The sequence below is a fragment of the Canis lupus genome, chromosome X, assembly GCF_048164855.1.
Source record: "Canis lupus baileyi chromosome X, mCanLup2.hap1, whole genome shotgun sequence".
In the NCBI taxonomy this organism is placed as follows: Eukaryota; Metazoa; Chordata; class Mammalia; order Carnivora; family Canidae; genus Canis; species Canis lupus.
In genome coordinates, this window is record NC_132876.1 from 66,194,801 (window position 1) to 66,483,158 (window position 288,358).

A 288,358-nucleotide genomic window follows, 5' to 3' on the forward strand; every position below is an offset into this window, starting at 1 on the left:
TCACAAAGGAACTGACTTATGAGTTGAACTGATAAATAAATAGGAATTCACCAAACAGAGATAGTGGGAAGGGCATTTCAAGCAAAGGCAATAAGATGTACAAAACCATGGAAGTATAAATAAGCGTGTCATATTAGGAAACTTTTTACAAGGTTAGTATGACTGGAGGGTACACATGTGGTAATTAAGTAGTAGGATATGAGACTAAAAGGATGGATCGGCTATAGCTTGTGAGGAACCCTGTATGCTAAAGATGTAAGGATGTGTTTCCTGTCAGCATTGAAATGTTATTAATGGTTTTCAACAAGGAAATGATAGGATGAGTTTTATAGCTTTTACAAAGATCACACCAAAAAAAAAATCACACCAGCTGTGATATGAAATATTAAATAGGGTCAACAAGACTTAAAGTATCAAAACTGCTGAGGTTGCTATAGTAGTCCAGAATGAAAGTTTGTCCTAGAACAGTGGCAGGAGAAAAAGGGAAGGGAGCATATCCAAAAGAGATCTCTGAGGTAAAATGGATTTGGATAAAGGAGAGAAGGAAAACAAGGATGACTCAGATCTCCAGGGTACAAAGTGGAATTATATGGAGGGTAACAAGTTCAGTTTGAAAGCCCTGAAGGATAGCTATGTAGAGAGGGCATGTTCTATACTTATTTAGTTCAGAAATATATGCCAGATAATGTCATGGCAGGATGTTTGCTAGACATTTATGTCAGATTCTGTGTTTTAGTTTTGGCAAGGCCCAGTTATTGACAATTTCCAGAGATAGAGAACCACATGTTCTAGTGTGAAGGTACTTTATAAAACTTTAAGACTTGTTGATTTGCTAAGAACACTTTCCTAAGCTGTTTTACTATCATTTCTATTTCACAGGAGTCTCAGAATGCACATAGATTGGTTCTCCAATTCCTATTGAATAAGTGCCTAATTTCTAGGACAGGCCCTGTGCTAGATGCTGGGGATACCAGGATGAATGAGATTTATTTTTAGCCCTTCCAATTCTCAGGGCCTAGTGAGAAGTATGTAGAAGTCTTTCTGGTATTTCTTCAAATATTGAAGTCAACTCCCTGTCCTTCTGGAATTTAACCAGATTTGGATAAAATGTTGGTAAGCTTTGAAAAGAAGAGCCCATTGTCTTTCTAACTTAAGGTCATATTAAGGTGAAATTCTCACAGAGACTTCAACTTCATCAACCATTGTTTTACAATTTTATAGCAAGAAATGGATTTGTACTTAGAAATGTTTGTGTTGGGCAGCCCGGCTGGCTCAGCGGTTTAGAGCCGCCTTCAGCCCAGGGCCTGATCCTGGAGACCTGGGATAGAGTCCCATGTCAGGCTCCCTGCATGAAGCCTGCTTCTCCCTCTGCCTGTGTCTCTGCCTCTCTCTCTCTCTCTCTCTCTCTCTGTCTCTCATGAATAAATAAATAAAATTTTTAAAAAATGTTTGTGTTATATAGATATTTGTCTTTATTTTGGGAGAACAGGATTCTAATTATAATGGCTAAAAAACCAAGGTCATTAAAGCACTTAATTATCACCAAACTGATTATATTTTTTTCTCACATGTGTACTTTATTTTTTTTTCTGTGCAAGTAATGGAAAGCCTCAAAGCAAAGAACCCTTCAAGAATATGCCTGCTGGAGGCACCAAGGTTACACAGTAATTTAAGTGTATGACTTTTGGTTTTGGCTGAAGTCATGATCTCAGGGTAATGAGATTGAGCCCCATGTTGAGCTCCACAGTGTGCAGTCTGCTCGAGATTATCTCCTTCTCCCTCTGCTCTCTCTCTTAAATGAATTAATGAATAATTAAACAAATAAATAAATTCTTTTTAAAAAAGATTTTATTTATCCATTCACGAGAGAAACGAGAGAGAGAGAGAGAGAGAGAGAGGCAGAAACACAGGCAGAGGGAGAAGCAGGCTCCATGCAAGGAGCCCGATGCAGAACTCGATCCTGGGTCTCCAGGATCACGCCCGGGCTGAAGGCAGCGCTAAACCGCTGAGCCACCAGGGCTGCCCTAGGATACAAAATTAATGCAAAAAAAAAAATCACTAGTACTTCTATACAGTAGCAATGAGCAATCCAAAAATGAAGTTAGGAAAATAATTCCATTTATAATAGCATCAAAAATAATAAAATACTTAGGAATAAATCTAAAAATAAAAGAACAAAACTTATACCCTAAAAACTATAAAACATTGTTATAAGAAATTTAAATGAGTGGGAAAAATTAGAGAGTGAGACAAACGATGAGAGACTCCTAACTCTTGGAAATGAACAAAGGGTGGTGGAAGGGGATGTGGGCAGGGGGATGGGGTAACTGGGTGATGGGCACTGAGGAGGGCACTTGATGAGATGAGCACTGGGTGTTATATGTTGGCAAATCAAACTCCAATAAAAATAAATAAATAAATAACATAAAATAGAAATTTAAAAAGACATAATAATAAAATATCTCATGTTTATGGATTGAGAGGTTTAATATTCCTAAAATGACAATACTCCCACTTTGATCTACAGGTCCCTGCAAAAATCCCAGCTGAATTGCTTCTTTTTCCTTTCTTCCCCCAAATTTTTACTTAAATTCCAGTTAGTTAACATACACTGTAATATTAGCCTCAGATGTAGAACTTGGTAATTCATCCCTTATATACAACACCCAATTGCTCATCACAACTGCCCTCCTTAATACCCATCACATATTTAACCCATCTCCCTGCCCAACTCCCCTCTGTTAACTCTCAGTTTGTTCTCATACTTTAAGAGTCTATTTATTGGTTTGCCTCTTCCCCCTGCCCCATATTCATTTGTTTGTTTCTTAAATTCCACATATGAGTGAAATCATATGGTATTTATCTTTCCCTGACTGGCTTATTTCACTTAGCATAATACTTTCTAGCTTCATCCACATCACTGCAAATGGCAAGATTTCATTCTTTTTGATGGCTGAGTGATATTCCATTGTATATATTTATACAACATCTTCTTTTTTGTTAAGATTTTATTTATTTATTCATTAGAGACACAGAGAGAGCTAGAGGCAGAGACACAGGCAAAGGGAGAAGCAGGGTCCATGCAGGTAGCCTGATGTGGGACTCGATCCCTGGACTCCAGAATCACACCCTGGGCTGAAGGCAGGCACTAAACCGCTGAGCCACCCAGGGATCCCCTATAACATCTTCTTTATCCATTCATCAGCCAATGGACATTTGGGCTCTTTCCATTACTTGGCTATTGTTGATAATGCTGCTATAAACATCAGGGTGCATGTATTCCTTTGAAGTAGTATTTTTACACCCTTTGGGTAAATACATAGTAGTGCAATTGCTGGGTCATAGGGTAGTTCTATTTTTAATTTTTTGAGGAACCTCCCAAACTGTTCTCCAGTGTGGCTGCACCAGTTTGCATACCAACAGCGCAAGAGTGTTCCCGTTTCTCTGCAACCTTGCCAACATCTGTTGTTTCTTGTGTTGTTAATTTTACCCCTTCTGACAGGTGTGAGGTGATGTCTCATCATAGCTTTGATTTGTGTTTCCCCGATGAAGAGTGATGAGCATCTTTTCATGTGTCTGTTAGCCATCAGGATATCTTCTTTGGAAAAATGTCTATTCATGTCTTCTGCCAATTTTTTAACTGGATTTTTTGGGGGGTGTTGAGTTTGATAAATTCTTTGTGGATTTTGGATACTAACCCCTTTATCAGATATGTCATTGGCAATTATCTTCTCCCATTCCATAGGCTCCCTTTTAGTTTTGCTGGTTGTTTCTTTTGCTGTGTGGAAGGTTTTTGTCTTGATGAAGTCCCAATAGTTCATTTTGCTTTGGCTTCCCTTGCCTCCAGTGACATGTCTAATACAAAATTGCTACAAGCTGAGGTCCAAGAAGTATCTGCCTGTTTTCTCCTCTAAGATTTTGATGGTTTCTTGTCTCACATTTAGGTCTTTCACCCATTTTGAATTTATTTTTGTGTTTTATCTAAGTGGTCCAGTTTCATTCATCCAGCATGTGGCTGTCCAATTTTCCCAATACCATTTGTTGAAGAGACTGTCTTTTTTTTTCCATAAGATGTTCTTTCCTGCTTTGTTGAAGATTAGTTGACCATATAGCTCTAGATCCCTTTCTAGGTTTTCTATTCTGTTGCATTGATCTATGTGCCTGTTTTTGTGCCGGTACCATCCTGTCTTGATCACTACAGCTTTGTAATATAGCTTGAAATCTGGAATCATGATGCCTCCAGTTTTGTTTTTCTTTTTCAGAATTGCTTTGGCTATTTGGGATATTTTGTTGTTCCATACAAATTTTAGGATTGTTTGTTCTAGCTCTGTGAAAAATGCTGGTAGTATTTTGATAAAGATTGCATTAAATGTGCAGATTGCTTTGGGTAGTATAGACATTTTAATAAAATTTGTTCTTCCAAACCATGAACATGGAATGCTTTTCCATTTCTTTTTGTCCTCTTCAATTTCTTTCATAAGTGTTCTATAGTTTTCAGAGCATAGATTTTTTACTTCTTTGGTTAGGTTTATTCCTAGGTATCTTATTTTTGACACAATTGCAAATGAGATTGATTCCCTGATTTCTTTTTCTGCTGCTTCATTTTTGGTGTATAAAAATGCAACAGATTTCTGCACATTGATTTTATACCCTGTGATTTTTGTTTATTTCCTATATCAAATGTAGGAATTTTTTGATGGAGCCTTTTGGGTTTTCTACATAGGATAGCCTGTTCTGCAAATAGTGAAAGTTTGACTTCTTCCTTGCCAATTTGCATACCTTTTATTTCTTTTTGTTGTCTGACTGCTGAGGTTAAGACTTCCAGTGCCTCAGTCTATTAAGCATCTGCCTTCGGCTCAGGTCATGATCCTAGGGTCCTGGAATGGAGCCCCATTTTGGGCTCCCTGCTCAGCCTGTAGTCTGCTTCTCTTCTGCCCCTCCCCCTACTCATGTTTGTGCTCTCTCCCTCTCTCTCTCTGAAATAAATAAATAATTTTAAAAATGACTTCAGGTATTATGTTAAAGTGATGGTGAGAGTGGATCTCTTGTCTTGTTCCTAACTGTATCAGAAAGGCTTTCAGTTTTTCCCCATTGAGGATGATATTAGCTGTGGGACTTTCATATATGACCTTTATGATGTTGAAGTATGTTTCATCTACCCCTACTTTGTTGACGGTTATTATCAAGAAAGGATGATGTATTTTGTCAAATGCTTTTTCTGCATCTATTGACAGGATCATATAGTTCTTATCTTTTCTTTTACTAACATGGTGTATCATGTGGATTGATTTGTGAGTGTTGAACCATCTCTGAAGCCCAGGAATAAATTCCATTTGGTAGTGTTGAATAATTCTTTATATATATATATATATATATATATATATATATATATATAATTGGTGAATAATTCTTATAATGTACTATTGAATTCAATTTGCTAGTATTTTTTAATGAAACTGAAACCGCCATCTATTTTATTTTATTTATTTAATTTAATTTAATTTATTTTATTTTATTCAGAGAGAGAGAGAGAAAGAGAATGAGTGTGAGCATGGATGGGGGCCAAAGGATATGGAGAGAGACAATCTTAAGCAAGCTCTACAACTAGCATGGAGCCTGATGCAGAGCTCGATCTCAAGACCCTGAGATCATGACCTGAGCTAAAATCGAGTCAGTCATTTAACCAACTGAGATACCCAGGCATCCCTTGATTTGCTAATATTTTAATAAGAATTTTTGCATTCATGTTCAACAGGGATATTGACCTGTATTTCTCCTTTTTAGTGGGGTTTTTGATTTTGGAATCAAGGCAATACTGGCTTCTTAGAATGAGTTTGGTAGTTTTCCTTCCATTTCTATTTTTTGGAACAGTTTGAGGACAACAGGCATTAATTTTTCTTTAAATGTCTGGTAGGGGTGCTAGCCTGGGTGGCATGGTTGGTTAAGCTTCTGACTCTTGATTTTGGCTCAGACCATGATCTCAGGATCATAAGATCTAGCCCTGCCTTCAACTCTGTGCTGGGCATGGAGCATGCTAAAATTCTCTCCCTCTTCCTCTGCCCCTTCCCCCTCACCCACTCTCACTCTATCTTTATCTCTAAAAAGAGAGTCTGATAGAATTCCCTTGGAAATCCATCCATATCTGAACTTTTGTTTGTTGGGAAATTTTTTATTACTGCTTCAATTTCTTTACTAATTATGGGTCTGTTCAAATTTTCTATTTCTTCACCGCCTTTGGCCCGGGGCATGACCCTGGAGACCCAGAATCGAGTCCCACATCAGGCTCCCTATGAGGAGCCTGCTTCTCCCTCTGCCTGTGTCTCTGCCTTTCTGTCTCTCTGTGTATCTCATGAATAAATAAATAAAATCTTTTTTAAAAAATTTCTATTTCTTCCTGTTTCAGTTTTGGTAGTTTATAGGTTTCTAGGAATTTGTCCATTTCTTCCAGGTTTCCCAATTTGTTGGCATATACTTTTTCATAATATTCTCTTATAATTGTTTTTATTTCTGCAGCTTTGGTTGTGATCTCTTCTCCTTCATTCATAATTTTATCTATTTGGATCCTTTTACTTTTCCTTTTGATAAATCTGGCTAAGGGTTTATTAATTTTTTAAATTATTTCAAAGAACCAGCTCTTAGTTTCATTAATCCATTCCACTTTTTATGTTGTTTCTATATCATTTGTTTTGGCTCTAATCATTATTTCTCTTCTTCTACTGGCCTTACATTTTATTTGCTGTTCCTTTTCTATCTCCTTTAGGTATAAGGTTAACTTGTATATTTGAGACTTCTTTGTTTCTTAAAGTAGGCCTGTTTTACAATATAGTTACCTCTTAGGACTGCCTTTGCTGCATCCCACAGATTTTGGACTGTCTTGTTTTTATTTTCATGTGTTTCTATGTATTTTTTAAATTTCTTCCTTAATTTTCCAGTTAACTCATTCATTCTTTTTTTTTGTATATATTTTTTATTGGAGTTCGATTTGCCAACATCTAGCATAACACCCAGTGCTCATCCCACCAAGTGCCCCCCTCATTGTTCATCACCCAGTCACCCCAACCCCGCCCACTTCCCTTCCCCTACCCCTTGTTAATTTCCCAGAGTTAGATGTCTCTCATGTTTTGTCACCCTCACTGATATTTTCACTCATTTTCTCTCCTTTCCCTTCTTTCCCTTTCACTAATTTTTTTTTAATTTTTTTTTATTTATGATAGTCACACACAGAGAGAGAGAGAGAGAGGCAGAGACACAGGCAGAGGGAGAAGCAGGCTCCATGCACTGGGAGCCCGACGTGGGTCTCCAGGATCGCGCCCTGGGCCAAAGGCAGGCGCCAAACCGTTGCGCCACCCAGGGATCCCTAATTTTTATATTTCCCAAATGAATGAAACCATATAATGTTTGTCCTTTTCTGACTGACTTATTTCACTCAGCATACTGCTCCAGGTATGGACCCTCCAGGTCCCTCCACGTCGAAGCAAATAGTGAGTAGTTGTTGTTTCTAATGGCTGAGTAATATTCCATTGTATATATATCCCACATCTTCTTTATCCATTCATCTTTTGATGGACACTGAGGCTCCTTCCACAGTTTGGCTATTGTGAACATTGCTGCTATAAACATTGGAGGGTAGGTGTTCCACTGTTTCACTACATCTGTATCTTTGGGGCAAATCCTCAGTAGTGTAATTGCTAGGTCGTAGGGTAGTTCTATTTTTAATTCTTTGAGGAACCTCCACACAGTTTTCCAGTAACTCATTCATTCTTTATAGGATATGCTTTAACTTCCATATATTTGAGGTGTTTCCAATTTTTTTCTTGTGATTGACCTTAAGTTTCATAACATTGTGGTCTGAAAATATGCATGATATGATATGCATCTTTTTGTACTTATTGAGGCCTAATTTGTGACCCAGTATGAGATCTATTCTGGACAATGTGCCATGTGCACTTGAAAAGAATGTGTATTCTGTTGCTTTAGCATGAAATGCTCTGAATTTGATTCTGAAATCCATCTGGTCCAGTGTGTCATTCAAAGCCCTTATTTCCTTGATCTTCTGCTTAGATAATCTGTCCATTGCTGTGAGTGAGGTGTTAAAGTCTCCTACTATTATTTTATTATCAATGAGTTTATTTATGTCTGTTATTAATTTTTGTATATATTTGGCTAGTCCCAAGTAGAGGGTATAAATATTTATAATTGTTAGATCTTCTTGATGGGTCCACCCCTTAATTATGATATAATTCCCTTCTTCATCTCTTGTTACCATCTGTGGCTTAAATTCTTATTTGTCTGGGATGCCTCAGTGGCTCAGTGGTTGAGCATCTGCCTTTGGCTCAGGTCATGGTCTCGGGGTCCTAGGATTGAGTCCTGCATCAGGCTCCCCACAGGGAGCCTGCTTCTCCCTCTGCCTATATCTCTGCCTCTCTGTGTCTCTCATGAATAAATAAAAAAAATCTTTTAAAAAATAAAAAAAGAATAAAATCTAGTTTGTCCGATATAAGTATTGCTGCTCCAGCTTTCTTTTAACATCCATTAACACGATAGATGGTTCTCTATCCTCTCAATCTTTAGGTATCTTTAGGTCTAAAATGAGTTTTTGTAGGCAGCATATAGATAGATCTTATTTTTTTAACCATTCTGATACCCTATGTCTTTTGATTGGAGCATTTAGTCCATTTCCATTCAGAGTGATTAATGAAAGATATAAATTTAGTTACTTGTAGATTTCATGTTTCTAGTGATGTCCTCTGCTATTTCTAGCCTTTGGTACTATTGGTCTTTTTTCTCTACTCAAGAAGTCCCCATTAAAATTCCTTGTAGGGCTACTTCAGTGTTCATGAACTATTTTATTTTATTTTATTTTATTTTATTTTATTTTATTTTATTTTATATTTTTGTCCAGGAACCTCTTTATTTCTCCTTCTATTTGGAATGACCACCGTGCTGGATAAAGAATCCTTGGATATATATTTTTCCAATTTATCATGTTGAATATCTCCTGCCACTTGCTTCTGGCCTGCCATGTTTCTGTGGACAGATCTATTGCAAATCTGATCTGCCTTCCTTTGTAATTTAAGGACTTCTTTTTCCCTGGCTGATTTCAAAATTCTTTCCTTGTCTCTGTATTTTGTGGATTTGTCTCTGATATGACTTGTCAAAGGTTAGTTTTTGTTGAATTTAATGGGAGTTCTCTGTGCTTCTTGGATTTTGATAACTGTGTAGTTCCCCAGATTAGTTTTATAGTTTTCAGCTATAATTTGCTCAAATAAACCTCCTGCCCCTTTTTCTCTCTCTTCATTTTCTGGGATTCCTATGATGTGAATGTTATTATGTCCTAATAAGTCTCTGAGTTCCCTAAGTCTACTTTCATTATCTATTACTTTTATTTCTCTCTCCTTTTCAACTTCATTATTTTCTATAATTTTATCTTCCATATCACTGATTTGCTCCTCTGCTTCATCCATCCTCATTTTCATGGCTTTCATTTGGGCTTGCATCTTATTTCTAGCATTTTTTATTTCAGACTGACTAGATTTTAATTCTTTCATCTCTCCAGTAAGAGATCCTCTGATATCTTCTGTTTTTTTTTTCAAGCCCAATTAGTATCCTTATAATCATTGTTTTAATTTCTAGCTCAGTGATTTTACTTATATCTGTATTGATTACATCTCTGGTCATGAGTTCTACCTCCTATTTTTTCTTTTGGGGTGAGTTTCTCTATTTCATCATTTTGTCCAGAAAAGAAGAAAGAGAAAAAACAAAAACAAAAACAAAAAACAAAGACAAAAAAGAAAAAACAACAACAACCAAAAAAACCCCCAAAAATGCTGGATCTTAGGTGTGTCCTCATCTGCTTGTTAAAAGAACCCAGATCCCAAAATACTATATATATATATATATATATTATATATATGGTGAAAATAAACTATATATAATATAATCAACTATATATAATACTATATGTGGTGAAAATAAAAAGTAAAAAATATATAATATATATGAAAAATGCAAAATTAATAAGAAAATAAAAATAAGGAGTTGAAAAAATAAGAAAATAAATGAAAAAATGATATAAAAAGAATAAAAGTAGAAAGGAAGCTATATCTTGTTTTCCCCTAGAGCTGATTCTTTGTAGTACTCGTTCAGTAGACATGGTATGAGCAAGTTGTTTGACTAGTCTTCTGGGGAGGGGCTTGCTGTGCTGATTCTCACCTGACACCTGTAGAAATGTGCCTCTAGAGCACAGGGGAGTGGCCTTGCTGTAAGCAGCTCCAGCCTCCACTAGATGGTGCTCTTCTGCTCCCTTAAGTCTCACAATGCTGATGCATGGGAATAAATGTGCCCCCACCCCCATCCCCCACTCTTTACCACTGGAGCTGAAAATTTGAACCCCTCACTCTTCAGTAAGCCCTCACAGAAGAACAATCAATCACCTCTGTTGTGTCCCTTGTTTCTGTCTGAATCCTGCATGTGTCCAAGCTTTTTTATAAATCTCAGGCAGGTGACTAAGCTTCAAAACTCTTAATTTTAGGGACTCTCACAGTGTGGACTCACACTGTTCCTTCAGGGGTGGGTCTGGCCACACTTTTGCCATTTGCTGGATTGTCCCAGGAAAGCATTCACACAACTGCACAGTGGTTCGAGGTTTATGGCAACTCAGAACAGAAAACCAGCTCCAAACCCCATTCATCCCAGCTGGTATTTCCTGCTCCTATGCCTGGGAACAGTGCAACATGTTGGCAACACCCAATCTTGTGACCCAGGGGATCCTCAAACAATGTTCACTCCTAGGATGCTGCCCTGCTATGCCACCTGAGAATCTTTAAGCCAGGCAGGTCCCGCTCAGTAGCAGATTTCTAAAAGTTCAGATTTTGCACTCTGCTGCTTATTATACTTTGCAGTAGCCTCCTTAAGCAGGCTTCCTCCCCACCTCTATATACTCCACTATATCAGACCATATTCAAGTCTCCACACTACCTAGCTTCTGAAAAGTGCTTGCTTTTCTACTTGTAGACTTGCAGTATTTCTCAGGTCTCTGATTGATTTCTCAGGCATTCAGAATAATTTGATATCTAGCTGTGTTTGAGGGATGATACAAGCTTAGGGCCTCCCTACACTTCCACCACCTTAACTCCACATCCTTAAATCCTGGAATTTTAAAAATCAGTGAGCCTGGCTCTTGAGCCAAGAGAGCATTAGGAAGTTGAATGCCTGCCCTTAACAAGACAGCTTGCCAAACAGCCTGTGTAAATGCAGCATGGATACAGCGGTCTGAAAACGGCCCAGGGCACAAGGGAGGGAGAGTTACTTACTCATCACAGAGCATGGCCCAGAAAGGCAGAGATACTAGGAAGAACTCTCTAGGAACAAAAGATGTGATAGACACCATCTTCCTACCTTGCTCCCCAGCATAAACAGAAGGTCACTTTCAGGAACCAGTGCAGGGCCTATACTTTCTACCTAACTTGCTTATACCATGCCCTGTAGCCAGTGGATTCAGTGGATCCACCCTTTCTAGTCACCCTTCACTCAGTGTTGGTGCTGTAGGTCCTCTCCCCCAGAAGACCAGCTCTAGCCTGACCAACACTGCTTCTTCCCAACTGGGGCCTCTGTTTTACTTGTGGCAGAAGCGGGTCTCATTATGTAGGCAGACCAGCACACACCTTGTTAAAATGTACCACACCCAGCTAGGAACCAAACACTGCCCACTACAGGCAAAGACAATCCCTGCAGATGACTGAACTGAAGGAAATGTCAGCCAGGACACAACAGCAGGGCATATATAACGCACATATATACACTTTCTGATGTACATGGTCCTGGAGAATAGGGGCCACTGCACTGCTGAGCACTACCGGACCTATTCCTCATAAAGCCATTACCTTCGAGAGAAGGAGACATAGCTGGATTTCTTAACACAGAGAAATAGACACAGAGTTAAACAAAATGAGGAGACAAAGGAATATGTCCTAAATGAAAGAACAGAACAAAATCACAGTAAGAGTCCTAAGCAAAATGGATATAAGTAATATGCCTGATAAAGAATTTAAAGGAATGATCATAAGGATACTCACAGGACTTGAGAAAAGAGTGGAAGGCATCAGCAAAACCCTTAACAAAAAGATATAAAAGAGCCAAATCAGTGATAAAACACAATAAATGAAATTTAAAATACACTTGATGTAATAAATAGCAGGCTAGAGGAAGCAGAGGAATGAATTAATGGCTTGGAAGATAGATTAATGGAAAGTAATCAAGTTGAATAAATGATAGGAAAACATTAAGCAAAATGAGAATAGATTTAGGGAACTCAATGACTCATCAGTGTAAACATTCACATTATAGGGATCCCAGAGAAGAAGAGAGAGAAAGGGGGGCAGAAGATTTATTTGAAGAAATAATGGCTGAAAACTGTCTTAATCTAGGGAAGGAAACGGATATCCAGATCCAAGAGGCACAGAGATATCCCAGCAAAATCAACCCAAGGAGGTCTATACCAAGATACACAGTAATTAAAATGGCAAAAAGTAGTGATAAGGAAAAAAATTAAAGCAACAAGAAAAAAGAAGATGGTTACATACAAGAGAAAGTCCATAATCCTATCAGTGGATTTTTTTTTTTGTCAGAAACTTTGCAGGCCAAAAGAGAATGGCATGATATGTTCAAAGTGCTGAAAGAAAAAAATCTGCATCCAAGAATACCCTACCCAGCAAAGCTATTACTCACAATAGAAGGAGAGATAAAGAGATTTTCAGACAAACAAATACTAAAGGAGCTCATGACCAATAAACTAACTCTAAAATAAATATTAAAGGGGACTTTTTTAGTAGAAAAGAGAGACCATAATTGAAAGTATGAAAAGTAAGAAACACAAAAGGAATAAAAATAAGTAATCTGTAAAAATCAGTAAGGGATTAAAAAAATAAATAAAAGGATGTAAAATATGACAATATTTACCTAAAACATGGGGATGAGAGGAGTAAAGAATGGATTAAAACTTAAGCAACCATCAACTTACTATAGACTGCTATATGCAGAAGATATTATGTACAAACCTAATGGTAATCACAAGTCAGAAACCAGCAATAGATATGCAAAGAATACAAAAGAAAGAAATCCAATAATATAAATAAAGAAAACCAACAAACCATGAAAGAAAGCAAGACAAGAAGAATCAGAGAAAAACTACAAAAAAAAAACTACAAAAACAATCACAAAACAAGTAACAAAATGGCAATAAATACACATCTATTAATAAATACTGTGAAGTAAATGGACTAAATGCTCCAGTCAAAAGACACAGGGTGACATAAAGGAAAAAAACAAGACCAAAAAAAAAAAAAAAACAAGACCTACCCATGTATTGCCTACAAGAGACTCATTTCAAATAATCTTTATGCCCAATGTGGGGCTCAAACTTATGACCCTGAGATCAAGAGTCACATGCTCTACCAACTGAGCCAGTCAGATGCTCCTAGAAACTCATTTCAGACCTGAAGCCATGTACAGATTGAAAGCGAGGGGATGGAGAAATACTTATCATGCAAATGCATGTCAAAAGAAAGCTACGGTAGCAATACTTATTATTTGACAAAATAGACATTATAACAAAAGCTTATAACAAGAGACAAAGAAGAACATTACATAATAATAAATGGGACGACTCAACAAGAAGATATAGCAATTGTAAATATTTATTCACCCAATGAGGGAGCACCCAAATACATAAAACAGCTAATACTGAATGTAACGGTGATAGTAATACAAAAATAGTAGGAGACTTTATTTACATCAAAGGACAAATCATCCAAATAGGAAATGAACAAGGAGAGTGGCTTTGAATGACATACTGGAGCAGATGGAGTTAATATCAGAGCATTACATCCTAAAACAGCAGAATGCACATTCTTTTCAAAAGCACATGGAATATTCTCCAGGATAGATCACATATTCAGACACAAAGTCAACCTCAATAAATTCAAAAAAGATCAAAGTCATACCATTAGTCATTTATGATCACAGCACTATGAAACTAGAAATCAAACACAAGAAAAAAAATGTAGTTTGGAAAGGCCACAAATACATGGAGGTTAAATAACATGAGACTAAACAATGAATGGATTAACAAAGAAATAAAAAATTACATGGAAACAAACAAAAATGAAAACATAGTTGTCCAAAATCCTTGGAATGCAGCAAAGTGATTTAAAAGGGATATATATAGAAATAAAGGTCTACCTCCAGAAATAAGAAAAAGCTCAAATAACCTAACCTTACACTTAAAGGAGCTAGAAAGAGAACAATAAACAAAATCCAAAACCAGAAGAAAGAAGAAAATCATAATGATTAGAGCAGAAATCAATGACATAGATACTAAAAAAAAAACCCCAATAGAACAGATTAATGGAACCAGGAGCTAGTTCTTTGAAAAGTTCAACAAAATTGACAGATCTCTAGACAGACTCATCAAAGAGAAAGAGAGACTCAAAGAAAATCACAAATGAGAAAGGAGAAATAACAACCAGCCCCACAGAAATACAAAAAACTGTAATAGAATATTATGAAAAATTATATGCCAACAAATTGGACAACCTAAAAGAAGTGGAAACATAAAACCTACCAAAACAAAAGTAGGAAGAAATAGAAAATTTGAATAGACTTATTACCAGCAATGAAATTGAATCAATAATAAAAAATCTCCCAAAAAACAAAAGTCCGGGACCAGATTGCTTCATAGGTCATTCTACCAAACATTTAAAGAAAAGTTAATACCTATTCTTCTCAAACTACTCCAAAAAATAGAAATGAAAGGAAAAGTTCTAAATTCATTCTGTGAAGCCAGCATTACCCTGATGCCAAAACCAGATAAAGACATCACAAATCTCTGATGAACATAGATGTAAAAATCCTCCACAAAATACTAGCAAACCAAATCCAACAATATGTTAAAGAAACCATTCACCATGGTCAAATGGGATTTATTCCTGGGTTGCAAGAGCAGTTCAATATTCACAAATCAGTGTGATACATCACATCAAAAAGAGAAAAGATAAAAACCATATAATCATATAAATAGATGCAGAAAATTTTTTGACAAAATACAGCATCCGGTCATAATAAAAAAAAAATCCCTCAATATGGTAGGTCTAGAGGGAACAAACCTCAACATAATAAAGGCCTTATATGAAAAACACATAGCGAGCATCATCCTTCATGGGGAAAAACTGATAGCTTTTCCTCTAAGGTCAAGAACAAGACAAAGATGTCCACTCTCACCACTTTTATTCAACATGGTGCTAGAAGTCCTAGCCACAGCAATGAGACAACAAAAAGAAATAAAAGGCATTTAAATTGATAAGAAAAAGTAAAACTTTCATTATTTGCAGATGATATGGTACTACATATACAAAACCCTAAAGATACCACCAAAAAACTACTAGAACTGATAAATAGATTCAATAACTTGCAGGATACAAATTCAATGTACAGAAATAGGTTGCATTTTTATACACTAATAACAAAGGAGCTGAAGGAAAAATTAAGAAAACAATCTCTTTACAATTGCACCAAAATAATAAAATAACTAAGAATAAACTTAACCAAAGAGGTGAAAGAACTGTATTCTGAAAAACTGTAAAACATTGATGAAAGAAATTGAAGATAATGCAAAGAAATGGAAAGCTATTCCATGCTTATAGATTGGAAGACTAAATATTCTTAAACTGTCTATACCACCCAAAGCAATGTACATATTTAATGCAATCCCTATCAAAATACAACAGCATTTTTCACAGTACTGGAACAATTTTAGAGTTTGTGTGGAAACACAAAAGACTCTAAATAGCCAAAGTAATCTCGAAAAAGAAAAAAACCTGAAAGTATCATAATTCCAGACTTCAATTTATATTACAAAGTTGTAGTGATCAAAACAATACAGTACTGTCACAGACACATAGATCAATGGAACAGAATAGAAAATACAGAAATACATCCACAGCTATATGGTCAATTAATCTTCAACAAAGGAGGAAAGAATATACAATGTGAAAAAAGTCTCTTCAACAAATAGTGTTAGGAAAACCTGACAGATACATGCAAAAGAATGAAAACTGGATCACTTTATTATACCATACACAAAATTAACCTTAGAATGGGTTGAAGACCTACATATGATACATAAAATCATAAAAATCCTAGAAAAGAGCACAGACAGTAATGTCTCTGACATCAACTGTAACAAAATTTTTCTAGATATGTCTCGTAGGCAAGGGAAATAAAAGCAGATGTAAACTATTGGGATTTCATCAAAATAAAAAGCTTCTGCACAGTGAAGGAAACAGTCAACAAAGCTGAAAAGCAAGCTACTAAATGGAAGAAGATATTCACAAATGACTTATCTGATAAAGGGTTAGTATCCAAAATACATAAAGAACTAATACAACTCAACACCCAAAAACAAGTGATCCAATTATGAAATGGGCAGAATACATGAATAGACATTTCTCCAAAGAAGACATACAGATGGCCGGCCACCTGCTATGTGAAATAGATGTTCAACATTGCTCATCATCAGGTAAATGCAAATCAAAAGTACAGTGAGAGTGTTAGAGTGGTTAAGATTTAAAAAAAAACACAAGAAACAACAGGTGTTGTTGAGGATGTGGAGAGAAAGGAACATTTGTGCATTGTAAAACATAGTATGGAGGTTCTTTAAAATGTTAAAAATAGGGACAGTCAGTTAAGCATCAGACTTTTGATTTCGGCTCAAGTCATAATCTCAGTGTCATGGGATTGAGCCTTGTCTTGGGCTCTACCTTGGGTGTAGAACCTGTTTAAGATTCCTTCTCTCCCTCTCTCTCTCTGTCCCCTTCCCCAGCTCATTGCTCTCTCTCTCTAAAGAAAAGTCACAAAAAGAACAAACCTATGACCCAGTTCATTCAAAGGGATACATGCACCTCTATGTATTGTTGCAGCATTGTTTACAATAGCCAAATTATGGAAGCAGCCCAAGTTTCCATCCATAGATGAACGAATAAAGATAAAGTGCCATATACATACTATGAAATATTACTTAGCCATAAAACAGAATGAAATCTTGGCATTTGCAACAACATGGATGGAACTAGAGAGTGTAACACTAAGCAAAGTAAGTCAGTCAGAGAAAGACAAACATCATATGACTTCACTCATATGAGGAATTTAAGAGAAAAAAATGAACAAATGAAGAAAAGAAGAGTGAGGCAAACCCAGAAACAGACTGTTAATTATAGAGAACAAACTGATAGTTACCAGATAGAAAGGGGATAGAAGAAATAGATTAAATAGGTGATGGGGATTCAGAAGTGCATTTCTCATGATGAACACTGTGTGATGTATGGAATTGTTGAATCACTATATTGTATATCTGATACTAATATACACTGTGTGTTAACTATACTGGAATTAAAATAAAAAAACCTAAAAAGTAAAAAAAATAAAACCATTGAATTGTACACTTTAAAATAATGAAATGTTTGGTATGTGTGTTATGTCTCAATAAAGCTGTTATTTTTAATAAAAAATAAACCATAACTAGTTGAAAACCTGAAAGGAGAGAGAGATCTAAATGATGCTGAAAATTGCTGGAGTGACTGGAGCAGCTAAAACTAGATGATTACAGGACAGAGAACATCCTAGAGTTGGCAAAGTAAATTCTATAAAGTGAATTTCTGGGCAGGGACTAGAATATTGTAACCTAATTATGTTCACATGTTACCAAGAAATGTGCTTGCAAGCACAGTCCTTTCAGTTTGTTTTCCACCATTTTCTTTTTCCTGTGGTACTTAGCTGAAGGCCTCTGCTATTCCAGAGGCCACTTCTGCTACTGTCGACACCACTGCCACTATACATCAACAATGGTGCTACCACCAGGAGTTAATGTTAAGGGCCTTATTTTCTGCACCATGTGCCTTCTTTGAGTTAGTATATGCCTCCATTTTTGGGCTGCATTTAACAAGAAAGCACCCAAAGCAAGGCTGCCTTATGTTTCTTATATCTGCTCTGTTTTTGGCAAAAGAGTTGTCACTGTTTTTCCTCCTGTCACACACTTTAAAAATCAGATCTTGAGTGTCCCAAGATCTGGGCCAAAGAACAAGCTAAGTGGTAGACACTGCAACCAGAGCTCTAGTCAGTTTTATCTTTCTCTCTCATGTTATTGATCCAATCTTGTGGGCCTCTATTCTTCTTTTTCCTTAGACTTAATTCTTTTCCAGAAGACTTCTCAATCTCTGATCTACCTAGATATCTAAAGAGACTACCCCATCAGTCTGCTAGACATGTCTGAATCCTATGCTAAAAGGTATGTGCTTAAGTTAAGACCCTCTCATAAATGGCACAATTTTTATTCAGTTCTATTCTAGGTTCTATTCTAGACACTGAGGATGTTGTGGTGAACACAGTGAAACCCCTGCTTTTATGAAGCTTTTGTCTGGAAGGGGATGGAAACCAAACAAAAACTTATATAATTTGTTATTTAATTACAATTGTGCTCTATAGGAAAATTTTAGGCTGGTGTAACAAGATTCAGTAGGAGGATCAAAACAACACAAAAGTAGCAGGAAGGCATCTTTGAGGAAGTGATATTTCTTGCATTCTGAAGCCTGTGGAGGAGATAATCAGGTGAAAGAGGTTGAGGAAGAGAGATGAACTTTGCAGACAAAGGAAACAACATTCATCATTCATTCATCTGTTCATTCCTTCCTTCCTTCATTCATTCACCAAGTATTTAGTGAACGCCTACCAATGTAACAGGCATGGTTCCAGGTGCTGAGGATACAATAGTATAGGAAAAAAATGTGTATGTATTATTGTGTTGCTTACATTCTAGTATAATAGGGGCCAAAAACTGAACAACACAAATATGTAAAATAGTTTGTATGTTAGATGATAAGTGCCATGAAGATCAAAAAGCAATGAAGCATTGGGACGCCTGGCTCTTGATCTCAGGGTCATGAGTTCAAGCCCCATTCTGGGCGGAGAGCTTGATTTAAAAAAATTTTTTTAAAGCAATGAAGCATGGGGGTGCCTGGGTGGCGGAATCGGTTAAAGCATCTGACTCATGGTTTCAGCTCGGGTATGATATGAGTCATGAGATTGTACCTCTTGTTGGGCTCCATGTTCAGTGTGGAGTCTGCTTGAATTTCTCTCTCCCTCTGGCCCTCATCCTCCCCCTTGCTCAGACACTATCTCTCTCTCAAATACATAAATAAATCTTTTTAAAAAAGCAATGAAGCATGATTGGGAGTGCTGATGATAGGTACTGGGGAAAGGGGTGAGTGTAGATCTAAGATAGGGAGGCTCCTACTGCTTTCCAGGGCTGAAAGTGGGCAAACATAGCTGTGAGACCAAGAGTGGATGTTTAAACTGCTGTTACTATGAGTACTATATTCTATCTTTATGGCACTTTGTTTTCAGGTACATTTCATGCACTGCCCAGTCTTGCCCAGTCCTTTTGCCAACACAACATAGTTGGCCCTTCTTTACCAAAAGCTTTTGACTCAGTGTATTGGGGGGGGAGGCAGTTTCCATAGGAACACACTTTCAACTTTATAATGGAAGTCAATAGAGAATTAGGATTCTTTTTACCAGAATGAGTTTTTAGCCAACTTTCCTGGGTTGTAAACATGTTTGTGGAAATTAATATTTGAGAGTTTTAAATTCTAACTAATTAGGCCAAATTGAAAGCATATGAGCAGAATGGCCAAATGTGTAAGGAAGATAATTTTGATTTCTGGAAGAAGACAATGTTCAATGACTTCTGCAAAGCAGGGAAGTGGTAGATCTGGCTTTCATTGGAGGTCATACGTGGCTGAATATTCAGAAGTCATGTTTCCTCTAATAAATAAGCAAGCCAAAGTCCATCAGCATGTTTATAGAGGATGAGTCTATACTGCATTTATAGAATGAGCTCCTGACATATTTGACACATTGCATGGCATTAAAAAAAAGCCCTGAGAAATAATGTAGTATTGCGTTTTAAGTGGAGAGAAGGGAGAACTTATAACTGGTAAGCAAACAGACTTTTAGTTTGGGCTCTGTCATTGACTACCTATATAAGTTTGAACAAGTCTGAACCTCAGTTTCCTCCCCTGTAAAATGAGAATGGCAATACATCTTTCACTGGATGTTGTGAGTAATAAATGATATAATGAATGTGGGAAGTATTTCTGAAGAGCCATAGCTAATTTTTTTGAGGTCTTAGTTTCTCCCAGGGATAGTTTTAAGTATTTGACATAAATTAACTCCTTTGATCCTCACGGCAACCCTAGGAAATAGGTACTATTATTATTTCTCCCACTTTACAGATGGGGAACCTAGGGTTCAAAAATGTTAATTTATTTACTCAACGTCACACAGTAAACCAGGATTAAAACTCCAGAGGCCACGTTCCTAACTTTCATATTACACTGTCTAGATAGCAATTCAAAGGGTGATGGAGTTAATTTCTCAGAAGGGTATGAAACCTGGCTCTAAATAGCATAAATAGCGTTCAAACTTCGGTCATTCTCCAAAGTCTGTGCTTTTTTTTTCACTATGCAACCTTCTGACAATGCATAATAATAGTAGCTCTCTTTTGTTTACTGCCTATTTACCAAGCGCTTTATGTATAGTACCACTAATCTTCATAAAATAAACAGCCCTACAATGTAGGTATTATCTTCATCTGACACATAAGGAAAATGAGCCTCAGAGAGTCATCCCATGCCCAAAGTCCCACAGCTCCAAGGTTTTTTGTTGTTGTTTTTTTTGTTTTTTTGTTTTTGTTTTTGTTCAAGTGGAGCTTGAATTCATGACCCTGAGATCAAGACCTGAACTCATGGCTCAAAGTTTTAAGCCACATCTGCCTCAAACCAGAAACTATGTGAATTGTACCTTACTATTATTCTTGCAAAGTATAAAGGGCACAGGTGTTCATTGTCAGATTGATGACAAGAAGTCTCAGCTACATGCTTTTGGGAACTCAGCTGATGTTATTTTATGTGAGGATAGTCCAAGTTAAGCTAAGTCCTACAACATCCATCATCTGATTCAATGAGGCACATCTGCTTTTTTCTGATATCCCCTCTCTTCTAGCTCTTTCTCTCCCTTTCATCATTCCCTCCTTGTCTTCTTTCTCTTTCCTTCCCTCCTCTCCTTTTTTCACTTTCTGCTTCCTCCCCCAACCCTCTCCCCATCTTTAGGGCCATCTGAGCTCAGTCAGGGAGGCATGAGGCCATCTTCTGTGGTATAAGTTGTCTTCAGGGTTATACCTATCCTGGAACTGAACCTCTTTTGGAACAGTGGTCCTGATCAGAGTGACTTCAAGTTGAATGAGGAGCCTGGAAATTGCCCCAGCCTCATCAGATTTTTGATAAACATGTTGACTAAACAAGACTCAAAAAGAATCAATCATTCTCTGGAGACATCCATTAGGAAAATCCATCTGTGAGGCCATGCATGGCTGGCTTAAAAGTATGCATGAAAACTTCAGCTCATTCACTTATTTAGACATTTTATCCTTCAAGTATAAGTGCTTAGCACTGACTGAAGATTACAGGAGTAAAGAGAAGGAAGTAAGTTCCTGCCCTCAAGGAGATAGAAATTTTCAGTTCATTGTGGGAGCAGACACATGCTCAAGTACTTGTAATATGTGGAAATAAAGTGCTTTAGTAGAGATTTATACTATATTGTGTGTCATAAGAGTCCAGCATAAATATCCAATTATTCTTTGGGGGTAGGATAAGGAGGTGGCACTTAAGTTAGGCCTTGATAGGTGAGCAGCAGATCATCAGAGAAGGACGGAAGGACATGCCAGGAAGAACAAGGAACTTGTGCAAAAGCATAGGAGCATGAAAAAACATTCAGCTTCCGGGAACAGCAAGTAGTTGAGTATTTCTGGTAAGGGTTCAACTTCATCACTTATTAACTATGTGACTGGGCTAAGTCACTTGCCCCTCTTGGCTTGTTTCCACTCCTGTTAAATGGTAAGTATATAATAATTGTCATTTTATCCACACTATGTTCCAAATGAAATGGATAACATGGAATTCTGACATCATGTGGAGGTATGAATTTAGTCACTCTTTTCAATCTTTAAAGGTTATGTTAAAGTATATGTGAAATAACTTTATAAATTACAAAGCACCATACACGTGTGCACTGGTAATATTATAAATCTCATGGGCCAAAACTATATAGCACCATAGGAAAGCTAAAGAGTTTCCTTTTCAGCTTCAGTGTTCAGCCACTTGGCTCAAATCCTTCCCCTGATTAGTTTGGTGCCAGGACTCCTCCTTCCATCCTCTCACCCCCACGGCTACTTTTCATTAGTTTACATGGGAGAATATGTGAGGAAAACTATTTTCCTGTATCCAGCCCCCATCCTTTTCTTAGCTCCTTTTCTTTTAATCTCTGGGCCCCAAAGGGGAACATAAATACTTTAACTCTCGACTCCTTACTTCACTCTCCCGTACTTCATTCCAGGAGTTTCAGGCAGCCTGTTCAAGCTTAATACTTTATTCAAGCATCTTAACTCCACCGTCTGGGATCCTGGATTGCCAGTTCTAAAATCCTATTAACAATGTCTCCCACAGTGGGTAGGTAGTGTGTGTCTGCCATGGAAATATCATGCAAATAGACCTCTTGGGGTTTACCTTAACCTCTAAGGACTTCGATATAGAGTAAAGAATTGAGTTACTTTTGTGTTTAAAGGGCTAGTGGCTAGAATGTGGTAGTCATACATGTTTTATTTTGATCCATGAGATGGGCAGAGTATATGTGCCCTAGGTAGTTAGTATCGTATCATAGGAAACCCAAAGACCATGGACATTTCCAAAAAAAAGTCAGGCTTCCCTGGCTGAGTCCATGGTTCTAAATTCTATTTAGGCGATGGGTTCTCTCACGTATCCTTAGCAGATGTACATCAGTCATACCTATTTGTAGATGATTATATCTGGCCCCATAAATGTCATGTGTGTATGTTTCCTTTCTGGATAGACTCGAAGCTTATAAAGGGCAATACCTATATCTAGTGGATATATGTATCTCCATATTAGGCTGAGCCTAGTGTCTGGCACATAAAAGCTCAATTAACTAAATTAATTAATTGGTAAATTTTAAAGATACGCTAAAGGAGACAGATAGTTTGACTTAGGAACTCTCAAGAAATCCTTGCTGTTTGAACAATAATACTACAGGGAGTTACAATTGCCTCCTGGTGATAGAGGAGCCAATACTCTCCCAGAGGCAGGCACTTATTCTACATTGCAACTCTGATGGTTAGGTAGCAATTGTTGCCCCAAGCCTGCCTTCCACAGCTGCTTCCCTTTATCCTGGAAGTGAAAGGTAAATCAAACATTTTGAAATATCAACAACAATTAATTGAATACCTAATAAATGTCAGGCACTGGCATATACAACGGGTTACACAGAGATGAATAAGACATAGCTCCTGGCATTGAATAATATGCTTTCTGGTCAGAGAGATAGACTTGTATTCACACACTTATGATATAGAAGACAGAATTTGCTGTGTAAATTCAAAAGAATGGGATATTAATTCAGTCTTGGAGGATGAGTGGTGGCCCCTAAAAAGATATGTCCAAGTTTTAATGTCTGATACTTGTGAATGTTAATTTATCTGGAAAAGAGGTTTTTGTAGATGTAATTAAGTAATGGACCTCAAGATAACATCATCCTGGATTAACTAGATAAGACCTAAATCCAATGACAAGTGTCCATATAAGAAGATAAACAATTGATATACAGGCAAGAAGGTCATGTGAAGATGGAGGCAGAGATTATAGTTATGTCGACACCAGCCAAGGAATACCAGGAGCCGCAGAAGTTGGAAGACGCAAGGAAGGATTCTTCCTTAGAGCCTTGAGGGGAGCATAGCCCTACCAACACTTTGATTTCAGACTTTTGGGCTCCAGAACTGTGAAAGAATAAATTTCTGTTGTTTTAAGCCACCAAGTTTATGGTAACTTATTGCTCTGGGGAAGTAATACAGGAAGATTAAAGAAAGGCCTTGGAAAGGATAGGACACTTCAACTAGACCTTAAAGGAAGAGAAGGATTTTAATAGGCAGAGAGAATGCCCTGTTATTTAACAAAGATGAGGACACTCACTGACTACTCTGAACAAAACCACACAGGGAAGTGTGTTGATTCCATATTTCTTAGATGCCAATGGATTGGTTTGTGCATAACCAAAAAGGATTCTTGGGGAGTGTTTGTGCTAGATGAATGGGAACACTCTTTTCTTGCCTTGTTCCGCACTTACTCTTTTAAAATACATCCTTCATACTGAGCAGGATCTACTTAAAGTCTGCATAATTCCCAGAGCAATGTCCTTGGGGATTTGGCACAATTACCTACGTGGATGGAACCAAAGAGACTAGTTCAGGAAAGGATAGGCTTCAAACCCAGCCAGAGCTTCTGTGTCCTTCGTAATTTTCTCTCATTTTCCTTTACCTATATTATTTTTATATTATTTTTTCTATGGTATGAGCCAGTCATTACTCAACACATTATACTATAACTGTCACCATCATTACCACCATTATCAAAATTAGCAGAAGGAGCAGCAGCTGTTAACAGGGCAAAAGGAGAATATTATGGGAACTGCTAATGTAGATAGAAGGAAGCTCACAACTTCTCCATCAATGACCTGGGAGAGCCTTCCTGCAGAAAGGGAGATGTTAGAAACTTCTGAAGTACAAGCATAGATGCATTTATTATATGCCACTATATTAGAAGTCTTTTGCCAGGTGTTTCTATATACCTTAATTCATGAACTTCTCACAAGTTCTCTGTGAGGTAGAGATTATTATTATTAGCCTCTTTCTACAGATGAGGAGATTATGGCTTTGAGAAGACTCAGTGAATCACCCAGGATCATATCAGCAAGGGGTAGAACCCAAGCTCATTTGATTCTAAGTCCAGTGTTTTTCTACTACAACACAGCTTACCCTGCTTCCCTCTACCTGGGTTGGTGGGGATGTGGGAATGAGGTACACTCTGAGGTGTTGGATTTTTTAAAAAATATTTTATTTATTTATTCAGGAGAGACACAGAGGAAGAGAGAGGCAGAAACAGGGACAGAGGGAGAAGCAGACTCCCTGCAAGGAACCCAATGTGGGACTTGATCCCGGACCCCAGGATCACACCCTGAGCCAAAGGCAAACGCTCAACCACTGAGCCACCCAAGTGTCCCTGAGGTGTTGGATGTTTATATGCAAAGGAGTCCTTTAAGGTCCTTTCCTTAAAGGAGAAGAGGTAAGCATGTCCAGAAGCTCTGAACCAAATGTTTCTAGGGCTAGTTGAGCTCAGTCTGGCTGGGTGTCCTTACTCTAGGACTACTGTTAAAACCATGAGACTACATTGCAATTTCCAACAGTGTACATTTGGGCACTTCTAATACCCCCCACACTGAATAAGACCTGTGAGTCTGTGCCTGTGGGAGCTCACACTGTGCAGGACACTCTGGGTGGTGCTTAACCAAGGGAAGCCCAAAACCCACATCATACATTCGACACATTATCCACAGATTGCCATGCCACTTGGGTGCACAGCTGCCTGCTGCAGAGCTGTACTTCATGGGCAAAAGACATGAACAGAAACCTCACAGAGGAAGACATACACATGGCCAACAAGCACGTGAGAAAGTGCTCCGCATCACTTGCCATCAGGGAAATACAAATCAAAACCACAATGAGATACCACCTCACACCAGTGAGAATGGGGAAAATTAACAAGGCAGGAAACCACAAATGTTGGAGAGGTTGTGTAGAAAGGGGAACCCTCTTGCACTGTTGGTGGGAATGTGAACTGGTACAGCCACTCTGGAAAACTGTGTGGAGGTTCCTCAAAGAGTTAAAAATAGATCTGCCCTATGACCCAGCAATTGCACTGCTGGGGATTTACCCCAAAGATACAAATGCAGTGAAACGCCGGGACACCTGCATCCCGATGTTTATAGCAGCAATGTCCACAATAGCCAACCTGTGGAAAGAGCCTCGGTGTCCATGGAAAGATGAATGGATAAAGAAGATGTGGTATATGTATACAATGGAATATTACTCAGCCATTAGAAACGACAAATACCTACCATTTCCTTCGATGTGGAGGGACCTGGAGGGTATTATGCTGAGTGAAATAAGTCAATTGGAAAAGGACAAACATTATATGGTCTCATTCATTTGGGGAATATAAAAATTAGTGAAAGGGAATAAAGGGAAAGGAGAGAAAATGAGTGAAAATATCAGTGAGGGTGACAAAACATGAGAGACACCTAATTCTGGGAAATAAGGGTAGTGGAAGGGGAGGTGGACAAAGGCTTGGGGTGACTGGGTGATGGGCACTGAGGGGAGCACTTGGCGGGATGAGCACTGGGTGTTATGCTATATGTTGGCAAATTGAACTCCAATAAAAAAAATAAAAAAATTAAAAAAAAGAACGAAGCTATTTGAAAAAAAAAAAAAAGAGAGAGAGAGCGCGCGCTGTATTTCAGCCTGCTGATCCCTGTCCAAGGTCCTGCCTTGAGTCCGGACACACTTCCTCATCACCCACAGTTCCACTCCTATGTTGCTCAGGACCTCCTCAGTGCTGCCAGGCCATAAACATTTGGCCTGTGACTTCATCTAGGGCTTCTCCAATGGCTCTTGGCAACACAGGATGGAAATGGTTTTCTCCAGGCCTCAATTCCCTAACGTTGAGTCACTCATCCTGTCTCAGCATGTTCCAAAGGCTCACCCTGAAAGAGAGTAGCAGAAACTGTTTCTACCTAGGCTGGCTTTGAACACAGCAGCCAAGGCACCTGAGCATGCTGGGCAAATGGGGTCAGGACACCCTAAACACTCTGGACTGGAACCAGCACTTTGCTCATCTTGTCTCAATTTGTGGGCTCAGCTGTTGCAACTCAGCTCTACCACCATAAAGACAAGGAGTTCAACCAACAGAACATATTTGTTTGTTTTAAGACTTAAGGAAGTAGGTTTTAAGGAGGGAAATATTTGCATTGAGGCATTGTTTTTAAATAGATTGTCATGAACAAACACCATGATGTGTGTGAACACTTATCATAATTCATAAATGCTCATCATTGCTATTATCTGAACCCAAAGATTCAGTGCATCTAGCTATCTATCTGGTTTGTGGCCATGACCTTTATTGTCCACATTTAGAAAGTCAAGAGCAAGAATTCAAGGGTAAAATATCCTAGAGTTCCAAAACCTCCCCAGTCTGGCTCCATTCAACCTACCCAAATTTGGCAACTAGAGTGGGCCCTGGCTCCAGCCACACTATACATGTCACTGATTCCCAAATACATTTCTTACTATCCTGTCTCAGAACTTCTTCAGCTCAAGCTGTTCCCCATGCTCAATATATTCTCCTCACTGTTCTATTTCTCCCTCTGGGTCACCACACCTGGTGCATGCCAGGGGACTCTCAAACTCCTTTGGTCTCCTGACCAAAGAGGCCCTGACTTATTCTTACCTCTCACTCAGCCCTCATTTTGCACAACCTGAGTATTGCTTTCCTGTGTTTTCATGCCTAGGCTCATAGACTATATGCTTCTTGAGGTAGTAATATGCCTTTAACTGTCTCTTTTTTCTCCTCCTGAGACCTAACACAGGGCCCCAGCCAAACACTAGCTGAATAACTCCCAGAATGAGGATTCCCCTTGCCCCTCCTAGGGCTGCTGAAGGGAAAAAAAGAAGCATCTGTCTATTGTCATGAGGGAGAAAGCCAAGGATATTTATTTATTTATTTATTATTTATTTATTTATTTTTAATAATAAATTTATTTTTTATTGGTGTTCAATTTGCCAACATACAGAATAACACCCAGTGCTCATCCTGTCAAGTGCCCCCCTCAGTGCCCGTCACCCATTCACCCCCACCCCCCGCCCTCCTCCCCTTCCATCACCCCTAGTTCGTTTCCCAGAGTTAGGAATCTTTATGTTCTGTCTCCCTTTCTGATATTTCCCACACATTTTTTCTCCCTTCCCCTATATTCCCTTTCACTATTATTTATATTCCCCAAATGAATGAGAACATATAATGTTTGTCCCTCTCCGATTGACTTACTTCACTCAGCATTATACCCTCCAGTTCCATCCACGTTGAAGCAAATGGTGGGTATTTGTCGTTTCTAATGGCTGAGTAATATTCCATTGTATACATAAACCACATCTTCTTTATCCATTCATCTTTCGATGGACACCGAGGCTCCTTCCACAGTTTGGCTATTGTGGACATTGCTGCTAGAAACATCGGGATGCAGGTGTCCCGGCGTTTCATTGCATCTGAATCTTTGGGGTAAATCCCCAACAGTGCAATTGCTGGGTCGTAGGGCAGATTTATTTTTAACTCTTTGAGGAATCTCCACACAGTTTTCCAGAGTGAGCCATGGTTTTTTAATGCAATTTAGGACAAGGGAGGGAAATACTGAGTTCCATTCTATTTAATGGAAGCCCTCAATGTGCTGAGTGCTGTCTCTGAAATAAGAGGAACAGGCAATGCTGGTTTCAGATCTGGATTTCCAGAGTTCCTTTGGGCCATTCTTTGGAATTCACCAGGGAAAGGTGGCATAAAGTCCCATTCAGGCATCATTATTATGATTGGTATGTAGTCTCCAGGCCCAATTATGGCACATAATATGAAAAGCAATATGGTAGTTTTCTCCCTTGTATACGTACATGATACTGTGATAATGGTATTTTCTCATTCACCTTGTTTCACTGCTTTGGGATAAGGAGAACATAAGGTTGAGCTGAAAAACATACTGTGTCTGTCCTCAGCATGATAAAAAGAAATTTCTCAGGTCCAGCTACAGGATGACAGCATCTCTTATGCCCTTCAAATTTCCAGATACTATAGTTAACCTTCACTGAGAACAGTCTGAGTGGTGGGACTGTTAGGAAGTATGGCAGGCTGAAAACCCCAACATCCTTGATACTTGGTTGGTATCTGAAAGGCTGTGGCCATTTTAGAGTACCAGTTCCAGAGGCTACAAATTATCCAGGCATGTAACATGGAAGTAATGGAGTAGTTAAATGTTTTCTCCAAAAAGAAACCCCAGTAAATGCTCTTTAATCTTTGTTATCAAGCTGTATTAGCCAGTAAACAGATTATTCTCTCAATTTCCCCCAGGGAAAAACTGAGGGTCAGAGAAATTCAGTAATTTTCTGAATATTGCAAGTTTGTCAATGGCAAAATTAAGGCTAAAACCCAAGATTCTAGGTCTTAGTCTCATATACTTTCATGACTTTAATTTACACCAATGGACATCCTGCAATGGATTGTTAAATAGCAGGGACCAATAGTTTCTAAATGGCATCTTCTTGCATTGAGGTCTCACAATGATTCTCTCCTTAGATTTACCTTACAGGGAGAAAAACTATAGAAGAGATCCTTTGCTACATTTTTAGTCAATAAAATCGCAGGGAAAGGGATGATGTTGGCCAAGACAGCTGTCTTGACCTGAGTTTCACCCTAGACAAAACAAAGAATGTAGTGAAAGTCTGATCAGTGCCTTTATGTTGAGTGCTTCTGTTAGTACTGTGCTCAGACATGGACATCAAAGTTAAAAGTACCTGATGTCAAGTGAAATCAGTATCTTGAAGAGATATCTACACTTCCATGTCCATTGCAGCATTATTCATAATGGCCAAGGAAAGGAAACAACCTAAGTGTCTGTAGATGGATAAAGTATTATGCACACACACACACACACACACACAGAGAGAGAGAGAGAGAGAGAGAGAGAGAGAGAGAAAGAGAGAGATTATTCAGCCTTTATTTATTTATTTTTTTTATTCAGCCTTTAAAAAGAAGGAAAACTTGACATTTGTGACATTGATGAAACTGGAGGACATTATAGTGAAATAATCCAGACACATAAAGATGAAAACTGCATGATCTCACTTCTGTGTGGAATCTGAAAAGTTCAATTCATAAAAACACAGTATAGAATGGTGTTTACTGTAGGCTGGGGATTGGGGAAATGCGGACGTGTTGGTCAAAGGCCATAGTTGCAGTTATGCAGGATGTGTATGTTCTGGAGATCTAAAGTACAGCTTAGTAACTATAGTTAATGATGTTGTATCTTATACTTGAAATTTGCTAAGAGAATTTATCTTAAGTGTTCACACCAAAAAAAAAAATTATAAGTATGTGAGGTCATGGGTGAGTTAATTAGCTTGATTATGGTAACTATTTCAAAATGTATACATATATCAAAGCATCACAATGTACACCTTAAATATAAATATATTTTATTTGTAAATTAAAAAGCACCTGTTCTCCTCTCTTTAAGTGAACAATATAGAAGGAGAAAAAGATACATAAGTAGACAGTGTAAATATCATATGCTGAGTATAATAATTTAAGGTAAACCCAGGTGCAATGAGAGCACAGAGGAAGGCACCTAGGCTAGCCTATAGGTAGAGATAGGGCCTCAAAAGCTTTAAAAGCTTTCTTGAAGTAACTACAACTAACAACAGTGCCTTGCCCATTGAAAGCACTCAATAGAAGTTAGCTATTATTACTATGGTGGTAGACAATATTCCTGCCCTCAAGAGGCTCACAGTATAGCAAGGAGAAAGTACCAATACATAACTATAACAATATGTAATTTGAGCTCAAGTGTTTGTTGGAGAAAATAAAAATGGATAATAGCCCACATCCAATGAATGCTGTGTATATACCCAGCAGTGTTCAAAGGATATCATATATATTCTTTCATTTAGTTCCCACAACAGCCCTGTTTATTTTCATTTCTCTCAGTTATAGATGGGGAAACTGAGGCACAGAGAAGTAAAGTAACTTGTCTAAGACCAAGTTAGTTACAACTAATAAGTGATATTAAGTAGTCACATATGAGAAAATAAAAGCAGCTCCTGATACAAGAAACCTGGCTTGGCACTCACAGGCAGGCCGTGTTGTTTTTCTGTTGTATATACACAATCTCACAAAATACCAACATCAGACAAGGTTACTCTGAGAACATGATAAAGTGAAACAAAACAAGGATACTTCATAATGAGTTTAAGCATAAACAAAAACAAGGTCACTATACCACCCACAAAAGCTTTATCCCTACTTTAGTCTACCCAAATCTTATAGATAAGATTTATTAATATGCCAAATGATAGAATTGCCCTTGCTTGCTGATGGCATTTAATACAGAATGAACTCCTACTTTCTAAGACTCTCCTCCAAATTACCCAACCAAAGCCCAAAACCTGTAATAAGTCCTTTCTACCACCCTTTTACTAAGACAACTCATGATTCCTTATTATATTAGTCCGCTAGGGCTACCATAACAAAATACCACAGACTGAGTGGTTCAACAACAGAAATTTATTTTCTCACATTTCTGGAGGCTAGAAGTCCAATATAAAGGTATTGGCACATTTGGTTTCTCTTCTAACTTCTCTCTTTGGCTTGCAAATGGCTTTTTGTTGTGTCCTCACATTGTCTTTTCTCTGTATGCATATGCTCCTGGGGTGTCTTTGCGTATACAAATTTTCTCCTCTTATAAGAACACAAGTCAGGGTGAATTTGGTCCCACCAGAACTGCCTCATTTTAACTTAACTCTTTAAAAATCCTACCTCCAAATACAGTCACCTTCTGAGGTATTGGGGGTTAGGTCTTCAACATTTAAATTTGTGAGGGGACACAGCTCAGCCCATTATATCTATGATGTGCATTCTCCCTCACTGTAACAAGTAATAAACCTTTTTCACCTATAGGTGTGTTCCTGGTAGTCTTTAGGTGACAGCACTGCCACAAGTTATGACTGGTGACTAAAAAACGACTAACTTTAAAAAGGAAGACTAGCATATGTGGTTAATACAATGAAAACAATATGCTTTCTAACAATGGGTAAAGAGCAATTTATTGTGGCCATTGAGATCCAGCCAATACATGGTTAGGATTTCACATGTTTAATATTTGTTTTCGTTTTTGAGGGCAAAAACCAAATCTTTTTTTCCCTCATATTTACCTCACTGCCTGAGGTAAACAAATGCAAGATAAAGAAAATATTGTTTCTATTCTCAAGATGTGTATATCTAACTTCTTTGTGACCCAATTTTCTCAATTGTAAAGTAAGAGTAATACAATTGTGAGGATTAAGTAAAATAACTTGTGTAAATTGCTTAACACAGTATCTGGCTCATAATAAGGACTCAGGAAGTGTCCATTATTTAAGGATGAGCTATTATTTATGGATGAGTTTCAGAGATATAAAGCATGAGGGGAAAAGGACAAGAATGTTCCAAGCAGATGGCATGTTAAAAGACCAAGGCATGGAGATGACAAATTGTAAAAAGGCCCTTATGCCCTGACAGACACTTTATTGTTCATCAGTGAAAGACCCATGGAGAGTATCTCAAACTTGATAAGGAAAACCCCATATTTTGTTGACAATGGGATATCTAGAACATTTGCCTCTTATACTTTACTAGGGATGGAGAAATCCCCCCACCGTGCTATTTTGACGGGTGGTGGTGACAGGCCATAGAGGCTCTGTTGAATGTGAGGGTGAGAAGTTCCACAAATCCAGTCTCACAGCCTGAGTGATGGCAGCAAAATGAGGCTGCAGCTGTGGCAGCAGAGAAACCTAAAATTGGGCCCTGACTGAAGAAGCTGTGCTTTGACAGTGGGCTGCTGGAGCAAGTGTACACAAAGTAACTTAGTTTTACCCCTTCTGTTCTAGCACCAACCTTTCCATCACTTGCCCTGGCTCCTAGTGGTAGTGGTTCAGAGGCTCAGGCCCTAACCTTACACCCAGGGCTTCAGGGTACTAAACTATCCCTTCTAAGCTGCTTGACAATCCATTGCCATTTACCATCGGGGTCCCAGGAATTCTGAAGGGTAAGGATCAGCTAAGGGATTTCTCAATGACTGATGTCAGGCAGATTCCTTTTCCTTCCCGGTGTATTCATGTTTCCCTCTCCTTCTTTATTCCATAAAACTCCCCCTTCCAATTCTCTGGGGAATGGCCCTTCATCCAACCCTACATGACCCACCCCCCTGGGGGCCTAGGCTCTGAAGTTAAGGGTAGGCAGAGATTGAACGGTTGGATGCCTGGTGAAAGAAGCCATTGGACTATTCTTCCCCAAACTTCAGAGCGCCCCTCTCTGTACATGTAACTGCCCTAAAAGGTGTGGGAGAGGGGTGTCCGTCTGTGGGTTTGCCTAGGAAAGAACGCGCCACTGGCGCGGTGGACCCGGCTGGCTGCAAGAATGTGAGTGGGGGGCGGGGTGGGGTGGGGAAGGGGGGTGCGCGCCCTTTATGACAGGTGGCCGCGCAGTGCGCGCTCCCGGGCGCCTAAGGGGAGGGAGGGACAGACGGACAGAGTGGGAGGGGGCACGTGGGGAAGGGACCCTAGACAAGGTGGAGAGAGCAGGAAGGAAAGGAAAGGCTGCGGTGGGGAAGGGAGGTAGAGGGGGGAACGTAGCCAGCAAGAACAACCGTGTTAGAGGAAACAATGGCAGGGGCAATAGCGATGGTGGCAGCCGAGGCAATCCCACTCTGGGCACCTTTTTGAATGGGCAGAGGCATCTCAGGGAGAAGAGGAGACTAGGCAGCGCCCGCCGAGGCTCTGAGAAAAGCAGAGGAGGGAGGAGAAGGAGGAGGAGGAGGGGGGAGGGGGGAGGGGGGACGAGGTAGGGGGAGAACCCGGGACGGAAAACCAGTAGCATCAGCATCAGCAGCCGCCACCGCCACACCAGTAGCAGTAGCGGTAGCGGCAGTAGCAGCATTTAGCAATAGCTTTAACGACTACAGCGACAGTAGCAGCCGCCCTCCTCCTCTCTCCCTCCCGCGGACCGCCGCAGCCACCGCACTGAGAGGGCTCCAGCGCCGCGCGCGCAGCCCGCAGCTGAGGTAGCCCGGGCCGAGCGAGCGGTGGTGCACCCAAAGCACGGACCACGAGAGCGGCCCAGAGTCACTGAGGTGCTGAGTTTCAGGGCCAGATCCCGACAGCTCTGACTCCTTCTAGCACTGCGGCGGCAGCGGCAGCGGCGCCTTAGGGACACAGGCGCGTCCACCTGGCGGGCCTGGCGCATGGAGCTGAGGCAGAGGCGGCGGCGGCGGTGGCAGCAGTAGCAGCGGCGGCGGCGGCGGCGGCGGCGGCGGCGGCGGCGGCGGCTCTAGCAGCTGCAGCGACGGCGGCAGTCAAGCCTTGACTGCGACCGCGCTAGTTCCAGCGCCGGCTGCCTGAGCCTGCCAGCGACTTGCGCCTCCTGAGTCGGCCTGCGAGGTGAGTACGAGCGTTACCAACCAGCTCCCTGGCCTTCTCTCAGGCTCCCCCGCTGGCTCAAGATGGCAAGGGGTGGAACGAATTGGGGGAAGCCAAGATAAAAGAGAAGGAAGGGAAAAAGGAAGGCAAGATCTCTGTGTGAGAATGGCGTGCATTTGTGTGTCTGTGTACGAGGGAGCGAGGCAGTAAGGGCGAGAGATCTCGGCTAGCCCTGATAGGCACTGCAATCTAGGAAAGGCCTCTGCTTGCGCCGGGAGAGGGGGGAGGGGAAGCGAGCGGGCCGGAGCCTTGGCGCTGACATACACACAGCCCGGCAATCGAAGACAGCAGTGTGCCTCCTCCTTTCGGGCTGGTGCCGGAGAGATCCTGGCCAGGGAACTGGCACCAACACGGCACGCTTCCGTGCGAGCGGGAAGACCCACGCGGCGGCCGCGACTGGGAGCCAGGGCCAAAGCGGCAAAGGTGCGAAGTACGGTCGCCAGCGCCCCCTACGCGCTTGGGGCTGCCCTGCCAACCACTGAGCGCTCCCCAGCACGCGCCACCCGACCAAGGGCCGCGGGCGAGTGTGTGCTGGGCGTCCCAATGAGCCTCGCCGAGGCTGTGACCTTCGCGGAAATTGGCCCTCGGTCCCTTCCCGATTTCGGTGGGGATCAAATTGACACACTTTCCTGCGTGGCTTTTGGTGCCTCTCTCTGCCTCGCCCCGCTGCACACCTTCGCTCGGGTCTAGCACACCCGCAGGGCTGGGAGGCCGCGAGCTGGCGTGGGGAGCGGGCCTGCTCCGGGAAAGTATGGAAAACGCGCCGCTGAGTTGGCGCCGTTCTGCTGAGGAATCCAGTGGTTTCAGCATGACTGCTTCTCTGTCTGATTCGTGAGGGACCGAATCACCCGCGCAAGGTTTCCTGTCTCTTTTGAAGTTAAAAAAAAAAAAAAAAAAAATATATATATATATATATATATATATATATACACACACATATACATAGCGTCTCCATTTCAACATTGGCACACTTGATTTTTGCCTAGCTTCTGGTTGCGTTTTGGAGTCAGTGGGTTTCATATTTTGCTTTTGGGTTTTGGCTCCTAGCATATTGTTGAATTCTGTGCACAGCAGTGTACTTAGCTATGTGGCCTTTTCCTAACGTTTTCCTAACGTTCCATTTTCTAGACTCTTATCTGAAGAGACATGATTTGTGTAGGGCTGCTAAAGCTGTTTTTAAAAAGCATCGAAAGCATGTCAACCAGTGATTTAAATATCTCCTCGGTTGTTTTTGGCGGAGGAGCAGAGTGTGCTGATAGTTCCTGAAATATTTTCTTTGGTGCGAAAAGGTGTTCCAATAGTCTTCTCTGAACTACAGAAACCGTTTGGGTTTCAGGGGATGAATCTCTCTTACATCTTTTACACGTAGGGTGCCATAATCCAACACTTTATTTACAGCAGTGATGTTCTCGTGGCTGAGGAGAATTTACCCTTATTTAAAATATATTTTTAGAAGGGAACAGAAAAACCCCAAAGTAACTGTCATTTTACATATTAACTGGGAAACTGGATAATCAAATAAAACTGGCTGAGTGTCTGAAACTATCCCAGTGAAATATGTGGCTGTGAATATAATTAACCATCTGTCTAGTGAGCAATTTAAATTTGGGCTGGTACATTTTTATTACACTGTCTAATTTCTGGAAGACTTGTACATTTTACCCAGCAGTAACAACAAAAACGTATTTGCTTACTAGGTCAAAGATTTACTTGTGTGGTGGTGGGATTTCCCTTCCTCCCACCCCCCCATCTTTCCTAGTCCTCACACCTTGACCTGGGAGATCAAAATGAGCCTCTTGCTTTTGCAAATGGCATATTTACAATAGAAGAACTCAAACTGGTAGCTAGTGATTAGACATTTTTGTTTCTCAGAAATATCTCCCAATATTTTACCTCCCAATTACATACATTTGAGTTGAACAAAATATAATTTTTTTGTACACGTGTGTTCAGGTGGAATAGCATGATTCAACAAAATTTAAGAATTGGAATTTGACTCCATTTACTTTCCTTTATTCTAATTACCCAATTAGCTCACCCCTAGCTGTCCCAACCACCTTTCTACACTCCACAAACATGCACTCACCCATGAAAATCATGCCCTTTTGTCCTGATAACCAGTTTCTTAGGTTAGCAGTATTCAGATATCTGATTTTAACAGTATGTTGAGAAACTGCTATTTTTTTGGAAATCAAGAATGTAAAATACAATAACATGAAAGGGCCTTGTAGATATTTTTAAATTTTTCCCTATGATGTGATTTTAACCAGAAATTTGTTACTAAGGAAAAAAGGAATAGATTTTGGGTGAAGATGAAATGGCCCTAGAAGATTAAATTCAAAATAGCTGTTGTTAACATAACAAAACAAAACAGAATAAAAATGAACCACTGATTGATTGTGCAGTGGACTAGAAAAAGTCATTTAAAGGAAAATACTTTTAAAACAAATATTTGACTAAATAATAGCTTTGATTAATGGGTAACAATTATGTAAGCACATGGTAGAATTTGACATATGTCAAGTTTGTTAAATAAATCAACCTGTTCAGTGAATAAATCTTTGATGCATCAATGCTTTTTAAAACACACAGGCGCATGCACACACACACACACACACACACACACATGCATACACCAACACACACATACACACACGCACACCTTTAACACCCTGTTGCAAAGTGAAACGCTGCCACTTACTCTCTGCCTCACTGCCTCTTTTCTCCCTTTTTCTATTTTTTCATAATCCTCTGATTACCTGTAAACTACCCAGTGAACAGAGAAAACTAAAGATATGGTGGCGTTACCTGTGTTTAAGTGGAAGAAAACAGATGAGTAAAGTGATAAGTGCTGGATCTTAAACACTCAAAGATGTGCTTATCTGACACAATCACCATGGAGATCCTGGTTTCACCAAAGTATTTATTTAACCAATTCTAGCCAACAAGCATTCATTGATTGCATTTTCTCTGTTCCTAAGTCCAGTTCTAGTGAATACTTATTTTTTCCTCCAAATACCTTACTAAAGGGAGAGAAAGAGATTCTAACTGGCCTTTGATTGTTACATTGTCTTTAAACTTATTCATCTGGTGACAAATACGTGGTTTAAGTGTTCCTGCTTGTAGCAACCAAAAAGAGAGAAGAACCAAAGTGGATGACAGGGAAGGGAAATGATATAATAAGGAGGAGGTCATCTGGCTTCCCTGCTTTTGCCCTCTTAAACATTTTAGTGACAATAGCAGACCTCCAGGATCCTGTAAGTCTTCTTTAACATATGATAATCCCTTTAGAAACTTCCTTTATCTCTACCTCCTCAATTTAAAAGCATATAATCAATCGCTCCTCACAGTCACAGTGTAGGTCTTTCTGCCCAAAGGTCTTGTTTCCATATTTTAACGCAAACACCTATTTGCACAAGAAAAAAAATAATGCAACAAGATTTCAGGTTTCAGCATTTTGATTTTTTCTTTATTTTCGCCCTTTACCTCCTATGAAAAGTTGCCCATCAACTAGCTCCCTCATTAATAGTTTCTCCACCAGAAAGCACCATTTCAAGCCCAAGGTCATAGGGTTGGACATAAAGGACTCACCAGGCTCTTTGTGCCATTTTCCAGGGCTGCTTGAAAACAAAACAAAGGGCACTGGATGAGATTGCATCATCACTTGGACCTACCTTTAACTTCAGACCTTTTCTCTCACCAAGAAAATTTCATTTTAGGCAGAGGTCAACATTCCTTTCTTGTTCAAGCAACACTGACTCTTCTGCAACAGTAAGCACATCACAACCTTGAGAAAATCTAGTCTGATGGGGTCAGCCTGGAGAATGGAGTATGGTGGGGAAAAACTCTTATACTGATAGTAGGGCCTTTCCTGGGCCAGCTATAGTAAAAGGGATGAGGATGCTCTTTGCTTCTTTTCCCTTCAGTCTTTCACTGCCCTTGGTGATTTGCAGGCCTCTACTAGGGAATGTGCTCTTTTTGGTCTGTGTTTTTCTGCAGATAAGCACTATGACCTGATGTCTTTCCCTTCCTTGTTCTCTGGAAGAAAAAGGACTGAAGTCTTCAGGACCAACGACTATGCATATAATTTTTGCTTGTCTAAAAGGCACCTCAATAAGTCATCTTATCCATCCCCAGTAAGATTACTTTGATATAAACAATTATCTACTGTTTTCTCAAACCCCCCCAAGCCATGTTTAAAAAGTTACATCTTTGTCCCGTAGTAGCCCATTTCAAGTATTAACACAACTAGCTAAGCAAGGAGCTACTCCTAATATTTCACCTGAGGGGGTTTAGAGGTTAGATACCAAGATTATACCGTGGGCCTGATTGCTAGAGTAATGCCAAGCCATCCTCCATTGAGAAAAGGCACAGAGATTGATTTTCCTTGAAGCAAGGTTAAACCATTTCCTTTATGGAGGACTAGAAGTGGTGCAGCCATACGTTGTGGTTTATACCTCTTGTCCTGGCATGCTTGCTTCACCCTCAAAATTGTCCCAGTTTGGACAAGAAAATTCTATGGTCATCCTAACGATAAGGCTCTTTTAAATCAAGCACACAAAGAGATCCTATATGCATGCTGGAACAGGGCTATTCTTATTTTCATGAAAGACTGGTGATAGGTAATAAGTACCAAGCATACCAGGAGGCATTTGGGTTTAGAAAGATCATCTTTACCATGGCTGTTGTAAGACAAAAGAAAATGGTACCAATGGAATGTGAATTCATCTTTTTAGAATATGCTTTGAGAAATGCACAAGTAACTATCTCTCTGTCCCAAATAGTTTGCATGTGGTCTTGCCAAATACAAATTTATAAGTTATGTCTATACTTATATGTAGATATCCATATGTAGATATTACATTTATTTCCATTGCTTTTTCTTTAATGGAGAAGATGACCTTTTAAACTACTTTCCAGGGATCCCTGGGTGGCGCAGCGGTTTGGCGCCTGCCTTTGGCCCAGGGCGCGATCCTGGAGACCCGGGATCGAATCCCACGTCGGGCTCCCGGTGCATGGAGCCTGCTTCTCCTTCTGCCTATGTCTCTGCCTCTCTCTCTCTCTCTCTCTCTCTCTCTCTGTGTGACTATCATAAATAAATAAAAATTAAAAAAAAAATAAAAAAAAATAAACTACTTTCCAGTTCTAAGTATCTACAATTGGCTTTCACTGATCTAGGGCAGGGGTCAAAAGAAACTATGGCCCACAGGCCAAATCTGGCCCACTACAGCAAAAGAACAATGCAAACAAGAAGAAAATGTGGAGCTATTTAAAGTTGCTTTTACAGGTGTTTTCAAGCGACCCCTTCAGAATTGAGCTTTACTTAGGCCAATGTTAAAATGTGTCCACGTTTCCTGAACATGTATAGAACCAAATAGAATGGCTGGGTGATGACCCCAAAAGTAAAATCCACATGTGAATTTGTTTGAGTAAAAACATTAATAGTGATCTTTTCTTTCCTGCCTATTGCAGTAACCTAAATTTTGTGGTGTTACTGAATTTTTTTCTGGCCTCCTATCCAGTATCTGCCATGTTATTCCAAGCATGCATGTGATTTATTAACCCAGAGACCAGGTCTCAGTAACTTGCTTGAACAGAGACCTTCTGTCTCTTTACTTACTAAGTAACTGGAACACATTCTGAAGACATGCTTTACTGAGTAAGGGAGTAGGAAAAATGGGCCATCACCACTTAGCTTAGTGGTTCCTAACCCTTATTTTTGGCATGAACTCCTGTGAAAATTTGATGAATGCCAAGGAAACTTTCAGAAAAGTGCACGTTTACATATATGACACTTGCATACATTTTTAGGAAGTCCAGCCATACATTCTGAGTTAACCTCTGCACTAGCCTTTGCTCAATTGTTTCAAGAATTCCTATTGTGTGGCTGTCATGGTCATGGTAGCTTCAAATGGAAGCCATGAAAATGATTCTTTCAAGAAAGCCTGTTATTAATATGCTTCTGGTCCACAGCCCTCAGCTACTGTTACAAGCATTCTTCTGATTAGCCCGCACAGGTTTTATTATTATTATTATGAAAAAGAATCACTTAGCACCCACTTTGACTTACTGTTCTCACCAAAAACAAGCCAAGGATAGTATCCCTAAATCCTTGATTTGTCAACTTTCAAATTCTTCTTTTTTTAAGATTTTATTCAGCTATTCATGAGAGAGAGAGAGAGAGAGAGAGAGAAGGAGAGAGGCTGAGACACAGGCTGAGGGAGGAGCAAGCTCCATGCAGGGAGCCTAATGTGGGACTCGACCCCAGGTCTCCAGAATCACACCCTGGACCGAAGGTGGCGCTAAACCACTGAGCCACCAGGGCTGCCCAACTTTCAGATTCTTGAGTGACTGTTCAACATTCACTATCCACAAATTCATTATTAATATATAAAATATATTCCATGAAAGTTCATGCATGTTTACCTGCCCCCACCTCTCTTTCATCTTTCTCTTTTTATATGTTTACCTTAGCCAATGGCCTTGACCAAAATAGGGAATTTGCTAGCATCAATAGCATCAATAGTTAGGTAGAGTCAGAGAGGAAGGTGGTATCCAGATATCTTCATGAGGACTCCTGGTACTCATGCTAGCATCAATAGTTAGGTAGAGTCAGAGAGGAAGGTGGTATCCAGATATCTTCATGAGGACTCCTGGTACTCATGGGCCTTTTGGATTGTTAGCCATCCTGGAGATCTAACATGCTTTATTAAAAGCAAAGCTCCTTAAGTTCTGCAAACAAGAATATATGCCACATCTGTGTCTTACTTACAGTTGAGGTGGTAGGAATAGGTGGTATCCTTATCCATGAATAAATGTTTATTACTTGTCTCTTCTTTTTATCTTAGCAGTTAGGAGTATGAGGCAGGGTATGGGGACTAATTGAATCCTAAATTTGGAAGGGCTGTTAATCATCATATCTACTTTAATTAGCAAAAATTTATTGAGCAACTACTTTGTGCTAAGCACTGGGTTACTGGGGGCACAGAAAAGAATAAAACAGATTCTCTTGTCTTAGAGGAAGTTAACTTTGTTTCTAGCTGGGTATTTTTATCATCTGATTTAATTTACCTCACCCTTTTTCTAATTCATTGCATTTTTCTATTTCTATATTCTCTCCATTAGAAAATAAGTATAGATATTCTGTTTTTTAAACACAGCAGAAAATTCATTGCAAACAGGTATCTGTAGCTGAGACAAGATTTCCAGCCTTCATGGCACAAATGCTTCTGTTCTTATTTCTGTATTGACTTAACAGGCCCTATTTAATAAGGAGTAACATATTTCTTTTTCCCTGTAGTTCAAAGGCAAAATTTCTATCATTGCTATCATTGGTGATGATAGCATTCACCATGATGTATTAACCATTGATTTAAGATTATAGTACAGAACTACTGACTTCTGAATAATGAGTTGAATGTACTCTGCAAAAAGCCAGCTGCCCATCTTTGAGTGAGTTGGTTTTTAACCACTAGTTGGTGATTGTATTAGTTTGCCATGGATGCTGTAACAAACTACCAAAAATCTAGTAGTTTATAAACAACATTAATTTATTTTCCCACAGTGCTAGAGGTCAGGAATCTGAAACAGGTCTCACTGGGCTAAAGTCAAGGTGTGGGCAGAACTGCATTTTTTTCTGGGGCCTCTAAGAGAGACTCTTTTTCCTTGCCTTTTCTAGCTTTTAGAGTTTGCCCACATTTCTTCGCTCATGGGCCACCTCCATCCTCAAAGTCAACAATGGCATATTGCATTCTTCTAATCTTGCTTTCATTGTCACATGTCCTTCTCTGACTCTCACTCTTCTGTCTCCCCCTTCCACATTGCGTCTACCTGGATGAATAATACTGAGTAATTTCTTCACCTCAAGGTTGGGTGATTTGCAAACTTAATTTCTTCTGCAACCATAACTCCCTTTGTGACATATAACTTAACATATTCACAGGTTCTACAAGTAGGCTGTGGACTACTTTAAAGGGTCATTACTCTGCTTACCACAGTGACTTGATTTTTTTCTTTTTCTTCTGAAATAATTGTAGATTCACAGTATTTTGTAAGGACAGAGAGGTCTTATATTCCCTTCACCCTGTTCCCCCAATATTACATCTTACATATACATATCTAGTATAAGATCAAAATCATGAACTTGACATCTGAACAATAGGTGTGTTTAGTTCTATGTCATTTTGTCACAGGTATAGATTTGTGTAACCACTACTACAATCAAGATAAAGTACTGTCCCATAACCAAAAAAGATCTTTCTTGTGCTATCCCTTTATTTTCTTTATGGTCACCCTTACCCTTTTCACCCCCACTATCCCTAACCCCTGGCAATTAATCATTAATTTATATCTATAATTTTGTCGTTTCAAAAATATTGTATAAATGGAATCATGAAATATGTTGCGTTTTCATTTTGGCTTTTTATTCAGCAAAATTCTCTTGAGATCTATCCAAGTTGTTTTATGTATAAACAGTACATTCCTTTTTACTATTGAACAGTATTCCATGATATGAATGTATCACAGTTTGCTTAGCACTTAACTGTTGAGGAACACTTTGGTGGTCTCCAGTTTTTGGCTCTTACATGTAAAGCAGTATAGGTTAGTGTACAGGTTTTCATGTAAACAGAAGTTTTTATTTCTCTAGAGAAAATGCCCAGGCTATGGTTGCTGGATCATATGGTAAAGGCATGTTTAGTTTTTAAAAAGCTGTAAAACTATATACCAGAGTGCCTATATATAACTTATCACAATCTACTAGTATCAACATTTTACCTATTTGAGGAAACTTAACCTTTTATTCTCCCTTATTTATAATATTGTTGAATTAAGTATTTCCTCTACATATATTTAGAACTACATCAGTGTTATAATTTTTGTTTCAATTGAGAAAACTTGACAGGAAAAGCAAAGTCAATTGTATTACTCCTACTTTTGCTTTTTCTGTTGTTCTTCCTTCCTTCCTGAGGTTCCATAATTCCTTTTTTATATTTTCCTTCCATTTAGAGAACTTCCAGCCATTCTTTTAGTGCACATTTGTTGGCAACAAATTCTTAGTTTTCCTTCATCTGAGAATTTTTAAATTTCCCCCTTTATTCCTGAAGGATGTTTCACAGAATATAGGATTCCGAGTTGACAATTCTAGTCTTTAATCACTTGAAAAAGATTGTGCCACTGCCTTCTGGCCTCTGTGGGTCCTGATGAGAAATCATTCAGATTGTTTTTTTCCTATAGCTAAAGCATCATTTCTCTCTCACTGCTTTCAAGATTTTTTTTCCCATGTCTTTAAAATTTCTAGAAGTTTGACTGTAATGTGTTGTGGTATGGACTTCTTTGGGTTCATCCAGTTAAGAATACTCTCAGATTCTTGAATCTGTAGGTTTATATCTTATGCCAGATTTGGGAGCTTTTCAGCCATTTTCCTTTGAACCTTATCTATCCTGCCTTCTTATATTTTATTGTTCCATACCTCCTCTGATGACAGGAAAGTTAGATATTTTTTATAGTCTCACAGGTCCCTGAGGCCCGTTCATTTTTTTCAGTCTATTTTTCTCTGTTGTTCAGATGAATAATTTCTATTATTCTGTCTTCAAGTTGGATGATTCTCTCCACAGTCCTCTCCATTCTGCTATAGAACCCATCTGTTGAGATTTTTAAAAATTTTGGTTATTGTATTTTTCATTTCTAAAATTTCCACTTGGTTCCTCCAGGTGTCGTCGTCTTCTTCTTCTTCTTCTTCTTCTTCTTCTTCTTCTTCTTCTTTTTTGCTAAGACTTTACTTTTTTTTGTTTCAAGAATGTAATTGATTATTGAAGCATTTTTATCATGACTGCTTTAAAATATTTATGGGATAATTCTAACGTCTCTGTCATTTTGGCAGAGATGAGTACTAGGGAAATATGGGCAACAGGGAACTCACCTGGATAGTATGGACCCCACAGAGTTGGTAGAAACTATATCATTGTATTGACCAAATTTTTGCCTCTTGACTCTTCTAAGAGAAGTAAAGTGATGCACTGCAGATTCCTGTACCACTCCATTTGATTAAAGAGATAGTCTCCCCTGTGGGAGAAGTTAGTTTATTTATTCTTAGCAAAAACACTCCATCTCCATGATTGAAATGATCATTGATTGAGGAAATATTAACAGAAAAGAGTAGGTTATGAAAAGGGTATTTATTCATTCATTTTTTTTAGAGTCTAGGGTTTATCTGGCATCTTTGTGGCCCCAATGTTCTGATCCTTGAGGCTTCCAGCATCTTAGCCTGGTGGGAAACATTTATGAAAGAGCTCTGTCCTTCAAAGAGCTCCGTGTTGACTTCTTGGCATTTTTTTGTTCAAGGCTCAGAGAATTCATTGACCCTGTTACACAGCTTCTTTATGTACTGGCATAACTGTTGCTTTCTGAAATCTCTCTTTCCTTTGACTTGTAGGGGTTTCCTCAATGTAGATTCAGTGTTTCTGATCTCCCTGTGGGGCAGTTCAGTAACATTTTCCTTACTGGCTCTCTGTATTTGTGTATACATCTCTGTGTGCTTGTTTTTATGGATTGTTGATCTATTGTGCCTCTTGGCAAAGAAAGAAGTATACCCACTGTTTATTAAATGTGTGTTTTATATATGGTACATAAATCACATTGCTTTTTCTTATAGCAAATCCTATATGTGCAAAGATGTAGCTTTGACATGTTAAGATGTTTTATAACTGACATAGTCAAATCCATTTGGTTAAATAGGTGAAAGGAAGGGGAATTGTGCCAGTGCTACAGTGAGTTTTGCAGATTTGTGTGGTTTGGCTTAAAGCTAAACAAAAATACATATGCATCTGAAGAGGAAACAGTTTGAAATTTGTGTGGTAAAGAGAGATAGACATGTTTTATAATCCAAGGCCAAAGTGTTGTTGTTAAACCATAGGCTATAGCTTACCTAGATCCTTTCATGTATGTGTTTGTGGTCAAAAGGTGAGTATGCCTGGTCTTTTACTCAAAGATATGGAGATGATATCGTAGGAAAAACCAAAATCTCAATTTCTCATTTTGTCTCTCAAGAATGCTCCAGATATGCTATTTAATTCTGGAGACAATGGTCATCAGTTAAGCAGAGGGGCCAAAGGATTAGGATACTGTAATACAGATCTGAGAAGAGAAGAGAACTTGGAATCAGCCTTCTTTGCCATTGATCTCACTCTTTTCCTATAAGCCACTGTTTTTGTTTTGTTTCATTTTGGCCCTATTGCAACAGTTCTTTGGTAGATACATATTTCTATATATTTAGCACCTGAATAAAAGGAAAGCCCCATTTGTTTATTGTTCAGATTAGGTGGTGATGTCATGATATTGCTGATCGCAATGATTCATGATTCATCAAGGCCAAGTTACTTCTTTTTTTTTCAATTTTTACTTATTTATGATAGTCACAGAGAGAGAGAGAGAGAGAGAGAGGCAGAGACATAGGCAGAGGGAGAAGCAGGCTCCATGCACCGGGAGCCCGATGCGGGACTCGATCCCAGGTTTCCAGGATCGCGCCCTGGGCCAAAGGCAGGCGCCAAACCGCTGCGCCACCCAGGGATCCCAAGGCCAAGTTACTTCTAGTCAACCACTGGAAGATGCTAAAGAACAGGTAGGTGGGCTATTCTCTGTCTTTTGATTTTCACCTTTACCATTCTTCCCTCAGGTACAACTTTGTTATCTTCCAGCATGGAGTCCCATTGACTAATGGAAGCCTAGAGTGGATATGGCAAATGTCAGCAGTGTGGGTCCTTTATTTTCTGAAAATTCAGCTTATTAGACTGAAAAATCCACAAGAGTGCCTCAGGCATCCAGGCCATATACTAGACAAAAGCATTCTCAAATTATTCTTTTAAATGAAAAGCCATTTGGTATTATATGTACTGAAAGGGAAAGCATGATCCCAGCCCTTTATTTTGCCCTCTGTCCTTTTGGACTTCTTCAGCCTTTTTCTGATTTCTGTGGTTCTGACCCCACTCTATTCAATAACCCTCTAGGAGGCCCTGTGTAGTGAACTTCTTGCCCCATGTCATCTACTTATGGCACTGAAATGCTGGGTGTCACAGGATGTAAGGTTCACATGGGCCCAGAGGAAGGTGCAGGGAGGACTAGGTGTTTCTAGATCTTCAGGTAGAAGGAATGCTAAAGTAGTTGAGAAAGTTTGAGGTGAGAGAGGCTATAGTGAACAATAGGGCAGAGAGCTGCTGTCTTGTTGCTGAGATGGCCAGCTGAAGGAGATAACTGTGTGTTTAGTAGTCCTGAGGAAGTGAAAATTCAGTCTGGTGTGTCTTCATTCAAGAGACTAAGGGAATATAGGCACTGATACTGCGAATAATAACACCTTATAATTCTATAGCCCCTCTCTTCTAAAGAATTTAAAAGGCTCCAGTGTTTTATTTCATTTGGCCTCACAAACAATCTCATGGACTTAGGAAGGGTAAATATTGAAGACCATGTGTGACAAGTTACTTCCCCTCCCTGGGCCTCAGAGTTTGTAAACTGTCAAGTGAAGGTTTGGTGGAGAGCTAATCTCTAAGGTCTTTTCCCACAGTAAGAGTTTCCATGATGGTAACATTTCCAGGTGGGGGAATTGAGTCTCAGATACTTTACATTGAGTTGCTCAAAGTCACAGTATAAATCAGGGACAGAGTGATTATTACAGGCGAAGCCCTGATCCCTTCCCTCAGAATGCCCTATCTGTGGTCTTTTTGAACAGTGAGGTACAGAGGATTCTGGTTTCTGAACACATGAAGTCTGTGCTCATCCATTCCATTTAACACTTTCTCCTACCTAACCACCTTCCCAACCTACCCCCTCACGTAACATCAGGGCCTTTAACCTTCTCTTTGATGTTGCCTGAGATCCATAGCTTGTTTGACTACAGATGCTTTCCTGGCATATTGTGTGGCTGGTTGCAAGGTCATTGTTACCCTTAGAGAGCAAAGTCTGGAGCCAGCACTTCAGTTACATCAGCTGAAAGAGGTTATGGCTCCTGGGTGTGGCAGATGGTCAGAAGGAAGAGCCATTTAAAAGCATCGTATTGTGGAGTGCCCACAAAAAGCAAGAAGGGTTTGGCGAAAAGGGCTGACAAAAGAGGCCATGGGGGAAATCAAGAGACAGTGAGTTGATAAAAAATTCAATCATCAATCGGTATGCAGCAAAGAGACAAGATGACTGATATTTCTTCAGAGTTGTGGGATAAAATGGCATTTCTGACTGTGACAGGGATTAGGTTGGGGGAGGCCAGGTAGGGGAAAAAGGAAAGCTTTATCTTCAGCATGTTCAGCTTTCATAGTAAGATATTTAGTTTAAGAAATGTGAGCTGAGTACTCTGGGGCAATAAATTCAGAGAGCCACATTCCCCATATGATTCCTGGAAACCAGTAGGAATTTGGCTTAAGAAGGGGTGGCAGAAGGTGATTTGTGGTGTTGTAACAGCCGCCTTGGAAGCTGAGATGGAAAATTTGTCCCTGAAAGGCTAAGCGGTTGGGGGAGACTGACTGGAGGTTTCTGTCCATCATTGAAACACATGGGGTTTTAAATATATGGTGGATGCTGGAGGCTGGAACACTCAGGGATTCCCATCTTGTAATAGGTCCAATAGGCTTTGTTAAGTCTTTGGCTTATGATCTAAAATAGGAATTTGTTAGTTACTTTTGGGCAAAAAGTTCCTGAGGTTCCCAGGGCCTTTATCTAATCCCAGTGATAAAACCTCTTTCATTTTTCTTTGTCCGGTTACTTTTTTCTCTTTTCCATTTTCCTAGTTTTGAGATTAAAATCATTTGTCATTTATCAAAACAATCCACGAACATTTCACACAAATCTAATCTTTTGCTTTTAACAATGATATATGTTTTTGAGTAATTAAAAAAATACTGAAAAGCACTAAGAATTAATGTAACAAACACACTTGGATCTCAACTCAGAATTGACAAATGTAACTTTTTTTTTACTGTGGTAAGAACACTTAACATATCTACCCACTTAACAAATTTTTAAGGTACAATACAGTATTGTTAAGTAAAACACTGTTATACAGTGGATCTCTAGAATGTACTCATGTTGAATAATAACTATTACCATTTTTAAGTCTCTTATTTTTTTCACCTTTATTTAGATGTAGTTGACAAATAAAATTATAAGATTTTTTTATTCAAGTGTAGTTGACATACAATATTATATTAGTTTCAGATGCACAACATAGTGATTTAACATCTACATACATTATGAGGTGATCATCACAATAAATCTAGCTATAATCTAACACAAAGTTGTTACATATTAACTATATTTCCTATGTTGTACATTGTATCTTCATGTCCTATTTATTTTATAACTGGACTTTTATACCTTTTAATCCTTTTTCTGTATTTCACCCATCCCCACTCTCCCCTCTGACAAACACCAGATTTTTCTGTTACCATTTTTTAAAATATTTCATTTATTTATTTGAGAGAGAGAGAGAGAGAAAGAGAAAGCACAAGCAGGGGGAGGGGCAGAGGGAGAAGCCCGCTCCACTGAGCTGGCAGTCTGACATGGGGCTCGATCCTGGGATGATCTTGGGATCATGACCTGAGTCTAAGGCAGAAGTTCAACTGAATGAGCCACCCAGGCATCCTTCTGTTACCATTTTTAACATCAAGTTTGCTCTAGATTTTTTCTAGTGGGAAAATAAAATGTTACAGGCAAGTTAAATTCTGTCCCCTATTTCCAACCCCATTCCTCTCTATCCATTCCCAGAGGTAAAGATGAATTTGGTATGTACTCTTCCATTTCATTCATATATACATACATGAATATATATTATATAGACTATATACCTATGAATATAGACTATATATTCTATATATATAAGTATATATAGAATTGTTCTGTGTTTTTCTTTTTTTGTATATTTTTTATTGGAGTTCGATTTGCCAACATACAGCATAATACCCAGTGCTCACCCCATCAAGTGCCCCCCTCAGTGCCAGTCACCCAGTCACCCCATCCCCCCACCCACCTCCCTTTCCACTACCTCTTGTTCATTTCCCAGAGTTAGGAGTCTCTCATGTTTTGTCACCCTCTCTGATATTTCCCACTCATTTTCTCTCCTTTCCCCTTTATTCCCTTTCACTATTTTTTATATTTCCCAAATGAATGAGACCATATGTTTGTCCTTCTCCGATCGACTTACTTCACACAGCATAATACCCTCCAGTTCCATCCACATCAAAGCAAATGGTGGGTATTTGTTGTTTCTAATGGCTGAGTAATATTCCATTGTATATATACATATATACCACATCTTCTTTATCCATTCATCTTTCCATGGACACCAAGGTTCCTTCCACAGTTTGGCTATTGTAGACATTGCTGCTATAAACATTGGGGTGCAGGTGTCCTGCCATTTCACTGCATCTGTATCTTTGGGGTAAATCCCCAGCAGTACAATTGCTGGGTCGTAGGGCAGGTCTATTTTTAACTCTTTGAGGAACCTCCATACAGTTTTCTAGAGTGGCTGTACCAGTTCACATTCCCACCAACAGTGCAAGAGGGTTCTCCTTTCTCCACATCCTCTCCAACATTTGTGTTTTCCTGTCTTGTTAATTTTCACCATTCTCATGGGTGTGAGGTGGTAGCTCATTGTGGTTTTGAATTGTATTTCCTTGATGGCAAGTGATGCAGAGCAAGTGTGCGGGGCACATCTTTCTCATGTGCTTGTTAGCCATGTATATGTCTTCTTTGGTGAAATTTCTGTTCATGTCTTTTGCCCATTTCATGATTGGATTGTTTGTTTCTTTGCTGTTGAGTTTAATAAGTTCTTTATAGATCTTGGATACTAGCCCTTTATCTGATAGGTCATTTGCAAATATCTTCTCCCTTACTGTAAGGTTGTCTTTTAGTTTTGTTGACTGTTTCTTTTGCTGTGCAGAAGCTTTTTATCTTGATGAAGTCCCAATAATTCATTTTTACTTTTGTTTCCCTTGCCTTAATGGATGTATCTTGCAAGAAGTTGCTGTGGCCAAGTTCAAAAAGGGTGTTGCCTGTGTTCTCCTCTAGGATTTTGATGGATTCTTGTTTCACATTTAGATCTTTCATCCATTTTGAGTTTATCTTTGTGTATGGTGTAAGAGAATGGTCTAGTTTCATTCTTCTGCATGTGGCTGTCCAATTTTCCTAGCACCATTTATTGAAGAGGCTGTCCTTTTTCCAGTGGATAGTCTTGTCTGCTTTGTCAAATATTAGTTGACCATAGAGTTGAGGGCCATTTCCTGGGTTCTCTATTCTGTTCCATTGATCTATGTGTCTGTTTTAGTGCCAGTACCACACTGTCTTAATGATCACAGTTTTGTAGTACAACTTGAAATCCGGCATTGTGATGCCTCTGGCTCTGGTTTTCTTTTCTTTTTTTTTTTTTTTTTTTTTTTTTAATTTTTATTTATTTATGATAGTCACAGAGAGAGAGAGAGAGAGGCAGAGACACAGGCAGAGGGAGAAGCAGGCTCCATGCACCAGGAGCCCGATGTGGGACTCGATCCCGGGTCTCCAGGATCACGCCCTGAGCCAAAGGCAGGCGCCAAACCGCTGCGCCACCCAGGGATCCCTGGCTCTGGTTTTCTTTTTCAATATTCCCCTGGGTATTCAGGACTGTGTGTTTTTCTTAATTTATGTGAGTGATATCCTAATGTATGTGTCATTCTGTAATGTGTTTCTTTTTTTTCTTTTTTAAAAATATTTTATTTATTAGAGACAGAGAGAGAGAATGAGTCGGGGAGAGGGGCAGTGGGAGGAGGAGAAGCAGACTCCCTACTGAGTAGGGAGCCTGACATAGGGCTTGATCCCAGGACCCTGAGTTCATGACCTGAGCCAAAGGCAGACACATAACCAACTAAGCCACCCAGGCTCCCTTGTTTCTTATTTTTCATTCAACATCTTGTTTGGGGTTGCATTTCATTTTCCTTTTATATTCCCTTTCCCTCTCTAACTATGCTGTAGAGCCAATGACATATACATTACATTTTCATGATAAAATAATATATAATTCCATTATAGGAAAATTGGAAAATTCTATCAACTGATAGCTCTTTGGACCAGAGCTCTAAGTCCTACTATAGATTTTAATTTGCGAAGAGTGTAGGCAGCTCAGCCAGCTCAGTGATTTTGGCTATAAAACATTAAAGAGGAAAATGGGAAAGGTCTCTAGGGATATCTTCTTGTCAGTCTCCTACCCAATTTTATGGGAGTAACAGAGGCTCAGTGAAGGTAAATGACTTAGCAAGGGCATATATCCACTTAATATTGTACTTGAGACTCTTGGCTCCTTGTCCTGTATGTGAAACCTTTCCACATTCAAAAAAGGAAAAAGAGAGAAAAAAAGAAATAGAAAACTGTAATTTTTCACTATAAAAATAATTCATGTGGGAGAAACAGAAGAATATAAAAATGAAGAAATCAAGGACTTCCCATTTTAATATTTTGATCTTCTAATCTTTTTTCCTATATATTTTTATGTTTATGTGGCTTTACCTATCTTGGTTTTCTTCCACTTAACATTATAATGTCATAATGCACTGTTTTCAAAAGGCAGATTTCTACATTGAAACCCTGCCAGTGAATAATTTTTAAGGCACAATTTGCTATTTAGCTATTAAAATAGAATAGGCAAGGACTTGTGTAGAGATGGAAATGAGCTCTATGGTATATTCCCCAGAAAGTTTATTCCTATCCCTTGACCTGATCTTGGTCTTCTAAAAAAACAAAACAACAAGATTGACATTTCCATGATTCCTGCTTCTGAAGTATTCATTCAGAACAATGAGACTAAGCTCTGAAATGGCTTGGAGTGTGACCATGGTATGCCCTGATAGATATCTCCACTTCCAAACCAAGGTTAAGAGGGGCCCTTGAGGCCTACAGAGAACCAATTCTGGAGCTTCTCAGCTCAAAGAAGCCAACACTGAGGAAAAGACAGTGGTTGTTTTCTGTGGTCAGTGGAGTGGGATGGGGTGTGTAATTTTTCCAGAGCTAGAGCACAAAGAGGGTGACAGTTTTAAAAACTTCTTCAGCATTTAATGTGAGAGAGAGGCATCCATCCCTGATGAAACACACAATTTCTACACACACACATATATGCATGATTAGCATTTGTTGAGTACAATTTTGGTTGTGTTTATTGTAATACATGCAAAACTACATTCAAACTATCAAGACCTGCTGGACAGAGGTGATGGTTTATCATTCTAGACAGTTCAGTGTTTGAAACAATGAAGTACCGAGAGATTAAACCACTCGCTCAAGGTTACATAGCAAAAAAGTACCATGCTGAAATTAAAAAATAAACTTTTTTGAAAATGAAAGCATTGCTATTTCTGGTCTATTCCTAAAAGCCAGAACTTAGCCCATGGAAGATTGCCGTCCTTCTACTTTAATCAGTTTAATTCTTTACTAGCTGGCCCTTGCTGCCTTTGATTCTCTTTACATTGGCCAAGTGTCTATTTGCAGTTGTTCAGAAGCGCTTGACAGTTTCAATTTTTCAGTTCCCCACTCTATTCTTATGTGCAGGGCTGGAAATCTGGGAGTCATGCCACTGGCTAGTGGCATCTCTGCCCTAAACTGTCTGGGGGGCTCTGTGTGTGTGTTTGTTTGTATGTGCACGTATGCTTGTGAATTTGTGAGGACAGTTGGATTGGGGATATTTAAGATTTTAAATCAAACTAATTTTTAAAGTCCCTCTAAAGAGAACCCTCTCCCTTGCCAAAAGATCTTATTTTTAAGGATACTTATTTCTGCAGTTGATTGAGATTTAGAAATAGGAAGGATGAGGCTCAGCAAATATGCATTTCACTGGGACATAGGGTGCTCTTGTTTCCAGGCCATAGAAGCCAATGTTGGAACAAGTCCCAGCTGTGTTTACCCCCAAGATTCAAGTTTCAATTCAAAGGAGCTTCTCTTTCCACACCTCTTTCCCCTCCCCCCAGCAAAAGCTACTGAGCTAAAGCTGCTTTTTAACAAGGAGTGGCTTTAGGCACTGAGTAGCATTTCCCCTTCAAAGTGGGAAGACAGCTTATTTTTGGGAGTCTTAAGCTGCCACACCTATCAAGGCTTTGGGAAATTAGAAGTAGCACTAACTGCATCTAGACTCCCAGGAATTTGCCTGCATGTTGAGCAGCTTGGCTGTCAGAAATGTTTGCAAATTTTGCCAATCCAAAGGCCCCCACTTAACCATTCAGGTCTGAATGTGTGGGTGTAGGGGGCATAAGGAGACCATGGAAAGCTTACAGCTGTCCTCAGACTCAAGGAGGGTGGCAGGCCAAGAAGTCCATTATTCATCTGTTTCCAGTGTCTCAGGTAAGTATATATTGTAGTCCTCACTGAAAAAGACAAGAGAGTCTTTATAAATATATCTATATCTACCTATATCTATCTATCTATCTATCTATCTATCTATCTATCTATCTATCTATTAAATCTCCCATTAATTCTGTTTATCTGGAGAATCCTAATACGGATTTTGACCAAAAGTTCCCTTCATGACATTTACAAAAAATCTGATCATAGATGAGTTGAAGTTATAGAACAAAAGTGTCATGAGGAAAGCCAAGAAAGCAACTGGCCTCAAATAGAGTGAGTTTAATTCCCAGTTCAAAGATTAATTTTCTATTTTGCCAAAGCTTTACTTGCTGACTCAAAACTGGAGGGAGGAAGCATTAACTACATCAGTGGTTCCTTTTATTGGGGCAGAATAATATTCTATTATATGTATATGCCATATTTTGTTTTTCCATTCATCTGTTGATAGACACTGGCTTCCACCTTTTGGCTAGTGTGAAAAATGTTGCTATGAACAATATTGCTTTCAAATCTTTTGGATGTATACTGAGAAGTGAAATTTTTAGATCATATGATACTTTTATTTTTAATTCTTTGAGGAACTGTTTTCCATAGCAGCTGCACCATTTTACATTCCCAACAGTTGCACAAGTGTTCCAAATTATCTACATCCTTGCTAACATTTGTTATTTTCTTTTTTTAAAAATAATAGCCATCTTAATGTTTGTGCAGTAGTATCTCACTGTGGTTTTAATATGCATTTTCCTAAGGATTAATGATGCTGAGCATCTTTTGATGTGCTTATTGGCCATGGAAGAAACCCTTTTTTTTTTTTTTTAAAGATAAATGTCTGTTTAAGTTTTTGGCTCATTTTTTAATTGGGTTTTTTGTTTTTTTGTTGCTGAGTTGTAGAGGTTCTTTATATATTTTGTATATCAATCCCTTTTCATATATATAATTTACAAATATTTTCTCCCATTCCATGGATTGCCGTTTCAATTTGTTGGTAATATCTTTTGATGCACAGAAGCTTTAAATTTTTTATCTATTTTTTTCTTTTGTTGCCTGTGCTTTTGGTATTCTGGCCAAGAAATCATTGTCAAATCTAGCATTGTGAACTTTTCCCTTCTTTTCTTCTAAGAGTTTTATAGTTTTAACTTTTGTATTTAGGTCTTTGATTCATTTTGAGAATAATTTTTGCATATGATGTGGGGTAAGGGTCCAGTATCATTCTTTTGCATGTGGATATCCCATTTTTCCAACACCATTTATTGAAAAGAGTATCCCTTTCCCATTGAATGGTCTTGGAACCCTTGTTGAAAATTATTTTACCATTAATATGAAGGTTTATTTCAGTGCTCTATTATCTTCCATTAGTATATATATATATATCTGTCCTTATGCTAGTACCATAATGTCCTTATTACTGTAGCTTTGTAGTAAGTTTTGAAATCAGGAAGTATGATGCGTCCAACTTTGTTCTTTTCAAGATTGTTTTGGTTATTTGAGATCCCTTAAGATTCCATATAAATTTTAGGGTGGATTCTTCTATTTCCACAAAACTATTGTGGAGCTCTTTATATGGATTGAATTGAATCTATAGATTGCTTTAGGTGGTATTGACACCTTAACATCTTAACATTAAGTCCTCAAATCCATAATCATGAATGTGTTTTTATTTATTGTTTTATTTATTTCTTTCAGCAATATTTTGTACTTTTCAGTGTGCAAGTTTTTAACTTTATTCACTAAGTTTATTCCTAAATATTTTATTATTCTTGATGCTAGAGTAATTGGAATAGTTTTCTTATTTTTTTAAATCTTTCATTGTTAGTGTCTAGAAACCCAGCTGATATTTGTGTACTTTGTATCCTGCAACTTTGCTAAATTCATTTATTAGTTCTAACAGTATTTTTTGTGGAATCTTTAGGGTTTTTTATATATAAGATAATGTCATCTGAATAGAGATAAATTTCTTCTTCATTTCCAATTTGGATATTTATAATTTCTTCTCAGAAAGCCTATTCTTTTTTTTTAAGAAAGCCTATTTTTAAACTGAGCCAAAGTGTGTTTTCTTGTAGCTTTCCCTGTTTTTTTTTTTTAAAAGATTTTATTTATTTATTTTGAGAGAGAGAGAGAGTGGAGGAGGAGAGAGAGAGAGAGAAAACGAGACTCTCAAGCAGATTCCATGCTGAGCAGCAATCTCAATGCGGGGCTGGGTCTCATAACCCCGAAATCATGACCTGATTCAAAATCAAGAGTTGATCGCTCAACAACTGAGCCACCTGGGAGCCTCTCCTTGTTTTTTTTTTTTAAATAAACTTTTTATTTTAGAACCCTTTTAAATCTAGAGAAACACCGTGACAATAGTATAGAATTTCCATATACCCAACATCCAACTTCCTCTATTATTAATATCTTTCACTACTGTGGTGCATTTGTCACAACTAACAAACCAGTATCAATACATTATTATCAACTGAAGTCTATAATCATATTTCCTTACTATTGCCCTGATGTTCTTTTTCCAGGACCCCATCCAGGATGCCACATTACATCTAGTTATCATGTCTCTTGAGCTTCTCTTTCTTTTTTTAAGATTTATTTATTTATTTATCTGAGAGAGACAGAGACAGAGAGAGAGAGAGACAGAGGAGTGAGAGAGAGAGAGAGAGCACAAGCAGGAGGAGCCATAGAGAGAGATGTAGAACCAGATTCCCCATGGAGCAGGGAGCATGATGCAGGACTCAATCCCAAGACCATGAGATCATGACCTGAGCCAAAGGCAGATGCATAACTGACTGAGCCACCCAGGTGCCCTCTTTAGTTCCTCTTGACTGTGATAGTTTCTCAGACTTTCCCTTGACAATTTTAAGGATTAGTGGTCAGGTATTTCATAGAATGTCCCTCCTGATTCGTCTGATGTTTTTAACATGATTAGACTAGGGTAATGTGTTTTAGGGTGGAAGACCAGAGAGGTAAAGTGCTATTCTCATCACATCATATCATGGTTACATACTATCAACATGACTTGTCACTGTTGATGTTGACACTGATGACCTGGTTAAGGTGTTTGTCAGGTTTCTCCACTGTAAAGTTACTTTTTAAAAATTTCCATAATGTGTTCTTTGGAAGGAATTATTTTGAGCAGTCCATATTTTAAGACTGGGGAATTATTACCACCTTCTAGAGAATGGAGTATTTACATGTATTTGGAATTCTTGTGCACTGGAAATGTGTCTGTTCTCTCATTTATTTATTCAGTCATTTATTTATATCAATATTGGCTCATGTGGGCAGCCCCGGTGGTGCAGCGGTTTAGCGCCGCCTGCAGCCCAGGGCGTGATCCTGGAGATCCTGGATCGAGTCCCACATCAGGTTCTCTGTATGATGCCTGCTTCTCCCTCTGCCTGTGTCTCTGCCTGTGTCTCTGCCTCTCTCTCTCTCTCTGTCTCTATGAATAAATAAATTTAAAGAAATCTTTAAAAATATATTGGCTCATGGATTTTTATAAAGTTTTTAATTCCAGTATAGTTAACATACTGTGTTATATTAGTTCCAGGTGTACAATATAATGATTTGATAATTCTATATATTACTCAGTGCTCATCGTGATGCATACTCTTTAATCTCCATCCCCTACTTAACCCATTCCCACACCCACCTCCTCTCTGGTAACCATTTTTTCTCTAGCATTGAGTCTGTTTCTTGGTTTATCTCTATCTTTTTTTTCCCCCTTGGCTCATTTGTTTTGTTTCTTAAATTCTACATATGAGTAAAATCATATGGTATTTGTCTTTCTTTGACTGACTTATTTCACTTAGCATTATACTTTCTAGTTCCATCCACATCATTGCAAACGGGAAGATTTCATTCATTTTTATGGCTGAATAATATCCCATTGTCTATATACTACCTCTTTATCCATTCATCTACCAATGGACACATGGGTTACTTCCATAATTCGACTATTATAAATAATGCTGCTATAAACATAGGGGTGCATGTATCCCTTTGAATTGGTGTTTTTGTATTCTTTGGGTAAGTACCAACCAGTATAATTACTGGATTATAGGGTAGTTCTATTTTTAACTTTTTGAGGAAACTCCATACTGTTTTCCAGAGCGGCTGCACCAGTTTGCATTTCCACCAGCAGTGCAAAAAGGATTCCCCTTTCTCCACATCCTCACCAACACCTACTGTTTTTTGTGTTGTTGATGTTAGCCATTCTGACAGGTGTAAAGTGATAATCTCATTGTAGTTTTGATTTGCATTTCCCTGATGGATTTTTATTTCAAACTTTGGGCTATTGTCCAATACTACTCTATCTTGTTTCTCAAATTGTTCCAGCTTTGACCATTGGCAGCTTTTTTCAATTGGCTCCTGTATCCCTTTGACATACCTCCATTATTGTGGGTTAATTTTGTTTTCTTTTGAGCCTGGTTGGTTTTGCTTTGCTTTCTGCCACACACACACACACACACACACACACACACACACACAATCTCTGTTATGTGTAACAACTCTTCAGATTTCTGAAAACAGTCATCATTACCCCATCTTGTCTTCTCCAGAATAAGCATTTCCCACCCATTCCTTCAGACACTCCTCTTGTAACAGATGTATTGACTCCTTTCTCTCCTTGTTGCTTTCTTCTGGAAACATTCCATCTTGTTAGTTTCTTGAACGACCTCCTTCCACTCTCTTTACCTTCCACAACGTTGTATTATGAAATTTGAGAGAAGTCAAAAGTATTGTCACTTCTGGAAACTATTTGTGATAGTACATAAGGCTTTATCACTGAATGAATAAATGACCCTGTATTAGAATGAAGACCCCTAGGAGAAATATAATTCTCCTGCTTTGTGCAAAGCTTAATATTTTTCAAGGTAACTTAGGAACTCATTTCTTTGACACTTCTAACCCTTTTGTGAGGCAGATAGGGCAAGTAGTGGTATCCCCAGAAAACAAAGGCTCAGAGAAGGTGCCTTGTACAAAGTCACCCTATAAAGATGGAACTTCTGACTTTATTTGGTAACATTATTATTTTGTTTAAAATTGACTGTGTGGGCTAATATTTGTTTGTCAGCCCTTCAACTTAATCAGAATTGCCAGTATATTTGCATATGATCTGAACTTAGCCTCCTGATAGAAAATAATATATGAAATGTAAATCTGAAATGCAAATGTTTATAAAGTGCTTTTAGAAATAAAAATCAGGGGCACCTGGGTGACTCAGTGGTTGAGCATCTACCTTTGGTTCAGGTCGTGATTCTGGGGTTCTGGGATCAAGTCCTGCATCGGGCTCCCTGCAGGGAGCCTGCCTCTCCTTCAGCCTATGTCTTTGCTTCTCTCTGTGTCTCTCATGAATAAATAAAATCTTAAAAAAATAAAAATATATAAAAATCATCTTCGTATGTTCATAGATATCAATTGGGTGGTCAAGCCAGAACCTAGAAAGCATAGGGCTAGCTTTGGGAATAGAAGTATGAACAGAGCACAAATAAATGTTTTCTAAGTGTCCTTGCTTGCTGCAGGTATTAGGCAGCTAGCTTTGTCTCTTTTTCACCACTTTTCACATTCTAATGGAAGGGTGCTGAGGTGCAGCTAATCCCAAACAGTGTACAATCCCTAGATAATTTATACAGTAATATTTTGTCACATATACACACCTCAGTGCCCAGTCCCTGCTCTTCTATTTTGGAAGTTGTAGAGACTGCACTGGGAAACTTGGCAAATGACACTAAGTTTTATTACTGGGATGTCTCTGCTTTTTCATATCCAGGGCAAGAAGACAGTAAAAGCCTTGTCATATGGGCTGGTACTGAAGTATGAAGAAAATAAGAGAGCTGGAAAACTTTTCTCCTTTTCTACCTGATCACTCCCTCCATATTAAAACCAGTTTGTTCAAACCAGAAATGATAGTGTATACAGAATATTGCAGATCACAATTATTGGGGATGAATGGTTGCCATACCCAAAGAGCCTGTTGCCCTTCAAGGAGTCATCAGTCGAAGAAACAGCTAGCTGTCTATGGTGCCACCTACTGGTGTGGATGGGGTGGAAAAGATTTGAAAGATGGGAAGTTTGGCAAATAGGACGCTGAATTTTTAGGCTGAGGGAGAGGAACTATCTAGAGAAAGAGGAGGGCAGCAAAGGGACTGAAGGCTAGACATTTCAACCCTAGTGACAAAGGATAAGGAGGAGTAAGTGAACATAGACATAAATCCCTACTCCAAGATTGGAGGTCGGTAAGGAGATCTCTTAGCTTTAATATTTTATGGATCTCTGAGATGGAGGGTTGATAGAAGAACCTGGAAAGCATGACTAAGTAGTTGAATTTGCTATAGATAAAGAGGAGATTGGGGTGGGCTTTTAATTATTTGAACCTATGAACTTTATTTCTTCGCTACCTGAAAGAAGTTCTGAAGTACATTGAATAAGGAATGTGAATTCTGCTGATAATTTTTTTTTTAACTGGAGAAAAACTAAGTACTTTGGAAACATGAACTTTTTAATCCTCCTTTATGCCCCAAATTATTAATCATTATATATGTGATCAACATGTTTCTTCCCTAGATGGGGGTATCTAAATTAATGGCAGAGCCAGGTAATGACTCTAGGTCCAAACGGCCTGACTAACTCTGGTCGTTGGGCAGCTTTGAGTAAATTTAGGAAAAAAGAATTTCTGCAAAACATCTGATGAGCCCAAAATGAGATTTTGAGGAAAAGCTTCCACACCATCTAAAGACATTCTCTGATTATGGGTACATGGGTACTGAGTACTTTAAAAATTTTCTGACTTATCTGAACCCAATCTTCCCGTCTCCATCTTGAGTACCAGATCTCCTCATTCTCTCATCTCTTCCTTCTCCCAAGTTTGCTGAATGCACAAGCTTAAGTATAATAATGTTACACACAAAATACTCAGCTGTGACTTTAGGACCAGACATAAGATAGTCTCTATAGATCTTAGTTCCCTCATTGGAAAAACCCTTTAAGTCTTTTTAAGAATGTGAGAAGAAACAAAAAGCTTTCAGATTTTAATTCTTCGATTTGTTCTGCAACCTTAGGACTTAGAACTAGGTGGCAAAGATAGATACTAAACTTTTAAAAAAGGGCAAAGTCCCTTTTCCCCCTTGTGCCTTAGCTTTTAGAATAATAATATGAAACATTCAGTTTTCTATTATGTGAAGTCATCTGCTTTATAGATTATTCAGACTTTTGTTTCTTTATGCTTAGGCTGTTCAGTGTCACTTCTACTAAAACATATATATGTGTGTGTAAGAAATATATGTATATATATTTCTGTGTCTACCAGAAGAGTGGTTGCAGGGCTTAGGCATGGAGAGGGAAACAGAAAAATGTGGGGGGCAAAAATCAGTCCTGCATTCTTATTCTTTGAGACCTAAGTCATCATCTTTAGTTTTAAAAATATAACTGTCTAGCTCCTCCTCCTTGCTCACTCCCATATATATTATATATATATTCTCTTTCTTCTCTCTCTTTCTCACCCTTTTCCCCTCTCTTGCTTTTTAGCAAGTCCAGTAGACAGACTAGTCTGACACCTCAAAAATACTCTACTTCTAAGAAAGAAACTAAATTCTGCCTCTGACATTATTCCCCCTGTGGTTTTAATTAGGTGTAAATTCTCCTATGCTTAGTTTGAAACATGCCTCAGGATCTTAGGGAAATGGCAGGCAGATGGGGTATTAATGCAGGGTGATGTTTCTCACTTCACAATGCCCATGCAACATTTATTGTCATTAAAATCATGCCATTTAAATGAGGTGGCTGATGTTGGAAAATGAATAGAAAGTTGATCATTGTTTTGTGGATCTAAGCTTTGATGAAGTAGCTGAATTAAAGGCAGTGCTTCAACTCTGCTTATGCAATATGTATCTGTGTATCACTCAATAATGAAGCCCTAGAGACTGACCAAAGGACAAAGCCTCTAAAGCTTTATTAGGGTGGTGAGGATAAAAACACCTGCTTTTCCTACTTTGCCAGGCTGAGGGGAAAATGACAAATATACTATGTGTACAGTGGCCTGAGTGCCTAAAAGGAAAAATATAGATGTTTTATTAGCTGTGTGTAAGATCTTTGGTTATTCCCCCGAGCCCTGTAGAGTCCTGGAAGCCCTATCACTAATTTCTCTTTTCCCTCCTTGGATTTTTGTTTTCTCCTAGAGCCCAGGTTAAAGAGAAGTTGATTCCTTTCTATCTTCTAACTTTTGTCACTCTGCATTGAAGCTTTGAACCTCTTTGAGTATGTTTGGCTGTCCATTAATATTTAGGCTTAAATATTGAACAACTTCACATAACTAATTAGATTTTATGGCCTATAGCCAAGTCAAGTAATTTTTCTTTGTAGAGCACTTCCAAGAGGGAAAGAATACATATTTAGGACTTAGTAAATTTTCCCTCAAAAAATATCATTGTACAATCAATTATTGCTGACCCTAGGGAAATGTTTTGTACTAGCCCAGCTTAGGAACATCCAACTTTTTGTACTATATTCTTTATGACTTCACTTCAGATTGAGCCCTGAAAAGGTGAGGGGGACAGGAGCCATTTTGGAGAAGTGGAATATACTGAATCAAATATCTTAAGAACACGGCTTGATTAATTCAAAACTGAAGCCTTGAGCTCCCCAGTCTCATGCTCCACAGCAATAATTTCTCCTTGGCCAGAGGCCTAAGCATCTGTGTCCAAATCTCATACTCTTTCCTGGACAAATTTATCAAGTTATACCTTGGGTTTGCTTGGGTGTTTTTCCCTGCATCATACCCTAATTTAGTTAAGCTTAGAAATGAGAGCCATTAAATAGTAAAACAAACAAACACAAAACAATAGCAAAACATTATGTTCTGGCCCTCAGAGGTCAATTTAATGTGATTAGCAGCATAAAATTTCACAAAAGCTTTTGCTGGAAGATTACCAGAAACAGCATCATGCAATATGTTGCCATGCACGCCATTCTTCCACTTTGTCATTATTTATTGATTGTAGCTGAAGCACAATATTTGTACCTATTAAGCCTTTTAGCTTCCTTTCAGCTTTTCCTGAGTAAAAGTGGAAATGTACCATTTATTATTAAAGCATTCTCAAGGCCAGAAAACCTCTTGAATATTGTTTACATCCCTGGTTACAAAGCCAAGTACTGAGGTAGAGTTGCTTTGCCTGCTTTGATTCATTTCAAGGATAACACGTGTGTGTGTGTGTGTGTGTGTGTGTGTGCATGCGCGCGTGTGCAGGAGGGCTAGTGAGTGAAGCAAGTGTTTTAAGGAAGGAGGGGAGCTGGAAGGAAAAATAACTTTCAATGAATTGAAACTGCATAATGAAAAGGTTCTGAAATTTAATTACAAAAAATGGCTGTGTTTTTTCTCTCACCTCCTCCTCTCTCTCCTTCCCTCTTCCCCACCCTCCCCAAAGCTCTGAAGTAAAATGAGACTTTAGATCAAAGCTACACACCCACTCTAGATCTGTTTCTGGAAAGGGATTTTTTTTCACCCCTTATTTACTTTGTGACTGTGACATAATGGATACTGCAAGATGAAATTATGATGAAGAGCCTTGCCACTGTTTGGCTTAGTTCCCCTCCACTGTATGCTCTCTGGTCTGGCAAGCAGAGTCAACGCTTCAAAAGCTTGCTGTGGCCACATTTCTCACTAACTCTTGTGGTTTTACACTTGGCCATTCAGTATTCAGTCACTGTCCCTCTGACATATGGCCTGAAAGAGTTGGAAGTTTAGTTTCCAAGTGTGGAAATGCTTAAGTGTTGAAGTGGAGTATGAGTTTGTCCTTGTGGCTGCAGGTTCTATTGAGGATTTTTGGAAAAAGAATAAAATGTCTTTTTATTTAGTAATCAGGAATATGTGAACATGTATATAATTCAAATAGCGTATTTTGGAGCATGTCCACATTATTTAATATTGGGGTTTCTCTTTTTAAATTTTTGTCTAGGACTCTTTAAAGTGACTGTACCTGAATCCCTTAATGTGTCTCAGGCTAGTTGTCAATTTCCAACTGCTCTAAAATGTACCTTCTGGATTTTTTTCTTCTAGCTTCTATTCTTTTCTAGTTTGTGTTTTCTCTTCAAAGTAAAATTGTACCTAGTCAATAAGGGTAAATAGGTATACAGTTTTAATACTGTCCATGAAAACCTGTCTTCTGTACCTGCTCTGTTAGGAATATCTTCCTCACTTGCAGCATAGACCTCTCTCATAGGTGGCTGAGAGAAACATGTAGGTCTAGGATCAGTGTCCTAAAATAGAATCAAGGTCATTAGACATGCAACCAAGATGGAGACAAAGGCCCATGGGACAAGAGCTGGAATTTGTAGTGTAGTGAGCTATGGGGAAGAGAAATAAACTAAGTACAAGTTTGGGAGAGAGAAAGAGAGAGAGGGAGAGAAATTGGATCAGGAAGAACCTGAAGCAGGGAAATAAGAGAGAGGGAAGCTAAAGCAAACTCAGGAGAAGTGCGTTTTTGGTTATGACTGCTCATAACTGAACATCCCTTGTTGCTCTCTCTTCTTTAAGTTACCTTTCAGCTGACTCTGAGATGTACACAATGTAGATGTTTCAATCCATTTATTCAATGAATTTATTACTTTCACAGTCTTTTTTAACTCTCTTTTTCATAGGATTTGGGAGCCCAGAACTAGATGTGCTACCTAAGGAAGAATTCGATCTGTTTTCTGGGAAGATAGATTTACCATTCTGTCTTGTATTTGTAACATAAAGCCACATGTACATTCAACAACCACCTTGACTAATTTTCTTTATAGTCCATTGTGATCCTGAAATCCTTCAAGTGTTACATTTCTCAATCTGATCTTAACATAGATATAAATAAATAAATAATTAATTAATTAATTAATAAAGTTCTCAAGTCAAATGTATTTAGGAAATAATGGATTAAACAAAATAAAACAATATATTTACTATAAGTCTTCCAGAGCCTTTCTGTTAATGCGTATTGTGACTGTATAAAAAACAACTTTTCCCAAACTCATTTGCTGAAAATTCCTTTTAGTAATATTTTGAGAAATATTTGTTATGTTCTGGGATGCCTGGGTGGCTCAGTGGTTGAGCATCTGCCTTCGGCTCAGGATGTGATCCTGGAGTTCTGGAATCAAGTCCCACATTGGGTTTCCTACATGGAATCTGCTTCTCCCTCTGCCTATGTCTCTGCCTCTCTCTCTCTGTCTGTCTCTCATGAATAAATAAATAAAATCTTTAAAAAAAAATACTTGTTATGTTCCAAGGCACACAGTTTGAGAAACACTATTTTTGAAATTTAGAGGACTTGAAGCTTTTATTTATTTTTTTAAAAATTTTATTTATTTATCCATGACCAACACAGAGAGATGCAGAGAGAGAGGCAGACACAAGCAGAGGGAGAAGCAGGCTCCAGGCAGGGAGCCCGATGTGGGACTCGATCCAGGGTCCCCAGGACCACACCCTGGGCTGAAGGCAGCGCTAAACCACTGAGCCACCTGGGCTGCCTGACTTGAAGCTTTTAAATCAAATGATATTTCCTTTATAATTTTGGTTTCCATGCCCATTTGGTTATGACTGTTCTGTGCCCCAACAAAAGAAAACCTTTTATCATCTGATGTTATTACTTGGCATCCATCCATCTCACTGTGATGTTCATTTCAAAGCCATTCAAAGCATTCCCATTTTTTCCTACTTTGGCCCTGGAAATTAAAATATCCATCCTGCCCCACACAGCTTATTTCTTCTAATCAGTTTCACAGATTTAAACATTAGTGGAAATAAAGAGAACCATATAATTGCATAGTGCTTTGTATTTTCAAGGTATCTTCACATCCACTATCTTATTTGATCCTCTCCACACCTCAGTAGGTAAGCAGAACATGGATTATTACCCCATTCAAGGGGTATGGCCCTAGCTCAAGGCCATACAACTAACTAAGGATAGAACTAATAAGGTTTTTAGATGAATAACTTTTCACTACACTACCCACCATCATCAGTTGCCCAGCCTAATTCCTTTCCTGATTATATATATATATATATATATATATATATATATATATATACATATATATATATATATATCGTCACTTGATGCTTGAACACTATGTGAGAAGCTATGTCAGAAAAGAAGCCAAAACAAACAAAAAAAATAATAAAAAAAATAAAAAAAAAGAAGCCAAAACAATCCTAGATTAAGCTATCACAGAAAAGACTCATTACTAGATGTCAGAGACCCTTTCCTATTGCTGAGAGGGACTTCTGGCGGTGAAAATGAAAATTTCTAACCTCCTCCCTGACTCTGTACTAGAAGAACTGACTAGTTTATCTCACATCTACTTTTGTGATGTATTTTGTAATGTGGCAATTTTCATGCAGACTGGAGCCATACTGGAGGAACCATTTTGGTCTAAAGCAGTGGTCTTCAAGGGGGAAGAAAGAAAATTTGCAACATTTGGCAATGTCTGGAGACATTTTTGGTCACAACTGGATGAGGGGTTGCTAATGGTATCTAATGGGTAAAGGTCAGGAATGCTTCTACACTTCTACAAGTCCTAGGAGAACCACTTGCCCCATCCACACAACCAAGACAAAGGATTGTCTAACTCACTATATCAGTAGTGCCGAGATTGAGAAGCTCTGACCTAAGTGAAGAGTCTGGGTCCCAAAGGAGTTGTTTTGATTTGTTCTCTGCTTCTTTCTTTCCCCTGTACTTGCTCTGTGTGCCTGTGTGTCTGTGTCTGTGTGTGTGTACATGTATGCATGTGTGTTGGGGCTTATTCATTTAAGTAAATGAGAGAGGCTCTCAGAGCACCTGCATAGTATTAGTGTGCTGTGAGGAGATGAGTGTGCATCACAGTCCACTTGAAGGGAGATTCACGAAGGGTATTGGGCTCCTCTGTGGTTGTAGGTGCAGTGCACACATCGAAGGACACAGAATCAGCTGCCGACATTTACCTGAGAGTAGCTGTTTGTGTATCTGTCTTGATTTTATCTATTTCCAGACTCCATACATCTCAATTCTTACTTGCGGATTAAGCATCAGGGGCTGCTGTCCCTGGGACAGATTGTGTCCTGGGACACAAATCTGGCTGGAAGTGCCTAGAAGCTGTCTAAAGAAGTGCTCTTGAAGTTTAAAGATGAATTGGATACTTTCTTTTAGGTTGAGCTGAGAGGAAAAATTCAGAGTAGGTGGTTTTTGTGATGGTTGCCTAGGCTTTTCTCCAATAGTCTTATGTGTAAGGAGATATTGTGATACACTCACAGATGTGAACATGTGGGATCCAAGGAGAGAGTAGTGCACATGAGAGAAAGGAGTATAACCATTTAGAGTGTGAAGGGGATGCCTGAACATCTGAGTATGTGTTTGTAGTTTTATATTTAGGCTTCAATTCAAAGTCTCTTCATTCATGTGATAAATAGTTTGCTAGCCACTCCTAATTTCCATCCGCTAATGGTAATTAACCTTTTCAATTTTGACATTATAGACAATAAATGAAGCTCATTCTTTTAGGCTTTACCATAGTGCTTGTGTTTGAGTAAAAACAAAGACTGGAATAAGAATTCCTTCAGTGCATTCAGTGTGGCCCTAAAGGAATTGTAAACTCTTATAAAACTTCCACTTGTAGTGTGCAGAATATTACATTTTATAATGTAGGGGTGGGGTTCTGGGAATTACCAAGTGTAACCAAGGGCAAGTGTTGGTAAAGTCCTGGAAACCTGGACCTTCTCAGTTTTTTCCTTCCTCTTCTCTTAGACCCTCCTCATTATGTCAGGTGAAATTCATAGGTGGTGGGCAGTATGCTGAGCTTTGAGTTCTGTTGCTGTTGGAAGAGGGAGTTAAGTCTGTGGCTTAACTTCCTCAGGAAGTTATGCTTGATTTCCATTCTTCTTCCCTTGCTATTCCATCTGAGTTTGTGTAGGGTTTATGCACTGGGAAGTGGGAAGTGTTTAGTTGCAAAGGGTGTAAGATAAGGTGATGTGGAAATGGTACAGTCTGCTAATTGTAGTTCACATTGCATGGCTCCATAGCTCATGGGTTAGAGCCCTGGTCTCCTAGTTCATCTTGCATAAAAACTCTGCCATTTGGGGGTACCTGGGTGGCTCAGTGATTGAGCATCTACCTTTGGCTCAAGTTATGATTCCGGGGTCCTGGGATCAAGTCCCGCATCAGGCTCCCTGCAGAGAGCCTGCTTCTTCCTCTGCCTATGTCTCTGCCTCTCTCTCTCTCTCTCTGTGTATCTTTCATGAATAATAAATAAAATCTTTTTTAAAAACCCTCTGCCATTTGAAATAGATGCATTTAAGTTCCTAAAGGTTGAGTTAAGCGTGGCAGCCATTACCAAATATGATACAGTTCAGTGGTGAATACTTATGAATTTATACATGCACACATAATGTTGGAAATATTTTATTGGTATGTTAATTAGAGAATGCATTTGAATATCAATATATAATTATTTCTCCATTATCCATGGCAAAGAAGAAAAAAATGTTGCAAATGGCCCCAAGCATCAGATGACTTTATAATCTTTTCTGTTGAGTTTTAAAGTATATTATTATGATTTTTAAAAATGAACTTCACCTACATGTGTCAAGAGATTATGGGAAGTCAGAGTTGGATTAAAAAGAAAGTATCAAATAATCCACAAGGAGAATTAATTTTGAGTACCAAATAGTTTAATCATGTAGTCTATAGATACTATGACCAGTGTTCAGCAATGGCTCAATATCAGACCACCACTCTAAATGTCATACCTTCTTGAAATGGGAATGTGCTTTACTATGTATGCTTTGTATAGCTTTCTTGAAATTTACTTCCCAGTTGTTTTCACAGACTAAATACCACAGGCCTGATCTTTAAGTGATAAATAATTGTCTAAATATCTTAACATTTTCCCCTTTGTTTTATCTTTCCTTTTCTCATACTAGCCTCTTTTCTATCATTTTATATCACCATCTAAATAAAATAATTCCTGATGAATTTATCATACATATTGGTTGTGTCTAGGTGTAGATCTCTTTAAGTCTAACCTATTGGAATTTGGAGCTTTGGGGATTGTTGATTAATGTTTCTTACCAAATTTGGAAAGATTTTGCCATTATTTCTTCAAATATTCTTTCTGCCCCCTTTTCTCTCTTCTTCTGGGGTTCTCATCATGTGTATATTGGTGTATTTGATGGTATTCTACAGGTCTGTAAAACTTTAATTTTCTTCATGTTTTGTCTTTTTCCTTAGACTTGTTAATGTAAATTAACCTATCTTCAAGTTCATTGATTCTCTCTTCTACCTGCTCAACTATGCAGTTTTGCCCTTCTAGGGAATTTTCCACTTCAGTTTTATTCTTTTTAACTCCATAATCTCTATTTGATTCATATTTATACTTTCTGTGTTTACTGATATTCTCTGTTTTGTGAGACATTGATTGCCCTCATAATTTTCTTTAGTTCCTTAGATATGATTCCCATTAGTTCATGAAAATATTTATAATAGCTTATTTAAAGTCTAGTAAGTTCAACATTTGAACTATCTCAGGGACAGTTTCTATTGGCTGCTTTTTTCCCCCTGTGTATGAGCCATACTTTCTTGGCTTTTTCAATATCTGATAAGGTTTTTTATTGGAAACTGGATATTTGAGTGTGGTATATCTGGAAATCAGATTCTGTGCTACCTCTACAAGGTTTGTTATTGTTGATTTTCTGAACTAATTCAGTAGAGTCTGTACTCTTTGTCATATATGGCCACTAAAGTCTGCTTGACTAGCTTAATGGTCAGCTAATGATTAGACAGACATTTCCTGAAATGCTTGTAACCAACTGGGATATTCCAGGGAACCATCAGACAAATCAAATAATAACAATTCTCTGAAAATGAGAGTTCCAAGGAGCTCCAACTCCATTCTTCCCCGTCTATTAACTACTAGATTTTGCTGTGATAGTGAGATATTGGTTTTAAGGTAATTCAGAGTTGGGGAAGGGAGGTAGGAATAGGAAAAGTTAAAAAAAAAAAACTACCAAAGTTCACTGTTGTTACTGAGATACAACCATTTTTCTTGAATAAATGCTCCCTGGATTGCTGCAGACCTTTAATCTTAATTCTGACACTGTTTGCTAGTGGTCTCAGTGGGTGGATAAAGGAGAGTATTTTCCTGCTGATATTACTCCAGATTCCTAGATATGTAATTTGACTTTTCTGGTGTTGGTGGAGAGGTGGGATAGTCCTCTTAGGGGGGACCACTTTTTTTTTTTTATTGGTGTTCAATTTACTAACATACAGAATAACCCCCAGTGCCCGTCACCCATTCACTCCCACCCCCCGCCCTCCTCCCCTTCCACCACCCCTAGTTCGTTTCCCAGAGTTAGCAGTCTTTACGTTCTGTCTCCCTTTCTGATATTTCCCACACATTTCTTCCCCCTTCCCTTATATTCCCTTTCACTATTATTTATATTCCCCAAATGAATGAGAACATATAATGTTTGGGGGGACCACTTTTTGACTTTTTACTTGGAAATAATTTCAAGTTTACAGGAAGTTTGCAAAAATAGTATAAGGAATACTTGCACACTCTTCACCCAGTTTCACCTATTGTTAATATTTGGCCCCATTTAATGTATCATTTTTCTCATGTGTCTGTGTATATATATGTGAAATCTTTCTCCTGGGCCATTTAGGAATAAGTTGCATATATAATGGCCCTTTAACCTAACTACTTTAGGGTATGTTTCAAAAGAATAAGAAAATTCTCTTAAATGCTTACAGTACAGTTATCAAATTCAGTATATTTAACATTGGGGCAATACTTTATCTTCTGTATTCTTATTTTGTCAATTGACCCAATAATGTCCATAGTATTTTTTCTCCATTTCAGGATCCTTTCTAGAATTATGTATGACATTCAGTTGTTATGTCTTTTTTGGTCTCCTAAATGGATCCCCTATTTGCTTATAAGTTTACAAGAGAGGAGAGCCATGGTAATTTTTCTAGAAATAATATTTCAATAAGTAGTGGCCCCTGAAACTGTCTTCATTTCTCCTTAATCCTAAAACCTTCCACCTCAGGTCCCAAAAGAGTTGTAAGGTTAGCAAAAAGGGGAGAAATGTAGCCTTCTGAATTCATGTATATAATGAGAGCACTCCTATGCATTGGCATTCTCCTGCTTCTCTCCTTTAATGTCTCAAGCCCATCTCCTTCCCCTTAATGACTGCTATCCCTTTGGTACCTAACATGTAACAGATATGATTTGCTCCCCAATGTTTGTAACAATGTCCACAATAGCCAAAATATGGAAAGAGCCTAGAGGTCCATTGACAGATGAATGGAGAAAGCCAGATAAATAGATAAAGCCAACTAGGTGACCCAGGGATGGAAATTTTATCTATCAATGTTACCCAATTCTTTGAACTCCTTTCAAGTTATTTAACACAAATTACAATGATCTATTATCAAAATTATTTTAATTATATATATTAGCTGAACATCCTTTAATTTTGTTCAAAGTAAAAAATTAGATGTTATCTGCCTGGCAAAATATGCATTACCCAGTTAACAGAATAATTGACTTTTTCAACAGCTACAATGATATTTGGAATTGTTCCTGTATTTAATGCCTTGGAGACTTTAGTACCTGAAACTTTGCACATATTAAGATTCAGAATAAGTGAGAAGTATATATTTCTTGAGTAAAGACAAGGCAAGGCCATGGTGAAAAGGGACTCCTTAACTACAGATTCTTTCTCAGGCAGTTCAGATTAAGGAAAGAATACATATGGAAGTTGAGGATCTTCAAATGAATTCCCTTGAAATTATCATTGCCTTCTTATCTACTGAAAAATCTTCATGGTACAGGCCACAATTTTAATACCATTACTATATAGCATTTAATACATTCCTGTGTTTGCTGAGTACTCCAAAATGAGTAAATGAATGTTTATGTTTATTAGAACTGTGGAATGAAAGTGCTACTACTAGAATCCTTGGGTTGGTGAGTCATCATCCTCAAGGGGTGTTGAAGATACCCCACCTTCATCCCAAACTGATGAGAATACCATTGTTTTTAGGGATACTGTTTTTTACTTAACTCTTTTTAGATATCTTGCTTCCCATACTTAGCATCTTCCATTCTCAAGATAATCTCTCATTGAAAAATCTATAGTTTTAGGGGTGCTTGAGTGGCTCAGTTGGTTAGGCACCCGACTCTTGAGTTCAGCTCAGATCATGATCTCCGGGGTCAAGGGATTGAGCCCTGCATCAGGATCCATGCTGGGTGTGGAGCCTGCTTAAATTTCTCTTTCCCTCTGTCTCTGATCCTCCTCCTGCTTATGCTCTATCTCTTTCTCTCTCTCTATAAAAAAGAAAATATCTATAGTTTTATAATCTTATTATTTATTGTTTTAAACATAGTGACACTCTAAGTTGTACTTTTTTTGGGGGGGGAGGAAATCTCTGTGCCCGCAATAGGGCTTGAACTTATGACCCTGAGATCAAGAATTGCATGCCCTACTGACTGAGCCACCAAGGCATCTCAAGTTGTACTATCTTTATAGGCAGATGTAGCTGAAGAGATTAAATTTGTGCCTATTTGCATATTTAATATCCAATATCCATTGTCTTCATAAGCATATTAATACTTATTATTTTTTTAAATGTTCAGTTCTTTATCAAGACCTCCTTGTTACTTTTTCAGCTATTCTGAGCTTTTTAAGTAGGTGCTTATAAATGTTTTTATTTTTTAAACATTGATTATTGTAGTGGACTGAATGGTTGCCCTCAAAATGATCTAAGCCCCTAAGCCCCAGAATCTATGAAAGTTATTTTATTGGGAAAAAAAAGGAATCAGGGATCCCTGGGTGGCTCAGTGGTTTAGCGCCTGCCTTCGGCCCAGGGCATGATCCTGGAGTCCCAGGATCAAGTCCCAAGTCAGGCTCCCTGCATGGAGACTGCTTCTTCCTCTGCCTGTGCCTCTGCCTCTCTCTGTGTGTCTCTCATGAATAAATAAATAAAATCTTTTTTAAAAAAAGAAAGAGAAAAAGAAGAAAAGGGAGTCTTTGTAGATGTAATTAAGTTAGGGACCTCAAAATGAGGAGATCATCCTGGATTATCTGGGCGGTCCCTAAGAGCCATCACATGTGTCTTATAAGAAATAAGCAAGGGAAAATAACACAGGTACACAGAAAAGACATGTAGAGGAGAAAGCAACATGAAGATGGAGCAGAGAAAGATGCAACCATAAGCCAAGAATTGGCAGTAACTGCCAGGAGCTGCAAGGAATTATCTATCCCTTGGAGCCTTCAGAGGAGAGTGTGCCTTGCTGACTCCTTGATCTTAGACTTCTGGCCTCTTAAAACGTAAAAGAATAAATTGCTATTCTTTTATGCCACCATGTTTGTGATAATATGTTACAGCATCCACGGGAAACTAATACAATTATTAATGTTCTTCAAGTCCATAGTATTTTTGAGGATGTGTCCCCAATCACTATTAAGCATCTGGCTTCTTTGTTAGCTGGCTTGAATTTGGTTTGTTTATCATGGAGGAGTAGGTCATTTGTGTTAATTACTTGCCCAACCAGTCGTTTTGCTTTATTGATTTTTTAAATAAATAAGGACACATATTTTTGGCCACAGGAGAAAAATCAGGCATAGATAATAATCATAGCCTTTGAATGTTACTCAACAGGAAGGGCTTAGTCTGTGGGAATGCAGACTAAAATTGGTAAATAAGCAGTCCAGACCAAACATGAACTGTATCAACGATTATAAGGCAAATAAATAATTCAATCTTAGTATTGAACAATTCAGTTGAAGGAGGAGTCAGTTAAGTCTCTTAGTTGCCTGACCATTTAGTTGATTGAAGAGCCATTAAATGTGTGAGATGAACATATATGCTCAGCAAGTGTCTTACTTATAATATGTACTTAAATTTTATGTTGTTATTATCATTACCATCAATTATCTTGTGACCTTGAGTTGACATAGTTACCTTTTAGGGGCTATGAAGAGACTGTTACAGACTGTGCACACTGCCACCTTGAAAGTGTCCTTGCCAACAAGCACTTATAATTGAGGTGGAAAGACAAGGTATATGAACTGTGACCATAAAGTAATTAATACTTGCTTTTAAAAACCAGCAGTTGAAAAAAAACAGCAGTTGTATATGCAAATGCATATTATCCCTTCCAAATTGGTCACTTTAGGAAACTTATATTATTCTCATTGCTTAAGAATGATTTTGGTACTCCTTCATTGAGATTGTCTCCAGCGCTTGCAGCAAGTAGCTTAGAATCTAGTTTGGAATGGCAGGTCTTTATCCTTTGAGCAGATTTATCATTTGGGACCAAGTTCAAGTTTTCTAGGGCGACTTCTTTGAAGTAGAACACATGTGCATGCATGCACTTGTATTTGTTTTCTTTTTAAAATATTTTATTTATTATTTATTGGAGACACAGAGAGAAGCAAAGACATAGGCAGAGGGAGAAGCAAGCTCTCTGTGGGAGACTTGATCCCAGGACCCCAGGATCACAACCTGAGCCAAAGGCAGACACTCAACCACTGAGCCACCCAGATGCCCCATGTATTTGTTTTCTAAAAACAAATTTGTTTCATTACTTTATAGGCACGCCCCATATGACATCAGCTTTGAAATGGAACATTTTGAATCTTCTAGTTTCATCCCCCCCTTACCCCTCATCACCTCTCATGGGATCCTAACCTCCCATAAGTCTGATGAAAAGAGCTGATTACTTTGTAAGGCACACTGTTCCATTGTTACCCATTATATTATTAGAGAAACCTCCAATAGTTAAATGAGACAAGATGTGGTCATGTGCCCAATTTAATACATTGAACATAGTACATGATAAATGTTTATAATTAACCCATGTAGTCCTCAAATGTACTTCCCACAAACTCTACCTCCTGGAGAAGCGCAGGTTAATTCTTAATTCTTCTTTATGACAAAGCTTCAATTATTTTAAAATATATTTACTTAATGTTGCCCTAAAACATCTCTTCTGCAGGCTAAGCATCCTCAGGTCCTCTGTCATCCTCACATATCCGAATTTTGAGACAGGGTATGATTGAAATAGTACTGGCTAGTGTATGATATGGGAGAAATGAGTGGTACGGAAAGATAGTAAAATATTCCATAAATGAGATATCCATAGGCCAGAATGATCTTGAGAAGATTTTATGATGGAGATAGAACTTACACTGGGCTTTAAAATTCAAGTAATATTTGGACAGATTGAAAACAAAATGGCTTATAGCTCTTAAGTGAAGTGAAGGGGCTTTTAACTAAGTCCCATATAGTGATGAGTATGCATATTATTTGTTCTATCTGCCTAGAAACAAGGGACTTTTTAAGGGGTGTGGGGGAAATATTAGTAGATAAAATTGAAGATGATGTCACCCTTTAAAGCTGGGCCCTTTAGCTAGCAGCTGTAGCAGTCCAGGGTGGCTAGGAAGAGAATCAATGGTTCTGGTAGAGCAGAACTTCTAGCTTTGGGGAACAAGATGTTAATTACAATGGGTGCTAATTGTTTCTATTTGAAAATTCTTGTAGCAGGTTTTCTGAAAACACTTGTGTTAAGAAGGATTAGGTGAGCAACTAAATTGCTGCCAGTAAAGCATCTACTACTTATGTGAAAAGATTCAGCTGCATAATGAAACGAGCTTGGTGCCTCTTCTGTTATATCATTCTTGGGAGCTGATATTAGAAATGTTTTGAGAGAGATTACAATTAGGGCTTAGGAGGTTTGATGTAAAGGTTCTTTTTCCCACTTTGGATTTTTATTACGTATTTTTAGGGCAAATTGTAACTCACTTTTAGAAGGAAAGGCTTGGTTTTTGTCAGTTGTCAAATAAATGCATTGTTCACTTGAATTCTTGAATTACATTACCAATGTGTTTGTGTGATGTTGGAATAGCACTGTGTATATTGGAAACAGTAGAGCTTGATTCACTTGTTACTTGAATGGCTATATAGGCACATACCCTTAGCATCTTCAATTTCCTTTCCTCTTTTCTCACTGTCTCCATTCTCCATCCCTCGCCAATACAACTTAAGCTCTTAATCTATATCTGTTGCATGCCAACATGCTTTTTTTCTTGTAGGAACAGAACTTTTGTTTTTATTTTTGATCCATGTGTATCTTCACAGGAAATGGTCCATTTCTTGAAGCAGGGAAAGAAGGCATAGCATATCAGTGGTAGTGGTAGAGCAAGGACTTCTGTTGGCCTCTATTTTACACTAGAGGGAAAATTATAATTCTATCATCCTTATTTAGCATGGCTTCTACTTCTCTATGTAGCTCCTCCCCCTCAGCACCAATTACTGAGTAATGGACATAGTGGATAATTACATAAGGTCAAATTTAGCAATCCTAATTCCTGTGGCTAGCGAGCATTTAAGCACTTAATATTTAACAAGTGATATATGTAGATGACCATTAATTATCTTTGCAAATAGCTGCTTTGATGAGGTTTGTTTTGTTGTTTGGTTGTTTGTCTATCCATTGCTATATCCGCCAAACACTGAGCAATCAGGGCAAGCCCTGGCCCCCTTTTAAAGCATTTATGTCCAACTGGTTTTGCTGAAAAAATGGTGGTAGATGTATTACTAGATACAGATAAGGTAATATTCCAGTCTCTTACGTTTCTATTCCTTCCTACCTCACCTTGTACCTAGGAAGCATTATAAAAACACTTATTGCGGGCACCTGGGTGACTCAGTTGGTTAAGAGCATGACTATTGATTTCAGCCCAGGTCATGATCTCAAGAGTCATGAGATCAAGCCCCAAGTCAGGCTTCATGGTGGGTGGCCTGCTTAAGATTCTCTCTCTCTCTCTCTCTCTCTCTCTCTCTCTCTCTCTCTCTCTCCCCCTCTCCCTCTCCCTCTTCCTCTGCCTCCCACTCCCTCTCTAAAAGAAAATGCTTATTGAGTTCAATCAGAGATCTAATAACTATCAAATCATCAGCAGTACCTCTTCTGAAATGTTTTGGAGTTATGATAGAGTTACAGCCAAAAGTATAGAGGAGGTCTGCTATTTTGGTTTAGATGAGTAACCAAGGCGCCTTATCTCACTTAAAAAGAAATCAGACAGGCCATCTGTGGACTAGAAATCTCCTCAGCCTCTCCTCCCTAGCCCCCCTGTATTAGGTGTTCATGAGGCTCGCCAGGGGAGTTGAGGAGGTTTACTGCAAGCAACTATTCTTTTTTCTCTTGAGGTAAATGGTGTGGGGAGGAAGGAGGCTTAAGAGGTGGTGGAAAGCACTGAAACCCCAAACAGGACACATTAGTTTTGGAAGCTTTAATTAATAATTAAAATTTTGAATCTTAGGTTAGGCAATGACAAATGCTATAGAGTTATAAACAGAAGGCTCACCCAAGTGATGCGGCCCAAAGAAGAGCCAAGCTGGGATAGTTTTCTTAAGTCTTTAGGAGAGGATCTGAAGGGTCATTCTCAAGTAGGCATGGAGTACCTACCATGTGCAAAGTTCTGTGGGGAATGCACAGATAAACAGAATCCCATGCCCTTGCCACCACCTAGTTTTGAGTTTAATTAGATTAATAAAGAACAATGCAAGGGAAATTATGTTAACTGTTCTAAACGGTATAAGGTGCTGAGAAGTGATAAGAATGATCTGTAAATAACTGTGACTAAGATTATCACAGGGTAGGGAATACATGTTTCCCCTCCCCAGGATAATTGTTTTTAATAGCAACTGGACTTAATTAATAGTGACAATAGACTGCACTCCTTTGAGAAAAGAAGGATAATTTATATCTTAAGTAAGAATTGAACAAGTTACTAGAATTTTGCCACAAAACTATACAGAAGAATTAAAATTATATACGTTTATTCTTATAGATATTTATAGTTTTTCATTGGACTTTTACTATTCCATATTCTCTTTACACAATAATGATATACAACGATGATACTAAATGATATGTGAGAACTTTGTTTTCTTTAAATTTGGGTATGATAGGATGCAGTTTGATGGGGAGAGTTCTTCAGTTATGGAATAACTGAGAATTTAAGGTAGAGCCTCAAAAATCCAACAATTTAAAGAAAAGCAGGGACCCTGGAGCAGAGCAAAAGCTGTGTACACTGTCTGGAGCTTTCAAAAGACATTCATGCATCATTGTCATGTTTTGTTAATAGCACCTATCCAAGGTGTTAAAAATTCATTGGCAAATTGGAAGTGACTGGTTCACATATATAGAAATCTTCATTGGGAGCATAATAAAATGTTAATTAAATTTAAAACTTGTTTTGAAAAACAAATTTAATGTAAATTTGCCCCTCTTTGATTCTATTGTTTCTCTTTTTTCTTTTTTAATTTATTTTTTTAAAAAGATTTTAATTATTTGTTTATTTATTCATGAGAGATACAGAAAGAGAGGCAGAGACTAGGCAAAGGGAGAAGCAGACCCCCTGCAGGGAGCCCGATGTGGAACTCAGTCCCCAGACTCCCGGATCATGCCCTGAACCAAAGGCAGATGCTCAACTGCTGAGCACCCAGGTGTCCCAATTTTTTATTTTATTTTAATTGCAGTATAGCTAACTGTTATATTAGTTTTAGTGTGCAGTGTAGTGATTCAACAATTCCATACATCACCCAGTGCCCATCATGACAAGTGCCCTCCTTAATCCTCATCACTTATTTCACACATCTCCCATTCCACCTCCCCTCTGGTAGCCATCAGTTTGTTCTCCATAGTTAAGAGTCTATTTCTTGGTTTGTCTGTCTCTTTTTTTCCCTTTGCTCATTTGTTTTGTTTCTTAAATTCCACAGATGAGTGGAATCATATGGTATTTGTCTCTGACTGACTTATTTCACTTAGTATTATACTTTCTATCTCCATCCATGTTGCAAATGGCAAGATTTCATTCTTTTTATAACTGAATAATATACTATTATAGATATATACCACATCTTCTTTATTCATTCATCTATTGATGGACACTTGGGCTGCTTCCATAACTTGGCTATTGTAAATAATGCTGCTATAAATATAAGAGTGCTTCCTTTTTTTGAGTATTATTTTTATTGAAATATGCTTAACACTCAATGTTACATTAGTTTCAGGTGAATGGAATTGTTTTCTTAATTTTATTTTTGGATTGTTCATTGCAAGTGTATAAAAATACAACTGACTTTTTGGTATATTTGTCTTTGTCCTGCAATGTTATTGAACCCATTTATTAGTCCTCATATTTTTAGGGGTTACTTAGGATTATATGTATAATATGACGTATGTGTTATCTATGAATAAAGATAGCTTTATTTCTTCCTTTCCAGTCTAAATATGTTTATTTTTTTCTTGCCTGGTTCATCTGGATAGAAATATCAATATAATGTTTAATTAAATTGGAGTAAGTGGACATTATTGTCTTGTTCCTGATCTTAGGGGGAATACATTTAGTCTTTTATTAACTATGGGTTTTTTGTAGATGCTCTTTTTCAAGTTGAGGAAATTTTATTCATTCCTAATTTGTTGAGTATTTTTATCATAAAAGGGGAGTAGACTTTGTCAGATACTTTTCCTGCATCTATAGATATCATCGTTTGGTTTGAATATTCTTCTGTTAATATGGTATATTGCATTGGTTGAATTTGGGAGGTTATATCAACCTTGCATTCCTAGAATAAATTCCACTTGGTCATGGTATATAATTCTCATATGTTGCTGACATCAGGTTGCTAGTATTTTTTTTTTTGGTTTGCTAGTATTTTGTTGAAGATTTTTATGTCTATATTCATAAGAGATATTTAGACCAGTTATTTTTTTAATTTCTCTCAATTTGAGTTTGTCCCATCTTTTTCTAATGATTAGGTACAGATTATGTATTTTTGGCAAGATTACCTCAGAAGTGATATTTTGTCTTTCTCAATGTATCATGTCAGAAGATACATAATGCCAATTTGTGTTATTACTAGTGATATTAATTTTCATCATATAAGTTTTTCTAAAATGGGTCCCTTGAAATTTTATCTGAGATGAGCAGTACTTGAAGATCATAAGAGCAATGATATAGCTGCAGAAATAGAAGTTAGCCAACCTCTCTTTCACCTTTGCAGGGCCAAGGGTAGCCAGCTATTAAAAACGGTTTTCCAAGTTGCTGGTTGCTGCTGTTTTGTCATATTCAAATGCCTGGGGACAGTCATGATGAGTGTACCAACTTTATGGAGTACTTAGTATAACTTTGGGGAATGTAGCATAAAGAATAAGAGCTCTGGAATCTGGTTGATTGTGTCTAAATTTCACCTCTGTAATTTGTATTTTGTGACCATGGGTAAATTAATTAGCTTCACTAAGATTTAATTTTCTGACTTGTGAAAGGGGCTAATAATAGTATGTACTTTGTACAGATTTTGTGAAGAATAAAGGAAATTTTGTTCAGTGTTTAGTTTGTAATGAACACGCAAATGTCAGCTGTTGATGATATGAAGGTAAATTTATAGCATCTGGCCTACATGCCAATAAAAATAAGCCCATTTTATCTTGCAGATAAATGTCAGATTTCTGTACCCCTCCTGGTCCTAAGTCTTTCAGTTCCCATCTCTCTCAAGCTTTTATTACATTCTGAAAATACAGATGCTTATCTTTTATAAAACACCTTTAAAAAGCAGCATCTGGAATTTAAAGAGGTCAAGCATTTTAAGGAAACCCACAAGAAAGTACATAATGAGGCACAAAGATGACTTATGACTAATTTTCCATCACTCTAAATTTTATTAACATATTGTTTTGTTTTTCATTTTCTTCTGTGGTTGCCTCCCACTATTGTCCTTTTAACACCTCCACAAAGGAGGGAGTGAAGCAGAAATAATAGGGAAAAAATGAATAAGTCAGTCCTGCTACTTTGGTAATAGAAAGGAAAGAAGGTCGAAAACTAATGAGTTAAATGGGGTTTTGATGTAGTTTTCATCACTAACTTTCTGTTTGTCCCCTAGCATCTTAAGATATTGAGAGTTAATTGTCTCTTGGAGTAACAGAAAAGTAGGAAGTGCTAAAGGACCTCATGACAAAGACAAAGTACTTTTTTTTTCCTTTCAAGAAACCCTGACCCAAAATAAGTAAAAGTAAAAAAGCAACCTATTTTAGTTATAACTTTTTTCTAGATTTATTGAGTTATAATTGACATATAACATTGTGTAAGTTTAAGGTGTACAATATGATGATTTGATATACATATGTATTGCAAAATGATTGCTATAATAAGGTTAAGAACATATTCATCACCTCACATAATTACCATTTCTTTTATGTGGTGAGAACATTTAATATCTATCTCCTAGAAACTTTCAAGTACATACTACAGTATTGTTAACTATAATTTACATGATGTACATTAGATCTCCAGAACTTATTCATCTTATGACACTGTTTGTACCTTTGACAAACAGCTCCCTATTTTCCTCACCCCACAGCCCCTAGAAACCACCATTCTACTCTGTTTCTATTAATTTGGGGTTCTTTTTAGATTCCACATATAAGTGACTCATAAAACCTATACAAGAACAAACTCATCTACCGGTTTTTAAAAATTTAGAATGAGAATCAATTAAATATCACAAATAATTTAAATGTTATTCACTTTCATATCATGGCCAATAAAAGATGAAAAAGAAGAAAGGAGGAGGAGAGAAAGAAGGTAATTACTGTTAGGAAAGGAATGGAGGGGGTATAGGAAGAGAAGGCAGAAAAGGGTCCTTCTTTTAAAAAGCAAACAGTTGTTTTCTAATAAAGCACTGAGATTGAAGGTTAATATTCCTACTGTGTAAGATCACTTAGGACTAAAGAAATTAAGGCTACTATTAGGAAAGTGGAGTTGTAGAAAAGATTAAACGAGTAAGATTGTGTACCTAAAAAAGAAAACAGTGAAAGAAGTGGCATAATTTCTGTCTTTATATATCTCAAAGGCTTACAAGAAAGAGGAATTAGATTTATATTGCAGAAGCTATATGGGGAATAAAAGTTTGTTTCAACATAGGTGAGCATGGAATGGGGTGACTACTTTTAGGAGGCAGTAAGAGTATTCTTCATTGGAGGGGCTTTGGCATCAAATGAAGCTTCTTCAGTTTAGGTGACTTTTAAGGTCTTCCTGACCCTGTGGTATTGGGGGTTACTAAAGTAATTTGGTGTGTTATTTTCCATTATTCATAGAAGATTGTGTGGAAAGCTTGTATTGCCTTAATTTTCTGGAAGGTAGACCGTGATGTTTTATGAACTATGTGATGTGATGACTAGCATAGTGTGGGGCTTCTTCAATAGGAACTAATGGTGTAAGACTTAGGCGACAGCATTGATGTTACTGTGAATGTCCACTCTGTGAGTCCATTTGTAATGACTAAAATAAGAAACAAAATAAAAATAACAAATTCAAGGTATTGAAATTCTATTTAGCTTTCTATTCCCAACACTAGATATTTGTTTCACTGTGGGCCTTTGCCTAAATTAGAAGTTTAACTAAATAAAAACATTTCTGAATCTCTCAAGTTCTTTTATTTCACAGCAGCGGACAACCCTCAGTTTGTTCTCTATTGTTGAGTCTCTTATAGTTTGCTTCCCTATTCTTTTTTTTTAAGATTTATTTATTTATTTATTTATTTATTTATTTATTTATTTATTTATTTATTTTAGACACAGAGAGAGAGAGAGAGAGAGAGGCAGAGACACACACAGGAGGAGGGAGAAGCAGGCTCCATGCTGGGAGTCAGACGTGGGACTCGATCCCGAGACTCCAGGGTCGCACCCTGGGCCAAAGGCAGGCGCTAAACCGCTGAACCACCCAGGGATCCCCATTCCCTATTCTAATAGTACAAATGAAAACAGAATAGGATGAATAAGAATCAATAATTTAAATGGAGAAATCATATTTCAAATTGGACTTTAAAGGGTATAAAATGCATTGTGTAAGAAATCTGTACAAGGTATGTTTTAATATGTTAATGTTCACATATTTTATTACATTGGCATTTAAGTTGTTGGAAAGAGTTTAATAGGTCCACAGCAGATGCTATTCTATCTTATTCTATCTTAATATCTTATGCTATTCTATCTATTAGTTTAATAGGTCCACAGCAGATGCTATTCTATCTTATTCTATCTTTTGCCAAGTCCTCAACTGTTGGGAAAAGGAGTTACTTGTAATATGGATGTTTTGCTGTCACCGCTTTAAGTAAAAGTAAGAAAAATAAGTATAACTCATTCAGGAAATACATGTTCACTGGTGAAGTTTTAAATAAAGTCATATCAAGTGAAGTAGGATGCACTTAAGCTGGAGGATCTTCAGTAATCATTAAAATGTTAATCTAGCTTTTAAAAGCAATGTTTTTATCTCTAAGTATAAAGAGGGTGTTTGCTTATTCATTACCTATTCATTCTAAATAGAATAAATCATTTGGGAGTTAAGAAAGCAAGAACTCATCTTTTCTAATCTATAAAGAAAAACAAATTAGCTACAGAAGCCAATATTTTAGTTTCTTTTCATATGGACTGGGCTGGAATTTCTTTAAAAATTAAATTTGTAAGATTCAGACATCACTTAATTTAACACATAGGTAATTTTACTCTAGGTAAAAATGAGCCTAAATGCTCATTATTTTTGGTGAGAAACAATCAGCAAAATGAAAAGGCAACTTATGGAATGAGAGAAAATATTTGCAAATCATGTACTTGATAAGGGATTAATATCCAAAATAGATAAGGAATTCACACAACTCAATAGTAAGCAAAACAAAAACCAAACCAAATCCAATTAAATAGTAGACAGAAGAACTGAACAGACATTTTTCTAAAGAATATATATAAATGGCCAACAGGTACATGAAAAGGTGCTCAACATAACTAATCATCAGAGAAATGCACATCAAAACCATGATGAGTTATGACTTCACACTTGTTAGGGTGGTTATCAATCAAAAAGATAAAAGATAACAAGGGTTGTCAAAGATATGGGAAAAGGATACCCATGTGCACTGTTGGGGGGAAAGTAAATTGGTTCAGTCACTCTGGAAAACAGTATGGAGGTTCCCCCCAAAATTAAAACTAGGACTACTCTATGGTCCAGCAATCTCACTTCTTGATGTATATTCAAAAAAAAGAAAAACCACCAAAATCAAGGTCTTGAAGAGATATCTGCATTCCCATGTTCATTGCAGCATTATTCACAATAGGCAAGATATGAAAGCAACCTAAGTGTCAACAGAAGAATGGATAAAGATGTGAGGGGTGTGTGTGTGTGTGTGTGTGTGTGTGTGTGTGTGTGTGTGTATGTGTGTTATTCAGCCATAAGAAAGAAGGAAATCCTGCCATTTGGAACAACATGGGTAGATCTTGAAGGTATTTTGCTAAGTGAAATAAGTCAGACAAAAACAAATGCTGAGATCACTTACATTTGGAATCTAAAAAAGTCGAACTCGTGGAAACAGAGTAGAATGGTGGTTGCCGAGATCTGGAGGGTGAGGGAAATCGGGAGATGCTAGTGAAAGAGTAATGTCAATTATCTCTCAATAAAGCTGAAGAAAAATGTTAAATAAATAAATTTTAAAAGGAAGCCAGAGGTTGTTGCCAGCTGAGGTAGTTGAAGAAGACTTTTTTTTAAGATTTTATTTATTTATTCATGAGACATAGAGAGAGAGAGAGGCACAGACACAGGCAGAGGGAGAGGCAGGATCCATGCAGGGAGCCTGACATGGGACTCTATCCTGGGTCTCCAGGATCACACCCTGGGCTGAAGGCAGCGCTAAACCGCTGAGCCAACTGGGCTGCCTGAAGAAAACTTCAAAAATGTAGAACTTGAACAAGATAGTGAAAGAAACCAGAATTCACGGAAAATAATATAATTCCCTGCTTGATTAATGATGGTGTTAAGATGCAGAGACAGAAATGGGAATATTGTTGTATGGGGGAGCCAATAATGCAATAGTTTGTTTAAGGGACAATAATTTATATTAGGGAATAGTGGCAGAGGATGTTAGGTTCAGATCATGAAGTGCCTTAATACCAAGCTAGGGAACCACTGATGGTTTTTGAGTAGGGAGATAAGGGCATATGCAAAGAGGATGTTTTTCTAGAGAGTGTTTTGCCTGGTGGCTCAGTGGTTCAGCATTTGCCTGCAGCACAGGGCTTGATCATGGAGTCCCACATTGGGCTCCTTGCATGGAGCCTGCTTCTCCCTCTGCCCGAGTCTCTGCCTCTCTCTCTCTCTCTCTCTCTCTCTCTCTCTCTCTCGAATAAATAAAATCTTTTAAAAAAAGAGAGAGAGACTGTTTTTGCCAGCAGTGTGGAAAATGTTTTGGAGGCAGAGAGAGCAGCTAGAAAGCTCTTACTCTAACCCAACAGTGAGAGAATAAGGGCCTAGCATAGGGTGCTATTAGCATTGCAAAAAGATGCACTAGAGATTAGATTTGGTGACTCCTATAGATTCAGGGACCAGGAATGGCTCCTAGTTGCTCAGGTTTGAAACCCTAAAACGTGACTTTGACAGAAATAAGAGAGTGGTTTTAACTCCATACATTTTCCAGTGATCCTGAAAGGATTTATTTTTGTTAGCTTTGATACATTTGATACGTTTATTTTTGTTAGCTTTGATACATAAAATAGATAATCATTCCATTTGATGATGAAGCTGAAAATTAATCTTAAAATGTAAAATATAAGTCACTATTTTAATTATATATCTACATGTCTTCTAAAAATACACTCTGCATCTGAGTTGTAAAGAATGTGTATTAAGGTTGAGTCAAACAAGTATGTATTTTTAATAGAAATATTAACTAAATTTAGTCTTCTTGATTAGTGATTCAAATCGACATAATTTATTCCACTAATGCAGATTTTTGTGCCCTCTGTGGGGGAGGGGTTTCTGGAAGGGCAAGGTGGTTTATTGACAGCAGGGACTGGAACATTGCCAAGCCAGTCCCAGAGCTCAGCCCACTTTGTCTAGAAATTAAAGCCAATAGAAAGTTCCCTGAGGCTCCATGACAACACAAAAATGTATGGGGTGTCCTTTCTGAACCAACACGGAGTTAAAAAGCAAGAAGCCAATTATATTCAATCTCACATTGTTCTGTAATTGTTTCTTATAATTATATATTCAGTCATGTATTGTTGGCTAATTGGTTTGTGTCAATTACATATCTTCCTTCTTTTATTGTCAAATTGTTTCACATGCATCAGACACAGTATTCCTAGGTAAACTGGAAGCTCCCCAGGGACAGGGACTATGCTTCTCTTTTGTTCCCTCCCATGAATAGCATGATACCTGGCACATGGCTAAGTGTTGAGGTAGAATAAGATATATTAGAATATTTGTCTGGATCCATAGTACTATTGTGTACTTCTCTAACATTTTAGATTTCACAACAGTACTGTAAATGTTAACTTTATGCCAGCAAGATGATTTTATATTACTATTACAGTTATTCCCAGTGATGTTTGTATACAATCATGCAGACACAAAGTAGAAAGTAGAAATATATACTTATTTGTAAAATGAGAGGATCTGACTGATTAATGATCTGTTCTTGGCTTTTCCACTCAGGCCTGCTAGTTAAATTCACTGAGCTCAGAATTTCCCTATCTGCAAAATAGGACAAGAATTCCTACCTTGGCAACTGGTTGTGATGATTAAATACATAACAGGTAAATATCCTGGCAGTACCGGTTCCTGGGAGTGAGAACAGGTAACCCATTGCCCATTTTGTTGAGATGTGCTACAGCGATGACAATAAATCCCTTTTTGACAAATCTATTCAGGAATTCTTGTTCTGAGTAGTGATATCTATGACCAACACTAAGGTACTGTTAAACTCTAAAATGCTGTGATTATCATTTTCATGATCCCTCTTCATGTACATTGCCATTTATGGTAAACAAATGTTTTCGCAGCTCTTATCTCATTTGACCTTCACAACAGAAATGTGTTAAAAGCATTAATTTCTTTATTGAGTCAATTTCTTTATTGAGTACTGGTGATGTTGACAATGTATCAGTGAAAATAGAGATGATACAGATAAAAATTCCTGCTGTCACGGAACTCACATTCTGATGGATTGATCTCTGAGTGCAGAAATCTGGCTACTAGTTCTGATGTAATTATTAATTCATTAGTTGTAAGAGAAGTATGTGTATGTGTTTATATTCATATATTGCATGTGTTCTTATCTAAATGCTTTCACAGGACATTTACTGTTTCAAATAGATTATTGTCTCCAATAGAATACTGATTTAATCCCACCTAAATTTTACAAAATTTGTCTTTAGAATGTATAGATTTTCTCAGGTCTCTGTTTGGTGACGTCTTTGGGCAACCCTTGATGCCTTGTCTCAAGGAGGGACCTAAGGACAATTATTCAGTGTGTTTTTCTCCAGCATGTTATTTTATACATCTGCCTTTCATTTTGCTTTTTGTTTTGTTTCAATTTTGAACTTAATGAAAAGTAATGTAGAGGCTCTGTATTGTTTGCTTTCTGTCTTTTTGCTTAATTAAGGCTGTGCCATCTAATTATTGCAACTCCTTAAAGATTCTCAATTGAATAAAATAATTATTTTCTAAGTGTTTTCTTACCTCTCTTCTTTATTTTCACATCCTCCCTAGGAATTTTGGGCCTGTTATTATGATTGCTGTTTGACAGCAGGAGAAACTAAGGTATAAAGAAAGTAAATACTCTCTAGGATTAAAAAGCAGTAAATGTTACTCATCGACTTGTGCTTTGTTCACTATAGCAGTTTCCCCCAACTCAGCCAGCCAGTGATCTATCACACCAAGAGAGAAGGCTGCAGTTGTTGCTGAACTTGGAGCCAAAAGACTTGGCCTCTGGACCTAGTTCTGCCTCTTTTATGACCTTGGACAAGCAGTTAAGCATTCTGGATGTCAATAAAATGGGATAAATGATGAGCTTTTCTAAAACTTTTTTGGATACCTTTCTCTAATCTTCTCTTTGTTTTTTTTGTTTGTTTGTTTGTTTGTTTTTGTTTTTTCTCTCAGCTTTTCTTTCTTTCTTTGATTTCTTACCCTGCTGAGACTAGCTCCGTCTCTTGCAGTCCTGACTCTGATCTTTTTTTTTTTTTTAGAGAGAGAGAGAGTGCAAGCAGGGAGGGAGGGGCAGAGGGAGAAGGGGAGAGAGAATCTTAAGCAAGCTCCATGCCCAGTGCAGAGCTGGACACAGGGCTCAATCTCAGGACTCTGAGGTCATTACCTGAGCTGAAATCAAGTCAGATGCTTAACTTACTGAGCCACCCAGGTGCCCCTGACTCTGATCTTCTTTAGTCTGCCCCTAACCCTGTTGGTATCATATTGTCCTATGTCGTATTTAGTTGATCCATTTCTTGCATTATCCTTGAATTAACAGAAAGTGAGCCCAATTTGGCATCTTTACAAAGGATACAGTATCCTAAATCATCCCTTATCAAAAGAATATGAAATATTCTGCACAATGAGGATTAAAGATCCTAAATAACTGGGTAAAGATCTCTTACTTTAAGGAGCTAATGAATAAGTTTATTTAAATACATTTTTAAAAAGAGGCTATCAAGCTAAGGAAACTATTAAGTTGGTGTGTGGGGATGCAGGCATGTATGTGTACAATTTTAATTAAGTTTGAATGTTATTTGGATCTAGATATGTAAAGTGTATGTACCAAAGGAGTTATTGTTAGTGATTAATAGTGAGTAGAATAGCTTTTGAAATGTGTTAGTTACTGTTTACTGAGGCTGAATGCTAGAAATACTGATAGCATGAAACTCTACCTCCTAAATGCTCCCAAGGTCCAATTCTGCCTTCTGTCTAATCTTCACTAAATCATAGCATATTTTTCAGAACATTATAATTTAGATATCTGGTTGAAAGGAGAGGGATTAGTCAAACAGCGTAAATGTTCTCTTTGAAGCTAGGTTTTTCCTTCTTTTATGTTCATATGAGAATATATTATATCACCCAAACCCCCCTTATTTTAAGATTTTTCTTGATGCCTGAAAGGCAAGGGCAAGGAGCACACAGGCTTTCTTCCTTTATCACTTAGGAGTTTAGCATCCTGGGACCTTGTGGGAAATAAAAGAACTTTGTTACTGTGTTGTGGGGACCCAAGAAAGTGGGAAGCTGGCTATATGAGGCTGCCTGTCTCTCCAAGTCTGGAGGAGGGTGGGTTCACTTAACTAGCCTATTCAGAGGCTAGGGATATGGCTAAGTAACACTACCTCGCTTAGAGGAATGGATGGCTTTTTCTGACAACATGTGAACTCAGTCTTACCCCTTACTGCTAGTCTTTTCAATTTAGGCTCTGACTGCTACTACTTAAGGAATGAGCTACAAGTAAATACTTCAAGCTAGTGGAGGGTTTGGATTTGTCTATAAGATTATGATAAATATCTGAATTGTAGTTTTAACACCAGACACAAAGGAATGCTATCAACAATGACACCCTGAAATGGAGACAGCTTTTTCTACTTTAAGTAGGATGCTTTTTTGCACACTTTTTATGGGAAGGAGCCAGTCCCACGTTGCATAGTCTACAGATAGTATATGGAGGGAAAGGGAAAATGAAAGGGGAAGTCATACTGAGAGATGACATTGGAAAGGTAAACAATGTAAGGCTTATCTTGGAAGATCTTGAATACTAGGCTGAGGAATCTAAAATTTATTGTTTATGTATACAGTTAGAGCAGATCTTGCTGTGATCTGGATTATAAGGGGTAGAAGAGTGTATATAGCCTTGAGGTTTAAACAAACCTGGTTTTGCATTCCTCTTTCTGATACTTACTATGGGATTTTTGCTATGTTGCTGCTTCTTTCATGTGCTTCACTTTTCTTTTTTGTAGAATATGGATAATAGTAATTTTTCTTACATAGTTATTAAGTGTTACAAATATTAAGTGAGATTATGTACATAAAGTTTAGTGCCTGACATGTTGTAGGTACTCAACATGCTATTTACTCAACTATTTACTCCTAAATAGTACTATTAGGAGTAATCTTTGGACCTAACATTATAGCCCTTTGATTCCAGTTTGGTAAATAAGCTTTGGAAGAAGCAAATGAGATTTGTCTCTGTTTAGGGACTACACAACTTCCAATTTTTTGAGCAGTTGATAACACAGAAAACAAGCCCAGAGAAGAAATGGATTGCCTAAACTGACATAATAATGTCAGAGCTAGGACTAGAACTCAGGTCTCCTAATGCTAAATTCAATGTCCTTTTAATTACAACTTAGTCCCCCTGAATATATCCTGCCAGCCCTTTCTGGCCTGCCAGGTCTCTGTGGAGAGGTCTGCTGTTACCCTAATACTCCTCCAAACTGGAGCTTAGGTTAATTTTACTTTGATTTGTTTCTGCCAAGGCTATGGTAGACCATATCGAGTAGCTTTGAAAGTTACAGCTTTATGAAAAAAAAAGAAAGTTACAGCTATATGAATGGCACAAGAGTAAGCAAGAATAGTAATTTGCATACTAATGTACATTATTTATGGTAAACCCACTAGAAAAAACCCCACACCTACATCTCTCCTCATTTTGTCCTTAAAATCTAGAATTTATTAAAAATTAATACAATCAAAAGATCTCTTATCATTGAGACAAGCTTTCATAATGGTAATTTTCTTTAAAAAATCTTAATTTTGAAGAAATACAGTTTTCAAGTTGTACAAAGATGATTCATTTTATAAATTGCAATTATTATCTTATTCTGTCTAGAGAAAATACATTGAAATTTTCTTTGTTTCAAAAGTACTGAAGCAATGTTGATATATTTTCTTTCTTCCTCTTGATAGAGCCTACTTTCATGGAATTATTTTGTAATCCTATTTATTTTTTAATTTTTTAAGATTTATTTATTTATTCATGAGAGACACAGACTGAGAGAGAGAGCCAGAGATACAGGCAGAGGGAGAAGCAGGCTTCTCACAGGGAGCCCGATGAGGGACTGATCCGGATCCCGGGATCACTACTTGAGCTGAAGGCAGGTGCCCAACTGCTGAGCCACCCAGGCGTCACTATTTTTTAAGATTTTTATTTATATTCCAGTTAGTTAACATACAGTATAATATTTATTTTAGGTATACAATATAGTGATTCAACTCGCATACAAAACCCTGATGCTCATCACAGCAAGTGCACTACTTAATCCCCATCACCTATTTAACCATCCCTCTACCCACACCCCCTCTGGTAACCATCAGTTTGCTCTCTATACACGAGTCTGGTTTTTAGTTTGATTTTCTCTCTCTAATTTTTCCTCTTTGCTCATTTGTTTTGTTTCCAAAATTCTATATATGAGTGAAATCATATGGTATTTGTCTTCCTCTGACACATTTCCCTCAGCATAATAATCTCTAGCTCCATCCAGGTCGTTGCAAATGGCAAGATTTCATTCTTTTTTGTGGCAGAGTAATATTCTATTGAATGTATAAATAACACCCTCTTTATCTTTTCATCAGTCAATTAAAACTTGGGCTGTTTCCTTAATTTGACTCGTAGATAATGCTGCTATAAACATTGAGGTGCACATAGCCCTTTGAAATAGTGTTTTTGTATTTTTTGGGTAAATACCTAGTAGTACAATGGCTGGGTCATGGAGTAGTTCTATTTTTAACTTTTTGAAGAACTTCCATACTGTTTTCCAGAATGGCTGCAGCAGTTTGCATCCCCACCAACAGTGCAAAAGTGTTCCCTTTTCTCCACATACCCACCAACATATGCTTGTCCTTATGTTGTTCATTTTAGCCATTCTGGCAGGTGTGACATGGCAGCTCATTGTAGTTTTGATTTGTATTTCCCTGATGCTGAGTGATGCTGAGCATTTTTCATGTCTTTATAGGCCATTTGAATGTCTTCTTTGTTTTTTTTTAGATTTTATTTATTTATTCATGAGAGACACAGAGAGAGACACAGGCAGGGGGAGAAGCAGGCTCCATGCAGGGAGCCTGATGTGGGACTCCATCCCGGGTCTCCAGGATCACGCCCCTGGGCTGAAGGCGGCGCTAAACCACTGAACCACCCAGGCTGCCCTGGATGTCTTCTTTGGAAAAATGTCTATTCATGTTTTTTTTAATTGGATAATTCGTTTAGGGGATGTTGAGTTTCATAAAGTTCTTTATATATATTGGATACTAACACTTTATCAGTTATCTCCTTTGCAATTATCTTCTCACATTCTGTAGGTTGCCTTTACATTTTCTTGAATGTTTCCTTCACTGTGCAGAAGCTTTTTATCTTGATGAAGCTCCAAAAGTTTATTTTTGTTTTTGTTTCCCTTGTCTCAGGAGACCTACCTATAAAGAAGTTGCAATGGCTGATGCCAAATACATTGTGGCCTGTGTTCTCTTCTATGATTATAATGAATTCCTGTTTCACATTTAGGTCTTTAATCCACTTGAAATTATTTTTGTGTATGGTGAAAGAAAGTGGTTCACATTCATTCTTTTGCATGTTGCTCTCCAGTTTTCCCCATACCATTTGTTGAAGAGAGTGTCTTTTTCCCATTGATAGTCCTTCCTGTTTTGTGGAAGATTAATTAACCATAAATTTGTGGGTCCATTTCTGGACTTTCTGTTCTCTTCCATTGATCTATGTGTGCATTTTTGTGCCAGTACCATACAGTTTTGATCACTACAGCTTTGTAATATAACATGAAGTTTGGAATTGTGATGCACAGTTTTGCTTTTCTTTTTCAAGGTTGCTTTGGCTATTCTGGGTCTTCTGTGGTTCCATACAAATTTTAGGATTATTTGTTCTAACTCTGTTAAAAATGCTGTTGGTATTTTGATAGGGATTGCATTGAATGTGTAGATTGTTTTGGGTAATATAGACATTTTAACAATATTTATTCTTGCAATCCATGAGGATGAAATGCCTTTCCATTTCTTTGTGTCATCTTTAATTTCTTTCATCAGTGTTTATAGTTTTCAGAGTACAGGTCTTTCACCTCTTTGATTAGGTTCATTACTAGGCATCTTATTGTTTTGGGTTCAATTGTAAGTGGGATTGATTTCTTAATTTCTCTCTCTGCTGTGTCGTTATTGGTATACAGAAATGCAACACATTTCTATACATTGATTGATCTTGTATCCTTCAACTTGACTTAATTTGTATATAAGTTCTAGCAGATTTTGGTGGAATTTTGCAGGTTTTCTAAATAGAGTATCACGTCATCTGCAAATAGTGAAAGTATTACTACCTCCTTGCCTATTTGGATGCCTTTAATTTTTTTTTTCTGATTGCTGTAGCTAGAACTTCCAGTACTTTTTAACATAAAGGTGGTGAGAGTGAAAATCCCTGTCTTATTCCTGACTGTAGAGAAAAGGTCTCTGGTTTTCCCCATTGAGGATGATATTAGTTGCGAGTTTTTCATTAGATGGCCTTTATTATGTTGAGATACGTTACTTCTAAACATACTTTGTTGAGGGTTTTTATCATGATTTGATGTACTTTGTTAAATGCCTTTTTCTCCATCTATTGAAATGATCATACAATTCTTATTCTTTCTTTTTATCAATATGGTATATAACATTCATTGATTTGTGAATACCGGATCACCCTTGCATCCTAGGTATGAATCCCATTTGGCTGTGGTGAATGATTAAATGTATTGTTGGATTCAGTTTGCTGGTATTTTATGGATAATTTTTCAGTCGATGTTCATCAGAGATATTGGATTGTAGTTCCATTTTGTAGTGGCATCTTTACTTTTGGTATCAGGGTAATGCTGCCCTCATAAAAAGAATTTGAAAGTTTCCCTTCCTTTTCTGTTTTTTGGAATGATTTGACAAGAATGGTATTAATTCTTTAAATTTTTGGTTGAATTCACCTATGAAGCCATGTGGTCCTGGACTTTTCTTTGTTGGCAGATTTTTTATTACTGAGTCAATTTCTTTGCTAGTTATTGGTCTGTTCAAGTTTTCTACTTATTCCTATTTCAGTTTTGGTAATTTACATGTTTCTAGGAATTTATCCATTTCTTCTGGGTTGTCCAATTTGTTGGTATATATTTTTCAGTAAAATTCTCTTATACTTGCTTATATGTCTGTGGTGTTTGTTGTGATCTCTTCTCTCTCATTTGTGATTTTATTTATTTGAGCCCTTTCTCCTTTCTTTTGATAAGTCTGGCTAGGGGTTATCAATTTTATGTTTTCAAAGAACCATCTCCTGGATTCATTGATTTGTTCTATTGGGTTTTTTAGTTTCTATTATCATTTATTTCTGTTCTAATCCTCATTATTTCCTTCCTTCTGCTGGCTTTAGGTTTTTTTTTTTGTTGTTGTTGTTATTTTTCTAGTTCCATTGGGTATATGATTAGGTTGTTTATTTGAGATTTTTCTTGCTTCTTGAGGTGGGCCTGAATTCCTATATACTTCCATTTTAGGACTGCTATTGCTGCATCCCAAATATTTTGGACCATCGTGTTTTCATTTTCATTTGTTTCCATGTATTTGAAGACTTTGATTTCCTGGTTGTCTCATTCATTGTTTAGTAGCATATTATTTAACTTTCATTTGTTTGTGATTTTTCTAGATTTTTTTTTCTTCTGGTTGACTTCTAGTTTCATTGTATTGTGGTCATAGAATGTGCATGGTATGATCTCATTCTTTTTATACTTTTTGAGGACTAATTTGTGATCCACTATGTGATCTATTCTGGAGAATGTTCCCTGTGCACTCACAAAGAATGTGTATTGTGCTTCTTTAGGGTGAAATGTTCTGAATATATCTGTTTTTTCTTTTTAATTTATTTTTTATTGGTGTTCAATTTACTAACATACAGAATAACCCCCAGTGCCCGTCACCCATTCACTGTTAAGTCCCTCAGGCTATTGTGTCATTCAAAGTCATTGTTTCTTTGTTGATTTTATATTTAGATTGTTTTTCTATTTAGATTGTCCCCTGAGGTAAGTGGCATGTTAAAGTCCCCTGTTATTACTGCATTATTATCAATTAGTTCCTTTATTGTTTTATATTTTGCTTACTCCCATGTTGGGTGAATAAATATTTACAGTCATTAGATCTTCTTATTGGTTAGTCCCCTTTATTATGATATAGTGTCCTTTTTCATCTTTTGTTACAGTCTTTGGTGTAAAGTCTAGTTTGTCTGATATAAATATTGCCATTCCAGATTTCTTTTGACATCTATTTGCATAATAAATGTTTCTCCATTCCCTCACTTTCAGTCTGCAGGTGTCTGTGAGACTAAAATGAGTCTCTTGTAGACAGCATATAGATGGTCTTGTTTTTTATTCATTCTCACCCCCTATGTCTTTTGATTGGAGCATTGAGTCCATTTATATTCATAATGATGTATGATAGATGCGTATTTATTGACATTTTAGTATTCATTTTGTCATTGTTTCTGGAGTTTTTCTCAGAAAAACTGTCTTCATCACTTTTGGTCTTCCTTTCCACTTAAAGAGTTCTCCTTAATATTTCTTGCAGGGCTGGCATGGTGTCATGAACTCCTTTAGTTTTTGTTCGGGGAATTCTTTATCTCTGCTTCTATTCTGAGTGATAGACTTAATGGATAAAGTATTCTTGGCTGCAGATTTTTCCCATTCCTTACTTTGAATATATCATGCCAGTCCTTCTTGCTTGCCAAATTTCTGTTGAGAAATCTCTAGTTAGCCTTATGGGTCTTACCTTATAACTTAAGACTTCTTTTCTTCTTGCTGCTTTTAAGATTTTTTTTCTTTTTTCTTTTTTTTTTTACAATTTGACTTGGCATTGGCCTTCTTTGTTGATTTTCATAGGGGTTCTTTGTGCCTACTGTATGTCTGTTTCTTTCTCCGGATTAGTGAAGGTTTTTTTTTTTAAGATTTTATTTATTTATTCATGAGAGACACAGAGCAAGAGAGAGGCAGAGACACAGGCAGAGGGAGAAGCAGGCTCCACACAGGGATCCCAACACTGGACTCGATCCCAGATCTTCAGGATCACATGCTGGGCTGAAGGCAGGTGCTAAACCGCTGAGCCACGTAGACTTCCCAGATTAGTGAAGTTTTCAGCTATTATTTCTCCAAATAGATTTTCTGCCCTCTTTTCTCTCTCCAGTTCTTCTGGGACTCCTATGAAATGAATGTTATTACATTTGATGGAGTCACTTAGTTCACATAATTTGTTCTAATATTGCATAATTCTTTCTCTCTTCTTTTCAGCTTCATTACATTTCATTATTTTGTCTTCTAGGTCACTGATTTGCTCCTCTGCTTCTTTCACCCTGCTGTTCATTGCATCAAGTGTGTTTCTAATCTCATTTATTGCACTTTTATCTCTGTGGCTTCTCACTGATGTAATCTATTCTTTTCTCAAGCCCAGTGAGTATCCATATGATTGTTGTTCTAAGATCTCTATCAGTCATTTTATTTATATCTGTTTCACTTAGTTCTTTGGCCATGGTCTTATCTTGTTCTTTCATTTGGAGTAAATTCATGTCTTCTCATTTTGTCTAAGTTTCTGTCTTCTTTGTGTTATAAAAGCCAGATATGTCTCCTGTTCCTGAAAGTAATGGCTTTATGAAGAAGAGATCATAGAATACCTAGGGCCTGGCACTTTAGAGGCATGTCTCTGATGTGTGCTACATGCACTCTGCTCTTGTTTTGACCACTTTATCTTTCAGTCCAGTCTTCTACAGAGGTTCTCCTTGCCTGCAATGGGCAATATTTGGTGCCTGGCCTGAGTGTGTCACGTTTTAACTAGGTGAGCTCTGGTCTTCTTGTGAAGCGAGACCTATCACTACCTCACCGGAACTGAGGCCTTGCAAAACTTTCTGGTTGGGCAACATGTATAGGCAAGGTTTTGTGCTGGTCTTCTGGGGGAGGGACCCACCACAGTGGAACTGAGGCAAGCATGACTGACAAGGGCAGTTCCACTGGAGCGCAGAGGGATGCGTCTTGGTATAAGCAAGTTAGGCAGCCAGTGTTGGCTCTGCACTACTTCCCACTGGTGGCTCTATGTTTAGGGTGGGGGGCAAGGGAAGGAAATGATGCTGGCCAGCTCTTTTATTCCTGAAGAGGTCTCTCCTTGAACACTGCCTCTCAGGAACACACTCTAAGAAGAGCAAATAATCCCCCTGTGTGTGCCAGGTGCTCTTCAAATCACTGTTTCCATGCTGTCTGCCCCCCGGGTTGTTTGCCTGCCATCTCCCCATGAGCAGCATAGTGCCCTCTGGCCTCTAGCCCAGCAAAGCCCATTGAGCTTTCAAACTCTAGCTTTAAGCCCCGCTGGTTGTTAGAACTCAAAATTTGGCCTTTCTCATTTACTAAACCAATGGCTTTGGGAAAACATTCTCCTTATGCATTCCTCTGTGTGCTTCTCTCTCATACATCCTTCTCCATGGCTACAGCTCCCTATGCTCCAGAGCACCTGTAATCCATTTCTCCCCTAAACCACATCTCTGCACTTCTTATCTCCTTTGATGTGGCCTCCTCTCTCCCTTTATTGGTAGAGTTTGTTCTGTCAGTCTTCAGGACTATTTCTGGGGTATTTAGAATGATTTGATAGTTATCTAGTTGTGTTTATGGGATGAGGCAAGCCTAGGGTCCTCCTACTGCACCACCTACTTCCTTTCCTTCAGATATATGACACTTTGGCTGTCTATTCCTTAACTGATGGATATTTGGCTATTGTGAATAGTACTATTGTGAATAGTACTGCTATGAATATTCAAACAAGGTTTTGTTTGTACATGACTGTCAGTTCTTTTAGGTATACACCAAAGAGTGGAATTACAGAATTGTATGGCAATTCTATGTTTAACTTTTTGAGGAACCACCAAACTGATTTATACAGTGGCTGTAGCATTTTCCATTCCCACCAGTGATGTTTCAGTATTCCAGTTTTTCCACATCCTCACCAACATTTGTTATTTTTCTTCTTTTTTGTTATTACAGTCAACCTAGTGGGGGTGACATGATATTTCATTGTACTTTTGATTTGCATGTCTCTAATGACTAATGACACTAAGCATTTTTTCATGTGCTTATTAACCATTTGTGAATCTTCTTTGGAGAAATGTCTGTTCAAGTCTTTTGCCCAGGGTTATTTGCTTTTTGTTGTTTAGTTGTAGGCTTTCTTTATATATTCAGGATACCAAAGTACATATATGATTTGCAGCTATTCCATTTTGTGGATTGTATTTTCTCTTTCTTGATAGTTTCCTTTGAGGCACACAAGTTTTTAATTTTCATGAATTCCAATTTAGTTTTTCTTTGGTTGCTTATACTTTTAGTGTCATATCTAAGAAACTATCACCAAACCCAAGATGATGAAGATTTACTTGTATGGTTTCATCTATAAGTTTTATAGCTGCATCTCTTATACTTAAGTTTTTAAGCCATTTTCAGTAAATATTTTCTATATAGTGTGACATAAAGGTACATCATTTTTTCATGCTGATATCCAGTTGTCTCAGTATCATTTGTTGAAAAGATTATTCTTTCCTGATTGAATATTCTTGCCACCCCCGTCAAATTTAATTAACCCTAGGTGTATGGGCTTATTGCTGGAATCTCAATTCTATTCCATTGATCTATAATTTTATACTCATGTGACTACCACACTGTTTTGTTTGCTGTAGCTCTGCAGTAAGTTTAGAAATTAGGAAATGTGAGTCCTCCAATTTGTTAGGTTTTTATTCAAGATTATTATGGTTATTCTGAGCCTTATACAATTCCAAATGAATTTGAGGATTAACTTTTCTACTTCTGCAGAAAAGGCCACTGAGGTTTCAGCAGGGATTGCATTGAATTTGTAGATTGATTTGGGAGCAATTGGTATCTTAACAATATCTTCCCATACCTAAACACAGGGTATCTTTCCAACCACTCAGGTCTTATTTAATTTCCTTCAACTGTGTTTTTGTGGTTTTAAGCGTGCAAGTCTTCCATCTCCTTCATTAAACTGATCCCTAAGTATTTTATTCTTTTTGATACTATTGTAAATGAAATAATTTCCTTTTAGGTAATCACAGAGCTTCTTATTTTAAAACTTAGAAACTCAATTGTCCTGTTTTTTTTTTCAATTGTCCTGTTATAGAGAAATAAATATACTGTGGTCTCTCCAAAGGATAGAATTTTTTTCTAAATAACAAGGACAGAATGGAATCTCTTGAGATACTGATAACTACAAAATCTTAGACACATTAAGATAACACTTTTCATTAAATAGATAAAATTAAATATGAAATTGTTTCTTCACTTCCTTTATGGATTGTTCATTGCCAATGTATAGGAATACAACTAACTTTTCTGAGTTGATTTTATATCCTGTAATTTTGCTGAATTTATTTGCTACAATAGTCTTCTTTTTTTCCCTTTTTTTAAATAATAAATTTATTTTTTATTGGTGTTCAATTTGCCAACATACAGAATAACACCCAGTGCTCATCCCGTCAAGTGCCCCCCTCAGTGCCCGTCCCCCATTCACCCCCACCCCCCACCCTCCTCCCCTTCCACCACCCCTAGTTCGTTTCCCAGAGTTAGGAGTCTTCATGTTCTGTCTCCCTTTCTGATATTTCCTACCCATTTCTTCTCCCTTCCCTTCTATTCCCTTTCACTGTTATTTATATTCCCCAAATGAATGAGACCATATAATGTTTGTCCTTCTCCGATTGACTTATTGCTATAATAGTGTTCTTGAGGAGTTTTTAGAATTTTCTGTATAAAACCTCATGGCACCTGTCAATAGAGATAGTTTTACTTTTTTCTCTACAAGTTTGATGCTTTTTATTTACTTTTCCAGTCTAATTTCTTTGGCTAAGACATTCAGTACAATGTTGAATAGAAGTTCTATAATCAGGAATCACCAGGGTAGCACAGTCAGTTTGGCATCCAACTCTTGGTTTTGGCTCAGATAATGATATTAAGGTCCTGGGATTGAGTTCCAGTCCAGCCTCATGCTCACCGTGGAGTCTGCTTGAGATTCTCCCTCTCCTCTGTCTACCCCTCCTGCTCATGCTCTCTCTCTAAAATAAAACATAAAATCTTTAGAAAAAAGTTCTGAAATCATAATGTATTTGCTTTCTTTGACTGAATTATATCACTTAGCATAATACTCTCTAACTCCATTGATGTCATTGCAAATGGCAAGATTTCATTCATTTTTATGGCTGAGTAATATTCCATTGTGTGTGTGTGTGTGTGTGTGTGTGTATGTATATCACATCTTCTTTATCCATTTATCAATAAATGGACACTTGGGCTGCATCCATAATTGTTGAAAATGCTGCCGTATACATCAGAGTGCATGTATCCCTTCAAGTCATTAGTTTTGTATCCTTGGGGGTAAATACCTAGTAGTGCAATTGCTGGTTCACAGAGTAGTTCTATTTTTAACTTTTTAAGGAACCTCCAAACTGTATCCCAAAGTGGCTGGACAAGTTTACATTTTCACCAACAGGGTAAGAGGGTTCCCCTCTCTCTGCATCCTTGCCAGCATCTGTTATATTTCATGCTGTTAATTTTAGCCATTCTGACAGATGTGAGGTGATATCTCATTATAGTTTTGATTTGTATTTCCCTGATGATGAGTTATGTTGAGCATCTTTTCATGTGTCTGTAAGCCATCTAGATGTCTTCTTTGGTAAAATGTCAATACATGTCTTCTGCCCCTTTTCTTACCTGGATTATTTATTTTTGGTATGTTGAGTTTTATAAATTATTTATATATTTTGGATACTAAGCCTTTATCAAAAATGTCATTTGCAAATGTCTTCTGACATTCTGTATTTTGCCTTTTAGTTTTCTTGATATTTCCTTTATTGTAAAGAATCTATTTATTTTGATGATGTCCCAATAGTTTGTTTTTCTTTTTGTTTCCTTTGCCTCAGGAGACACATTTTTATAAAAATAAATTTATTTGTTATTGGTGTACAATTTGCCAACATACAGAATAACACCCAGTGCTCATCCCTGCAAGTGCACCCCTCAGTGCCCGTCACCCATTCACCCCAACCCCCCACCCTCCTCCCCTTCCACCACCCCTAGTTCGTTTCCCAGAGTAAGGAGTCTCTATGTTCTGTCTCCCTTTCTGATATTTCCCACACATTTCTTCTCCCTTCCCTTATATTCCCTTTCACTATTATTTATATTCCCCCAATTGAATGAGAACATAGAATGTTTGTCCTTCTCCGATTGACTTACTTCACTCAGCATAATACCCTCCAGTTCCATCCACGTTGAAGCAAATGGTGGGTATTTGTCGTTTCTAATGGCTGAGTAATATTTCATTGTATACATAAACCACATCTTCTTTATCCATTCCTCTTTCGATGGACACTGAGGCTCCTTCCACAGTTTGGCTATTGTGGACATTGCTGCTAGAAACATCGGGGTGCAGGTGTCCCGGCGTATCATTGCATCTGAATCTTTGGGGAAAATCCCCAACAGTGCAATGGCTGGGTCGTAGGGCAGGTCTATTTTTCACTCTTTGAGGAACCTCCACACAGTTTTCCAGAATGGCTGCACCAGTTCACATTCCCACCAACAGTGTAAGAGGGTTCCCTTTTCTCCGCATCCTCTCCAACATTTGTGGTTTCCTGCCTTTTTAATGTTCCCCATTCTGACTGGTGTGAGGTGGTATCTCATTGTGGTTTTGATTTGTATTTCCCTGATGGCAGGTGATGCAGAGCATTTTCTCATGTGCATGTTCGCCGTGTCTATGTCTTCCTCTGTGAGATTTCTGTTCATGTCTTTTGCCTATTTCATGATTGGATTGTTTGTTTCTTTGCTGTGGAGTTTAATAAGTTCTTTATAGATCTTGGAAACTAGCCCTTTATCTGATATGTCATTTGCAAATATCTTCTCCCATTCTGTAGGTTGTCTTTGAGTTTTGTTGACTGTATCCTTTGCTGTGTAAAAGCTTCTTATCTTGATGAAGTCCCAATAGTTCATTTTTGCTTTTGTTTCTTTTGCCTTCCTGGATGTATCTTGCAAGAAGTTACTGTGGCCGAGTTCAAAAAGGGTGTTGCCTGTGTTCTCCTCTAGGATTTTGATGGAATCTTGTCTCACATTTAGATCTTTCATCCATTTTGAGTTTATCTTTGTGTATGGTGAAAGAGAGTGGTCTAGTTTCATTCTTCTGCATGTGGATGTCCAATTTTCCCAGCACCATTTATTGAAGAGACTGTCTTTCTTCCAGTGGACAGTCTTTCCCCCTTTATCAAATATTAGTTGACCATAAAGTTCAGGGTCTACTTCTAAGTTCTCTGTTCTGTTCTATTGATCTATGCGTCCGTTTTTGTGCCAGTACCACACTGTCTTGATGACCACAGCTTTGTTGTACAACCTGAAATCTGGCATTGTGATGCCCCCAGATATGGTTTTCTTTTTTAAAATTCCCCTGGCAATTTGGGGGCTTTTCTGATTCCACACAAATCTTAAAATAATTTGTTCTAACTCTCTGAAGAAAGTCCATGGTATTTTGATAGGGATTGCATTAAACCTGTAAACTGCCCTGGGTAACATTGACATTTTCACAATATTAATTCTGCCAATCCATGAGCATGCAATATTTTTCCATCTCTTTGTGTCTTCCTCAATTTCTTTCAGAAGTGTTCTATACTTTTTAGGGTATAGATCCTTTACCTCTTTGGTTAGGCTTATTCCTAGGTATCTTATGCTTTTGGGTGCAATTGTAAATGGGATTGACTCCTTAATTTCTCTTTCTTCAGTCTCATTGTTAGTGTATAGAAATGCCATTGATTTCTGGGCATTGATTTTGTATCCTGCCACGCTGCCAAATTGCTGTATGAGTTCTAGCAATCTTGGGGTAGAGGCATTTGGGTTTTCTATGTAGAGTATCTTGTCATCGGCGAAGAGGGAGAGTTTGACTTCTTCTTTGCCAATTTGAATGCCTTTAATGTCTTTTTGTTGTCTGATTGCTGAGGCTGGGACTTCCAGTACTATGTTGAATAGCAGTGGTGAGAGTGGACATCCCTGTCTTGTTCCTGATCTTAGGGGAAAGCCTCCCAGTGCTTCCCCATTGAAAATGATATTTCCTGTGGGCTTTTCGTAAATGGCTTTCAAGATGTGAAGGAATGTTCCCTCTATCCCTACATTCTGAAGAGTTTTGATCAGGAATGGATACTGTATTTTGTCAAATGCTTTGTGTGCACCTAATGAGAGGATCATATGGTTCTTGGTTTTTCTCTTGCTGATATGATGAATCACATTGATTGTTTTACGGGTGTTGAACCAGCCTTGTATCCTGGGGATAAATCCTACTTGGTCATGGTGAATAATTTTCTTAATGTGTTGTTGGATCCCATTGGCTAGTATCTTGTTGAGAATTTTTGCATCCATGTTCATCAGGGATATTGGTCTGTAATTCTCCATTTTGGTGGGGTCTTTGTCTGGTTTTGGAATTAAGGTGATGCTGGCCTCAGAGAACGAATTTGGAAGTATTCCATCTCTTTCTATCTTTCCAAACAGCTTTAGTAGAATAGGTATGATTTCTTCTTTAAACGTTTGATAGAATTCCCCTGGGAAGCCATCTGGCTCTGGACTCTTGTGTCTTGGGAGGTTTTTGATGACTGCTTCAATTTCCTCCCTGGTTATTGGCCTCTTCAGGTTTTCTATTTCTTCCTGTTCCAGTTTTGGTAGTTTGTGGCTTTCCAGGAATGCGTCCATTTCTTCTAGATTGCCTAATTTATTGGCATAAATAACAATAAATTGTTCATAATATGTTTTTAAAATCGTTTGTATTTCCTTGGTGTTGGTAGTGATCTCTCCTTTCTCATTCATGATTTTATTAATTTGAGTCTCCCCTCTCTTCTTTTTAATAAGGTTGGCTAATGGTTTATCTATCTTATTAATTCTTTCCAAGAACCAACTCCTGGTTCTGTTGATCTGTTCCACAGTTCTTCTGGTCTCGATTTCGTTGAGTTCTGCTCGAATTTTAATTAACTCTCTTCTTCTGCTGGGCGTGGGGTCCATCTGCTGTTTTTTCTATAGCTCCTTTATGTGTAAGGTTAGCTTTTGTATTTGAGTTCTTTCCAGTTTTTGAATGGATGCTTGTATTGCGATGTATTTCCCCCTTAGGACTGCTTTTGCCGCATCCCAAAGAGTTTGAACGGTTGTATCTTCATTCTCATTAGTTTCCATGAATCTTTTTAATTCTTCCTTAATTTCCTGGTTGACCCTTTCATCTTTTAGCAGGATGGTCCTTAACCTCCACGTGTTTGAGGTCCTTCCAAACTTCTTGTTGTGATTTAGTTCTAATTTCAAGGCATTATGGTCTGAGAATATGCTGGGGATGATCCCAATCTTTTGGTATCGGTTCAGACCCGATTTGTGACCCAGTATGTGATCTATTCTGGAGAAAGTTCCATGTGCACTTGAGAAGAACGTGTATTCAGTTGAGTTTGGTTGTAAAGGTCTGTAGATATCTGTGAAATCCATCTGGTCCAGTGTATCATTTAAAGCTCTCGTTTCTTTGGAGATGTTGTGCTTAGAAGACCTATCGGGGGTAGAAAGAGCTAGATTGAAGTCACCAAGTATAAGTGTATTATTATCTAAGTATTTCTTCACTTTGGTTATTAATTGGTTTAAATATTCGGCAGCTCCCACATTCGGGGCATATATATTGACGATTGTTAAGTCCTCTTGTTGGATAGATCCTTTAAGTATGATATAGTGTCCCTCTTCATCTCTCTCACAGTCTTCGGGGTAAATTTTAGTTTATCTGATATAAGGATGGCTACCCCTCCTTTCTTTTGAGGACCATTTGAATAGTAAATGGTTCTCCAACCTTTTATTTTCAGGCTGTAGGTGTCCTTCTGTCTAAAATGAGTCTCTTGTAGACAGCAAATAGATGGGTCCTGCTTTTTTATCCATTCTGAAACCCTGCGCCTTTTGATGGGATCATTAAGCCCATTCACGTTCAGAGTTACTATTGACAGATATGAGTTTAGTGTCATCATGATATCTATTCAGTCCTTGTTTTTGTGGATTGTTGCACTGAACTTCTTCTTAAAGGGGGATTTTAAGAATCCCCCTTAAAATTTCTTGCAGAGTTGCTTTGGAGGTCACATATTCTTTCAGTTCCTGCCTGTTTTGGAAGCTTTTTATCTCTCCTTCCATTCTGAATGAGAGCCTTTCTGGATAAAGTATTCTTGGTTGCATGTTTTTCTCATTTAGGACCCTGAATATATCCTGCCAGCCCTTTCTGGCCTGCCAGGTCTCTGTGGAGAGGTCTGCTGTTACCCTAATACTCCTTCCCATAAAAGTCAGGGATTTCTTGTCTCCTACTGCTTTAAGGATCTTCTCTTTATATTTGGAATTTGCAAGTTTCACTATTAAATGTTGAGGTGTTGAACGATTGTTATTGATTTTAGGGGGGGGATCTCTCTATTTCCTGGATGTGAATGCCTGTTTCCCTTCCCAGATTAGGAAAGTTTTCAGCTAGGATTTGTTCAAATACATATTCTGGCCCTCTGTCTCTTTCGGCACCCTCGGGAACCCCAATTAAACGTAGGTTTTTCTTCCTCAGGCTGTCGTTTATTTCCCTTAATCTGTCTTCATGGTCTTTTAATTGTCTGTCTCTTTTTTCCTTAGTTTCCCTCTTTGCCATCAACTTGTCTTCTATGTCACTCACTCGTTCTTCCACCTCCTTAACCCTCTTTGTTAGGACTTCTAGTTTGGATTGCATCTCATTCAATTGATTTTTAATTTCTGCTGGATTGGATCTAAATGCTGCAGTCATGAAGTCTCTTGAGTCCTTTATTCTTTTTTCTAGAGCCACCAGTAGCTGTATAATAGTGCTTCTGAATTGGCTTTCTGACATTGAATTGTAATCCAGATTTTGTAACTCTGTGGGAGAGAGGACTGTTTCTGATTCTTTCGAGATGAGGTTTTCCTTCTAGTCATTTTGCTCAGTGCAGAATGGCCAGAAACAAGCTGTATTGGGAAAAGGAGAAAAAGAGAGAGAAAGAAGGAAAGAAAAGTGAAAAGGAAAAAATAAAAAAGGAAGAAAAAAGAAAAAAGAGAAGAAAAAATGAAATAAAAAGAAAGAAAGGTTAAAAAGGGTGGGGGAAGCAAACAGAAATCAATAAGAAAAAAAAAACACGGGGGAGTATCTTCTGATTCTGTATACTTTAAGTCCCTTGACTTCCCCTGGAACTTGTCCGTCTAGCTGGTCGTCTGGGGGAGGGGGCCTATTGTGCTGATTTTCAGGTGTTAGCACTTGGGGGAGCTGCTCTGCCCCCTGCCTGGTGCAGGGCTCAGTGGGGGTTGTTTACCTCTTGAGGCCCCAGGAGGAACAACCCCAGTGGCGTTGGCCAGCTCTGGAGCCCTTGAGTCAGTCACCGCAGTAACTACAGAGCTCTCCATCTGCAGGGCCTGGATGCTCTGGGGTGGGGCCGCTGATCTGCTCAGCTTGGGACAGAAGCGTCCTTGCTGTCCTGGGCCCTCCTGGCCTCTGCCTGTCCCGGGGGGAGGTCGGATCCTGGGCTTTGTCCTGGAGCCCAGTGCTCTGGGGCCTGCACTGTTGGATTCGCGCTCCCGGTGGCACAGCCCCCTCCGCGGAACCGCCCTCCGAGCCCCTCCGACCTGCTCCCGGGCCGCGCAGCCCTCTCCGCACAGAGCCGCTGCCCGAGCCCCTCCGAGCTGCTCCCGGGTCCAGCTCTGCGCGCTGCAGCCCTTTAGGGAGCTCGGCGCACTTTCCTGGGCGTGCAGGTGTCTGTTAGTGTCCCAGGGAGCCTGAGGGCATCCCCGCCCCTCCTGGGGTCCTGCTCTAACTCCCCGCGAGCCCCTTTCCGCCCGGGAAGATTGGTGCAGTTCCTGCTTCTCCGGGACGGGGGTTTCCTGTCCTGGGGACACTCGCCCCGGCCTTAGTCCGGCTCCTCGCGGGGCCCCTCCCCCTTGGATGCCTTTTGTTTCTTTCTTTTTCCCCGTCTTCCTACCTTGATAGAAGCACGAAGTCTTCTCACTGTAGCATTCCAGCTGGTCTCTCTTTAAATCTCAGGACGAATTCGTAGATTTTCAGAATGATTTGAAGGTTATCTAGGTAATTTGGTGGAGACAGGTGATTTGGGGATCCTACTCTTCAGCCATCTTGCCCCTCCTCTAGGAGACACATTTAATAAGTAGTTGCTATGGCTAATGTCAAAGAGATCACCGTCTGTGTTATTCTCTAGGATTTCAATGGTTTCCTGTATCACATTTAGGTCTTTCATCCATTTTGAATTTATTTTTGTGTATGGTGTAAGAAAGTGGTCCAGTTTCATTCTTCTGCATGTGTCTGTCCAATTTTCCCAGTACCATTTGTTAAAGAGACTGTCTTTTTTTTTCCACTGGGTATTCTTTACTACTTTTTGAAGATTAGTTGACCATAGAATAGAAGATCCACTTCTGGGTTCTCTATTCTGTTCCATTGATCTATGTGTCTGGTTTTATGCCAGTACCATATTGTCTTGATGACTACAGTTTTGTAATATATCTTGATGTCTGGAATCATGATGCCTCCAGCTTTGCTTTTATTTAACAAGATTGCTTTGGCTATTCAAAGTCTTTCCATACAAATATTAGGATTATTTGTTCTAACTCTGTGAAAAATGCTAGTGGTATTTTGATAGAGATTGCATTAAATGTGTAGATTGCTTTGGGTAGTATAGACATTTTAACAGTAGCTGTTATTCCAATCCATGAACATGAAAAGTTTTTTATTTCTGTGTATTCTCTTCAATTTCTTTCATCAGTGTTTATAGTTTTCAGAGTAAAGGTCTTTTACCTTTTTTGGTTAGGTTTATCCTAGGTATCTTATGGTTTTTGGTGCAATTACAAATGGAACTGATTCCTTGATCTCTCTTTCTGCTGCTTCATTATTGGTGTATAGAAATGGAACAGATTTCTCAAAGTTGATTTTTTTGTCCTGCAACTGACTGAATTCATGTGTTAGTTCTAGCAACTTTTGGTGGAGTCCTTTGGGTTTTCTATATGAACTATCTTGTCATCTGCAAATAGTGCAAGTTTGACTTCTTCTTTTGCCAACTTATATGCCTTTTATTTCTTTTTGTTGTCTGATTGCTGAGGCTAGGACTTCTAGTACTATGTTAAATAAAAGTGGTGAGAATGGACCTTCCTGTCTTGTTCTTACTTTAAAGGAAAAAGTCTCATTTTCCCCTTTTGAGGATGATATTAGCTGTGGGTTTTTCATATATGGCCTTTATTATGTTGAAGTAAGTTCACTCTAACCCTACTATGTTGAAGAGTTTTATCATGAATTGATGGACTTGGGATCCCTGGGTGGCTCAGAAGTTTAGTGCCTGCCTTTGGCCCAGGGCGTGAACCTGGAGACCCAGGATCGAGTCCCACATCAGGCTCCCTGCATGGAGCCTGCTTCTCTCTCTGCCTATGTCTCTGCCTCTTTCTGTGTGTCTCTCATGAAAAAATAAATAAAATCTTTTAAAAAATGAATTGATGGACTTTGTTCAATGCTTTTTCTGCATCTATTGAAAGGATCATACAGTTCTTATCTTTTATTAATGTGATATATCACGTTGATTAATTTGCAAATAGTGAACCACTCTTGTAATCCAGAAATAAATTTCACTTGATTGTAGTGAATGATTCCTTTAATGGATTTATGTTTGTTTCACTTAGCTCTCTGTGACCTTATCTTGTTCTTTCATTTGGGATGAATTTTTCCATCTTGGCATTTTGTCTAAGTCTCTTACTTCTCTGTGTATAAGCCCATTATGTTTTCTGATCCTGAGAATCATGGCTTTATGAAAAAGAGGTCATATAGTGTCCAGGCCTGGCACTTCAGGGAATGTCTCATGCACTCTGGTCTTGTGTTTATGTTGCTCTATCCTTCAGCCTAATCTTCTGCAGAGGCTCTCCTTGCCTGTGATGAGAGAGTGTTTGATCCTTTACCAAAATGTGGCATATTTTAACCAGGTGTACTCTGGTCTGCTTGTTAAATGAGAACTGTTATTACTTCCACTAGAACTGAAGCCTTTCTGGTTGGGATTTGTTGTGTACAGGGGTTTCTTCTGGTCTTATGGAGAAGGAGCCCACCATGCTGGGATTGAAGCATACTGGAGTCCCACCAGAGTGCAGGAGTGTGGGACTTGGTGTAAGCAGGTTAGGTAGCTAGCATGGGTGCTGTGTTGCCTCCTACAGATGTGTCTGTGTTTATGCTGAGTGGCATAGGAGGGAAATGGTGCCAGCCAGTTCCTTTGTCTACAGAGAGTCTTCTCCCTGAATGCTGCCTCTCTAAGAAGCACTCCAAGAAGAGCAGATTATCTTCCCACTGTGTACCCTAGGCATGCTTCAGACTGCTATTTCCATAGTCTACCTCTGGGTTGTACCTGCTTTCTCTCCAGGAGTAGGGTAGTGCCCTCAGGGCTCTATCCCAGCAAAGCCCGCTGACCTTTTAAACTCCAATCTCTAGATCTTACTAGTTATAAGAACTCAGTAAAATCAGCCCGTCTCATTTTCCCAGCCAGTGGCTTTGGGGGAAATGTTCTCCTTGTCCATTCCCTTCTGCGCTTAATTATCTCTTGCTTTTCCCCCACAAACACAAAGACCTCTCCTCCATAGCATCCACAATCTGTTTCTCCCTTCAACCACATCTCCACACTTCCTATCTTCTCAGTGTGGCTTCTTTCTCTCCCTAGTTGTGGAGTTTTTTCTGTCAGTCTTCAGGTTGATTTCTGGGGTATTTAGAATGATTTGATAGCTGTCTAGTTGTTTGTGGAACTCGACAAGCCTAGGGTCCTCCTATTCCTCTGCCATCTTAGCTCTGTTTTTCCTTTATTCTATTAATGTGGTATATTATATTGATAGATTTTTGAATGTTAAATCACCCTTTCATTGCTGAGATAAATCTCACTTGGTCATGGTATGTAATCCTTTTATTTTTATTTTTTAAGGTTTTATTTATTTATTCATGAGAAAACAGAGAGAGAGAGAGAGAGGCAGAGACACAGGAAAGAGAAACAGGCTCCATGCAGGGAGCCTGACGTGGTACTCAATTCCGGGTCTCCAGGATCACGCCCTGAGCTGAAGGCGGCGCTAAACCACTGAGCCACCCAGGCTGCCCATGTAATCCTTTTAATATGATGTTAGATTCTGTTTGCTAGTCTTTTGTTGAAAATTTTTGCATCTGTATTTATAAGAGATACTGGTTTGTAGTTTTTTTTTTTCTTGTGATATCTTCATCTGGCTTTGGTATCAGGGTGATGTTGGCCTCATAGAATGAGTTAGAAAATGTTTCCTCCTCTTCCATTTTTTGAAAACTTTGAGGACAATTGATTCTAATTCTTCTTTAAATGTTTTATAGAATTCACCAATAGCTTCTTTCAAAAGTCCTAAACTTTTCTTTGTTAAAAGGGTTTGATTACTGACCCAAACTTGTTACTAGTAATGATTCTGCTTAGATTTTCTATTCTACTTGAGCCAATTTGGGTATTTTGTGTGTTTCTAAGAATTTGTCCATTTTATCAAGCTTACCTACTTTGTTGGCATACAACTGTTCATAATCTCTTATAAATAATAAATCTGTATAATCTTATCGTTTATTTCTGTAAAACCAGTAGAACATCTCCACTTTCATTTATGATCTTAATAATTTGACTCTTCTCTTCTTTTTTCTTAATAAGTCTAACTAATGGTTTGTGACTTTTGTTGATCTTTTCAAAGAACCAACTTATAACTGTATTGATCCTATTTTTTGGTCTTTTGTTCCTTATTTTATTTACCTGCGCTGTGTTTTATTATGTCTCTCCTTCTGCCCTCTTGGGCTTGGTTTGTCTTTCTTTTATAGTTCCGAAATTATACATTGAGGTTAATAATTTGAGCTCTTTCTTCCTCTTAAATATTGATGTGTACAGCTATAAATTTCCCTTTGAATACTGCTTTTGGTGCATCCCATAACTTTTAGTATGTTATGTTTTGTTCTCATCTCAAAGTATTTTTAAATTTCCCTTCTGATTCTTCTTTGACCCACTGATTATTTAAGAGTATGTTGTTTATTTTCCAAATATTTGTGAATTTATAGTTTTCTATTTTTTATGGTTTAGAAAAGAAACTTTGTGTGATCTCAGACTTTTTGAATTTATTGAGACTTGTTACGTGGCCTAGAAAATGGCCAGTCCTGAAGAAGGTTCCATGTGCACTTGAGAATAATGTGTATTCTGCTGTTGTGGGGTCTAGTTTTCTCTATATTTCTGTTAGGCCTTGGTTTGCAGTGTTGTTCAAGTCCTCTGTTTCTTTTTCAATCTTCTCTTTAGCTGTTCTATCCATTATTAAAAATTGAATATTGAAGTCTCTAACTATTATTATACAGCTCTCTACTTCTCCCTTTAACTCTTGTCAGGTTTTGCTTTATATACTTTGGGGCTCTGATGTTACCTGTGTTTATATTTTTGTTATATCTTTTTGATGAATTGGCTCTTCAATAGATATGCCATCTTCTTTTACTGGATTTTGAGAATTTATTATAGTTTGGGGCCAACTAAATTCCCCAAATTGAGGAAGTGTGTGTGTATGGCATGTGCATGTGTATTCATATGCTAATGGCCAGTAGGAGAAAAGGGCCTACTCGATCTTTAATTCCATGGGATGTCAGAAGCATTTTTTGTTGGCAGCTCTGAAACAAGCACAAATTTGGATCATTAACTTCCTATTCTAATAAAATCCTATAGCCGGATTGAGAATGAGTCTGTGGACTTACTGTGAAGGAAAGCCAGACCTTCATTCAGGCCTTTGTGACAATCTCCCTGTACACACAGATGACAACTGGAATTCAATCTATTCCACACTCAGCAACAAATATTCTTAGGTCTACAGTGTCACTACTCAATAAAATTAAAAATCAGTGGCAATTTGAGGCTTTTCTTCATTGCTTTCTTGTTTCATTGTAATCTTTTCCTTTTAATTCTTCTGTCTTTCTCTGTTTTTCTCCAGCCATTTCATTTTCCATCTTTCCTTTTTTCTTCTCTACTTCCCCTTTTCTTGCCCTTCTTTCTTGCATCTTTCTCTCTGATTTCTCCTTTTATCTATTATTTCATTTACCCTGTGACTATTGCATTACTGCACATTGGATGTAAGACTAAATATTTTAAGTAAGCATCAATAGAGGCATGTTAATGGAAGGAATAAACATAATTTTGTGGGGAAAAGGTGTACAAATTAAAATTAAAATCTTATGCTGTCTCACTAACCAGAGCTTCTGTGTTGACAGCAAATGAAAAAAAAAAAAGGTTTAAAAAAATTTTAAACCCATTAAGAAAATTGTATTAGCTGGACCCAAATGTCCACATTGCTCTTTATGAAGATTCTTTAAATATAAAGATGGAAGCAAGACTCTTCTATAAGAAACATCTTCTGCAGAAATCCCCTTTGGGTTCAATGCAGTGAACTTCTGGCAAAAGCCAGAGTTCGTCAGGTTGTCTGTCACACTGACATTTAGACCTGCTGCCTGATTGGGGGAAGAATGAAATGTAATAGCAGCTATTAGGTTTAAGCACGCTAAATATGATGGTGGCAGTATTAGCCTTATATTCCTTTCTGAGTAAAGCACTCTTTAATTCTCCTGCAGGTTGGTAAGATTTGGAAACATCCATTGAATTTTAGGTTCATTTTCTATCTCTATTATTTTAATATTCCCCTTCTTGCCTAGGCTATAGATAGGCTGGAATGGGCTAAGAATACTATTGGTGGTTTAAATTTTTATAAAATGGTTTCTAATCATTTAGTTTTGAGATTGGTGTACTGTGTGTAAGTATATATATTTATCACATGCTGTCACTATCCTCGAAAGTGAGGGTGCACAACTTTCTCAGCCATCTCTTTCCTATAAAGCCACATGAAGTAATGTCAAGGTCTCAAACTATCACATTCTGATTCTAAGCAGTCAAGCATTATTTCCTTAAAGAGTTTGACCTGACAAAAGTCCTTTATAAGTAAGGAGTAATATTAGTGTGATTGCCATGAGTGGCCCCAACTCTGCCCTGAGAAGTAGGCATTACTTGCTCTCAAATATTACCTCCCCATGTCTGGTGAATAGAAAGAATGACATTTGGGGTGTAGCTTGGTGGCTCAGTCAGTTAAGCATCTGACTGTTGATCTCAGGGTCATGAGATCAAGTCTTTCATTGGGCTCTGTGCTTGGTGGGGAGTCTGCTTCTCTCTCTCCCTCTCCCTCTGCCCCTCCCCTCCTCTCTCTAAAATAAATAAATACATCTTTTTAAAAAGGGAAGAGTGACATTTTGAAGGCATCTTGGTTTATTTGCAATATGCCCTTGCTTAGCTAGAGTGATTGAGAAGTTCTGGCTCAGTTAACAATGACATATCTCTTAGCCATAAAATACAAGCTTTGGTTCATTTTGCCTATTTCTTAAACTCCACTTATATATGGCTTCCATGTTGCCCTCATTTCTTGGAGAACACAGAACTCTGCTTAGGAAGGAGGCATCTACCATGCTCACTTCCATCCTGCTTCTTACTGAACCCATTTCTCTGGGATTACTAGCAATTAGAACTCACATAGAACATTTTACTTTAAGTCTGTGTTGGTGAAGCAGCTGGTATTGTTAAGCAAACCCAAGGGAAACTTTTGGGTTCTGTTCCTGCCTCCCACACAGCTAAAAAGGAGCCCAGACTAGGTAGATCTGAAAGGGCCTTTGGAGACCATCTGGTTCAACTCCTCATGGTACAGATGGAAAATTCAAGCTCACAGCTGAAAAATGGAACTCATTCAAGGTTACAAAGTCAGGTAATAGTGGACCTCTGACCTTCAGAAGACTGTTTTAATCCTTAATTTTATGTTAATGAGGAATCTGACAGACATATATGTTTAAACTACTAATTTTGTGTCTCTGTGTGTCAGCATTTCCATATACTCCATATGGTTTAAGTTTTTTAAAACTTTACATTAATTTTGTATTTACAGAAAAATTTCAAAAATGGTACAGAGAACTCCCATACATTCCTCACCCATTTGTGCTGTCATCTTACATTACTATGGAGTATTTTTCAAAAAAAAAAAAAACAACTATGGAGTATTTTTCAAAACTAAGAAATCAACATTGGTATACTATTAACTAAACTCCAAACTTCATTCAGATGTCACCAGTTTTACCATTAATATCCTTTTTAAAATGGCAGGATCCAATCGACACTTGATCTTAGGCAAAAGGCCGAGAAGCGATGGTAGGATCCAATCCAGGTTACCACATTGCATTTAATCATCATATGTCTTTAATCCTCTGTAGTCTTTGTCAGTTTCTTAGTTTTTCGTGATTTTAACATTTTGGTAGAGTACTAGTCACTTGTTTTGCAGAATGTCCCTCACTTTGTGTTAGTCTGATGTTTTCTCATGATTACACTGAGGTTATTGGTTTTTGAAGAATACCAAAGAGGTAAAGTGCCATTTTCATCACATTATTTCAAGAGGTACATAGTACAAACAAGATTTGTGACTAGTAACTACCACTACTTAATTTTAATCACTTGGTTAAGGTAGTGTTTGCCATGTTTGTACACTGTAAAGTTACTATTTTTGTTTATTCCATTCTCTATTCTTTGGAGGTAAGTCACTAAGTCTAGCTCACACTCAAGTTTACCCTTCTGGAAGGGGAAGTACACACGCACACACACACACACACACACACACACACACACATTATTTGGAATTATCTGTAAGGAAGATATTTTCTTCTCTACTATTTATTTGTTCAATCATTCATTTATATGTATATGAACTCACATATATTTATTATATCCTTTGAGTTTTCATTCAGTACTACCTCATTTGTTTTGTTGCTCAAACTGTTCCAGCTTTGACCATTGGGAATTCTTTCAGGTTGGCTCCTGTGTGCCTTTGAAATGCCCTTCTTTCTTTTATCTTTTCAGTATTTCCTTATTTTCTGGTACCAGAAAGTATTCTATACTCCTTTTGTATTTACCCTTTCTTAGCCCTAGATTCAGCCATTTCTCCAAGGAACACTAGTTCCTTTCTTTTCTTTTTTTTCTTTTCTTTTCTTTTTTTTTTTTTTTTGAGAATTGTATTTAGAAACTAAGATCTGGGAATGGTCATTGTTACTAAGTTATCATTGCTTCTAGGCTTTCTTAGTATACAGATCTAGGAAATATATACATATAAATCCATAGTCTCTGTATCATCTATATATCTATCCATTTGTGTATATATATGTATATATATAATCTTTTATATACATGTATATATACGAAGCTAAAGGTGAGTGAATACTAATGTATCCAACTCTAATACAGTATTGTAGGGTTCATTCTAACCTTCCTTTCGTGTCTCTCTAACAATGAGCAATCTGGCTTTCACTGTCCACCATCCATTCATATATATATATATATATATGTATATATATATATATACACATGTATATATACACACACATTTATATATATACATACATATAAAGTAGTTTCAGAATCATTCACTCATACTTCATAAGAAACAAATTTACCAACTAGACTACTGTGTTTATGTGTGATTCTTTTGTTTTTACTCTTATAATTTTCAGTCAAAACACACTTTACAAAGTGAAGCCAACTTCATACCTCACCCAGTGTAGTTATGCCACACATCTGTAATACATTTAGATTCATTTTTCATGGTCTGCATTTCATCCTGGATCTCTTGACATCCTGATTGGTTTTTAAATTTACATGCATTCAGGCTTATTTTCTGTAAATTATAGTTCTATATGTTCTGATAATGCATAGTATCATTTACTTACCACCCAAGTACCATAGCATCAAAATTTCTCTGTGTATCTCCTTTTCAATCAACCAGCCCTTTTCCCCCAACACCTGAAAACTGATAGGTGTTCCATCTCTATGGTTTTACCTTTTCCAGAGTGTGATATAAATTGAATCACATAATATGTAGCCTTTGTGTATGGCTATTGTCTCTTAGCAAAAATGCATTTAAACCTCATCCATGAGGTTGTGTGTATCAGGAGTCCTTTCAAATAGCTACTTTTTATCACTGAATAATATTGTGTTGTAAAGATGTTTATCCATTCTCCTGTTGGAGGACATCTTGAATATTTATAGCTTTTGGAAATTATGAGTAAAGTTGCTAAATACATTTACATGCAGGTTTTTATGTAAACATAAATTTTTAATTCACTTGGATATATATCTAGGAGTGCACTTGCTGGATTGTATGGTATGTCTATGCTTAAACTACTAGCTTTTAATATAATCCCTTTCAAAGAAGTCTGGCTTTAGGATGTATGTATGGTGCAGTGTTATATCTGCTACTGAACTCAATTGGAAGAGTAATCACTTCCATATCATATTCCATGTGGATAGAAAATGGAATATCCACAGTTTGTCCCCTCCCTCACATAGAATGAAGATTAAATTACTGCAAATGACCATTAGATGGTGGGGTACTTGCTGGCACCCTAGGAACTGGAAATAATTGGAAGATTCTCAAAGATGGTTAAAATTGTATCTTTCTCTTTTCTTTTCTTGGTAAAGGAATATGTGAGCCAAAATCAGGAAATGATGAAAGATTTCTGTGTCATAGCATGTGTCTCCCTACTGATTCAAGAAGTTAAGCTTGAGGGAACATACCTCAATATCATAAAACCCATATATGGAAAACCCACAGCAAATATCATCCTCAATGGAGGAAAAGTGAGAGCTTTTTCCCTAAGGTCAGGATATAACAGGGATGTCCATTCTCACCACTGTTGTTCAATATAGTACTGGAAGTCTTAGCCTCAGCAATCAGACAACAAAAAGAAAATGCATCCAAAGCAGCAAAGAAGAAGTCAAGCGCTCTTCACAGATGACATGATACTCTATATAGAAAACCCAAAAACTCCACCAAAAAAAATGTTAGAACTGATACAGGAATTCAGCCAAGTGACAGGATATAAAGTCACTGCACAGAAGTCAGTTACATTTCTATACACTAACAATGAAGCAGAAGAAAGAGAAATCAAGGAATGGATTCCTTTTACAATTGCACCAAAAGCCATAAAATACCTAGGAATAAATCTAACCAAAGAAGTAAAGGATCTGTACTTTGAAAACTATAGAACAATTATGAAAGAAATTGAGAAAGATACAAAAAATGGAAAAACATCCCATGCTCCTGGATTGGAAGAACAAATATTGTTAAAATGTCTATACTACCCAAAGCAATCTACACATTCAATGTAATCTTTATCAAAATACCACTAGTATTTTTCACCTTACTGGAACAAACAATCCTAAAATTTGTGAGGAACTAATAAAGACCCCAAATAGCCAAAGTAATGCTGAAAAAGAAACTTAAAAGGGGCAGCCCGGGTGGGTCAGTGCTTTAATGCCACCTTAGGCCCAGGGCGTGATCCTGGAGAGCCGGGACTGAGTCCCACGTCGGGCTCCCTGCATGGAGCCTGCTTCTCCTTCTGCCTATGTCTCTCTCTCTCTCTCTCTCTCTCTCTCTCATGAATAAATAAATAAAATCTAAAAAAGAAAAGAAAATTAAAGCTGGAGGCCTTGCAGTTCTGGACTTCAAGCTGTATTACAAAGCTGTAATCATTAAGACTGTATGGTCTTGGCACAAAAATAGACATTTAGATCAATGAAACGGAATAGAGAGCCCGGAGATAAACCTTCTACTCTATGGTCAACTAATCTTCAACAAAGGAGTAAAGAATATCTGATGGATAAAAGACAGTCTCTTTAACAAATGGTTTTGGGAAAATTGGACAACCAAATGCAGAAGAATGAAACTGGACCATTTTCTTACACCATACACAAAAATAAATTCAAAATGGATGAGAGACCTAAATGTGAGACAGGAATCCATCAAAAACCCTGGAGAAGAACACAGGCAGCAACCTCTCTGACTTCAGCCACAGCAACTTCTTGCTAGACATGTCTCCAAAGGCAGGAGAAACAAAAGCAAAAATGAACTATGGGGACTTCATCAAAATAAAAAGGATTTTTTTGCACAGCCCAGGAAAGAGTCGACAAAACTAAAAGGCAACCTACAGAATGGGAGAAGATATTTGCAAATTTCTTATCAGATAAAGCACTAGTATCCAAAATCTATAAAGAACTTATCAAACTCAACTCTCAAGAAAACAAATAATGCAGCCAAGATATGGGCAGAAGACATGAACAGACATTTCTCTAAAGAAGACATACAAATGGCCAACAGACCCATGAAAAAATGTTCAACATCACTTAGCATCAAGGAAATACAAATCAAAACCACAATGAGATATCACCTCACACCAGTCAGAATGGCTAAAATTAACATCTCAGGAAACAACAGATGAGAAAGGGAAACACCCTTACACTGTTGATGGGAATGCAAACTGGTGTGACCACTCTGGAAAACAGTATGGAGGTTCCTCAAAAAGTGAAAAATAGAGCTTCCCTACAACCCAGCAATTGCACTACTAGGTGTTTATCCAAAGGACACAAAAATAGTGATTCAAAGGGGCACATGCACCCCAATGTTTATAGCAGCAATTTCCACAATTGCCAAAATGTGGAAAGAACCCAGATGTCCATCCACAGATGAATGGATAAAGAAGATGTGGAATATATACAATGAAATATTACTCAGCCATCAAAAGAATGAACAAGAAAAGAATGAAAATTTGCCATTTGCAATGACATGGATGGATCTGGAGGGTATTATACTAAGTGAAATAAGTCAGTCAGAGAAAGACAAATATCATATGATTTCGCTCATATATGGAATTTAAGAAATAGAAAAGATGAACGTGGAGGAAGGAAAGGAAAATAAAATAAGAGGAAAACAGAGAGGGAGGCAAACATGAGATTCTTAACTGCAGGGAACAAATTGAGGGTTGCTGGAGGGGAGGTGGGTGGGGGGATGGGGTAACTGAGTGATGGGCATGAAGGAGGGCACTTGAAGTAATGAGCACTGGGTATATTGCATGCAACTGATGAATCATTGAATTATACCTCTGAAACTAATAATACAGTATATGTTAATTTAATTGAATTTAAATTAAAAGTTTAAAAAAATTTTTAAATGTTAATCTTGGGATTCATGTTGACAGGCATTCCAACAGGTAAACTTGTATAATGACAAACCTTGTGTTAGGCAACAAGTTTTGAGCTGGAATAGGGTATGCAACATCGTCATGTTTGTGTCCCTTGCTGACCTTACCTCAAAGTAATAGAAGCTTGGCATCTTGATGCCTGGATTCTAATGTCAGCTATCTAGTAATCAACCTCTCTCAGCCTCCTATTTATCATCTGTAAAATAAGGATAATAACACCTACCCATTTACATTCACAGGACTGTTGGTAGAGATCAACATAAGACAAATAACATAAAATATGTTGAAGTATTTTATAAATCTAGCATCACAAAAATGAGAATTACTGATAATGATCAAATCAGAACATAAAATTCTACACATTTGAAGTTGTATCATATATTAATAAGTCAGCCTTGAAGATAAAATCTGTTTTTCTACCATCAGAAGAGGTAGACACTTAGTTCTTAAAGTGACCCAGTATTTCTCTCAGAACTTAGTGGGTAAATAAATTTTTTATTTTAGCAGTTGTAGAAAATAAATCAGCTTGACTCCAAATTGAGCTTATTTATTCTTTGCCCTCACAAAATCCACATTATTTCAGTTCATCATGTAAACATTAACACATTCAGTAGATACCGCATGATTATTATGTTACTATTTTGGGTTTCAATTGGGATTCTTGGTAAACTATGGTTCTCTGGGCCCAAGTTATTCCCTTATCTTTGGTGTGTACTAGGGTCCAACAAACCCCAGCCTTAGAGGTGGCTTCATATTTAGCCTAGAAATTCTCTGTATTTTCTCTGATTCAAAGATTTGCCACCCAAGAAGAAGGAGTGTGCTCTTTCTCTTCACAGCAGCACAGAAACCAATAGTCATTGAAGCACTGTCATACTAACTGTGGTCAGATTCCTTTAGACCTTGCCATTGTAGTTCAGCATTCCTCTTACTAAAAAGAGGCAGGCTGGGGGAAAGAGCATGTATTAATTGTAATCTTCTCAGCTTATTTATCTGCATTTGAAAAAGCCATCACCCTCTGGGCCAAAAAGAAAAGCCCTGTATGTATGTGTGGGCCTGCGTATAAGAAGTAAGGCTTGAAAGCATCATTAACATCTGACTTGTGGCATGTGGCATGTGTTGTTTGTGATGGAGTCAAACAGCCATGGGATATCAGCTGACTTGGTAGGTCCACATATGTCCCTTCATTTTACAATTGGGAAAACTGAGACCCAGACCAAAAAGTGATAGCTTTAATTTGCTATGTAGGTTTCACTCTATTACTGGTCACTTTGAGACATTCTTAACAGAAGCCACTGTAGGTATTCATTGGGCAAGTAGAAAAGACACTCTGAAATGCCCATGGCTCTGATCTTTATCTTCCTCCAATGAAAGTGGTATAGCTTAACCAGAAATAGCTAATGCTATAGAGCACTGGAGGGATGGGTTGTGCATATAGAGGTGTAAACAACCTTGCTTTCAATTACTTACTTTTGTTTTGCCTCTAAGTCCTGCATTCCCCACCACCTCCCCCTCCTCCCCCGCCCCCCGCCCCCCCCCCCCCCCCCCGCCGCCAGAATGATTTGGTAAATATGTACTTTTTGTTTGTAAATAAAGGCAGAGTTAAAGAGTGTCTGGTTTAGGAATGTTGTATGCACATCTGGGTAAATGTGTAGATGGGGACAGTTGCTGGATTCAGGTTGATAATAAGCTTTGTATCATGTGTAAATGCTCTACCTTTTGTCTTGCAAAAAGCCCAGTTTTATTAATAGGTATGATATGCTGTGTGCTACTATATGACTAAAAAAATCTTCATAAGTAATTGAGCTGTTTCTTCCCCTCTTCTCCCCAAATATTCCCTTCTATGTATGATAACAAACCAATTTTGATGTGTTTAGTTGTTCTTTAGTGCTTTCTCAGATGTTTTTTTCTTTCTGGACAAGACAAATTCTATCCTTTCACACTGCACGACTACCACACTATTCTCCACATAGACAAATATGCTTTTTCTCTGAATGATATAAATATGTGAAAACTCTCACACATTGCAGTGAAACTGAACTTGCTGATGCCAGATGCAGAGCAGAAAGACCCTCTAGGAAACCATTGTCAAGGATAAGATTGATTGTTACATAGGTGGGTATCTGTCCACTCTCCTCTCTTAGTGGGAAATTTTGCCCAGCCTTACCAAAAAAAAAAAAAAAATCTCAGCCCAAAGCCTTGAAATTCACCCAGTGACATTTTTATGTTGGGGATAAAAGCAGTATTTTAGCCTAATACATCCATTTGAACAAAATTTATAGAGGGAATTTAGTGTAATAGAAAAATGTTGGATTTGGAAAGAATTGTGTTCTAATTCCAGCTCAAGCACTAACTCTACTCTTCAGGAAGTTATCTGATCTCTTTGAAACTCAGTTCCCTTATATGTAAAATAGAGGTGATAATACATCAATTACATTGTAAGACTGTATTAATGGTTCCTAAGGCCACCCCAAGCTCACTGGTGTGCTAGACTCACAGGACTTGGAGGTCATTATAATCAGGCTATAGTTTATTACAGCAAAAAGATAAAAAGGAATATTGATAAAGGAAAGGGGTACAATCAGGCAGAGGCTAAAGACACCAGGTGCAAGCTTCCAAGAGGCCTCTCTCAATGAAGTCACATAGGATTTGCTTAATCCCCCAGCAATGAATTCCAGAAACACATGCAAAATGTTTTCTGCCAGAGAGGCTTGCTTGAGCCTAAAAGTCCAGGGTTTTTATTATGATAACTGCAGTGACTTATTGCAGCTATGGAAACTCCATACCCCCAGAAGGAAAGCAGGTGTTCACCATAAATCACATTTTTTATACAATCTAGGCAAGCTGGTACAGTGTGGTTCAGAACTTTAAGCATGCACAGTGTCCTTATCAGTTAGTAACATAGGGAACATTCTAAGACCTCAGTTCCCAGGAACCAGCCAAAAGCCAGTCATATAAGTAGGCCCTTCTGAGAACATACAAGATTTGACCAACTCAGGCATGCTGGTTAACTCTTTTTTTCACAAATAGGCATTAAATTATTTTGAATTTAATGCACTGCCTTATCATATATATGATATATATGTATATATATGATATATATACATGTCAAATGTCACATATATGTTAAAGAAGTACATGAAACGTATTAAATTATTACTAAATGTAAATAAATATATATCACAGACATCATATGATATATATGATAAGCAGTTCATTACTCATGAAGGATTATTATTATCACAAATCAGTAATGAGGACTAGAGGTGTTTTAGGGTGTAACCGAGAGCAATAAGAAAGAAATTTTACAAGCCAACTCAACAGAGCAATGAATGGGAGGTTATAAAAAAAATCTCACTGAGGATTTTATTTTTCTCTGTGATGGAGATAATTTTGTCATTAGAACTATTCTGTTCCTCTCCAATTTGACATTGTACTTTCTTATCAGTAGCGCTATATTTCTGGCAGCGGCAGGAAAGGCGGGGGGTGTTGCACAAACCAAATTGTTCCACCACTCGTAATAGCGTTTTGGCAAAAATGTTACCCTCCCAAGGAAAGTGTACAATTAGGCCTCCAGAGAAAGACATAGACAGGTGTTTTGTAGAAAACCCTGATCCAGGTCAGTAAAAAACTATAACTAATAATATAACTAATACCAACAGTGAATTTGAATCTGAATTGAATTGAGATGAATTTATATGAACATGAATCCTGTTGGAGTATCAAATTGAGCTAAATATTAGGCTATATGCCCAGCCAAACCCTGATTTTTTAAAAATTGCCTTCCAAGGATGAAGAAAAAGGCTATGGAAAGGAAACTTGTGTATTGTGCACTAGGATGACTTCCTTGTGTGAAGGAGAAAAAGGAGGGTCATCTTGAGAAGGCACACAGTCCTACCTAAAACTACTAGAGATATATACTAAAGGATAGGCATTATTGGATCCCAGGTGGTAATGGCAGCCAGTAGATTGGAGAACAACTTGAAGGAGGATAAATCTTACAGATGGACAAGCCCCCCCAATGAAACTTTGGTAGGGGAGACCCTGTTAAGAGTATTTTGGCAACTGTCAGACTCCTCCTTTGCTTTATACCCACATAGCAGCTGGAGTTCCCTGCCCCCAAACCACGCAAGAGTGAAACCTGAGGCAGTTGCCTTTATTCTTTATTTAAGCTAAAATTAGCTCATTTGTCTTGCTGGTGTGTTCTTTTACCCTTTATCTTTGAGGTATGTGAGCCATGTCAGTAGTTCTTCTCAAATTGGCCCTGTGCTGCCAGACTTTCCAAGGGTTATCTAAGGCTCTTTCTGAGCCCCCTGCTCCAGGTGGCCCCGGAAAGTTTTCATGCACAATGTAATGTGGGATCTTTTTATGTGCTGGCAGAAAAAGACAGAATAGATGGGAGCCCATTGCTTCTTCTGAAGTAATGGATTGATCAGGTTGTACCTAAAGAATTAAAGGATTGAAGCACTCCTTGCCCCACCTTATCATTCCTTAGAACAACTTCTTCTAACACTCACCACAGTTAAAATACTAGCCCTCACATTTGTATGACATCTTATACTTTTCTAACACTTTTCTGTGTACTATTTGATCCTTAGAATATTTTTGTTCATGCTCCAAGGCCAAGTTTAAATGCTATTTTCTACAAAGGGAAATTTAATTTTAACTTCCTCTGACCTCTTGAGGATCTTTCTATGATGCTTTCTTGGTATTTAACCACTCTTCCTATTTTCTAATTATATATAACATACATTAGACTACAAAATCCTCAATGGAAAGATAGGATTCATCAACAACTTAACGTATATCAGACAAGTAATGAATAATGGAGTAGAAATAAAGTAGAAAACAATTGCTTAAAGCTTAGATAACTTTGTCATTTACCTTCATTAGTAGAAGGCATGAACTTGAACTCAATTTTTCTTCTAACTTTATACCACTATTTTTAAATTCTCTACCACACTGCTTCCCTTATCCTGACTTCTTACTGCAGATCACATTTGCTCCTCAGAAGGAAAAAGATCAGCAACGTCTCTAATTCTCTAATAGTCAGGAAAGTCCTTAAGGAGGAAGTGGACTTTGACACTTGGGTATAATATCACTACATGAGATGCAGAGGGGAGGGTGTTCCAGACAAAGCTAACAGTACATAGAAGGGTAGGCAGAAGAGCATGATCTGTGGAGAAATGAGGCCAAGCTTAATCAAGACATCAGGACTGGTTTGGGGGCAGGTCTTGAAAGCCATGCAGAAATGTTAGGATGTGATGTAGTAGGAAATAAGGGCCCATGAAGACAGCTTCATATGAGGAAATGGTCTGTAGGAGGGAGGACTTAGGGTTTTCTGGTTTTCTAACTCTTTTGGAGGTTAAGAATGATGGCAGAGACCTAAAACCCTGAACCTTCTGCCTCCTGGCTCGGTCAACACTAAATATAAAATATGTCTTATTAAAATATTCTAAGTTGCTCAGTGAATAAAATATTAGTTGCCAAATTTCTAACCCTCAGGTCAGAAAGGCCGGTCTTGCCAGTTTGAAAGAGTTTTAGAACTCCTTGTCATGGTAATGAGGATTTTGCTTTGGAGCCACTGCCACCCTCTAGAGTCTGCCTCCTCTAATTAGAGTATCTCTGGCATTCTAATTAGAGGAGCTTAAAGTAAAAGAAGCTTTTGAGACAGAGGATGCCTCCTTAAGCCACCCTCCTTTCAACCGCTTTATTTTTTTTAAAGATTTTATTTATTCATGAGACACACACACAGAGAGAGAGAGAGAGAGAGAGAGAGAGAGAGAGGCAGAGATACAGGCAGAAGGAGAAGCAGGTTCCATGCAGGAAGCCTGATGTGGGACTCAATCCCAGGACTCCAGGATCAGGCCCTGAGCTGAAGGCAGCGCTAAACCGCTGAGCCACCCGGGCTGCCCCCTTTCAACCGTTTTAATATCTGGATTTAGCTTCTGGGGAACACTGTCATTTGGCCACCATTTGGTTCATGGCACTCAGGTTCTTACCTACTGTCCGGGGCTTTCAAATGTCCATGTCATCTGGTTGGTCCCCTATCCTGCAAAGACTTACCAAATTTTTAATCAGTCCATCCCTGTCCTCAAGAATTGCAAGTATCAAAAAACCATTGGCCTCTGCTAACAAAGCTACATCACATCTAGTAAGAGGGTAAATCTTAATATAAATTACATATACACCAAACCTGTGAGTTCTCTCTCCCTCTTCTCCTCCCCAACCTCTCTATTCTCTACTCTTCTGCCTCCTCTCAAGCATGCTTCTTGTGGTTTGTTGTTAGATACAAATTGCATATTTGATAATGAACAGAAATACAAAAACCCTGCTTTCATCTGTTCATACTACTAACCTTCGGGTTTAGTTGTCTCTGCAAAACATCATAGCGACCTCTCCTAATATTTCTTTCCAACAAATATGCTCTTATCCCTTATCTGAAGAGGCATGGGGCTTCACCAAAGTCTACTTTGTTAACTCTTCCAAAAGGCAGCCTCTGAATGCTAAAAGGAGAAGAGACAGAAGGTAATTAGTGGGATCTGAGCCTTTGCAACAGAATTGTGGGAAGCAATGTGGAATAATAGAAGGAGCATAGGTTGGAAGACTTCACTTTAGACTTAGTTTTCCTTTAGCTAACTGTTGTCTAGGCTTTACATATATTTCTCACATATTTATGTGCCTTTAGGGTAAGGATTAAGGTTAATGTTTGTACCATCTAACATACCTAGCACACAGTCGATGTTCAGTTGAATCACTCTAGGACCTCAACTGTGCTGTACCTGCCTTCCCTGCCCAATTTCTCTATACTTTAGGTTTAGGTCTTGTTTCTACCACTTCCTAGCTTTGAGGCCTTGGGTGGTTTTCTTAACTTCTCTGATTATTAGTTTGTTTCACCTTACAGAAAAGACACAGAATACTTGCTTTATGGTATTATTGCGCAGATTAAATAGAATAATAGATATGAAACATTTTACAACCTAAAAAGTACTGTGAAAAATGTAAGGTGGCTTTATCATATTAGTCAAGAAATATCAGAAAGCAAAAAAAATTTATCACATCTGTGAACTATGCTTCCAAACAGATTATGCTGTGTCATTCTAGATCCATTTTATAGACCCAGGTTTGCTTAGATTCAGCTCATTTGGACACTCTGGTTAAAGTTAACATTAGGAAAGAAAAAGTCTAATTTTTATCTGTGTTTGATACAAAGGCCAATAACCATCCCATCACTTGAATGTCATTCATTTTCCTTTGGTATTTTGGTGAAATTCCCAAAAGTACACCCATGAATAATTAAACGACACTGGTTCTGGTAGAAGTAGTACATTAAAAGCAATTACTAAAATATTAAAAACTTAGATCAAAACTGAATCTACATTCTCTCAGCCATTTCAAAGCATAAACTATATAAATCTGTGTTCTAAATTACCCAAAGGAAATGTTTTTGGGGAATCAAGAAGCAAGGATTTACTGATCCCTTGTGGCATGTCCAGCTCTGCTAGGGGCACAGTGGGTGGTAGATGTAAAATCCTGAAAGACTGCTTTCCAGTAGCTCATATTCTGGTTGGGTCCACAAAACATAGGAAAAATAAGGTTATTTCTTTTGTGGTATGGAGCTTAAGAGGTACAGTTTAAAGAGGCAAAGAAGAAGGCAGAGAGACCTTGCCTGTCTTAGGATAGTAAGCATGGCAAGTGCTGTGCATGGTGCTAGGTAAGGCTGCTGAGGTAAGGTTGAGTCAGATTATAGAAGTCCTTGAAAGCCTTGTAGAAGAGACTGGATTTGGTATGATTAGCAGTGGTGATTCATTGTGAGTTCCTGAACCAGAACACTGAAAAAAGAATAGTGTGTTAGGAAGCAATGAGCAGGTTGAAATATAGGCAGGCACCTACTACCAAAAACTCATTTGTTTGCTCCCCTTGTAGGATGTAGTAGTAGGCATGGAGAAAACTATGGAAAACAAGATGTGGCTAAAGAAATGATAACAAGGACAATGGGGGTCAGAAAGTTAGAAGACATCTCATTTAATCAGTCAGAACTCTGGCATCAGGTGACTTTTATGAAAAAACATTTCTGTCAGAAACAAATATTTAAGATTAAGTAGTTTATAGGCTTTAAGTGTAGTGGGTTCCCCAACAGTAGATTAGCAGATGCACAAGAATGTATCAATGATATTAAAGACAGTGTAATGGAAAATACCCAAGCCGAATAGCAAAAAGAGGAAAAAAATTAATTAGGACAGGTTAAGGGATTTCTTAGACAACATCAAGTAAACACATTCACATTATCAAGGTCCCAGAAGAAGGAGAGAAAAAAGGGGGCCAAAAATTTAGTTGAAGAAATAATAGCTGAAAACATCTTTAACCTAGTGAAGGAAATAGACATCCAAATTCAAGAAGCACAGAGTTCCCAACAAGATGAACTCAAAGATTTCCACACCATGACATATCATAGTAATTAAAATGTCAAAGGTTGGGATTCCTGGGTGGTGCAGCGGTTTGGCGCCTGCCTTTGGCCCAGGGCGCGATCCTGGAGACCCGGGATCGAATCCCACGTCAGGCTCCCGGTGCATGGAGCCTGCTTCTCCCTCTGCCTGTGTACACTCTGCCTCTCTCTCTCTGTGACTATCATAAATAAATAAAAATTTTAAAAAAATAAAATAAAATAAAATGTCAAAGGTTAAAGATGAGGAGAAATTTAAAAAGCAGCAAGAGAAAAGCCAAAAGTTTACATACGAGGCCACCCCATAATGCTATTAGCTGATTTTTCAGCAGGAACATTGCAGACCAGAAGGGAGTGGTATGATACTGCAAAATGCTGAAAAGAAAAAGAAAAACTAGCAACCAAAAATACTTGACCTATCATCCAGAATTAAAGGAGAAATAAATACTTTCCCAGAAAAACAAAAGTTAAAGAAGTTTATTGCCAGTAAAACAGCCTTGTTAGAAATGTTAAGGGGACTTAATAGAAAAGAAATGGCCATATTTATGCATGAGAAAATTATGAATAAAATATATAAAATATGATAGCATATATATAAAAAGTGGAAAGGGTGTAAAAAAAGTGTTTAAGAATTTGAACTTAATTAAATGACCATCACTTAAGCCTGCTATACACTTTGGATGTTATATATAAACCTTATGGTAACCACAAAAGGAAACCTATAATAGATCCAAAAAATAAATAGAAAGCCAAATATAACACTATAAAAACACTACAGAAATTACAAAGAAAGAGAAAAAGAAGAAGAAGAAGAAAGGAACAAAGAACTGCAGAATAACCCGAAAACAATTAACAAAATGGCAATAAGTACACACCTACCAATAATTACTTTAAATGCGAATGGACAAATATTCCAGCCAATGGTGTAGGGTAATAGAATATATAAAAACCAATACCCATCAATATGTTTAAAGGTACTCACCACAGAGCTAAAGAGAGACAGACTGAAAGTCAAGGAATGGAAAAACATTTACCATACAAATGAAAGTGAAAAAAAAAACTCAAGGTAACAATACTTATATCAGACAAATAGAATTTAATACAAAGACTATAGAGGAGGAGCTGGAAGCGGAGTAGGAAGACTGTATCCTTGCCTCATCCCACAAATACAACTAGATAACTATCAATCATCGTAAATACTAGAAATCAACCTGAAGACTGGCAGAACAAACATCACAACTAAAGGTAGAGAAGAGGCCACAGATAGGAAGTGTGGAGACGCAGTTAGGAGAGAAATGGATCATGGGTGCTATGGTAAGGAGGGAACCATGATAGAGGAGAAGGGCAAGAGAGACAGGCACATGGGGGAGCTCTCACAGGGAAGACAAATCCCCATAGGAATTGGCTTGGAAAGTGAGAGGGGCTGAATTTTGTGAGTTCCTACAATCAGTGTGGCTTAAAGCCTGGAGTTCTAAAGGTGACATGGATAGAGTCCAGAGGACATTGGGCTGCTCTTGACAGAAAGCAGGAGAAATATACAGCATGGAAATAGCAATCTGATGAGAGCCTGGGACATGAAGTAGGGATGTTATTTGCTCATTTCAGAGTGTGTCCCAGAAGGGTAGTGTTCACAGAGAGATCCCTCCAGGGACATAGGAACTGGCTGGCACCAATTCTCTCCCCTGTCCCTCAGCATAAGCAGAGAGCGACCTGCAGGAACCAGGGCAACACACACACACTGTCTATTTAACTTACTTAAACCAAGCCCCACCCCCACCCCCATGCTCTGGTGGAACTGCCCTTCCCAGTGACACTTGCCTCAGTCCCAGTACAGTGGGCCCCCTCCCCCACAAGACTGGTCCAAAACTTTACATATCCTGATAAAAGAATTTTGAAAGCCTCCAATTCCAGCAGCAGTGATAACAGGTCTCATTTCATAAGCAGGCCAGAGTAAACATAGTTAAAACATGCTACATTTAACTCAGGGAACAAACACTGCCCACAACAGACAAAGAGAGCCTGTGCAGTTGACTGGACTGAAGGATAAAGCAGCCAGAACACAAAAGCAGAGCACATGCAGAACACATTTGAGACACTCCCTGAACCACCAGGCCCTGGGGAACAGGAGTCGTTATACAGCAGGGCACTATAGGACCTCTTCTTCATAAGGCCATTACCCTCAAAAACAGGAAACATAGCTGACCTTCCTAACATGGAGGAACAGGCACAGAGACTCATATAAAATGGGTAGACAGAGAAATTTATTCCAAATAAAAGAACAGAAAAGGCCATGGCCAGAGATCTAAGTAAAACAGATATAAGTAAAATACCTAATTGGACAATTTAAAGCAAAACTTATAAGGATACTAACTGGACTGAGAAAAAAATAGAACTCATCAGTGAGACCCTTCTCATACAGATAAAAGAGTTAAAAAAGAGTTAATCAGAGATGAAGAATGTAATGAGATCGGAAACAGGTTTGACGCAATGAACAGCAGGTGGGAAGAAGCAGAGGAATGCACTAGTGATATAGGAGACAAAATAATGGAAAATAATGAAGCTAAACAAAAGAGACAATTATGGAACACAAGAATTGACTCAAGAGAACTCAGTGATTCCATCAAAATTAATAACATTTCTATTATAGGAGTGCCAGACGAAGAAGATAGAGAAAAGGGGGCAGGAAATTTATTTGAAGAAATAATAGCTGAAAACTCCCCTAATCTAGGGAAGAAACAGACATCTATCCAGGAGGAACAGAGAATTCCCATCAAAATCAACAGAAGCAGACCAACACCAACGCATATTGTAATTAAACTTGCAAAATATAGTGACAAAGAAAAAATCTTAAAAGCAGCAAGAGAAAATAAGTCCTTTACTTATAAGGGAAGACCCATAAGGCTAGCTGAAGATTTATAAACAGAAACTTGGCAAGCCAGAAGGGAGTGGCATGATATATTCAAAGTGCTGAATGGGAAAATCTGCTGCCAAGAATATTCTATCCAGAAAGGCTATCATTTGGAATATAAGGAGAGATAAAAAGTCTCCCAGACAAAACCAAAGGAGTTCCACAAAATCAGCCCTGCAAGAAATACCAAAGGGGACTCTTTGAGTGCTCAAGAAAGACCAAAAGTGACAAGGAGAAGTAAGAATCAGAAAAAATCTCCAGAAATAATGACAAAACAAACACTAAGACGGCATTATATAGATACCTATCAATAATTACTTTAAATGTTTATGTACTCAATGCTCCAATCAAAAGACTTAGGATGTCAGAATGGATTAAAAAAAGACCCCTCTATACACTGCCTACAAGAGACTCACTTTAGACCTAAACACCTGCAGATTCAAAGTGAGGGGATGGAGAAACATTTATCATGCAAATGCATGTCAAAAGAAAGCCAAGGTAGGAATATTGATGTTAGACAAAATAGACCTTAAAACAAAGACTGTAAAAAGAGGTAAAGAAGGACACTATATAATAATAAAGGGGGAAATCTAACAACAAGATCTAACAACTGCAAGTAAGTATGCATCCAACATAGAAGCAGCAAAATGTATAAAACAATAACAAATACAAATGAACTAATTGATAATAATGCAATAATAGCAGGGGACTTTTACACCCCACTTAAATCAATGGACAGATCACCTAAACAGAAAATCAACAAGGAAACAATGGCTTTGAATGACACACTGGATCAGATGGACTTAACAGATACATACAGAACATTTCATCTTAAAACAGCAGAATATACATTCTTTTCAAGTGCATATGGGACATTCTTGAAAATAAATCACATATCAGCTCACAAAACTGGCTGCAATAAATACAGAAAGATTTACACTTACCATGCATCTTTTCTGACCACAACATTATGAAACTTGAAGTCAACCAAAAGAAAAAAATTTAGAAAGACCACAAATACATGAAAGTTAAGCAACATGCTACTAAACAATTAATGGGTCAACTAGGAAATCAAAGAAGAAATTTTTAAAATGTAAGCAAAAGAAAATGAAAACACAACAGTCCAAAATCTTATGGGTACAGCAAAAGGGGTCCTAAGTGGAAAGTATATAGCAACACAGGCCCACCTCAAGAAGCAAAAAAAAAAAAAACTTAAATGAACAACCTAAGCCTACACCTAAAGGAGTTAGAGAAAGAACAACAAATGAAGCTTACACCCATCAGAAGGAAGGAAATAATAAAGACTAGAGCAGAAATAAACTATATAGGAACTGAAAAAAAAGATCCAGATCAATGAAACCAGGAGATGTTTTTTTGAAAACACTAATAAATTTGATAAACCCCTAGCCAGAAAGAGAAAGGAGACAAATTAATAAAATCAGAAATGAGGAGAAATAACAACCAACACCACAGAAATACAAACAATTATAAGAGAATATTATGAAAAACCATATGTCAACAAATTGGACAACCTGGAAGAATTGGATAAAATCCTAGAAGCAGATAAAGGGCCAAAAGTGAAACAGGAAGGGGTAAAAAAAAACTTGAACAGACCAATAGCCAGCAAAGAAATTGAGTTAGTAATAAAAAAAAAAAGTTTCAACAAACAAAAGTCCAGGGCCACATGCCCTCACAGGTGAATTCTATCAAATATTTAAGAAGAGTTAGTATCTATTCCTCTCAGTCTATTCAAAAAAATAGGAAAGGAAGGAAAACTTCCAAGTTCATTCTGAGGCCAGATTTACCCTGATACCAAAATCAGATAAAGACTCTACTAAGAGAAAACTATAGGCCAATATCCCTGATGGACATGGATATGAAAATCCTCAATAAAATACTAGCAAACTGAATCCAACAATACATTAAAAGAATCATTCACCACGATCAACTGGGACTTATTCCTGGGTTTCAAGTGTGGTTCAGTATTCAAGAATCAATCAAGGTGATACACTACATTAATTAAAGAAAGGATAAGAATCATATGATCATTTCAATAGATGCAGGAAAAGCATTTGATGAAGTACAACATCTATTCATGTTAAAAACCCACAGCAAAATAGATTTAGAGGGGACATACCTCAATATAAAAAAGACCATCTATGAAAAATCTGCAGCTATTATAATCATGAGTGGGGAAAAACTGAAAGCTTTTCCTCTACAGTCAAGAATACAACAGAAATGTCCCCTCTCACCCTATTATTTTACATAGTACTGGAAGTCATGGCAATAGCAATCAGACAACAAAAGGGAAAAAAATAATCCAAATCAGCAAGGAAGAAGTCAAACTTTCACTATTTGCAAATGACACAATACTCTATATAGAAAACCCAAAAGATTCAACCAAAAAACTGCTAGAAATGATACATGAATTGAGTAAAGTTGCAAGATACAAAATCAACCTACAGCAATCTCTTGCACATCTGTACACCAATAATGAAGCAGCAGAGAAAAAAATTAAGGAATAAATCCCTTTTACAATTGCATCAAAGCCAATAAGATACTCAGGAATAAACCTAAGCAAAGAGGTGAAAGACCTGTACTCTGAAAACTATAAAACATTGATGAAAGACATTGAAGATGACAAAGAAATAGAAACATTCCATGATTATAGATTGGAAGAACAAATATTATTAAAATGTCTATACTACCAAAGGAATCTACACATTTAATACAATCTCTATCAAAATACCAACATTATTTTTCAGAGAGCTACAAATTGTGTGGAACTCCAAAAGATCTTGAATAGCCAAAGCAACCTTAAAAAAAAGCAAAGCTGGAGGCATCACAATTCCAGAATTCAAGTTATATAACAAAGCTGTAAAAATCAAAATAATATGTTACTGGCAAAAAAAAAGACACATCGATCAATGGAACAGAATAGAAATCATAGAAATAAACCCACAAGTATATGGTCAATTAATCTTTGACAAAGCAGGAAAGAATATCCAATGGGAAAAAAGTCAGTTTCCTCATCAACTACATCTAAAAGAGTAAAACTGGATCACTTTGTTACACCAAGCACAAAAATAAATTCAATATAGATAAAAGACCTAAATGTGAGACCTTAAATCATAAACCTTCTAGAAGAGAACATAGGTAGTAACCTCTTTGACATTGGTCATAGCAAGTTTTTTCTATATATGTCTCTTGAGGCAAAGGAAACAAAAGCAAAAATAAATTATTGGGACTTCATCCAAATAAAAATCTTCTGCACAGCAAAGGAAACAACACAACTTAAAGGCAACCTATGGAATGGGAGAAGATATTTGCAAGTGACACATCCAGTAAAGAGTATCAAAACATATAATGATGTCATGAAACTCAATACCCAACAAACAGATAATCCAATATAAAAATAAGCTGAAGATATGAACAGACATTTCTCCAAAGATATCCAGATGGCAAACAGTTATGTGAAAGGATGTTCATCATCAGTTTGCATCAGAGAAAGGCAAATCAGAACCATAATGAGATACCTCACACCTGTCACAATGACTAAAAACAATCACAATGAACAATAACACAATGAACAACAGTTGTTGGCAAGGATGTGGAAGAAAAGGAACACTCATGCAGTGTTGGTGGAAATGCAAACTGGTACAGCTACTGTGAAAAATAGCATGAAGGTTATTCAAAAAGTTAAAAATAGAACTACCCTATGATCCAGCAATCACACTACGGTATTTACCCAAAGAATACAAAAATACTAATTCAAAGGGATACATGCACTCTGATGTTTATAGCAGTATTTCCTACAATAGCCAAATTATGGAAAGAGCCCAAATGTTTATTGACTGTTGAATGGATAAAGAAGATGTGGCATATATATACAATGGAATATTACACCACCATACAAAAAGAATGAAATCTTGCCGTTTGTAATAACATGGATGATGTTAGAGAATTTTATGTTAAGTGAAATAAATAAGTCAGTCAGAGAAAGACAAATAGCATACGATTTCACTCATGTGTGGAATTTTGTAAACAAAACAAATGAGCAAAGGGAAAAAAGAGAGACAGGTACAAACCAAGAAACAGACTCTTAACTATGGAGAACAAACTAGGTTGCCAGAGAGGGATGTGGTGGAATGGCTGAAATAGATGATGGGTATTAAGAAATGCACTTGTGATGAGCATTGGGTGTTGCATGGAATTGTTGGGTCACTAAATTGTACTCTTGCAGTTTATGTTACACTGTATGTTAACTAGAATTTAAATAAAAACTTTAAAAAAGGAATATATTGGGGAAAATATAGTGAACAAGGCAAATACAAACCATATTCTTAATTATAAAGAACATGCTGATGGTTACCAAAGGGGTGGAGGATGGGGGGAATGAGTGAAATAGGCGATGGGGAGTAAGGAGTGTACTTAAGATTAGCACTGGATGACTTTGGAATTGTTGAATCACTCTTTCATACATCTGAACTAATATTGCACTGAATGTTAACTAATTGGAATTAAAATATAAAGTTACAAGACCAAAAAAAAAAAAAGCCAGAAGCATTACAATTCTAGATTTCAAGACATGCTACAAAGCTATAGCAATTGAAACAGTACGGTATTAGCACAAAAATAAACACATAGAGTAATATTCCATTGTATACATAAACCACATCTTCTTTATCCATTCATCTTTCGTTGGACACCGAGGCTCCTTCCACAGTTTGGCTATCGTGGCCATTGCTGCTATAAACATCGGGGTGCAGGTGTCCCGGCGTTTCATTGCATCTGTATCTTTGGGGTAAATCCCCAACAGTGCAATTGCTGGGTCATAGGGCAGGTATATTTTTAACTCTTTGAGGAACCTCCACACAGTTTTCCAGAGTGGCTGCACTCAGCTATTAGAAATGACAAATACCCACCATTTGCTTCAACGTGGATGGAACTGGAGGGCATTATGCTGAGTGAAGTAAGTCAGTCGGAGAAGGACAAACATTATATGTTCTCATTCATTTGGGGAATATAAATAATAGTGAAAGGGAATATAAGGGAAGGGAGAAGAAATGTGTGGGAAATATCAGAAAGGGAGACAGAACGTAAAGACTGCTAACTCTGGGAAACGAACTAGGGGTGGTAGAAGGGGAGGAGGGCGGGGGGTGGGAGTGAATGGGTGACGGGCACTGGGGGTTATTCTGTATGTTAGTAAATTGAACACCAATAAAAAATAAATTAAAAAAAATAAAAATAAAAAAATAAACACATAGAACAATGAAAAAGAAGACAGAGTTCAGAAATAAACCCACAGTTATACGGCCCATTAATCCATGGAGGCAAGACTATTCAAAGGGGAAAAACAGTCTCTTCAATAAATGGTGCTGGGAAAACTGGAGAGCTACCTGCAAAAGAATGATATTGGATCACTTTATAACATCATACAGAAAAATAAACTGACAATTAAAGATCTAAATGTGAGATTTGAAACCATAAGAATCCTAGAAGAGAACACAAGCAGTAATTTCTCTGATACCAGCTTTAGCAACCTTTTTCTAGATATCTCCTGAGGCAAGGGAAATCAAAGCAAAAATAAACTATTAAGACTATCTCAAAATAAAAAAGCTTCTGCATAGCAAAGCAAACAATCAACAAAACTGAAAGATAACATACTGACTAGGAAAAGATACTTGCAAATGGCATGTCTGATAAAGGGTTATTACCCAAAATATATGAAGAATTGGTACAACTCAACACCAAAAAAAAAAAAAAAAAATCCAATTAAAAAGTGAGCAAAAGACATGTACAGACATTTCTCCAAAAAGACATATAGATGGTCAACAGAGACATGAAAAGATTCTCAACACCACTCAGGGAAATTCAAATCAAAGCTACAATGAGATATCACCTCATACCTGTCAGAATGGCTAACATAAAAAACACAGGAGGGCAGCCCCAGTGGCGCAGCGGTCTAGCGCCGCCTGCAGCCCAGGGCGTGATCCTGGAGACCCTGGATCGAGTCCCACGTCAGGCTCTCTGTATGGTGCCTGCTTCTCCCTCTGCCTCTCTCTGTCTCTATGAATAAATAAATAAAATCTTTAAAAAAAAAACACAGGAAACAACAAGTGTTGGTGAAGATGTGGAGAAAAAGGAACACTCATACTGGGAGTGCAAACTGGGGAATGCAAACTGGGGCTCCCTCACTATGGAAGACAATATGGAGTTTCCTCAAAATATATTAAATTATATATTAAATTTCTCTATATATTAAATATATAACTACCATATGACCCAGTAGTCACACTACTGGGTTTTATTTATACCAAGAATATAAGAACACTAAATTGAAAGGGTATATGCTCCCTTATTTTTTTGCAGTGGTATTTACAATAGCTAAATTATGGAAGCAGTCCAAGTGTCCATTGATAGGTGAATGGATGAAGTAGAAGTGGTATATATATTCAATGGAGTATTATTCAGCCATAAAAAAGAATGAAATCTTACTATTTGCAGGAACATGGATGGAGCTAGCCAGTATAATGGTAAGTGAGGTAAGTCAGTCAGAGAAAGACAAATACCATATGATTTCACTCATGTGGAATTTAAGAAACAAAACAAAGGGGGAAATAGAGAAGATACCAAGAAGTAAACACATTTTTAAAAATTTATTTATTTATTTATTTATTTATTTATTTATTTTTATTTAAGAGAGACTGTGTGTGGGTGGGGGGGGAGGAAGAAGGATAAGCAGACTCCACACTAAAGGCAGAGCCCCATACAGGGCTTGATTTCAACACCCTGAGATCATGACCTGAGCTGAAGCCAAGTATCCAATGCCTAACTGACAGAGCCACCAAGGCACCTGCAGACTCTTTTTAAAATTCATGTTAACATATAGTTTAGTGTTGGTTTCAGGATAGAATTTAGTGATTCATCACTTACATATAACACTCAGTGCTCATCCCAACAAGTGCCCTCCTTAATGCCCATCACCCATTTAGTCCATCACCCCACCCATGTCCCCTCTAGCAACCCTCAGTTTGTTCCCTATAGTTAAGAGTCTCTTATGGTTTGCCTCGCTCTATGTTTTTATCTTATTTTATTTTTCTTTCCCTTGCCCTATGTTTATCTGCCTTGTTTCTTAAATTCCACATTTGAGTGAAATCATATGCTATTTGTCTTTCTCTGACTGAATTATTAGCATAATGCACCCTAGTTCCATTCATGTCATTGCAAGTGGCAAGATTTCATTCTTTTTGGTGGCTGAATAATATTCCATTGCATATGTAGATCACTTCTTTATTCATTCATCTATTGATAGACATCTGGGCTTTTTTGATAGTTTGGCTATTGTAGATAATGCTTCTATAAACATTGGGGTGCACATACCCCTTCGAATTTGTATTTTTGTACTCTTTGGGTAAATATCTAGTAGGGCAATTGCTGGATTTGTAGGATAGTTCTATTTTTAACTTTTTGAAGAACCTCCATACTGTTTTCCAACGTGGTTGCACCAGTTTACATTCCCGCCAACAGTGCAAAATGATTTCCCTTTCTCTGCATCCTCACCAACATCTGCTGTTTCCTGAGTTGTTATTTTTAGCCATACTGGCAAGTGTGAGTTGATATCTCATTGTGGTTTTGATTTGTATTTCTCTGATGATGAGTGGTGTTGAGCATTTTTTTTCATGTGTCTATTAGCCATTTGTATGTCTTCTTTGGAGAAAAGTCTGTTCATGTCTTCTGCCCATTTCTTAACTGGATTATTTATTTTGGGGTTGTTTATTTTGATGAGTTCCTAATAGATTGGATACTGGCCCTTTATCTGATATATCATTTGCAAATATAAGAAGCAAAATCTTAATTATACAGAACAAATTGATGGTTATTACAGGGGAGAGGGATGAGGAGATGGGTGAAATAGGTGATGGGAATTAAGGAGTGTACTTGTGATGAGTACCAGGTGATGTATGAAATTGTTTAATCACTCACACATCTGAAGCTAATAAAACACTTTATGTTAACTAACTGGAATTTAAATAAAAACATTTTAAAAAAAGAATCTAAACAAAGGGACAAAAGAGACAAAGAAAAAACAAACTCTTAACTGTAGAGAACAAACAGATGTTTATCAGCAGAGAATTGGGTGGGGCCGGTAGGAGAAAGAGATTAAGAGTACACTTATGATGAGCACTGAGTAATAAATGGAATTGTTGAATCACTATATTGTACACCTGAAACTAATATAATGCTGTATGGTAACTATGCCAGAATTAAAATAAAATAAAAATAATAACAGTAAAAGGTAAACTATTGGGACTATGTCAAAATATAAAGCTTTCGTACAGCACAGTAAACCATCAATAAAACAAAAAGCCTACTGATTGGGAGAAGATATTTGCAAATGATATATCCAATAAGGGATTAATTTCCAAAATAAAGAAAGAACTGCTACAATTCAACACCAGGAACAATCTAATTAATAAATGGGCTGAGGACTTGAATTGATATTTTTCTAAAGGAGACATGTAGATAGATGGCCAACAGATATGTGAAAAGATGTTCAACATCACTAATCATCAGGGAAATGCAGATCAAAACCATCTTTCACTTGTCAGAATGGCTAAATCAAAAAGATGAGAAATAAGCAGTTTTGGCAATGATGTACAAAAAGAACTTTCATGCACTATTGTTAGAAATGTAAACTGGTATGGCTACTATGGAAAAGAGTATGGAGATTCCTCAAAAAATTATAATTTTTAAAAAAGATTTATCTATTTATTCATGAGACACACACAGAGAGAAAGGCAGAGACACAGGCAGAGGGAGAAGCAGGCTCCATGCAAGAAGCCTGATATGGAACTCGATCCCGAGATTCTGGGATCACTCCCTGAGCCAAAGGCAGACGCTCAACTGCTGAACCACCCAGGCGTCCCTCCTCAAAAAATTAAGTAGAACCATATGATCCAATAATTCTACTACTGGGTATTTACCCAAACAAAACAAAAACACTAATTCAAAAAGATATATGCACCCCTATGTTTGTTGCAGCATTATTTATAATATGCAGATATGGAAGCAACCTAAGTGTCCATTGATAAATGATAGCTAAGGAATATATGTATAGTATATTCTTTCTCTCTCTCTCTCTCTTTCTACACACACACACACACACACACACACACACACACAATGGAATAGTATGCAGCCATTAATAAGGATGAGATCTTGCCATTTGTGACAACTTGGATGGACCTAGAGGGTATTATGCTAAAGAAGGTAAGTTAGACTGAGCAGACAAATACCATATGATTGCACTCATATGTGGAATCTAAAAGAAAATCAAATGAATAAACAAACAAAAAGCAGAATCAGACCTATAAACAGAGAACAAACTGATGGTTGCCAGAAGGAGGGGGTGGAGTAGTTAGGCAAAATGGGTGAAGGGTAGTGGACAATACAGGCTTCCAGTTACGGAATAAATAAGTTACAATGTGGGCTGAAGGATACAACATAGGGAATATTTTCAATGATATTGTAATAGCATTGTGTGGTGACTGATGGTAGCTACACTTATGAGCATAGCATAACATGTGGACAACTTGATTCACTATTTTATAACCTGAAACTAATGTAAAATTATGTGTCAACTATATTCAAAAATTTTTAAAGATTTATTTATTTTGGAGAGTGAGAGAGAGAGAGAGAGAAGCAGACTCCCCACTAAACACTCAGGGAGCCCAATGTGGGGCTCAATCTCATGACCTTGAGGTCATGACCTGAGCTGAAGGTGGATGCTTAACCAACTGAGCCACCCAGGTGCCCCTCAAATTTTTTAAAGAAAAAATGTATTCAATTCCCAGAGTTGAATCAGTGAATGGCTTCTGCACCTGATCTGTTTTCAGTAGCAAGCATGTGCAAGAATTTCTCTTCTCTAGGCTTTCCCATAGCTGGCAGACCTAGCATTTATGTGATTATGACTGAATTAAAACAAATGTCTCTATTGTCTCTGAGGAGAAATTAAGAAAGTGCCAGAAATGAACAAAATATGGGTACAAAAAGACTTTAAAGGAAAAGGAAGTTATGTGAAGATAAGAGAAAAATATTGAAGTAGCAGTTCTTTTTTCAAAAAATTCAGGTATGGTTGGCACACAGTATTAGTTTTGTGTGTACAACATAGTGATTGAACAATTATATACATTATGAAATGCTTACCACAATAAGTATAGTTATCATCTGTTACCATATATGGTTATTACCATATTATTAACTACATTCTATATGCTGTATTTACTCAGAAAACTACTGTTCACTTTTATACACACACACACACACACACATCTCTTTCTTCTATTAAAATTTCTGCATATGACTTGAACATATTGGCCTAGAAGGATAGTAATAAGGCTCTGTGACTTTTAGCAAGTTACTTAGACTCTCTGAGAAGCTTTAGTTTTCTCATTTATAAAATAGCAATGCTAATTCCTACCTACTTTATAGGGCTTTTTAAAGAGTTAAATGCAAATCAATATAAAGCTTCTAGTACATAGTAAGAGATGCATAAATGTTAATACCCTTTTCATTAGACATCATGAAGTGATAGATTAGCTTAGTGTTGGGACTTACTTACATTCATCTAAAGGTAGCAAAGTTTTCCCCAGCTTGCTGTTTAAGTAGTTGCTAATGTTTAGAATTTAACCCAGTTGCATTAGCAGCTGCTTAAATAGCAGTCTGGTTCTCAGTTCACATATCTGCCTACAACTGGATTGAGGTTACATTGGGGGAAGGGTCAGCAGCTAGCAAATCCAATGTATAACTTGTTCCAGGGAAATACTTTATTTTTGCCCTTAAAATTTTGACTTATTCATTGTAATACAAGGTAATCCTGCTCTCTAGGAATAAAGTGAGCCCATGTCTAAAGGTGATGTGACTCCAGTTTAATTGGTTTGAAATCTACATCCCTATATTTCCTCATGAGCCTTGACTATGGTGTGACTTCACTTGGCAGACCTCAAAAGAGAATGAAAGATATCATATGAGAAGTGTTGACAGTGAGAGCTGTTTATTGCCATTCACCTGCGAGAGCTGTCTATGCCACCTGTTCATGCATATCAGACACATGAACACTCTCCTTTTATTTGCAGTACATGGAGCAATGATGGCATGCTCATATTTTGAGAGAAATTCCCCTTCTGCTTGGATGAATTTCCTTCTCTGTTCAACAGGGCCAGGATTTTATCTAAGGGAGTACAAAGGCCACCAGGCCTTTTCCAGGTAAAGTACTCTATACATCTTGCCCCCTTGCCCTTGATCACTTTTATGGTTAAATAAATAAATGTGATTTTAAGTATAAATAAATTGTACAGAAAATACCAAAGTAATCACTTAGCTGCAGTTAAGTGTTTAGAAATCACTTGCTCTAGAGTGCCACCTAATTATCCTTAGTAATTTAGTAGATAATACAATGCTTAGTCTGCTGTGGTCCCTCTATCAAAATGGGATCAAATCACAATATTGCCTTATCACTCCAAAGCATCTGGGTGACAACTGGTGACTGTAGAAATTTTAGATAGTGTCAGCAGCTAGAGCTGCTACTCTAAGGTGACACGATTGAGCCCTGGTATATTCAAGTTGGAAGCCGAGGTAAAAAATAGCAACAGACTTTATTATTTTAACACACCTGAAAAATTTTCCAAGTTTCCATCCCCATTGATTGGAAAACTCCAGTTCCTTACTCTCAGTTCTTCATATTCCAGGAATGCAAGAATGCTTCTCTGGCAGAGCAAACTCAGTACTGAGCAAAGCATTACCAAAATGACAGGCTCTAAACTGATTCTATGATGTGTTTATAAATAGCAATTTTTATTAGATAGTCTCAGTACGGGTTCTGAATTATTAATTACTTGATTACATTTTGGACCCTGTCTTTATAATGGGGCTTTCACCTTTTCAAGTCCAGGCATCCTGACAAAAACAAAAACAACAACAACAAAACACCAATTCGGACAAACTGTAGGGCAGGGTGGAGATAGGAATACTCTATCTGAATGGAGCACAATTATTTCAAAACTGTTGTAAATATGTTGAAACATTTTGTGAGCAGAAGAGATGGATGACAGTGCAAAACTGATTGAGACAAGAAAATTGGAAAAATAAGTGGAGCAAAAATGGAAAAGCAGGAAGAGGGAAATATAAAAACATGGGTTAAGACAACAATCTCCTTTTTCTCCCCAAAAAACTTGTCATAGCTATCAAGATGATGCTACTTGCCCACAGTCCACAGGAAGACATAATAGTTAACTCATTTGATCTAAGTATGTAATAATATTTTTATCTAGGTATATGCTGAGAACAAATTAAGCTGTCTCTGGCACTGTGAAAAGATCAAAATGTGAATGTGCAGATTTTCTTTTTCTTCATCCCACAACCTAATGATGGCAGATGATAGGAAGCATTTTGCTTTACCTCTCTCTTCTGTGACTCATAAACTCACTATTCTTGCTTTCCTGCTTGTCAGTTTTCTTATCCATAAGTAGAGATGACACTTATTTTTTTGACTCACAGTGTGGTAATCTTCAAGTAAGTATCAGGATGAATGTGATAGTTTTACTAAATTGTAAAGCCCTCTGTAGTCCTGTCACTCTATTCATTTAATCTCTTAATTTCAATTAGAACTAGCAGTGAAAAAATAATATGCATGACTTTCTTGGTTGTGCAAAAATTTGTTCCTGGGTAAGACACTATTGTGTTGTTTATTTTTGTTTTGTTTGTAAGTTTGACCTGACAGAAGTACTTCAAACACTCTCTTGATTGTCTTCAGATTGGCAGTCTACTGCAACCTCCTTTCTCCTTTCCTTCTTACTTTTCTTTCCAGGGAAGTTTTCTATGTAAAGAATTCAACTTAAATGTTTAGGAAAGCATGTTATTCAATTGGAGCTGCCCTATCAGTGTTGGGGTAAGTCAGTCCACTTTTATGGTCCCATCAAAGACTGAAGACTGTGAGCTTTGGAGTAACTCAGTGCTAAGGGTTTTTATTTATTTATTCATGAGAGACACACAGAGAGAGAGGCAGAGACACAGGCAGAGGGAGAAGCAGGCTCTATGCAGGGAGCCCGATGCAGGACTCCATCCCATGACTCTAGGATCAAGCCCCAGGCCAAAGGCAGGCGGTAAATTGCTAGCCACCCAGGGATCCCTCAGTGCTAGGTTTAAATCCTGATTCCCCTCCAGCTGGCTAGGTGGGATGAAAGATCTGCTTAACTTTTTCTGAGTCTCAATTTCCTTACCTATTAACAAAGATAATAATACATATCTCATTAAGACTGTTGTCTAAATTAAAGTAATAAATATATTTAAGGTACTTACTTAGTAGGATATCACTCAATAAATGTTAGTCTCCCTCCCTCTCCATACTGTGGACATAAAAAGCAACCAGCTGAAATTGTGTGGGTGGATCAGTGTAGAATCCCCCACTCCTAGCGGAAGTCTTTCTGAATATGTATCTTAGGAATGGGAAAGGCTACCAGCATCATATCTGAATGCTAGTGACAGAATTATTATAGGTATACATACACAGCAAAGACATCATTTTTAACAGCTGTGTTTGGTTAAGTAACATATTTAAAACGTATAGACTTTAATCTATGGTTTCTCCTGGGATTTCATCACCATTTTATTTACTTTTTTCTGGCTAAAAAGTATAACTGTACCTTGGTTCCCCCTGAATTCCACCCCCCTCCACACACATCCCAGCCATCCCCCCAAGTACTAGCTGCCTTCTCAAAATCTGAATAAGAATCTGGATAAGCATTTGAAGGACATAAGGACAGTGGATACCTGAGGAGCTAAGGAACTCGGGACTTAAAGTTCATGACTTTTTTTCCCTAGAAGGTCCTATTTCCTTCATATCTGCAGGGAACAGCTAGAGATACTACATCAAAGCTTGATTCTTCCTTGTTGCACTGCTGAGTGAGGCAATAAGCAAGACAGAAACTGTCATTAAAGAGGGGAACTGAGTGGGAAAAAATAGAGAGGGAGACAAACCATGAGAGACTTCTAACTCTGGGAAACAAAGGGTTGTGGAAGGGGAGGTGGGTGGGGCGATAGGGTAACTGGGTGATAAGCACTAAAGAAGGCACTTGATGCGATGGAGCACTGGCTGTTATAGTATATGTTGGCAAATTGAATTTAAATTTAAAAATGTAAAAAACAAAATAAATAAAAAATAAACATTAAAAAAGGAAACTGTCATTGAATAAAAGAAGTTAAATGGAGCAGGTAGTGGAAATAGTTTTCTCTTTCACCCAGGAGAGTCTGGAGAAGAAAAATAGCAGAGGCTTTGTCAACTTTCTAGGGGCAGAAACCACTGGTTCCTCTCCCCTCTGTCTTCTCTCTGCACCTAAAAACCCTGATGAATTATGGATTCTACCCCTGGCTCTTTTAACATTTGACAAAATAAGCTTATCAAGACATGAGGTAAAGGCAATATATGGTCACCAGGATAGTCCTGGTGGGGAGGGGCTATCAGGTGGGAAATAAAAAGTAGGATTTATATTAGGGTCATGTAAAACCATCCAGTGTGCAGTGATGGGGCAGTTTGGCTCCATGGCAAAGAACAAAGTTTTTCAATTTAGCAGCCCCCTCCACTCAGCAATACTTTGAAGTCATCAAATAGATGACTCCACTCAGCAATACTTTGAAGTCATCAAATAGATTGTAGAAACTTTACTACTCTTGTTGTTTTTGGTACCACAAAATGTCTTAGAGATCAATAGGAAAGATAAAAGAAGAACCAGACTGCCCCATTCAAGTAGTTCTCCTCTATGAAGCTGTTGAGTTACTTTGAGCACTGGTTTCTGAGCACCCTGTCTTGAACCATTCCAAAATCCTGGGGATTCCACCTCCCAGTTTAAACAATCAAGAATTGTTTAAATGGCATTCTCAGGTGGGAAAGGAGAAGAATATTAGAACTATAACTTTTGATGACCCAGTATGAGCCAGGTGCTGTACTACTTTATATATATAAACTAATTAATTCTCACAGTAACACTATGAGGTAACTATTACTTTTGACATGAGGAAATTGGAGCTCAGAGAGTTTAAATGATGTCCCCAGCATCAAAGCTAAATGACAGAGTTGGGACTAGAAGCCAGCCTGCTTATTTCATTTAATACTAATTAATTTATTTTCCCCACCTGTACTCCTAACCCATCTCTGAAGGAAGATAGCACTATTTAAGTATCAGTTATTATTGTCATTATCACTGTTATTATATCATATACCACTGCCATCTGGAACTGAAGTAGTTGTAGAGAGAAAAAAGGAGAAAAAGAAATGAAACAGATTTGCTTGGTAATGAAACCCAGGATTCCAAACCAACCAATTCTAATGCCAGTCACTACCGCCATCATGCTGAAGCCATTCCCTAGACCACAAAGTGTCTCTTGTCCTGTCAACACATAGGTGAGAACTGAAGATTGTGGACAGTCATGATTTACTGCATGGCTGGCATCCATTTTGTCTTGGAAAACTAGAGCAGCTGTATGCCACTAAATAAGATGTATGAAATCAACATTAAGATATATTTGTTATAAATGCATTAAAACATAGCCAATTAATAGACTATGCAGATGCAAGAGATCATGGGATATTATATAACAGGACTGGGACTGCATTGCTAAGCTAAGAGCAGGTTTTTTTTCTTTTTTTCCCTCTGCCTTTATTTCTTCGTTGTTTCTGAGGAAGCTGTTAGTGTCTTCAAAGCATTGGCATTTGATTTTCATTTTAATTTTCAAGATATGTTTGCACTTAATTGGAAATATGGCGGGTTCACTGTATGTTGTTTTCCTTTTGCAGACCTTGTTTGTAATTGAGTCTGGGCTAAAAGGGAAATAGAAGGGTACAGCAGGTAATAAAATCCAGCCAAGTGGAGTGTCATGTCATTGGGTTTTCAATCTCTGGACAGACCCTGGAGAAATGTGGCAGAGCCTTCCTGGAGAAATCACTTTTTTTTTTTTTTCCAGTTTGGGAAAGGAAGTAGTGCCATGATGTTAAAGGCAAGAACCCTCATCTACCTTAGGCCAATTTACATAACTCTTAGTGGCTTTGAAAAACTGTCATGACTGTGACTGAGAAAAAAAAAATATATGGGTTCTTTAAGCTTTTTTTTTTTTTAACTATAGCATTCCTTCAGTGGCCAAAGCTCCTTGTTCCTGAGAGACTCTCTCTGTCCTTTATAAAAGTGTGCCTCAACATGACTTGAGTCCATGGGCAGGCCATGATCCTTGTTGCTATGGCACTTGGTGTCATAGTGTGGGAATGTCTTCTGTTCTCTTTCTCACACACATGGCTGGGTAGCTTGAGTAGGACCTAATTTTATTGGCTTTGCTGTACGTTCTTTTACATCTTTCTAAAAGCTCCTTGAATTTGTTTCAGATTCGTACAATTGATTTTCTTGTAGTCACACTGAATCATAAAGTATTAAAATTAGAGTCGTCTAGTCTAACTTCTCCATCCAGTGCTTAAATTTGTTCTTTATTGTTACCTGTTGCCCAGCCTTTGCTTGAATATTGCTAGTGGTAGGAAGATTGCTTTTTTTCCCAATGCCCCTCCTTGACCCATTTCATCTTTGGACTTCTCTGTTGATTCATATGTTGAGCTATAGACTTCCTATCTCAAGTAACTTCCCATTGTGGTCTAAATAAACAAGTTTAGTTTCATTATTTTGGTAATAGCTCTTCAAGTATTTGAAGGCAGAAAACACATTTCTTAAACTTTCTTCCCTGAGTTTAACATCAGTTTTGAGTCCCCTTGTTCTCAACATTTTTCTCTAAATGAGTTTCAATTTGTCTATATCCCTCATCAAAGTTGATTAGAACATACATTTGTTCTCTTTCTGCTGCCTTAAAGACATCAAGTGTCCTCTGTTCAATTTTTTCTTTGTATGTCTGTAGGTTAATATTTTTTAATGTTAGGTCATTAGCACTGACAGATGATTTTAACTGAAACACATACCCTCATCTCCCTCTGACCAACTCTCCTCCCTCCCCAGGAGACAAACATTCTAATTTGGCATGACATTATCTGGCCTAACAGTGCCTGGTATATGAAGTGCCCAAAAGGTCATCTTCCATTGTCTCATCTTTCTGAAGTAGTTGAATTAAGTTCAAACTCAGGATGTTTTTGAAATCTTAAATCTCTCTGGGGATGTTTTTCATAACATCTTCAAACTGGATAACACTGCAATAAATGAAGTATGCTGCACTGAATTAAAAGGTTATTTCCCTTGTGTGTCAAGCTAAGAGGTTATTTCCCTCCCATTAGGCCCTGGATGTCTCTGGCTATCAGTATAGCAATCCTGTCTCCATTAGGTTCTTAAACCTCCACTGCTTAGTGAAAACTTTAGCCAGAAAACTACCCATAATACTGAATCCTGAGTGATACCAAGGAAAATAAAAGGCGCTACAGGAAGAATCAGAAATAAACAGAAGAAATAAGGGACTTTTATAAACCAATAACCTGAGTCCAGGTAATCAGAGCCAAAGACCAATGGAAAATAATTATTTGAAGTTAAAAATAAGATTGAAACCTCATATAAGACCAGAGCCAAGCAAAAAATGGACAATGATCAATAACAGGCAGAGTGATACCAGTAAGAATATTGAAAGGTAGCAAAAGGATATATATTCTAAGGGTTAAGATACCCTCAGTTAAAAACAAGGTCACATACTAAGATTACAAGTACTTTTAGTTGTTGTTTTTGTTGTTGTTGTTGTTATTGTTTGAGGATTTTCTATAAAGCCAGAAACTTCTGCTAAGAGTTCTATAAAGTGCTAGGCCGGGCATCTTGGGTGTCTAGCATAATGAAAACAGATAAAATGTGGTGGGTGCTTGCCACAAAAAATTATGCACCAGATAAAAGCAACAGATTAAATATATGCAAGACACATGAATGGGTCTTTAAAACATAATTTATGGTAAAAATTAAAAGAATGAGATGTGTAGCATGATACTGTTTACATAAATTCTAAAAACATACACATAAAATATATCCTTTAAAAGAACACATGCAAAAAAAGATACACATTCACCATATTAGAATAATTATGTATGAAAGAATGTAGAAATAAATGGGAATAAGTGAATAATAGCAAGAAAGAAGCTTTGCTTGGATTACTGATGAATTGAGGAATATGATAACATCAATCCTGTGTGCCTGAGACTAATAAGATAAATAAAATGCTAGGCCATCCTGTACAAATAAAAACAATGACTAGAAACAATGACTGGACAAGTAAGAATAACAGTACTAAGTAGTGGAATTTTCTTTGATAATGAAAATGTTCTGCGTCTATGCCTGCCCAATATGATAACCACTAGCCACATGTGATTAGCACTTGAAATATGACTAATGTTGCAGAAGAACTGAAATTTAATTTACTTATATTTATATTTAAATGGCTACATGTTATTATTAGTGGCTACTGTATTGGAAGTGCAGTTTAGAGGTTGCAAGTGAGCCCAAATATTGGTACAGAAAAGGTAGATGCTGTAGTTGCAGACAACACTCCTTCTAAGAAACACTCAACCCTACCAGTAGATGAGAAGATAGCAAAGGAACCTAAGAAACCCAGGATCATAGGAAAGAACAGCACTCATCCTTGCCTTGTGCAGACTTGTTTTGCTCATCAGTAGGTGTCCCAGAAGCCTGGGAAGATTTTCCCTACTGTGAACTTGGCTGCTGGAAGTAGGAAGAGTCCTACTGCTGCTGTTCAGCAAATGGGGACTTTGAAATTTCACGTGCCATGAGTGTTTCCTAAATATACTTTAATGAGCACGGAGTCCCTGAATGCCATCTGTATAGCTTTGGGTATCGCCAGTTTGGCATGAGCTAGGTATTGGAGAATATACCCTAGGGATCTATTTCAGAGACTCTGGTACTATGAAGGCTTTTTTGTTGAATTGGCTATGAATGACAGAAATAAATTGCCAGGGGTCAAAACAGAGAGATAATAGTAATAGATGTTTCCTAGGTTATTGGAGAACTCTAACTAGAAGGACATCTTACTTATTCTTAGGCCCAGCCTCTCTTCTTTTCTGATGTCCCCCCACCTTATACCCTTATTCTTTCCCTTGTTTTTGGATAGTCATTCTGGTCCCGTGTAGAAAATTAAAGGAGTATAAGAAAAATTCTTCTGATGGGAGGGGCTACATGGCCTTGAAAATATATGGCATTAAGTTCCTGAGTGATTTTTGTGGGGTTATTGGAATTTTCCTTTCTTGTGTTGAATAAAACTTCTATAGCAGTCAAAACTATGTATTTTTATAAACAAACTCATCTTAAAGATCTCTTTAAGTAGCTACACAAAGAGATACTCTAGTGGAGTCCACTTACTTTTGGAGAATGTCTGGGCCCTCTGACCTTTGGTAATGACAAATATTCTGGTCCTAAAAAGGTCCAGGCATCTACTAGCCTATCATTTTGAAAGTAACTGCTAAACTCTACTATAAACATGTCTGCAAAAGGAGTGTGATGAAGGTAGGGTGAGATCTGAAACAGTAGTTTTACCACTTGTTATAGGTTGCTTAGCAACTATGTATATAGAAGAAGGCACTATGATTTTTTGAGTGTACATGAACATTATGTAAGTGTGTGAATGGGAGAAAGATGGTGTTTGGACTGTTATACCTCAGGGTAACAACACAGAGCTCTAGAATCCAAAGTCTAAAAGAGCAGTGCCTCCTTCCCAGCTGGATTTGGAATTCGGCCTTTCCCCCACTCCCTTTCACTCCCTGCTTGGGATAAGCAAAAACATTTCTCTTATATGTGACAGCATTCTCCAATAAAGACAAATAAAAAGTTAGTAGTTGTTTTTATTTATAAATTATATATTTCTCCTGATATGTAACATGGTGCCATGGGGATATTTCCAAGGATGTGTATGTGTTGCCAACTCACTGTGTGACATTGGGCAAGTAGTTTCCCCTTTCTGGGACTTGGTTACCCCATTTATAAAATGGGGAGTTTAGGATTAAGCTATCTTCTAAGATCTTCTATCCCTGTGATTCAGTGCTTATATTTCCGAAAAGAATATAATAGCATTTTAAAAATGCAATTAACAAGATAGATTAGTAGTAAGAAAAGAGATTAGAAACTGTATGGAGAAATCCAAAGGGTAATTCAGCCTACAGTTCTTGCACTCAAGCATTAAATGTAACTCAATGCTGTCTGTCAGTGAAGGCACTCGGTAATTAGGACACAGTCCTTGTACAAACCCATTCTCAGAAAGTGCCAGGCTACAGTGGCATGCTCCTTCTAAGAACTCACCATCTTGTACACACCAGTGGGTGTCCTAAGTTGGTGTCTCTATGCTTACTATGCCATTATACTGCCCATTTAGGTCTGGTGACAAGAAGAAAGAGACTCTTTTTTGAAACACCCATTCTTTACCTGACAAACAGTAATTAGACTTATTTACCACTGTTCTTTGGACGTGAGAGAGAAAATAAGCAGGAGAAGGCTTAAAAATAAAATTGATTTGCAAAGGCAAAGGTACTCAGATGTGCCCATAAAGTGGAGCTACCTATGGCCTAAAAATTTAGAAATTAAGACTAGTAGGGAGTTTGGCTATTCCTGACGTGAATGCATGAGTACCTCTGTTTGTTTCCTTCTAGCCCTACTTCAAGTTTTATTGAACACTAGGTTTTATGGCATTTGCTTAGATCTTTTATATAGACAGTGCATTTTTGTGCATATCTTTGAGTTTTGGAATCTTTATAATGAGGGATGAAATAGATTTATACTGTACTTTTGAGAGATATAAAATTCTTTTTAAAAATATTTTATTTATTTATTCATCAGAGAGAGACAGAGAGAGAGAGGCAGAGACACACGCAGAGGGAGAAGCAGGCTCCATGCAGAAGCCCAACGCGGGACTCGATATGGGGTCTCCAGGGTCAGGCCCTGGGCTGAAAGCTGCACTAAACCGCTGAGCCACCCAGGATGCCTGAGATATAAAATTCTTTAGTTTAACTGTGATCATCTCTTTTCATGCCTCTCTCACCCTTAATATTTTTAAACTTACATGGGTCCTCATTTAAGTATGTTTTCTGTACATAAAAGCATCACACCTCCATATTTCTAACCTAGTGCCTTGAAATCGTGACAGGTTTAGAAAATGGAATTAGCTAAGCAGCATTATGGATAAAAATGTACTCTCTGAACTATTGCTGATTATGTCATCTATTATACTGACTAAAGTTGAACTGGGAAGAGTCAGACTAGACAGAGCTTGGCGAGGCTAGCCTGGAAAACTTCTCTGGACCTGTTCACTACTGCAATTCCATCTCCTTGTTCCATTTCAGTCCCCAACTAAATTTATAGATTCCCCATCTATAATAACTTGCTGGCCAGTTGCCTCCTTTCCAGTATGACAGCTAGACCCTTGCCAGCTTCATTATCCATGTTGGACCTGATTATTGGGCTTATTATTTACCTTGTTTTATTCTCATGAAGATCTTGGCACCTGTATTTCCGAGGCTACTCTGACCTGAATCTAACAATCTCTAATGCTCCTTTCACAACCATCTATTAATTCCTTGACTTCTCCCTTCTCTATATATGCTGACTCCTGCCTGCCCCCCGCCATGTATGAATTATTTTCCAAACACATCTCTATAGTTCTACTCAAATCTAACATCTTTCCATTCCTATTTCCTCCTCCCTAATTCTAATCTTCTTGACTTCTTATACCTGAGCATTGTCTCCTAACCTATTTCCCTACCTCTCTGATTCTTCCACTTTCATTGGTCCTAATGTCCTATTCAGTGTCTTCTTGATTTAAGATTTAGGTGGCCTCCACAGTGTCTCTTTTCCATCATATCTTCTTTGTATACCTAATATTTTAACCAAATGCTTACTGTTCACCGAATTCTCCCCCATCTTTTCCTATGGTTCAACATAATTGTCTAATCAACTTTTACAGAGTACATACCATGAGCTAAGTACAATGTGTGAGCTACTCCCTGTGGAGGTGAAGGGAACTTAGTCTATTGAGGGAATCAGATATAAAGAAGTCATGTTTATATAAGGTGATAAAGACAAAGGGGATCAATGGTCTTTGGGAATGCAGAGAAAATACTAATTTTATTTGTATAAGAATCAAGGAAGGTGTCAAGAAAAAATTGAGTAGGGAATAGAAGAGGGAAGTGAAAAGGAGGCTAGAAGGGGAAGGAATGGAAGGAGTAAGGGAAGGGAAGAGGGTGGAGGGAGGCATTCCACGCAGAGGGAATATGAAGTGCATGATACCTGGAAGCAAAAAGTGATCTAGCATATTAAGAGGGGCAGAGATAGCTAGAATATTTGGAAGTATAGGGAGAGAGAAGCAGAATGAAAGAAGAACATAACTTGAGAAATTGAGGATTGATTGAGAGGGGTGTTATATACAAGCCAAAACAGAAATACTTAAAGCAAGTTGTCAGACCTATTAATTTTACAGCAGTCATTTAGAGGATAGACTGGAGTGGGGAGAGAATCATGGCAGCTCATTAATTCCTTCTATCTGGAATGCCTTTCCTCTATACTTCCTCATCCTCACCTCCCAAAAGACCATTCATGAAGGTCCATCTCAAATGCTGCTGCTACTGGTAAAGCTTTCCCTGATCTCCTTCCTCTCTAAAAGTGACATAGTTCTCTCCATTTAAAACTCCCATGGAGGGCAGCCCCGGTGGCTCAGCAGTTTAGCACCTGCCTTTGGCCCAGGGCATGATCCTGGAGTCCCGGGATCAAGTCCCACATCAGGCATCCCTGCAGGGAGCCTGCTTCTCCCTCTGCCTGTGTCTCTGCCTCTCTCTGTGTCTCTCATGAATGAATTTAAAAATCTTAAAAAAAAACTCCCATGGAAAATTTTGCTTCTCTTTCAGCAATTTATACATTATACATTTATTAAAATTTGTTTATGGCTTGTTCCCTCCCAACAGACTCTGAGAGCCTTGAGAACATGGATCTAGTTTCATTCATTCACCTGTCTTTCCCACTGTTGTGCCTAGTAGACTACCATTACCACAGGGGGTGCCTTGTCAATTTGTTGAATTTATTTAAACTGGTATCCTGAAGATTAGCATTACTCAAACCTCAGAGCTTATGTTGTCTCAGGTCCAAAGGCAGAAACATGATTTGCTTCCCTGTATTGCTTTTTTGTTTTGGTGGTTGTTGTAGTTGTTGTTGTTGTTGAAAAAGGTCAAGGACAGCACACATGCTAGGGAAAGTTACTTAGACTCTGAGACCTGAGGCTTAAAGGCCTTTGGGGAAGAACATAGCAGCCTATTGTGATAGGATATGAACCCCTCTTCAGGCCCAACTGGGGGGAAGGGCAGGTAAGCAGGGTTGCTTTACCAGTTTAATTGAGCATTTCCTTGCTTCAAAATACCTGTCTCCATGCTAATGTTATTTCAGTGCCATTAAATTACATGATTTACCATGATCAGCAAAGCAATTTGTTGTACATAATTCCAAAAGTGGTAATCAATTTTATCTCAAAATATATTTTTAAAATCCTGCAAAATTTATTGTCCCAAAATGCTGATCAGTGAGGAGAAGCAAAAGCAAGCCAAGAACTGTTTGTATTACAACTATACATTACTGTCCCTCTCCCAAATCATACTTATAAGCAACCAAGACATAAATAAATTAAAATGTGGGGAAATATATGCCTGTAGGTTGTCTCACAGCTGAGCTTTGAAAATACATAGGACATGACCCCAGGATTATCTATTCAGGGGTTGGCCTTCTAATTCTGCAGAACAAAGGTCCAAATAATTGATAATCACTAAGTTAATATCTATATACTTAGTTTTCTCTTTTGAAAAAAATGTAAACCTAACAGAGCCAATTTTACAAGATAATTATCAGTACAAAATGAAATAACATCTGTAACCATATCTAGCTTACTACTTGGTGGTTATTCATTCTCTTACTCTCCCCTTTCCAACTCATTAAGCTCCCATACCCTTTTCCATCTCTTCTTTATTTCTTGCCAAGGTGTGTTCTTTCTATTTTCAAACCTTTATGATTCCCTTTAATTATTGAAATCTACAAATAATTTGGCCTTTATCAAGTCCCTGCCAAGATGGAGTTAGTGAAGGGGAGGTGTTAAAGGAAAGTAAAATTTGAGTTTTGTTTTTGTTTTGTTTTGCTTTGTTTTGTTTTAGAGAGAGATAGCATGCATGAGCAGGATTTGGAGTGTGCACAGAGAGAGAGGGAGAAAGAGAGAGAATCTTAAGCAGGTTCCACACTCAGCATGGAACTGGACGCAGGGCTTCATCTCATGACCCTGAGATCATGACCTAAACTGAGATCGAGAGTTGGACACTTAACCAACCAAACCATCCACGCACCCTTCCGCTGAGTTTCTTAAAAGGAAAGTTGGCACAGAGGAATCCATGATAGCTGTGTGATTCCATCTGACCCATAAGATTCTCTCTGAATCAGAGGGCCAACCATCTGATCAGTTTATTCAGTTCCACTACAAATGAGCCCTTCTTGCCAAAAGATGGGGACTTTGACATGCTAGCCACTCCTCTCCACTTTCTAGAAATCTCCAGCCCTTCTTTTTGTGTAAATACAACAGTTAAGCATATCTTTCTCTTTTCCCTGGCACCTGTGGTTTATTGACTGCTCTCAAGTCAGGTCTTGTATAGAGTGAGAAGAAAGTTTGGCAATTCAGATATATAAATGTTAGGGGAAACTCAGGACCATCTGATATTTTTTAAATTGGATGATTGCCTAATATAGACTTCTTATTTTACAGATAAGGAAATAGGTAAAATGTCACAGAGATTGAATCATATAAAATTCTGCTCACTGCTTCTTGTTCCATGAATGTTGTAGCTATCTTTTATAGTATATTCATGTAGTAAGATAAGTGATTATACATTTGAGATTTTTGTAATAGCTGCTTGGCCATCAGCAGTCTGTGCTACTTTAAAAGATTTATTTATTTGAGGTGAGGAGGGGCAGAGGAAGAGAGAGAGAGAGAGAGAGATTCCTCAAATTCCCTGCTGAGCACAGAGCCCACCTCAGGGCTTGATCCCAGGACCCTGAGATCATGACCTGAGCCAAAATCAAGAGTTGAATGCTTAACCAACTGAGCCACCCAAGCACCCAAAGTCTGTGTTTTTAATAAAGAGACGATACTTGGCTGAGAACAAGGTCTAGAAAAAGGGGGGTTGTAATAAATGAGGACTTATAGATGTGATGGCATGTGGTAGACAACTCCATCTCATGTGGCCTTGTTTTCTATTGATTTGCATATACCTACCAACCAGGTAGGTGGGCAGGAGATAATGGGATATAGATATGTATTCTATGTCCTGAAAATACCAGATGATGTAGGGACCTTTTCAGAAATTTCAAATTCTCTTTGTAGTAACACTTTAAAATCTTGCTGGGCTGGTAGGAATATTTGTCAATAACAGGTCTGAAAGTTGAGAAACCAAGAAAGGAATTCTCTACCTCTTTCCATCCCTAACAGTCAAATTTTAAGACACAGAGAGAAAACATCTGAGTGTGATGTACATGTGTGTGTATGTATGAAGTACCTTATTTTTGAAAAGCTTTAGATCATCTGAAGAAGAAATGAGGCAAGCAGAAATAAAGCCAATCACCACGTACATACATTCCTTATCTCAGGCCACTCTCGACTTCACTCTGCATCCTTTGGCCATGATTAGGTTAAATATATTTGTATCTGGGAGAAGGCGTAAGTTTTCTTGCTTCTTCAGATTTCCATTATGAATAGTAAGGTGGTCTAGAGGGGATAAAAGATCTAGGACGTATGAATGAAGTATATATTTAAAATTGAAATGAGATAAAAACAGGGAGGGAGACAAACCATAAGAGACTGTATAGTTGAGAGAACTGAGGGTTGATGGAGGGAGGTGGGTGGGGGATGGGCTAAATGGGTGATGGTATTAAAGAGGACACTTGGGATGAGCACTGGGTGTTATATGTAAGTGATGAAACACTAAATTTTACTCCTGAAACTAATACTACACTATATGCTAACTAACTTGAATTTAAATGAAATTTTTAAAATTGATTTATATAGCAGGTATAAACTATGAAACAAACAAACAAAAAAAAACAATAGTAAAAGAAGTCAGTCTGTAAACAGGTAAATTCCAGTGAGCCTTTTTAGACCTCTCTAACTGAAATGACCTTAAAACAGAGGCAAAAATACATTTAATGATTAACATTATATATTTAAAATGTGCAGGTTGGACAGCATTTGGACTTGGAATGAAACAATAAGAGGTTACATTCATGGATAACCAACAAGATAAGGCTGTCGTTGCCTCAGCCAATGGAGAAAACACTCTGATTAATGGGGTCAAAGAAAATGGTAAGAGAATTTCATTATGGTATATACTATCTCTCCTAGTAGTCTTTGTTATTACTATAAATTTTTAGTGTCTGTCAAGTTGGAGCAGGTTAAGTCTAGGGTGCCTCTGAAATTGATATTAATCCTAAATTTATTCCACTAAATTTCTAACTGGGCTAAAAGGGTCTCTAAGAGTTATCTAATCCAAACACTTTGCTCTTGCAAATCATCTCTGTCAGATGAATACTTAAGTTCCTCAAAATTCCTAGTGAATTATAAATATACTCTGATATGTGGCTTGGAATGTTTAGATTAAGAGAAACTTCCAGAACAGAGATGTGAATGATAAGACTAAGCTTTATAGCTTAAAACCATAAATATCCCATCTGAGCATTTTCCCACCCAGAGAAATTGACTTTTCTATTGATCAAGCAGTCCAGTTATTACCTTATTTCTGAAGAGAGCTCTGTCTGTGTCTAAAGAAAAAGCTGAATCTAAAGAAATACTGTTTTTCACTTGTGTGACTATTCAATATAAAATCAGTGTTGTTCTTTAGCTTTGTAGTTTCTAGTTCTAAAACAAAAGAAGCTGAGCCTTAGCTTATATAAGATCAAGTACCAGAAACTGATCAAGGGAAAGAGAGTGAGTGTGGTCTAAGACCATTAACTTTATTTCTGTCATTTCTTTCCCTTTTCTCCAGATTCAGAGGACCAGGATGTGGCAGTAAAGTCACTGGCAGCTCTAGAAGCTGCTGCACCAATCCAGCCTATACCGATAGTTCAAAAAGAGACCCTGATGTATCCCAGGGGTCTCCTGCCTCTGTCTTCTAAGAAACCTTGTATGCAGAGCCCTCCATCTCCTTTGGGGCTAATTGAAGCACCTGAGCATGCTGCTAATAGTGCTTCTGTGAATGCCATCTCCCTTACATCTGGTGTTGCAAAAAGCCTGCATACATGGTCACTGCCCAATGAGTGTGAGAAAGCTCCATTCGCCATAATGGAGCCTGCAGGCATCTCAGCTCTGAATGGGGACTGCCTCATGCAGCCAAGCCGGACTTGTTTGGGCTGCTTCATGGAATCCAAGGATGCAGTAGATCCTGAGCCAGGGATCAGTCTGAAAGTTGGTGATCTAAATAAGGATTACGAAACCTGTGCAGTTTCTGATATAGGAATTCAGTGTATTAATGCTGGAGAAAACATGAAATATGGAGAGCAGCTGCTCTCAGACCAGCTCCTAGGCTTCCCTTTGCACAAATCAAGGGCAGGAGAAAAACGAGAAGCTGAGAAATCTGACATCGACTTGGAGGATCCAGCTCAGAAAAGCTATTATGAGGCATTACTGTTAGACAAGTGTAATACAGAAGAGGCTTTGCTGGCAAATTCCAATCAGGATTGGGGTTACTTTGAGACTTTCATTAGTGAGAGTAAGATTGAACTGCTTGACCTCTGTTCCAAAAATGAGCTGTCTGTCAACTTATTCTCTGAAGAAGATGTGGATAACTACATGTTCGATGATGATGAGTCAACACTGGGCAGTGATGTCTGTTCCTTGAAAATTCGGTATGAGTCCTTCCAGGACAATGTTCGAGACAAGACCACCCTTCTAATGCAGGAGGATGCCCAATTCAACTTTTTTCCCAGTGTCTTTACTACCTGCCCCAAGCGGGAGTCTAAGAGTGGGGTCCTGAAACAGAACAGTGACCTTTCCCAATTCAAAGTCCCTGATGTGAATATCATCTGGGGGGAGGAGGATAAAAACTTGGACAAGAAGAAAGGCAAAGAAGAGGGACAGGAAGATAAGGGTATAGAGAAAAAGGATGAAAAGGATAATGGAGAAAAATCTGCCTTAAATAAACCATGCAGTGGGACTGAATTAGGGCAATTTAAGAATCCAAAGCAGGGCCATCTTGACAATTCCTTGGAGGCATCAGGGAATTTTGGTGATGACAATTCCTTCATTGAGGTTTCTTATGATGCCATGGGGGAGATCAAGGACTGTAGCCGCTATATGGCTAGGGGCACAAATTCTGGCAGCTCCTCCTCCCAGCAGAACTATGGGCTGCGAGCCAAGAGAAAAGTCAGGTACAGTGAAGATTATCTATATGACGTTGATTCACTAGAGGGTGAAAAAGTAAATGAGAGGAAAGAATGGCTTCCAGGTGGTTCCAAAGAAGAAGATGATGATGAATGGTGTCCCAAAAAGAGAAGAAAAGTAACCCGTAAGGAGCCTCCTGTTATTATCAAATACATCATCATCAATCGCTTTAAAGGTGAGAAGAACATGCTGGTGAAGTTGGGAAGGGTAGATTCCAGTGAGACAACAGTGAATTTGAGTGAGAATCAGCTCAACAAATATGCCAAGCTTGCCCCCTTGAAGGGGTTCTGGCAGAAGAAGAAAAAACAGAGAAACAGCAACACTGACTCCAACAAGATACCCTTATGCCAAAAACAAAACTTTGAACCAGGTAGCTTTGAGGTGTCATTTCTGCCACCTGCTCGAAAACGAAAATCTAAACTTGGCAATAGGCACAGAATTCACAGAATCCCATCTGTGGAAACTTTAGCAAGTAGTAAGCAGATATCACTCTGCAGTGATCAGAAGCAAGGCAGTGCTCGTAAAGAAGACGGAGGCCTGAAAGGTACTCTGAAGTCAACACCTTTGGCTGTACCCAGCTGTGCAAATGGATTGCATTTAAATGATGTCACAGGCCCTGACTCAGTAAAAGTCAAAGCCCAAGATGCAGGATTTAAGGGGCCAGAAAGGAAAGTGCTCAACAAAATCAAATTTAAAAGTGAAGCCAGGTTAAAATCCAAGAAAATCAAAGCTGGGCAAGAAAATAAACCAATTGTTCAAATGAGCCCCCTTTTGGAAGATCAATCCTCTATGGCTAATTTAAAGAATGAGCCTATTCCTGGGACCTCAAACAGCTCTCATCTATCTGAATTTCATGAGGCAAAGGTTTCTAAGAATTCTACTTTCTTACCAACCACCTGTTCTTCTGAAATGCCTCTATCATCTGCTAATGTTGCCAACAACATACCTGTAATCCCTGGAGGGTATCTACAGACATTGTTAGATGCTTCTGATTTGTCAAATAATACTGGTATATCATACTTCACTCACCATTCTCCAGAGCAAAATGAAGGCAGCCTCACTCAAATGGAAAAATCTTTTGTGCCTCTCCAGCCTGTCCAGGACTGTGTGCTTTCCGCATCCTCTGAGTCTGAGCTGCAGCAGTCATCCCAAAACTTCAAAATAGAATCAAGCAACTATGGAAATGTGTGGCCCAACAAGCCTACTTCTGGCCCCCCGGAATTCATGGCTGAAGTTTCAAGGGAGATAGCTCCAACCCAATCTAATGAATTTGGAGTCTCCCAAGTAGTCTCCATGGGAAATAACCTCACAGCTACAACATACAATCGAATCTGCCTCAATAGTAGTGGCAGTAATTGCAACAAGGTCTTATACGCCTCTGTGCAAGACACCCAACTCCCATCTGATGACTCTTATCAATTATGTCACTTTAATAATGGAGAGATATGCTTTCCTTTCCAGCAGGGCCCAGCCAATATGGATGATGATCGGCTCTTTAGCTTTGATTCAATGGCCCCACTCTCTGTCAACTCAAGCAATTATTGCTCCTTAAGCTTGAAATCCTGTGAAAAGGATGGTGATGATGATATTACTGATGACTTCCTAGCCCATTGCAGCCCCAAGCTGGTGATCCAGCAGAGTATTGATGAGATAACACCATTAAAGGAGTCTACTGACCTCTTGGATATCTCCAACTTCACTCCTGACAAATTCCGCCACTCATCTCTCTCAGAGATGTCCCCACCTGACACCCCTAGTCTTTCCCCTCAAATTACCAGATGCGAGAGTATCAAGATGCTAGGAACACTGAAGGAGTTCCAAGAGGGCATCCCAGGACCATTGGGCAATATGGAGAAAACCAAATGGGACTGCAGTACCCTTTCACAGCAGGTTCAAGTGAATGATGGATTTGCTTTAAATAACCATCAGTTTCAGTTCCATATGTTCAATGATGAGGATTCTGTCAGCCTGCTCCAAAAAACTCCTTGCCTATCAGCATTTAATGATCCATCTGATCAAATGAGTACTAACAACAAAATGTCAAAATCAAGAAAGAAAAGTTCACCCAACAAGAGTGCGGCTATGAACCAAAGCTCTTCTCAGAAAAACACCAGGAAAAAATCTCTCAAAGCTAACAACAAAGGGATTGAAAAGCCACCTGGCAAAACCTCCCGCCAGGCCCCTAAGTCGATGAAGAAAGGGAAATACATGGCTGCAATTAATGGAGAGAAAATGCAAATTGGCATTGGCCGTGGGGGAGGCCAAATCAACAGCATATCCTCCACAGAGAAGACATTGGCCGAATGTATCCAACATGGTAGCCCTGTGGCCTCCATGAAGATACCAAGTCAAAAAGGACTTTCTGGAGATTGGACTTTGGGGAAGGAGAGCAGCTCAGCCTGGAGCGACCTGAACATGGGCACCAACACCAATAACCTCCTTGATGATGACCAACGGGAATTTCAGGAGCCTTCCTATATCTTATCCAACATCGCCTCTGGTATGGCAGATGTACAGAGATTCATGATGGCCTCCATAGAGCCCCTTTGGGAACCCATGGAGCACCATGGGGATCCCAACATATTCTACTCCCCAGAGTCCAATAGTCTAAAATTAAAAACCCTCAAAATATTGGCTGGGACACCACAGGAATCTAAGAAAAAAGTCAACAGTGGGTCCCCAGGAGCCACTAAGAATCACAGGTCCATCAAGGGTGTGAGTAAAAGCAATGGGAAAGCAGCGATAGGTGATCCTGGTCATGCAAACATGCATGGTTATGAGGACTCTCGCTCTGCCTTCTTTGATAAAAAGTATAATAACCTGAGCACTTTAGGCAATAATGGACCAACACACAAAAAGTTATATCGTCACAAATCCAGCTCCAAGGTCCTGAGAGATGAGAAGTGTAAGGGAAAGTGCGTGGAGCGAGAACAGGTCCACAAGGATGAGGCTGGGACAGCTTCTTTTGAAAAACTAAGGTAATACTGCACCAAAATGGCCGAGATGATGTACCCTTAGCTTTCCTACTGCCTACTAAGCCCACAGTCCCTCATTTTTTCCTTCTTGAAAGCAAAATTTGCATGAAAGAAACTGTCCCATTCCCTTCTTTTTTCAAATTAAAAAGAAAAAAAGTGCATGAAAAATCCCTACACCTTTAAGCCACCCAAAAGATTGGGCAATTTTGTTATGGCTTAGCTAGGGATAAACTCTAACAAGGCTACGTTTTCTGCTATTCAGCATTAGTTTTTACTGATTGAGAAAATAGAACTAAAATATGCTCTTGAATGATTTTGGGAAGGGAAGGGCTTTGCAGTAAAAAAAAAAAAAAGTTTTGAACAACAGAATCAAAAAGTTTTATAGACAAAAGGGCAAGACCATTTAAGCAAAAAGAGCATAATTTGGAAAAACAAAATCTCATCGTGTGGCAAGTTGGAGTGCTTTCTAGTGCCCCCTGTATTTGTATTTCTTTCTGCATCATACAGCATTTAGTATGATATAAACAAATTTAGATTGTATGATCCCTTTGTGGGACATACACTAAAGCTAACTAAGGTGGCATAAATTGTTTGGTTTTTCTGCAGGGATTCCGACTACAATCTCCTAAAAGCAGAAACAGCATTTTGGGTTTTACCTGTGTTTGAAGAAGAAACTCATATTTTCCAGAAAGACATTTGATGTTTGTGTTTTATTTCTTTCAAATATGCCTTGTGGTATGTATGTTGACATGTAAGTGCTTAAAAAAAAAGAATTTTGAAGTGTGGGAATAAGTCTTTGGAAGCAAACTTTAATCTGATGTTTTATGTAAAAGACTTCAAAAGTCATACAGTTGCACAAGTAGTTTATGCACTATTTACCCAAGGAAGAAAAGGAAAACATTGTGCCAAACTACAAACAAGTGACTGTATTGTATATATTTTTACTGCTATATCAACATTTGGTTGTGAGTATTTGGGGAGTTTGTCCCTGTTGATTTACTAGAAACATTCCAGTGATTCTTGCTATTAACCACCCCCACTTATGTGGATAGCACCTATAGATCACAGTGGAAAAATATGTTGTGTTACACAATTTACCAAAACTTAAAGGATACTGTTTGAAATGTGCCAAATTTCCTTACCTCATCTCACAGGTTCACCCCACAGTTTAAAGTTCATTAATGAATTTTTAAATATATATGCATACATACATTATTTTGAAATTTTAAACCCTACTGTCCTATATGGAAACATGAACAATTAAATAAGTCACAATAAAGTTTTGTTTGTTCCATTGTCTAACAGTTCAATTGTTGAAAAAGTCTGGAAATCATAACAGCTAAGTCCATCAGGGACCTAATATATGCATTTATAAAACCTTTTACAAGGAAACAAAACAGCTGCTTTAAAGTTTGTTTTCTAAAAGCAAAATCTGTAGCTGAAAATTATTTAAAGTGCAAAGTTATATTGCTGATACTTTATATCTCAGTTTTATATATTTTATAATAGTCTGGGATAAATTATAAAATAGCTATAAAATCAACACTAATGATAAATGAAGTACATAGATTGTTTTATTTAAGTAGTTTCATAAATGTTTTGTCAAAAGTGCACTCATATCATGGCTTTAGTGTTCTTTAAGTGTTTAATCTTGCAATGCCAATGTCATTTAAAAAATGTTAAGGCATCTCAGTTCAACTTCTATGAATTAAGTACATATATTAGATAAGCTGAACAATTTGTGGTAACAACTAATCAGGGCCATATATACTTAGTCTGAGGATGACTAGTATTTGATGCCAAACACTAAACTTAAATTTCAATTTTTTATATACATTTTTGAAATCACATTTTTATTCAGCCCTTCTCCCTTTTGTCTTTAAATTTCACAGCTTCAACACTACTAGTGTTGCTTTTTCTTCCCCTTTATTCACCACTTGACTTCTAACATTTGACCTATTTTCCTTGCACAGTTGAAGGCCTGTGTGTCTAATGACTGATGCATTATGGCACAGATGAGATAATGGATGTAAAAGCGCTTTGTAGATCGTAAAGTGCTATACAGATATAGGGGATTAATATTATTAATGTTGTTGGTTGTTGTCGTTGTTACTCTTACTATTCTTACTAATACTGTTACTAACCTATTAACTTGTGAATATATAGGCTGTGGGTGGGAGGGTGGAGAATAAGTGGGTGGGGGAAAGGGAGACTTAAAAAAAGGAAGATGTTTCAAAAGGAAAAACTTGAGGAAAATATAAACCTACCTAGTCATTGCCACCTAAATATATTCACAAACAGAGAAGCAACATTTGAAAGTAGTCAGAGAGAAATGGAAGGAAGCCTGTCACATATATAAGTACATACACTTCCCAGTTCATGATTCCTTTCACCAGCCTGCTCTACTACTTATAACTAGGTAGTAAAATGAACAAGCCTGTGTTCTTGATGGTGTGATTGTGTGTGTCTATGGAAACGAGTGGGTGAGGAGCATTTTGTGAGGCTGCTTCAGGCCTGTTCCTAGGCTTTGATGCTCTTGTGCGGTGAGTCTTAGACAATAACTTAATGGAAAGGCACCAGATGAAACATGTCTCCTACTCTACAGCTGCTGTCCAGAAGGGAAAATAATCAAACTGGAACACTTTCTTCTATTTCTCCACTCTGATAGCTAGCTGTTTATGCTTAATACTATGGCTGGTTCTTAGGATCTAGAATTTGTTTTGTTTTTATTTTTTCTGTTTTGCAGCTAAATTTTGGTTTGGAATCAGCAACTCTTCTTGTATTATGATCCCTAAGACTCCAGACCTCAAAGTCACTTACAGGAATGGAGTGCTTTTTATATAATCAAAAGGTGGCAATTAAAGAAGAAATACAGAAAATGTTCCATGGGTACAATGTGTTTTATATAAAAAAGTATGGGAGGAGTTGTCCCAGTTTTTCTCAGTATCAGTTCAGCTTTGTAAAATGGGGTGGGGGTGGGTAGAAGGACAGCCTGAAACTTTCAGAAACAATTTCCTTGTCAGAACTTGCTATCACAAGTACTTTGGAATGGATACCTCTTTCAGTTGCTCCTCTGGAGCCCATTATGGGCCAATTCTAGGACACGGTTCATCCCTTTCTCCAAAGAGAATTGACATTTTAAAGTACCGTTTTTAATGGCCTACGTGCATTATATGTTTTTAACATATGTTTCAGTGACTTATAATCAGTCATTTTGTACTAAAACATAACAAGAAACTAAGTTTGATTAATAGAAAGATAAGAAGAGGCTTATTCTCTTAATCTCATTTAATATCCTCTCAGTACATTACATTCTGAGCTCTTCAGTTTTTATGGCTTTTTTGGTCCTGTCACTGCTCACATTTTTTTTCTTCCTGTCACAACATAGTAGGCCTGACTTTTTGGAGCTCCCTTATTCAACCACCTGCCTTAGTGGAGTGAGGACCATGATATAAAAATAATGTTTTGTCCTATCACTGATATTTCAAGTCAGATTTTTGGAATTTTCCTTGATCTGAAATTCCTGATTACCACTCCTTTCTAACACCTCTCTGAGATGCTACTTCCTATTTATGCCTCCTCAACAGAATCCGATTTGATCTTTATTCTCCTGGAAATGGTATTCTCCATTATTCTTCTTATTTAATGTCAGTCCTTGATCTTGGAATTTTTCTTCTTTTATAATTTTATATTCCACCTCCTCAAAGTGTCAGAGTTTAAGAACCTTAGCCAGGCTACTTCTGGAATTTCAGAGGGCAACTTTCTCACCCTTAGTTATCCTTAATTGTCTTGGCCACTTTTAAATCTAATTTTAAATACAGAGTGAGAGAGAGAGAAAGAGAGAGAGAGAATTTGAGAGAATTTCACATGACTAAGGAAAGTTGGAAACTCCTTTTCCTTGAAGGTCTGTAAAAATATCTCTGATCCTTTTTCTGCCCTAGTTAGATGCTAGACTATGTGGAGAGGGTGCTGAAATTGTAGCCTTGACCAAGGTTCTTCAAGATTTGGGGGTTATGTTTGGGTTGTGATAACTGGCTTAGGCCAGTGGCCTCTCCAGCATCTCATATACCAACTTCCTCACATATGCTGCTTCCTCTAAGCTTTCTCTTCTGACTTCTTGTTATTCTGTGCAACTATGTGTTAAGGCCTTACCTTCTCCTAATCTTTTCAAACCTCCTGCACTACCTTGACTGTCACTTCTTTAGCCATCTTCCTGAAGTCTTTGGTGCTAGGTGGGCTTTTGTGACAACTTTTACCTTCTCTGATCTTTTTCCTTGCTGAGAAGCATCTGTATTTGTGCAGGGGGGAGGGAGGGACAGGGAGGGGGCTAAGCATGTATGTAAGAGAGAGAAGCATAAAGGATGTTTCAAAAGCTGTAAACAGCTCTGGCTAGCATCCTATGTCCTGTTATGTGAGGTTCTGCAGTTTTAGTGAATTTCTGTTTTAGTGGGTCCTAATGAGCATTTACTGCCTAAAGGAGAAAAACCACATCCAAGGACCTCTTAACCAAGCTTGCTCTTACCAAGCTGAACCAGTCTGACGCAGATCTGCCACATCTTCAATTTACAGATGCTCTCAGAACAGTTCCAAGAATTGAAGAGAACTGAGTTTCTGTCCCGAAGAGAAGAATGGAGCACTAGCTAGTCCTAACTAGAGCTAGAACTATAAGGTTTTTTCCCCTAGATTATTAAGCAATTATCTAATTTCTGGAGTTTTATTTTTACCTAGGATTTTTTTAAATGATAGCTTATTATAGGAATATGTCCTTTTATGAAATAAAATTAATATGAAATTTATTTTCTAATGATAAAATTCACTAAGCCCACCATTATGTTTAGGTTTAGTACCAAAATCAAACATTTAGTAAGTAGGGATAAAATAGGGAACTTGTCAACACAATGTAGGCCAGGGATTCTTGTAAAGGTTTCTCAAGGACCTAAGAGAGAAAAAAATTTAGCTGTGCTGTTTAACTTGGGAAACACTGTCATCAACTTGAAGGTCCTCAGCCAGCATGGGACCATTTTGATGGCAGTACACAGGCTACCCTTTAAGGCACATTTTTTATTCAGAGCATTAAACAGTAGCTACAGTCATGAAGCAGAGCCCCAATTGTAGCTACATGATACTTGAGATGTACTCTTGGTTTCAGAATCATAACTAAGAAATGAAACAACTGGAGAAGGACAATGTAAAGAGGCTTAGTACAATGCTTAAGGTGTGAATGAGGCTTTTAGAATCAGTATCTAGGTAAGTAGAAAAGAAACACTCAACATTGAATGGAAAAGATGTCTGGTCCACCTATCAGGTTCAGTGGTTTCTGAATCTAAGACATCCCTTTCAGAAAGGAGAAAGATGTTTAAATCACCCTGCTTCTTTCAAAGATACCTGGTTTTACAGCACAAAAGATAAGGCTTAGAATGAAAATTAGAAGAGGCCTTTTGTTTTTGACTCCCAGTGAAGAGGGTTGAAAGCTTAAAATGCTCTACTTGGATACCTGTAGCACTGACTAGAGTTTGCTGCCTACAGTTTTGAATGTACTAGTCCTTAATTTAATTTCCATAAAACTGAATGCACCTCTTTAGTAAATTACTGATTTATGGTGCTAAAGAAACTATTATCTCCATTGTTCTCCTCTCCCAAGCCCTTTAAACATTTAAGAAAATTTAAAATAAACATGTTAGAGGCCCTTTTTATGAATGTAACCTAAGTTTCTGTTTGACATATGACACTGCAACTTTAAAATGTTAGGAAATTGTTTGCCTTTTTTCTTTCAGAGTTAAGCTTTATAAATAACCTGTAGAGTCAATTGAAGTATAAAGCTTAAGGATCACTCTTAAGACGCCTACAAAATCTTGTATATTTTTAAGTGTGCCAATTTGTAACATATTTTGTAAGTGTATATTTTTCTTAGAAAAGTGCTGTGAAGTGTCTGTATGTGAGAGTTTTCCTTTTTCTGCACCACTGGGTGCTAATAAAAGGATATTTACTTCAAAGTTTCTGGTTTTAGAAACCATAATACAAAGAAAAAATACACTTTTGTTGGGAATTTTGTAACACAAAACATGTTGTGAAAGAGTGTAGTGATCTTGTGCAAATGAAAATGAACATTTGTGAGCTTCTTGCTGTTTTATAGATTTTCTTGTAAATTATTCTTGTAACACCTCTGGTTTTGTTGTTCTTGTTGCAAAAGTTTTAAATATTTGTGACTGAGTGTATGGTGAAACTGTCATAATGTACCTAGCTGAGTTTTGTTATTGTTTATGGAATAAATAAAAAGAAAAGCTTAAAAACACTGCTTTGGAATCATATGTAACAGAAATCAAAACATTTCTAAATAAATTCTATGTCCCAAATAAAAAGTTCTTTGTCTAGAAATTGATGGAGCTAGACACTATTATGCTACATGAAATCAGTCAGCCAGAGAAAGACAAATACCACTCATAGGTGGAATTTAAGGTGCAAAACCAATGAGCAATGGGGGAAAAAAGAGAGAAAGAGAGAGGCAAGCTAAGAAACAGACTCTTAACTATAGAGAACAAACTGATGTTTACCAGGGGTTAGGTGGGTGGGGAGATGGGTTAAATAGGTGATGTGGATTAAGGAGTTCACTTGTTGTGATGAGCACTGGGAGATGATGGAAGTGTTGAATCACTATATTGTACACCGGAAACTAATATTACACTGTATGTTAACTGACTGGAATTGAAATAAAAACTTTTAAAAAGTTCTTTGTTGTCTAGAGCAGTGTTTCTCAAACTATCTGTGGTGAGGGACCAATTTTTTTTCTGTACAGCACAAATAGGATATTCCTAAAACACAACAGGAATGAATTTCTTTAAAATTGAATGGAAAAAGATATACAAAATAAAAGCCCTAATGTTTTTTATTCAATATGTAAAATTACATTTTATAAAAAAAAAAACAGGGAAAAAGGAAAGAATTGCAAACACTTGGTACTCTATTTGAAACAAGTCCATTGATCAATATTAAATTGCCATAGAAAGTTCTAACCGTGCTTTGTGTAACACTTTGAGTAGTAGCAACAGCATTACTATCATCTGGAAACTTGTTAGGAATGCTGTATGTCAGGCCCTACACAAATTCTAATGAATCAGAATCTGAATTTTAACCAGGTTTCTAGATGATTTGTGTGCATGTTAAAGTTTGAGAAACACTGGACTAGAGTTTTTTGCAGGGGATGCTTCTGCCCCTCAAATTGGGAAATCATTTTATAGTATGTCCCATCTTCAAAGACCTTAGATAAAGGGATGTCTTTGTTTTGTGGTCCAGATGGGTTCTGCAGAGATGTAGTCCTCTCAAAGTGTTAAAGTTGTTTATTGAAAGTCATAAATGCTAATTTGCTTGGTAACCACAAAATGTCAGATTTTCCATAATTCCCTACAATTCCTACATCATTTTACTTACCACTCACCCAAAGACCCTGTCTCCTTTATTTCATTTTTTTTTTATTTTTTTATTTTTTTATTTTTTTTCCCCTGTCTCCTTTAATATGGACTTTTCCAAGCTCTATCCCCACTATGCTCAGTATTTTAAAATTAGCTATGTATAGAAAAACTGGGCTTTGCTCCCAAATGCCCAGATCATGTGAGCCATCCATCAGAGATCATTGTGGCATACACCAACCAATAGCCCCTTCCTTGGTTTTAAATATCATTACCCAAAGAAATTGAAAATTTTGTAAGGGAGAGTAGCCCTCTAGTCTCACTAAATAATCTCATTCAGAGATCATTTCTGAATACTACCACTGCAACTACCATCTAGATTTTTGCAAATCTCTCCTGAGCCCCTATCCTATATTGCCAGTTATTGGCTGGCTATCTCCACTTGGACATTCTACAAGTTCCTCAGACTTACCTATTCAAAATCATTTCATAATCCTTTTACCCTGAGTGTGCTTTAACTCAGTGAATGATGCTGCCATTCATCCAATCAGTGACCCAAACCAGAGAACAAGGTTCACCAGCAACTCCTTTTTCTCCCATCCTCTCATTCAATTGGTTACTCTCAACTCTCCTGCCTTTCTATCCCCATTGGCAGTGCCTTAATGTAACCTTTCATGGTATTTCACCTGGACTATTACAACATTATCCTAAATCAGCAATTTCCAGACTTGAATTTCACATCCTGGAAATTTTCCATACGGAGAAAGAAATGGAGAAGGAAGTCTCAGTAGAATTGTCAACTTTTTATTTTGCTCAATAAAGCCTTTTTAAAAACTATGAAAAAAACTATTATCAATTTACAGAAGATCATTTTAATACCAAAATACAATGAGATAGTACTTTATTAAATATGCTCTATGTTGTCTTTTTTTCTTCATCATGGACCATAAGAGGCTGAAACCAAGCTTCCAAACTCTTTAAGCAGTAAAAAGAAGTTTTGAATTTTAGGGCTAAAGGAGTGGAAGAGGACAAAGAATAAAGAGCAGAGCAGTTAAAGCCTCCAGGATTGGACCCCTCTAATGTTCTGAGGTGTTATTTCCCCCAATTTCAGTGAGTTCCCTATGTGATGGAGCCCAGAGTCCTTGTGATGGGCCAATCATGGAGGTCAGCTCTGGCGGAGGTCTTTGAAAACTAATAGTGGTGTGTTCTTGAGAAAATTTATTTCACCTGTGTCTCAATTTACTTAAATGTAGAATCCTTGCAGGGTTATTGTGAGTAATGATAATTCATGTAAAGTGCCTGATACATAGTAGACAATAAATAAATGATAGTATTATCTTGGGTCAGTGGAGAAGAGGAGATAGGCTAAGAAACTTCATTATGATGTGGGGAAGATTTTTTGGTAAATTGATGCCCTTCATGCAGAAATTCCTAATCTGTGAATCTTCTGAAAATTTTTAAAAAATATTTTATTTATTTATTCTTGAGAGACACACAGAGAGAGGCAGAGACATAGGCAAAGGGAGAAGCAGACTCCCTGTGGAGAGTCTGATGCAGGACTTGATCCCAGAACCCCAGAATTATGACCTGAGCTAAAGGCAGACACTCAACCATTGAGACATCCAGGTACCCCGCTCCCATAGTCTTATTTTGAAGATCACACTTGTGAACTCAGCACCAAGTGAGCAGTTGGGTGAAACCTAGCACTTGCTATTGTTTAACAGAAGTGAACAGCATTTTCCTAATAGCTCTTGTTTTGATTCCCTGGAAATCACGCCAGCTCCCTACCCTCAAGTATTTGATTTTTTATTAGACTACAAACTTAACATGAGTAAGCTCATAGCTCAGTCTTTGATCTTTATTTGGAGAAAGATGTCATTTTAAAGATAAAATTTAGAGTCATATTTAACATAATATGTTTAATATTGCATATAATACATATAATATGCATAATGGTTTCATTAATAGACTTATTATCAGTGGCAGAGTGAGGTAGTTAAGGTTATAAATTATTAATCAAGATACCTGGGTTCTTTTTTTTATTTGTTTTTTATTGGTGTTCAATTTACCAACATACAGAATAACCCCCAGTGCCCGTCACCCATTCACTCCCACCCCCCGCCCTCCTCCCCTTCTACCTCCCCTAGTTCGTTTCCCAGAGTTAGCAGTCTTTACCTTCTGTCTCCCTTTCTGATATTTCCCACACATTTTTTCTCCCTTCCCTTATATTCCCTTTCACTATTATTTATATTCCCCAAATGAATGAGAACATATAATGTTTGTCCTTCTCCGACTGACTTACTTCACTCAGCATAATACCCTCCCTGGGTTCTATTCCTGGCTTTGCCACTAAATTGTTTATAAGAACTTGGACAAGTCATTTCCTTTTTGGGCCTCAATATCCTCATCTGGAAAACAGCTCAGCATTTAAGAGCATGGAGTGTGAACTAGACCACCTGTGACTAAATCCAAGCTTCTCCTCCTGCTCACAATAAGACCTATCTCAATTTCTCCATCAATAAAATGAGAAAAATTATGGTACCATTCTCATAGGAATTCAGGTAAAATTAAATGAGATGATGCATATAAAACATTTAAAATAGTGGCTGGTATATATACAAATGCTCAATAAATGTTAGCTATTATTGGGATCCCTGGTGGCACAGCGGTTTGGCGCCTGCCTTTGGCCCAGGGCGTGATCCTGGAGACCCGGGATCGAATCCCACATCGGGCTCCCGGTGCATGGAGCCTGCTTCTCCCTCTGCCTGTGTCTCTGCCTCTCTCTCTCTCTCTCTCTCTGTAACTATCATAAATAAATAAAAATTTTTAAAAAAATGTTAGCTATTATTATATTGGAAGGCCATTCTTTTTAATTTAAAACCCATGATTCAATGTATCATCTGCGTTGCTGTAGCAAGATTAGAAATTACTGAATTAACTATGGACATTTGTTCATGAATCAATTCATTAAATCAACAAACTATTTTTCAGCACCTACTATGTGTCAGGAACTATGTTAGGTACTGAGAATGTCATAGTGAGCAAAATAGGACTTTGGCTCTCTCCTCATGAAACTTATAGTACTCAGTAACGCACTTTGATTATGAACATATATTTGAAAACTGAAATAAGAACTCAGAAAGACAGGAATATACTTTTTTGTGAGAACCATTGACAAAGAAACTTTACTCAATACTGGGTCTGGTACCCTAAGGATGAGTAAGATTTACCTAGTTAAAAAGGAAGATGGGGGGAGGAGGGGCAAGATGGACGAAGAGTAGGGTCCCCAAATCACCTGTCCCCACCAAATTACCTAGATAACCTTCAAATCATCCTGAAAACCTACGAATTTGGCCTGAGATTTAAAGAGAGAACAGCTGGAATGCTACAGTGAGAAGAGTTCGTGCTTCTATCAAGGTAGGAAGACGGGGGGAAAAGAAATAAAGAAACAAAAGGCATCCAAGAGGGAGGGGCCCCGCGAGGAGCCGGGCGAAGGCTGGGGCGAGTGCCCCCAGGACAGGAAAGCTCCGTCCCAGAGAAGCAGGAGCTGCACCAATCTTCCCTGCGGAAACGTGCCCGCAGGGAGTTAGAGCAGGACCCCAGGAGGGCGGGGATGCCCTGGGGCTCCCTGGGACACTAACAGACACCTGCGCGCCCAGGAGAGTGCGCCATACCCCGCGGCCAAGCTCCCTAAAAGACTGAAGCGCGCACGGCTGGACCCAGAGCAGCTAGGAGGGGCTCGGACAGAGGAAGAGGCTCCCTGCGGAGGGGGCTGCACAGCTCCGGGAGCAGCTCGGGGGGGCTCCAGCAGCGGCTCCGCGGAGGGGGCTGCACCGCCGGGAGCGCAAATCCAACAGCGCAGGCTCCGGAGCACAGGGCGTCAGGACACAGCCCAGGATCCGGCCTCCCCACGGGACAGGCAGAGGCCAGGAGGGCCCAGGACAGCAAGGAGGCTCCTACCCCAAGCTGAGCAGATCAGCGGTCCCGCCCCTGGAGCCTCCAGGCCCCTGCAGACAGAGGGCTCCGTAGTTACTGTGGAAGCTGAATCCAGGACTCCAGAGCTGACCGCCGCCACTGGGGTTGTTCCTCCAGGGGCCTCACGGGGTAAACAATCCCCACTGAGCCCTGCACCAGGCAGGGGGCAGAGCAGCTCCCCCAAGTGCTAACACCTGAAAATCAGCACAACAGGCCCCTCCCCCAGAAGACCAGCTAGACTAACAAGTTCCAGGGCAAGTCAAGGGACTTAACGTATACAGAATCAGAAGATACTCCCCCGTGTTTTTTCTTCTTTTTGATTTCTGTTTGCTTCCCCCACCCTTTTTTCCTTTCTTTTTCTTTCTCTTTTCTCCTCTTTTTTTTTCTTTTTTTCTTCCTTTCTTCTTTTTTCTTTTTCGCTTTTCTTTCCTTCTTTCTGTCCTCTCTTTTCCTCCTTTTCCCAATACAACTTGTTTTTGGCCACTCCGCACTGAGCAAAATGACTAGAAGGAAAACCTCACCTCAAAAGAAAGAATCAGAAACAGTCCTCTCTCCCACAGAGTTGCAAAATCTGGATTACAATTCAATGTCAGAAAGCCAATTCAGAAGCACTATTATACAGCTACTAGTGGCTCTAGAAGAAAGCATAAAGGACTCAAGAGACTTCATGACTGCAGAATTTAGATCCAATCAGGCAGAAATTAAAAATCAAGTGAATGAGATGCAATCCAAACTAGAAGTCCTAACGACGAGGGTTAACGAGGTAGAAGAACGAGTGAGTGACATAGAAGACAAGTTGATGGCAAAGAGGGAAACTGAGGAAAAAAGAGACAAACAATTAAAAGACCATGAGGATAGATTACGGGAAATAAACGACAGCCTGAGGAAGAAAAACCTACGTTTAATTGGGGTTCCCGAGGGTGCCAAAAGGGACAGAGGTCCAGAATATGTATTTGAACAAATCCTAGCTGAAAACTTTCCTAATCTGGGAAGGGAAACAGGCATTCACATCCAGGAAATAGAGAGATGCCCCCCTAAAATAAAAAACCGTTCACCACCTCGACATTTAATAGTGAAGCTTGCAAATTCCAAAGATAAAGAGAAGATCCTTAAAGCAGCAAGAGACAAGGGATCCCTGACTTTTATGGGGGAGGAGTATTAGGGTAATAGCAGACCTCTCCACAGACACCTGGCAGGCCAAAAAGGGCTGGCAGGATACATTCAGGGTCCTAAATGAGAAAAACATGCAACCAAGAATACTTTATCCAGCAAGGCTCTCATTCAAAATGGAAGGAGAGATAAAGAGCTTCCAAGACAGGCAGGAACTGAAAGAATATGTGACCTCCAAACCAGCTCTGCAAGAAATTTTAAGGGGGACTCTTAAAATTCCCCTTTAAGAAGAAGTTCAGTGCAACAATCGACAAAAACAAGGACTGAATAGACATCATGATGACACTAAACTCATATCTGTCAATAGTAACTCTGAACGTGAACGGGCTTAATGATCCCATCAAAAGGCGCAGGGTTTCAGAATGGATAAAAAAGCAGGATCCATCTATTTGCTGTCTACAAGAGACTCATTTTAGACAGAAGGACACCTACAGCCTGAAAATAAAAGGTTGGGGAACCATTTACCATTCAAATGGTCCTCAAAAGAAAGCAAAGGTAGCCATCTTCATATCAGATAAATCAAAATTTACCCCGAAGACTGTAGTGAGAGATGAAGAGGGACACTATATCATACTTAAAGGATCTATTCAACAAGAGGACTTAACAATCCTCAATATATATGCCCCGAATGTGGGAGCTGCCAAATATTTAAACCAATTAATAACCAAAGTGAAGAAATACTTAGATAATAATACATTTATACTCGGTGACTTCAATCTAGCTCTTTCTACCCTCAATAAGTCTTCTAAGCACAACATCTCCAAAGAAACGAGAACTTTAAATGATACACTGGACCAGATGGATTTCACAGATATCTACAGAACTTTACAACCAAACTCAACTGAATACACGTTCTTCTCAAGTGCACATGGAACTTTCTCCAGAATAGACCACATAATGGGTCACAAATCGGGTCTGAACCAATACCAAAAGATTGGGATCGTCCCCTGCATATTCTCAGACCATAATGCCTTGAAATTAGAACTAAATCACAACAAGAAGTTTGGAAGGACCTCAAACACGTGGAGGTTAAGGACCATCCCGCTAAAAGATGAACGGGTCAACCAGGAAATTAAGGAAGAATTAAAAAGATTCATGGAAACTAATGAGAATGAAGTTACAACCATTCAAACTCTTTGGGATGCAGCAAAAGCAGTCCTAAGGGGGAAATACATCGCAATACAAGCATCCATTCAAAAACTGGAAAGAACTCAAATACAAAAGCTAACCTTACACATAAAGGAGCTAGAGAAAAAAACAGTAAATAGATCCTACACCCAGCAGAAAAGAGAGTTAATAAAGATTCGAGCAGAACTCAACGAAATCGAGACCAGAAGAACTGTGGAACAGATCAACAAAACCAGGAGTTGGTTCTTTGAAAGAATTATAAGATAGATAAACCATTAGCCAGCCTTATTAAAAAGAAGAGAGAGAAGTCTCAAATTAATGAAATCGTGAATGAGAAAGGAGAGATCACTACCAACACCAAGGAAATACAAACGATTTTAAAAACATATTATGAACAGCTATATGCCAATAAATTAGGCAATCTAGAAGAAATGGATGCATTCCTGGAAAGCCACAAACTACCAAAACTGGAACAGGAAGAAATAGAAAACCTGAAGAGGCCAATAACCAGGGAGGAAATTGAAGCAGTCATCAAAAACCTCCCAAGATACAAAAGTCCAGGGCCAGATGGCTTCCCAGGGGAATTCTATCAAACGTTTAAAGAAGAAACCTTACCTATTCTACTAAAGCTGTTTGGAAAGATAGAAAGAGATGGAGTACTTCCAAATTCGTTCTATAAGGCCAGCATCACCTTAATTCCAAAACCAGACAAAGACCCCACCAAAAAGGAGAATTACAGACCAATATCCCTGATGAACATGGATGCAAAAATTCTCAACAAGATACTAGCCAATGGGATTCAACAATACATTAAGAAGATTATTCACCATGACCAAGTAGGATTTATCCCCGGGACAGAAGGCTGGTTCAACACCTGTAAAACAATCAATGTGATTCATCCTATCAGCAAGAGAAAAACCAAGAACCATATGATCCTCTCATTAGATGCAGAGAAAGCATTTGACAAAAGACAGCATCCATTCCTGATCAAAACTCTTCAGAGTGTAGGGATAGAGGGAACATTCCTCAACATCTTAAAAGCCATCTACTAAAAGCCCACAGCAAATATCATTCTCAATGGGGAAGCACTGGGAGCCTTTCCCCTAAGATCAGGAACAAGACAGGGATGTCCACTCTCACCACTGCTATTCAACATAATACTGGAATTCCTAGCCTCAGCAATCAGACAACAAAAAGACATTAAAGGCATTCAAATTGGCAAAGAAGAAGTCAAACTCTCCCTCTTCGCCGATGACATGATACTCTACATAGAAAACCCAAAAGCCTCCTCCCCAAGATTGCTAGAACTCACACAGCAGTTTGGTAGCGTGGCAGGATACAAAATCAATGCCCAGAAATCAGTGGCATTTCCATGCACTAACAATGAGACTGAAGAAAGAGAAATGAAGGAGTCAATCCCATTTACAATTGCACCCAAAAGCATAAGATACCTAGGAATAAACCTCACCAAAGAGTTAAAGGATCTATACCCTAAAAACTACAGAACAGTTCTGAAAGAAATTGAGGAAGACACAAAGAGATGGAAAAATATTCCATGCTCATGGATTGGCAGAATTAATATTGTGAAAATGTCAATGTTACCCAGGGCAATCTACACGTTTAATGCAATCCCTATCAAAATACCATGGACTTTCCTCAGAGAGTTAGAACAAATTTTTTAAGATTTGTGTGGCATCAGAAAAGACCCCGAATAGCCAGGGGAATTTTAAAAAAGAAACCCATATCTGGGGGCATCACAATGCCAGATTTCAGGTTGTACTACAAAGCTGTGGTCATCAAGACAGTGTGGTACTGGCACAAAAACAGACACATAGATCAATGGAACAGAATAGAGAACCCAGAAGTGGACCCTGAACTTTATGGGCAACTAATATTCGATAAAGGAGGAAAGACTATCCATTGGAAGAAACAGTCTCTTCAATAAATGGTGCTGGAAAAATTGGACAGCCACGTGTAGAAGAATGAAAGTAGACCACTCTCTTTCACCATACACAAAGATAAACTCAAAATGGATGAAAGATCTAACTGTGAGACAAGATTCCATCAAAATCCTAGAGAACACAGGCAACACCCTTTTTGAACTCAGCCACAGTAACTTCTTGCAAGATACATCCACGAAGCAAAAGAAACAAAAGCAAAAATGAACTATTGGGACTTCATCAAGATAAGAAGCTTTTGCACAGCAAAGGATACAGTCAACAAAACTAAAAGACAACCTACAGAATGGGAGAAGATATTTGCAAATGACGTATCAGTTAAAGGGCTAGTTTCCAAGATCTATAAAGAACTTATGAAACTCAACACCAAAGAAACAAACAATCCAATCATGAAATGGGCAAAAGACATGAACAGAAATCTCACAGAGGAAGACAGACATGGCCAACATGCACACGAGAAAATGCTCTGCATCACTTGCCATCAGGGAAATACAAATCCAAACCACAATGAGATACCACCTCACACCAGTGAGAATGGGGAAAATTAACAAGGCAGAAAACCACAAATGTTGGAGTTGATGCGGAGAAAAGGAAACTCTCTTACACTGTTGGTGGGAATGTGAACTGGTGCAGCCACTCTGGAAAACTGTGTGGAGGTTCCTCAAAGAGTTAAAAATAGACCTGCCTTACGACCCAGCAATTGCACTGTTGGGGATTTACCCCATAGATACACATGCAATGATACGCCAGGACACCTGCACCCCGAAGTTTATAGCAGCAATGTCCACAATAGCCAAACTGTGGAAGGAGCCTCGGTGTCCATTGATAGATGAATGGATAAAGCTGTGGTTTATGTATACAATGGAATATTATTTGGCCATTAGAAACAACAAATACCCACCATTTGCTTCAACAGGGATGAAACTGGAAGGTATTATGCTGAGTGAAGTAAGTCAATCGGAGAAGGACCAACATTGTATGTTCTCATTCATTTAGGGAATATAAATGATAGTGAAAGGGAATATAAGGGAAGAGAGAAGAATTGTGCTGGAAATATCAGAAAGGGAGACAGAACATAAAGACTCCTAACTCTGGGAAACGAACTAGGGGTGGTGGAAGGGGATGAGGGCGGGTGTTGGGGGTGAATGGGTGACGGGCACTGAGGGGGGCACTTGACAGAATGAGCAGTGGGTGTTATTCTCTATGTTGGTAAATTGAACACCAATAAAAAATAAATTTATTATAAAGAAATTAGGAGCTTGACTATGTGAAACTTTTTAAATAGTTCAAATAAAAAATTCGTTAGAAAGACCATAATTAATTTCTAAATGGACAGATTTGTGAAGAATAGGCTCTTATGTTATTGCCAACTTTCAGTATCATTTTAGTTGTCAAATGGAAATGCCTTCCATCTTTATCTATATTATACCAACTTTGAATTATGCTAAGCCCCTCACAAACATACTCATAAAATGCATCTCACTTGCCTTTGGCTTTGAGTTAATCTCACTGGGCCTAATTTACATCTTCTCCAAGTTGGCCCCTCACGTGCCCACCTAGCTCAGGCATTGTTTCTAACTTTGAAATGCATAGAAGTTTATGTACAATAACATATCAATCTAACTTAGTATATCAAGATATCCTGAACCTTACAATATTTAAAGCATACATTTGTTTCTCAAGCTTATAGAAAAAAAGAATGAAACTATCACTTTGAATTTTACAAGAGAATTACTCAACAACTTGATGCCCGTTTCTTTTTTGATGTTCGTTTGCATGATAAATGTTTCTCCATCACCTCACTTTCAATCTACAGGTGTCTTTAGATCTAAAATGAGTCTCTTTTAGGTAGCATATAGATGGATCTTGAATTTTTTTTTTTTTTTTTTTTTGGATCTTGAATTTTTTTAATATTTTATTTATTTATTTTTTTTTAATTTTTTTATTTATTTACGATAGTCACAGAGAGAGAGAGAGAGAGAGGCAGAGACACAGGCAGAGGGAGAAGCAGGCTCCATGCACCAGGGAGCCCGACGTGGGATTCGATCCCGGGTCTTCAGGATCGCGCCCTGGGCCAAAGGCAGGCGCCAAAACGCTGCGCCACCCAGGGATCCCCAAATATTTTATTTATTTATTCATGAGAGACACAGAGAAAGAGAGAGAGAGAGGGAGAGACACAGACAGAGGGAGAAGCAGGCCGCATCAGGGAGCCCGATGTGGGACTCGATCCCGGGGCCTCCAGGATCACGCCCTGGGCAGAAGGCAGGTGCTAAACCGCTGAGCCACCTAGGGATCCCTGGATCTTGTATTTTTTATATATTATAACATCCTATCTCTTTTGATTGGAGCATTTAGTCCAGTTACATTCAGTGTAATTGCTGATAGATATGTATTTAGTGCCATATTATTACTTGTTTTATCATTTTTTTTCTGGAGATTTTGTCTATTCCTTTCTAGCCTTTGTCACTTTTGGTGTTTCCTTCCCACTCAAGGATTACCCTTTAATATTTCTTGCAGGACTAGTTTAGTGCTCACAGACTCCTTTAGTTTTTGTTTATCTGGGAAACTCTTTATCTCTCCTTTTTTTTTAAAATTTTTTATTTATTTATGATAGGCACACAGTGAGAGAGAGAGAGAGAGGCAGAGACACAGGCAGAGGGAGAAGCAGGCTCCATGCACCGGGAGCCCGATGTGGGACTCGATCCCAGGTCTCCAGGATCGCGCCCTGGGCCAAAGGCAGGCGCCAAACCGCTGCGCCACCCAGGGATCCCTATCTCTCCTTTTATTCCAAATGATAGTCTTGCTGAATAGAGTATTCTTGACCATAGATTTTTCCCACTAAGCCCACTGAAGTTATCATGCCACTCTCTTCTGGCTTGTTAAGTTTCTGTTGAGAGATCTGCAGCTAGCCTTATGAGTCTTTCCTTGTAAGAAGACTTCTTTTGTCTTGCTGCTTTTTAGATTTTTCTTTGTCACTGTATTTTGCAAACTTAATTACAATATGTCTTTGTGTTGGTTTGCTTTTGCTGGTTTTGATGGGAGTTCTCTGTGCCTCCTGAGTCTAGATATCTGTTTCCTTCACCAGATTAGGGAAGATTTCAGTTATTATTTTCTCAAATAAGACTTCTGCCCCCTTTTTTCTCTTTTCTTCTGGGATTCCTATGACATGAATTTTATTATATTTGATGGAGTCACTGAGCTTCTTAAATCTATTCTCATAATCCATTATTCTTTGCTCTCTCTTTTGTTCAGCTTCATTATTTTCTATTATTCTATTTTCTATATTACATGTTTGTTTCTCTGCTTCTTCCATTTTTGTGGTCATTGCATCTGGTCTGTTTTGAGCCTCAATTATTGCATTTGTCATTTCTGACTGTGTTTTAACTCTTTTACTTCTGTGGTAAGGGTCTCTTTCATGTCTTTATGCTTTATTCAAACTCAGCAATTATCCTTGTGATTGTTGCTTTAAATTGTCCATCAGATATATTACTTATATCTGATTCAATTAGACCTCTGGTTGTGACCTCTTCTTGTTCCTTCTTGAATTCCTCTGTCTTGGCATTTTTGTATAAGTCTCTGTCTTCTTTGTGTTGGAAAATCCTGTTATATTTCCTGTTCCTAAAAGTAATGGCTTTATGAAGAAGAGGTCATGTGGTGTCCAAGGCCTGGCACTTCAGGAAGTGTCTCTGGTGTCTGCTGTGTGCACTCTACTGCTGTTTTGGTTGCTCTACCCTTCAGGCCAGTGGTCTGAAGAGGCTCTCTTTACCTGCAATGAGCAGTGTTTGTACCTTAGCCAGAGTGTGATAAGTTTTAACTGTGTGTTCTGGTGTGTTTGAATGAGACCTGATGCTACTTCCACTAAAACTGAAGACTTGCAGAAGAACTCTCTGGTCTGTAAACATGGTGTATGAGTGGATTTCTGCTGGTCTTCTGGGGAAGGGGCCCACTATGCTGGGACTGAGTCATACATGCCCTAGAAAAGCAGTTCCAGCAAAGCACAGCTGGGGGAGGGGTGGAAGAATGGAGGTGTGGAACTTAATGTAAGCAGGTTAGGCAGTGTAGGTGCTGTGCTATTTACTGCAGGTGGTCTTGTGCTTATGCTGAGGGGTGGGGTGGAGGAGGGGAATGACACCAGCCAGATCCTTTTTCCCTAGAGAGGGATCTCTATGCTTGCTGCTCTCAGGGAAGCACTCCCAGAAGAGCAAATAATTCCTCCTTGTGCATTCTAGGCTTTTTTCAGATTGCTGTTTTCATGCTCTGTTGCTGGGTTGCTTGCCTGCCTGGAGCAGTGTAGTACACTTTGGGCTTTATCCCAGCCAAGCCTGCTGACTTTTAAAACACCAAACTTTAGTGTTGTGCTCTGATGGGGACTTGTGCTGGTTTTCTGGGGTATGATCTCACCATGTTGGCATGGATGGAGCTTTGGCTGAGAAGGGCAGTTGTACCAGAGCTCAGAGGCATGTGACTTGGAGCAAGGCACACTAAATAGCCAGTGTCCAGGTTACCAGCACTCAGCAGGTGTCTGCATCTATGTTGAGGGATGGGGAGGATATGTCACCTGCCGTTCTTTTGTCTCTGGAAAGGCATCTCTGTGAACACTGCCTCTTGCAGATGCACCCAAGAAGAGTGAACAGTCTCTCTCCGTGCACCTTAGGTGATTATCAGATCACACCATCTTCCCTGGGGTTGTTTACCTTCCTTCTCTCCAGAAGTAGGACAGTGACCTCAGGGCTCTATCCCAGCCAAGCCTGCCAACGTTCAGAATTCCAGTCTTTGAGCCCTGCTACTTACAAAACTCAAGAACGTCAGCCCCTCTCATTTTCCCAGCCAATGGCTTTGGGAAAGTATTCTTGTGCATATCACTGTGCTCCACTCTCTCATTTTTCTCCATGATCAGGGTTCCCTCCCCTCCACACTAATTGCAATCTGTTTCTCTCCCAAACCACAACTTCAAACTTCCTCTTTTTTTAATTTTTTTTAATTGGAGTTCAATTTGCCAACACATAACATCCAGTGCTCTTCCGTCAAGTGCCCCCCTTTCTATATTACTCAATGTGATCTCCTCTCTCCCTTTAGTTTTTCAGTTTGTTCTGCCAATCCTCTGGTCAATTTCTTGAATATGCAGAATGATTTGAGTGTTATCTAATTATGTTCAAGGGATGAGCGAGCCTAGGGTCCTCCTGCTACACTGCCATCTTAGCTCCCCTCTCAGAATACATATTATTTTTAAAAAGATTTTATTTGTTTATGAGAGAGAGAGAGAGAGAGAGAGAGAGAGAGGCGGAGACACAGGCAGAGGGAGAAGCAGGCTCCATGCAGGCAGCCTGATGTGGAACTCAATCCCGGGACTCCAGGATCACGCCCTGGGCCAAAGGCAGGCGCTAAACCACTGAGCCACCCAGGAATCCCCTACACATTATTTTTAAATGCACATGGAACATTCCCAGGAACAGTTCAAATACTAGGTCACATACCAGGCCTCAACAAACACAAAAAGATTGAAACCTCACCATGCACCTATTCTGACCACAATGCAATGAAACCAGATGTCAACTACAAGAAAAAATTTAGAAAAGCCATAATGCATTAAAGTTAAACAACATGCTACTGAATAATGAATGGGTCAACTGGAAAATTGAAGATGAATTTTTTTAAAACATGGAAAAAAATGAAAATGAAAAAAAGTGGTCAAAAACCTTTGGGAATGCAACAAAAGTGGTCATAAGAGGTAAGTATATAGCAAATACAGGCCCACCTTGAGATGCAAGAAAAACTCAAATAAAAAAACTTCACCTTACACTTAAAGGAGCTAGAAAAAGAACAACAAACAAAGCCTACAGCCAACAGAAGGAAGGAAATAATAAACATTAGAGCAGAAATCTATGATATAGAAACTAAAAAAACAACAACAATAGAACAAAGAGATCAGGAGCTGGTTGTTTAAAAACATTAATAAAATTGATAAACCCCTAGCCAGACTTATCAAAGAGAAAAGAAAAAGAACCCAAATAAATAAAATCACAAATGAGGGAGGAGAAATAACAACCAACACCACAAAAATACAAACAATTGTAGGAGAGTATTATGAAAAACTTCATGCCAACAAATTGGACAACTCCAAAGAAATGAATAAACTCCTAGAAACATATAAATGACCAGCACTGAAAGAGGAAGAAATTAAAAACTTGAACAGACCAATAACCAACAAAGAAATTGAAACAATAATCAAGAATCTCAAAGAAAATAATCAAGAATCTCCCAACAACAAAAGGCCAAGACCACATAGCTTCACAGGTGTTCTACCAAGCATTTAAAGAAAACTTAATACCTATTCTTCTCAAACTATTCTACATCAAAATGGAAAGAAAACTTCATTCTATGAGGCCAGCATTACCCTAATTCCAAAACCAGACAAAGACTCCACTTAAAATGACAATATCCCTGATGAAATGAATGCAAGATTCTCAACAAAATACTAGCAAATTGAATCCAACAACATTGAAAGAATCATTCACCATGATCAACTGGGATTTATTCTTGGGCTGCAAGGGTGGTTCAATATTTGCAACTAAATTCACATGATACACCACATTAATACAAGAAAGGATAAGAATCATATAATCTTTTCAATAGATGGAGAATAAACAATTGAAAAAGTAAAATATTCATGATAAAAACCCTCATCAAAGTAGGGATAGAGTGAACATACATCAACATAATACAGGCCACATATGAAAATCCCACAGCTAATATTATTGTCAATGGGGAAAATCTAAGAGCTTTCCATCTATGCTCAGGAACAAGAGAGGGATGTTTACTCTACCACTGTGATTTAACATAGTATTGGGAGTCCTAGTCCCAGCAATCAGACAAGAAAAAGAAATAAAAGGTATCCAAATAATCAGCATACAAGACCTAAAAGACTCTACCAAAAAAACTGCTAGAACTGATACACCAATTCAGTAAAGTTGCAGGATACAAAATCACTGTACAGAAAGCCGTTGCATTTCTATACACCAATCATGGGAACAACAGAAAGAGAAATCAAGGAATCCGTTTCATTTACAATACACCAAAAAACCATAAGATGGTTTTTTCACCTAAGATGAACCTAACCAAAGAGATAAAGGACCTGCATTCTACAAACTGTAAAACACTGATGAAATAAATTGAAAATGACACAAAGAAATGGAAAAGCATTGCATGCTCATGGTTTGGAAGAACAAATATTGTTAAAATGTCTGCATTTTCCAAAGCAATCTACACATTTAATGAAATCTCTATCAAAATACCACCAGTGGGGATCCCTGGGTGGCTCAGCAGTTTAGCACCTGCCTTTGCCTCAGGGCATGATCCTGGAATCCCAGGATCAAGTCCCACAACAGGCTCCCTGCATGGAGCCTGCTTCTCCCTCTGCCTGTGTCTCTACTTCTCTCTGTGTATCTCTCATGAATAAATAAATAAAATCTTTAAAAAAAATACCACCAGCATTTTTCACAGAGCTGGGAAAAAAATCCTAAAATTTGTATGGAACTACAAAAGACTCTAAATAGTCAAAGCAATTCTGAAAAAGAAAACCAGAGCTGGAGGCATCACAATTCCAGACTTTAAGTTATATTACAAAGCTGTAGTGATCAAAACAGTATGATACTGGTACAAAAACAGAAACATAGATCAGTGGAACAGGATAGAGTACCCAGAAGTAGACCCATATCTATAAGGTCAACTAATCTTTGACAAAGCAGGAAAGAATATCCAATGGAAAAAAAGACGGTCTCTTAAACAAATGGTGGTGGGAAAATTGTACAGTAACATTCAAAAGAATGAAATTGGGCTACTCTTTAACACCTTACACAAAAATAAATTTGAAATGGATGAAAGACCTAAAAGTGAAACAGGAAACCATCAAAATCCTAGAGAAGAACACAGGCAGCAACCCCTTTGACCTTGGCCTTAGCAACTTCTTAATAGATATGTCTTTGGAGGCATGGGAAGCAAAAGCAAAACTGAACTATTGGGACTTCATCAAGACAAAAAGCTTTTGAACAGCAAAGGAAACAGTCAACAAAACTAAAAGGCAGCCTTCAGAATGGGAGAAGATAGTTGCAAGTGACATATCTGATAAAAGGTTAGTATCTAAAATATATAAAGAACTTATCAAAACTCAACACCAAAATGACAGTTAATCCAGTTATAAAATGGGTAGAGGCATAAATAGACATATTTCCAAAGAAGACATCCAGGTGGCTAACAGACACATGAAAAGATGCTCAAAAACACTCACCATCAGAGAAATACAAATTAAAACTACAATGAGATATCACCTCAAACCTGTCAGAATGGCTAAAATTAACAACATAGTAAACAACCTGTGTTGGCAAGGATGCAGAGAAAGGGGAACCCTCTTCCTCTGTTGGTGAGAATGAAAACTGGTCCAGCCCCTCTGGGATACAGAATGGAGGTTCCTCAAAAAGTTAAAATTTGAGCTACCCTATGACCCGACCATCACACTACTAGGTATTTACACTAAGGATACAAAAATCCTGACTTGAAGGGATACATGCACCCTGATGTTTATAGCAGCATTATCAACAATAGCCAAATTAGAGGAAGAGCCCAAATGTCCATCAACTGGTGAATGGGTAAGAAAAGTTGTGGTGTATATATATGATAGAATATTAGCCATAAGAAGGAATGAAATCTTGCCATTTGCAATGACATAGATGGAGCTAGAGGGCATTACATTAAGCAAAATAAGTCAGTCAGAGAAAGACATATACCATATGATTTCACGCATATGGGTAATTTAAGAAACAAAACAGATGAACATAGCGGGTGGGGGAAGAGAGGCAAACCAGGAAACAGACTCTTACCTGTGGAGAACAGGTAAGAGTGAGGGGCACTGGAGGGGAGGTGGGGGGGATGGGTTAAGTGTGTGATGGGTAACAAGGAGGGCACTAGTTGTGATGAACACTGAGTGTTGTTTGTAAGTGATAAATAAGTTCTAATATCACACTGTATTAATTACTGGTATTTAAATAACTGTTTAAAAGTAAAAATAATTTAAAAATTAAATCAAATTGCTGAACAAACCAAATTTAGCTTTGTTTATGTTGACGTCTAATAAAGTTGTTTGAAAATTTTAAAAAATTAAGTATTAAAATTACCAAAAGGAGAAAAAATTCTAATGGATCAAAGTAATTACAAAGCAGCACGTATTCTGCAAATCTGTAACTTTGCATTTACTTACTCTTTCCAGGTGTGTCCTATCGGCCAGTTAAAAGATCTGACCATTTTAGCCTTTCTTATTGATGGAGTAAAAATAATAATAATAAATAAATAAATAAATAAATAAATTTCAAAAAGTTTCCTCTTCTTGAAATATTTTCTATTAATTATTTAGAAAATTATATGAGAGGTGAGTGATTTTCCTTTGATTCTACAATGAGTAACATAAAAACTTTTGGGAATCAGTAGTTCTTAATCTCATAGCCATGGCTTACTGTCCTGTTGACTAGGTGATTGAAAAATGGGAATCTGAATGATATATTCTTTAAAAAAGTATATTGTGGGCAACCCAGGTGACTCAGCAGTTTAGCGCTGCCTTCAGCCAGGGTGTGATCCTGGAGACCCGGGATCGAGTCCCTCATCAGGCTTCCTGCATGGAGCCTGCTTCTCTCTCTGCCTGTGTCTCTACCTCTGTGTGTGTGTGTGTGTGTGTGTGTGTGTGTGTGTGTGGTAAATAAATAAATAATCTTTAAAAAATAAATAATAAATAAAAATAATTTAAAAAGTATATTGAGATTAATTTACATGGTGAAAATTTTTGGTATGTAAATTTTATAGATATATCACTCTTGGTTATCCACTCATTAATTGACATTTGGGTTATTTTTACTTTTTGGCTATTGTGAAGAGTGCTTTTGTGAATGCTTAAGTTCAAGTTTTTGTTTAAACACTGACTTTCAATTACTCGGGGTATACTCTAGGAGTGGAATTGTAGGTTTGCACTGTAGTTCTATGTTTAATTTCTGAAGAACCACTATTGTATAGAAATTTAATTGAAAAGTTTTTATGTTGTTTCCTGCAATCTTGCTCTACCTGTTTGTTGTTCTAGAAGATTTTCTGTGGATTCCTTGGGATTTTCAATATTTGACTTTGGGTCTATATAGAGAGATAATTTTACTTTATCCTTTGTGATCAGATGCTATTTATTTCTTTTTCTTGCTTTGTTCCCCTGGCTAGAACCTCCAGTAAAATGTTGAAATAGAAGTTATGAGAGCATAAATATTTGTCTTGTTCCTGATCTTAAGGGAAAACCATTCAGTCTTGCATCCTAAGTATGTTAGCTGTAGGCTTTATATAAATGTTCTGTCTGGTTGAGGAAGCACACTTCCATGCATAGTTTGTTCATTTTTTCTATCATAAATGGATGTAGGATTTTTTCAAAATGCTTTTTCTTCATCTTTTTAGATGATTGTGATTTTTTGTCCTTTATTCTATTAATATGATACATAAATTGATTTTTGGATGTTAAACCAACCTTGCATTCCTGGAATAAATCCCATTTGTTTATTTTTGTTTGATTCTATTTACATGTTGTTGCATTGGGTTTGCTAATATTTTATTGAGGAATTCTGCACTTATACTCATGAAGTATACATTGGCCTGTAGTTTTTTTCTCTTGTGATGTCTTGTCAGGCTTTAACAGCAAGCTAATACTGCCTTCATAGAATAAAATGGAAAGTGTTCCTTCTCATTTGTTTTTGTTTTTTTTGGTGGGGGGGGCAGAAGTTTGTAGTTTTTTGCTATTTCTTCTTCTTTAAATGTTGTTTGAATTTTCCAGGGAAGCCATTTAATTCTGGGCTTTTCTTTTTGGGAAAATTTTAGTTACAAATTAAGTTTCATTAGTCATTATAAATCTATTTAGATATTCTGTTTCTTTTTGGGTCAGTTTGGTAATTTGCATCTTTCTAGGAATTGGTCCTTTTCATCTGAATTTTCTAATTTGTTGGAATAAATTCATTCATAATATTTCTTTATAATCCTCTTAATTTCCATGTGAATTAGCAAAAATAATTTTGGTAATGTTTTTCTTCTCTCTTTTGTCTTGATCAGTATAGGTAAAAGTTTATCAGTTTCACTGATCTTTTCAAAGAGCCAACTTTTGGTTTTATTATTTTTGTCAATTGTTTTTCTCTTTAACATTCTATGTCTGCTCTTTTTTTAAAGATTTTATTTTTTATAAAAGACACACAGAGAGAGAGGCAGAGACATAGGCAGAGAGAGAAGCAGGCTCCCTGTGGGGAGCCTGATGTGGGTCTCAATCCCAGGACCCCAGGATCATGACCTGAGCCAAAGGCAGATGCTCCATCAGTGAGCCACCCAGGTACCCCTTACGTCTGTTCTAATCTTTATTATTTTTTCCTTCTCTTTCTTTCAGTTCAGTTCATACTTCTTTTTCTAGGTTCTGAAGGTAAAATCTTAGATTACTGATTTGAGAACTTCTTTTATAATATATGTTGCTCTAAATACTACTGTAGCTACATCCCATAAATTTGTATCCATTTTTTTTTCAGTTTAAAATATTTTCTAATCTCCTTTGTGATTTCTTCTTTCCTCTATGGGCTATCTTGACTTATGCTGTTTAATTTCCAAGTATTTTTGTATTTTCCCATGTCCTTCTGTTGTTGATTTCTAATTTAATTTCCTTGTGGTCAGAAACCATACTTTCCATAATGTCAATTCTCTGAAATTGTAGAGACTTGTTTTGTTGCCTTGCATATGGTCTATCCTGGGAGAATATTTCATGCATTTCAAAGGAATGCAAATTGTACTGTGGTTGGGTGGAATGTTCTATAGATATCAGTTCATCAAGGTGATTGAAAGTGTTTTTCAAGTTTTTAAAAATCTGCTAATTAACTGTCTAGCTATTCTATCAATTATTTAGAATGTGGTATTGCCATTTCTGGCTATTTTTGTTGAATTTTATGTTTCACCAATCATGTCAGTTTTGTTTTATGTATTTTAGGGCTCTGTCATAGAGGTAAAAATATAGTTATAATAATTATATCTTCTTGATGAATTGACAAATTTACCATTATAAAATATTCCTCTGTGTCTCTAGTAACCATTTTTGTCTTAAAGCCTATTTTGTGTGATATCAATGTAGCCATTTCAACTCTTTGGTTGTTGCTGTTTGCATGGTGTATCTTTTCCCACCCTTTTGCTTTCAATATCTTTTTGTCTTTGCATTTAAAGTATGTCCCTTGCTTTAAATACATATTTCAAATACAATATTTTTCAAGTATACCTCAAAAACCTGGAAAAAATGTTTTGTACACAGCATATAGTCAGATCATGTTTGTTTTATCCAGTCTGATCATCTCTGCTGTTTGGTTGTTTGATTTATTTATTGCAATTGTTATGAAGTCAGATTTATGTGTACTATCTTGGTATTTTTTTCATACATGTCTTACATCTTGGCCCTCTGTTCCTCCTGCTTTTGTTTTTTAGATGTTTTTCTTTACCATTTCCATTAACTTGTATTTTTAAAATATTTTAAAAATTGTTTTCTCAGTGATTGTTCTGAGGATTACAATTTGCATTCTAGCTTAAAATACTCTACTTTAAATTAATACTAATTTAATTGCAATAACACGTAGAACCTTTGTTCCACTACAGCTCCTTTCTATCTTCTGTCCTTCATATTATGATTTTCCTACAAATTGCACTTTCATATGTTATAAGCCAGAAATACAATTTTTAAATGACTATTTTAAGTAGGGTTTTTAAAAATCAGTTAAGGGGCGCCTGGGTGGCTCAGTGGTTGAGCATCTGCCTTTGGCTCAGGTCGTGATCCAGGGATCCTGGGATCAAGTCCCTCATCAGGCTCCCTGCGGGGAGCCTGCTTCTCTCTCTGCCTATGTCTCTGCCTCTCTCTGTGTGTCTGCCATGAATAAATAAATAAAGCTTTTTAAATAAATAAATAAAATTTTAAAATAAGAGAAAAAAGGAATAAAATATATATTTATTCTCTCTTATTATATTTACCTTTGTAATAACCTTACTCTGTACTCTTTATATCTGTTTCATAAAGATTTAAGTTATCATCTGATATCATGACTTTCAGCCTGAGAACTTCCTTTAGAATTTTTTGTAAGGCAGATCTACCAGCAATTAATTATGGTTTTGAGTAGAAATGCCTTTTTAAAATTTTAAAAAGATTTTATTTATTTATTCATGAAAAACACAGAGAGAGAGAGAAAAGCAGAGACACAGGCAGAGGGAGAAGTAGGCTCCCCGCAAGGAGGCCGATGTGGAACAAGATCCCCCACCCCAGGATCACGCCCTGAGCCCAAGGCAGACACTCAACCGCTGAGCCACCCAGGTGTCCTGAAAAGCCTTTTTTTTAATTTTGAAAGACAGATTTCTTGGTTGACAGGTTTTTTTTTTGTTTTTTCTTTCTTTTTTTTTAAGATTTTACTTGTTTATTCATGCTCAGAAAGAGGCATGAGAAAGAGGCAGAGACACATGCAGAGAGAGAAGCAGGCTCCACACAGGGAGCCCGATGTGGGACTCGATCCCGGGACTTCAGTATCACAACCTGAGCCAAAGGCAGACGCTCAACTACTGAGCCACCCAGGCATCCTTGTTTTTTCTTTTGCAACTTTAAATATGTCATCCCACTGACTTCTGGCTTCCACTGTTTCTGATGAAAGGTCAACTGCTATTCTTATTGAGGTTCCTTTGTGAGTCATTTTGTCTTGTTGCTTTCCAGATTTTTTCTTTTTCTTTGTCTTTCAACAATTTCTTTTGGTATGTCTAGGTCTGGGTCTCTTTAGGTTTATCCTAGTTAAAGTTTGTTCAGCTTCCTGAAAGTGTAGAATAAATGTTTTGTCATATTTGGGTAGTTTTCAGCCATTATTTCTTTGACTATTTTTTTCTGTCCCTTTCTTTCTCCTTCTGTTACTTTCACAATGCATATTAGTGTGTTGAATGGTGTGCCACACTTTTCTGTGTCACTGTTCATTTTTCTTTATTCCTTTATGTGTTCTTCAAATTGCATACCTTTTTTTTTTAAGATTTTATTTATTTATTCATGAGAGACAGAGAGAGAGAGAAAGGCAGAGACACAGGCAGCAGGGAAAGAAGGCTCTCTGCAAGGAGCCAGATGTGAAACTCAATCCTGGATCCTGGGATCATGCCCTGAGCCAAAGGCCAACGCTCAACTGCTGAGCCACCCAGGCGTCCCTGCATACCTCTATTGATCTCTGTTCCAGTTCACAGATTCTTTCTTCTTTCAGACTAATGTTGCTGTTGTGCCTGTCTAGTGACCTTCTCAATTCAGTTATTTTACTTTTCAACTTTAGAATTTCCATTTGTTTTTTAAATAATTTCTTTCTATCTCTTTATTGATACTCTCTATTTGGTGAGTGATTGTTGTCATACTTTCCCTTATTTTAATCATGGCTTCCTCTGCTTCTTTGGATTTATTTGTTGTAGGAGCTTCCTAGAGATGGTCCTTGGGTAAACAGTGCTTATTGTTCAACCAATGTTTGGTCACAATCTATGCTTAAAGAGCCTGATCCTTGAAGCTGGTAAAGCTTCTACCCTGTGCTGAGGCAATTTTTAGGTTAGGTCATGCATTAGAAGTTCAGGCAGTTAATCGTTTTTGCTTTGGCTTTTAATTTCTGTTTATATAGAGCCTCACTATCAGCTGGAAAGAAATAGATCATTGGGGCCCTCTCTGGTCTTAATATTAGAATGCTCTTTGTCCTACACATGTACATCAACTTAAAGATCCCCAAGAATATGTCAGTCTTTTTAAAACTTTCTACAGTCGTCTTTTTCTCCTGATCTTTGTTTTAAAATTTTGGGTGTTCTAAAATCTTGCTTCTTCAACTGGTATTGCAGCCTCATGAACTTATAATATTGGCCTTTGATTTTTTGACACTGCTGCCTATTGTCTTCAACAATGTCACATGTGCATGTGGATTTCAACAGAGCTCTAAATCAGGCCTGTCTCTTTCAACCAGCAGCTAGGTTGATGGTCTTCGGAGGACCACCATAACCACAGTTAAGCAGATTGGGGAGGAGGGAATGAGAGCAGCCTGAAATGAAAAGATAACACTGTTTTATTGAGGTGCAGTAGTTTTTCATGAATATATACTTTTCAGTTTGCTGCACGCTTCTGGTCGATGTCCAGAGTTCTGAAAATATTGTTTAAATAATTTTACCCATTTCACATTACTTTTAGGAGAATAAGCTTTGTCAACATTCTCACTGTTCCTGAATTATATACATTGTTTTATTTTTTAAATCCTTTATGCCATGAATAGCCCCTTAAACTTATTTAATGTTTCTCATATTGCCCGTACAGTGACGAACAAATCAGACATGATTGAAAGGCTTTTGATCACTTGGAAACCATTATAGATTACTCTTATCAATGAGGAATTGATACATGTTGCTGTACAAATAACTGCACAGGAGTGGAAAAATAATGTCTGACTGAGTACTTCTGCATATTCTTCACAACACCTTACATTTTACCTTTGAAAAAGGCCTATAGGCCATTCCATGCACGGCCTAGATTCGTTGCACAAGTTCATGTATTGTTTGTGTCCTACTTTAGAGTTGCCAAAACACTTTCTTATCTGTGATCCCACTGACCTTTAAGACAATTCGTTAGGTATTCAGGCATATATCGTTGTTGTATAATTGAGGAAATTTTAGACAGTTCTGTTACATAAAGTTAGTGCTGGAACCAGAACTTGAAATCAGATTTTCTCTCTTCTTGACCCTATGATTAGTCTCTTTCTCCTACACAACACAATCTCACATGTTCCAATGTAAATATGAAAACTATAAGAGTAAGAATAAGAATAAGAATAAATAGTAATAATAATTTAACAGAATGCAAAATATTAGTCTGTCTTCTTGAATTTCACAAAGAAGGCATAAGACCAAGAAAAATAAATGTCAAATACATTACTGTTAGGCTGGACTAGGTTCTGCTGTAAAAACTACCAAACCCAAAATATGTGTGATTTGACACACGAAAGTATATTTCTCATTCACACAAGATGTCCAATGCATATCATCAAGGGGGCTCTGCTCATCCTCATCATTTAAGGTCTCAGCTTGATGGAGGCTCAGTCTCACCACTAACTTCTGTGACTACTGCAGCAGTGGCTCTTTAAACTACTATCTGGAAGCTTTCTGCTCAACTTATTGGACAAAGTAAGCCACATGGCCTTATCCGGCTTCATGGCAGTCAGAGATGTGCATTCCTATTATGTGCCAAAAGGGAGGAAAGCTGTATATATTTGATGAAGACAAATGACTATATCACTACCACAACCAATGTCCTTAAGTGAGGTGCCAGACCTCTCACAAAGACATGATAAGAGACTGAAAGATAATTAGGCCATAACCCAGCTCTCATCTATATATAAGGAATTGAGTTCAGAGAGTCTCAGTGGGAAGATTTCATTGGAGAATTGGTGTGCTCTGATTCTCATGGGTAATGAAATTGGATATTTTTCTTCACCTCAAGCTAAGTGAGAGAAAGCTCAATGTGGGGTCTTCTTCATAACAAGTGTTCCCTGGAGTTTGAGAAACATAAGGACTAGTATTTAATTCACAGTTGGGGACGCCTAGGTGGCTCAGCAGTTGAGCATCTGCCATCAGCCCAGGGCATGATCCTGAAGTCCTGGGATCAAGTCCTGCATCAGGCTTTCTGCAGGGAGCCTGCTTATGTTTCTGCCTCTCTCTGTCTCCCATGAAAAAAAAAATCTTTAAAAAATTCACAGTTGGGAAGACTAGAGGTACAGAAGCATGGTTGTACTGCCTGCTCGACAACAGAGTCAAAGGGGGCTTCATAGAGAGAAAACAGCACCTCCTCCAGGTGGCAAGAAAACAGTGTGTGCTTTTCTAAGGAAGAGAAGTTTTCTAAGACTTAGGATCATTTTCTAGGAGAATATTGCCCAGGAGAGGTGAAATAAACAAAAGAAAATTGTGTGGATAAATTGAGGCTAAGGGGGAGTAGAAAGTGAAGACTGAGAAGTATCTTGCCATAATGGGAGTTACAGTCAAAGATCCTCAGTAGGACGCTCTTCAAGGAATGCACAGAAGTGTCCCATGAGAGAAAAAAATGACCAAAAAGCTGATTGACAATAGCTGATTCTTACTAAGGTTTTTACATGTACTACTTAATTTCTCACAGTATCTTATAAGGCCAGCTTTGTTATTACCTTCATTTTACAGGTCTTGAAACTGAGGCATAGAGAGATTAAGTAACTTGCCCAGTCACAGATATTAAGTGACAGAGACAGAATTTGAACCAAAACTATACAATTCCATAGCACAATATTTAATTCTCTAGCTGTCCCACCTGCTTTCTATAATGATGGCCCATATGTGTCACCAGTGAAAAATTAAGAGCTTTATACAGACACATTTTAAACAGGTGGCCTAAAAAATAAATAAATAAACAAACAGGTGGCCTGAATTTTTAACTATAATTTTTGTTAAATTTGGACTAAAAATTTAATTTTGTGAGGCCAAAGCAAAAGCTAAGACTAAGTAATCAAGAAATACACATTTTTGGAGGATCTGATGTCTTTTTATACTATGATATTATTAAAAATTATTTTCTTACTACCTTTTTTACTTGGAAAATTGAATAAAATGGCTTTATAAGATACAGTGCAAGCCTTAATAGATTATGATTGACTTTAATTGAATAATTAAAGAAGAAATTAATATAGATAAGTACTAAAGCATTTAGTTGCATATGAGCCTGAACAGTTACACACATGTGTCCATGTGCAATGCCATACATGGCAAAATGGACAAGATATAGTGTAGGGTCTTTCATTAAATTCATGACCATGAATGTCATAATGCAAATGCATACTCAATACTTCTTTTATCCATTCCTAGAAATCCAACCTATTCCCCTAATGATTTCTTCTCTCATTCTCCAAAATATTATTTTCTTTCATTTTCTCTTCTCAGACTTTCCTCTCCCTTCCCTTTACCACTCTCATTCCACAAACAGAATCTCAGATGCCTATAGGACATTAATAAAATATCCAAAATGCATATCATCAGAGCCCCAAAAGAGAAAAGAAAAAAAGAGTGAAACTGAAAAAGTATTTGAATAAATAATGGCTGAAAATTCCCCAAATTTGGGGAAACAAACTTACAGATTCAAGAATCTAAATGAATAATAGAACCTGAAGAAATCTACGTTGAACTTCTGAAAACTAGACAGAAAAATCTTTAAAGCAACTGAAGAGAAATGACACATCACCTATGAAAGGAAAACAATTGAGTGGTAGCCAATCTCATCAGAAATAATGGAATCCAGAAAGAAGTGGCACAAAATTTTTAATTTCTCAAAGTAAAGAACTGTCAGCCTTAAATTTGATATTTGCATCAAAACTATCCTTCAGGAATGAAAGGTAACCAAAAACATTCTCAGATGAAGGAAAACTAAAAGAATTTGTTTCTGGCACACCTGCCTCTACAGAATATCTAAAGGATATTCTTCAAATAGAAAGAAAATTACAATAGAAAAATTTGGAGAATGAGGAAGAAAGGTCAAAGGAAAGAGCAGAAATATGGATAATAGATTACGGTTCTTTTGTGAGTTTTATAATCATATGCTTTATTAGTGTCCTAGGGTTGCTGTAACAAAGTACCATGAACTTTGTACCTTAAAACAATGAGAATTCATTTCCTCACAGTTCTGAAGGCTAGAAGTCTAAAAACAAGATGTTGGCAGGGTCGTGCTCCCTCCAAAGCCTGTAAGGATAAGATTCTTCTTTGCCTCTTCCAGCTGTTGGTTGCCTCAAGCTTTCCTATGGGAGCGTAACTCCATGTTCTACCTCTGTCATCACATGGCATTCTCCGTGTGTGTGTGTGTGTGTGTGTGTACGTGTATGTCTTTGTCTGTGTGTGTCTGTTTCTCTTGCCTCTCTTCTCTTCTTTTTTTTTTTATATTGGAATTTTATTTTTACTTTTTTTTATTGGTGTTCAATTTACTAACATACAGAATAACACCCAGTGCCCGTCACCCACACCTGCACCCCGATGTTTATAGCAACAATGGCCACGATAGCCAAACTGTGGAAGGAGCCTCGGTGTCCAACGAAAGATGAATGGATAAAGAAGATGTGGTTTATGTATACAATGGAATATTACTCAGCTATTAGAAATGACAAATACCCACCATTTGCTTCAACGTGGATGGAACTGGAGGGTATTATGCTGAGTGAAGTAAGTCAGTCGGAGAAGGACAAACATTATATGTTCTCATTCATTTGGGGAATATAAATAATAGTGAAAGGGAATATAAGGGAAGGGAGAAGAAATGTGTGGGAAATATCAGAAAGGGAGACAGAACGTAAAGACTGCTAACTCTGGGAAACGAACTAGGGGTGGTAGAAGGGGAGGAGGGCGGGGGGTGGGACTGGTCATATTGGATTAGAGCTCACCTTAATCCAGTATGACCTCATCTTGGTTTATCTAACTATATCTGCAACAACTTTATTTCCAAATAAGGTAACATTCTGAAGTACTGAAGGTTAGGACTTCAACATATCTTTTGGGGATAACAATTCAACCCATAAAAAATATGCCCTCTTGACCCCAAAGTTCATGTCCTTCTCACATGCAAAATACATTTACCCTACCCCAACATCCCCAAAAGTCTTAACCAGCATCAACTCTAAGATCAAATACTCATATCTAAATGCCATCTAAATCATGTATAGGTAGGACTCTTAAATATAGTATAATCTAGGGTAAAATTCTAAGTTTCTACCTCAAGAAATTAGAAAAAGTGGGCAGCCAGGGTGGCTCAAGGGTTTAGCGCTGCCTTCAGCCCAGGGCCTGATCCTAGAGACCCAGGATCGGGTCCCATGTCAGGCTCACCGCATGGAGCCTGCTTCTCCCTCTGCCTGTGTCTCTGCCTCTCCTTCTCTCTTTTTCTATCTCTCTCTCTCTCTCCCTCTCTCTCTCTCTGTGTCTCTCATGAATAAATAAATAAAATCTTCAAAAAAAGAAAAAGAAATTAGAAAAAGCAAAGCAAAACAAAAGTAAGGAGAAGAAAGGAAATAATGAAAATAAAAGCAGGAATCAACAAAATTGCAACATCTAGATTAGTATTTGACTAAATGACTGCATAATATAGCCTAGCCAAGTTGACAATTACAATTAACTATCACAACACTGTTTATTCTCTTTCCCTGCACTACTTTCCTCTAACTTATCTGCATATTATATACTCTGTATTTTATTTAGACATTTAGGTATTTTGGATTTGTCTGTTTCCCCCAACTTCAACATAATCTCCAGAAGGCAGGAAATTTTGTCTATTTTGTTCTTTGTTGTGTACAGCTCCCAGAATAGTGTCTGGTACATATTATAGAGTAAGTAAATATTTGTAAACTAAATTGTTATTCAGAAAGTAATTTGGTAATGTCCAGTAAATTTCAGGATATATACAAGGATATAGGTTAGAATACCAAAAAGTTGGAAATTAGTCAAATATCCATTAATAGTGGAATGGACTTTTGAAAACTGTAATTGTATTCATACAATGGAATTCTCTTATTCACTTAAAGTGAATGAAATAAAATTACACATAGAAACATAGATAAGGGGGATCCCTGGGTGGCTCAGTGGTTTAGCGCCTGCCTTTGGCCCAGGGCGTGATCAGTCCCATGATCAGGTCCCACATCAGGCTCCCTGCATGGAGCCTGCTTCTCCCTCTGCCTGATTCTCTGCCTCTCTCTCTCTCTCTCTCTTTCTCTCTGTCTCTCATGAATAAATAAATTTTTAAAATATTAAAAAAAGAAACATAAGTTCCAAAAACAAAATATTGAACAGGTAAAACGAGTCACAAAATGACATATAGACTATAATAACTATAAAATTTAACAATGTACAAAATAATTTTATATAATGTTTATATAAATCTAAAGATAAATACTCACCTATATCAGGTTACCTGTAGGGGAGAAAGGAAATTAATGAAATGAATGGGGGACTTTAATTTTATACATAATTTTAGCTATTAAAAAACAATGATCTGTTGCAAATATGAAAAACCTTAACATTCATTAACTCTAGATGGTAGGAATATGGGTGTCTGACTTTAAACTCCTTCTGTATATTTGAGATACCTAATAATTGGCAATAAAAGCATAATGGTAGAGAAGATACAATTTTAAATACCAACCACAGAAAACATCAGGACTAAAAAATAAGAAACAGAAAAAATCTGTAAAAATAATTCTTTTGTACACTTTTGAAGGACAGAGAGTCTTAAATAAATGTCCTTTTATTGGATGGTACAAGTTATTTATTGTCATTTATTTGTTTATATTAATTTATAAGTTTAGTTTGATCCTATGGAGACAATAATATTTTTGGAACTGAACAAATGAATCCTATATTTCATATGAAAAAATGTTCATATCAAGAAAAGCCAGAAAACTTGTTAAAAAGAAGAGTAATGAGAAATTGGTCTTATGAGACATTAAAATGTATTATAACAATACATAAATTAAGAGAATTGTGTGGTACTGATATATGGATTAAGTGCCCAAACCATACTTCATTTCTGATCACTTCTCTCTATTCTTGCAACCACTGGGGCTTAAAGCCTTGAGTTTTAGTGGTCCTTGGGCTTTGCTGTGATAGAGCTTGGAGGGCATTTGAATTAGAATGTTTTCCTTCCTTTTCTTTTTTTCAGCCCAGAGCCTGCTGTTTCAGATAGTGTCTCTAATGCATGTTACATGTGCTCTGCTGTTGTGTTTTGAGTGCTTTGGCCTTCAGGCCAGTTGTCTGCAGAAGCTCAACATGCTTGTGGGTGGTATATGATCCCTGGCCTGAATGTCGTGAGATTTAACTAAGTTTGCTCTGGTCTGCTCATGAAATGAGACCTGATACCACCTCCACCACAACTGAGGCCCAGCAGAACTCTGTCTGAAGACGAAATGTGGGCAAGGACTTGTGCTGCTCTACTGGAAGAAGGGCCCACCATGATGAGACTTAGGCAAGCTTGACTGAGAAGGGGAGTCCCACCAGATGGCAGGGAGTTAGTGCTTGTTGTAAGCAAGTTAGGCAGCCAGTGTCAACCAGGATATCAGAGAAGAAATTTAAAATATATAAAAACAAATGAAAATGAAATTCGAAACACAATGATCCAAAACCTTTGGAATGCAGCAAAAGCAGTGATAAGAGGGAAGTATATACCAATACAGGCCTACCTCAAGAAGCAAGAAAAATTCCAAATAACAACCTAAACTCACACCTAAAGGAGCTAGAAAAAAAACAGACAATGAACCCTAAAACCAAAATAAAGAAGGAAATCATAAGGATTAGAGTAGAAATCAATGATATAGAAACTAAAAAAACAATACAACAAATATATGAAACCAGGGCTGATTCTCTGAAAAAAAATTAATAAAACTGATAAATCCCTAGCCAGATTTATCAAAAAGAAAAGAAAAAGGACCCAAATAAATAAAATTACAAATGGGAGAGGAGAAATAACAACCAACACCACAGAAATACAATTATAAGAGAATATTTAGGGCAGCCCCGGTGGCGCAGCGGTTTGGCGCCGCCTGCAGCCCAGGGCGTGATCTGAAGACCCTGGATCGAGTCCCACGTCAGGCTCTCTGCATGGAGCCTGCTTCTCACTCTGCCTGTGTCTCTGCCTCTGTCTCTCTCTCTGCATCTCTATGAATAGATAAATAAAATCTTTTAAAAAAAAAAGAAGAATATTTAAAAAAAACTATATGTCAACAAATTGGACAACCTGGAAGAAATGAATAAATTCCTATAAATATATAAACTACCAAAACTGAAAAAAGAAGAAATAGAAAACTTGAAAAGACTGATAACCAACAAAGAAATTGAATCAGTAATCAAAAACTCCCAAAAAACACCAAGTCCAGTACCAGATGGCTTCACAGGTGAATTTTACCAAACGTTTAAAGGAGAGTTAATACATATTCATTATTTAAGGTCAGCATTACCCTGATACCATAACCAGATGGAGACACGACTAAAAAAGGGAACTATAGATCAATATCCCTGATGAACATAGATGCAGAAATTCTCAAGGAAATACTAGCAAATTTATCGAACAATACATTTTTAAAAAATCATTCACCATGATCAGGTGGGATTTATTCTTGGGCTGCATCAGTGATTCAATATTCATAAATTGATGTGATACACACATTAATAAAAGAAGGGATAAGAACCACATGATCAAAAAATAAAAAAAGAACCACATGATCATTTCAATAGATGCAGAAAACCCATTTGACAAAGTACAACATCCATTTATGATAAAAAAAACTCAACAGAGTAAGCTTAGAGGTAACATACATAAGCATAATAAAGGCCATCTAGGAAAAATATCCAACTAATATCATCATTAATGTGAAAAATGAAAAGCTTTTCCTCTAAGTTCAGGAACAAGACAGGGATGTCCACTCTCACCACTGTTATTTAACATCCTAACCACAGCAATCAGATGGTGAAAAGAAATAAAAGGCATCCAAATTGGCAAGAAAAAAGTCAAACTTTCATTATTTACAGAACTGCTAGGACTGATATACAAAATCAATGAATTCACAGGATACAAAATCAGTGTGTAGAAAGCTGCTGCAAAAAAATAAAAAAAAAAAAGAAAGCTGCTGCATTTCTATACACAAATAATGAAGCAGCAGAAATAGAAATTAAGGAATCAATGCCATTTACAATTGCACCAAAACTCATAAGATACTGAGGAAGAAACCTAACCAAGGAGGTGAAAGACCTGTACTCTGAAAACTATAAAACACTGATGAAAAAATTGAAGCAGACACAAAGAAATGGAAATATACACTCATGGATTGAAATATATTATTAAAATGTTTATATTACCCAAAGCAATCTACCCATTTGATGCTATCCTTATCAAAATACCAACAGTGTTTATCGCAGAGTTAGAACAAAAAATTCTACAATTTGTATGGAACCATAAAAGACTCTGAATACCCAAAGCAATTCTGAAAAAGAAAAGCAGAATTGGAGGCATCACCCTTCCAGAGTTCAAGTTATATTATGAAGCTGTAGTGATTAAAATAGTATGATACTGGCACAAAAATAGACACATAGATCAATGAAATAAAACAGAAAGCCCAGAAGTGGAGTGCGGGGCAAGATGGCGGAAGAGTAGGAGTCCCCAACTCACCTGGTCCCAACAACTTACCTAGATAACTTTCAAAACAACCTGAACACCTACGAATTTGATCTGAGATTTAAAGAAAGAACAGCTGGAATGCTAAAGAGAGAGAAGTTTTTGCTTCTAGCAAGGTAGGAAGGTGGGGAAAAAAGAAAAAGAAAGAAAGAAGAAAGGAAAGAAAGAAAGAAGAAAGAAAGAAAGAAAGAAAGAAAGAAAGAAAGAAAGAAAGAAAGAGAAAGAAAGAAAGAAAGAAAGAAAGAAAGAAAGAAAGAAAAGAAAGAAAGAAAAAAGAAAGAAAGAAGAAAGAAAGAAAGAAAGAAAGAAAGAAAGAAAGAGAAAGAAAGAAAGAAAGAAAGAAAGAAAGAAAGAAAGAAAGAAAGAAAAGGAAGAAAGGAAAGGAAGAAAGAAAGGAAGAAAGGAAAGAAAGAAAGAAAGAAAGAGAAGAAGAAAGAAAGAAAGAAGAAAGAAAGAAAGAAAGAAGAAAGAAAGAAAGAAAGAAAGAAAGAAAGAAAGAAAGAAAGAAAGAAAAGGAAGAAAGGAAAGGAAGAAAGAAAGGAAGAAAGGAAAGAAAGAAAGAAAGAAAGAAAGAAAGAAAGAAAGAAAGAAAAAGAAGAAGAAAGAAAGAAAGAAAGAAGAAAGAAAGAAAGAAAGAAAGAAAGAAAGAAAGAAAGAAAGAAAGAAAGAAAGAAAGAAAGTAAGTTGGGGGAGAGGACCCGCGCCTCGCCGGGCTAAAGCAGAACTGTGGCGAATGCCTCCGGGGCAGGAAAGCCCAGTCCTGGAGAAATGGGAAGTTTAAAAATTGGTGCTGGATTTTTCCCGGATGGAAAAGTGCTTAACAGGGAAATCAGGCAGACTCTCAGGAGGGGCAGTGAAGCCTCCAGATTCCCGGAGTCACAAATAGAGGAAGTGCGCCCCAGGGAAAGCACACCTCAAACCTTGGATGCATCTTGGTAAAGGGCTGGAACTTGTAGCCCTCGGGGCATTTGGTAGAAGCCAGTGGGTTAGGTGGGCCGGCTCTGGATGGAGGTGGCTGTGCCCTGTTGCCTTCAGGAGCCGCAGTCCCAGGGAGCGCGGTTCCAGCAGCACAGGGCCCCAGATCCCAGGCACCCAAGTGGACAAAGCCGGTGATCCTGTGTTCTCCCTGGGACAGGCAGAACCGGGGAGGGCACAGGACAGCGAGAATTCTACTGCCACTGGGCGCCCCGCAAGCTGTGCAGATCAGTGCACCCACACTGGCCCCAGGAGCATCTAGGCCAGTGCGGACTGGGAGACTGCGGCAGTTACTACCGAGGAGCTGACTCCACAGCTGGACTGGCCGCCGCCATTGCTGTTTTTCCTACTTGCTTCACCGAGTGCCTGGGAGAGGCAGGGCCGCCAGGGAACAAAGGCCTCACAGAATAAACACCTCACACTGAGCCCAGCACCTGGCAGGTGCGGGTCATCTCTCCCAGGCACACACACCTGAGAATCAGGGCAATAGGCACCACCCCCAGAAGAACTGCTGGAAGAACAGAGGAAGAAGAGCAAGTTCTTGACCAACCAGTGCTGGAAAGGTCCAGGACCAGGGGAAATAGTATATAGAACTAGAGGGTCCCCCCACCTTTTTAAACTTTTTTCCTTTTTCCATTACAACTCATTTTTCTATTAAACTAAAAATTTCCATTATTTTTTCTCTTTTCCCACCTTAAATACAATATTTTACCAGCTCTTCATTTTTAAATTTTTTTCTTTTTGACTTTCATATTTCTATAATTACATGTCTTGGATATATTTTTCATGTCTGGATTCCCTTCAACATACTCAATTTAATTTTGGGAGAGATATGAGATATGGGTTTTTGGTTTTGTGTTTTTTGTTTTTTCTGACTCATTTTGTTCTACAATGGCAGAAGTTAATACCTTCTAAAACATGACCAGCATGCACCCAGAACCACGTGGAATACCATGCTGGTTCATTCTGTGAGATTATATTCTCTCTTCATTTCCATTCTGCTACCCATCTTTTATCACATTATGTTTTGGTGGTCAATGTCGGAGCTTTCTACAAGTATTGCTGGTTTATATAAATTTTGGATTGAGCATCTTCTAACATACAGAACTTAATACACCCAGAACCAAGAGGATCACCCTCTAAGACCCCTCAGGTAGACCACATTCTCCCTCCACTACAACTTCTTCACCACCACCATCTCCCAGTCCCCCCTTTTTTCTTTTTTCCTCTCTTTCCTCCTTACTTTTGATTTTTTCTCTTCTTTTTTTCTTCTTTGGGATTCTTGGCCTTTTATTTTTTACTAATTTGTTTTAAAATTTGTTTTTCACTTGAGTGGTCCTTTTGTTTTATTTCACTCTGATCTTTGTTATCATTTTCTTGTCTCTGACCTCATCAGAATCATCTAGGGTGAAATTTACTTAGGTTGTGGTTGATATTCTTGACTCAGCCTGCTCATACAGCCACTCTGCACTAAACAAAATGACTAGGAGGAAGAACTCACCACAAAAGAAAGAATCAGAAACAGTACTCTCTGCCACAGAGTTACATAAGGATTACAATTCAATGTCAGAAAGCCAATTGAGAAGCACAATTATAAAACTACTGGTGGCTCTGGAAAAAAAGAGTAAAGAACTCTAGAGACTTCATTACTGCAGAACTTAGATCTAATCAGGCTGAAATTAAAAATAAATTAAATGAGATACAATCCAAACTGGATGTTCTAATGGCTAGGGATAATGAGGTGGAAGAAAGAGCGAGCAACATAGAAGATAAGTTGGTGGTAAGGAAAGAAGCTGAGGAAAAAAGAAAAAAAAAAAAAACAAGAGACCACGAGGAAAGGCTAAGGGAAAAAAATGATAGTCTCAGAAGGAAGAACCTACATATAATTGGGGTTCCAGAAAACACCGAGAGGGCCAGAGGGCCAGAAAGCATATTTGAACAAATCATAGCTGAGAACTTCCCTAATTTGTGGAGGGAAACAGGCAGATCTAGGAGATAGAGAGGTCCCCTCCCAAAATCAATAAAAACCGTTCAAGACCTCGACATTTAATAGTGAAACTTGCAAATTCCAAAGATAAAAAGAAAATCCTTAAAGCAGTGAGAGACAAGAGACTCAATGTAGAAGACACATGACCTTAAGAAATAGATAAAGGAAAAACAGAAGGAAATGGAAGAATTGGAGACATATGCTACTGCTACTAGGAAAAAAGTAAGACAGCCAAAAAAATGTTGTACTACAGGTTACACAAAACCTAGAAAATAAAAACCCTATGGAAAGCAAGGTTTGGGGAAAGAAGATATGACTAAAGACATACTGGTGTTCACTGAGTAGCACAACTTTTGAAAGCATCAATAATAGCTTCAGTTCAGGGATTTGTTGAGCATGCTTCACTTGTTGAGTTATTTGTGAGGACAAGAGGTGAACCTTTTTGAAAAGGCAGCTATTGTAGTCCTAAGGAACATGGAGCAAACAGCAAGAACAGCAGCCACTGTGGCACAGAACTAAACCCTTAAGAGTGGTTGTTAAGTAAAGTGAGAATGAAAAGGAAAGGATTACAGCTCCTCACCTGCACTCCCTCCTTCAAGGAGGACATAGTAATAGGATTGGCTCAGATCCCTTGAGCCACATTTGCTACTGTGTCTGGGTTGGTCACTATGGGTTAAAAAGTTATATACTGCAGATGTTTTTCTATCTTTTAGAGAAATTAAAACACTAAGCCAGTCTCCTGCATGCCCAGCAACTTTGCTTTCTTGCTTCCTTCACTTAGTATTTCAAGTACTTAATAGTACTTAATATCAATTTGGTGGTCAATTACTAATAAGTTTGGGGCTTGGCAGGAAAAGGTGAAGCCATTTTTGGACCTTCAGTCTAAATCGTGTACTAAAATTCAGCTTTACCAGACAGCCCTGTATCAGAGTACTGGGTTTGAAATCCAGTAATCACAAAGTAGTGTTTTAATTCCTATCTATCCTTGTCCCTTGTGTGTATGGTTCCTTTGTGGCTTTTATTATGAGAGACATAATGAGATTAAGCCAAACCTGGGTATTCCTGAATCCCTATCCATAACACCAAATTACTATGATCAAAATATTTATCCTAGCTTTTAGCTATCAGGACTTGGCATCAGGGCCTACAAAGCTGACCACATCCATTAGGATATGATCAAGTAACAGACTATATGTGAGGCAACATTTGGCTAGTCCCTGGGAACACTGTCACGAATAAATTATTTTCTGATCTCTAGCTAAAACTTGTTGTAGAACCCTTTTCATTCACAGTGCATTCCTTTTATGACCATTTAGTATCTCCCTCTAAAAGCCCCCACGTCAATGAAATCCCTGTGGAAATGAAGTTAGCTTCTTATTGCTAAGCCAATCAATCAATAGGGGTTAGAGGAACAAAACGTTGATTTCTCAATAACTGAAAATAGTCTTTCATTGTCATGTCTACTATTTCAGGTGGCTTCTTGCTGGGGAGATGATGGGTGATTTTTTCTTTACATAGGCTTTCTGTGCTTCCCAAATTTTCTATTTCAATTTCACCACCTTGATAATCAGGGAATTAAAAAAAAAGGAAATCCCATAAATTGAAAGGATTGAATTAGGAGAGAGAAAGAGATCTTTACCAATAATTCCAGACTGATCTTGAAAATCAAAGCTATAGCCTTTAGAGGAGAACTGTCAATATTGAAATTATATTATGAGGAATGATGCCTATCATAATAAATGATAAATAATATATAAATAATATACTATTTGCATGTTTTACATTTTTAGGCCAACACATTTCTAAATTGTTTTTTATTTTTTTATTTTTGTCTCTGAAAGACAAAACTAATTATTTGATTGTATCTTAGCATCCCTCAGTCTTAATTGCCCTTTCTACAGGTTATGGGGTTATTAAAAAAAGTTATTTTCAATTATCCTGTATGCTTTTAGGGCAAACATGGTCCTTAAAAGGTTGGTGAAAGATCTCAGATACTGGTAGGGTACGAGGCCCTGATAATCTTAGGGTGTAAAACAGGAATAATAACATTTTCCCATAACAGAACAAGACTGAGTCATATTCCAAAAAGAGTTTTGACATCCAGGAGAAAAAAGTTGAGTTTGTTATTATCTGTTGTTATGAACATGAAGCAGACAATATCTTTAGCTGATATCAGAAAGAACAACGCCCAATCTAAGTTTGGAGGTCCTTGTTAGTGTGGATAAAGACTCAGGCTACAATGCATCCCTAGAAGACAGTCTCTGCAGTGCCCTCAGAATTCTTCAACCTTTTTTTTTTTTTTAATCATTCACTAAGTAGAGATGAAGCAGCCCTCATTCTCATAATTGAAGGTAAAATAGGCTCTCTGGTTTTCATGAGAGCCTGTGATATGGTCTTCCTTGACAGTTTTTAAATCACCTTACCAACTTTTTTTAAAGATTTTATTTATTCATTCATGAGAGATCCAGAGAGAGGCAGAGACACAGACAGAGGGAGAAGCAGGCTCCATGCAGGGAGCCCAAGGTGGGACTCGATCCCGGGTCTCCAGGATCACACCAGGCTGAAGGCGGCGCTAAACCGCTGAGGCACCCGGGCTGCCCATCAACTTACCAACTTTTAATGTCCATAGACATTAAAAGTCACATTAAAGTGAGAATTGAGAAATATATACACCCATTTAACTGCCACCCCAATTAAGAAATAGAATATTTTTATCACTCCAAAATATTGTCTCACGCTCCTTAGACAAGTCCCAGCCTCAGGGGTGCCTGGGTGGCTCAGCAGTTCTGTGGCTGCCTTCGGCTCAGGTCGTGATCCCCGGGTCCGGGATCAGGTCCTGCATCTGGCACCTGCGGGGAGCCTGCTTCTCCCTCTGCCTGTGTCTCTCTGCCTCTCTCTGTGTGTCTCTCATGAATAAATAAATCTTTTTTAAAAAAGAAACTCCCAGCCTCAGGAAACCACTGATCTGTGTTTGGTCATAACTGGTTAGTTTTTTCTTTTGCAGAATTGCAGTGAGTGAAATCATGCAATATGTACTGTTTTATGTCTAGCTTTTTAAACTCAGCATAGTTTTTTTTTATTCATCCATATTTTTTCATCCATGTTGTTATTTGTATCAGTATTCATGCTTTGTAAAAACAGGTTTGTTGGAGTATTCTTTATATACCATGAAATAGGTAAACTATGATGCATTCGATTGGAATACTGTACAGCAATAAAAAGGAATGAACTAGGAAGAAAGAGAATTTACCAAGTTCCCCATCCCACCATTCTGAAAGTCTAACTCCTTCTATTTCATTACTTTATATTGCTGTATATATCATTTTGTATGTGTATGGTGTGAGGTAGAGGTTATGGTTTGCTTTTCTTCCCATATAAATATCCAGCAGTTCCAGTACTATTTGTTGAAAACACTAACAGCTCTCCATTGAATTTCCTTTGTACTTTTTAAAAGAGATTGATTGATTGATTGATTGATTGATTGATTTATGAGACAGAGAGAGTGAGCACATGTGGGACAGGCAAAGAGAGAAAGCAAAAAAATTATTTATGTCAAATGCAAGTGGGAATGCAGAGAATATGATAAATGTTAAATGCTAGTGAGGATGCATCAACTTAACATCTCTCCTATATTGATGATTAAAATGTAAAATGGTACAGCCACTCTGGAAAATATTATTAAACTTTTGTAAAACATTAAGCAGAGAGACTACTTCCAGAATGAAGGCATGAAATGCTCCATGAATCCTCTTCCCAGAGAAACAATCATAATGGCAAAGATTATTTTTTTTAAAAATAACCATTTAAAAGTCTGGAAATTGTCTTAAGGACATAGAGCAAATGAAGAGGTATTTATTCAAGAAAATCTACTAAATCTTGGTAAAAGCAGTGAGAATCTAAGCTCAGTGAAATAAGCTCCACTGTGAGCATGTAAATCAAAGATGATAGGGTTTCTTTCCAGGAGGGGTAGGCAACCAGCATGTCTCATTTTCCCCAGATTCATGTTGTAGCTCTATGCTAACCAAGCATGATTGAGAGGATGGAGTTTCCTTCTCTCAACCAGACTTAACTAATAGTATGGAAGCTCTAACCTAGGCATGACAGGCCAAAAACACTTGTCTCCTATAACCCACACCCCAGCTGACTTATAGAATATTTTCCATACCAAGAAAGGCAAGACATACTGCTTATAAATCAGGTGTGTCACTCTGATACAGATCACTGTTCCAACCCCAGCTCTGGATCAGTGACACAGAGATTTTGTTCAAGGACAGTCATAAGAATAGAGAACTCTAAACTCTCCCAAAGGGAACTGACTTTATTTGGAATACATTGTGGGGAAGTTCAAGCCAAAGGGTACTCTTGAGGAATGCCTGAGTGGCTCAGCAGTTGAGCACCTGCCTTTGGCTCAGGCTGTGATCTGTGGTCCCAGGATAGAGCCCCTCATCGGGCTCCTGCATGGAGCCTGCTTCTCCCTCTGCATGCATCTCTGCCTCTCTCTGTGTGTTTCTCATGAATAAATAAATAAAATCTTTTTTAAAAAGGTGCTCTTGAAACACTGGAGATTTTTGTGGTAAGCAAAGAAGAAGCTAGTAGCTTCATGAGAACACAACAAACTAACTATATAGACCAATTTACTAGAGAGATTGAGGGAAAGACAGCTAAGAAAAGCCCTCCTGGAGTCAAAGCAAAACTCAAAGGCTGGCCTCAAAGCTACCTCTGCAAAGGGGTCCAAGTTTAATTGGATCAGATTGAGAAGCAACGTATGCCACAGGGCATTGTTGAAAACAGTAGGGCAATTAGCCAGCAATTAGTGGTGCCTAACAGCTCTCTATGTTACTAAAAAAGGCAGACAGCTTAAAAGATCAGAGAAAGAGACAAAAGGAGCTCCGCAAAATCACTGTTATTTCCGAGTGACTGCTTGCATGCTTAAAACTATGTAAAACTAATGTAATTCAGAAGAATTACATTAAAATTTGCACATTATATGGGAAACAGACTTCACTAAAATAGGACATACATATCACTAAACAAAAATATAAACAAAATATAAACAAAAAAGCCCAAGCAAACAACAGTAACAATAAACCTCAGAGAGGGTCAGTATACAGTTGTCACAATATCTTAGCTCAAATAGCCAGTTTAAAATATAAATACATATTAGAAATGAAAAAATAGGAAAGTATAACTTGTACACAAGAAAGGAGGCAGAAACTGACACTGCCAGTGAGAGAGGCTTGATGTTAGATTTGGTAGACAAAGATTTGTTATTATAATAAATATGCTCAAAGAACTAGAGGAATTCATATCCAAAATCTATAAAGAACTTATTAATCTCGGGCAGCCCCGGTGGCTCAACGGTTTAGCGCCACCTTCAGCCCAGGGCCTGATCCTGGAGACACAGGATCAAGTCCCACATCAGGCTCCCTGCATGGAGCCTGCTTCTCCCTCTGCCTGTGTCTCTGCCTCTCTCTCTCTCTCTCTCTCTCTCTCTCTCTGTCTCTCATGAATAAATAAATAAAAATAAAATCTTTTTTTAAAAGAACTTATAAAACTCAACACCCCAAAAATGAATAATCCAATTTAAAAATGGACAGAAAACATGAATACTTTTTGAAATAAGACATGCAGTTCACTAACTGACACATGAGAAGATGCTCAACATCACTAATCATCAGGAAAATACAAATCAGAACTATCATGAGCTATTACCTCACACATATCAGAATGGCTAAAATCAACAACACAACAAACAACAGGTGTTGGTGAGGATACAGTAAAAGGGGAACCCTCCTCCACTGTTGGTGGAAATGCAAACTGGTGCAGCCACTTTGGAAAACAGTATGGAGGGTCCTCAAAAAGTTAAAAATACAGCCACCCTATGACCCAGCAATTGCATTACTAAGTATTTACAGTAAGGATACAAAAATACTGATTCAAAGGGATACATGAATCCTGATGCTTATAGCATTATCAACAATAGGCAAATTACAGAAAGAGCCCAAATGTTCATTAACTAAAGTAATGGACAAAAAAAGATACGGTGTGAATATACAATGGAATATTACTCAGCCATAAAAATAATGAAACTTTGCCATTTGTAATGACATGGAAGGAACCAGAGAGTATTATGCCAAGTGACATAAGTCAGTCAGTGAAAGATAAATACCACGTGATTCCACTCATAAGTAGAAATTAAAAAACAAAACAGATGAACATAGCAGGGGAAAGAGGCAAACCAAGGTAGACTCTTAATCATAGAAAATAAACTGAGGGTTACTGGAGGTGAGGTTCGTGGGGGAATGGGTAAAACAGGTGATGGGAATTAAGGAATGCACTTGTGATGAGCACCAGGAGTTGTGTGGGAGTGCTGAATCACCATATTATACACCTAAAACTAATATTATACTGTTTGTTAACTAACTAGATTTTTTTTATTTTTAAAGATTTTATTTATTAACTCATGAAAGACACAAAGAGAGAAGCAGACACATACAAAGAGGAAGATTGAGGGAGCCTGCTACAGAACTCAATCCCGGGACACCGGGATCATGCTCTGAGCTGAAGGCAGATGCTCAAATAACTGAGCCACCCAGGCATCCCAACTAACTGGAATTTAAATAAAAACTTAAAAGAAGAGCTAGATCTTTCATCCATTTTGAGTTTATCTTTGTGTATGGTGAAAGAGAGTGGTCTAGTTTCATTCTTCTGCATGTGGATGTCTAATTCTCCCAGCACCATTGATTGAAGAGACTGTCTTTTTTCCAGTGGATAGTCTTTCCTCCTTTGTCGAATATTAGTTGACCATAAAGTTCAGGGTCCACTTCTGGATTCTCTATTCTGTTCCATTGATCTATGTGTCTGTTTTTGTGCCAGTACCATGCTGTCTTGATGACCACAGCTTTGTAGTACAACCTGAAATGTGGCATTGTGATGCCCCCAGCTATGGTTTTCTTTTTTAATATTCCCCTGGCTATTCGGGGTCTTTTCTGATTCTACACAAATCTTAAAATAATTCGTTCCAACTCACTGAAGAAAACTCTTTTCATTACTATGTACATATGACAACTGCTCATGCTCTTTGGCTATAAACATTCATTCATTTTTGAAGATATTTATCTTTACTCAAAATGGATGAAAGATCTAAATGTGAGACAAAACTCCATCAAAATCCTAGAGGAAAACACAGGCAACACCCTTTTTGAACTTGGCCACAGTAACTTCTTGCAAGATACATTCATGAAGGCAAGAGAAACAAAAGCAAAAATGAACTATTGGGACTTCATCAAGATAAGAAGTTTTTGCACAGCAAAAGATACAGTCAACAAAACTAAAAGACAACTTACAGAATGGGAGAAGATATTTGCAAATGACATATCAGATAAAGGGCTAGTTTCCAAGATCTATAAAGAACTTATTAAACTCAACAGCAAAGAAACAAACAATCCAATCATGAAATGGGCAAAAGACATGAAGAGAATTCTCACAGAGGAAGACATAGACATGGCCAACAAGCACATGAGAAAATGCTCCTTATCAGTGGCCATCAGGGAAATACAAATCAAAACCACAATGAGATACCACCTCACACCAGTGAGAATGGGGAAAATTAACAAGGCAGGAAACAACAAATGTTGGAGAGGATGTAGAGAAAGAGGAACCCTCCTGCACTGTTGGTGGGAATGTGAACTGGTGCAGTCACTCTAGAAAACTGTGGAGGTTCCTCAAAGAGTTAAAAATAGACCTGCCCTAGGACCCAGCAATTGCACTGTTGGGGATTTACCCCAAAGATACAGATGCAACGAAACGCCGGGACACCTGCACCCCGATGTTTATAGCAGCAATGTCCACAATAGCCAAACTGTGGGAGGTGCCTCGGCATCCATTGAAAGATAAATGGATAAAGAAGATGTGTTTTATGTATACAATGGAATATTACTCGGGCATTAGAAATGACAAATACCCACCATTTGCTTCGATGTGGATGGAACTGGAAGGTATTATGCTAAGTGAAATAAGTCAATCGGAGAAGGACAAACATTATATGGTCTCATTCATTTGGAGAATATAAAAAATAGTGACGGGGAATAAAGGGGAAAGGAAAAAAAAAGAGTGGGAAATATCAGAAAGGGAGACAGAACATGAGAGACTCCTAACTCTGGGAAATGAACTAGGGGTGGGGGAAGGGGAGGTGGGTGGGGGGTGGGGGTGACTGGGTGATGGGCACTGAGGGGGGCACTTGATGGGAGGAGCACTGGGTGTTATTCTATATGTTGGCAAATTGAACACCAATAAAAAATAAATTTACAAAAAAAAGTAGATTATCAATCAAGAAGATCCAACAAATGTAAATGCTTATGCCTCCAACATGGGAGTACCTAAATAAATAAACCAATGAGGTGATCCCTGTGTGGCGCAGCGGTTTGGAGCCTGCCTTTGGCCCAGGGTGCGATCCTGGAGACCCGGGATCGAATCCCACATTGGGCTCCCGGTACATGGAGCCTGCTTCTCCCTCTGCCTATGTCTCTGCCTCTCTCTCTCTCTCTCTCTCTCTGTGTGACTATCATAAATAAATAAAAATTAAAAAATAAATAAATAAACCAATGGAAAAAAAAGAACTAGAGGAAACCTTCCTTAATGAACTAAAGGAAAGTATAATGACAATGACAATGTCTCAATACAAAGATAAATTATTTTTAAAAATCAAAATTCTGGAATTTGAAAGTACAGTAATAAAAGTGAAAAAATCACTAGAAGTGCTCTATTAGATTTGAAAGACTGTATTTAACTGGTGAGGAAAGAATTAGTGAACTTGAAGATAGATTAATACATATTTGCAATCTTAAGAATAAAGAAAAAAGAATACAGAAATGTGACTACAACCTCAGAGATGCATACAATAACATTAAGTCCACGAACATATATGGGAGAGAGAGAAGCACAAAAATATTCAAATAAACAATGTAGAACAGAAGGATGATATATTCAAAATGCTGGAAGAAAAAAATCCTGTAAATCAATAATTATATATCCAACAAAGCTATCTTATAAGAATGAAGGCAAAATGAAGACATTACCATAAGCAAAACCTGAAAGAATTGATTGTTAGCAGATCTGCTGTACAAGGTATATTAAAGGAAAATCTTCAGGTTGGCAGGAAGTGGCCCCAGACAAAATTAACTGGTCTAAATATCTTCTGTGATACAGAAATCCTCAATAAAAAAACCAGCAACTTGAACCCAGAAATATATAGAACGGGTTATATATAATAATCAAATAGGACTTAGCCTGAGAATGTAAGTTTGTTTTAAATATAAAAATTGAGAGGCAGGGCAAGATGGCGGAAGAGTAGGATTCTCCAAGTCACCCGTCCCCACCGACTTACCTAGATAACTTTAAAATCACCCTGAAAACCTACGAATTTGGCCTGAGATTTAAAGAGAGAACAGATGGAATGCTAGAATGTGAAGAGTTCCTGCTTGTATCAAAGTAGGAATACAGAAAAAAAAGTAAAGAAATAAAAAAGCATCAAAGGGGGAGGGGTCCTGCGAGGACCCGGGCTAAGGCCGCGTCGTAAGAGCCCCCAGGAGAGGAAAGCCCAGGCCTGGAGAAGCAGGAGCTCTACCAACCTTCCCTGATGTAAAGGCGCTCCCAGGGAGCTCAGGTAGGACCCCAGGAGGGGCAGTGGAGCCCTCAGGCTCCCAGGGGCACTAACAGAGGAACTGCATCCCGGGGGAGAGCGCGCCACACCGCCGGCACCTGAAAGGGCTGGAGAGGACGCCCGTTGGAACCACAGGAAAGCCCCAGGGCACCGGGGGACACAGCCCAAGATCCGGCACTCTTCCCGGAACAGGCTGAGGCCGGGAGGACACAGGACAGCGAGGACGCTCCTGCCACCGAGCGCTCGGAGCTGTGCAGATTGGCGCCCCTCACCCCCAGAGCATCCAGGGCCCTGCGGACTGGGAGACTGCGGTAGTTACTGCGGTAGTTACTGCGGGAGCTGACTCCAGGGCTTGAGAGCTGCCCCAGGTCACTGTTGTTGTTCCTCCTGGTGTCACTTTGTGCCTGGGACTGAGCAGGGCAGCCAGGGAGCAAGGGCCTCACAGGATATACAGCTCCCACTGAGCTGTACACCTGGCAGGGGGCTGGGCAGTTTCCCCAGGTGCACACACCTGAGAATCAGCACAGCAGGCCCCTCCCCCAGAAGACCAGCTGGAAGAACAGAAGAGCAAGTTCTTGACCAAGCAGCGCTGGAAAGTTCCAGGGGAAGTCGAGGGATTTACAGTATATAGAATCAGAGGATACCCCCCCTTGTTTTTTGTTTTCTGTTTGTCCCCCCCCTTTTTTTCTTTTTTCTCTCTTTTTCTCCTTCTTCCAGTACACCTTGTTTTTAGCCACTCTGCACTGAGCAAAATGACTAGAAGGAAAAACTCATCACAAAAGAAAGAATCAGAAACAGTCCTCTCTCCCACAGAGTTACAAAATTTGGATTACAATTCAATGTCAGAAAGCCAATTCAGAATCACTATTATACAGCTACTGGTGGATTTAGAAAAAAGCATAAAGGATTCAAGAGACTTCATAACTGCAGAATTTAGATCTAATCAGGCTGAAATGAAAAATCAATCAAATGAGATGCAATCCAAACTGGAGGTCCTAACGACAAGGGTTAACGAGGTAGAAGAATGAGTGAGTGACATAGACAACAAGTTGATGGCAAGGAAGGAAGCTGAGGAAAAAAGAGAAAAACAATTAAAAGATCATGAGGCTAGGTTAAGGGAAATAAATGACAGCCTCAGAAGGAAAAATCTATGTTTAATTGGGGTTCCCGACGGCACTGAAAAGGACAGAGGACCAGAAAGTGTATTTGAACAAATCATAGCTGAGAATTTCCCTAATCTGGGAAGCGAAACAAGCATTCAGATCCAGGAGATAGAGAGATTCCCACCCTAAAATCAATAAAAACCGTTCAACACCTTGACATTTAACAGTGAAACTTGCAAATTCCAAAGACAAAGAGAAGATCTTTAAAGCAGCAAGAGACAAAGGATCCCTAACCTTTATGGGGAGAAGTATTAGGTTAACAGCAGATCTCCACAGAGACCTGGCAGGCCACAAAGGGCTGGCAGGATATATTCAGGGTCCTAAATGAGAAGAACCTTCAGCCAAGAATACTTTATCCAGCAAGTCTCTCATTCAGAATAGAAGGAGAGATAAAGAGCTTCCAAGATAGGCAGAAACTGAAAGAATATGTAACCACCAAACTAGCTCTGTAAGAAATATTAAGGGGGACACTGTAAAAGAAAGAGGAAGTCCAAGGAAACAATCCACAAAAACAGGGACTGAATAGGTATTATGATGACACTAAATTCCTATCTTTCAATAGTAACTCTGAACGTGAATGGGCTTAAAGACCCCATCAAAAGGCGCAGGGTTTCAGACTGGATAAAAAGCAAGACCCATCTATTTGCTGTCTACAGGAGACTCATTTTAGACCTAAGACACCTACAGCCTGAAAATAAAAGGTTGGAGAACAATTTACCATTCAAATGGTCCTCAAAAGAAAGCAGGGGTAGCCATCCTTATATCAGATAAATTAAAGTGTATCCCAAAGACTGTAGTAAGAGATGAAGAGGGTCACTCTATCATACTTAAAGGATCTATCCAACAAGAGGACCTAACAATCATGAATATTTATGCCCTGAATGTGGGAGCTGCCAAGTATATGAATCAATTAATAATCCATGTTAAGACATACTTAGATAATAATGCACTTATACTTGGTGACTTGAACACAGCACTTTCTACAATTGACAGATTTTCTAAGCACAACATCTCCAAAGAAACAAGAGGTTTAAATAATACACTGGACCAGATGGATTTCACAGGTATCTACAGAACTTTACATCCAAACACAACTGAATACACGTTCTTCTCAAGTGCACATGGAACTTTCTCCAGAATAGATCACATACTGGGTATAAATCAGGTCTTAACAGGAACCATATGATCCTCTCAATAGATGCAAAGAAAACATTTGACAAAATGCAGCATCCATTCCTTATCAAAACTCTTCAGAGTAGAGGGATAGAGGGACGTTCCTCAGTATCTTAAAAGCCATCTACGAAAAGCCCACAGCAAATATCATTCTTAATGGGGAAACACTGGGAGCCTTTCCCCTAAGATCAGGAACAAGACAGGGATGTCCACTCTCACCACTGCTATTCAACATAGTACTAGAAGTCCTAGCCTCAGCAATCAGACAACAAAAAGATATAAAAGGTATTCAAATTGGCAAAGAAGAAGTAAAACTCTCCCTCTTCGCAGATGACATGATACTGTACATAGAAAACCCAAAAGACTCCCCCCCAGGATTGCTAGAACTCATATGGCAATCGGCAGTGTAGCAGGATACAAAATTAATGCCCAGAAATCAGTGGCATTTCTATACACTAACAATGAGACTGAAGAAAGAGAAATGAAGGAGTCAATCCTATTTACTATTGCACCCAAAAGCATAAGATACCTAGGAATAAACCTAACCAAAGAGGTAAAGGATCTATACTCTAAAAACTACAGAACGCTTCTGAAAAAATGGAGGAAGACACAAAGAGATGGAAAAATATTCCATGCTCATGGATTGGCAGAATTAATATTGTGAAAATGTCAATGTTACCCAGGGCAATCTACACGTTTAATGCAATCCCTATCAAAATACCATGGACTTTCTTCACAGAGTTGGAAAAAATCATCTTAAGATTTGTGTGGAATCAGAAAAGACCCCGAATAGCCAGGGGAATTTTTCAAAAGAAAACAATATCTGGGGGCATCACAATGCCACATTTCAGGTTGTACTACAAAGCTGTGGTCATCAAGACAGTGTGGTACTGGCACAAAAACAGACACATAGATCAATGGAACACAATAGAGAATCCAGAAGTGGACCCTGAACTTTATGGTCAACTAATATTCGACAAAGGAAGAAAGACTATCCACTGGAAAAAAGACAGTCTCTTCAATCAATGGTGCTGAGGAAATTGGACATCCACATGCAGAAGAATGAAACTAGAGCATTCTCTTACACCATACACAAAGATAAACTCAAAATGGATGAAAGATCTAACTGTGAGACAAGATTCCATCAAAATCCTAGAGGAGAACACAGGCAACACCCTTTTTGAACTTGGCACAGCACCTTCTTGCAAGATACATCCATGAAAGCAAGAGAGACAAAAGCAAAAATGAATTATTAGGGCTTCATCAAGATAAGAAGCTTAAAAAAGATAAGAAGCTTCAGCACAGCAAAAGAAACAGTCAACCTACAGGCAGATTAGAAACGACATTATAGGGATCCCTGGGTGGCGCAGCGGTTTGGCGCCTGCCTTTGGCCCAGGGCGCGATCCTGGAGACCCGGGATCGAATCCCACATCGGGCTCCCGGTGCATGGAGCCTGCTTCTCCCTCTGCCTGTGTCTCTGCCTCTCTCTCTCTCTGTAACTATCATAAATAAATAAAAAAATTTAAAAAAAAAAAAAGAAACGACATTATATGGTCTCTTTCATTTGGGGAATATAAAAAAAAATTACTGAAAGGGAATAAAGGGAAAGGATAGAAAATGAGTGAAAATATCAGTGAGGGTCAGAAAACCTCAGAGACACCTAACTCTGGGAAATCAACAAGGGGTAGTGGTAGGGGAGGTGGGCGGGGGGTTGGAGTGACTGGGTGATGGGCACTGAGGAGGACACTTGGCGGGATGAGCACTGGGTATTATGTTATATATATGCTGGCAAATTGAACTCCAATAAAAAATAATAAATAAATAAATAAATAAGTCAATGTAATACATCATACTAATAGAATGAAGGACAAAACTACATAATCCATCCGAGAGATGTTGAAGAGCATTTGACAAAATCCAATACCTTTCAAGATAAAAGAAACACTCAACTCATTAGAAATGGAAGGAAAATTCTTCAGTATGTTAGAGAATATCTACAGAAAAATCCCCATAGGTATCATCGTATGTAATAGTGAAAAAAAGAAAGCTGTCCTCCTAAGGTCAAGAACAAGATAATGATGTATGTCCCTCTCATCGCTTCTATGCAACACTGTACTGGAAGTTCTATCTCGGGCAATTAGGCAAGAAAATGAAATAAAAGACAAGTAGATTTATTTATTTTTTTAGACATGTAGATTTAAAAGGAAAAATAAAACTAAATCTGTTTGCAGATGACACAATCTTGTACATAGTAAATGTCAAAAATTTCCAAAAAACTACTAGAGGTAATAAATGAGTTTATCAACTCTACAGGATACAAGATCAGTGTAAAAACTGTATTTCTCTACACACAAAACAAGCAATCTGAAAATGAAATCAGGAAAATTCCTGTTACAATAGCATCAAAAGGAATAAAATACTTAGGAATAAATTTAACAAAGAAGTGCAAAATTTGTATAATGAAAACTATAACATGTTGAGGAAAGAAATTTTAAAAGACCAAAATATAGAAAGACAACCAATGTTCCTGGATGGAAAGACCTAAATATTAAGATATCAATACTCCCCAAGTTGAGGTGCATATTCAACACAATCCCCATCAAAACCCAAGCTTGCTTCTTTGCAAGAATTGACCAATTGACCCTAAAATTCATATAGGTAGTCAAGAGATTCAGAATAGCCAAATTAATCTTGAAAAAATAACAAAATTGAAAGACTCACACTTCCTAATTTCATAACTTCCTACAAAATAGAGCAATCGAGATAGGGTAGTTCTAGCATCCAGACAAACATATAGATTGGTGGCATTGGATTGAATGTCCACATATAAACCTCCAAATTTATGGTCAATTCATTTTTGACAAGAAAAATAGGACAACTCCATGGGGGGGGGATACCTCTTTTCAACAAGTAAACTAGGACCATTAAATGTCCACATGCAAAAGAATAAAGTTGTGTTCTTTGCTCAGATCACACATAAAATAAACTCAAAATGTATCATGGACCTAGATGTAAGAGCTGAAATCATAAAGCCTTTAGAAGAACATATAGATGTAAATCTTTCTGGCCTTGAGTTCGACAAAAGTTTCTTAGATATAACACCAAAAGCACAAACAACAAAAGACAAAGTAGGTAAGTTGGACTTCAAAATCTAAAATTTTCGTGCTGCAAAGGACACCATTTAGAACATGAAAAACCAACACAGGGACGCCTGGGTGGCTCAGCAGTTCAGCGACTGCCTTCAGCTCAGAGCATGATCCCAGAGTACCTGGATGAGTCCCTCCCCTGCAGGGAGCCTGCTTCTCCCTCTGCTTATGTCTTTGCCTCTCTCTGTGTGTGTCTCCCATGAATAAATAAATAAAATCTTTTTTAAAAAGAAAAAGAAAAAAATAACACAAATGATGGTATAAAATATTTTCAAATCATATATCTGATAAGGAAGTGTATCCAGAATGTATAAAGGAACTTATAACTCCACAATTAAAAGATAAATAACTCAGTTAAAAGACAGGCAAATAATCTGAATAGGTGTTTCTCCAAAGAATATAAACAGCCAAGAAACGTGTGAAAACACTTTCAAAATCTTAGTTTTCTGGGAACTGCTAATGCAAACTACAATGAGATACTACTTCCCCCTTACTACGATGGCTTTAATTTAAAAAATGGAAAATTACAAGTATTGGTGAGGATGTATAGAAATATGAATCTTCATAATATTGCTTGTGAGAATGTAAAATGATGCAGACACTTGGAAAAACGATTTGGCAGTTCCTCAAAAGGTAAAATATTGAAGTACCTTATGATCCAGCAATTACAAGAGAATCTAAAACATATTCCCACACAAAAATCTGTAGACAGTGTACCAGGCAGCATTATTCATAATTGTGAAAAAAGTGAAAACAAGTAAATTGTTCATCAATTGATGAATGGATATACAACATGTGATATATCTACATAATAGAATATTGTTCATCCATAAAAGTGCAGAAAGAGCTGATAGATGCTACAAAATGGATGGACCTCCAAAACATTACATTAAGTGAAATAATCCAGTCACAAAAGACCACATTTGATTCCATTTATGTTAAATGAATAAGGAAATCCATGAAGACAGAAAACAGATTAATGATTGCCTAGGGCTGAAGAAAGGGAATGGTGAGCAAGTAGGAGGGAACATGCTAATTAGTATGAGGTCTCTTTTTAGGGTGACGAAAATATTCTAAAATTAGTGGCAATGGCTGCACAACTTTGTGGATATACAAAAACTACCAAACGTCTTAAATGGGTGAATTTTATGGCATGTGAATTATATCTTTAAATGTTAAAAACACCCATATACAATGAAGTTTCAACTATGGTAAACTAAATAATCCTCCCTCTCCCCCAAGATGCCTACATCCTAAACCTTGAAACCTGAGAATATGTTATATTGTAAAAGAGGCTTTTCAGATGTGATCAAGGACCTTGAAACCAGGAGATTATCCTGGATGTGGATGTCCAATTTTCCCAGCACCATCTATTGAAGAGACTGTCTTTCTTCCAGTGGATAGTCTTTCTTCCTTTGTCGAATATTAGTTGACCATAAAGTTCAGGGTCCACTTCTGGGTTCTCTCTTCTGTTTCATTGATCTATGTGTCTGTTTTTGTGCCAGTACCACACTGTCTTGATGACCACAGCTTTGTAGTACAACCTGAAATCTGGCATTGTGATGCCCCCAGATATGGTTTTCTTTTGTAAAAATTCCCCTGGCTATTCGGGGTCTTTTCTGATTCCACACAAATCTTAAAATAATTTGTTCTAACTCTCTGAAGAAAGTCCATGGTATTTTGATAGGGATTGCATTAAACGTGTAGATTGCCCTGGGCAACATTGACATTTTCAGAATATTAATTCTGCCAATCCATGAGCATGGAATATTTTTCCATCTCTTTGTGTCTTCCTCGATTTCTTTCAGAAGTGTTCTATAGTTTTTAGGGTATAGATCCTTTACCTCTTTGGTTAGGTTTATTCCTAGGTACAAGAGATTATCCTGGAATATTTGTATGGGCCCAAAATAATCACCAGGGTCCTTTTTTTAAAAGATGTTATTTATTTATTTATTCATGACAGAGAGAGAGAGAGAGAGAGAGGCAGACAGGCAGAGGGAGAAGCAGGCTCCATGCGGGGAGCCTGATGTGGGACTGGATCCTGGGTCTCCAGGATCACACCCCGGGCTGAAGGCGGCGCCAAACCACTAGTCCACCAGGGCTGCCCAACAGGGTACTTTAAGGAGAGATGCAGAAGCATCAGAGTTAAAGAAATGTGACAACAGAGTCAAAGTTGGAGTGATGTGCTTTGAAAATGGAGGAAGAGGCCATGCATGACCTAAGGAATGTATGTGGCCTCTAGAAGATGGAAAAGGCAAGGGAATGGAGTTCCCTTGCAGTCTCCAGAAGAAATGATCTTGCTGAAACCTTGATTTTAGTCCCATAAGACTCATTTTAACCTTCTGACTTCCAAAACTGTAAAATAATGAATTTGTGTTGTTTTAATCTATTAAATTCATGGTAATTTGTACAGCAGCAATAGAAAATTAATATACCATTCCACATCCAATAGATAAATATGACTTATCTAAATGTTAAACTTATCTAATGACTAAACAAAAATTGTTAACCATACTACATGTTGGTGAGAATGTGGAACAGTTTCATACGTTTCTGATGGGGATATAAACTAGTATAATTACTTTGGAAAAGAGTGGCAGTTTCTTACAAAGGTAAAACACATCTACCATGTGATCCAGCCGTTTCATTTCTAGGTATTCACCTAACAGAACTGAAAAGGTAAGTCCATACAAAGATACATACATGAATATTCATAGCAGTGTTATTAATAACAACCAAAAAGTGAAAACAACCCAAATGTCCATTAACAGTTATGCCGATAAACAAAATGTGCTATGGAATACAATGGAATACTATTTAGGAATAAAAAGAAACAAACTATTTATAAACACTAGCACATGAATAAATCTCAAAATAATTCTGCTGAGTGAAAAAAGCCAGGAAAAAATAACACTTTACTGTTTGATTCCATAAAACTCTCAGAGAAAGAGAAATGCCATATGAGTTCACTCATCTGTGGAATTTAAGAAACAAAATAAATGAACAAAGAAAAACCGGAAAAAAAACTCAGACTCTTATTAAATACAGAGAGCAGGGGAATCTGGGTGGCTCAGTGGTTGAGCTCAGGTCGTGATCCTGGGGTTCTGGGATAGAGTCCCACATCAGGGTCCCCACAGGGAAGCTTCTTCTCCCTCTGCCTATGTCTCTGCCTCTCTCTGTGTGTGTCTCTCATGGATGGATAGATAGATAGATAGATAGATAGATAGATAGATAGATAAAAATACAGAGAGCAAACTGGTGGTTTCCAGGGGGAAGGTAGTTGGTGGAGAGGTAAGATAAAGAGGATCAAGAATACACTTATCTTGATGAGTACTGGGTAACATATAGACTGTCAAGTCATTTGGCAAATTGAACTCCCATAAAAAAATATACAAAAAAAAATATACAAAAAAAAAGAAAGTCCTTTCTGTTAGGCCTTCCTACCTTGGTATGAGTTAACATAAAAAAGAAAAGATGGTCAAATCATTATACTGTATACCAGAATCTAATATAACATTGTATGTTAATTATATTTCAATATCAAAAAGTACTCTAAAGAAACTCTCAAAAATACAAAGTAATGTAAAATTGTGACAGTGATTGCCTATAGACAGGAGATGGGAGTAGGTGTTGGGAAGTGGTGAGGATTGGGAGGGAAGAAATAAAATGTAGAATGAGGAAACTCTCCTTTTTCAAATTTTATTTAAATTCTAGTTAATATAGTACAATATTGGTTTCAGGAGTAGAATTTAGTTTTTCATCACTTACATATAACATTCAATGCTCATCATAACAAATGCCTTCCTTAATGCCCATCACCCATTTCCCTTCATCAACCCTCAGTTTGTTCTCTATTGTTAAGAGTTTCTTATGGTTTGCTTAACTCTCTCCTTTTTTTTCCTGGAGTGAGGAAACTAAGAGGATGGATATATTCATTATCTTGATTTTGGGTTTCATGGTGATATAGCTATGTCAAAACGTAAAAATTTTTAGATGTGTACTAATCATTGTGTTAATCATTTCTCAACAAAGTATTTTTTCAAAACACTACATAAATCAAAATGACAAATATAACTCTTCCTCTTAAACATTCTGAGAAGTGTGAGAATAATCTGATTGCTTTTTTATCTTGTGCCCAAAGAGCAGTTAGATATATCAAGGTAACTGCCTCTGTGTGTATTACCTCTTCCTCTTTCTCCTAATGTTTTAGTTCTCTTTTAAGTTCAGTCTTATGTTTCTAATGTTGGACTCTAGGTTCCCTAAGAAGAATTGTTTTTCTGAATTTAATGTGTAAATAAGTCTTGTGAAAAGTTTGTTAGTAATATTCTATTGGCTTAGTAAGTCATTCTTTTAATGCCCTCCGTTATATTTAGTTTTTTGTTTTAAACTTTTATGTGGTAAAATACACATAACATAAAAATTGCTATCTTAACCATTTTAAAATGTACAAGTCAATGACATTAACTACATTTACATTGTTGTGCAACTATCACCACCATCCATCTCCAGAACTTTTTTATCTTGCAAAACTGAAACACTATACCCATTGAACAGCAACTCCTCATTTACCTTCCCCACAGCCCAGTCCATGAGAGATATCTAATATCAATGGAATCATACAGGATTTGTCTTTTTTTTTTTGACTGGCTTACTTCACTTCGCAAAATGTTCTCAAAGTTCTTCTATATTGTGGTGTATGTCAGAATTTCCTTCTTTCTAAGGCCCAATAACATTCCATTGTATGCATATACCATGTTTTGTAATGGCACTTTTAAAATTCCAATCATTAAAAAAAAATTCCAATCATTGCAAATAATGGAGCTATGAATTTTTAGACCTTTTGACCCTGGACTCCAATGTAATGTCAAAAAATAAAGTAGTTCTATCTTACTTACAGATAAGTAAGTGTATTCTTACTTGAAATTGAACCCAAGGTTAGAGAAGATGACCAAAATATTGTCCTATACTTCCAAATAGAAAAGGAGAAGATGAGGTTTCCAAATTATTCTAGGAAGATTCCTAGAACACCAATTTTTCCTAAAAATTGGTGGAGAATACTATTCAATGAGACTAACTTGGTACTTGAATAGTTAAACAGGCTTCTTCTTAAGTTAGGAATGATATAAATAGCTGAATAGAAAGTGTCTCCTTTACAGTGTACAAAACTCAAGAAGGGATGCACAAGAATGAAATACCTACTAAGTCAGCTAGATCAGCCAACTCATTCCTGGTGACAAATGGAGTGATTATTCATAGAGCAAGATCATCCTCACAGCTTTTTGGGTTCCAGTCATATGTGCACCTATAGCATGGACCATACCATTCCAAAGCTCATGTCCATTGCCAGTGACATCTTTAACTACAGGTCTACTCAGAAGTTTCAGCCAGAAAACCATGGGAGGAGCCACAATGGCAGAGTTTAGAGAATATAAGGGACATGGTGCTAGAATTAAATGAAAAAGAAGCTGTGGTCCTTTTAGTTCACAGAGAATCCTCTTTTTCTTCTGCTTGGAAAAACTGTACTTTTAGGAGAAGCCTAGAATTCTGAATGCTATTAGTATCTGGGTTGAGAGAGCCTAGTCCTGTCATGACTTAGGATTCACTGGACAAGTGAATTCACTGACAAATTCACTTTTCCTTTTTCATTTCCCCATGATTGCCATTGTCCGCAATGCTTTTCATACATATCCAGCAGCCCAATGAATGCTTCTAAAATTGATTTGCATTGTAAGAATAAAAACAAAACTAAGTCCCTAAATAACATTAAAAAGGTGGACAACAGATGTATTAGGGAACTAAAAGTGAAAGGTAACACTACAATTTTAATAAAAAGAAAATATTTTAAAAATACATTTGTGACCTAAGATAGAGGATGGATTGGGGAAAGAACTATTTATTTATTTATTTATTTATTTATTTATTTATTTTAAAGTAGGCTTCACTCCCAGCATGGAGCCCAATACAGAGCTGGACACAAGGCCTGAACTCACAACCCGGAGATCAAGACCTGAGCTGAAATCAAGAGTCAGACACTTAGTTGACTGAGTCACTCAGGCACTCCAGGGAAAGAACGTTTTATTTATTTATTTTTAATATTTTATTTATTAATGACAGACACACAGAGAGAGAGAGAGGGAGAGGCAGAGACACAGGCAGAGGGAGAAGCAGGCTCCATGCAGGGAACCCGATGCGGGACTTGATCTCAGGTCTCCAGGATCACACCCCAGGCCGAAGGTGGCACTAAACCTCTGAGCCACCAGGGCTGCCCGGGAAAGAACTTTTTGAAAAAAGATTTATTTATTTTAGAAAGAGATATTGGGGGGAGGCAGAAGGAGAGGGAGAGAGAATCTCAAGTAGACTACCTGCTGAGCAGGGAGTCCAATATGGGGCTTGATCTCACAACCCCGAGATCTTGACCTTAGCCAAAATCAAGAGTCAAGTGCTTAACCAACTGAGTTACCCAGGTGCCCTGGAAAGAACTTTTTAAATAAAATTCTAGAAGACAAATCATAAAGCAAATCTTTGATAAATTCAAATATGTTAGGATTACATATTTCTATTTGACATAAAACACCATGGATAAAACTGATAGGAGGATGATAAAATTATAGTAAGTATCTTCAATGTCTGAAACCAACAAAAAGTACCTAAAACATATGAGAACTCTGGCAAGTCAACAATGAAAAAATCAGTAATTTCAGTAGAAAAATAGGAAAATAATATTCATAAGCAATATACTACAAGCAAACCCAAAAGATTAATAACATATATAGAGATGCTCAGATTGATCCATAATCAGAGAAATGTAAATTTAAAAAACCAATGAAATATCACTTTATACCTATTAAACTGTTAAAAATTAGAAAGCAGGGTCATGCCAAGTGATGGTATTTTTTTAAAGATTTTATTTATTTATTCATGAGAGACAGAGAGAGAGAGAGAGAGAGAGAGAGAGAGGCAGGCAGAGGGAGAAGCAGGCTCCATGCAGGGAGCCCGACGTGGGACTCGATCCCAGGTCTCCAGGATTGCACCCTGGGCCGAAGGCAGGTGCTGAACCACTGAGCCATCCAGGGATCCCCCCAAGTGCTGGTATTATGTAGATTTCTACATGCAGGTAGGAATGCAAATTTGTGCCATCATTCTGAAGAACTAACTGAAAGTAGTTAATTAAATTTAATGTATGTCTCCATTCCCCAGCAATTTTGTTCCTGAGTCAATATCCCCCAAAAATGTTTACATGGATTCAGGCAGGGCTATTCATTGCAGCACAATTTGTGGTGGTGGGTAGTTGGAGATGCTAGGAAAGTAATGCAGCAGGAAAAAAGCAATGAGCTAGATCTACATACAGCAAAATGGATGAAGCTTTAAAATTTTAAATACAGTGCTGGGGGGAAATGAATATACAACATAATTTTATTTACATATAGATGAAAAGTATGCACATAAGATAATAGGCATTTTGCAAGAATACCTATAATTTTTATTTCTTGAGTAGGCTCTATGCCCAGCATGGAGCCCAACATGGGACTGGAACTCATGACCATGAGATCAATACCTGAGCCAAGATCAAGAATCAGACACTTAAATGACTGAGCCACCCAGGTGCCCCAAGAATATCTATAAACTAAAAGATAGTCACTAAACATGTTAGATTAGTTACATGTAGAGAATGGAGAAGTGAAATGGGAGTCCTATACAGGAATGAAAAAGAATAAAACAAGAAATGGGCATTGCCCAGACCAATGATACTGTGAAAATAAAACACCAGAATACAAAATTATCCAGTCAGAGGGCAATAAAAAGTAGCCAGTGTGCAGATTTCAAGAACTACAAAGGCCATATTTCTGACTCTTTGAAAACCTATAGGGTAAGGAACAAAAAAAGGGGGGGGATTGAGTATCTCAGTCTAGAGGCTGAGCTGCTACAGAAAAATATCTAGAACTGATGCTTGGTGGTCACTTCTAGACAACCTCTCTTTTTCAAGGGTCCACTCCCTATAGTTCACCACACATTTTAAGACGGATTATATTTTGAAAGCTTACTTATACTAAATTTGACTGTAGCAGGAATGAGATTCATTCTAGGGTCATCTCCCTAGATTCATTTACTCATTTATTTACCAGATATGTATTTGATGCCTAGTATGAAAGGGTGAAACTGAGAGTGTAGTCACTAGATTAGAGGTTGTGAGTATATTCTGTTAGGTTCAGATTTTGCCAATGGTATAGAAATTTCACAGTACAAGGTGTAAGTGGAGCTATAGGCTTCTGGACAAGGAAGATTATTTTTTAGTAAATGTATTGCTCAGAAACCCTGAGATTCTCATTGACTCTTGTGCCAGTTCTTTTTATCACAAGGGAACCCCCTGCATCTCCCATAAAATGCAAAGTATGGGATTTTTAGCAAACATCACTCCCAATGTAAAATCTGATGTGGTTGAGGAGCCCCAAAATGGTTTAGGGTTGTTAATTATTTACAAATAACACTTCCCAGTTAATTTAAAAAAGGAGTAAAGCTAGGTCACATGCGACCTTACAAATGCTTTCTTCTATTAAATCTTTGCTGAGAGTAGGGATCCTGCTGTCAGGATTTTGATATAGGAAACTTACAGGGCTTGCTGATGAGCAGAGGAAATAATAAGCTAAAGTCTGCTACATAGTACTTCAGACTTTAATGGTGATATTTTATACCTTGACAGCCCAATAAATATGTAAGAAGTCAATGGCATTAATGTGTCCCCTAGATGCAGCCTTTAATGGATTAGCATAATGAAGCAGTATAAATTCACGATTGGTCAATCTCCCTAGATTTCTAAACTCCCACTTCTTTATTTCCTACCTCATTGTGTAAAAACATCCTATAGGAGAGTTTAGAATCAGTAATTCTCTACCAGAGGCTTTGATGAAGCAGAAATCCTACCCAACTAGATGAGGTGCCTCCTAGGAAAAACCAGAGTCATGTTTAGGCCCCAACCCATATCCTCAGCTCAACGAAAGCTATAATTAAATATAAACCATGATCTGCCTTTAAAATGTCCTCCACTTTCCATGCCTCCTGTGCATAGCCAAAACTATTATTAAAAAGTCAAATCATCAAGGGCTCAGATTGGGTCATTATCCTGTTCTCTCATTTCTGATATCAAATGTATAAATACTTAAGCTCTCCTGTCTGATTCTGAAGAGCTTGTTAGAAGCTTTTTAAATAATTGAGTGGTGTGAGAGATTTTAATACTCATTCCCTCTTGGGCACCTGCTGATATCCTCAAGTACAAACTTTATACCCTTATCTCAGTTTTGACATGGAGGATGGAGTTTTGGAGATGAGAAATGAAAAGTGACTGAAGACCTACAAACCTGTCCTGCTTGCCAGCTTCCCAACAGAATAAGGCTTTTACCACTACAGTTGATTTAACACTGGCCTGTAAAATGGATCGCCCAGTTACCAGTTGCAGTGGTATATGGCTTTTTAGTTAAGAATTTCCAGTAAAGTGTCCAGACAGGCTAATTAGCAGAACCACAGATTTGGACAAGACCCAAGATTACCCAGGCAGGGATAGTATAAGGAAACAAGGGCTTGGGTTTAGATTGACAAACTTGACTGGAATGATCCACAAATATTTACTGGTCAGTTTGTACACTTAGCTTTGACAAGTACTGTCTTTCTCAATATATGACAAAAGGCCTATAGACCTATATATAGCACCATTCAAAAATCTCCCTTTGATTCTCTATTTCATTACTTATGAGAGAGGTTAGCATATTTAAATATGCATGCCTATATAGATACATAGGCTTATATGTATGCTCCTGCACAAATTCAGTTAGCCAACATTTATTGAATGCAGAACACTATGTGGTAGGGAGTATCAGGAGAAATTTTTTTTTAAAACTTTATTTTATTTATGATAGTCACACAGAAAGAGAGAGGCAGAGACATAGGCAGAGGGAGAAGCAGGCTCCATGCACCGGGAGCCTGACGTGGGATTCGATCCCGGGTCTCCAGGATCGCGCCCTGGGCCGAAGGCAGGCGCCAAACCGCTGCGCCACCCAGGGATCCCTGGGAGAAATTTTTTTAAAAACCTAATCTCTGCCCACATGATAGTTACAGTCTAATGGACAATTTGCAATGCACAGGAAGATGAGCAAAAACTTATTACTCTAGAGATAAAAATCTTCTTTTCTTCTATAACATTTATTTTTCTTCTGAGGACAAAAGTTATAATGTTTCTTGCAAACACTTTGAGAAATAATTGCCTGTAATGACAGTACCCAGAAATATATATTAACATTTAAATATCTATCCTTCCAGAATTATCTTTTCTGTGCTTGTAAAACATGCCTTTATTTTTTTAGGATTTTATTTATTTATTCATGAGAGACACACACACAGAGAGGCAGAGACACAGGTAGAGGGAGAAGCAGGCTCCATGCAGGGAGCCCGACATGGGACTCGATCCCAGGTCCCTAGGATCAGGGCCTGGGCCGAAGGTGGCGCTAAACTGCTTAGCCACCCAGGCTGCCTTAAAACATGTCTTTAAAACAAAATTAGAATTAAAAAAATAAAAAAAAAATAAAACAAAACTAGAATCATACCATGTGTATGTGATACACTGATTTTTTTCTCATATGACAACATATCACAAATGTTTTCCATGTCAGCAAAATAAACCATTTAATGGTGCTATAACACTCCATCATAAGGTGTGCCATAATTTATTAACAAACACCTTAGTTCACTACAAAACTATACACTTAAAAATGGTTAAGATTATTTTAAAAAACATTTAAAAACACCCTAATTGAGTGACGGCTGGGTGCCTTAGCATCTGCCTTCAGCTCAGGGCCTGATCCCGGATTCTCAGGATTGAATCCCACATCGGGCTCCTTGCATGAGCCTGCTTCTCCTCCTTCTGCCTGTGTCTCTGGCTCTCTTTCTGTGTGTCTCATGAATAAATAAATAAAATATTAAAAAAATTAAAACACCCTAATTGGGACACCTGGGTAGCTCAGCGGTTGAGCATCTGCCTTTAACTCAGGGCATGATCCCAGAGTCTGGGAATCAAGTCCCACATCAGGCTCCCTGCATGGAAAGTGCTTCTCCCTCTGCCTCTCTCTCTGCCACTCTCTCTCTCTGTCTTTCATAAATAAATGATAAAATCTTTTTAAAAAAATAAAAATAAAAGACTCGAGCAGAACTCAATGAAATAGAGACCAGAAGAATTGTAGAACAGATCACAAAACCAGGAATTGGTTCTTTGAAAGAATTAATAAGATAGATAAACCCCTAGCCAGCCTTATTAAAAAGAAAAAAAGACTCAAATTAATAAAATCATGAATGAAAGAGGAGAGATCAAAACCAATACCAAGGAAATACAAAAAGATTTTAAAACGCATTATGAACAGCTATATGCCAACAAATTAGGCAATCTAGAAGAAACAGACACATTTCTGGAAAACCACAAATTACCAAAACTGGAACAGGAAGAAATAAAAAACCTGAACAGGCCAATAACCAGCAAGGAAATTGAAGCAGTCATCAAAAATGTCCCAAGACACAAAAGTCCAGGACGAGATGGCTTCCCAGAGTAATTCTATCAAATGTTTAAAGAAGAAATAATACCTATTCTACTAAAGCTGTTTCAAGGATAGAAGGGGGCAGAATACTTCCAAACTCATTTTATGAGGCCAGCATCACCTTGATTCCAAAACCAGGCAAAGACCCCACCAAAAAGGGGAATTATAGACCAATAACCCTGATGAACACAGATGCAAAAATTCTCAACAAGATACTAGCCCATAGGATTCAATAGTACATTAAGAATATTGTTCACCATGACCAAGTGGGATTGATCCCCAGGAGGCAAGGATGGTTCAACACTTGTAAAACAATCAATGTGATAGATCACATCAACAAGAGAAAAAAACAAGAACCATACAATCTTCTCAATAGATGCAGAGAAAGCATTTGACAAAATACAGCATCCATTCCTGATCAAAACTCTTCAGAGTGTAGGGATAGAGGGAACATTCCTCAGCATCTTAAAAGCCATTTATGAAAAGCCCACAGCAAATATCATTCTCGAAGGGGAAAAAAATGAGAGCCTTTCACCTAAGATCAGGAACATGATAGGAATCTCCACTCTCACCATATTATTCAACATACTATAGAAGTACTAGCCTCACCAATCAGGCAACAAAAAGAAATAAAAGGCATTCAAATTGGCAAAGAAGCAAACTCTCCCTCTTCATAGATGACATGATACTGTATTTAGAAAATCTAAAAGACTCCACCCTAAGATTTCTAGAACTCATACAGCAACTCTGCAATGTGGCAGGATACAAAATCAATGCATAGAAATCAGTGGCATTTCTATACACTAACAATGAGACTGAAGAAAGAGAAATTAAGGAGTCAATCCCATTTACAATTGCACCCAAAAGCATAAGATACCTAGGAATAAACCTAACCAAAGAGGTAAAGAATCTATACCCTAAAAACTACAGAACACTTTTGAAAGAAATTGAGGAAGACACAAAGAGATGGAAAAATATTCCATGCTCATGGATTAGCAGAATTAATATTGTGAAAATGTCTATGCTACCCAGGGCAATTTACACGTTCAATGCAATCCCTATCAAAATACCATGGACTTTCTTCAGAGAGTTGGAACAAATCATCTTAAGATTTGTATGGAATTAGAAAAGACCCTGAATAGCTAGGGGAATATTGAAAAAGCAAACTAAAGCCAGGGACATCACTATGCCAGATTTCAAGTTGTACTGCAAAGCTGTGGTCATCAAGACAGTGTGGTACTGGCACAAAAACAGAAACATAGATCAATGGAACAGAATAGGAACCCAGAAATGAGCCTTCAACTTTATGGTCAACTAATATTAGACAAAAGAGGATAGAATATCCATGGGGAAAAGGACAGTCTCTTCAATAAATGGTGCTGGGAAATTGGACAGCCACATGCAGAAGAATGAAACTAGACCATTCTCTTATACCATACACAAAGATCAACTCAAAATGGATGAAAGATCTACATGTGAGACAATCCATCAAAATCCTAGAGGAGAACACAGGCAACACCCTTTCTGAACTTGGCCACAGCAACTTTTTGCAAGATACATCTATGAAGGCAAAGGAAACAAAAGCAAAAATGAACTTTTGGGACTTAATCAGGATAAAAAGCTTTTTCACAGCAAAAGAAACAGTCCACAAAACTAAAAGACATCCTACAGAATGGGAGAAGATATTTGCAAATGACATATCAGATAAAGGGCTAGTATCCATGATTTTTAAAGAACTTATTAAACTCAACACGCAAGAAACAAACAATCCAATCATGAAATGGGCAGAAGATATGAACAGAAATTTCACAGAGGAAGACATAGACATGGTCAGCAAGCCCATGAGAAAATGCTCCTTATCAGTGGCCATCAGGGAAATACAAATCAAAACCACAATGAGATACCACCTCACACCAGTGAAAATGGAGAAAATTAACAAGACAGGAAACAACAAATGTTGGAGAGGATGTGGAGAAAGGGGAACCCTCTTGCACTGTTGGTGCCACTCTGGAAAACTGTGTGGAGGTTCCTTAAAGAGTTAAAAATAGAGCTATTAATGACCCAGCAATTGCACTACTGGAGATTTACCCCAAAAATACAGATGCAATTAAACAGCAGGACACCTGCACCCCAATGTTTATAGCAGCAATGTCCACAATAGCCAAACTGTGGAAGGAGGCTTGGTGTCCTTCAGCAGATGAATGGATAAAGAAGATGTGGGATATATGCATACAATGGAATATTACTCAGTCATTAGAAATGATGAATACCCACCATTTGCTTCGACATGGATGGAACTGAAGGGTATTATGCTGAGTGAAGTAAGTCAATTGGAGAAGGATAATTATCATATTGTTTCACTCATATGGGGAATATAAGAAATAGTGAAAGGGATTATGAGGGAAAGGAGGGGAACCGAGCGGGAAAAATTAGAGAGGGATACAAACCATGAGAGACTCAAACTCTGGATAAGGAACACAGACTTGCGGAAGGGATGGGGGTGGGGAGTTGGGGTAACTGGGTGATGGGCACTGAGGAGGGCACTTGATGGGATGAGCACTGGGTGTTATACTATATGTTGGCAAATGGAACTTCAATAAATACAAAAAATAAAATAAATAAAATAAAAATAAAAACACCCTAATTATTTGAGAGGGCATTTTACTTTTTTATTTAAAAAATTATTTATTCATGACACACACACACACACACACACACACACAGAGGCAGATACATAGGCAGAGGGAGAAGCAGGCCCCTTCCGGGGAGCCCAATGCAGAAATCAATCCCGAGACCCCAAGATCACACCCTGAACCAAAGGCAGGCACTCTACCACTGAGCTACTCAGGCATCCCAGGAGAGAGCATTTTAATATTTTGCTGCTGGGATCCCTGGGTGGCGCAGCGGTTTAGCGCCTGCCTTTGGCCCAGGGTGTGATCCTGGAGACCCAGGATCAAATCCCACATCAGGCTCCCGGTGCACGGAGCCTGCTTCTTCCTCTGCCTGTGTCTCTGCCTGTCTCTCTCACTGTGTGCCTATCATAAATAAAAAAATAAAAAATAAATATTTTGCTGCTAAAAGTAATTTAGAACAACCTCTGAGTGTTATTTTTGTGCATGTGTGTATATCTGGTTCTTTCTTTAGGAAAAAATCCTAGAATTAGAAATGCTAAGCTAACGAGTATGAGCAAAAATAGAAACATCTTTATTGCTTTCCCTTATTTTAAAAATAATTTATGATTATAAATTGTTTTAGAAAATTTCCAAAGATACAAACAAGAAAATAAAAGTTACCTTTAAGCCTACCATCCACTAGATAAACATCATTAATATTTTGGTGACTATCCAGAATTTTTTTCTTTATATATATTAGTATCCATATTTTAAAAGGAGAATACTATATTTGGTAACCTGCATTTTCATATTATATACATATATTTCCATACCAATAAATATGGGTAGACATAATCATATTTCATTCCTGAGATACGTTTTACTGTGCAAGTGTACCATACATTATGTAACAAATACTGTATTTCTGAGTATTTTTAGTGTTTCTAGCTTTGCTTTATTATTAACTTTTTAAAAACTTTTAAAAGATTTTAAAGATTTTATTTTTTAAAAGATTTTATTTACTTATTTGAGAAAGTGTAAGCATGGGGAGGGCAGATGGAGATGGAGAAGGACAGAATCTCAAGCAAACTACCCACTCACTATGGGGCTCAATGTGGTTCAGTGGGGCTCTGAGCGCCTCCTCAGCGGGGCTTGTCTGGGCTCCACGCAGGGCTACACTCATTGTGGGGCTCAGTGTGGGGCTGGATCTCACAACTCTGAGATCACGACCTGAACTGAAATCAAGAGTTGGGCGCTTAACCAACTAAGCCACTCAGGAACCCCAACAACAATATTTTGATCAGCAGTCTTATATATATGGTTTAGTGCACTTACATGATTGTTCCCGCAAGATAAAGTCCTAAATGCAGAATTTCTAAGTGTAAGGGCATGCATATTTTTAAGGCTTTTGGTATATAATGCCAAATTTTACTTCAAAAAGAGTGGGCCAGAGCAGCCCGGGTGGCTCAGCAGTTTAGCGCCGCCTTCAGCCCAGGGCATGATCCTGGGCACCCAGGATCGAGTCCCACATCGGGCTCCCTGCATGGAGCCTGCTTCTCTCCCTCTGCCTGTGTCTCTGCCTCTCTCTCTCTCTCTCTCTCTCTCTCTCTCATGAATAAATAAAATATTTTTTTAAAGTGGACCAATATACACTTTCGCCAATTGCAGGAGTTTCAATTTTTTTAAAAAAAGATGTTTTATTTATTTATTCATGAGAGACACACAGAGAGAGAGAGGCAGAGACATAGGCAGAGGGAGAAGCAGGCTTCATGCAGGAAGCCTGATGTGGGACTCGATCCTGGGACCCCGGGATCACGCCCTGAATCAAAGGCAGATGCTCAACCGCTGAGCCACCCAGGCGTCGCAGGAGTTTCAATTTTTACATATAAAATTGTTTCATCCACATGGATATTATTATTATTTGTACTTTTTTGGTTAGTTTTAGAGATAGAATTTGGTGATTCATCAGTTGCATATAATACCCAGTGCTCATTATATCAAGTGCTCTGCTTAATGCCCATCATCCAATTATCCCATCCCCCTACACCTCCCGTCCAGCAACTCTGTTTGTTTCCTGGAGTTCAGTGTCTCCTATGTTTTGCCTCCTTCTCAATTTTCATCTTTTATTTTTCCTTCCCTTCCCTTATATTCATCCGTTTTGTTTCTTAAATTCCACATATGAGTGAAATCATATGGTATTTGTCTTTCTCTGACTTATTTCACTTAGCATAATACCTCTAGTTACATCCACATTGTTGCAAACGGCAAGATTTCATTCTTTTTGATGGCTGAATAATATTCCATTCAACCCAGCAATTGTACTACTAGGTATTTATCCAAAGGATTCAAACACAGTGATTTGAAGGATCACATGCACCCCAATGTTTATAGCAGCAATGTCCACAATGGCCAAAATATGGAAAGAGCCCAGATGTCCATCAATGAGTGGATAAAGAAGATGTGCTATATCTTTGGTACTTTTTTGTTCAAAGTTTATGAATTGTGTGAAGATCACTGATTAAAAGGTAATCTATATTCAGTTGATTTGAAATGCCATCTTTATCATTTACTTAGAATATTTGCATATGATTTGAGCTTTCTATTCCCCACACATACAAGCAGTAGTGCTTGCATCTGGCACTACTTCTTTGAAATTTTCTTAAAATAATAATAATATACCTTCTTTGATCCAATAATTGGATTGGAAACATTTAATAATGCTTCTTTAGGTAATTAAGTCTACAGAATTAACCTTGCCTGTAGTAACTGCCTACAGTGTGATTTGACAAGTGTCAAGAAGCACTGTCATCTGACAATATGTTCCCTACCAATCTGCTATGGTTCCCTCAAAAGACCTTCTCTTTTGGTTACACCAAAGTTCCCAAACAGATTCCACATTTGAATTACTTGGAAAGGTTTATTCATCTGCTTGTTTTAATTTTTTTTTTTTGGACTTGAAATTGTTTTTTTATTTTTTATTTTTTTTTAATTTATTTTTTATTGGTGTTCAATTTACTAACATACAGAATAACCCCCAGTGCCCGTCACCCATTCACTCCCACCCCCCGCCCTCCTCCCCTTCTACCACCCGTAGTTCGTTTCCCAGAGTTAGCAGTCTTTACGTTCTGTCTCCCTTTCTGATATTTCCCACACATTTCTTCTCCCTTCCCCTATATTCCCTTTCACTATTATTTATATTCCCCAAATGAATGAGAACATATAATGTTTGTCCTTCTCCGACTGACTTACTTCACTCAGCATAATACCCTCCAGTTCCATCCACGTTGAAGCAAATGGTGGGTATTTGTCATTTCTAATAGCTGAGTAATATTCCATTGTATACATAAACCACATCTTCTTTATCCATTCATCTTTCGTTGGACACTGAGGCTCCTTCCACAGCTTGGCTATCGTGGCCATTGCTGCTATAAACATCGGGGTGCAGGTGTCCCGGCGTTTCATTGCATTTGTATCTTTGGGGAAAATCCCCAATAGTGCAATTGCTGGGTCGTAGGGCAGGTATATTTTTAACTCTTTGAGGAACCTCCACACAGTTTTCCAGAATGGCTGCACCAGTTCACATTCCCACCAACAGTGTATGAGGGTTCCCTTTGCTCCGCATCCTCTCCAACATTTGTTGTTTCCTGCCTTGTTAATTTTCCCCATTCTCACTGGTGTGAGGTGGTATCTCATTGTGGTTTTGATTTGTATTTCCCTGATGGCAAGTGATGCAGAGCATTTTCTCATATGCATGTTGGCCATGTCTATATCTTCCTCTGTGAGATTTCTGTTCATGTCTTTTGCCCATTTCATGATTGGATTGTTTGTTTCTTTGCTGTTGAGTTTAATAAGTTCTTTATAGATCTTGGAAACTAGCCCTTTATCTGATATGTCATTTGCAAATATCTTCTCCCATTCTGTAGGTTGTCTTTGAGTTTTGTTGACTGTATCCTTTGCTGTGCAAAAGCTTCTTATCTTGATGAAGTCCCAATAGTTCATTTTTGCTTTTGTTTCTTTTGCCTTCATGGATGTATCTTGCAAGAAGTTACTATGGCCGAGTTCAAAAAGGGTGTTGCCTGTGTTCTTCTCTAGGATTTTGATGGAATCTTGTCTCACATTTAGATCTTTCATCCATTTTGAGTTTATCTTTGTGTATGGTGAAAGAGAGTGGTCTAGTTTCATTCTTCTGCATGTGGATGTCCAATTTTCCCAGCACCATTTATTGAAGAGACTGTCTTTCTTCCAATGGATAGTCTTTCCTCCTTTATCGAATATTAGTTGCCCATAAAGTTCAGGGTCCACTTCTGGATTCTCTATTCTGTTCCACTGATCTAATGCCTTGAAATTAGAACTAAATCACAACAAGAAGTTTGGAAGGACCTCAAACACGTGGAGGTTAAGGACCATCCTGTTTTAATTTTTTATTTTAAAATTTCTTTTTATTTTAATTCCAGTATATTTAATATACAGTGTTATTTTAATTTCAGGTGTACAATATAGTGATTCAACAATTCCATACATCACCCAGCGCTCATCACAGCAAGTGCACTCCTTAAATACAGATATCTGGAGCCCACCTCAGTCTTATTGAATCAGAGTTGCCAGGGTGAGCTTTGGCACACATGATTAGGAGGTTTGGATGTCATTTTTCCAAGGTTTCAAGAAAAAAGTCAACAATTAACTCAAGAAGGCAAAAGTTAAAACCCCTATCTATTATCTGGAAAGAATCTCTTCCAATCCTTTTTCCTAAGCTGGAAACTGGTTATTCAATTTGAGCTAATTATCACTTTAGAATAGTCAACCAAGGAGGCTTGAGCCCTTGAGGAAAAACTATAGAACTGGCTTAATTGGGAGAAGAAGGAAGGAATATAATGCAATACTCTGGACAGTACTGGGTTTCAGAGCAGGAAGACCAATTCATAAACAAGGTTTCCTTTGTTTATGTTAATCAGCATGTTAAATGTAATCAGCTTGATCTTAGGTGATACTCAAATGAACATCCTGTGTTTTACTACTTATGTATTGATTTTTCTAACTATCTTCCATTTATGGCAAATGATACTGGTTTTCCATTTATAATATTGATGCAAAATATCTTTTTAAATAAACATATTTACATTTTAAAAGGTGAGTCTACTTAAAGAAAAAAATTACTGACAGCTAGGAATATAGTAAAACTTTTGAATATGGTTAGAAATAACTAAAGTTGGCTGAGCATTGACAAATAAATGTTTGGAAGTCTAGTTGGGGGAGCAATGCTGAAGGTACAATCAAAATAAGATAGACAAAACTTTGTCTACCTGGCAGCTTTGCTCAGGATCAGAGCTAATACCAACTACATCGGTGTCTTTTAGGTTCCTCACCTCACCTTGTATTGGCTTTACTGCATTTATTCAACTGGCAGCATGAATAAAACTGTACGATTTCAACTTTACACTAGTGGAAAGCAACCAGTCCAGCTATGCTGCTATCAAAGTCTGATGAGAACATCATGATTTTAGGCTTCTTGTTGAGTAAAGTTCTGGACCAAAGAAGAGAGTAGGAAATCTAGTTATGTGTCTTAGTATAATGATATTTGTGTTACTGCATAGATAGAAATCTTTAGAAAAGATAGAATCTTTTATAAAAGATTTTCTTCAAAAATGGAATGGTAACTCAAGACCCTGGCATCTGGAATCAGAGAAATAAAGATTCCTTACCCTTTACTCTTGAAGAAACAGGATCACCTCTGTCAAGAAGGGGAGCCTATAGGCATCCATAACCAGGCAGATTTAAGCTATAATCCTTCCTTTGAAAGTGAACGTGTGCTTTCCAATATGGGAATAACTGAGAGACCACGATGGAGAAGATAGTACACTGAGTGGAAAGGAACAGGCAGTATTTCCTCTCTGTTCAGTGCTCAAACCAGTGCAAGTCAGCTACCACTTAACATGAAGTGGCTGTAAGGGGGATGGAGCATCACATGTGAGAAATGGATGCATCTGCTGGCCCAGTGCTCCATGGAGAAAACAAAAGCAACCAAAATAAAAATACTGCTTTTCACTCACTATTCTAAACCATGTGAATGTGTCTTCAATAACTCATTTGCAGTTCTTTTTTTTTGTCTAAAGGTGCTGACTTTCTGAAAGGTTGACTTGTGGAGGTTTGATAGAGGGATTAATCACCTACTCAGACTCTAAAGTCACAGTCTCAATTTGTATCCTTGGCTGCTCCACTTACTAGCTGTATTGCTTGATAGAGTTAATTTAAACTTTAATTTTCTCAGATTTAATGTGAGTATAACAACACATACATCACAGGTTTATTGTGAACATTAAAAAAGAGGACTGCTTAGTGTTTGTATAGAGCCTGACATATTTTAATTGCATAATAAATGTTTTATTTATTATAGTAAGTCATATATTTAAATACCATTCTTTTTTCTCCTTGAAATATAGAGTTATGGAAGACTTATAACAATTTTCTCACAGTTGGATTATCTTTAGTGTTTAGAAGTAGATGAGCACTGACCAGGCTTTCCTGAAGTCAGAGATTTCATTCTTTTTCAATTATTTCCAAGTTCTTTCATCCTGCCAAAAAGGAAAAGAAGGAATTAACCTAGCCAAAGAAATAAGTGACTTTAGCAGATTTCTGCAATGTATATATAGAGGGAGGTGGATAAAAAGGAAGTGGGAGAGAACTTTTATTCGGAAAAAAAATGCCCATTCAAGATCTTTAGTATTATAAGATATGTAGAGCTTTTAACGGATAATACGTCAAGCAGAGACAGATTTTCTATCTTTTCAATCACCTTTAAGGAAGTATTTTTTTAAATGTATTATTTGCTTGAGTCCTGGTTTAGGAGCTAGGAGATCTGGGTTGTTAGAAGCAGCATGCACTTAAGAGTACAAACCTATATCTGTTATTCACAGTTGTATGATCTTATGTAAATTTTGGCGTTTCTGCTTTGAGCTTCATTTTCCTCAACTATAAAATGCTCATAACATCTTGTGTGTGAGAGAGTTAAATGAGATAATGTGCATGATGTTCTTGGCACATAGTAGGCACACATGGAGGATAACTATTATTGTTTTAACTAAGTCCATCTTCTAAGCACTTCTCTGCAGATAATCCTCATCTGAATCTTCTGGAGAGTTTATCTAAAATGAATATTCCTGAATTGTACCCTAAAATATCTGAATCAGAATCCTAGGGTGAGGCCTAGGAAATTGTATTTTGACAAAGTGCCACTTCCCTCTCCCCTTCTGGGTTTGAGATATGAGATTTTTCTAGGAAAAACAGTCTACACTTGGGTTTTTTTCTCAGTGAATCTAGGGAGAGGGGAGGTCTTTTGGAAGATGGTACTTCTCAGTCAAAGTGCTAAGAAGGACAGACTCTTCAATGAATAGACTAAGAAAGCAGGGGTATGTGCTAGTATTAAACGCATAGTTTCAGAGAGTTCAGTGGAAAGTGTTGAGAGGGTGCAAAATAGCAGAGATGGAGATGGAAGTGGACTTATAGCTGATCTCTATGGAAATGAAAGGTTAGGTGGGTGCTAGACAAGATGGGCTTGAGGCTTTTATGGTGACTGAAGGGGATGGAGATATGAAACAGGGACAGAATCATCATCTCATCTCCCCAGAGAAGTCTTTTGATGCCAAAGACAGTGTGCATAATCAACCTAGTCTAATTTAAACAATTTTCTCTTCACAGTTTAAATAATTAAACGAAAATGTATTTATTAAAATAGATTGCTAATTGGAGATAAGATAGGTATTCTTCTCTAACCCGTCTTGTCTTCTCCCTGCTATATTGCACTTAATTTGTTACAGAAAAATTACGTTCTGGTTGTTTTGGCATGATTTAGAAAACTACTCTGTGCTTTCTGTATCAGAGCATCTAAACCTTTATGTTTGATGCATAAGGTGCCTGATATTGCTTCCTTAGGAAGATTGTTTTTACATTCCCAGAAAGCATAAAATGTAAAGAGAGACCTTTCATTGCTGCTGTAATAGCCAGAAAAAAGGCACTACACTAAATCTGCTAAGTTCCCCTACTTACTAATGTAATTAACCAGGCATCAGTACATATTTTATTTCTACTGTGTTTGAGTATTTGAAATAATCCATTCTATTTCTAGAGTATATTTTTCTGGAGAAGAAAAACCCCAGGTAATTAATCACATGGCATTTGTAGGAGAAACAACATCCATCATTATATACCTTTTTCAAAGAGATAAACTTAGTTATACAGCAACAGGATTTTCTATAGCAATACTGGTATAAACATGCATTGTGCTGCTAGGACTGAAAACAATTGTCATCTTTTTACTAGCCTAAGGTAAATATACAGCATGCCATTCTTAAGTATTTCAGGTTAAAATGTCTTCTACAGATGGTAAGGAATAAAAGGACTTTACTCTCATGCTTTGTGTGCTTCACTCCCTAATCTTTAATTTATTTTTTAAGCCCTCTAACATTCTATAAATACAAATTGGTGGGTGACTTTCTTAAAAGTGTTGCCTGGTGGCCACAGCAACTTCTTGCAAGATACATCTATGAAGGCAAGGGAAATAAAGGAAAAATGAACTATTGGGGCTTAAGATAAAAAGCTTCTGCACAGCAAAAGAAACAGTCAACAAAACCAAAAGACAATGTACAGAATGGGAGAAGATATTTGCAAATGACATATCAGATAAGGGGCTAGTATCCAAGATTTTTAAAGAACTTATTAAACTCAACACCCAAGAAACAGAAAATCTAATCATGAAATGGCAAAAGACATGAACAGACGTTTCACCAAAGAAGACATACACATGGCCAACAAGCACATGAGAAAATGTTCCGCATCACTTGCCATCAGGGAAATACAAATCAAAACGACAATGAGATACCACCTCACATGAGTAAGAATGGTGAAAATTAACAAGACAGGAAATAAAAAAAATGTTGGATAGGATTTGGAGAAAGGGGAACCCTCTTGCACTGTTGGTGGGAATGTGAACTGGTGCAGCCACTCTGGAAAACTGTGTGGAGGTTCCTCAAAGAGTTAAAAATAGATCTGCCCTACGACCCAGCAATTGCACTACTGGGTATTTACCCCAAAGATGCAGATGCAGTGAAACGGCAGGACACCTGCACCCCAATGTTTATAGCAGCAATGTCCACAATAGCCAAACTGTGGAAGGAGCCTCGGTGTCCATCGAAAGATGGATAAAGAAGATGTGGGATATATACACAATGGAATATTACTCAGCCATTAGAAAGGATGAATACCCACCATTTGATTTGATGTGGATGGAACTGAAGGGTATTATGCTGAGTAAAGTAAGTCAATCGGAGAAGGACAAACATTATATGGTTTCACTCATATGGGGAATATAGGAAATAGTGAAAGGGATTATAGGGGAAAGGAGAGAAAATGAGTGGGAAAAAATCAAAGAGGGGACAAAACATGAGAGACTCCTAACTCTGGGAAATGATCAAGGGGTAGTGGAAGAGGAGGTGGGCAGGGGGATGGGGTGACTGGCTGACGGGCACTGAAGGGGGCACTTGATGGGATGAGCACTGGGTATTATACTGTATGTTGGAAAATAGAACTCCAATAAAAATATACATATAAAAATAATTAATTTTAAAAATACATATTGAGATAGAAAAAAAGTGAAAGTAGTTAGAGATTGAGGGAAAAACAATGGACATGCAATAACCCAGAAATCAATAAAGTAGCTTACTTAAAAAAAAAAAAAGAGTGTTGCCTGGGTCCCTGCAGTGAAACCAACACATTAGCTTTAGCTTCCACATATTTTTACAAATTGACTGTAGATGGAACTATATCCTGCCTCTTCTGGATGTGAATTTTCTCAGTACAGTGACTATATCTTTTATATCTATAGCCTCAAGGGCTAGCACAGTGCCACAGCACACAATAAATATCATTGAACAAATGACTTGACTGAGAAAAAGAAGAATTACTAATTACTTTTCACTTATCCCTTCCCATCCTGCTATTCTCTTCATCGGGCAAACTGAAGGAAAGATGTAGAATTCATTTATATCTTGAATATTATTGCAAACCCCTAAAGGAGCAAACTGAGGCAAAATGGAATCACTAATGCAGGCATTGGTTTTCTGGTTAAATTGATTTTGGCCAGTAGTTCTTATTCAAAACATTAAAAAATAAAAAGCTTCTTAGACACACTACAGGCAGTATTAAACTAAATAAATTGATATTTTGTGGGTTGTCTTTAAAAAAAAAAAAAACAAAACCAGCTGAGCTTCTTAAAGATAAAGGAGTTTGGAATTTTGAAATAGTCAGTATACTCAGCATCCCTGGGTGGCATAGTCCATTGAGTGTCTGACTCTTGATCTCAGCTCAGGTCTTGATCTCATGGTTGTGAGTTCCAGCTCAGTGTCAAGCCCCACGCTGGGCGTGAAGCCTACTTAAAAAAATAGTAAGTATACTTACTATAAAGAAAATGCAATCTTGAGCACATGGCAGTGTGCTCAAAGTTTAAAGAACTTTAAAACCCTGTATCTGATAAGTTTTTAACTACATTTTTAAAACTCTTCAACAACTTCCCATTGCCCTTAAGATCCAAAATGTCTAATATGAACTACAAGCTAATTCTCTGATTCATTCAAGAAATATTTTCTATTATGTATTTTAGGCTCAGAAAATACAGTGGTGAAATAGTGGGACAAAGCTCCAGTTTCCATGGCATTGAACACTGGGGGCAAGCCAGTGGGAAGACTGACAGGCTAGAAACATGGACATACAAACAGTAAACAACATAAACAAATAGAAAAGATAGATAAATTCCAGCGTGATAAATGCTAAGAAGAAAATCACAAAGAGCAATTTTCTAAAGAAAATGAGATATTCTTTCAGTTCCCCGTTTTCTCACCCCAGGAAATTTGTACAGATCACTCCCTCTTCCAGGGCTACTCCTTAATCTTTTTTTCTAATTGTCATTCTTACTTTATTTTTATTTTTTATTTTTTATTTTTTTTCATTCTTACTTCAGCTCAGGTCTTAGCTAAAAGTGGCAACATCTCTAGGTCAAATGTTCCTCTTATATACATCTCCCATTGTACCCATGCTTTCTTTGTAATGTTCATTACTTTTGCAAGTATTTGTTCAATGTCTGTCTTGCCACAAGGGTAGGGTCTTCCTGCCTGTGGCCTATTGATCTATTCTTAACGAGCAGCATACAGCAGATGATCTATATATTTTGTTGAATAGATGAATACAAGAAAGACTGGGAAAATCTTTCATTTTTCCTGTTAAAGGACATCTTATCAGGAAGGGATAAAAATCATCTGAACATCACACATATGTAAGAAGCGCATGGGAGAAAAATGCAATTAGATTGAATGGAAGCTAAATGAAAATTCCTCAGTGGTTGTTTCCTTGGGTTTTAGGGTGACACTGAATGCCATCATAGGATAAACTGTTTTGAGAAGTCACTTCCAAGATATTGGACGTAAGCAGCTCCTTGCATATAAAACTGCATAGAAGAGAGGAAGAGAAAAAGAACAGAAGGAAGAGAGAAAGGGTATATTAAATGATGAGTAGAAAAAAATAGGTGGATGTGAAGATACTTTTTTCTTTTTTCCTTTTCAGAGTTAGACAGACTTTAGTTTCAAAATGAAAATGGCCCCTTCTCCCAATATCAAGTAATACGTGCACATTGCAAAATATTCAAGACAGTGTAAAAAAGAGGAAAGAAGAAAGGTGACAAATAATTTCTTCATATCTTATTTGCATGTATACACATCTAGACCGTTTTCTATGCATATTTACACATATATTTTCAATATAAAAATGGAACCATACAGGCTATTTTGTAAACTGTTTCTTCATTTTATAAATGGCAAGTTTTCAGTTACAATATCAAACATTTCCTAAAATCCATTCTGTAAAAAGAGTTATTTGAGAAAATATCATATTTACCTTGAGTGGATGAGTTACGAAAGAAGAGGGTGTATATCTGTATGTGTGAGAGAGAGTCTGTGTATGTTAGTATGTTAGGTAGCCTACTGTTTATACACTTCTCATCATGACAAAAGCACATTTGGAATAGTTATCTTTTTTAATTAAAAAAATCCTTAGAACATAGTTAAATTTCCAGTGGTAGGATCATGTTCTAAGTATTTAATAGAATTTATGCATGCAATAAGATAACTCTGAAGATTATAAAAACAAAATATTTGTAATACAACCAAAATATCCTACCCCAAATGTATATGTTATGGCAACTATACAAAGTATGTTTCTAAATGTTGTATCCTTGGAATATAAAATAAAAAATAATCACCGCGGGAAAAAAATAAAAATAAATAAAAATAAAAACAAATAAAAACAACCTGAACATATTTCCAGACCTAGCTACTAATTTTTAATGGTTATGTAGGAATCCATTATGTAGATGTACTGTAAAGTATTTCACTAATTATTATTGAATAGTTTCCTGATTTTTTTCAGTATTTCAATATTATTAGTCTCACTATGATTAAAATCTATAATTAAAATCTTTGTACATTAATTATATGCATCTTCACAAATGTGTCCACTTCTTCTCCTTAAATAAATTCCTATGTGTGGACTTGGTGTTCAAGCAGTACACTGAGGCATTTGATATGCATTGTTAAGTTGCCTAAAATATGTCAATTTCTACCAGTACCATACAGCTGTGCCCATTTCATAGGATCTTCATAAACACTCAAAATTATCAAATTTTTAGCATTCCACATTCCAAGAAGAAAAAAAGAAATGACTGTTTTTATTTTCACTTCTGGTTACTAGTGAGATTGAACCTATTATCATATGCTTATCAGGCAAATGTTTTCTCCCCTTTTGAATTGCTTATTTATGTCCTTAGCATAAGGGGTGTTTATCTTTTTTAATAAATAAATTTTAATAGCTCTTATAGACTTGTGATATTAGTCATATATGTTTATCATATATGTAGCATTTTTAGCAATTTGTCATTTGTCTTTTAATTTTATCATAGACTAGTATTAGCCCTTAGCTCTCATATGTTACATTGAAATTATTTTTTTCAGTTTGTCATTTCTCTTTTAACGTCGCTAACCTTGTATTTTGACTTCAGGAGCTTTCATTTATGAAGTCTTATTTAACAGTAATTCCTTTTTAAAATTTTGTGTTATGTTTAGGAAGTCCTTTCACATCCCCAAGAATATAGACATATTCACTTACATTTTCTCCTACATCTTTATTTTAAAAGACTTTATTTATTTATTTATTTGACAGAGAAAGAGCACAAGCAAGGGGAGTTGCAGACGGAGAAGCAGGCTCCCCAGTGAGCAAGGGAGCTCGACACAGGGCTGGATCCCAAGACCCTGGGATCATAACTTGAGCACAAGGCAGACGTTTACCCACTGAGCCACCCCTGGGGCCCTACTACTTCTTTGATGACTCTAAATTTCACATTAAGCCGTGTTTAACTCAGGAATAGGTCAAGGAGCGGCTAATGTTATTACCAGAAGCTCAATATCGGGCTTAATAGCAGTTGCAGGCCACTGAAGAATTCATTTTACACATTCTAGGTAAGAGTTCTGGTACTCTACATCATATAAAACAAAAACTGAATAGAGCCACAGCACCTAAATTATGTGCACATAGTATAAAAAACTGGCAATATCAACCCTGGTGAGAAGATGACAGGAAATATGAGAATATATTATTTTAACAGCTTGGAGTGAAATACTTATATTCCAGGCTGATGAAATGGCCATCATGCTGAGGGATGCATGCTCTCAAAAAATATTTGATAGTCCACTATGAGCTCGCTGGGGTTACAATAAACAAAACAGTGAGGTTTACAGGTCTTAAGGGGTGGGATAAACAAATGAATAATATGCTTTCAGATTAAGTACTTTAAATTAAATTAAGCAGTTAAGGGGATGGGGAAGTTGTTATTTTAGCGTCGTTAGGGAAGACTCCTCTGGGGAGAGGAGTCATTGAGAAGATGCTTAGTTGATGAGAGCAAAGATATGAAATGAAAATATTGTAGCCTAGGGCAGCCCGGGTGGCTCAGCGGTTTAGCGCCGCCTTCAGCCCAGGGCGTGATCCTGGAGACCCAGGATGGAGTCCCATTTCGGGCTCACTGCACCGAGCCTGCTTCGACCTCTGCCTGTGTCTCTGCCTCTCTCTCCGTGTGTCTCTCATGAATAAATAAAGTCTTAAAAAAAAGAAAATATTCTAGCCTATATATAGTTATAGAGGTGGGAACAAGTTTGGTTTGTTGGAAGAATATTGAGAAAACGTGTAGTGGCAGTGTTATCTGGAAACAGAAAACAAAAAAATGTAAAAAGAAACACAGAAACACCCTAAAAACTTGGACAAGATTGTTTTTTTAAGTTAACTGTGAAAACAGGAATTGGATGCTGTGTGGTCGGTTCCCTAACTTCCTTCAGGCATTAATACCATCTAAGAAAGGCCTTCCTTAACTGTCTTTTTACAAATTCCAACGTTATCAGATTTTCCCATCCTGTTACAATCATCGCCCCTTTTCAAGCATTTCAGAAAATTACCATCTCAGAGAGGCCATCTCTAACCACTCTTTAAAATTGCAATTCCCATTTACCCCCACCCAGCACTCTCCCACCCCACCCCCTTTCCGAATCTTTTTTCTCCCCAGCATTTATCACCGATAGATATAGATATATAGTAATTATTGTCCCTCCCCCAAGTACTAGGAACCATGAGAAAGTAGAATATAAAGAACCGTAAGAACTGGGATTTTGGTCCGTTTTAATTTCCGTTGTATTCCCAACATCTACTACAATGCTTGACATACAGTTGGCACTCGATAAATATATGTTGAATAAAAGGTAAGACGCTGTTCAACTTAGTCTGGACCAATTGTGTGAATTGACGCCAGGTTGGACTAGTATCGCATTTCTCGCTCTCTGAAAAGGGCTTCAAGCAGTCAAGTGGTGACGTTCTTCAGTTTTCAAAAACGGGAGAGCTAAGGTTCCCACAGTTCTCAGAACGCGAATTTCTCGCCACAATTCAAAATGGCGGAGGAGGGTGGGGCCTGTCACATGGTGGGCGTCACAGCAGCTCTCCTTTTCCAGACTGCTGGCCCGCCTTGCCGCGTCGTCTGCTGCCCCCTTCTTCCTCCCGCCGAGCCTTTTCGAGGAATCGCCTGGGATTGGCTAATAGGCTGGGAGTGGGGCTGCAGGGCCGGGACGCGGCATCATCACTTCCTGTTGTGGGCTGTCGTTTCCTGTCGCTGCTTGGTAACAATGGGGAAGATAATGGCTGCCTGAGCAACGTCTCGGAGCAGGCGCTAGGCTAGAGGCGGGTCTCAACCAGCGACTCATCGGAGGCGGGCTTGAGAGCAGCGGCAGGGGAGGCGCGCAGGATCCTCAGCGGCGGCAGCAGCCAAACCGACGGAGTCGGACCCGACACTAAAACCGAGTAAGTGAAGCCTTGGGAAATCCTCTTGAGAAATGGATGGAGAGCGAGGGAAAGACAGCGGAGCTGCAGCTGCCGTGTTCTCTCAAAATGGCCTGAGTCCCGCGTTGTGGCGGACGCTCAGCACCGCCTCCGGACCCCAGGCGCTGATTGCTGCGGGGGGCTCCGTGGCGTAGTCGCCGCTGCCATTTTAGTCACAGTCTCTTGAAGAAGGGGAAGGAGGTGGGTAGTACTTCCTCTCCGTGGCGGTGCGAGCCAAAGCCGGGGGCCCTCCACAGTCTGGAGAAATTGGGGGAGGCGATTTTTGAGTGTTGGCCTCAGGCGTGAGAATCTTTGATAGTCTTAAATTTTTCTCTTTGGTTATCTGGAGGCGTCCCTCGCCTTCCCATCCCCCCTTTTATATGGCGGGCTTGGGTTTGGGAAAAGGGGGAAATATCAGTCTGCTCTAAGTCAGCTGCTGGGAACTCTTGGGCCTTAGATTTCCCAGGATTTGCAAAACCCCATTTTGAGCCCTTTTGCTGGGTACTATCAATTAGGCGCCCCCTGGGGCCACGATGACATCTTCCCTGAGGATCCGGGGCAACTGTGGTTTTGCTCCCTTACTCAATAACCCTGGCATAGCCCTTGCCAGATATCACTGCAAGGATCCCCTGAAAAGGCAGGGAAAAGCCATTGCGTGTTGTTTTTTCCCTGGGTAAGGGTGGGAATTGGGCCAAATGATTTTCAACTTAATTTCCGTTCAATCCGGCAACAACCCAACCCCTCCCCCCTCAAAGAGAAAAGCCTAAGGGTCTCGGCTTTTGCGGGCGGTACCTGCCACGTACGCCATAGCTTTAGTAACTAGTATTAACCGGTTGGGCTTCTGCTTCCTGAATACTCAGTCCCTTTTTCCCTTATGCTGATTAATTTCAAGATGGAGGAGACAGCCACGTTCCTTCCCTAGACAGTTTCCCCATACTTATTCCACAGGTTACTCTGGGAATCTGAGGCCTAGCAGTCTTGTTATTTAGGTCATTCTTTTTGTTTGGGGGCAAGAGGAAGCATTTATATCAGGTTGTCATCCACCATTTGCGAGGTCCCACATTAATTTTTTGGTGCAAATAAAGAGCCCGCATTTCCTCAATCAGAATTAACCGCAGTCGCTTTGGATGATTGAAGGGAGGAAGAAATAAATGTACTATAGTCGTTTCTACTACTAGAAACATGTATTTGATTCTTCCTCATTAAAGACAAAATTACTCATATCACCCTATCAGGTACGTTATGTCCATCCTGAATGACTTGCGACCAGGCAGGCACAATTAGAGCCCTCCAAAAATCAGTTTTCTAGATTATAAAAATAAAGTACCCAGGAAGACCAATCCAGATGCTTTTTAAAGTATGATTTAGGAAACTGTTGCACTGAAAAATGTTTCATTCTTTAGCCTAAGTATCTTGATGATCTTTCATACTTTAGTTTCTCCATAGACTACTGTAATGTGCCAAGTAAGTCCTTGAAAGTATCAGAATCTGAAAATATTACTGGTTTGAAAAAGAAAGGCCTATTTTAAGCAAGCTTATATTAAAAGGTAGATTGGCTTTCAGCCTTTAAAGAAAATCTGATATCTAACACAAGATTCCTGGTTTCCTCTGACCTTCTCCATCTTCCCAAATATCCTAATTAGGTTGGGTTATGGGGTGTGTAACTTAAGATATATAGGATGTGTTTTTTTGAGGATGTGTCTATTTCATAGAAAATGTGTATCTTATGAAAGAGGAAGAATAATGGATTCTTTTTTTTTCTAGAGCAGAGAGTGAAGAAAACTAAAATCCAGTTTATTGTATTACAATACTATGTCATAACAGTCAGGTAATTTATTTTTTGTTGCGTCTCCTGATGATTTATGTGTAGAATGCATGTTTAAAAATATTTATTTTGTATTGCAGGCCCTGTAATTGGATGGGCTTATTTGATATATGTTTATTGGTGTTGGGCATTTTTCATAATGAGAATGGGTATTTTTCATTGGGAATTCAAAGGGTAGTGTGTCTGAATAACTGAAACTCTGCTAGTGTTTATCTGTGAATTTTCCTCTTTTAAAATAATGTCTGAAGTTTACCAGTACCCATATAAAACAGAAAGAACAAAATAGAAATTTGCTGCTTTAAATCATTGTTGGTGGGATGGGTCTAAATAAATAGCGTTTAAATGTTCATTGAATAACTAAATGAAATATCAGTAGAATATCTTGCAGGAATGTAATCTTACATTATTTTGTGTGGTGTTCATTTTTTTCCTTTAAGATCCAAAATGTCATAATTAATATATAATACTCTGATATTAACTCCTTTCATCATCATCATCATTGTTAAGGTAAGCACATAATTTATTGCCTTAACCAGGATGCTTTTTTTATGCCAACAGGTGCAAACCTGTATTGTGCCAAGCAAACGGGGATGGAGTTAGCCTAAATTCATAACTAACTTGAATGCTTATGTGCTGTGTCCTGTGCTTCACATGCATGACTTTATAATCTTCACAGCAAAGCCTTGTGAGGATATTAGCTGTTTTACCTAGTTAACTGAGACTCAAGGAAGTTAAACATTTTGTCCTCAATTAAATAGCTAATAAGTAGTAGAGCCCCCATTTTAACCCAGGTCTCTCTGATGCTGAAGTCACTAAACTTTTATGCCTCTAGACTTAATTGCTCTCTAATTAGATTGAAAAAGGAAAGAAAATAAAATTTGTAATTAAAGAATGTGTAGGTTATGTCATATCCAAAACTTTTGTTCCCACTTAAAGGGAATCTGCTTTATGATGCAGGTGACACTTTTTTTTTAGCAATTTCCCTCTCCCCTTCTTTGTGAAATGTTTTTAAGGAAAAATGGTTTTAAGAAATAGCTTAATGTAATGATATCCAGAAATGTTGTGCTGGTTGGATATATTCTTTCAGGTTAGCTAACATGTGAGGACTTAATACAGTAGGTCAAATGGGACGTCTGCATCTATGGAATTATAAATATATTTTTACATAGCCTTAGTAGATTGCAAAATAGAGCAAATCACTCACCAGCTTCTTGTGTTTTGAGTTACCATAGAGTAGATAACAAATTAGAAATGAAAAGTTCTCTCTCAAATCTAGACCCAATGAGGTGCTAGAATTTTGGGCCACTGCCTATGACATGTTTCTCTTTTGTAAGTCTACTTCCTTATCATCTCTATAACACATAGATTTCCAAAACCTTATGACCCATCGATTTCACAAAGTATCAGTTTACATAATCCATAGACATTTTGAAGAAAGCAGTTATACTTCCATGTCTTTTTTCCTTTATTATTTTTCCCACCCTTGAATATGGAAATTTCCCAGATAATCAAACATTTCATTTTTCCTGTCATCAGTTGAGGTTTTATTTTTTTTTAATATGAAAATCTTGGCAGTTTTGAACAATTCAGGAATATGTTTATGAATTTGTGGTTTTGCTTCTAAAGTGTATGGTTGATCTTTTTGTTGTAGATTTTCTGACCCAAGACTTTAATTTCATTAGTTATAGCAGTACCTACATATGTGTGAGACAAATATCTATAGACAGTTCATGGTGTGTATATAGATTTGTGGACCTTTTGCAATAATTTCATGACTACAGATTGGGCTGCCATTATAACATTTGTATGGTGGTGAACATGATACTTTGTAGGAGGAAGGAGATACTTGTGTTCAATATTTTAAACTTTATTTAGAATGAAGAATGAATGGTTTCTTTCCTCTCACTCTTCACTTAACTGTAGGGAAAAAGAAGTTAACTCTTAATTACAATTTTCATTTTTTTATTGACCAAAGTTCCTGTTAATGTCAATTGCATCTAAGGTGACCATATTAATTTATCCAAGCTGGAATGCTTTTGAGAGTGAAAGAGGACCGTATTAATAATTACTATGGGACAACAGGTGTAGATTGCCATTCTTCTGGACAAACTGGGGACATATGGTGACTTGTTATCATTTCTATGTAGGAACACTGGTTCAGGAAGCACAGTTGTCAGCATGTTTGGTTTTGTAACAAAACTGTTTTCCTCAAATAACATAACAGTCATTTGTATAGGTAATGCTTTCTTTTTTTTTGGTCAAGAGATTTTAATTTTAAAGATTCGCTTCACTTACTAAGAAGTTAATTTTTGATGGAAAGCTCATGTTCTTAAATTAGTACCTTATCGATTAACACCAAAATTGCTGGTAATCAGTGATTTTACATTAATAACTTTTTTTTAAACACATGAACATTTTGTTTTTTTTTTTTTTGACTTCTTGGGACTAATGAGAAGGCAGAATCGAGTTTGTGTGGGTTAAGACCAAATTCTAATTTAGTAACATAGCTCAATAAAAAAAGAACATGAAATGGGTAATCGAAGATTAAATTTACTTTCTAAAGTACTTGAGTGAACAGAAATGTCATTAATGGTTTTCTTTTTTAACTAACTTGTTCCTATGAATTGATAGCATTTGATTTGTTTGATCTCTGTCCTCTGATTCGTTGATGTTCTTATTAATAGTCTTTCGATTTAACTGTTTTAGAGGATTTGTAATAGAACTGTTTGTGAGCTGCAAGTCAGTAGACTTCCTGCCAAGAGATGAGACACATGAGGGACATTTCTGAATCCTTTTTTTCCCCTGCTGTCCTTTTCAAGTGGTAACAATAGAAGAATATAAAGGAGGCTCGAGTAACACGGCCATGCAGATACTATTTTATAATATTGTATTGCTATAATAGCATCAACAGTGGTAGAAATCTTGGTAGCATCTTTTGACAGGCCACTATTGGAAATAATAAACAAATTGTGTGGGTGGTGACAGACCTCATGCAATGGGTAAAGGTAGTGAAATATCACCCTGTTCTGTTTTTTTTTTTTTTTTTTTAGAGAGGGATGCTTTATATATGTTTTGAAAAAAGTAAGATAGTCACAAAAGAGAGACAGAAGGGCATAAGTGAAATGGTAGCAAGAAAAGCACAGCTTTTTAAGCTTATATCCTAGTTATTCATGTTGTTTCTTAAGCTTTATTTTTGACCTATTATCATAATGTGACCTGGGCTATATTTTATTCATAGTCACAGATTCATAGAGCTGGAAGGTACCTTATGGATGGTTTTAATCCAGTGCTCTTAATATTGATGAAGATCCTGAGGCACAAGAGATTAAGTGAATTGACCAAATTTACATAGGGTTAATGTTATAGCCAAGACTAGAACCCAGTATCTCCTTTTTTTTTTTCTTTTCACAGAACCAAATTCCACCCTTTTACTGATAGGATAAAAAAAAGCTATCTGATTGTCAGTCATCTTTTATTTGTTTTGTTACAAATCTGTAAAATTTTAATTAAACATTTTGTATATAAAGAATTCTCAACACTTTTGGAGGCTATATACACACAATGGTACTTTATATTGTGACCTCAAATTCAGTGGTTCTTTGTAATTTGACTTTTTAAAAAACTGCATGAGGTATTTTTTATTTTGGCAATGGTATTATTGAACTATTTATTGACAAGTATCACATGTCATTAATTTTCGTTTATTTGAGGTTCTTCATGAAGCTCTGTTGCAAAGTGATGCTTGTTCTTTTTCAGTATGATACATTTTATGTTGCTACTATCTTTTTTTTTAATTGGCATGTTCTGCTTTAGAACACTATTGAGCTGGGAGCTTTTATGAACACAAAAGATGAATATGCTCAAGATACTTTGGTAGTTAGTTGATTCTAAGTTACCTTGATTCTTCCTTCCCACATACCTTTTTGTTTTTAAGAAGAGATGATTTCTTCCAGACTTAATAGATGTGGCTTATTTTTAAATTAATATTCACACAAGCATTTGAATTTCAGAATTTAGTTTTATATAAGTCTTTTGTTGAACAGTATTTTGGTACCTTGAGTTTCCTTCATTGGATACTATGATGCAGTATGTCTATTGAATATATATGTGTGCTTAGCACCATGTCTCTTGCCCCATTAGTAGTGAAAGATATGGTTTAAGTAACTTTTCACCCTAATGTAACAAAATTGCATTTTTAAAGTTTGGAGTACATGGATGAAGAGAATTAATGAGAGACTTTTAACAGTGGTCAGAAACATATAATATACTAATATATAATAATGACTATAGAAGAAGTTGAGATCACTAACAGTGCTTTAAAATTCTCAAGGTGAATAAAATCTGTCTTAAATTCCCTGATTACAGAATAAACCTCAGGTTTGGTTTTCTTACTGGCTTGTCCTCGCTGGAGTTAATTTACCTGACACAGTCATACATTCATTGACCAAATGAGTAGTTTTTGAAATGACTGGGCAAAATTTCCAATTTGGCTGCATGTTTCCAGGATTGAATTTGGATATATTGGCACACAGTACTCTGAAAGAAATAAGGTTAATAAAATAGGCTATTTTTTGTTTTTAAAACAAAAATACTAAAACTTGACTTATTCAAAAGTAAGTCCTGCTTGGTTCATATTGCTTATAAAAGATATTTTGTTATTTTGGGAGTTTTCATACCAAGAGTGAACATGGTATAAACAGCTCATAGTGAGGTTGAATACTTTCGACATGCCTATTGGGATGGAAGGAATGTGTTTTAAGGTATGTAGTTTTGGGATATTATTGGGAGGTGGTTGTTCATTCAGTGAAAAGTTGACTGGATTTGGAATTAGGAGACCTGGATTTAATTACTGGCTCTTTCTACGTATTAGCCACATGGCCTTTGGCAAATCACTTTCTCTTTCTATACTTCTGTTAGGTATAAAATATAGGTGACTATTCCTACTTTATAGGATTGTTGTAAGGATTAAATGAAATATATATGGAGGGCCTGTGTAAATAAATGGTGGTGGGTATTGCTTATAACTAGGAAGAGACCCAAGTGACTTAACAGTTAAATATTTGTTCTCTTAAATTGTTCTGTTGGTAAGCTTTTATAGAAATATTAAGTTTAAAAGTGTCTGATGTTAATTATATACCTAATCCACAATTTTTTACTTAACCCACATGAATATTATAACTGAAAGTAAGATAACTAAATATAGAGTTAAGATCCTCTCTTTTATAATGAAAGAAGGAGCCCAGGAACGTGGGAGGATTCTTCTTTCCTTTTAGTAGTTAATTTTTTTAAAAAATTTTATTTATTTATTCATGGGAGACACACCAAGAGAGGCAGAAACATTGGCAGAGGGAGAAGCAGGCTCCCTGCAGAGAGCCCGAAGTGTGACTCCATCCTAGGACTCCAGGATCACTCCCTGAGCCAAAGGCAGACCCCCAACCACTGAGTAGTTAAATTGGAAATGTATTGCAGTGTCCACCATAAAAGTAGAATCGAGAGACCCATTTTGGTAACAATTCTTTATTAAAATTTGACACCAAAATGGAGAGAGCACTATATTTGATCATTTGAATTATGATGTCCTGACATCTTTAGCGTGTTTAACTGTTAAAATGTTCATTTTCACTTACCAGTAGTGATACTACATCTACCAAGGGCTGAACTTGTGACTTAAATTTATTATATTTTTTTCATTTTGTGCCACTTAGGTAATAAAGGGACTGCTTAAAATAAGACCAAACTCATGGGTGGGTGGGGTGTATGTAAAATTATTTTACAAGGCATTTGAGGACATTGCTTACATTCAGGATTCCCCCCCCCTTTTTTTCCCAAAATGAAATTCCTTCTAGTCCAGGGGAGCCATGTCAGTGCTGAAATCTCTTGCCCCCCCACCCCCCTCGCCCAGCCTAGGAGAAATGCAGTTAGGCAGACAGGAGGCAAGAGTAGGGAGGCAAATCAGATTTTTCTCTCCTTGTCCCCTAACCAACTACAAGAAACAAACTGCTTCTTTAATGGGAATCTATACCTTAGCAAAAACATTGTGTTCTGTTTAATGAAGTCTTGCTGGTCTGGTTGCAGTTTTGAAATAAATAAGTGTGTTGCAGGGATGTCATGTGGGAAAATCATTTTCCTTGATTTTCTCTGGTATATATATGAGAAGGGGAAAGGAGAAAAGGATGTGATTGTGGAAGTAATAGTAATTTGGACAATCGTGTAGTAATTTGGACAATCGTGTTGCTTTGTGAGTGTGTCTCATTGTTAAAATGTTGAATTTAGAGATAAAATTAAACCAAGATAAAAATTCTTGCATGGACTACACTAACCTGTAAGTTCACCAGGCAAGAGCTGTTTAGTCAACAGTCCCTAAAATCACAGTGTCAGTAGGGTCTTGTATAGATGTATAATGTTTTATCTCTACTTGACATGTAGGAAATGATAGAAATTCTCAAAGGTTAGGAATGAATCTTGAAGATTGGTGAGCATAGGAAAGAATCATCTATTCCATGTGAATTTGTAGAATATTCAGCATTATTTTATGTTTGGAAAACATAAAGAGGATATAGAAGTAGTGGATTTATAGAGTATGAAAAATATAGTGGGAACACATTGAAAGTCTTCCCTTAATGTGGGATTTCTCTACCTTACAAACATTTTTTTTTTCAAATTGCACTGCCCAGTGGGATAGCCACTAAGCACGTGAAATGTCACCAGTGTAACTGTGGAGCTGAACTTTTCGTTTTCTTTAATTTTAACTAAGTTAAATAAAAACTGAAGGAGTGTGTATTTTCTCATTAAATACAACTTTGTTCTTTTGGCAGGACTACATTTTACTTTAACCATTGAAAATTTAGTGTCCAACTTGAGATGTATTGTGAATATAAAATACCGCATTTCAAGACTTAAGTATTAAGAAAAGAATATAAAACATCTAATTTTTTATAATGAGAACATGTTAACATGATACTTCGGTGTTGGGTATATAAGATTACTAACATTATTTCAAAGATAGAAAAGACCGGGACGCCTGGGTGGCTCAGCGGTTGAGTATCTGCCTTCAGCTCAGGCCATGATCCCGGGTCTGGGGTCTGGGGATCGAGGCCCACGTCAGGCCCCCTGCGAGGAGCCTGCTGCTTCTTTTGTCTGTGTCTCTGCCTCTCTCGTTCTCTGAGTCTCTCATAAATGAATAAATAAAATCTTTTTTTTTTTTTTTTAAAGAAAAGACCATGTAAGGCACAAAGTGCCACTCTTAGTGGCTCAGACAAACACTGTGCAGGTATGGATGAGAAAATTGCTAGCCGAGCAAGTAATAGCTTCTTAGGAGGTAAGATTTCATTGAACCTGAAATGAGGGGAGACTAAGAAAGGGCTGAGGGAACAGGGTTAGTTGAAGTGTAAAGGTAGTGAAGTACAAGGTGTATTGGAGGGCAGAGATGGAACCCCTTAAGTGAATTGGTCTTGTCAAAGTGTTACAACAAAATTATGGCGCTGGAATATGTAGCTATTTTAATAGGACCCTAGGCCCAGAATAGAAAACCAGGAGACATTCCCATCCTTAATGACATTTTAGTTCAAAGGGTCTTTTGAAGTCAGTCTATTCAAACTCCTAGCTAATAAGGAATCTCCTCTTAATATCCTGCCTGTGCTTGAATGTTTCCAGAGAATGCGTAGTTTGCTTGCTTCAAGAGGCTGGTGGCATCTCCACTTTTGGACAGTTTGTTAGAGCTTTGTATTAAAAGAATTTTCTGCTTCCATATTTCTTCAGCTATTGTCCCTGGTGTGATTCTGTGGTTCTGCTCTTTCATGCTATAACTGTAAACATTTGACATTGGTGATCATGCCCATTTTTAGTCTTGTCTTCAGGCTAGATATCTCCAGGTAATTCAGCATTTCCTTTTTGGTGTTCCCTAGCTTATCATCTTGGTCACTCTAGATCTGAACAACAGATTATAGTGGGTCTGTTACTCCTTTTATTTAAATACTGTGATCTATGAAAGCACCAGGAGACTCTCTTAGGTTCCATAGCAGGTCAAACAGGCTTTTTATTGACTTCTGTTAACTTAAGAATCTTCAGATCTTCTTCATGTGAACTGCTTTTTTCACAGGAGTTGGTTTCCCCCCTACTCTGTACTCTTACTAGGGGTTATTTTAGTTTGACAGTCCTTCATAAAGCATTCAGGATAGCACATTTTATCAACATTTTTGTTGATTTCAGCTCATCCTCATAATCCACTGAGAATTTAGGGCATTATTTATCATAAACATACATCTTCATTACTAATTCCCAGCTTTGAGTTGCTTAGATTTGGTTAGCATGTCTTTGATATGGTTCTTTTTTAAATGCTGAAGACAGGACTGTTTGCAGGTTAACATTGCTTTGAGGGTGGTGTTTGACAGCTGTGAATCTGTTAAACTGTATTGTCTTCATGCTCTTTGCTACTCATGCCGTGCTTCTTATGATCAGCAGCATCAGCAGCACTTGGAGGCTTATTTAAAATGCAGGTTCTCAGGCCCCATCCCAAATCTACTGAATCAGAATCTTTTTTAAAATTTGCCATGTGATTCACTCATATGCTGAAGTTACAGAAGTGCTGACTTTAGCTTACATTTCTCCGTGACGCTAAGGATGTAAAATCTTCTCAGACTCTGCAGAAGTCAAGCCAGACTAGTCAACAGTGTTATCCTTACATGTTCCTGTCAAAGAGATTCTCAACCCTAACTGCACAATAGAATTCTATTGTAGAATAGAATTTTTAAAATATTGCTAGCTGGCCAATTCCAGAGAAAGTTTCCCAGGTGATTCTAATGTGCAAATCAAGGTTGAGAACTATTCCTCTGTCACGCAAATAAGGTTAATTTGGCAGTGAACCCCACTTCTGGTGAACAAATTTTCTACTACATGTTTGCTATATATCTGATAGTCTTTACAGAATTTCCCCCTAGGTTTATTGTCAGATTTTGCTATGCTAAGTTGATAGACTTCACTCTATTTGAAGATTATTAGGTCATTTCTAAATCTAGTATTTTTAGTGTCTTTTCAGTTCTCTGTGATTTCTCAAAGATTAACATTAGAAGTTTTGCAGTTTGGGGTCTTTATTCTCTTTGAGAAGTTTGTTTTTCCATGGTTTACCCCTGGAAAGTGATTCTCCTTGTTGAATAAAATAGAAACAAAACAGAAGTTAGGTTCTTCTACCTTTCATCCTTTGTTAATATACCAACTCCCCCACCTACTCAGTACAAGACCCTTTTCTTGTTTCAGACTACGTCTTTCAAAGCCATTTTAAAAATCTCCCATATTTTTGTAAGTTTCTGTTCCATATGGGCTTTAACCTCCCTGACACTCTTCTTCAGATTTTATGCCATTCTTATAACAGTCCTTCGTGTGTGAGTTTTCTGTTATCTTTGGTTCATGTCCTTCAAATGTCAGAACTTTTCAGACATTTCTGTTGTCTTTCAAGATTTTTGTTTTGAAAGCCTTTCATCCCTACTGAGTTGTACTTTTTTATAAATTATTTTTGGGGCACCTGGGTGGCTCAGTTGGCTAGGTGTCCGGCTCTTGATTTTGGCTCAGGTCATTATCAGGATTGTGAGATGGAGCCTCGCATCAGGCTCCTCATGGAGCCTGCATAAGAATCTCTCCTCTCCCTCTCCCTCTTCCCTGCCCCATGCTCTCTCTCAAAAGAAAATTTATAAATTATTTTTAGAACTATTTACTGATCCTTCACAAGTGGACTTTGTCCTAACTTTCATGTTGTTAACTTTAAAAATAGTAAGTGCTTAAGAACATAAGTGAATATTACTGGTGGTTTTATTTGGTTTGAAGAATTATGGCTGAAGTTTCTTTTTCCTTTATGCTTTTCTGTATTTTTTTTAAGTTAGCTGCTTACTGTTCCCAATACAAAATTGTATTCCTTAGCTACATATGGAAAATTTTGGCTTTCTTCTGTTTGTTTTTTACTTTTCATTGCCTGACCTATATAACTTTAAGCTGTTGATTTCCAGTCTTCTTAAAGTTTCAAGTTCTAAAAACCAGACAGGTAGAGAAGCTTGTTTTGTTTGTTTGTTTTACTATCTGAAAGAGGGTTTGTTTTTATTTTTGTCTTTAGTATTGAATTGTGAACATCCAGATACTTCATGTGTTGTGGTGGGATTAAATCTTAGCACCAATATAGATTACCTCTTCCACAATCAGATTTGCATATTTTCATGGAATTAACTTTTTTTTTTTCATTGTGATCTTAAGGTCAAACTGGCGTTGAAAGAAGAACTAGAGGATGAAATACTTTGTTTGGCATCTTATTTTAGATTGCTTACTACTGTTGTCTTCATTGGTGTGGTTGGTTGAGAGTAATAGAAAAGCCAGGTAGTAATTTGTTCTTTTGCTTTGCTGATCAGAAAATAAAATTGAGGGATCCCTGGGTGGTGCAGCGGTTTGGCGCCTGCCTTTGGCCCAGGGCGCGATCCTGGAGACCCGGGATCGAGTCCCACGTCGGGCTCCCGGTGCATGGAGCCTGCTTCTCCCTCTGCCTGTGTCTCTTGCCTCTCTCTCTCTCTCTCTCTCTCTCTCTCTCTCTCTCTATCTATCATAAATAAATAAAAATTAAAAAAAAGAAAAGAAAATTGAGCATATTACATAGTAACTTAGAAAGAGAAGCCCAAATTTCTACAAAGTTTTTCTTGATAAAACTCAAAATGTAGTAATAATGATGATGGGGTAGTGTTTTGTAATTTAGGTTTAATAACAAGAAGAATGGCATTCTTTTTTGGAGGGATAATGTTTTGCTTAATCAGGGCTAAATATATTCCTCATCAAAACTATTTGCAGATACTCATCTCGTGTTACTGACTTGAAATGAGATTTTCCATATCTCCTTTTTTTTTAAAGATTCTATTTATTCATGAGAGACACACACACACACAGAGAGAGAGGCAGAGACATAGTCAGAGGGAGAAGCAAGCTCCTCACAGGGAACCTGATGTGGGACCCAATCCCGGGATCACTCCCTGAGCTGAAGGCAGACACTCAACCACTGAGCCACCCAGGCATCCCATCAATATCTCATTTTTGGTAATGTCTTTCACACATAGAGGTACAAGAAAATCTTGAAGATATTGCAGGTTCAATTCCAAACTAACATAATAAGCAAATATTGCAGTAAAACAAGTCAAATGAATTTTTTGGTTTCCCAGTGCATATAAAAGTTACGTTTACACTATACTGAAGTCTGTGAAGTGTACAATAGCATTATGTCTAAAAAGCAATGCAGAGCTTAATTTAAAAATGCCTTAGTGCTAAAAAAAATGTTAACCGTCATTTGAACTTTCAGTGAGTCATAGTCTTTTTGCTGATAGAGGTTCTTGCCTCGACATTGCTGCAGCTTCTACATCAGCACTTGCTGCTTCACTTTGCACTTTTATGGTATGGAGATGACTTCTTAAGCCTCATGAACCCACCTTTGAGCTTTTCTTGTGCACTCTCCTTACCTCTCTCAACCTTCATAGAATTGAAGAGAGTTTCGGCCGTTGCTCTGGATTAGACTTTGGCTTAAGGGAATGTTGGGGCTGGTTTGATCTTCCTATCCAGACCACTGAAACTTTCTCCATATCAGCAATAAGGCTGTTGCACTTTCTTATATCATTCATATATTCACTGAATTTCAGCTTTAATTTCCTTCAAGAACTTTTCCTTTGCATCCACCATTTGGCTGTGGCTTTTTGGCTTATCATGGCTTTTGACATGGCTTCCTCACTAAGCTTAATCGTTTCTAGCTTTTGATAAGAAGTGGGGGAGGTGTGATTTTTCCTTTCATCTGTACACTTAGAGGCCATTGTAGGTTTATTAATTGGCCTAATTTCAATATTGTGTCTCAGAATAGGGAAGCTCAAGGAAAGGGAAGGAGACAAGGGAACAGGTGGAGCAGTCAAAAACACATCTATCCGTTAAGTTTGCCGTCCTATATGGGTATGGTGCATGGCACCCCAAAAACAATTACAACATCAAAGATAACTGATCGTGGATCACCATAACAGCTATGATAATGATGAAAAGCTTGAAATATTCCAGTAATTACCAAAATGTGAGACAGAGATATGAAGTGAACTAATGCTGCTAGAAAAATAGCACCAGTAGACTTGCTCCCTGCAGGGTTGTCACAAAGCTTTCAGTTCATTAAAAAACAGTGTCTGAAGCACAACAAAACGTGATATACCTATATTGCTATGTTATCAATACTTGTGGATATCTATCCATATATTTATCCCTTAAAGAAGGCATCTATAGAATTCATTTGATATTTACCTTTTAGTGTATCATTACACAGCAGTTATCACTTTTATTTTTTTAATTGAAGTTCGATTTGCCAACATACAGTGTTAACACCAAGGGCTCATCCCATCAAGTGCCCTCCTCAGTGCCCGTCACCCAGATACCCCATCCCCACGCCCGCCTTCCCTTCCACTACCCTTTGTTTGTTTCCCAGAGTTAGGAGTCTCTCATGTTTTGTCTCCCTCTCTAATTTTTCCCATTTTCCCTCCTTTCCCTTAAAATCCCTTTCACTATTTCTTATATTTCCTGTATGAGTGAAGCCATATGATGATTGTCCTTCTCTGATTGACTTAAATCAAGGTTAGGTGGAAACTCCTCAGATACATAATTAAATGGATTTTGAAATAAGGAAATTTTCTTTGTACTTGAAATAAAGTCCGAAAAAAGCTTCTGGAACTGTAATTTGTGCTTAGAAAATAAATCTGCTACAAATTTGTATGGGAATGGAGCTCTTGTTTCTTTGATGGCATAAGAAGTGCATAAAGCAGCTTGCTTGACGTGATTCCAGTGTTGTTAAAATGATTTTACTGCAGTATGTTTTGCATATAGGTGCTGTTATCAAGTAGCAGAGCAAGTTAGGATATTCAGCTTCTATTTATGACAAATTCAGAGAACTGGTGATGGTTGAGTCCACAATAAAATTCACCATTAACACTACTGGTTCAGTAATGTGATAGATTCAGATAGTTTCTACAAACTATCTGCTGATGAATAATACAAGGAATAACCATAGACTTTAAGCACCTTACATTTTCACAAGCTTTATGAATTTGTCCAACTTGTCTTTTGCTGCTTTACACATACAGTTGCCACCTCTTCAGTTACAACACATCTTAGCAGACTCCACTTCAAACTGTATGTAGTGTTTTTACTCAACTTTTTTGAAATACCACCTGAAGTTGCTCCATGCAGATTATTCATAGAGGCTACTTTATAGTTACTTCAAACTTCTGGAGTAATCAACACTTGATTCTTTGAATAAACAACTGAATAGTATCAATTACATTTGTTGACTCATCAAGGGCCAAGAAAAAACACTCAAAATCATTTGCTGTCTCATTTTTCAATCAATTATGACATATCACAATATCCTGGGGTTTTTAAGCAACTGTTCTCACCAAAAGGCTAATAATCAACTTTATTTCCTCTGGACACATTTCTTTAGCTTCTGCAGTCAGGCACAGTTTTAATTAATTCACCATCAATAATACAGCTTTTCTTGCATAGCCAACAAACAAGCAACTTGGAAACTTACTGTGATTGAAGCCTTGTCTTTTATCCTTATGAGAAAATATTTTGTGTTGAGATATTTTATTTTAAATTTTCCAATTTTTCGGACTGTAATTTTTCGGACTTTTGTGATGAATACTTGATCTGATCACATGAACATGTATATTACATTAGCACAGTTAAGTAGTGTCATTGCATACTAAACTCAGTCTTTTCCATCTCACAACAGAATAATCCATACTATGCCTTTAAGAGTGACATTCAAAGTACACTTTTGCTTCATTTGACATGAGAATGTGCCAGTAATTTCTTAAAATGTCATAGTATGGTGAAATGCACAGCACTTGAAATGCTGTCAGGTTACATAACTGCAATTTATAAGGCACAGGTCATCACCAGTACAAAGCAGTGAGAGTGCCACATTCCATCTATTTGGCTCTGCCATCGTAGCACAGAAGTAGTCACAGACAGCGTGTAAATGAATGTATATGACTGTATTTCAATAAAACTTGATGAACACTGGAATTTGAATTTCAAACATCACAAAACATTTCCCTTTTGTAAAAAACAGTCTTTGAAAGTGTAAAAACCATTCTTTGATCTCAAGGAAAAAAATAGGCACCAGGGTGGATTTTGGCCCATGGGCCGTAGTTTGCAAATTCCTGACCTACTTTTTTCCTAATATAACAGCGCTTTTTCAGGAGTTTTTCTTTTATGAAATTTTATTCATATGAGATCTTAAAATTCACATCTTGACCTGCATTCTGGATTTTCACATAATTAAAAGTGTTCTACAGAGCACATGCTAACTTTTGTTTTCAAGATTGGATTGATCTCCTTTCTCCTTTTAGATAATTTTCCACTTGTTCATCAAGATGGAAAGCTCAGATTCTAACGATAAAGGAAGTGGTGATCAGTCTGCAGCACAGCGCAGAAGTCAGATGGACCGATTGGATCGGGAAGAAGCTTTCTATCAATTTGTAAATAACCTGAGTGAAGAAGATTATAGACTTATGAGGGATAACAATTTGCTAGGCACCCCAGGTATGTGATGTGTAAAGATTTATATATGTAAATTACTGGTTTTTTAAAAAAATCACTTATTTTAAAAATCTGTTTCTTCAGCCATTATGAAGTATGATTTTAATGCAGTGGATACAGAATGACATTATTGCTGTACTTACTGCCTGGTTCTGTTCATTCCTATTTGCAATTATCCTATATCATATTTTTCAGTTAAGAATTATATTATGAACTTAGAGCAAGCTGAATTGAAAAAGTGGAACTTAACAATATTTTTATTTTTAGTTAGCTTTATTTGATTTACTAGAGATAAATCTTAAGGGTGGAAGAGCTAATGGGAATGTTAGTTCCTAGGACAGACTTCTTTTTTTCTTATTTCTGATTCCAAGATTATGTTCCAGTCATAATCCTCCAAAGCTGTCCTTGGGTAAAATAGTCAGTTTAGGACTTTGTGCTTGGTGATTCTTTTTTGCCAAGTTAGGTCCCATTTGATCCTGATTAAAATTCATTATCTCCGGTGCTCCTCCATTCTATTTAGTTCTAACCTTTGAGTTATTGTATACATTTTAAAACGTAAGGTGTTAGGAGAGGGAGTGCATTTTGAGCCAACCATACCAGACTTGAATCAGGATGCTGAAGTTGGTATTCTGGCCCTGCCATTTCTTAATACATCAGTCTATCACTTAGTCTCAGTTTCCTTATTTTAAAATGCAGATAATAATTTCCACCTCCCAGAGTTAGAGTTTAAAAGCGTGGGATAAAAAAAAAATAAAAAAAAAAAATAAAAGCGTGGGATATCGTATGCAAAAGCACTTAGTAAACTGGAAAGAAACTTGGCATAAATTGTAATGTCATGCCCCCAAAGAAGTAAATTTTATCCAGGTTCCTACTCCATCGCCATTTTTATTTGTAATTTGGCAAACATTTCTAAACTATTTTCAGGTGAAAGTACTGAGGAAGAGTTGCTGAGAAGACTACAACAAATTAAAGAGGGCCCACCACCACAAAACTCAGATGAAAACAGAGGTATATTTTGTTTTGGGTGGGGGTGGGTAGGGGCTGAAGTAGATCAGGAACTACTGGAAATGTCAGCCAAAGATTATCCAGAAACAGGACAAATTAATTTAGTGCTAAGGAACTGTTAACAAAAAAGAGAACTGGCATTTTCTTGGTATTTGGCGAAAATGTCAACATGTTTTTTTTTTCTGCTTCACCTTTGAGTTTATATTAATTGAGACATAGTGAAAAATGGCCTATTTAAATGTGTTGGATTTTTTTTTTATTTTGCATCTCCGTTGAAATTTCCTCCCACCTACTGAATTATTTCTTCCTTATAAACATGTGCACTTTCCACCAGCAGAAAGAAATGCTGTATTCTCTAACCTGATGGTTCTCAATGGATTATATCTCCACCCCTGTCCCAGGGACACTGGCAATGTCTTTAGACATTTTTGGTTGTTGTCACAGCTAGGGGTTTGCTACTAGTATCTAGTGGGTGGAGGCCAAGGATGCTGGCAAACATCACAACATACTAAAACTCATTAACAGCGCAGCCCCCACAACAAAGAATTATCTGGCTCAAAATGGAAATAGTGCCACTGTTGAGAAATCCTGCTTTTAATTTGAAGTAGGATTGTAGGAAATTTCACTGTCTGACATAGGCTATAATAATAATTTGGTTCTTGAGCATGCCATTATATATACCATGCTAGGTGCAAACTGTTCATTTGGTCTGATCTCTAATTTTGTGTTAATTTAAAATCTTGGCAATAAAGTATTAGAATACTTTTGAAGCAGTAAGCCCTGTTTCTATTTTTGCAGTGGCCACAGCAGTCTTGTATTTTAAAAGTCCTGTATTATCAAAGGCACTTAAGTCAGGATCCTAGAGGAAATGTAGACTAATGAAAATTTGACAAAAATGCAATTTGAACTAAAATACTAGCCCTGTACCCTAACTGGCATTTACCTTGTTTGATTAATGTTTTGACAGTGGACTCAAAAAATGTCTTCTGACAGTCCACAGTGGTATCATAAGCTCTGTATATGATGAAATACTGAAAATAGACTTCCTCCTGATTCCCTTTAGATAAACTTTCCCTAAATTTCTTTAGGAATAGCTTGCTCTTTCAAAATGGAATTGGAAAAAAATGGAATTGAAAGATTCCTGCCTTTACTTGCAAATCTATGCAGTATAGTTCACAAAAATCTGTAAATGTGAAATCTATTCAGAATCTTTGTCCTTTTTTTCTAACACAGTTTCAGAGTACTATTACATGATTGTCCTAATTTTAGTAGTTCCTGTTTCTCCCTCTTCCCTCCCTTTTTTAAAAACAGGTGGAGACTCTTCAGATGATGTATCTAATGGTGACTCTATAATAGACTGGCTTAACTCTGTCAGACAAACTGGAAATACAACAAGAAGTGGGCAAAGAGGAAACCAATCTTGGAGAGCAGTGAGCCGGACTAATCCAAACAGTGGTGATTTCAGATTCAGCTTAGAGATCAATGTTAACCGTAATAATGGGAGCCAAAATCCAGAGAATGAAAATGAGCCATCTGCAAGACGTTCTGGTGGAGAAAATACAGACAACAGCAGCCAAAGGCAAGTCGAAAATCCACGATCTGAACCAACATCCACAAGGCCATCCAGATCAGAACGAAATTCAACTGAAGCGTTAACGGGAGAAGTCGCACCTACCAGAGGTCAGAGAAGGGCAAGAAGCAGGAGTCCAGATCATCGGAGAACCCGAGCAAGAGCTGAAAGAAGTAGGTCACCTCTGCATCCAATGAGTGAAATTCCACGAAGATCTCATCATAGTATCTCATCTCAGACTTTTGAGCATCCTTTGGTGAATGAGACCGAGGGAAGTTCTAGAACCCGGCACCATGTGACATTGAGACAGCAAATAAGTGGACCCGATTTGCTAAGTAGAGGTCTTTTTGCAGCTTCTGGAACAAGAAATGCCTCCCAAGGAGCAGGTTCTTCAGACACAGCCAGCAGTGGTGAATCTACAGGATCAGGACAGAGACCTCCAACCATAGTCCTTGATCTTCAAGTAAGAAGAGTTCGTCCCGGGGAATACCGGCAGAGGGATAGTATAGCTAGCAGAACTCGGTCAAGGTCTCAGACTCCAAACAATACCGTCACTTACGAAAGTGAACGAGGAGGTTTTAGGCGTACATTTTCACGTTCTGAACGGGCAGGTGTGAGAACCTATGTCAGTACCATCAGAATTCCGATTCGTAGAATTTTAAATACTGGTTTAAGTGAGACTACATCTGTTGCAATTCAGACCATGTTAAGGCAGATAATGACAGGTTTTGGCGAGCTAAGCTATTTTATGTACAGTGATAGTGATTCAGAGCCTAGTGGCTCAGTCTCAAGTCGAAATGTGGAAAGGGCAGAGTCACGGAATGGAAGAGGGGGTTCTGGTGGTAGTAGCAGTTCTGGTTCCAGTTCGAGTTCCAGTTCGAGTTCCAGTTCAAGCTCCAGTTCTAGTTCCAGTTCCAGTCCTAGTTCCAGTTCCAGTGGTGAAAGTTCAGAGACTAGCTCAGAGGTGTTTGAAGGCAGTAACGAAGGAAGCTCATCATCAGGCTCATCGGGTGCCAGGCGAGAGGGTCGACACAGGGCCCCGGTAACATTTGATGAAAGTGGCTCTTTGCCCTTCCTTAGTCTGGCTCAGTTTTTCCTCTTAAATGAGGATGATGATGACCAACCTAGAGGACTCACCAAAGAACAGATTGACAACTTGGCAATGAGAAGTTTTGGTGAAAACGATGCATTAAAAACCTGTAGTGTTTGCATTACAGAATATACAGAAGGCAACAAACTTCGTAAACTACCTTGTTCCCATGAGTACCATGTCCACTGCATCGATCGCTGGTTATCTGAGAATTCTACTTGTCCTATTTGTCGCAGAGCAGTCTTAGCTTCTGGTAACAGAGAAAGTGTTGTGTAATTAAGTTCTGAACTCTCAGCTACGTAGCTGGTATAGTGATGGGCAAACAGGAATCACTTGCTTTATGCCCACTTTTTGAGTGGTGCTTAAATGTAAAGTAGCAACCTGAATTGAGTCATTGCTTTCTGAATGAATCATTGTCCTTTTTCCAATTTCTGTTCCAGAATAAAAGGAAATATTTAAAAAGCAATGTTTTAGGACATAAAAATCTGATTTCAGTACCAGTAATTGATATTACTGATGATTTGTCATATATGCTTATCAGTTTTCTCCTTTGTTCTCTTAAAAGATCTGCCTTAGCAATGGCTCTTTATCTGTTTCTCACATTGATCTTTAACGTTTCCCATGCCATAGGAGAGAGGGGCAAAGGAAATTCCTAGTTTAGACTAAGTTTCAGTACGTTTCATAAGTGATTGCTTAAAGCTATACTATTCCCAGTTAATTAGTTGGCACACATTCAGCTACATGCTGAATATCATTTGTTCACCTTTCAGATGAGGTGATATTGGACGTCAGTGTAAATAACACTAAGGTTAGGATCTTCTAAGTGTGTAAGCATCTCCTAAGCCCATCACTGTGGCACACTGTAGAGTGAGCTTGTAGTTTAATTGAGATATTTATCTTGTGGAAATATTAAAAAAAAGCCTATGCTTGTGTAAGTGAAAAAATCACATTCATTTGTTTAAAAATGTAAAGCTATTTTGTAGAGGCTCAGTACTTTTCCAATGCACTGTTGTATTAATGCATTAAAAATTGTAAAGTACCATGCTTAGAAATGAAAAAAAAAACTGCTTTTTGTGAGCCAACGTAGTAAAAACCACACCAAACAAAGTACAAAGCTGCTTTTGTAAGTGTGTAGATGTCAAGAGCAGAACATATCTAGTATTTAATGTATGTGAACAGCTACTGTGACATGAAAAGGAAAGGACAGAGTGCAGAATTGAACTGCATTGAAGATACCAATGGAAACTGTATTTTTAACTTGGATTTAGGCAGGAAATGAAAGACGGGAGAAGTAAAGAAAACTGCTCTGAAGAATTTAAAATTTTTATGAAGACAGTAATCATACAGATGTGAACTGGTTTCATATGGTGAGGTCCTTGACACAGTATTCTACTTGAGCTGATGAAGTAGATTAACAAATCTGGTAGAGTTTTGGTTAAAAACAAAAAAACCACTACCACCTAGCACAAATTACGTTGATGTTTTTACAAGTCTGCTCCTCAAAAAAAGACAAAAGGAAGAAGGTGGAGGAAAGAGACTATAAACCACATTTAGCATAAGAATTGAAGTTGGTACAGATGTGTGTACTAATAGGAAAGTCTCAAATTTGCATTATTTTCGAGATTTGTCATTTAAGGTACCGGTGCACACTTGTTAATACTTCATTACTATGTAACACAGATCTAACATCTTATATTTAAAGGCCAGTTGAAGAATTAAGGGGTGTTTATCCTTTGTTGAAAGTGAATCATGTTGGGTCATTTGAGGTTCAAATTTTAATTGTGCTGCCCATATTTGAAGATGAGGCTGCTGACTCACAATCTATGGGACATGCATTTTGTGTTGCTTCCTTAATAATGAGATTAGGTTTGTGAAGAACCCCAGTACTTCTTGCCAAATTTCTCTTTTGAGGCCAGTTGGGGTTGGGATTAGTCTGACCGTGGAGGACTTGTTTGTTTATCTGGGAAAATTGGGAAAAGATAGTGGGCCCAAAGAGGAATTGAACACATCCTTGGTGTTTAAAGTGAAAACTACCCATGCTTAGTCAGATACTCTACAAAATAAACAGGCCTGCTTCAGGAATTCTCTGGCTACCTTAACTGTTATCAACTTAGCCATAAAGGTTGTCTCAAAGGTCATTCTTTCATATTTTCCTCTGGCTTTCACTCCTACCTAAGTATCAAGGAAATTAACATGTAAATATGGTAGTTGTTTACTAAGGATATGTACTGCTCTTGCAAGGAAATAATGTCCAAACAAAGCTTCACTTATTTTTTTTAATATAAGCAGATATCACTGTTTATGGCGCTTATGTAATACATTTTATCTTTTTAAAAAATTGTCCATGTAAAAGTCAGGATTCCTTTATATTTGTGAGCCTCCTTATCTCCTTTCCTAAGGGTGTAACCTACAATTCTCAGATCTGCAGGGTAGTCCTGATTGGCTAAAAATCCATTTTCCTCTTGGTATAAAATGTCCCATTATAAGGATGTTCATTTGAAATAGTTTAAGAACTGCAGCACATTCTAAGAATAAAAGTTATTGATAACAGGTACTTCCCTAACCTCTCAATATGTATTACTCATTTGTGAAGTATTAAAGTAAGAGGTAACTCCTGCAGAATGCTGGTTATGAATGTAGATATTGAAGCTATTCATAAACACTGGAAATAGAATTTTGTTTTTAGCCTTCAGTAGAGTGCACATATTGGACATGTGCATGTGGACACCTTTTTCAATAGCACTCATTAATTTCCATTGGATTGTGTAGAATGGATACAAATATTTTAGTGGAATTTGCTACTTAATTTTTTTACAAGGTCCATGACTATACTTACTAGTGTTGTGGACATTGAAGACAAGGTCATTTGTAGATGTCAGATGTACAATGGAGAACAAGAGTCTTTTTTTCCCCACCAGCATCCAAAACACGTATTCTCTTGAGGGAGCATTTTCTTTGAAAAGACTTTACATTTCATTTTGTATCTTTGCACTTTTTATTACAGAAAGGTTCTGTCTTGAAGATCAAGTTTGAACTTCATGCAGTAATAAGAACAAGAAAGAACAATGTTGGGAAATTACATTGTTCAAAGCATAGGGAAAATATTAAAACCCGAGTTTCCTTGAGTATTTCAGATATTTTTAAAAATTCACTTACTGGTATGAAGCGTTTGAGGTGTTATGTTGTTTAACTCCAAGCAGCTGACAAGGTTGAGATTTATTAGTACTAAAGCCAAAATCGAGCAAGTTAAGTTTAAAGTGTGCAGACTTTATCTATACCGACACTAGAAGACGAGTCATGTTGTTAATTTGGAATATTTGCTCTAAAAGAACACATTAGTTATACTTCAGTGGTGTTCATGGTTAATGGAGGTGGGGATTGAGAAGAGTGTTCACATTAGTGTTGGGAGTGTAGGAAATAATCAATTGTACAGTTAAGGTTTATTACCATGATTTTATGTGTGTGTGCGTGCGTGCACATGCACCACACACACATAATCTCTAAAAACATGATCATTGAGTTTATCCAAACTTTAAGATTAGGAAACTGCTTAGCTATAAGTGTTACCTCAAGTAATTTTTTTTTCCCTTGGGAAAACATGTCCTTTCTGTGCCAAGTGTTCTAATGTCAGTGTCTCAAATTGTATTCATGAAGGGTTATCACTTTCTATGCTTTTTTATTTAACCACCTGTTTCCCAGATGACCATGACTTGAAATTGGTCAAGCATCAATCATGTCTTTCAATCATTTCCCAAAATACCCATGTGATAGGGAGGTGAATGTTGCAAAATGCCTGTTAAAAGGTCACTTTTACAGCTTACTAGAATACAGTGGCACCTTGTGGTGGTTGTTGATACTTTTCTTTTAAAAATGGAGGATATTCCCCCTCCACCCCTTTTTATTCTCCTTTGTTCTTTTGTGAACAAAAAATACTAGTAATCGGCCTTGAATTTTTGAGTTTTAACTTACTGGCTTCCCTGTCAAATGTATTATCAATATTAAGTACGTAGAAGCCACATTTGCAGGGCACTTTTATTCTTTTCTTGTCTTATTATAAGACTGTGCTGACTGCTACTTTCTGAAGTATTCTGTACCTTAGTGATGCAAGAGATTGATAAGACACATATAGAAAGTGTCAGGCGTTTGTTTTTCCATTAAGCATAGTATAATTCTTCAGTATGTTTAATATTCAATAACAGTGTTGTAATTCATGGAGTTAACTAGTAAATTATATGCTTTTGAAGAACATTTGAAAATGTAAATCAACAAAAATAATCTTCATTTGGAAAGTTAAAAGTGCAAGGTCTGAGGAATGAGTATTTCACGTATTTCGAAATTGGATTTTTAGTTGAGCAAATAAGAAACAACTATGAATTAAGTACTTGCCCTTCAAAAGTTTTAACATTGTTAAATTGAGTTCTTAACTGGAACATTTCTAAAATACTATAATATTCCCAACAGGTGAGTGATCTCACTTGCTTTAGTAACTCCACTTTATATTTAAGATACAACATAGAATTCAGCTGTTATTGAAGTGTTGGAACTCTCAAGGGATAACAGTTTGTATCAGTTTTATGATTATTTTCATGTTTATATAGGTGTTTTAATTCAAATTTGAAGGAAAGGAACACTCATACAATTACAGTGAGATATTTGGTTTTGATTAGGATTTGTTTACTAAAGATCCACAAGCTGCTTTATAGTCACTTGGACTGAATGATACTTTGAATACATGCAACAAAAGTGAACCCCACCATACCACTGTGCCTCGTTATTTCAGGGTTCTTTTCAGTTCCTCATCTTGCATATTTATTCCAGTACTAAGGTATGGTTGAACCAGCTACCCAGCCTTACCTCTATTTAGTGCCCCTCTGCTAACATTCTTTTAACTGATTGATTGGTATGTATTTTAACTGTCAGGTGTTTGGATTTTACCTCTTGTTAGCTCCATTTGTCCCTGGTGCTGCTTTTAAAGATATAGGGCCATGTGATCAGGTATCAAATTGAGTAGGTACGCAGTTGGCCTGGTTATGTATCTGTGCCTGTTTTATCTTCTCCCAGGAAGAGCTGCTTTGGTATAGATGTTTACTTGGATTCATATATAAAGAATTGGGCAGCAATCTTAGAAAGCTTTCATAAGCCAAAAGAACCTGAAGGGATTTGGAGGGGGGATAGTAACAAAAGCTGCCTTTATGTCTTTGAACATGAAGCACATAAATGTATGTTCTGTAAAGACTAAAGTGATTGTTATACCAGGGCTTCCTGACCTCTGGGAGAGACTTTCAAAAAAAGCAGAAAGGAGCGCAAAGTGAAGTGAATTTGGTTGGCTTGTTTTTATCTGGTTTCTCATTTTCTTTCGATTTAAATCTGAACATAACACCCTTCTCCAATATCTATCCAGAAGACTCCTGGTTTGGAAGCCCTGTATTAAATTTTGAGAATGTACCCAGTTTTTTTTTTTTGTACAGTGCTTTATACCTGCTCAAAATTAACTTGTTTAATGCAAAACAAGACCTTGAAAGGTCAAGTCATATTAAGGCTGGTTTGATTATTAATAGTTATCTTTTAGGAAGAAGCTTTTTCCCTATGTAAGATGTCATACTGCAGATTTAAAATATAGACTATCAATAAAATGCATGAAGTGATCATTTGTGGCTGATTATCTCTCGGGTTTTTCTTTAAAAGGGAATATGATCTGATAAAGGTTCTGTTGCTTCAAACCAATGTCAAATAGACTTGATTTTTAGAATCAAGTGAAACTCCAGTGCAACCCTGATTTTTTTTTATTTCCTCACTGCTATGAGTTTGAGCAAATACTGGTTTATGGGATATAACCTCCATTTTGTGTAGTTTAATGGCTTAGTCTTTGAGTGGTAAAATAAAAGATTAAAGTATATTCCATTATGAGAATCCTGCAAAGATTTATGTAAATGACATTTATGTAGGTGCATCTTCGCTGTTCCTTGTATTCTCACCATTGCCCTGCTTACTCTCTTGCTTGACCTCTATAAATACAAAAACTTGTCTAGATGTGCACATATGCTCATGTAGCTTTTGTTTTCCATCCCTATCTTGAACCTCTTATATGTGTTGTGTAAGGTGTCCTTACTAAGATGTCCTTGTTTTGTAAGTAGGCCTGTCACATTCTGATACCTAGATGAGACTTCCCCCTGGTATTGGTATTTGTTTAGCTGGAGGCGAATTTTATTAGTTTCATTTCCTCTGGTATCCACCGAGCCCTATCATTGGCATAGGAACTCAGTTCCTTGGGGTAACTTTGGTGTGGTCAGCTCTTTGCCTTATGACCTTCCCAGAGATTTTAAGTGTTCATGATTCTACTCCTTGAAGCTTAAGACCACCACTGGAATGTTTCCATTCTAGGCAACAAAGCAAGCCAGTGCACAAGCATCTTGAGAGAAATCCGGTGGAAGAGACCATTACCTAGAACAGGATCTGGTCAATCAGTGGAGTGGAGTATAAGCTATACTTTTAATGATCATTTAAAAAATATAGGAACTCTGGGACGCCTGGGTGGCTCAGTGGTTGGGCATCTGCCTTCGGCTCGGGGCATGATCCTGGAGTCCTGGGATTGGGTCCCATGTCGGGCTCCCTGCGTGGGGCCTGCTTTTCCCTCTGCTTGTGTCTTTGCTTTTCTCTCTCCATGTGTCTCTCATGAATAAATAAAATCTTTTAATATATATATATATATATATATATATATGAAATCTGGGGTCCAGTTTGAATTTGAGGTCTTTGAATTCAGGCAAGATTTAAATTTAAGACATTCCAAATTGATTACTTAGTTAGCTATATTAAAAATAGCTAAGTTTTTCTGATTGCTGTTAGATGTATCAGTGTAAAATTATTTAATCCTCATAATGACAGATGTGTTATTGCCACCCTGTTTTATAGGTGATGCAGATGAAATACAGGCATTTGGTAATTTTCCCAAGGTCACATAGTAAGTGGCCAATATTTCCAGTCATCTCTGATTCCAGAGCTTATTTTCATTGTACTTTTAGCCCTGCTCCTGTATGGTTCCTAATTGATTTTTTTAAGTCATTTATCTCAAGCCCTAGACGAGATTGCTTTATAAGGTCTAATTTCTTAGAATAAACATAGGTTTTAGCTAGTTTTCCTTGGCAAACTTTTAAGGGCAGATCTGAGGAATAAAGGTTATATGTTATAAATTCAGTAAATCCCTGTGGGCATTACCAAATAAACCTAAGTACTCTTCATACCAACGTTTTCATTTCCAAAGTTTTAGAAGGATGGAATACATTTTGGGAATCTTTAAAGTTAATAGTCCTCTCAGCCCCTTATTACATGTGCTCTTGGCCCCAGTTTTTACTCAATTTGAAATGTGAAATGACTAGAAAAGATGGCAGCTTTTTAAAAAGTATGCCAACTAGCCCCCTGGCATCCAAATACATGCCCTGTGCCCTTTAAAGTTGCCTTGGGCAGCCATAGGTATTCTAAGAATGCTGTCATTGCTCAGAAGATACTTGAAGCTTGTTTAAAATTCCTTTCAGGAACAATTTTATAAACTGAGAGAAGCAATTTCTTCACATTATTTGCCATATTGAGACAAATCTTGGCTTTCCAAGAATTACCTTTTCAATGATTGGAGATGCCACCTTTAAGCAAATTCAGAAGAATCTACTATGTGCTCTAAAGGCAGTCACAAAAGAAAGGCATTTCAAATAATAGGTACAGTAAGTAGTATTTAGAATAGGTAAATAGCTGCTGAGGTGAGTACTTTGAAGTGATTATCACTCATTCAACACGTAAAGCACAGGAGAAAGGTCTAATCCCTACTCACAAGGAGCAGGACTTTCAGTGGGGAGACGTGTAAATAGTTAATATTAAAAACCTTAAAAGATAGATATGCTGTAAATGTTCCATCCCCTTTCAAATGGTATTTGAGAGGAGTGGTGAAGAGTTATGGGGTGAAAAATGGGCTCATCTGAACTTAGAGTTTTGTCAGCTAATAGGTAATGTGTGTTTCACTGTTACATTCTAAGTATTGTGCTGGTCTAAGATTTCTTGGTTTTGGCAGGATGGGGACCTAAAGCCTCTGAAATACTGCCGAGTTTATCAATGGACAGTGTTGGTGACTGTAATGTACCTACTTTTTAAATTCACACTTGTTCCCTGTCTACACCAAATGTTCTAGAATAGCACTGTTTAGTAGGAGGATAATGCAAGTGATAAGTAATTTTAACTTTTCTAGCAGCTGCAGTACAAAAGATAAAAAGCTAGAGGCTAACTTAATAATTTGATTTAACCCAATAAGGTCAAAATATTTTAACATGTTGAATTAATAGAGAAAATAATTGAGATTTACATTTTTTCAAATTGAATCTTCAAAATCTGGTATATTACACTTAGAGTATGTCTCATTTTGAATAAGGCATATTTCTAAATGTTCAATAGAAACAAGTAGCTAGCAGCCTCCATATTGGACAGTGCAGTTCTAGAATATGGAAGAGAATGGTTACAGTAAGTAGGGTGCAACTGGTGATGGATTTTTTAAGTTCACCTGTAGATATGCAGTCTTACCTGCTCACCTACACCACCCTACAACTAAATGGACATCATTTTTTAATAGTGTGTTAAAGCTGTAGTTTGAGTGTCCCAGGTGCCTTGGTGGCTCAGTCGGTTGTGTCCGAATCTTGGTTTCAGCCCAGGTCATGATTTCCTGGGTTGTGAGATGCTCCCCACCCCCACACTGGGCTCCATGCTCAGCAGGGAGTCTTCTTGAAGATTCTCCCTCCACCCCTCCTCCCACTCACTTGTGTGTGTGCTCTCTCCCAAAAAAATAAATTTTTTATTTTAAAAAGGTGTCTATCCAGGCTTACAAAGCTACCATCATTCCCTCCTTTTGAGGTTAATGTACTCCCTACCAAAGCTTCAAATCTAACCGTTAAGAATTAGCAAAAGACCTCAGCCAGTTGAAGAACCAATGATTAAAAATTAAGGAAGCTCATCACAACTTCAGCATTATGTAGCAGCCAATAAATAGTGGTTGTCACATTTATCGCAGGAACAAGCACCCAAAATTTTATGTGGATTTTCCTAGTTCTGTTATGTTAAAATAATAAGTAATTTACAAGCAGTTGCCCTATCATCTGAAATCACTGCATTTGAATATTTTTGGCACTTGTTAGAAACAGCTAACCTGGATTTATGTTTCCACTTTAGATAGTGATATATTGTGTTTAAATGACTGAGTGGAAGAGGAAAAGCTGACATGAGAATAGAGGCTACAAAATCAGACTTCAGCCCAAGTGAAAGCACGTATTTCTTGTTACCAAGTCTTTCTGATGCATTGCTGAAAAGTTTGTTTGGTTCAACAACATGGAATGAAAAATTAATTCCTGTGAAAAAAGAGCCTTTGGAGTTGAGGTTTGGGGAAAAGCTAATTTATTTGGGTTGGCTTTACTTCTATTTTCTGTGTGAATATAATGTAACATTTTCTGTGGCCTTTTTATTTGGGAATCTGTTACTTTTTAAAGATCTGAGGTCAAAATCACCTTGAAAAAAAGCTGGAAAAGCCTTCATTCTTTCTCTCCATCCTACCCCAAGGTGTTTCCTTCAGCCCATACTACTGGTACCTTTTAAGTTACCTGCCCAGAATATGTTAACTAGGCCTGGCTTAGGCCTTATTTCCTGTTTAAAATGCCAGTTTATAAACGTAAGCCTAGAAACTTGAGTGGGCTAGATTCCTGACTGAGATTTTTGTGGATGACAAAATGGTCTGATGTGATTGTGCCTAAGATGGAATAGGGTGGTTGGAGAAGATCTTACGAGGCGATGACACAAGCTGAGACCTGAATGTATAGGAAGCAGAACATTCCAGCCCCAGGAAATGAGCCCAGGTCATTATTTAGAGAGAGGAAAAAGGAGCAATGTTGAAGAGGGGGGAGAAGAAATGAGTCAGGGGCCGGTCTGTGAGGGTTTTATAGTCTAGAGAAGGAAGATGGGATTTGATCCTGAGATAGAAGCTGTTGGAGTCCCGATCACAAAAGTGAAGGGTTCTGCCTTAAATATCTACTAAGTGGTAAAATCAGAGCTACAAAACAGATCAAACTCTAGGGCTGCTGCATGTTCCACAGAGGACTGTCCATTCCCTCCCCCTTTTCCTTCCACAACTGGAAATGCAGGGAAGCTGGGTCTGCAGTACCCAGTGGAGATGGCTCTGCAGTGCTCTAAGCTTTTGACTTCTCTTTCTAGGTTTCCTTGTTTTCCTAAGAAATTTGGTTTGTGAGATGCATATAAACAGCAAGGTAACTCTTTTTTTAAAAAAAATATTTTATTTATTCATGAGAGACACAGAGAGGCAGAGACACAGGCAGAAGGAGAAACAGGCTCCATGCAGGGAGCCCGACGTGGGACTCGATCCCAGGTCTCCAGGATCACACCCTGGGCGGCAGGCGGTGCTAAACCACTGCGCCACCGGGGCTGCCCGCAAGGTAGCTCTTTATGTTATTTTACTGTAATCCAATTTGATTTTTCTGCCATCTATGAGAAATCCTCAGATAATGGGGACCTAATGCAACAAATAAGATGGAACTAGCTTCTCACTGATAACTGGGCCAGCATTGCTCTGTTTTTCTTGGCTAATAACTGTAGGAGGCAGGGTTGCCCATATAATGAGCCAAAGGGATAGCTGTTTTTAATTTTTTAAAGAGGGGATTACTAAAATCCTCATTGGATGTCTCTAGGTGACTTCTTGTCCGTGATTTTACCGATAGGTAGACTAAATTCAACAAACTTGGATGAATCTCGTAAATTTAACATACATTTGTGGATGAGCTAATATGCTATGGCATTTTATGATTGACAGTCACCCTGTTCAGTTGCCTGCATCTAGGCAGGTCTACATTCAAACCATCCTGAGAAAGAATTGGTAGCTGAAAAAAATGGTAAGTCCAGATTGAATGTTTCTAGTTGTTTAGGTGTTATGAGAACCTAACCTAACCATGCAGTAGGGGTACCAACCTTGGTGTCAATGTTCCCAGTTCATCTTCTGGATTTCAGATACAAGAGCAAATGGCCAAATAAATTAGGGCCAAAGGAAAGGCAGTTAAGGACATATGAATCAGGACAGGGTGCATGGGAACTGGCTTTTCTGCTTGTTATGATGGCAAATATTGCTTCCCTAGTCCAGGAGATAGGTCCATGTTGCAGTCCTACCTCATCCCTCTGCTATGCCACCACTAACTGTTGGGATGGGCCTGGTGGTAATTTCATAGCCACATTCCCTCTGTATCTCCAGCCCTGAGATTTTCAGGGCTGCAGGTGAGTACACATGGAGCTGACTCATTTGCAGAGATCCTCTCAGGCTGAGCAACAAGTTTTGAGAAGAGGCCCTAGTTGAATGGGTGTGGAAATTAAGTTACTATGTTACTAAGTTATTATGACAAAGGACTCTGCAAATAGCATATTTGATATGGATCCTACTCTTGTATAAGACACTTGCCTGGGAAAGTTAACTCTAAGCTTCCCCACCCTCCCCCTGAACCTTCCCTCTATCTTTGCTCCTTCAAAAGAATCTATTCACCTGTAGATCCAATTGAATTATTAGAATTGTGTCTGGATAAGGACACATGGCCCCAGGAACTTTGTTTAAGAGGCAATATAAGGTCCAGGGCTTTAACAATAATGAGCAACAATGATTCTATTAAGCAAATAGCCCATCAGGTAATTTGGAGACCTAAAGATGCAGTGAAAAGAATATAGGTTTAAAAAAAAAGAATATAGGTTTAAGAGCCCATCAGACTTAAATTCATAATGTCTCCTACAAGCTGTGTGGTTTTAAATGATACTTCTCAGAGCCACAGTTTTCCTTTTTGCAAAGCAGGGATAATTATGCCTACTTTGTTAGAAGCTTAGAGATAAAAAAAAAAAAGAAGCTTAGAGATCACATAGGTAAATTCTCTAGCACTTCAGTGGGAGAGACATTTAGAAAAAAATCTTAATTTTGGGGTGGCCTGGGTGGCTCAGTGGTTTAGCGCCGCCTTCAGCCCAGGGCCTGATCCTGGAGACCCGGGATCGAGTCCCACGTCGGGCTCCCTGCATGGAGCCTGCTTCTCCCTCTGCCTGTGTCTCTGCCTCTCTCTCTCTCTCTCTCTCTCTGTGTGTGTGTGTCTGTGTCTGTCATGAATAAATAAATAAAATCTTTAAAAAAATCTTAGTTTTGTTGACTGGATGGAACTGGAGGGTATTATGTTGAGTGAAGTAAGTCAATCGGGAAGACAGTCATTATATGGTTTCACTCATACAGGGAATATAAAAAATAGTGAAAGGGATTATAAGGGAAAGGAGGGGAACTGAGTGGGAAAAATCAGAGAGGGTGACAACATGAGAGACTCCTAACTCTGGGAAATGAACAAGGGGTAGTGGAAGGGGAGGTGGGCGTGGGAATGGGGTGACTGGGTGACAGGCACTGAGGGGGACACTTGAGGGGATGAGCACTGGGTATTATATGTTGGCAAATCGAGCTCCAATAAAAAATATACCAAAAAAATCTTATTTATTCATTCACGAAAGACATAGGGAGAAGCAGGCTCCCCACAGGGAGCCCGACATGGGACTTGATCCCGGATCCCAGGATCACACCCTGAGCCAAAAGTAGACGCTCAACTGCTGAGCCACCCAGGTGTTCCGGGAGAGACATTCTATTTAAGATATTAGTAAAAGAGGAAAGCAGTATTCCCCGGTATGGAGGAGGTGGCTGAACCATCCTCCAATGGCTGTGAAGTCTGTATCTGTATATCTGATTTTGAGACATCTAAAGGATATTGAGCATGTAATTTGGGAAACCAGCTTCAATAAATACAAGTGCATCTGAACAATGTTCTTTGGATGTCCAAGAAAGCCTACTAGGTGTGTATGAAGGAGACAGGCAGGGTGACAGACACAGTTGTTCTAGAATAAGATGTGATCTGTCCATTGTGAGAGAGTTTAAAAAAATATAAAAGCTCATGTAACAGGTCCCTACTTTACCAGGTGAACTAGGATCACGCATAATTGCCTGTGAAACAACAAATCAAATCAATGGCTGAAGATTTGTTGCTATGACAACCTTATTTATTTTCTTTTTGCTCAGCATATAGCCATCGTTTAGAGGCTACAACCATAGCTAGATAGGCAAGTAATTAGACATACCGGGTGCAAAAAATACCCCAAACCCCAAAACAAAATAAAATCTAAACACACACACAAAAACTGTTAAGATAAATGCCAAAAGAAGCATCTTACAATGGTTCTTTCAAAACTTGCATGTGGGGGCACCTGGGTGGCTCAGTGGTTGAGCACCTGCCTTTGGCTCAGGTTGTGATTCCCGGGTCCTGGGATTGAGTTCCGCATCGAGCTCCCTGCAGGGAGCCTGCTTCTCCCTCTGCCTATGTCTCTGTCTCTCTCTGTGTCTCTCATGAATAAATAAATAAAATCTTTTTAAAAACTTGCATGTGGCTCAACAAAGATTCCACACATGCTGAGTGATGCTAAAACAAAACAGCCCACCTTTGATAGAGTTGAAAAATATGGAGAAGGAAAAGAAATGTGGAAAATATGTGTCTGAGGCCCAGGGAAAGCTTTTGTCAGAAACCAATGACTCTCAGAATCTTACCTAGAATTTTTCTGTTTCCCTTTCTCTTATAATTTGGGGTCCCTTAGGAATAGCAGCCTTCAAGTATCCCTTAGCAACATTTTAGACACTTTATCCAGCAGCCTTCTGTTTGTAATCAGCATCCCCAGGTCTGAGTTGAACTGAGATTTTTCCTTTGTTCTTCTGAAAGGAGTGAACAGACTGCAAAAAGATGGCTGAGACAATTCATCTAGAGGGAATCCCTCCTTGCATTACCCTATCCATCACAGAAAGCCCTGATGCTTTCCTCTTGCTCAGGGCTGTTCAGGGTTTCAAATGCCTGAGATAATTGCTCAGAGAAAAAAGGACTATTGAATTCTTCATTCTTCTCTAGTTAACACTGATTTTATCCAGCCACATGGTATTGTTCCTTTATGTAAAAATTGTTTATCTTCCTATTAGAGAAGAAATTTCCTCATGGTTTTAACTATTCTCCACACCCTGACAACTCATGAATCTGTATCTCTAGGCCTGACCTCTCCCTGGAACTTTAGTCTCCCAGTTGTTTGCAGGACATCTCAACCTGGATATTTTACAGGCACTTTATTTTTTTTTTAAAGATTTGATTTATTTATTCCTGAGAGACAGAAAGGCAGAGACACAAGGCAGAGGGAGAAGCAGGCTCCATGCAGGGAACCCGATGCAGGACTTGATCCCGGGACTCCAAGATCACGCCCTGGGCCAGAGGCAAGCGCTAAACCGCTGAGCCACCCAGGGATCCCCTACAGGCACTTTAGACTTATGGAATATCCTCCCCCTATTTCAGTAGGTGGCACCATGTAGTAATTGGCGGTGGACTTGAACTGCTAGGCCTAGACAATGATTGGGCCATTTCTCAACAGAAAAGATTGTGAAGGAGGCAAGAAGCTCCTAAGAAATCTTGAGCATGATTGAGCCAGATCCTAAGGATTAATGTAAAGAGGAATAAAGATTAGAAAATCTACCTTGGCAATGTACATTTAAGTGTATGGCTGCCAAATAAAAGGTTAAGCCATCTAGAGGGAAAATACCAGGAGGCAGGAAGACTCCTGACCCGCAAGAAGAACTAAAAGAACTTTGGCATAAGAGAATGTGGTGTAAATGTGGACAAGTTGATGCTGAAAAGTACACTGGTAAGAGTTCATGAGTTTTGAGTGGTTAGGTTTCAGGTTAGGTTTCAGTAATAAAAGTTGCAGAGTCTCAGTGCTGCACTGACAGTTGTGAAACATTGGGCCAGTTACCTGTCCTTTTGGCATCTCAGTTTCCTTATTTGTAAAATAAGGGATTTGGACTAATTTTTCCAAGATAATTAAAATTTTAGCCTTTTATTTTGAAATAATTATAAATCGACAGGAAATTGGAAAGATAAAAGAGGGACTGTATGTCCTTCTTCCAGTTTCCCCCATTTACTACATCTTAGGTAACTAATAGTACAATATCAAACCAATAGTACAATATCAAAACCATCAATACAATTTGTATTGGTACATGCATGTGTAGTTCTATGCCATTGTATCACATGTAGATCCATATAACCACCACAACTATCAAGATATAGAACTATTCCACCACCCCAAAGACCTCTCTTATGCTACCAATTTATATTCACACCTGGTCCCCCCACACTACCACCTGGCAATCACTAATCTCTTCTTCATCTCTATAATTTTGTTATTTAGAGAATGTTATATAAATGGAATCACATAGTATGTGACCTTGTAAAATTGGCTTTTGTCATTCAGCATAATACCCTTGAGATCCTTCCAGGTTGTTGCATGTATCTGTAGTTCATTTCTTTTTATTGCTGAGTAAGTATTTATTGTATGGATGTACCATAGTTTAACTACTCATCTATTGTAGGACATTTGGGTTGCTTTCAGATTTGGGCTTTACAAATAATGCTGTGAACAATTGTGTAGAGATTTTGTGTGACATAGGCTTTCATTTCTCAGGGATAAGTGCCCAGGAGTGTAATTGTGTCTCATGGTAAATGTATAATTAGCTGTTAAAAGAAACTGCCAACTTATTTTCTTATTTTCTAATGTACCATGTTACATTCCCATAGCAATGTATGAGAGATTTATTTTCTCCACATCCTTCCGGCTTTTGACATTGTCACCATTTATTAAAGCTGTTCTGATAAACCTATAATGATATCTCATTGTGATCATAGTTTGCATTTCCCTAATGCAAGCAACGTTAAACATCTTTTCATGTGATTATTTGCCATATATATATATATAAAATACATATATCTCCTCTTTGGTGAAATGCTTCTTCATATATTTTGTCTGTTTTCTAAGTGGATTGCTTGGGTTTTTTCTGTTGAGTTTAATTTATATAGTCTGGACATCAGTCCTTTGTTAGATGCCTGGTTTGTAAATATTTTCACCCAGCATGTAACTTGTTTCATCCTATTAAGACTCTTTTGCCCAGCAAAGTTTTTAGTTTTGATAACATCCAATTTATTTATTGATTTTTCCCCACTATGGATTGCGTTTTTGATGTTATGTCTAAGAAATTCCTCTCTTAGCCCTGAGTTCTACAGATTTTCTCCTGTTTTCTTCTAAAAGTGTTACAGTTTTACATTTAAGTGTATGATCCATTTTGAGTTTTTTCCTTTTTGCTTATAAATATCCAATCATTCCAACACTATTTTCCAAAAGATTATAATTTCTCCCTTAAATTGCTTTTGTACTTTTGTAAAAAATCAGTTGATTATACTTGCATGGGACTATGTCAAGGGTCTCTATTCTGTTCCATTGTTCTATATACCTATCTCTCTACCAATACCACAGTCTTGATTACTATAGCTATATAAGTCTTGAAATCAATTGGAGTGATTCCTCTCACTTTACTCTTCTTGGTAAAAATTGTTTCAGTTATTCTAATTCCTTTATCTTTCTGATATAACTTTTAGAATAATCTTATCCATATTTACAAAAAAAATCTGGTTAGGACTTTGATAGGAACTGAATTAAAACTGTATCAGTTTGGGGGAAATAGACATCTTTACCATGTTGAGCCTTCATGAACACAGAATGTCTTTCCACTTAATTTAGATCTTTCTTGGTTTCTTTCACCAGCACTTTGGCATTGTTAGCATACAGATATAGTACATGATTGTTTAGGTATATACCTAGGTATTTCTTTTTCTTTTTGGTAATGATTATAAATGTTACTGTGCTTTCAACTTCAGTTTCTTCATGTTCATTGATAGTATATAGAAGTGTGTTTCATTTTTGTGCATTGATCTTGTATAATGTAATGTTGCTTTATAAAATTTTTGTAGATTCCTTGGGATTTTCTATGTAGACAATTCTGGCATCTGCAAATAGAGACAGTTTTATTTCTTCCCTTCCAATCTGTATTTGGCTTAGCTTATTGCAGTGACTATAATTTCCATTAAGATTTTAAATAAGAGTGGTGAGAATGGGCTTCTTTGCCTTGTTCCTTAGCTTATTTTATTTCTTTTCCTTAGCTTATTGCAGTGGCTATAATTTCCATTAAGATTTTAAATAAGAGTGGTGAGAATGGGCTTCTTTGCCTTGTTCCTGATCTTAGCAGGAAAACATAGTATTTTCCCATAAAGTATGACATTAGAGGGACACCTGGGTGGTTCAGTGGTTGGGGTCTGCTTTTGGCTCAGGTCTTGATTCCAGGGATCAAGTCCCACATCGGGCTCCTCATAAGGAGTCTGCATCTCCCTCTGTCTATGTCTCTGCCTCTCTCTGTGTCTCTCATGAATAGATAAACAAAATCTTTTTTTAAAAAGTATGACATTAGATGTAGATGTTACTCAGTTGATAAATGAGTATTAGTTTTTGTCAAATGTTTTTTCTTCTTTTTAAAGATTTTATTTATTTATTCATGAGAGACACCGAGAGAGAGGCAGAGACACAGGCAGAGGGAGAAGCAGGCTCCATGCGGGAAGCCCAATGTGGGACTCGATCCCAGGACTCTGGGATCATGCCCTGAGCCAAAGGCAGATGCTCAACCACTGAGCCACCCAGGCGTCCCTCAAATGTTTTTTCTGCATCAGTTGATAGGATATAGGATTTTTCATCTTTAACTTGCTGATATGATACATTACATTGATGGAATTTTGAATATCAAAAGTCTCACATACCTGGAATTAATCTCATCTTGGCATGATGCATAATTCTTTATACATTTTTTTATTTTTTATTTTTTTAAGATTTTATTTATTTTTCATGAGAGGCAGAGACACAGGCAGAGGGAGAAGCAGGCTCCCCACAAGGAGCCCGACGTGGGACTCGATCCTGGACCCTGGGCTCAGGCCCTGGGCCAAAGGCAGATGCTCAACCGCTGAGCCACCCAGGCATCCCTAATTCTTTATACATTAATGGTTTTGGTTCATTAATATTTTTGAGGCATTTTGTGTCTATATTCATAAGGGATATTGGTCTATAATTTTCGTTTTCTTTTCCTGTTGTATTGTCTTTGGTTTTAATGTCAGGGTAATGCTGGCCTTTAGAATCAATTGGGAAGTGTTTCTTTATCTTAAGTTTCCTGGAACAGATTATATAAAATTGCTGTTAATTCTTCTTTGGAAGAATGTTTGGTAAAATCTTCCAGTGAATCCATATAGGCTTTTCTTTGGGGGAAGTTTTAAATTAAAAATTCAATTTCTTTAGTGGTTATAGGACTATTCATGTAATATGTTTCCTCTTGGTTGGGTTCTTGTAGTTTGTGAATTTTGATGAATTTGTCCAATTTTTTATCTCTAGTTATTAAAATTTATCAGCTGTGGGACCTTGAGCAAATAAACTCAAAGCAAACAGGAAAGTAAACAATAAAAGGCAGAAATCAATAAAATCGAATATAGGAAAACAATAGAGAGTATCAGTGAAACAAAAAGTTCTCTGAAAAAATCAGTAATATTTGTAAACCTCTAATAAGACTGCATAAAAAGAAGATTCAAACCACCAATATCTGGTATGAAATAGGAGATAACATTACAGATCCTGCAGCCATTAACAAGAAAATAAGAGAATACTATGAACAACTTTATAGTCATAACTTTAATAAGGAAAATCTGTTGTATTTACTCATATTTCTACTGTTTTAATTGTACTTTCTTCTTTTCTGATGCTCCAAGATTCCTTATTTTGTCATTTCTTTACTGTTTGTAGAACTTCCTTTAGCCATTCTTTTAGGGCAACAAATTCTCTTAGTTTTCCACCATCTGAGAATGTCTTGATTTCCTCTGTTCCTCAAGGATATTTTTGCTGAATATATAATTCTGAGATAACAATTCTTTTCTTTCAGTACTTGAAAAAAATTGTGACTTCTTCCTTCTCCCCTCCATGGTTTCTGAGGAGAAATCAATTATCATTCTAATTGTTTTTTTTTTTCTATAATTAAGGTGTCATTTCTCTTTCACTGCTTTAAGGATCTTTTTTGTCATTATTTCTTTGAATACTTTCTCAGCCACACCTTCTTTCTTTTCTTCTTCTGGTACTCTGATGACATGAATATTAAGTTTTTTTCTGTGGTAATCCCACAGTT

The 288,358-nt window shown here is 37.8% G+C and overlaps 2 protein-coding genes across 8 annotated transcripts; both read left to right on the plus strand.

The window, feature by feature from the left end:
• Positions 1 to 34,146: 34,146 nt before the first annotated feature.
• On the plus strand, positions 34,147 to 167,758 carry NEXMIF (neurite extension and migration factor). 3 transcript variants are annotated; one of them, XM_072815125.1, is made up of 5 exons: positions 34,147 to 34,294; positions 141,163 to 141,292; positions 156,293 to 156,418; positions 157,098 to 161,469; positions 162,073 to 167,758. In XM_072815125.1, exons 3-5 carry the CDS (start codon positions 156,340 to 156,342, stop codon positions 162,164 to 162,166), a joined length of 4,545 nt encoding a protein of 1,514 aa, XP_072671226.1. In that variant the 5' UTR covers positions 34,147 to 34,294; positions 141,163 to 141,292; positions 156,293 to 156,339; the 3' UTR covers positions 162,167 to 167,758. The 3 variants fall into 3 exon arrangements, with proteins under 3 accessions (XP_072671226.1, XP_072671228.1, XP_072671227.1); XM_072815127.1 differs by having other exon boundaries at positions 157,098 to 160,991; XM_072815126.1 differs by lacking the exon at positions 141,163 to 141,292 and having other exon boundaries at positions 34,158 to 34,294.
• An 81,126-nt stretch (positions 167,759 to 248,884) lies between these two features.
• RLIM (ring finger protein, LIM domain interacting) lies at positions 248,885 to 274,841 on the plus strand. Of its 5 annotated transcripts, XM_072816577.1 has the most exons (6): positions 248,885 to 249,096; positions 250,879 to 250,942; positions 251,377 to 251,446; positions 265,339 to 265,531; positions 266,453 to 266,536; positions 267,845 to 274,841. In XM_072816577.1, exons 4-6 carry the CDS (start codon positions 265,363 to 265,365, stop codon positions 269,467 to 269,469), a joined length of 1,878 nt encoding a protein of 625 aa, XP_072672678.1. In that variant the 5' UTR covers positions 248,885 to 249,096; positions 250,879 to 250,942; positions 251,377 to 251,446; positions 265,339 to 265,362; the 3' UTR covers positions 269,470 to 274,841. The 5 variants fall into 5 exon arrangements, with proteins under 5 accessions (XP_072672678.1, XP_072672680.1, XP_072672677.1 ...); XM_072816579.1 differs by lacking the exon at positions 251,377 to 251,446 and having other exon boundaries at positions 248,885 to 249,315; XM_072816576.1 differs by lacking the exon at positions 251,377 to 251,446.
• The last annotated feature ends 13,517 nt before the right edge of the window (positions 274,842 to 288,358 follow it).

Excerpts from the sequence above, each read along its gene's own strand:
- NEXMIF (XM_072815125.1), top strand. The coding sequence starts at position 156,340 with ATGGATAACCAACAAGATAAGGCTGTCGTTGCCTCAGCCAATGGAGAA. Across the intron at positions 156,419-157,097 it reads TAATGGGGTCAAAGAAAATG|ATTCAGAGGACCAGGATGTG; the intron begins GTAAGAGAATTT and ends CCTTTTCTCCAG. Across the intron at positions 161,470-162,072 it reads GCTTCTTTTGAAAAACTAAG|GGATTCCGACTACAATCTCC; the intron begins GTAATACTGCAC and ends GTTTTTCTGCAG.
- RLIM (XM_072816579.1), top strand. The coding sequence starts at position 265,363 with ATGGAAAGCTCAGATTCTAACGATAAAGGAAGTGGTGATCAGTCTGCA. Across the intron at positions 265,532-266,452 it reads CAATTTGCTAGGCACCCCAG|GTGAAAGTACTGAGGAAGAG; the intron begins GTATGTGATGTG and ends AACTATTTTCAG. Across the intron at positions 266,537-267,844 it reads AAACTCAGATGAAAACAGAG|GTGGAGACTCTTCAGATGAT; the intron begins GTATATTTTGTT and ends TTTTAAAAACAG.